Source organism: Mobula birostris, chromosome 3, assembly GCF_030028105.1.
Source record: "Mobula birostris isolate sMobBir1 chromosome 3, sMobBir1.hap1, whole genome shotgun sequence".
In the NCBI taxonomy this organism is placed as follows: domain Eukaryota; kingdom Metazoa; phylum Chordata; class Chondrichthyes; order Myliobatiformes; family Myliobatidae; genus Mobula; species Mobula birostris.
In genome coordinates this window covers 173599352-173869420 of record NC_092372.1, presented here as the reverse complement: position 1 = coordinate 173869420, position 270069 = coordinate 173599352, and the positions used below count along the sequence as shown (strand labels likewise).

The 270069-nt window shown below is 39.8% G+C and overlaps 2 protein-coding genes across 7 annotated transcripts; one reads left to right on the top strand and one right to left on the bottom strand.

The window, feature by feature from the left end:
• The first annotated feature begins 31197 nt into the window (after nt 1-31197).
• On the top strand, nt 31198-238012 carry akap9 (A kinase (PRKA) anchor protein 9). 5 transcript variants are annotated; one of them, XM_072253713.1, is made up of 52 exons: nt 31198-31310; nt 37919-38161; nt 46142-46186; nt 47723-47779; nt 49925-50086; nt 58124-58279; nt 63344-63541; nt 64888-67470; nt 73837-74050; nt 75015-75091; nt 76114-76258; nt 84109-84206; nt 84879-84990; nt 85158-85389; nt 100075-100156; nt 102423-102773; nt 103035-103490; nt 106180-106344; nt 110618-110749; nt 111183-111295; nt 112737-112948; nt 115276-115365; nt 129397-129623; nt 144155-144317; nt 155982-156194; nt 159721-159756; nt 160757-160989; nt 172055-172174; nt 175013-175189; nt 176499-176603; nt 182744-182896; nt 186622-186798; nt 188292-189014; nt 190525-190689; nt 191242-191700; nt 193543-193603; nt 200121-200230; nt 205426-205617; nt 206746-206910; nt 208649-208799; nt 211189-211411; nt 212412-212562; nt 216233-216925; nt 219497-219747; nt 221134-221239; nt 222987-223166; nt 224975-225178; nt 225428-225660; nt 226178-226257; nt 228356-228512; nt 229034-229173; nt 236162-238012. In XM_072253713.1, exons 1-52 carry the CDS (start codon nt 31263-31265, stop codon nt 236203-236205), a joined length of 12063 nt encoding a protein of 4020 aa, XP_072109814.1. In that variant the 5' UTR covers nt 31198-31262; the 3' UTR covers nt 236206-238012. The 5 variants fall into 5 exon arrangements, with proteins under 5 accessions (XP_072109814.1, XP_072109818.1, XP_072109816.1 ...); XM_072253717.1 differs by lacking the exon at nt 110618-110749; XM_072253715.1 differs by lacking the exon at nt 115276-115365.
• Nucleotides 238013-241557: 3545 nt separating this feature from the next.
• Nucleotides 241558-265680, bottom strand: cyp51 (cytochrome P450, family 51). 2 transcript variants are annotated; one of them, XM_072253710.1, is made up of 10 exons: nt 265316-265679; nt 260571-260669; nt 258858-259034; nt 256338-256464; nt 253380-253554; nt 251121-251240; nt 249841-250036; nt 248458-248553; nt 245703-245871; nt 241558-241773 (listed from the first exon to the last, which is right to left on the bottom strand). In XM_072253710.1, the coding sequence occupies exons 1-10, from the start codon at nt 265478-265480 to the stop codon at nt 241595-241597; spliced, it is 1503 nt and encodes a 500-aa protein (XP_072109811.1). In that variant the 5' UTR covers nt 265481-265679; the 3' UTR covers nt 241558-241594. The 2 variants fall into 2 exon arrangements, with proteins under 2 accessions (XP_072109811.1, XP_072109812.1); XM_072253711.1 differs by lacking the exon at nt 248458-248553 and having other exon boundaries at nt 265316-265680.
• Nucleotides 265681-270069: the final 4389 nt, after the last annotated feature.

The window sequence follows — 270069 nt, the reverse complement described above, 5'->3', positions numbered from 1 at the left end:
CAACACCTGTCTCAGGAAGGACCTGGTCCCACTGCCATTTGCCTATCGTCACAGTAGGTCTATAGCAGACGCAATCTCAATGACTCTTCACGAAGCCTTAATTCACCTGGACAATACAATCAACTAAGTCAGGATGCTATTCATTGACAATAGCTCAGCATTTAACACCATCATTCCTGCAGTCATGATCGAAAAGCTACAGAACCTGGGCCTCTGTACTTCCCTCTACAACTGGATCCTCCAATTCCTAACCAAACGACCAAATCTGTGCAGATTGGAAATAACATCTCCTTCTCACTGACGTGCACAACAGGAAGGTGTGCTTAGCCACTGCTTTACTCTCTTTAGACCTGTGACTGTGTGGCTAGGCATAACCTCAAATGTCATCTATAAAATTTGCTGATGATACAACCATTTTTGGCAGAATCTTTGATGGAGATTAGAGGGCGTACAAGAGTGAGATATACCAGCTAGTTGAGTGGTGTCACAGCAACAACCTTGCACTCAATGTCAGTTAGACCAAGGACATGATTCTGGACTTCAGAAAGGTAAGGTGAGAGAAGATGAACCAACCCTCATAGAGGGATCAGAAGTGGAGAGAGTGAGCAATTTTAAGTGTCAAGATCTCTGAGGATCTAACCTGGCCCCAACATATCAATGCAGCTATAAAGAAGGCAAGACGGTAGCTATATTTCATTAGGTGTTTGAGGAGATTTGGTTTTGTCACCTAAAATACTCAAACTTGTATAGATGTACTGTGGAGAGCATTCTAATAAGCTGCATCACTGTCTGGTGTTTGGGGGGTGGGGGGCTACCGCACAGGATCAAAAGATGCTACAGAAAGCTGTAAACTTAGTCAGTTCCAACATGGGTGCTAACCTTCCTACAATGTTCCCTCTAATTTGTAATGACCGTTGTGCGTAAATATCTTGCACTGTGCAATTTTTTTGCCCAGCGACAACAACATGTGTGCACTGAATTTTTAAGTGGAAATAAACCTGAAGCTATTCTAAAGATAATAAACTTCCAAGTCCAGTTTGTTGTTCTTTGTTTATAAGAAATAAAATAATACACATCGATGATTTTCTCGCCGGAGCTTTTGCACACCACCCATATCTGATTTACTTGCTAAGTGACGTTTTAAAAAGTCACTCCACTTCTTCTCACTTGCAAATCCTCCAACAACTCTTGCATCGCGACAATACATGCAGGTAACACGAGCTATTTATTGTACATAAATTTCTCGTAGCTGCACATTCCTGACCTCATGAGCTTTCAGTGTCGCAGTTTCTACTGTTTCATTAAGCCATTCTGATTTCAATGAGCTACCCATTCTTTTGCACTTCATGCCCTTTGCTTCTTTGGAATTCGACATAGTGAATCAATCATTTCTTCAATAAAAACAGTATAAATAAGCCAGTTCTAAAATCTGCAGATAAATCATCGCAAACTCCACATTGTCAACATCAGAAACTGAAAAAAGAAATGTGATCGTGTACGATCATGAAATATACTAAATTTGCCAACGAGGTAGAGGGTGAATACCTTTTGTGCACAGTTTAAATTCCTTTGTGTGCTAGCAGCAAAAGATGTGTGCACGCGAACATCTTAGAGGGAACATTGCCTCCGTAGTATCCAAGACATCTTCAAGGAGCAGTGTGTCAGAAAGGCAGCATCCACCATTAAAGACCCTCATCACCCAGGGCATGCCCTCTTCTCATTGTTACCACCAAGAAGGAGGTACAGAAGCCTGAAGGGCTCAGCAATTCAGGAACAGCTTCTTACCCTTTGCCATCCAATTCCTAAATTGACATTGAACCCTGAACACTACCTTACTCTTTTCCCCTTTTTTTTGCACTATTTTTAATTTAACTATTTAATACACATATATATATATATACACTTACCGTAATTTATTTTTTGAATGTTCATGTATTGCATTGTAGTGCTGCTGCTATGTAAACAAATTTCACGACTAATGCCAGTGATATTAAAGCTGATTCTGATTCTGAGTCTTAGCTTGCCCAACCTCTGCCTACAACTCAGACCCTCGAATCTTAGCTACATTCTCATAAATTTTTTTGCACTCTTTCCAGCTCAATGGCACCTTTCCAACAGCAAAGAAACTGTGCACAAGATTCCAGGTGCAGCCTCACCAACACATTGCATAATTGCAACAGAACATTCCAACTCCTGTACAGTACTCAATGCCCTGATTGATGAAGGGAAGCATGCCAGACACCTCCCTGTCTACCTGCAACACCACCTTCAGGGAATTTTCCCAAGATTATAATTGTAATGTTGAAACATAAAAATGAAAATGATACTCATATTTTAATGGTAATCAAAATATATCTTATAGATCAGGTTACATCAGCTCACAATAGTTCCCTCAAGGTTATAGTTACAAAGTTACAACCATAATTCGAACTTGAACAGCACATCTCCTAGCACATGTCTATATTGCTCCACTTCCTGTCTGTTGGTGTGCCTGCCTAAATTAGCATGTCCAAGAGTGCATTATTTGTTCAGTATCATTCTTAAGGATCTGCCAATATCTTGCTTTTCTTGTGGCATAAATGTTCAGATTAGTCAAATGTGGGTAATTGTTGGATGTAGATAATGCTTGCAACACAGATTAATGCTGGAACCTATTTGGTTTCCCATTCATAGAGATCATTTAGATATGGGCACAATAGGAATCACATCTAATTTTTCCAGTTCCAGATTAGCAGACATACTAACATGAAAGAATGCTGGGAGAAATAAAAGAATTTGAGTAGACACACTTGATTCAATGCAAAGAATTGCAATGAAATACTGGGCTAAGAAAAAAATAAGAATGCTGTCTATTATATTGTACAATAGGTACACATGAAAGGCTGCAGATGCTGGAATCTGGAGTGAAAAAAAACAAAGGAACACAGCAGGTCAGGTAGCATCTGTAGAGGCAAATGGACAGATGAAGTTCAGGTAAAATCCCTGATCAGGATGAGACAGGATGTGTAGAGGTGTCAGGGCACCGGAGCGGGGATCCAATCACAGACCCAGTACTGTGCACACAGTGATATTAACTGAGTAATAAATCCCGAGGTACAAGCAAAGTCAGCGTCAAAGTTCAGGCAGAGATCAAAACATCCAGAGAAATCCAAAAACTGGAATCAGGAAACAGGCAGAGTTGACATTTTGACGGACAGAGTACAGATACAAATTCTGGGAAGGCTCAGCAAAATTCACTGGCGCAATCTAGCAACAAACAGGTGAAAACACCGGTCTGAAATACACTGAGCAATAAACAGAGAGGCAGATGATAGATGGAGCACAATGAGATACAGGTGGCAGCAATACAGGTAATAATGAGAAGCAGGTGATAGACGGAGTACTCAGTAATACAGGGACAGGAGCACATGATAATGTAAAACCACAGACTGGTGACTAGGAGGAAACACACAAAAAGACAGAGTTCAACTGGAGGTATTGACAGAAGCTGAGGCTGGAAGTACAGACAGACAGAGAGAGAGAGAGAGAGAGAAAGAAAGAAAGAAAGAGGCTGTGTGGATACTGGACTCTGAGAGGTAAGGAAGATGATAAGTGGATCCAGATAAGGGAGGGATGATGGGCATGTGGAATATGATGGGGAGGGTGACTGGAGGACCAGAATTTGTAGTACCTGGGTGATAGCAGATGGAACCAGATGGTGGAGAGAAATGAGACTGGATGGTGGGGGTTGGGGGGGAAATAAACCAGGAGGAGGTAGAAAGGAGCATAGGAAATGTGGATTGCCTCCAACTGGAAAATTTAATATTCATCCCATTGAGTTGTAGACTGCTCAGAGGGAAACATGAAGTATATGAAATACATACTTTTTCTAGTATGTATTTGGCCTCACCCAGCAGTGGAGGAGGCTCCGGAATGACTGATCAGTATGCGAATTGGGAGGGAAGCTGAAATGGCATGCACAAACACAAGGAAATCTGCAGATGCTGGAATTTCAAGCAATACACACAAAATGCTGGCGAAACACAGCAGGCCAGGTAGCATCTATAGGAAGAGGTATAGTCGACGTTTTGGGCCAAGACCCTTTGTCAGGACTAACTAAAAGAAGAGATAGTAAGAGATTTGAAAGTGGGAGGGGGAGATCTGAAATGATAGGAGAAAACAGGAGGGGGAGGGATGGAGTTAAGAGCTGGAAATTTGGTTGGCAAAAGGGATATGAGGCTGGAGAAGGGAGAGGATCATGGGACGGGAGGCCTAAGGAGAAAGAAAGGGGGAGGGAAGCCCAGAGGATGGGCAAGGAGTATAGTGAGAGGGACAGAGGGAGAAAAAGAGAGAGAGAGAGGAAAAAAATTAATAATAAATAAATAACGGATGGGGTATGAAGGGGAGGTGGGGCATTAGCGGAAGTTTGAGAAGTCAATGTTCATGCCATCAGGTTGGAGGCTACCCAGACGGAATATAAGGTGTTGTTCCTCCAACCTGAGTGTGGCTTCATCTTTACAGTAGAGGTGGCCATGGATAGACATATCAGAATGGGAATGGGACGTGGAATTAAAATATGTGGCCACTGGGAGATCCTGCTTTCTCTGGCGGACAGAATGGCATGAAACTGGGATTCAGGATGGCCATTACGAACGGACCTTAAGTAATCCGCAAAACAGTGACTTAGTCTGTAGTTTGACTTACTGATGAAGAGGAGGTTATATCAAGAGCACCAACTGTAGTAGCGGAGGTGCATGTTAATCTTTGTCTGACCTGAAAGGGCTGTTTGGGTGGATGGTAGGGAGAAGTTGTAGGGCAAAATTTTGCACTTCCTACAGTTGGAAGGGAAAGGGCCATGGGGTAGAGAGAGATTGGAAGGGAGAGCTAAGCAAATTAGGAATTAGAGAGCGCAGTTCCTGTCAAAAACAGAAAGTGGTGGAGAGTGGAAGGTGTGATTGGTGGTGGGATCCCATTGAAGGATGATGTACTGGATGCAAAGGCTGGTAGGGTAAAAGGTGAGGACCAAGTGAACTCTATCTCATTAAATGGTACAATTGTTCACAAGGGTAGGAAGACTACAATGTCTATATCATGGATTTGGATCATCCCGAAGTCCTTTGAAGCCAGTGACATGATTTTGAAGAGGGGTCACTGTTAAAAGGTAAGAAATGTGACTTTTTGTCATCTCTACAAATACGAATGCAATACTGACCAAGCAGTCTGTTTGTGATGTGGTTTGAGGCACAAACATTGGACAAAACACCAGGATAATTTTCCCACTTCTAAAAAGCTATATTTTTATTTTACTCTTGGCCCAAAGGGACAGACATAAGCTGACAAAAAGAGACATATACAATTCAGGTACTTAGTGTTGGATCCAACTGCTTAATTGTCATTTTCTTTGCTGTTCTACAATTAAATACCTGCTTGCATTTTATATAATTACTTATATACAAATAACTGCTTACAATGATCCTGGTGGCTATATTGTGCATTACAGTTCAATATGCCTCTAGTGGCTACACAAAACTCTGGAAGCTTTGTTCTACATTAACTGAATAAGTGTTTTCTCATTGATTAATTTTTCCTGCAGCATTGATTAAGTATTTTGTAATTTGATTATTATCTATAGATTTGAATGTAATTTTTCTTATCTCTGAGTATAAAATAGCTGCTTTGTGCTAGGTGCCATACTCTTGAATCTTAAGTTTCCCTTGTCAGTATCTGGTCAGTTTTCTTCTGTTCTATCAACGCTTTATAAAGCAATCATGAAGCAGCAAGCTTTGTACTTCTTTCCTGGCTTCTAAAAGAACTTGAGATTAAAACTCCAGAGTCCATCACTAGGCCACTGAAGAAAGGAGTGCAAGTTAAAAGAGGAGGGAAAAAAGTGCAAATTGAATTAGTTATTAGAGATATTTAACATAATTGAAATAACAATTCAGAATCAGGTTTATTATCACCGGCACGTGACATGAAATCTGTTAACTAGCAGCAGCAGTTCAATGCCATACATAATCTAGCAGAGAGAGAAAAATAATAATGATAAATAAAATAAAACATAATAAATAAACAAGTAAATCAATTCAGGTTTTGAGGATCTAATACTGGATAAACCAAGTATAATCCATGGATTGCAAGTAATGTCATAGGTTACACAGTTCTGAATACGATGTCACGATGTCCATTCTAAGTCTCAAGTACCTGCTTATTAATCTCCCATTTCCATTACTTAGTCTATAGCTTTCTATGCCTTGGTGATTCAGGTGCTCCTATTAAATGTGTGAGAGTATCAGCTACATATATTCACCTAGATAATGTATTCCAAATTTCAGCTATCTTCTGCGTGAAGAAAGTTCATGCTCACTTTAAATTTCTTACTCCAGTGCTAAATCAGTGTCCTGTATTTTACATACCTTTGTTATGGGTTTCTGACGATCAAATCCACCTCATAATTTTATATAGCTTCATAAACTCCCTGCAGTCACCTCTCCTCATAATGAATACATTCAATCCTGGGCAAAGGCTTGGTAAATCTCCTCTGCACCCGCTCTATTGCAAGCGTGTGCTGAGAATTAGAATTCTATGGAGTACTCCATCTGTGGTCTAATCGATGATTTACTAAATGGCATACTAAACCAAAATTATTCTCTAAATGCCTTGCTGCTCTAACTAATTCTTGTAAAATTGTGGCTCATATCAGTAAAAATCCAACAGTTTGAATAATGGGGACACAAGAGACTGCAGATGCTGGAAATCTTGAGCAACACACACAAAATACTGGAGGAACTCAGCAGGTCAGGCAGCATTCTTAGAGGGAAGTGAACAGTCAACAGTTTGGACAGTTTGGTCAAGAGTGGAAAGCAAGAGAACAGAAGATAAAATGGTGGGGGTGGGGGCAGGGGAGGAGGTGTGCATGGGGAGGATGGGGGAGGAGTACAAACTGGCAGGAGATTGGTGAATCCAGGTGAGAGGGGGAAGGTAAGGTGGGGTGGGGTGGGGAGGAATTATATGAGAAGCTGGGAGGTGATAGGTGGAGGAAATAATAGAATCATAGAGGCATAGAGCACTACAGACAGAAACAGGCCCTTCACCTATCTAAGTCATGCTAAACTATTTTTCTGCCTAGTCCCATCGACCTGAGCCTGCACCATTGCTCTCCAGACCCCTCCCATCCGTATACGTACGCACATTTCTCTTAAATGTTCAAATCCACCGCTTCTGCTGCCAGCTCATTACACGCTTTTACCATCAAGAAGTTCTGCTTCATGTTCCCTGAAAACATTTTGCCTTTCACCCTTAATCCATGACTTCTAGTTTTAGTCCCACCCATCCTCAGTGGAAAAAGCCTGTTTTCACTTGCCCTATCTATACCCTTCATAATTTTGTATACCTCTACCAAATCTCCTATCAATCTTTTATCCCCTGAATGATTAAAGTTCTAATCTATTCAACCTTTCCCTATAACTCAGGACCACAAGTCCTGGCAAGATCTTTGTAAATTCTCTCTGTACTCCTTGAATCTTATTGATATCCTTCCTGTAGGCAGGTGCCCAGAGCTGCATACAATACTCCGTTAAGCCTCACCAATGGTGTATACAATTTCAACATAACATATCAAATCCTGTACTCAATACTTTGATTTATGAAGGCCAATGTTCCAAGAGCTCTCTTTACTGCACTCCTCCATGCCCTACCAATCACTATGCAAGGCCTACCCCGGTTTGTCCTCTCAAAGTACAACACCTCACGCTTTCCTGTATTAAATTCCATCTGCCATTTTTCAACCCATTTTTCTAGCTGGTCCAGATCCCGTTGCAAGCTTTAATAGTCTTCCTTGCTGACAACTACACCCTCAGTCTTGCTGTCATCTGCAGATTTGCTGATCTAGTTAAGCACATTATCATCCAGATCATTGATATTGTTTACAAACAGTAATGGACCCAGCATCAATTCCCTACAGCACACCACCAGACATAGGCCACAAGTCAGAGGGGCATCCGTCTATTACCACTCTGTCTTCTCCAGCAAAGCCAATGTCAAATCTGATCTACTACCTTATCCTGAGCATCAAATGACTAAAAATCTTGACCAGCCACCCATGCAGGATCTTGTCAAAAGTCTTACTAAAGTCCATGTAGACCACATCCACGTCCACTACCTTTCCTTTGTCACGATTCCTGGTTAGATATTATCTTCTATGCAGAAAGCCCTGTTGAACATTCCCAATCAGTCCCCTTCAATCTAAAAACTTGTATATCCTGGTCCCTTACAATACCATCCAATAACTTGCTACTGACATCAGATGGACCAGTCTATAATTCCCTGGCTTATTCTTAGAGCCTTTCTTAAACAAGAGAACATTAGCTATCCTCCAATCGTCTGGCACCTCACCAGTGTCTAAGACCATCTTAAGTACCTCTGTTAGGGCCCCTGCAATTTCTGCACTAGTTTCCCACAAGGTCTAAGGGGACACCTTGTCATTTCTGGGAAGTTATCCACCCAAATCTGCCTCGAGATAGAAAGCACCCCCTCTCATATGAGGTTCATGTCTTCAGTCATAGGAGAGGACAGTGGACATTGGAATAAAAGGAACAAAGTGAGGAACCAGAGGAAGGAAGATGTAGGCTGATGGGCAGGTTATGAAGACTGGGAAGGGGAAAGAGAACAGGTAAAGGGGCAAGAAGGATAAGGGAAAAGAAATGAGAAGGGGGCAGAGAGGAGTGGTTCTCAGAAGTTGGAGAAGTTGATGTTAATGCCATTGAAGGCTACCAAGACAGAATATGAGGTGTGGCTCCTCCAATTTGCATTTGGCCTCAATGTGGCAGTAGAGGCTGTGGATCGATATATAATTGTGAGAATTGCAAGTGGAAGCAAAATAGATGGCCACTGGGACTGTGGGAATGTGAAGCTCAAATGTCGACTGCTCATATACCCCCATTGATGCTGCCTGACCTACAAAGTTCCTCCAGCATGTTGGATGTGTTGAACAATGGGGAGTTCATTTGTCACCTGGGCAACAAAAAAAATTCTTCCTGTAATTCTCTGATTTCCTGTGAAACCAAGAATATAAAATTTTAAATCCTGTCTTATTGTTTACAAATTTAATAAATAATGATTTACAACATAATTAGAAATATTTTGAAGAATTCTTCCAGGTTTACTAGAAGAAAAACTAAAAGTGTTATTATTTCTTTGATTTTAAAAGAACATTTCAGGCAGAGGACTCACATAACGCTCTTTTCAGTAGGATAGCTGGCATGACTCAAGCTGCAAAATGGGCTTCGTGTATCATCATATTAGAAACATTTTGACATCCCAAGTCATTAAACAAATTGTGCCATCAAACCACATTCTGTAGGCTAATATTCTTCCAGCCTGGATGCTAAATTCCTAGAACCATACGTCAGCCGTGACTGGAAGTGTCAGGTTTAGAATTTTGTTCAGCTTTATAATTTTCACAGCAATACTAATGCTTAAATGTTCTTCCATTTTAGTCGTCACTTAATATTGTCATATCTTGAGAACTTCTATTGATTCTAATTTCTTAATCATTCCAATCAATGCCAGATTTTACAACTAGAATTCAAATGCCAATTTTATGGAAACATAGAAAACCTACAGCACAATACAGGCCCTTCGGCCCACAAAGCTGTGCCGAACATGTCCTTACCTCAGAACTACCTAGGCTTACCCTTAGCCCTCTATTTTTCCTAAGCTCCATGTACCCATCCAGGAGTCTCTTAAAAGACGCCATTGTTTTCACCTCTACCACAGCCACCGGCGGCCCATTCCATGCACTCACCATTCTCTGCGTTTATATAAAAAAAAACAACTTACCCCTGACATCTCCTCTGTACCTACTTCCAAGCACCTTAAAACTATGCCCTCTTGTGCTAGCCATTTCAGCCCTGGGGAAAAGCCTCTGACTATCCACACAATCAATGCCTTTCATTATCTTGTACACCTCTATCAGGTCACCTCTCATCCTCTGTCACTCCAGGGAAAAAAGGCTGAGTTCACTCAACCTATTCTCATAAGGTATTCTCCCCAATCCAGGCAGCATCCTTGTAAATCTCCTCTGCACCCTTTCTATGGTTTCCACGTCCTTCCTGCAGTGAGGCTACCAGAACTGAGCACAGTACTCCAAGTGGGATCTGACCAGGGTCCTATATAGCTGCAACATTACCTCTCAGCTCTTAAACTCAATCCCATGGTTGATGAAGGTCAATGCTCTGTATGCTTCTTAACCACAGAGTCAACCTGCGTACAGCTTTGAGTGTCCTATGGACTCGGATCCCAAGATCCCTCTGATCCTGCCAAGAGTCTTGCCATTAATGCTATATTCTGCCATCATACTTGCCTGGAATATCTTTTTACTGTGTTAAAAATTAGCAACATTTTTGGTTTCCTTGCTACAGGTCCTCGAGGCCCAGTTTATGATGGGGTTCCATTTCTGTAAATTGTTCGTAACTCGAACAGTTCACAAGTCAGAAATGCAGCCATCAAATGACAGGTTCTGACATGACAGGTTATGATCGAAAATCCGTTCTGGTTTCTCAAACGTTATTCATACATATAGGGTTTTCATTCATTTGTAAGCTGGGGAGGACTTGTACTAAAAATTGGAATTTTTAGATAGTATTAAGTTTGTAATCTCAAATATCTGATTTGAAATTTTACAGCCCAGTTTTGAAGAACCAGAATGAAGAGGAAATGTCAGTTAGCTGATTCTCAGCTTGTTAGTTGTTAAGTATTTAAGCATAAGTATACCTTCAAGAATGCTGTGTATTATGTGGTTTGGCATGTGATATGTTGTTCTATTGGAAGCTGCTATTCATTGTTAGCTTACTGCTCCAAATAAAGGATATTCGTTTGATAACTCAATTTCAGTTTTTACCTTTGAAAAGAACAAATCTAATGAGACTACAGACATCATGTTGTCACAAATAGAAAACTGACAATTCAAAAAAGACTTTTAAATTTGCACATCTGAGCACCATTCAGCAACAGCCCCAGCAGACTGATTAAAATAATTATTAAACATTTAGTCAATAATGGCTGTTGCAACTGTTTAATGCTTTCTAAATTTCTTTAATTTGTTGAAATTAAAAGGGAACTGTGTCCCAGTGCCAAAAGAACATTGATTTGCATATCTATCTCCCACACAGGGGTGGTTTAATATTTATTCTCCTCAGAAAACAGTTTTTTTTGAGGAAGTGCTAATTGTATTTGTGCTTGTATTTGATATAACGTACATGGATGTTAGCAAGAACTTAGATAAAGTCATGCCTGGTTGGCAGTTCAAAAACCCATGGGTTAAAAAGTTGAGGTGCTAAATAGGATTAAAACTGGATCAATGGCAAGAAGCAAGATATGGTTGTTCATGTGCGTTTTTGTGACTGGAAAGATGTCAGTAGTTTTCCTAACGACCACGAGTTGCTCCTGTGATCCATATTATTGACTGAGACCCCCATTTAGAGGGAAAGGTAGAGAATACTGTAGATGATAGACAACTTAACAGTGAAAAGTTTCAGAGTGCAGAAAGATATAGGTGGTCTGGTCAGTCGGGTACAGTTTAGTTTAGAGAAGTGAGTTATTTTTTTTGTGGAAATGCAACACAATAAATGGGAATTATGCAAAAGGACCAAAGTTCTAAAAGTTTATGTCCATAGATCCTTAAAACTAGCAGGACATGTCAATGAAGTGGTTAAAATGGTTTATGGAATGCTTTCCTTTATTAGTTGAGACACAGAATACAAGACCAAGAAAGCGAATAAGCAACCTCCTAGCTATTGTATGCTTTTGATGATGCTGAGTGCTAACAATTACATGCACTTCGCTTTGTGGGTATTGCATGCCAACTCGATGGACTGCAACTGGAAGGAATTCTTTTCACTCCAAAACCATCATACATATCTGCCTTAAGTATTCAGCAGCAGCCAAGATGCATGCAATACTCCTCTGTATCAGCTGGATTTGGTATATTATCCATAAGGTAGCTACTGGAATGAAAAAATTATTCATTGACAACATAACTTTAGTGGTCAATCCAGGCACAGATGGGTAACATGCCTACAAGCAGCAACATGATATAGGATGAACTCTGATATCATCTTGTTTAAAAACAAGTGCCCACCATCTTGAGTGCTCCAAGCAAGCCCTACCATAGTAGCCCAATGGTTATCAGAATGTGTATCAAGATTGGTGGTGATCTCCTGCATGCTGCAAATTCATCTTCACCTTCTGCTACCAGTTAGCATCTGTGGTTCAGGGGTCAGAAAAAGGTTGCATGTGGGGGAGGAGAGCAACAGGAAAGCAATGGCTAGCTACAAACCCTGGGCAAAATTCTGAGCAAGCTTCAAAGTTCAAAGTAAATTTACTATCGAAGTATGTATACTGTATGTCACCATATACAGTACTACCAGAAATACATTTTCTTGCAGGTGTTCACAATAGATACAAAGGAATACAACAGAATCGATGGAAAAACTAAACACAAAGAAGGACAAACAATCAATATGCAAAAGAAGACAAACAGTTCAAAACAAATAAAGCAATTAATTAACTAATCAATCAGGTAATAATATCAAGAAAGCAAGTTGTAGAGTCCTTGAAAGTGAGTCCACAGGTTATGGAATCAGTGTTGAGATGAGTGAAGTTATCCATGCTTGTTTTGAACCCGATGGCTGAAAGGTAATAACTATTCCTGAACCTAGTGGTGTGGGACCCAAGGCTCCTGTACCTCCTTCCCAATGGCAGCAATGAGAAGAACATGTCAATGAAGTGGTTAAAATGGTTTATGGAATTCTTTCCTTTTAACAGTTGAGACACCTAATATAAGAGAGAGCAAATAAACAACCTTTACGATGGATGCTGCTTTCTTCTTCTAGCGCTTCTTGTAGATGTGCTCAATGCTGGGGAGGGCTTCCCCTGTGAAGCACTATGGTGTATCCACTACCTTTTGTAGACTTTTTTTGTTCATGGGCATTGGTGTTTCAAAGAGCTCCATACTTCTGAGACTGCACAGAGAATCTCTGGCAGTGGGATTAGTGTGGAAATTTGCAGTGAATGCTTTGATACTTTTGAGCTTGAGTGATGGGAAACAAATTATGCCTGCCTTGTTGAGGGCCAAGTGGAAAAGTCTTTGTTTTAGTTTTTATCAAGCCCTCACTACTTTTTCAGTTACATAGATCATTGTTTTGCTGTTGCTTTGTGCTTTGTACACTGATACAGAACCGAACATTTTGTTACATCTGGCACCACGGTGCCAAGAAAGTGTAGCAGTTAGCACAACACTATTACAGCTTGGGGCGTCGGAATTTGGAGTTCAATCGCGGCTTCCTCTGTAAGTAGTCTTTGTACGTCCTCCCCGTGGAATATGTGGGTTTTCCCTGGGTCCTCTGGTTTCCTCCCACAGTCCAAAGACATACTGGGTAGGTTAACTGGCTATTATAACTTGTCCCCTGATTAAGTTAGGGATAAATCGGGGTTGTCAGGGTGTAGTGTGGCTCAAAGGGCCAGAGGGGCCTATTTCACACTGCATTTCAAAATTTCGGGTTCCTAAACTGCGGACCCCTTAGTTAATGATGGGGTCCATGGCATAAAAATGTTGGGAAACCCTGCTCTAAATAAATAAACTTTCACCCTGCTATTACTTTCACATTGTCAATCTCTGACTCCTCTCTTCCTCAACTTCTCTTTCTCCATCTCAGCAGATAAGCTAACAACCAATATCCATAATAGCAACAGCAACCTTGGCAGTATCTCTTCTCATCCTTCATCAAGTAAGAACTTAATTCCATTCTCTCAGTTTCTCTGACTCCATTGCACCTGTTCTGCTGACAATATTTTCTAAACAGCTGTCTCTTGGATGTCTTCTTTTTTTCTTAACTGCAGCTTTCCTCCACCATAGATTTTCAACCATATCTGTTCTATTCCCTGCACTCGTACTCTCACCTCCTCGTTTCCCATTCCATGCAAAAATAGAACCTCTTTTTTTCCTGACTTTCTACTCCTCCATAGTTATTGCTACCTTGAATGCAATGCCACAAATTAGTTTTCCAATCACAGGCCACGGCAGAGGTAATTTTGTATTTTTTGTTACTATAGATGCTGCCTGACCTATAGTTATCTTTGTTTCAAATTTCCAGCAACTGCTGTATATTGTATCTCACAATTTCTTCAGGATTTTTTTTTCCTCTGTGGTCCTTCTTTATACAGCTCCCTCAGACAGATTAGCTATCATGAATAAGCATTCAGCACACCACCCTAGATAATGTTAAACTGTGTGTCAACTATCTTGATGTTTATCTATCCTAGACCTTTGTTTTCTACATTCTATCCATTCTTTGCAAGTTTCAATTAGATTATTCTCTAAATTGTCCCACTTCTACAAAACCTTGAGCTTTTATTCTGTTTCTCCCTCCCTAGATGCTGCCTGAATACTACTCATATTCTTGGACACGAGTCATTGATTCAAAGAGATCTCCAGCACAGAAACAGGCTCTTTGGCTTATTGTGTCCATTCCAAGCTTTTTGCCCACCTCGGTACATTAATCCCATTTGCTCACATTATATCTGTATCCTTCTATAACTTATTCATGTACCTGTCTAAATGTCTCTTAAACATAGTGATTGTATCTGATTCCACCAGCTCCTCTGACAATGAGTTACAGATATCAACCATTCTGTGCAAAAACTTTACCCCTCAAATCACTTTTAAGATGCCTTGTCATCATCTTTAATCTATATCCTCTTTTAGTTGCTAACTTTATCACAGGAGTTTATCTGTCTCTCAGGAGATCCCCCCCCCCCCCCCCCCGAGTACAGATGGTACGACTCTCATTACAGAGGAGGTTCAGATCCTGCAGAGACGGGCTGAACACTTTGAAGCCGTCCTCAAACGATGAGGCGATAAACAAGGTTCCCCTGGTCGACATCAACAGCGCCATGGATGACCCACCGTTAGTAGCCGAAGTCACAGAGGCTGTCAGCCAGCTATCCAGTGGCAAAGCCCCAGGGGCAGACGCCATACCTGCAGAGATCTACAAACCCGGTGGTCCTGTACTTACAGAGAAGCTCTCTGAGTTGTTCCAGTGTTTTGGGAAGCAAGGATCCATTCCTCAGGAACTTAAAGATGTATCCATCGTACACCTCTACAAGAGGAAGGGCAATCGACAAGTATGCAACAACCACCAAGGAATCTCGCTGCTCTCCATCGCAGGAAAAACCCTTGCAAGAGTTCTGCTAAATCGTCTGCTCACTCACCTGGGGCTGGGCCTGCTGCCAGAGTCACAGTGTGGCTTTCGCAAAGGTCGTGGGACTATTGACATGATTTTTGCCACGTGCCAACTTCAGGAGAAGTGTCAGGAGCAGAATCGCAGACTCTGCACAACTTTTGTTGACCTCACGAAAGCCTTCGACACTGTCTGCCGACAAGACCTGTGGAAGATCATGTCAAAGTTCAGCTGCCCCACCAAATTCATTCCGATGGTACGCCAGTTCCATGATGGCATGACGGCCAGAGTGCTGGATGGTGGAGAATCCTCTGAGGCGTTCCCAGTCAGCAATGGCATCAAACATGGTTGTGTGCTTGCACCCACACTGTTCAGCATGATGTTTACTGCTGTGCTGAATGATGCCTTCCAGGACAGTGATGCTGGAATCAGCCTCAAGTACAGAGTGGATGGGAAGCTCTTCAACCTGAGGAGACTTCAAGCTATTACCAAAGTGAAGGAGACTGTTCTGAGAGACTTCCTCTTTGCCGATGACTGCGCCCTGTATGCTGGCTCAAAGCCAGAGATGCAAGTCAATATGGACAAATTCTCTATGGCTTGTGACAACTTTGGACTCACTATCAACATCAAAAAGACCAAAGTCATGCACCAGCCTGCTCCTCGTGCACCGTGCACAGAACCCAAAATCACAATCAAAGGACAGAAACTACAGGCAGTGGACCAGTTTACTTACCTTGGCAGCACCCTCTCCCGAGCAGTGACTATTGATATAGAAGTTAACTGCAGAATAGCAAAGGCAAGTTCTGCTTTCAGTAGACTGTGCTCCACTGTATGGGAATGTCGAGGAATCAGTCCAGCAACAAAACTGAAGGTCTACAGAGCCGTGGTTCTCACTACCCTCCTGTATGCCTGTGAAATGTGGATTATGTATCGAAGGCATGCAAGACAGCTCCACATGACTTGTCTTCGCAGAATATTAGGCATCAGATGGCAAGACAAAGTACCAGACACTGAAGTTCTCTCCGGAGCAAGTCCACCATCAGTCCACACACTGGTGATGAGAGCACAGACCTGGTGGGCAGGTCATGTCATTCGCATGCTGGATGAGCGCATAGCCAAGCAGCTCCTTTTAGGGGAACTCTCTGCTGGAAGACGCTCGCATGGAGGGCAGAAGAAATGTTACAAAGACACACGAAAGGCCTTCCTGAAGTTTTTTGACATAGACACGGCCTCTTGGGAAACTCTGGCACAAAACCGCCCTATCTGGCGCAGCCTCATCCACAAGGGCTGTCAAGTTTGCGAAGCAAGGCGCATTGCTGGAGCACAACATAAGTGCGAGCTGTGCAAGTCCAGGGCCACCAGCGCACCCAACTGCAGTGCCGACACGTGTCTGCCCAACATGTGCCAGGACATTCTGTGCCCGAATTGGTCTGACCAGTCATCTTCGGACATATCACATCCAGTCTCAAAATGACTAATGGTGTCGAGGTCTTCATCGACGACAATGGACGAACCATATATTATCACAGGAAAATGTTTCTAACTATGTACCATATATCTGCCTCCTATTATTTCACATTACTCCATCAGGTCCCTCCTCAGCCCTGCTTGCTCCAGGGAAAATAAACCCATCCTATCCAATCTCTTCCCATAACAAATGTCCTCTAATCCTGGTTAATCTCTTCTGCACTCTCAGCGATTAACTACATCACTCCTGGCTGCATGACCAAAACTGCGTATAATACTCCAAGTGCCACCTAACCAGTGTTTTGCAAAGTTGCAAGATAACATGGAGTCATAGAATACTACTACACTGCAATTGGTCCTTTGGTCCATCTAGTGCAGGCCGACCTGATCTTCTGCCTAGTCCCATCTACCTGCAACCAGACTATACACCTCCCAGCCCTCCCATCCATGTATTGAATCCACATGTACCTCTCCTGCTAGCAACTTGTTCTACACTCACATCATCTTCTGAGTGAAGAGGTTTCCCCTCAGGTTCCCCTTAAATATTTCACCCTTCACCCTAAACCAATGACCCCTGATTCTTGTCTCACCGTACTGATTTCTATATTCTGTACACTGACCAATGTAGATGAGCATGCTACATGCCTTCTTCACCACTCTATCTACCTGTGTTGCCACAGAAATGTGGACCTAGAATCCCTTGGGCCTCTGTACATCAACAAATCTTAGCAGCTTCCCATTTACTGCATATGCTCTATTCCTACTTGACTTCCCAAAATCCATTGCCTCATACTTCCATCTGCCAACACTCTGCCCAGGTTTCCATTTGATCTACATTCTGCTGTGGCCCTATACAACCTTCATCCTATCCACATTACCATCAATCTTTGAGTGATCAACAAACTTACAAACCATACCTCCTGCAATCGAATCCTAGGTATTTCACAACAACAAAGGTCCCAGCACCAGATCCCTGTGAAACAATTACTAAATACTGGTGGTCCTGATTGGAGCTGCTGGTGAACTGTATGTCGGCAGGTAGAGATGTAATTTTTTCAATTTTTTGCAAACCAGATTTTGTCTAACTTGTTAACAAGATGTTTAAGGTACTTATAGGTGCTTCTTTTAAATATTGTCAGTGCTAATTTATTTATTGTAATAAATATTATTGTGAATAAAATTCTTAGAAATGAGATCATTAGTTTAGAGGCACTGGAAGTTATATTTTTACTATTTTTGGATGTAATTAACAATACTAAATTCTACTGTCTGACTTTTTGTAAAAGCCAAGACTTTCTTCATTATAAGACCTTAAGATATAGGAGCAGAATTAGGCCATTTGTCCCATTGAGTTTGCTTCTCCATTTCAGCATGGCTGATCCAATTTTCATCTTAGCCCCAATTTCCTGCCTGCTACCCATATCCCTTCAGCCCTGACCAATCAAGAATCTATCAACCTCTGCCTTAACTAGACATAAAGACTTGGCCTCCATAACTGCCTGTGGCAAAGCATCGCAGAGATTCACCACTCTCTGGCTAAAGAAATTCCTTCTCATCTCCATTCTAAAAGGATGCCCCTCTATTCTATGGCTGTGTTCTCTGGTCTTAGACTCCCCCACCAATGCCTTTCACCATTCGTTAGGTTTCAATGAAGTTACCCCTCATTCTTCTGAATTCTAGTGAATACAGGCCCAGAGCTATCAAATGCTCTTCATATGAGAAGCCATTCAATCCTTGGATCATTTTTGTGAGCCTCTTCTAAACTCTCTTCAGTTTCAGCACATCCTTTCAAAGATAAGGGGCCCAAACTGCTCACAATACTCAAAGTGATGACTTACCTGTGCTTTATAAATTTTCAACATTACATCCTTTCTTTTATATTCTTGTCCTCTTGAAATGAACACTAACGTCCCATTTGCTTTCCTCACCACAAACTCAACCTGCAAATTAACCTTTAGGGAATCCTGAACAAGGACTCCCAAGTCCCTTTGCACCTCTGTTTTTTTGTATTTTCTCTCATTTTGTATTATGCCACAGATAAAGATCAAAAGGCATGAATCATACCTCCTGCAGTTTCAGCAAATATGACATACTAGACCTTTAACTTTTTAGGAAATATAACAATAACTAAGTAGTTCACAACTAACAAAAAAAAATCAAAAAATTGTAATCCTCTAGGTCTAGCCATCCTGATAGAAGAGCTGGACTAGAGAGTTTAACTCTGTTCAAGGCCAATGTATTTATATTAAACATGTTTTAATTTCTTTTAAAATTCATTAATATAAAAGCAGAACTAAATATCATGATAATTCAGTACGCCAGGAAACAATGTTCGTTTGTGCTTCTTAATCAGCATGTGCTACCTAATTGTCCCTACTTGTATTACTGTTTCTGATATGCTACTCTTCTAATCTAAATAATTCATCATCAGACTTTGAATCTGAAACACTAATACTTTTCATTCCAAAGGCATTTTAAGCTAGCATTGCTACAAAACAGACACCTACTAACTACAGAAAATAAAGGCATTAAAATGTCTAAAAGGCGGTGTGTGGAGTTAAAAATCAGTCAAACGATCAGATGCACAACACCATTTTCCAGGAGACAGAAGCAAACCATGGAAACTGGTAAAGTATTGCTTTCAAACTCATCTTAAAGTCTGACTGGATGCTTGAAAATGCTTCAATGTAACTAAATGATTTGATACATTTCTAATACTTCCTCCTTTCAATCTGCATCTGTTGTATCAACAACTTATCTCAAAATTAACTGGTAATTAAACATAACATTTTATGAGAAGAACTTAAAACATTTACTACTATCAGTGGTTAAGTGATATTAAAACTCATCATCAGTTCTCTTGATTTCTAGCAAGCTTTCACCCCTCTTATTAACAGATGATGAAAGGTTTAGAAGTAGTTACAAATAAGATTGTAACGTCTTACTGAACTTAACAATTGAACAAATTTTTAATTTTCTTAAACTAATCGTTCAAAATCATAAGCTACCTTTTGTCTGCACAGCTACTACAGTAAAAATTTATATCACTGCCTTTAACATGCTACAATGTCCAAAAGCACTCAACAGGAGTGTTCTCAAAAAGCCTTGACTCAGAGCCTATAAAAACTTAAAGGTAAACACAAGTTCATTCCAGTTTTTTTAAAGAGCAAGTACTGTAGAAGGAACAGACACAGAAAGGGAACAAGTCTGCAAAGGGAATCTAAGTGTTGGCAGCTGAGAGTGCAGCCATCAATGGTGAAGCGATCAAAAAAAAAAAGATAAATCGGAGAAGCTCAAAATCGTGTAAGTTTTCAGAGATACGGAATTGTGAGACCATGGGTAGATTTGAGTGCAAGCAAAGAAATGATAAGATCAAGATCAGAAGCAGGTTTAATGTCACTAGCATATGTCATGAAATTCGTTAATTTTATGGTGGCAGTACAATGAAATACATGTTAAATAAATACAGAGGAAAAAACTGAATTACGGTAAGATGCTGCTTTACCAAGGTTTGCCAAATTGGTACAAATGGGTCTGAACGTCTTCAAGGTTATGGAAGGTGGAAAGGATGAAATAGTTGATTGGATTCATTAAGATTATAGCTAATATGGGACCAGATGAAGGTTTCAGCAATAGATGCTCTGAGATGAGGGGAAAAGGACAGAGCAACATATTGTCGGCCATCTTTATTTTGCAAAAATTGTCAAAATTCCAATCAAAATGGTATGCTATCCTTCTAAAGCATTTGTTAAATTAAATAAATAAAGCTTCAAGAAAAGTATATCAATTATAACCTTAACTTTTATTATTCTATATCATCCAATGTAATGTTTATTGAAGAAAGTTGCCTACATTCCTTTTACTTTTGGTAAAACAAACATTTTTTTAATGTGGAAAATTAGAGTAAGAATGATCTCACCCTTGTAAAATGGCCTCTCAAGTTATGTTTTAATGAAAATTCAGCCAAAAATTTCCACCAGTAGTGAGCAGTGTCATTATACCTCCTAAACCTGTTTTTGCCATTTGTAAAAGTGGCAAAATACAGATAACTTGGAACTGAATTCTTAAAACTAACACAAATTATGAGACCCAGGTGGCAACACCTACAATTTTGATCAAACTATCTTTTAAAAAAAAAACAACTATTTGTTTTGCATCCATAAACAAGGTGATTAATCTCCTCCTGGGGAAGCATCATTAGAGCTTCTGTCGAGTTCCTTCAAAATGTACATGCTTCACTTTGCAGGATAATCTTTTTCCTCCTGGGGTCATTTCTAGCTAGGTGAACTTGTTATAAAACTAATAATCTTTAATTAAACTTCTCAATATTTGACTAGGCATGGACTAGATGGGTTGAAGGGCTTGTTTCTGTGCAGTAGAGTTGTATGACTATAGTGCTCTATCTTGAAATTAACTGCAGCTGGAAAATCAGTATTGAATTTAAATTTACTAGCCTGTAAAAGTTGGAATATACAGTGAAATTAATAGTATGAAATTACAGAATATCATAAGACCATAAAACAAAGGAGCAAAATTAGGATATTCAGTCATTCAAACCTGCTCCATTGTTCTATCATGGATGATTTATTATCCTTCTCAATCCCATTCTCCTGTCTTCTTCCTGTAACCTTTGACATCCGGACTGATCAAGAACCTCTCAAACTTTAAGTATATCCAATAACTTGGCCTCCACAGCCATCTGTGGCAATGAATTCGACAGTTTCACCACCCTCTGGTAAAATAAATTACTCCACATTTCTGTCATAAAGGGAAATCTTTGTATTCTGATGTCCCTGGTCATATACTCCTCCACTATAGGAAACATCCTCTCTACGCCATTCTATCTAGGCCATTCAAGATTTGATAGGTTTCAATGAGATCTGTCCCTCATTCTTCTAAACTCCAGAGAGTACAGGCCCAGAAACATCAAACGCTCCTCATTCATTCCTGAAATTATTCTTATGGATCTCCTCTGGACCATCTTCAATGCTAGCATATCCTTTCTCAGATAAAAGGCCCAAAACTGCTTACAAAATTCCAGGTGTGGTCTGACTAATGTCTTAAAAAGCCTCAGCATTTCATCTTTACCTGCTTTATGAATTTTTCATATTCTAGCCCTGTCGAGGAGAATGCTAACATTGCATTTGCCTTCCTTACCACCAACTCAATCTGCAAGTTAATCTTTAGGGAATCCTGCACTAAGGCTCCCAAGTCTCTTTGCACCTTTGATTTCAGAGTTTGTTATCCATTTATAAAATAACCTATTCCTTCTACCAACGTTCATGACCATACATTTCCCTACACTCTATTCCATCTGCCACCTTTTTGCCCATTTTCCTAATCCGTCCAGGTCCATCGAAAGACTCCCTGCTTCTTCAACACTACCTGACCCTCCACCTATCTTTGTATTGTCCGCAGAACTGGCCACAAGGCAATCAATTCCATCATCCAAATCATTTACATATAATGAGGAAAGAAGTGGTCCCAACACCAACTACTGTGGGACACCACTAGTCACTGGTAGCCAGTCAGAAAAGGCCCGCTTTATTCCCATTCTTGGTCTCCTGCCGGTTATGGTAGTATGTTTCCTGTAATTCCTTAGGCAGACAAACTTAAGTATTTTCTGTCAGCCATCACTGTGGAAGACACAAGCAGTATGTCTGTGGAAGACACTAGCACTTTGACAGAAGTTTGAGAGTGTTAAGGAGCAGAAGTGAGTATGATTGCTATCGCTAAGGAGAAAATGCTTGGGAAGTTGAAAGATCTGAAGGTACACAAGTCAGGTGGACCAGATGGACTACAGCTCAGGGTTCTGAAAGAGTTAATGCAAGAGATTGTGGAGGCAATAGTAATGTTCTTTCAAGAATCACTAGATTCTGGAACGGTTCCAGACGACTGGAAAATTGCAAATGTCACTCCAGAAAGGAGGGAGGCAGAAGAAAGGAAATTATAGGACAGTTAGCCTAACTTCAGAGGTTTGGAAGATGTTGGAGTCCATTCTTAAGGTTGAGGTTTCAGGGTACTTGGAGATGCGTGATAAAATAGGCAAAAGACAGCATGATTTTCTTAAGAGGAAATCTTGCCTGACAAATTTGTTAGAATTCTTTCAGGAAATAACAAGCAGGCTAGAGTCAGTGGATGGTGTTTACTTGGATTTACAGAAGGCCTTTGACAAGGCACCACACATGAGGCTGCTTAACAAAATAAGAGCCCATGGTATTACCGGAACGATACCAGTACAAAAGGGACGGGTTGCACTTGGGTCCAAGAGGACCTAATATTCTTGCGGGCAGTTTACAAGAGCTATTGGGAGTGGTTTAAACTAATATGGCAGGGGAATGGGAAGTAGTATGATAGAGCTGAGGATGAGCCAGCTGGTTTACAAGGAGGTAAATGGTTTAACATGAATGTAAGGAAGGACAAGCCAATGGTTGAGTACCAATGCAGACAGAGCAAAGAGTTAGATTGTACCACAGAGGCAACATTCAAAAGGAAGAAGATGCTGTATTAAATGTGCGTAGCATTCAGAATAAGGTGGACAAACTCGTGGCACAATTAGAGATCAGTTGGTATGACGTTGTGGGCATCACTGAGTTGTGACTGAAAGAAGGCCACAGTTGGGAGTTTAATATCAGAGCATATACTTTGTATTGAAAGGATAGGCAGGAAGGCGTAGGCAGTGGTGTGGCTCTGTTGGCAAGAGAATTACATCTTTAGAAAGAGGTGACATAGGGTCAGAGAATGTTGAATCTTTGTGGGTGGAGTTAAGAAACTGCAAGGGTGAAAAAACATTCCAGGAATCATATAAAGGCCTCCAAATAGTAGCCAAGATGTGGGGTTGAGATTACAAAGGGGGCTGGATAAGGCATGTAGTAAGAGTAATGACACAATTGTAATGGGGGACTTCAATATGCAAGGAGATTGGGAAAGTCAGGTTCGTGTCGGATTGTAAGAGGGAATTTTTTGAATGCCTACGATGCCTTGCTAGAGCAGCTTAAGCTTGAGTCTACTTGGGGAAAGGCTATCTTAGATTGGGTGTTATTATTAGAGAGCTTAATGTAAAGAAACCCTTAAGAGGCAGTGACCATAATATGATTGAATTCATACTGCAATTTGAGAGGGAGAAGCATAACTCACATGTGTCAGTGTCACAGTGGAATAAAGGGAATTACAGAGGCATGAGAGAGGAGCTTGCCTAGGTGGATTGGAGGAGGATACTGGCAGGGTGATGGCAGAACAGAGATGGCTGAAGTTTCTGGGAATACATCACAAGGCGCAGGATAGATACGTCCCACTGAAGAAGTAGTTCTCAAATGGCAGGGGTAGGTAACTGTGGCTGACAAGGGAAATTAAAGACTGCAAAGAAAGGGCATACAAGGTAGCAAAAATGAGTGGGAAGTTAGATGATTGGGAAGCTTTTAAAATCCAACAAAAAGCAATTAAAAAAGCTTTAAGACAGGAAAAGATGAAATATGAGGGCAAACCAGCCAATAATATAAAGCAAACATGAGGAAATCTGCAGATGCTGGAATTTCAAGCAACACACATCAAAGTTGCTGGTGAACACATCGGGCCAGGCAGCATCTCTAGGAAGAGGTACACTCGATGTTTTGGGATGAGACCCTTCATCAGGACTAACTGAAAGAAGAGCTAGTTAGGGATTTTAATATAAAGCAGGATACTAAATGTTTTTCAGCTATATTATGAGAAAAAGGAAGATGAGAGTTGATATTAGACCACTGAGGTAGTAATGGGGGACAAATGACTAGCAGATAAACTGAATTGGCACTTTGCATCAGTCTTCACTGTGGACGACACTAGCAGTGTGCCAGAGGTCTATGAGTCTGAGGGAGCAGGAGTGAATGCCATTGTTATTACAAAGGAAAACCTGCTAGGCAAACTCAAAGGTCTTAAGATGGATAAGGAACCCAGAGTCCTGAGAGAGGTTGCTGAAGATAACGGTTGCATTGGTCATGATCTTTCAAGAATCACTTGATTCTGACATGGTCCCAGAGGAGTGGAAGACTGCAAATGTCACTCCACTTTTAAGAAGGGAGGAAGGCAAAAGTAAGGAAATTATATACCAATTAGCCTAATCTCAGAGTTTGGGAAATTGTTGGAGACTATTATTAAGGATGAGGTTTTGTGGTACTTGGAGACTATTGATAAAATAAGTCAAAATCGGCATGGTTTCAGTAAAGGGAAATCTTGCCTGACAAATCTGTTGTTCTTCGAGGAAGTAACAAGCAGAGTGGACAAAGGAGAGGCAGTGGATGTCATTCACTTGGATTTTCAGAAGGCATTTGATAAGGAGACGCACATGAAGCTGTTTAACAAGATAAAATCCTATGGTGTTATAGGAAAGATATTGGCATGGATAGAGGAATGGCTAACTGGCAGGATACAGCGAGTAGGAATAAAGGGGGCCTTTTTTGGTTAGCTGCCAGTGACCAGTGGTGTTCCTCAGGGGTCAGTATTGGGACTGCTGCTTTTCACATTGTCTGTCACTGATTTGGATCATGGAATTGGTGACGTTATGGCAAAGTTTGCAGATGATACGAAGATAGGTGGGGAGGTAGGTAGTGCTGAGGAAGTAATGTGATTGCAGCAGGACTTAGACAAATTGGAAGAATGGGCAAAAAAGTGGCAGATGGAATACAGTGTTGGGAAATGTATGATAATAGGAACAATTGTGAGGACTATTATCTAAATGGGGAGAAGGTTCAAACATCAGAGGTGCAGAGGGACTTAGGAGTCCTTGTGCAAGATTCCCAGAAGTTAATTTACATGTTGAGTCTGTGGTGAAGAAGGCAAATGCAATGTTGGCATTTATTTCAAGGGGAATAGAATATAAAAGCAAGGAGATAATGCTGGACCCTTATAAAGCACTAGTTGGGCTGCACTTGAAGTATTGTCAACAGCTTTTGGCCCCATATCTCAGAATGGATGTGTTGTCATTGGAGAGAGTGCTGAGGAGGTTCGCAAGGATGATTCCGTGAATGAAGGGGGTTAACATATGAGGAGTGTTTAACAGCCTTGGGCCTGCACTCACTGGAATTTAGAAGAATGCGTGGGGATCTCATTGAAACTTACAGTATGTTGAAAGGGCTAAATAGGGTGTATGATGAGAAGATAGAAACATGGAAACATAGAAAATAGGTGTAGGAGTAGGCCATTCGGCCCTTCGAGCCTGCACCGCCATTTATTATGATCATGGCTGATCATCCAACTCAGAACCCTGCACCAGCCTTCCCTCCATACCCCCTGATCCCCGTAGCCACAAGGGCCATATCTAACTCCCTCTTAAATATAGCCAATGAACTGGCCTCAACTGTTTCCTGTGGCAGAGAATTCCACAGATTCACCACTCTCTGTGTGAAGAAGTTTTTCCTAATCTCGGTCCTAAAAGGCTTCCCCTTTATCCTCAAACTGTGACCCTTCGTTCTGGACTTCCCCAACATCGGGAACAATCTTCCTGCATCTAGCCTGTCCAATCCCTTTAGAATTTTATACGTTTCAATCAGATCCCCCCTCAATCTTCTAAATTACAATGAGTACAAGCCCAGCTCATCCAGTCTTTCTTCATATGAAAGTCCTGCCAACCAAGGAATCAATCTGGTGAACCTTCTTTGTACTCCCTCTATGGCAAGGATGTCTTTCCTCAGATTAGGGGACCAAAACTGCACACTATACTCCAGGTGTAGTCTCACCAAGGCCTTGTACAACTGCAGTAGTACCTCCCTGCTCCTGTACTCGAATCTTCTCGCTATAAATGCCAGCATACCATTGGCCTTTTTCACCACCTGCTGTACCTGCATGCCCACTTTCAATGACTGGTGTATAATGACACCCAGGTCTCGTTGCACCTCCCCTTTTCCTAATCAGCCACCATTCAGATAATAATCTGTTTTCCTATTTTTGCCACCAAAGTGGATAACTTCACATTTATCCACATTAAATTGCATCTGCCATGAATTTACCCACTCACCCAACCTATCCAAGTCACCCTGCATCCTCTTAGCATCCTCCTCACAGCTAACACTGCCGCCCAGCTTCGTGTCATCCGCAAACTTGGAGATGCTGCATTTAATTCCCTCATCCAAGTCATTAATATATATTGTAAACAACTGGGGTCCCAGCACTGAGGCTTGTGGTACCCCATTAGTCACTGCCTGCCATTCTGAAAAGGTCCCGTTTATTCCCACTCTTTGCTTCCTGTCTGCTAACCAATTCTCTATCCACATCAATACCTTACCCCCAATACCGTGTGCTTTAAGTTTGCACACTAATCTCCTGTGTGGGACCTTGTCAAAAGCCTTTTGAAAATCCAAATATACCACATCCACTGGTTCTCCCCTATCCACTCTACTAGTTACATCCTCAAAAAATTCTGAGATTCGTCAGACAAGATTTTCCTTTCACAAATCCATGCTGACTTTGTCCGATAATTTCACCGCTTTCCAAATGTGCTGTTATCACATCTTTGATAACTGACTCCAGCAGTTTCCCCACCATCGATGTTAGGCTAACCGGTCTATAATTCCCCGGTTTCTCTCTCCCTCCTTTTTTAAAAAGTGGGGTTACATTAGCCACCCTCCAATCCTCAGGAACTAGTCCAGAATCTAACGAGTTTTGAAAAATTATCACTAATGCATCCACTATTTCTTGGGCTACTTCCTTAAGCACTCTGGGATGCAGACCATCTGGCCCTGGGGATTTATCTGCCTTTAATCCCTTCAATTTACCTAACACCACTTCCCTACTAACATGTATTTCGCTCAGTTCCTCCATCTCACTGGACCCTCTGTCCCCTACTATTTCTGGAAGATTACTTATGTCCTTAGTGAAGACAGAACCAAAGTAATTATTCAATTGGTCTGCCATGTCCTTGCTCCCCATAATCAATTCACCTGTTTCTGTCTGTAGGGGACCTACATTTGTCTTTACCAGTCTTTTCCTTTTTACATATCTATAAAAGCTTTTACAGTCAGTTTTTATGTTCCCTGCCAGTTTTCTCTCATAATCTTTTTTCCCCTTCCTAATTAAGCCCTTTGCCCTCCTCTGCTGAACTCTGAATTTCTCCCAGTCCTCAGGTGAGCCACTTTTTCTGGCTAATTTGTATGCTGTTTCTTTGGAATTGATACTATCCCTAATTTCTCTTGTCAGCCACAGGTGCACTACCTTCCTTGATTTATTCTTTTGCCAAACTGGGATGAACAATTGTTGTAGTTCATCCATGCAATCCTTAAATGCTTGCCATTGCATATCCACTGTCAATCCTTTAAGAGTCATTTGCCAGTCTATCTTAGCTAATTCACGTCTCATACCTTCAAAGTTACCCCTCTTTAAGTTCAGAACCTTTGTTTCTGAATTAACTCTGTCACTCTCCATCTTAATGAAGAAATCCACCATATTATGGTCACTCTTACCCAAGGGTCCTCGCACGACAAGGTTGCTAATTAACCCTTCCTCATTGCTCAAAACCCAGTCCAGAATCGCCTGCTCTCTAGTTGGTTCCTCACTCAGATGTTTCCTATGATGGGGGTTTCCAGAACTAGAGGGCACAGCCTCAAAACTGAGCGGCAACCTTTTACAACAGAGGTAAGGAAGATGTTTTTTAGTCAGACAGTAGTGAATCTATGGAGTGCTCTGCCACAGACTGTAGTGGAAGCCAAGTCTGTGGGTATACTTATGGTGGAAGTTGATTATTTCCTGATCGAACAGGGCATTAAAGGATATGGTGAGAAGGCAGGTGTACGGGGTTGACTGGGATCCAGGGGCAGCCATGATGGAATGGTGGAGAAGACTCAATGGGCTGAATGGCCTAATTCTGCTTCTATGTCTAATGGTCTTATGATATCGGTGCCCCTTGGAGTTCAGGTGTCATTCATCCTTTTTGTGCGGTACAAAAATATCATGCAGGTATATCAGTATAATTTGATTAAGTTTGCTTACACTCTATTTATGCACATGATACCATTTTCTCTAAATGTATAACTCATTCTTCAGACTCAGATTAATGCTTGTTCTTTGTCTACCTCCTACTGTGAATGATAAATCTTTCATCTGTCACATCCACGCCCTCTGGTTTTGTCTTTCAGGATTATTCAATCACTCTGAACTTTGAAAGGCTTCCTAAAGATCTATCCTGCCTCTGCGATTCATCTCTCCACCTACATTACTTAACTTCTTCCATCTATCTGAAATATTCTGTTATGTTGGACCTGCTGTACCAACTCAAGTTCTTGTTAACATCCTCCTGTTTGAACATTCTTCATAGTATTTTATATAATATACAAAAGTTATAATTATCATTGTTTATAATCCCCTGTTTGAAATCAATCCATACTATCATTGTACTGGAAAGGATAAAAACACACATCTTAAAAGAGCAACGTAAAAAAAAAAGAAAAATGCTGTCTAGACAAAGTCTTGATTTTTAATGATATGATTTGAAATAGCTGATCATCAAAGAGATTCATTTTATAAAATAAATTGCATTATTAAAGAAAAATAACATTATCACTTATAAAAGAGCTGTGTACATACATCTACTGATGCCTCTGGACACATCTTCAGTGATGTTCCTGGAATCATCGGGTGTTTCAGGTCTTTCAACATCATACACCCTCCTCCAGGTGACCCAGATGGGGCTGATCAGACCCTAGCTTGAGTCCAGATGACCAGCTACTTATGACTCCATGGCTCCCCTCTTTTGAGCCACAGCCATCTTGAGGCCCTCTCTGCTGCATCGGTGGTACTGCAGATGGCTCTCCTTTTCCCCTCTCCCTCGATGCCCAAATGCTGAAGGCTCTGGCTAAAGAACGGGCAGCGGCACCACTTGCTTAGTAGACTCACACAAGGACAATGTCTGGTTGCAGGGTGGTTGCTGAGATATGGTTGGGGAACTTCAGCTGCTGTTCACGGTCCACCAACAGCTGCCAGTCCCTTGCAGAGGTCAGAATGCCTGAAGATGTTCTTTTGGCAGGTATTGGCTGCTCCCCAGCTCTGACAAAGGCAATGGTCTGCTTGGAGGGTCAGGACCGCTTCGCCCACTCAACTCCTGTGCTGTTGGCTTCAGCGATGGTCTTCGGGACCTGATCATGCCTCCATCCCTCACCAAGTGCCCTTGTGCAGCCGCTGAGGATGTGCTCCAGGGTTCCTCGCTTGGAGCACAGTGGGCATGCAGATGAATCTGCCTTGTCCCATGTGTGCAGGTTTGATGGGCTTCCATCATACAATGCCTGGGTGAGAAATTGGATGCAGTATGGTTCGGCTTCCCAAAGATCAGCCCAGGTCCTTTTCCTCTCAACTGCATTCTCCCATCTTGTCTAAGCTCCCTGTTGCTTCATTCCCACTGCCTTGCAGTACATTTTAATATATCCTACCCATATCACAAGTTTTGGATATTCATGATTTGATATGATAATCTAATTTTGGAAAGCAAAATTTGCCAGCATTAATTACTCAACCTCAGAAATGTATAAATACCTGGGGTTTAATCTCATAATGTCAATGTAGAAATCCTTCATACAAACATGATCATTCTACTGAAATCATCCAAAATGATCCTGTTCTCTTAATTCACCCCTACATTTGTCTCTTTTGCACTGCCTGATTCTTCCGCTTTGCATTTTGTTGTGCTAAGCTCTCGTTACCAATTGAGCTAGGCACCAATGGCACACACATTAAAGAGTGAAATGGCTTGAAAACTCCTCTGATGGTACAGTATTTGACCTTGCATCTTTTCATGTTAGCAATTTCCATTAAGGTAAATTGACTATAAAAGATTTGAGCCATAGAGTTATGTAGAATCAAAAAAGGTCATTTTCCATACCATATCTGTGCCAGCTATTAAATACCTTCTGTCCTAATCCTGGCCAGTAGTCTATTTTGCCATGGCAATGCAAGTGCTCATCTCAATACATTAAATATTGTAGGAATATCTGCTAACACTACCTCCTTACAAAGTGCTTTCTAGATTCATCTTGATGAAAACCTGTTGCTCAAATCAATCTAAAACTCTTAATCCTTACATTAAATCTATGTCCTCGGGCTATAATCCTTCTATTTAGGGAGGAAGTTTTTCACCAAATGCCCTATGTCCCTCATGATTTTGACACCCGAGGTTCCCTCCTTACCTGCTCTGCTCAAAGAAAAATAACCTCCCTTTAGCTGAAGGCTCTCCCAGGGAACGCCACCTCTGCACTCTCCCCAGTACAATCACATCCTACTTGCAGTGCGGCGACCAGGAGTGTACTACATTCCAGCCGTGGTCTGACCAATGTTTTATATAGCTATACAGTAACCTCTTTGCTCTTTTATTATATGCCTTGGCTATTAAAGGCAGATATCCCGTGTGCCACCTCATCTGGACTGGCTTTGCTTGCTGCCACCTTCCTTCTCGTTTATCCGGAGTAAGATTGTCATCGCCTTTCTCAAACCAGCTGCCAGGGGGCCTGTGGTGCAGCTGTGGAAGTTGCGGGATCCCTGACATGCGCAGTGCGGGAGGCGGCGGTGGTGGCTGGCGCTGCTAACGTGTCACTGATTGAGCTCTGCTCTGCTTCTCTGTCGGCAGCCATGGAAGACGAGGAGCGGCAGAAGAAGCTGGAAGCGGGCAAAGCCAAGGTAAGAACCCCCGCTGCCCGGGAGGGCACAGTGAAGACGGGAGGAGAGACAGCATTAAGGCGTACAGCCAGTCGGGCGCTCGCTTGTTGCTGCCTGTTTGAAGTAGCCAGCCCAGCGGTCTATCCCCCAGGTACAGCTCAGGGACGCGCTGCACTGTCCCCGAGCTTTGTCATCAGCTCTTCAGGCTTTAGTAAGCTGCAAGCGACTCGTAGGCCTCTAATACTGCTGTGTTTTTTAGTGTGTGTGTAAGTGGGATGACAAGTGGTTGCAGATCAAGATTTGGGCCTTTGTTCTATCTCGCTGTGGAAGTCAACGCGTTAGACAGAGTGGATATAAAGACATCTGGTAGAGGACGAAACTGTTTAGTGAGCATTAAACAGGCAATGTATGGTAATCAGGGCTTTTGTTTAATTGCACCCTCTTTGAAACAAAGATTGCTTTGTTATCCGCATTGCACTGCGAGTGACAGCTAGTGTCCTACATCCTAACGTCTGGAAGTACATACAAGATAACGCATCTTGTGTGGGTTGAAGGCAGAGCTACTTCAGTGTAACAAGGTTGCGGAGTTCTAAAAAACGTCTGAGTGTGCAGTTTGTTACATGCTTGCAGATTTAAAGTTTCATGATGCTAATTAAGATAGTCTCGCTCAAGTAAGTAGCATTTTAGCTACAATGCCTGCAAAGTAGTTGGTCATCTCGTGTAGTTATTAGCATCCTTTTTCACGCTGTGCGATTCATCTATGAATAGCGAGAGCTTCATCTTAAGTACTTCATATAATCGATTATGGTTTTGTATGCAACATGCATCACGGCAAAACTTAATTACCCGGGTATATTAAGTTTGTGAGAATTAGGTTTGTGGCAACATCATATTTGTAAGGATAGATTAACGCTGTTTTGTATAGTATTTTGCATTTACTGGCTGTTCTACATAACTTCAAAGCTAAAGAATTGTTTGTAAAATGCAACTATTATGAAAGCAACATTCTACATCTTCTTGACTGATTGTCAGGTTGAAGAGTGTTTTTCTGTGTGGTGAAAAGATAACTTGAAAACTGTGGTCCCTGGAGAGGAAAAATCATAATTTAAATATAAAAAGAAACTGTAACATACAAATAAAAAGATGTAAGTACAGTTTCTTTTACATTTTAAGATATCTGTTGTTTACCTATATTTGCTATTGACAAGGAAGTGTTGTCTTGACTTTCTGCAGTCGTTGATGAAACAGTGGTTGGGCATTAGAGTCAGGGTAATGTCCTGAGGATTTTTACTTTTAATTTGTCAATGACAATCTGGTCATCACTGGCGATACTTTCCCTAATAGCCCTTGTAAAAAGCGTTTGTGAGACACCTTGTTTAAACTAATGTTGTCTAAGAGATGAAGATACTTCCATTGTGCTGTTGCAGAGGCAGCTTCAGGATTTGGACCAAGCTCAGCTCCTCAGTGACTTGATCGAGAACCCTGAGATTTGCTTTCTTGCAGGCAGCCACCAAACAAAGAAACACAATAAAATAACATACACAACAAAGACTGTCAAACACGCTTTGCGTGGGCAGAAAAAGAACTAATTGTGCAAACAATAAAAAAGGTAAACAAATAACACACAGAACGGGAACTGCAGAGTCCACAGCCCCGAGCCAGTTCATTGCTGAAGTGATTGCGATGATTGCAGGCCGTAGCTGCAGAGTCAGTTCATCGCTGAACCGAGTGAACTTTGTGGAGTAGTGAGCCAAGCACTGGTCTGTTTTTTGCCCTTAGCCTTGACTCTTTGATCACATTGTGCAAATAATTGTGGGTGGGGGGGGGAAGGTAAACAAGAATGCATGGAAGATGAACTGCAGAGTCCCTGAAAATGAGTCCACAGTTGTGGAGCCCATTCACCACTCAGGTAAGTGAAGCCTGTCCAGGAGCCAGATAGCTGCAGGGCAACAACGGCTCCTGAACCTGGCAGTGTGGATCCCATGACTCCTGTACCTTTTGCCCAACGGTAATAGCGAGAAGAGAGGGAGACCTGTCATATGCAGGCAGACGGTGCTGAAGACCTGTTTGTTTTCAACTCTTGTCTTTGATGATTTAATCTTGCTTTAATGGACATGGAATATTGGAGCCTACCATGGGTTCGTCTTCTGCCATTCAGTCTTGATGCAGCATCCACCCCCAGCGATGGCTGCTCTGGCCGTTGCTGAACTCCTAACAGTCTAGTTGGCTGAATCCCCCAGGAGATTGCAAAAGCACTTAGTCGGTTCAAAAGTACATCTTAAAAGGGACATTACAGCCTGCAGACTGCAGCAATCACAGTTCAAAAGAAGTATATCTACTAGAGTATCTATTAGTTTTATGAGCTGTCTGCAGCACATCACCATTGGCGGCTGGAGCTATCTTGCATCACTACTGCACCAGGCAGTCACGATATGATATCAAACCTCTAATTTGATTTTGTGGCCACAGTGTTTATTAATCTTCTTATCGCAGTGATCCTGCCCCAGGATACCGATGGTGGACAATCCTCTTCAATCCTTTTGGTCACCACTTCAAAAAAGATTTGTGAGATATACTTTCCCATAAATGAGTTCCTACTATCTGTAATCAGTCCTACTCTGTCGAAGTGCTTATAGATCCTGTTCCTCAGAATTCTCTCCAGTAACTTTCCTGCCACTGAGAGGACCAAAGTTTGTCTATCATCTGCCTCCACCAATGCTTTCCTAACCCGCTAAGTTTCTCCTGCAATTTCATTTTCTTTGCTCTTGATGCAGCCTTTTGTGTTTCGATACTCAGGTCAAAGTTGAATGTCGAGAGTTAGCAATGTCGCCGTATCAAGGGTGAGTGGTGTGGTGTTGGTGTTGATTATGTAGCACAGTAGAACAGCAGCTAGCGTAATTCTTTATGGTGCCAGCAATCAAGGTTCAATACCCTTCGCTGACTGTAAGCAGTATGTATGTGCTGCTTGTGACTGTATGTTTCCTGCAGGTGCTCTGGGTTCCTCCCACATTCCAGAGGAATACAGGTTAGTGAAGGAAAGTTGTATGCATGCTACATTGGCGCCGAAGCATGGCGACACTTGCCTTCGGTACATTCTGGGATGGTGTTGGTCGTTGACACAAAATGATACACTTCACTATATGTTTTGATGTATCTGTGATAAATAAAACTAATCTTAACTAATCTTTAAATCTTTAGATTCCTTATTGGAGGTGAAAATTGCCTGACATTTAAATTAACAGTTAATATTTGAGGAGGATGGCAGGATGATAATGATCAGTTCATAAGACAGACAGCAGTGAAAGAGAGACAGGAAAGGTTGGGATTATTTTTCTTTGAGTGGCAGCTCTGGATAATCAAGTGCAGGTAAATTGGATTAGCATTGCTAGATACTTGATGGTGTGACTTTAACATATAACATTGATGCCACATTTCAGTAGAATTATGCAGGTATTGACAGCTTCATTGAGTGGAGGTGTGAGTCAGAGTGAACACTGCACAGTCATGAGCATAATCACTTCAGATCTTGTAAAAGGAAGGCTCCTGATGAAGTAGATCAAAGCTTAGTGGTTAGTACAAAGCTTTATAGTACAGGCGATGCAGGTTCAATTCCAGCCACTGCCTGTAAGGAGTTTGTACGTTCTCCCCGTAACCACGTGGGTTTCTTCCAGGTGCCCTAGTTTCCTCCCACAGTCCAAAGATGTACCAGTTGGTAGGTTAATTGGTCATTATAAATTTTCCCGTGATTAGTCTAGGATTGAATTGGGGAATTGCTGAGTGGCATGGTTTCTGGGCTGGGTGAGCCTATTCCGTACTGCATCTACGTAAATAAATAAAATATCAAGGGCAATCACCCTTGCCTCTGCTGAAATGTAGCTACTCTGTATACCATGTACCAAGGCTTTAATGAGGTTTTAAGTGAGGTCCTCGTGAAACCTAAACTTGGTCCTGGGCACAGGTTAAATGAGTCCTTCATAACAGTATTTAAGGCACCTCCTGTCATGTTTCCATTAATTGAGAATAGAATAGTACAGATGAGAGAGAATACCAAGTTGGATTTGTCATATCTGTTTGCTAGGCAGGACAGACTTCAGCAGCTTTTCCTCATTTTCACTTTGACTATACTGGAATAACTTTGCTAGAGAAGCAGTGAGTTCTTGGGCACAGTTGTCAGTACTGCAGCCATGGTGTTGCCTTTTCTATATTTAGTGGCTTAGCTTTTCCTTGATCTCACAGGGAATGAATCGCATCAACTAAAAGTGAGCTTCTCTGATAGAAGGAGACCAAAATGGATTATTCATTTGAATTTCTGACATGGGGTAATTGCAAGTGCCATCCCTTTTGTATGAACTCTTGTAGCATTGATGATGGGAATGTAATTGAAACCTCTTCTACTCATTAGTTGTTCAATTACTCACCGTTATTGGATGTTATGCAAGTTATAGTCAGTAAGTTTACAGCTGATACTAAAACAAATGGGTGTTGTAGGTAGCATAGAACATTATGACTTCTCCAAGGATCGTCACCTTGACATCGAGGAGAGGGCTGTGATTCCTGAGATCACGAGCGTTTCTGTCTGGAGTTTAGCTCCTGGTAGGGTCATCGATGGTGGTAAGGTCAAGGGAGAGGTTCCAGACAAAGAGCGATCCAACTAAGTTGTCAACAGTGGAGCTGGCAGAAGATGATGACTCATCACAGTGTCAGTGAAGGCAGAGGAAGGCTGCAGTAGTGAAGGGTCCCAGTTGCCTTGCATTCCATGCCACTGGACCCTGACTCTGATCTGTCAGGGACTGTGTTGTGGCTGCCGGTGTACTACCCTCCCAACGTTAAACATAATCGTGCACAGGCATTCTTCATTAAGAACAATCTGTTAGGTCAGGGGTTCCCAAACTGGGATCCACAGACCCCTTGGTTAATTGTAGGGGTCCATGGCATGAAAAGGTTTAGAAGAATATCATACTCGACTTGAGTGACCACAATACTACTAGGTTATGAAAAAACATTGCAAGAAGATCTTGATCAGCTGGGTATGTGGGCTAAGGATTGGCAAATAGCTTTTAATCTTGATAAACGTGAAGTATTGCATAGTGGGAGGACTTATCCAATGAATGGATAAGGTAGGACTTACCTAGTGAATGATAGGGGTCTGAGTAATATAGAACAGATGGACCTAGGAGTGCAAGTGCATTATTTGCTGAAAGTGACATCACTGGTTCAGCTGGGACAAACTTGCTGGGAAGCAATTGGCATAATGAGTTGGGCCGAAGGACTTGTTTGGCGTGTGACTCTTGACTCTTTCATGATGAGATGTACAGGAACACTGAACCTGTCTCATCCCGTCACAAATGGTGGTGGCCAATTATCCAATAATTATTCATAAGATTGCTTAGCTTTGTCAATAGCATGCTGCTTCTGTTAGATTAGTTGTGATTCTATGTAGTGCTAACAGGCTGACACCATATGCCTGATGCTGTACACTTATCATAAAACCTAGATTGCTCTCTTTGTTTTGATGGTTCTGGTGGAGCGAAGGATACACCTAGCCATGATGTTACAGTTTGTGATAGAATACAGTACAAGTATCTCATGGATGGCTAATTTGACATGCACATGTAACTGTCCCTTCATCTGTGTTATGCCATTTTTGTATTTGTAGAGACTACAGTAAACAAAAAAACAGAATGGTATAATTTAACAGCTTTATTTGTTGTAAGTGGTACTGATAATGACATTTGTCTAGTTCTGGTGTTTCAGTTTTCTTAAACTTTATTTTCTTAAATTATGCTGACATTGGAGAGGGTTCAAAGGGTGTTCACGAAAATGATTCTGGGATTGAAAGGCTTCTCATATGAAGAGCGTTTGATGGCTCTGGGCCTTTACTCACTGGAATTCAGAAGAATGAGAGGTGACCTCATTGCACCCTATCAAATGGTGAAAGACCTTGATAGAATGGCTGTGGAGAGAATGTTTCCTATGGCAGGGGAGTATAGAGGGGTGTCCTTTTAGAACGGAGATGAAGAGGAATTTCTTAAGCCAGAAAGTGGTGAATCTGTGGAATTCATTACCACAGGCAGCTGTAGAGGCCAAGTCTTTATTTATATTTAAGGCAGAAATTGATAGATCCTTGATAGGTCAGGGCATGAAGGGATATGGGGAAAAGGCAGGAGATTGGAGATGAGAGGGAAAATGGATTAGCCATGATGAAATGGGGAGCAGATTGGATGGGCCAATTCTGCTCCTATCTTATGGTCTTTTTAAGTTTTATAAAACATTGCTTCAAATTCCTCATGAGAATATAAAATCAAATTATTGTAAAAAAGTAAAATCCCTTAACCTTTTAGTGGTCCAGAAGTTTTACACAAGTATATTGCTATGATAAATTTGACAGTATAGATGATTTAGGCCATGTAGGCTATTTATAATATGTTGTGGATTGAAATGAGCCAACAGCTTAAACAATAAAACCATAAACTTATAATTTTTGGATAAAGATCAATTGGAAAATGAATCACTGCCATAATTCAATTGTTTCCAATTCTATTGGCAAAAATGTTGCAACAGTCTAAAATTGTCATTACCATTTACATTCTGTTGATGTAAAACATTGATCAAACTTTACATTTTTGCAGCTTGCTCAATTCCGGCAACGGAAAGCTCAAACTGACACCCAGAACCCAGTAAAGAAACAAAAGAAGAAGAAAGTAGCCAGCCGAGGAGAGGAACAACTGCCACGTGTCACATCTAAGCAGAACTTGCAAGGTGGTGATGCTCGTTCAGTGAGAGGACCAGCAGGTGATGGTGCAGATTTCATCATTAAAAGGACTTTACACAGTGGTGATGTGATCAGACAAGATCAGATGTACACTATTGAGGTAAGAACTATGCTTGGATTTCCAGCATCTGCAGATTTTCTCGTCTTAAGAACCATGTAACTTATTTTAATTCAGTCGAGTAAAAGTTTTATGGAGATGCATCTGGAGACCATTGATATCCTGTTCTCTCTTCAGTAGTAATTGACATCAACTTATCTTTCTCTTTTCAGAACAGTTTTGTGGCAACTGTTAGAGAAATTCTTCCTATAGAATAGAAGAGACCTTCCATTCTATAGGAAGAATTCACATGTAAATTTACTGTTCTGATTATAAAACATTTGGAAAAATTAATAGTTCATTTACCATGTGTTACTTAACAATTTCATGTACTGGACTCTGCAGGCAGCAGTTTCTTTGCTTTGATATTCCAATCTCCCTTTAATAACTTTGAATGAACCATTTGCTTTCCTAATTTCTTTCAGCATTTTCTTATTGGCTTTGTTATTTATATGCAAGAATGCCCAAGTTCTTACGAACACCAACATTTTCCAGTCCCTCAGCTATTTAAAATTATGTACTTTTCTATTTCACCTGCCAAAGATAAGATCACATTCTCCACATTGTTCAATTTGTCAAGCTCTTGCACATTAGCTAAACCTGTTTATCATCCCAGTGCCTGAGAAGAACATGGTCAGCTCCCTCAATGGCTGTCATGCAGTAGCACTCACTGTACATCCACAGTGATGAAGTGTTTTGAGAGATCGTTGATGAAACGTTCCAACTCCTGCCTGAGAAGCAACTTGGATCTGCTCCAATTTACCAACTGGTACAACAGATCCACAGCAGATACTCTTTCATTGGCTCTTCACTCAACCCTGGATCATCTGGACTGCAAAGGTGCATAGATCAGATGCTCTTTATCAAATACAGCTCAGCATTCAGTACAATCATCCCCCCCATAACTAATCAATAAGCTTCAAGACCTTGACCTCAATACCTCCTTGTGCAATTAGATCCTCGATTTCTTCACTTGCAGATTTACTAAGATGTTGCCTGGATTGGAGGGTATGTGCTATAATGAGAGGTTGGACAAACATGGATTGTTGAAGGGAGATTTGATGGAGATTTGTAAGATTATGAGAAGAATAGATAAAGTAGACAGACAATATTTTTGTCTAATTGTCTAATTCGACATTAGACAATGTGTGATACCAGAGGGCAGGCATTTAAGGTAAGAGGGGTTGATTTCAAGGGAGAGGTGAGGGGCTATTTTTTTTTTTTTAGCCAAAGTGGTGGGTGCCCAGACTGCTCTGCCTGAGGTAGTGGTAGAGATGGAAACATCAGAGGCTTTTAAGAGACAATTAGATAGACACGTAAATGTGAGGAATATGGAAGTATATGGACATTGTGTAGGCAGAAAAGATTAATTTAGTTAGCCATTTGATTAACTTAATTGGTTTGGCATGACATTGAGGGCCGATGGGTCTGTTCCTGTGTTGTACTGTCCTATGTTCTATTTGGAATAGAAATGGCTGTGACTTGGTGTTGTTTCTTGTGCTTCCTTTGAACTTACCAGGTCCCTGGTTTGAGTGTTGTTCAATTTCCCACACACCCTCAAAACTCAGCAGGGCGTTGTTTCCTGTACTCTCTTGAAACTCACTGGGACCACTTGGAAAGTAATTATGCTCTGTAACATTTGAAAAAAAGAATGAAGGGTTTTTTTTTTGGTATTACATCTGAAAGTTCAGCAAATCTTTCCAGTCCAGCACCAATAAAGTCCTAAATGTCCTAGATTAAAGGAAATTTATTGTAAAAAGTAAATAATTGAGGGTTACTTCCTGGCGGGGGGGGGAACTCCCCTATTTATTCTGACTCTCTGTCTGCTCTGTGGTAACCAGTCTTTGATGCAGACTAGCCTCTTCACACAGTACTGCAAATTCTCCTGCACAAGATGGTCTGAATGGCCTGTTGCATGCTGCATTTTCTGACTGTAAGTATTCTCTGATATACGTATATTAACTCTCTTCCATAAATGAAGAGACGACACACAGTATTCCAGATGTGGTCTCACCAATGTCTATATAACTTGTGCTTCAATTTGTGTACTTCAGCCCTTCAGTAATAAATGATAATATTCTAAATACTCTTACGAATTGCTTTTTCGATCTGTTTGCAAATCGTGCAATAAGGCAGCTAGAACACATCTCATTACATATCAGAGCTCTGCAGTCACTCACTCATTGGATAATATGAATTTTTAAAAATTCCAGTCCATAGACAATTTCATATATTTCCACATTATACTCCACTTAGTAGATTTATCAGACTCATTTAGCATATCCATGCTATCCTGTTTTTTTTTTCTAGTCAATTATTCTTTCCAATTTAGTGTCAACTAGAAACTTAGAATTTATGTTATTGATTCTAGATCTTTATGATAAACTCTGAATAATAGTAGTTCAGTGTAGCCCCGCTTTCAACCTTCCGAGCCACTCTTGTTTACATTTTGATTCTTTCTTCTGACACCATGTGCATTGATCTTGTCAATCCATATAGCACAGAAACTGAAAGTGTGTTGGAAAGATACATAAGCTGACAGTATCCTTTTCTACCATATGCTGTCTCATCATATAATTCACTGATAGTGGTTACGCAGACTTTTCAAAGTCTATTATGGTTTTGGAATGTTTTATTTCTTTTCTTTCTTAAAGAGGGATACTATTGTTTTTTTGCATCACTGATGTTAAGCTGACTGGGCTTTGTGTATGCTACCTTTTTAAAATACAGGTATTTGGCATCTGTCAGTTGTCGAATTACTTAGACTACTAAGGATGTATATAAGCACCTCTAGTGTGTTTATTAATATTTTTAAACATTTTTATAATATTTGTTTTAAATTATTGCAATTTTATCAGTAATTAGATACTTCTGAATATTGGAGACCTTTAATTGGAAATGTGGTTCCATTTCCTAGTTTGTCTCCTGACAGAGGTTGCCAGCATGTTTCAAGCATGGATCTTCAGTTGTATGTCAGTTTAGGTTTAGTTGGCACTGACACCTCAGTGCACCATGTATTGTGACTCTAGGATTGAGAGACCCAGCATGATTTGATCTGTACAACATAAGTAATAATGTGGATAGAGTAGGATGGGTGAAGAAATACAAAGTCAGTGGGCTGAATTGAGCACAATATGACTCAGGATTACTCATCTATGTGTTAAAGAGAATTGTATCATTTTAATCATTGCCTACTTCACAAACACTAAGCAAAACAATCATTTAGTATTGCTGCCATTTTTCTACTGCTGCCTGCGATTTTATCACGATCATTAATTAGAGGCCCTATTCCCATCCTGTCAATTTTTTATGTGGATAAAAAATTATTTTCATTTCTGTTTAATGATACTTTAATATTCCTCTTTGCCTTCTAAATTGCTTTTGGATATTAATGCTTTGTATTCTCCCTTGCCCCAAGTTGAAAATGACAACCCATTATTTTGTTTCAATATTAATTATAGGCACCATTTGTTTTAGTGCACAAACTTTAAAAGAATTTTAAATAACAGTTATTTGGTTTTGGCTATGTTTCTAAGCTGTTATTCTGAAAATTTATTCCATCTTTAGCTGTTCATGGCTACCCTTAGTTTAGTTTTCTTTATCATCTTTTTGTTTTGAATAATTTGACATCTCCTTATTTAACGTTTCTAAGGCAACCCTGGTCCAAGTTTTAGATTGGATGATGCATGAATTAAATAGAGTAAAGATTAGTTAAGTTCATTCTGCTTTGAGTACAACCTTAGGAGGACCTCTTTGTAGGCGTAATTTCCTATTCTGAGAAAATACCTAATTAGATGTAGTGCAGTGTTGTGTGAAGAGGTTCATTTAGGCTTGAATTAATGTGCTGTAGGGCCCTTGAATCTGCCAGTGAAGATGCTATTATTTTTGGTTGTGAATTTTTTTTGACCATTATTTGTTTCTATGCTTTCAGTGGAATTTTTGACAAATTCCTTCAGTGTATAATCAAAAAGAACTTCTGTGGGTGTAGGTGTTTTTTAAAGTATGCATTGATTAAAATATTTGTTGCAATTTTTCTGTTTCTTCCTTGTTCTTAGCTTCATAACATTTGTAAAAGTTGGAATGGGCAAAACTGAATTTTATATATCGGCCTAATTTATTACATTTTTTTTTGTCCAGAAATCAGGCAAAGACAATATGTGAATAGCTTTTTCAAAGCTATTATATAAGTTATTGTTTGATGTAAAAATCTTCAACTCCCCCTTGGATTCTACCACTCGCCTGTATACTTTAGAATGGGCAACTGAGTGGTCCCATTTCTTGGATGTAGGGGAAGAAGTCGGATTTTCTGAGGACAAGGTTGAACTCAGGTGATTGGAGCTATATGGCAGTAGCTCTACTAGTGCTATTATGCTGCCCCAAGAAAGGCATTGAGCACTCTGTGTCTGTGCTGACTTCCTAATAGCAAAACCATTAGCCCATTAACTAACCAGCCCATCTTTGTACTTTGGATGGAATCTCATTTGGGTCTCTGGATGAAAGTACGAACTTCACATGGATAGCAGCTGAGGTCGGAATCAAACCAGGCTCTTTTCAGCTGTGAGACAGCACTACTACCCACTGTGCCACAGAACTTACTTCCATCTTAAACTAACTTTCTTAGCATCAGTTGCGTATGCTTATGTTACGTTATTCATTTGGGCCAACCAACACCGAATTAAAAAGCAGTGATTTTGGCACTACTTCATGTAGGAAGGCAGTGAAGAGAGTCCATTAACTGCACTAGGAGTCTGCGCTGATTTTGTTCATTTACAGTCAATCAGAAGAACACGCAGTGTAGACTGGATGAATTCCTCCATCAGTGACTATTAGGAACTAATACTCAGTTTTATAGTACTGCAGGAATATTGGTGGTGTTTTAAATTGTTCTATATTTAAATACATAATATATTACTCAGTTAAACAGCGGCTACCCTACTTCGGCTAAGTGGGGTAGCCGCTTAATTGAGCCAAAATGTATACATATTTATTATAGTAATTTATAGATTTTAAAAAAATATATATATTACAATGCACTGTTGCTGCAAAACAACAAATTTTGTGACATATGCCAGTGATTTTAAGACTGATTATGAATCAGGATAATGTAGACTATTTCAAAATCTGGTAAGTGTTACGTATTGAATACTACTGATACACTATAATCTCATTAAGAGGTCAAATGTCAAATAAGCAGGAAGTGGCTTACATTTATCACTGATCTAAATCATGAGATAATTGCACCTTAGTAATTTTTAATGTTTATTTAAGGGGATTTTATTTTGCCCTTTCTTTATGGTTGTCATGGTAAATAGATTACTTAAGCAGTTAATGTATGCACTCAGGACAAATTGGTATATCTGATAATCTACCAGAAAATCATTTTACACAGTCTTTCCAAAACACTGTCTTGCTGCTCAGGAATATGATGTCTTTTGTTTAGTCATTTTTGTTGGCAATATTTCCAGTCATTGAACATTTTCATTGTAAAGAAAAAACACTCTGATACAAGTTTTTCTTTAACGTAGTGAGTTTCTGTTTGCATCAATGTATTGTTCTGGGTTTGGTTTGTCTTCCTCTCAAATATTTTCAAAGTGCCTTTGAGATTTCTCTCTTCAAAGCTTAACAACTTTTTTCTATTGGTCTATTCCAACCAAGGTCAGATTCCCACTTTGATAATAATTACATTCATTGAACTTAAATGAAATTCGATGGATACAATTGATTGCTAAAAAAAAAAACACACGGATCTGGGCGTTTAAAATGATTAACTGTAATTGATGTTTTGGAGAGGATCCAGAGGAAGTTCACAAGGATGACTCCTGGAATGAAAGGGTTATCATATGAGGAACGCTTGATGGCCCTGGGTCTGTACTCGCTGGAATTCAGAAGGATGGGGGTTGGGGGGAATCTCATTGAAACCTTTCGAATGTTGAAAGGCCTAGACAGAGTAGATGTGGAAAGGATGTTTCCCATGGTGGGAGAGTTTAGGACAAGAGGGCATAGCCTCAGGATAGAGAGACACCCTTTCAAATCAGGTGCAGAGAAATTTCTTTAGCCAAAGTGTGGTGAATTTGTGGAATTTGTTGCCACATGCAGCTGTGGAGCCCAGGTTGTGGGCGTATTTAAGGCAGAGATTGATAGGGCCTTGATTGGACATGGCATCAAAGGTTACGGGGAGAAGGTGGGGAACTGGGGTTGAGGAGGAGATAGAAAAAAAGGATCAACCATTATTTGATGGTGGAGCAGACTCGATGGGCCAGATGGCCTAATTCTACTCCTATGTCTTATGGGTTCTGATCCTACACTAGGACTTCCATGGAGGAGGGAAAGTTCCCAATATATGTCAAATACGGTATAAACATTGAATTTTCCATTATCAGGTAACCCACACCCCCAGTGTTCTCCTCCTTTACACGCTTATCTGTCCACCTAGTTTTAGATCATAAAACCACAAGAGATAGGAGCCGAACTGGGCCATTTGACCTGTTGAGTCTGTTCAGCCATTTCATCATGGCTGATCCATTTTCCTTCTCAACCCCATTCTCCTTCCTTCTCCCCATAACCTTTTATGCTTTGAGTAATCAAGAACCTATCAACTACCACCTTAAATATACCCAATGACCTGGCCTGTGGCAGTGAATTCCACAGATTTACTAAAGAAATTAGTAAATTGGCTAAAGAAATTCCTCTTCATCTCCATTCTAAATGGACATCCCTCTTTTCTGAGGATATGCCCTCTGGTCCTAGACTCACCCACTATAGGAAACATCCTCCCCACCCACTCCATCTAGGCCTTTCAATGTTTGATAGGTTTCGATGAGATCCACTCTCATTCTTCAGAATTCCATTGAGCACAGGCCCTAAGCCATCAAACACTCCTCATATCATATCATATCCCTTACATTCCTGTAATCACTCTTGTGAATCTCCTCTGAATGTTCTCCAATGTTAGCACATCCTTTCAAGATGAGGAGCTCAAATCTGCTCACAGTACTCCAAGTGAGGCCTCAGCATTTCGTCCTTGCTTTTACATTCTAGTCCTCTCACAATGAATGCTAATACCACATTTGTCTTCCTCACCACCAACTCAACTTGCAAGTTAACCTTTTGGGCAATCCTGCATGATGACTTCCAAGTCCCTTTGCACCTTGGATTTTTGAATTTTCTGCCCATTTAGAAAATAGTCTAGGCTTTGGTTCCTTCTACCAAAGTGCATAACCACACACTTTCTAGCATTGTATCCATCTGCCACTATTTTGTCCATTCTCCCAATCTGTTCCCTCTCTAAACTATCTGCCCCTCCACTTATCTTTGTATTGGCTGCAGACTTGGCCACAAAGCCATCAATTCTGTCATCCAAATTGTTGACATATAGTGTCAAAAGAAGTGGTCCTATCACTGACACCTGTAGAACGCCACTAGTCACTGGCAGCCAACCAGAAAAGACTCCCTTTATTCCCACTCCTTGCCTCCTGCCAGTCAGCCAATCTTCTATCCCTGCTAGTATCTTTCCTGTAATACCATGGGCTCTTATCTTGTTAAGCAGCCTCATGTAATGCAGCTTGTCAAAGCCCTTCTGAAAATCCAAGTACACAACATCCACTAATTCTCCTTTGTCTATCCTGCTTGTTATTTCCTCAAAGAATTCCAATGGATTTGTCAGGCAAGGTTTTCCCTTAAGGAAACCATACGGACTTCAGCCTATCTTATGTAGCCTGAGACCTCATCCCTAGCAATCGACTCCCAACATATTCCTGATCATTGAGTTCAGGCTAACTGGCCTATAATTTCCTATATTTTGCCGCTCTCCCATTTTGAAGGGTGGAGTGACAGTTGCAGTCTTCCAGTCCGATGCCAGAAGTGTGGTGTTAGTACAATGTATAGATTAGTTCCATAAATTTTTACCCACTTGCCATTATGTTACTCATGTAGAGTATTTTACTTGAGAAAATGCCAGGTGTTTTATCTATGTTTGTTTTTCAGGCAGAGAGTGAAGTATCAACAACAGCTGATGACTGTACCTCAGAGGTAAGAATTTAAAAGAATGCAGAGTTCTAAATTATAAGTGACATTAAAATATATTTACATTAAAGATATTTAAATATCTTTTTAGTAAATGAAACCAAAAACAGTAAAACAAAGAGACTACTCAATTAAGGACAAGAAAACAGATGGGTAGCTCTTGAAATCTGCCAGAATTGCTTGGAAGGAATATTAGGGGATCTTAAATGACAGGCAATGACAAAAATGCAAATGCTTAAAATCAAAATATTTTTTCATTATTATAAAAATGGTATTTGGAGGATTATTATAGGACTACAATTTTCAAGGTTGATGTTGACACCTGCAAACCTAAGAGCAGATAATCCAGCAAGTGTGCAGCAATTCACAACGTGAAGGATATCTGTTCCTCACCATTAATTTCTGGATAATTGCATACAAGTAATGCTGTGTTGTTGGCGCAAGAAAAACAGAACAAATAGTTAAGCATTAAATATGCACTCCAGTATAATTTAGCGAAGTGTAAAAATTGAAAAGGATAAAGAGACGTTAAGGATAAGGGTGTGACACAGGGGAAAGGATAAGCAATGTACAGCAAAAAGCAAAGACCTGCTTTCAATAAAATGAAAACAAAAAGTTTGGTGAATTGGACTAGTCGCGGAACTAGGAATGTTTAACAACCAAAAGGTACAAATTCAAGCATGTTTCATGTTTGATAAAGAAGAAATGTTGGAAAGCTTGAGTTCAAAACCTGAAAATGTATATATATAAGTAAATAGTTATAAATAATAATGGGCTGATATAATAATAGGTTGATATGAAAAGACTTTGTACATAAATTTTAATGCAAACAAAGTGAGGAAGGGCTGTCAAAATGTACTGTGGATGTATTTTCTAACATTAACAAACCAGAAGTAGTTGAAGTTTATGTGTTTGAGAAAACACTAAAAAATATTAGATAATTCATTGCTGTCCTTAACCCTTTCGTCAGGTCTCCAATGGTAGATAAAAGAAATTGGGGACTGACAAAATGTCAGAGTTCCTGCCATGTAAATGGCTAAGGGCTTTTGAGCTTGTAGAGGTTACAGAAAAAGAGTCAAACCAACAGATGGATTTGAAGAAAAGTAGTATCTTTTTTTTATTATGGTGTTTACTAGGCAGCAAATGTTGTTTAATAGTTGGTAAGCAAAATGTGTTTTACTTTAAATAATTCAAAAATGTTATCCTTTTATTGTCTACTAGTGTGATTCAAACCATGAATAAGTTGTTTTTTAGTAGCTTGATTAATCATGATTATACATTTTTAATTATTCATCTGCCCAGTTATAGATCGTTTTTATTGATTCTTTACAGCTTATGGACACGAGAAGCTACAATAATGTTTTCAAATTGGGCTTTAGGAGACTTAACTCACTTCTAGATTAGAAAGTGTATACAGAAATGGATGGGAATGGTATATATGGTGTTTCACTGTTACTAATAAACATCATTGCGTGGTTCTCGTATAATTTTGGATAGAATTGATGAGAGGATACTGTTAAAGTAATTGTTTGGTTTGAACAGGGAAATGGTTGTACAGTGCAACAAGAAATACTATTTAAAGCAGAAGATATGACAAGGGTACAGTATGAAGAAAAACATCTTAATGACATATTTACATATTTAACCATAGCTGCTGGCACGTTTCCTCTCACCCCACACCCCCCAACTATGGCTGGAGTGGTTCACGGTGTGTAATTCCATATCATCACCCACAGTCAGGAATTAAGTAATTCAGAGAAGTGTGTTAAAGTAGTTTTTTTCAACATTAATCCAATCTGCATCATTCATTGACAATTTGAGAGAGAGAATAAAATTGAATAATGCAGAGAAACACTTAAATGCAGTTAAGGGCATTCCCTTTAAGACTTTACTCAAGGTGGCGATTGAGCTAGAATAATATTGGAGATACAATTGGCATTCTTTTGTCCCTCCTCCACCCGATTGGAACATTGTTGGCAGTAGTAATTAAAAATGGAAAATAAATTTACCCACTTTAATAATCCTTATCATCATTGCATTTATTCACCCAAAAATACCGTGACAATTTTCAGCCCTTTTGCATAGCAATGTGGTTAAGAATGTCTTTAACGTTAGCAAACTATTGCACATTCTATAAACTAACCTTCAACGTATGTGCTTCTTTACTTCATTGGGAGAATTTCTACTGACTCTTTGTTTCTTGCTGCTTTAGAAAATGATTTAATAAGCAGTGGCCATTTTTTGTGTGAACTAAGTGTAATACAATTATTAATACTGGGATATCTAGATTTTTCAAATTAATGAGATTAGGTACAATTACTCTGAATACAATTTATCAGAAGGCATAGTTATGATTTAAAAATACTTTGTATCCATGATCCAATTATCATTACTGAAAAATTTTGACTTTGTATCAGAACAAAATATCATTTTAAAAGGATTAATTTAAAACATCAGTACATATTTTTATGAAATGATATATTGTATTATTTTTATTATGTTGAACTTAGTCTCTTGGAATGTTAAATCGTAATTAATCTATGGATGCTGACAAAACTTGAAATATCTCCTTAAGATAATAAAGAATTGTGAGCATAAGGGGAGGGCAACAGTCAAACTTGATTCTAAAATCAAAAAACAGCAGATACTAGAAATCTAAAATAATAACCAAAATTATTAGGACCATTCAGCGGGCCATGCAGCATCTATAGATGAAAAAGTAAATCTATCATTTTAGTCAAAGATCTTTCAATAGAGTGGAAGAAGAGAAGAAAAGTTAATTATAATTTGTAGAGTGGGTGAGGCAGGGATGGATAGGACAAAGGTAATCTCTCTGATAAGAACAAATAAGTGTTGAGTTATTGTGGGGGTGAGCTGCAAACCAAGGCATTCAATTGATGGATTTGTTGGTGCTGTTAGAAAGGGAGAACAAGCAAAGGATGTCAAAGTTGCAAAAGTCAGATCTGATACAAATACCTGAAGTTGCAACATTTGAAATTGAATCTGTGCATAAATTGAAGATGAGATGCTTTACATGAATATTTTTATATCAGTACTGGAGGTCAGAGGCAGATCTGTTAGATTGGGATGGTGCATGAAGATGCAGTCAGCTAGAAATTCAGGGTCACCCACCTAATTCTGTTCTAATTTCTATACATGCATGATGTTTGTAGGATGCCCAAATGTTGAAAACAGGACTTTAGTATTTCTCCGTAATGAGCCAAAAACATGCTCCTGTCATACAGTATGTACAATAATAGAGTTGCCTTTGTACAAACTATGCCTAAATATTGTTGTCCCCTTTCAGAATATTGAATAATACAGTTATTAGAAGCACTTCTATTATTTGGTGGTAATTTCTACAGAATTATTCCTATGAGTTGTGAAAATCTTAAATAATAATCAAATTTCCGATGTTGGAGATGAGAAAAATATCTGACAAATTTAATATAGGGTGATGTAACTATATTACAAAATTTCCTGAGCATCCACAAGAAATGGCACTGACTTAACAATATTGTGTTCAATGTTTTATCCGAGTCCCATCGGTTGAGAAATAGACACTTTTGAAGCTGTTGAGGTGCAAATTGCTAACAACAGTAGTTGCTATAGTGATATTTGTGGCTGCATGTTTTTCTATTAAACCTCCTCCTAATAAATGTCTTTTTCCCTCTTTATGGCTTCTGCTCTTTGAAAATCCTAAATTATGCCTTGCAGATTTTAAATTAATTTTAATTCTTTTAGGAAGAGGAATTTAGCATATCAGACATCTGCTCTGAGCACGATACTCAGCCATTTCAGACTAGACTCGAGCTAATGGACGACGATTTAGCTACAAAACATGAGGAGGCTGAAGAGCTGAACAGGGAACCTGAGGAATTAAATGATGCAGGAGGTTTACAACAGGTAAGTTTTCATAATTCCCACTTGCCAAATGTTTGTGTTTTAAATAACTTACTATCCATAATTATCTGTTTGTTGTAGTTCTCATAAAAATTGATTATTTTCTGTTGAATCAGAATATTACTTGCTGAGCTCTATTTACTGAATATAGAAACCTACAGCACATTGCAGGCCCTTCAGCCCACAATGTTGTGCTGACCATGTAACCTGCTCCAGAAACTGCCTAGTATTTCCCTAGCGCATAACCCTCTATTTTTCTGAGCTCCATCTACCTATCTAAAAAGACCCTATTGTATCTGCTTCTACTGCCGGTGGCGGCAGTGCATTCCACGCACCCACCGCTCTCTGTGTGGAAAAACTTACCCCTGACATCCCCTCTGTACCCATTTCCAAGCACCTTAAAACTATGCCCCCTTGTGTTAGCCATTTCAGCCCTGGGAAGAAGCCTCTGGCTATCCACACGATCAATGCCCCTCATCATGTTGTACACCTCCCATCAGGTCACCTCTCATACTCCGTCGCTGCAAGGAGAAGAGGCCAAATTCGCTCAGCCTATTCTCATGAGGTACGCCTCCCAATCCAGGCAACACCTTTCTAAGTCTTCTCTGCACTCTCTATAGTCATGCTGACTATCCCTAATCAGATTATGTCTCCCCAAATGCTCACAAATTCTGCCTCTCAGGATCTCCTCCAACAACTTGCCCATCACTGAAGACAGACTCACTGGTCTATAATTTCCTGGGTTATCTCTGCTCCCTTTCTTAAACAAGGGAACAACATTTGCCACCCTCCAATCCTCCAGAACCACTCCCGAACCATTGATGATGCAAAGATGAGAGTTACCTTCCACATTTTATGAAGCTTCTATTTCTTTAATCCTTAAGAAAGATAAAGATCCTACTGATTGTGCTTCATATAGACCTATTTCATTATCAAATGTGGATGCCAAGATTCTTTCAAAAATGATGGCTAATCAGATGGAGAATATACCAGCTAAAATTATTTCTCAGGATCAAGTGGTTTTTATTAAAGGTCGTTATTCTTTTTCTAATACTCAGAGATTGTTAAATATTATATACTCATCCCTCTCTAAGTCTCCCCAATGTGTTGTCTCTCTAGATGCTGAAAATGCATTTGATAGAGTTGAATAGAAATATCTATTTAAAGTTTTAGAGAAATTTGGCTTTGGTACTAATTTTAATAGATGGATCAGATTGATATATAAAAGCCCTATTGCCACTGTATCACTAATAACTGTAGATCCCCCTTTTTCCAGCTTTCTCGGGGTACGAGACAAGGATGTCCATTAAGTCCTCTGTTATTTAACTTGATGTTGGAACCCTTGGCTATTGCACTTCATGAAGCTAAAAATATTCAAGGAATTTCTATAAATGGGACTATTCATAAGATCTCCCTTTATGCAGATGATCTTTTGGTTTATGTTTCAAATCCCGAAGAAGCTATTCCTATTGAATTTGGATTGTTTTCAGGATATAAATTAAACCTGCATAAAAGTGAATTATTTCCTTTAAATGATTCCGCTTCTATATATGATAACATTCCTTTAAAAGTTATGGATTCTTTTAAATATTTAGGTATTACCATTACTAAAAATTATGGAGACCTTTATAGAGCTAATTTAGTTCCCTTAGTGGATTTTATGAAGCAATTTTTTTCTAGATGGAATCCACTTAGGCTTTCCTTAGTAGGTTGAATTCATGCAGTTAAAATGATGATTTTACCAAAATTTTTATATGTATTTCAAAACATTCCTATTTTTCTAGCTAAGAAGTTTTTTTGATCAAGTTGACTCTATTATTTCATCTTTTGTTTGGAATAACAAAAGACCAAGAATTGGAAAATGTAATTTACAAAAATTAAAAAAGGATGGAGGTCTTACTTTGCCTAATTTAAGAATGTATTATTGGGCGGTTAATATACGTTATGCGTGTTCTTAGTTATATTGGACTGATAAAAAGGAACGACCATCTTGGGTTGACTTGGAATTGAGAACTGTGAAACAATTTCATTTAGCTACATTATTAGGAGCTCCTTAACCTGTACAATTAGCCAAAATTTCTATTCTAAATATAAATCCTATGATTAATCAATCATTACAAATTTGGTATCAGTTTCCTAAGTTTTTTAATCTTAAAAAAATTAACCTTCTTAATTTATCGAAACTATTTATTTAAACCTTCACTTAGTGATCCTACCTTTTCTCTTTGGAGGAATAAAGGATTTTTTTCCTTTATGGACTTGTTTCAAGAAGGTCGATTGATGTCCTTTGAGAAATTAGTAACTAAATACTCTGTCTCGTATTCACATTTTTTGCAATATCTCCAGGTCAGACATTTTTTTGCAAGAATATTTAAGTAATTTTCCATATATACAAGATTCTGACCTGTTAGACATTATTTTAAAAATACAACAGGACAATTATCCTTTACTTAAGATCAAGCAAGATTGGGAAAGAGAGCTTAATATGACCTTGATAACAGAGGATTGGTTGTGAATTTTGAAGCTGGTTAACTCTTCTTCGATTTGTGCCAGTCATTCTCTAATTCAATTTAAAATTGTTGATCGTTATTATTTGACGAAGGAGAGATTGTCTAAAATATTTCCTAATGTTAATAGTCAGTGTGATAGATGCAAAACTGAGATAGCTACATTGACACATATGTTTTGGTCGTGTTCTGTATTGAAACAATTTTGGAAATCTTAATTTTTTCTATAATCTCTAAAGCTTTAAGAATCAATTTACAACCTAATAAATTGACAGTTTTATTTGGTATAATTCCTCAACATATGGTATTTCTATATCTGACCAATATGGAATTGCATTTGTCACATTATTGGCTAGAATGGCTATTTTATTAAAATGGAAAGATGTCTCTGCTCCCACTTTGATACAATGGTTCTCTCAGGTGATGTTATGTCTTAGTTTGGAAAAAATTAGAAGTTGAACTTCTGATCCTATGAGAAAAGGTGGGGTTCTTTTGCCCATTATTATCATTTGACTTGAGTTAATTAAGATGGTCCTTTTCTAATGCTTGGTTATATGAATTTGGTTGGTGGTTTGATGTCTTTTTTTTTAATGGAAGCTTGTATGGCACATAGCTCTGGGTTTGTGCTCCAAATGGGTTTTTTTCCCCCTCTTTTTTTTAGTTATTAGGAGTTTTCTCTGTTTTAGTTAGTAAAGGTTCTTTTTTTCTTTCTTTCCTTTTTTCCATTAAAAAAAAGCTTTAATACTTTGTTTTTTGATTATTATTGATATACTGTTCAGCCTGGTTGATAGTTTAACTTTTACTCTATATATGGATATGTTATCTTGATTATTTTGATGTATGTTTCTCTGTTGTTGATTTTCAATAATAATTAATAAAAAGATTTAAAAAGAAAAGATGATGTAAAGATCATCGCAAGAGGCTCAGCAATCTCCTTCCTTGACTCCCACAGTAGTCTGGGGTATATCTCATCTGGTCCTGGTGACTTGATGCTTTTCACATCCTCTTTCTTAATGTCTATATGCTCAAGCGTTTCAGTCCACAATTACCAAGGTCTTTTTCCCTGGTGAATATTGAAGCAAAGTGTTCATTAAATACCTCCACTCCCTCCTCCGACTCCATGCACATGTTTCCACTATCACACCTGATTGGCCCTATTCTCACACAGCTCATACTTGTAAAATTTTTGCTTCATACTTAATTAAATCATGTATTCTGGAAGTCAAAATATAAAATCTAATTTCTATTTCCAGCTGGTCACCTAAGTTAGTCTGCTCTGTTTTGAATGTTTTTTTTCCTAATTAATATTTTGTAAATTTTAACTATTTTAATGTGTTTCATTTGTATGGTTTTCTGGCAGTCGGTTGGCCTTTCCTAAGCGATTAGGATGTGATTGGTGGAAGTTTATCCAAATGGGTTTACAAGTCATGCGAGCTATATTTACCTTTAATATTTGTTTTACTTGTAAGGAATTACATTAGTGGGGCATTTCCTTTGTGCTGATGGTGACTGTGGAGGAAGTGTTATCAAGGACAAGGAAAATAACTTTATTTTGCAGAATGTGTAGAATAATTTTTTAGCATTGAAATAGATTCTAGATATTTATTATAAAGTAGAAACAAAGGAAATGCCCCACTAATGTAATTCCTTACAAGTAAAAAAAAATATTAAAGGTAAATATAGCTCACATAACTTGTAAACCCATTTGGATAAACTTGGATAAGCACACTTGAAAATAACTCTACTTGCTTTATGCTTATGACTACGAGGCTAAGTACAGCTCTAAGGTCATATTTAAGTTTGCTGCTGACACCTGTCGTTGGCTGAGTCAGAGATGGTGTCAAATCAGCATGTAGGAGAGAGATTGAGAATCTGGTCGCAGCAACAAACTGTCACTCAATGTCAGCAAAACCAAAGAGCTTAATATTGACTACAAGTGGAGGAAACAGGAGGTCACGAGCAAGTCTCCATCAGGAGATCAGAGATGGAGAGAGTCAGCAACTTGAAATTCCTCTGTCTTATCCTTTCAGAGGATCTGTCCTGGGTACGGCATATACAAGGAAGGCCCCGTAGCACCTCTACTTTCGTAGAAGTTTGCACAGATTTGGCATGTCATCTAAAATTTTAACAAACTTCTATATATGCGTGCTGGAGAATATACTGACTGATTGTATCACGGCTTGATATGAAACACCAACGACCTTGAATGGGGATAAAACTACAAAAAAAAGTAGTGGATACAACCCAGTGCATCACAGGTAAAGACTGCCCACCATTGAGCACTCTTACAAGTTGCGCAGTCACAGGAAAGCAGCATCCATCATCAAGGACCCCACCATCCAGGCCATGCTCTCTTCTCGCTGCTGCCATCAGGAAGAAGGTACAGGAGCCTCAGGATCCACACCACCAGGTTTGGGAACAATTATTACCCCTCAACCAGCAGGCTCTTGAACTAGAGGAGATAACTTCAATCACCCCCAACACCGAAATGATTCCAAAACCTCTGGACGCACTTTAAAGGACTCTGCAACTTGTGTTCTTGATATTTATTGTTTGTTTGTTTATTTATTTGTTGTTGTTTTCTTTTTGTATTTGCAGTTTGTTGTCTTTTGCTCATAGTTTTTTTTGTCTGTTTCTGTTGTGCATAATTTTTCATTGATTCTACTGTATTTCTTTCTACTTACTGTGAATACCTGCCAGAAAATGAATCTCAGGGAAGTATATGGTGACACACAGTACATGTACTTTGATAATAAATTTACTTTGAAATTTGAACTTGGTCAAGGTTTTATGAAACTCTGATAAAACTCAAAGTACTATATTCCCGGTGAGGCATATGACAGTAGTACAACCGAAGAACTAGTAGTAATAGTTGTGTCCTACTCCCACTCGTGACCCAAATTCCTTTTAGTCCAGACCACCTCGCTAAAAGACAGCAAGTTCAAGTGCTGGAGCTGCTGAAAGCATAGAGACAAAGGGAAAGGGTAAAGTTAATGCAAATTTCAAGTTATAATCCCAACTAGAGTGAAGTGGAGTGACTACCACAGCACTGATTGCTTGTTTGTGGTGCATGAATTGACAGTGACTTATCCACAAGGAGAAAAGTTCAAATGCTATATCATCAATTTTCCCAAGTGTTAAACTATCTTGTCAATTAATGATGAAAAGTATTAAATTTGAGGACTGAAGATATATGTGTGTAGGAAACATTGAGCAAACCTATGAAGGTAATTGGAAGGATATACCTCTCTTGAGAAGAAAAAAAATTAATGCAACCAAGGACAGGTTAGTTCTGCTTCTTTATGGCAATTTTTCCAGAAAATTGAATGACCTCACATTTTTACACAGTATTTTCAACTGCCAAGTTTTTTCCTATTTAACATGCCTATATCACTTGAAGCCTTGTGCAATCTTGTGTTGTACCCAGCTTCAAATTGTCAGCAGACTTGGATGATATATATGTAAGGCATGATATAGATTTGTGAATAGATGAGGCCCAAGCACCATTCCTTACAAGATCTGAACACAAAAGTAACCCATTTATGTCTACTGCAAAAAACAAATTGCTGGAAAAACTCAGCAGTTCCAGCAAGGAAGTGGGAAACCAATGTTTCAGGTTAAGATTTTTCATCTGGACTTATAGAATAGAGGCGAGATAGCCACTATAAAGTGGTGAGGGGAGGGATATGACAAGAGGTGGCAAGCAAAATGTGGAAACAATTGAGGAGAAGTGATCAAATAACTTATCTGATTCGCTCTTCTCTCTGCTCATGGGTTGGATACTTAGTTTTATGAGGGGAATATAGGAAATGTTTGTAAATTATTGGATCACAAATTATTTCTTAATTTTTTTTTTGCTGTTAACAAATATAGATTTGTTATATACATTTGAAACTATTGGACCCAGCCCCTAATAATTTTGATATTGTAGTTACTTTTGACAAGTGCAAAAGTTTTGCTCTTCAAAGAAATATTTCATTTGCATTGAAAAATAGGAATAAGAAAAATGTAATATAAGAAATTTTAAAATGTTACTTATATCCTGCACATTATTTTATTACCAATTTATTGCAAGTGGTAGAGATCTGTGAATGCAGATGTAAAAATTGAAGTTAACCACCAGTAATTTTTTTCCTGTGTGACTGGGCTGTTACATAGAACAGTACAGCGCAGGAAGAGACGCTTCAGCCCACAGTGTTATAGAGTCATAGAGCTCCACAGCACAGATACAGGCTTTTCTGCTCAATGAGTCCACACCCAGTTAGTCCCAATTCACTAAGTTTAATCCACAGTGCTCTAAACCCCCACCCCTACATGTATCAATCATAGTTCTTCAATGGTACTATTACATCTGCCTCAGCCACTGCCTTTGGCAGTTTGTTCCAAATACTCACCATCCACTGCCTGAAAAAAGTTGCCCCGCGGGTCTCTTTTACATATTTACCCTCTCGCCTTAATTTTTTGCTCTCTATTTGAGAATCTCCCTATCTTTGGGAAAAGACTGTTACCATCCACCTTATCTGTGCCTTTATAGTTTTTAACATTTCTATAAGGTCACCCCTCATTTTCCCATGTTCAAAGGAATAAAGGTCTAGCCTGACCAGCTTCTCCCTTTAACTCAGGTGCTGTAGTTCTGGAAACATCCTTGTAAATCTTTTCCGCACACTTTACAGTTTGGCTATGTCTTTCCTACAACAGGGTGATCAAAAAGTACTCCAAATGCGGCCTCACTAATGACTGTATAACTGCAACGTAATGTCCTAATTCCTATATTCAATACCCTGACTGCGGGTTTGGACCCCAAGATCCTGCTATACACCAATGTTGATAACTGTTGTGCCACTAACAGTGTCCTGTCCCTTTATATTTGATCTCCCAAAATGAAGCAGCTTGCACTCCATCTACCATTTCCCTGCCCATATCTGCAACCCGACTATGTCTTGCTTTTTCCTTTGGCTATCTTCTGTGCTGTCAACAATAACACCAACCCTTATGTCATCCGCAAACTTAGTAACCCGCCCTTCCACATCTTCTTCCTAGTCGTAGATAGTAAAAATTATTATCAGTATTTATAAAGGGATCTTGGATCAGTTGGGCAAGTGAACCAAGGAATATCAAATGGAATTTAATTCTAAGTGTTGCACTTTTCAGAGACAGACTAGAATAGGGTTTCCACAGTGCACGGTAGTGTGCTGGGGGAAGTTGATATGGTAAGTCCATGTTGTGGGGGGGGGGGGGGCAGAGAAAATATGGTGCATTTTTCTTTTAAATGGATAAACCTTTTATTTAATTTTGCATTTATTTACAGGTCTTGTGACAGCTTTATTAGTGAGAAAAAATATTATGCATTTCCTTCAAATGTGGTAATGTTGAGCTTTATTAATTTTATTTGACACTGTCAGTGCCAAGAAGCTGTGCTATGCCAAAGGTGCAAAGTCTGAAGATGTAGAAAGTTGGATGTAAGAAATTCAAGGCTGGTTATTTTATTTTGTAAATAAGTAGTGCTATTTATACTGTAAATTTTTTTGGACAGCTACAGGATTTTGAAGCTGCAATCAAGCAGAGAGATGGTATTATAACTCAGCTTACTGATAAGCTACAACAAGCAAGGAAGGAAAAGGATGAGATTCTGCAAGAATTTTTGGACTTGACAGAACAAAGTCAAAAGCTACAAATTCAGTTTCAACAGGTAAACTCTATCTTTGCTACTCCTATAATATTAAAAAGGTCAGTCCACATTTTTCCCTGCTCCGTACACAGAGAGGCCCAGGCTGCATCACTGTCTGGTATAGAGGGGCTACTGCACAGGACTGAAAGAAGCTGCAGGGGGTCATAAAGTTAGATGGCTCCATCTTGGGTACTAGTCTACAAAGTACCCGGAACATCTTCAAGAAGCGGTGACTCAGAAAGCAGCGTCCATTATTAAGGACTCCCAGCACCCAGGGCATGCCCTTTTCTCACTGTTACCTTCAGGTGGGAGGTACAGAAGCCTGAAGGCACTCACTCAGTGATTCAGGAACAGCTTCTTCCCCTTCACCATCCGATTTCTAAATGGACTTTGAACCCTTGAACGCTACCTCAGTTTTTAAATATATATTATTTATATTTTTGCGTGATTTTTAATCTATTTAATATACGTATACTTTAATTAATTTATTTTTTTCTTCTATATCATGTATTGCATTGGACTACTGCTGCTAGTTAACAAATTTCACGATACATGCCGGTGATGATAAACCTGATTCTGATGCATTAAACACTCAGCTAATTCAGGGGAATGGGATTCAGTCTTTGCCTCAAGGAGTGAACATAATCTGGACAGACCATTCCTTAATGAGAGAATGTTAAAAATTGTTGGAACATCTAACTTTTGACAGTTGATGTATGTAAAATTTCTTAACACACCATTCAAAAAGAATGGTGAAACTGTAATAGTATATCAACCAGCAATTCAGCCTTGGTCAACACAATCTTAAAATCTCTTAAGCAAGTCAGATATTTTATTTGCATTTCATGAGATATGTAATTTATTCTTCATTTTAAGCCCATCACCTCTACTGGGGCATAGACTGCAGCTTGCCAGAGTTCTCTGTCCTAGGTCAGTTTATCAAGTTGTCCCCAGGTTCAGCCCATCTTCAAAGATCCTCCCTCTCCCAGGGATGAGATCTTTGGAGTTTCTGTTGGTGTTTCTGTACCTTTGCATTTTTACGAGATGAAGTTGCTAACCCCATGCACAAACCTCCTCCTTTCACTGTGACCATCCGTGGCAGAGTTAGAAATATGAGTTAATTGCTTGTATGTACATACAAAATAACAAGTAATAGGAAAGAGTAATATGACGTATGATTCAATCTGAATCTGAAGCCCTGGTAATTGTTAGCCTGTAGTCACAAACAAGAGAAAATCTGCAGATGCTGGAAATCCAAGCAACACACACATTTTTCCACAGATGCTGCCTGGACTGCTCAGTTCCTCCAGCATTTTATGTGTTTTGTTAGCTGACAGTATTGACGCTAAGCTTTTCCTAATCTTAATTCTGAGGCCTAGAACTCTCAGTGCAGGGGCAAAAGATTTATGTCGTTGAAAACTGGTTTAACTCAGCACAGAAGAAAATTGCACCCATTTCCAGACCCCTCGAACTGAAAGGAAATTTGACCTTGAACTTTCCATTGGGATATCCATTAAACACATTTTCCACTAATTACATGCCCTTGTCCAGAGCGAATTGTTGATTTATTATATCTGGAGTTTAGAAACCATAGAAACTACAGCACAGAAACAGGCCTTTTGGCCCTTCTTGGCTGTGCCGAACCATTTTCTTCCTAGTCCCACTGACCTGCACATGGACCATGTCCCTCCATACACCTCCCATCCATGTATCTGTCCAATTTATTCTTAAGTGTTAAAAAAGAACCCGCATTTACCACTTCGTCTGGCAGCTCATTCCATACTCCCACCACTCTCTGTGTGAAGAAGCCCCCCCCCAATATTCCCTTTAAACATTTCCCCCCCTCACCCTAAACCCATGTTCTCTGGGTTTTTTCTCCCCTTGCCTCAGTGGAAAAAGCCTGCTTGCATTCACTCTATCTATACTCATCATAATTTTATATACCTCTATCAAATCTCCCCTCATTCTTCTACGCTCCAGGGAATAAAGTCCCAACCTATTCAACCTTTCTCTGTAACTGAGTTTCTCAAGTCCTGGCAACATCCTTGTAAACCTTCTCTGCACTCTTTCAACCTTATTTATATCCTTCCTGTAATTTGGTGACCAAAACTGAACACAATACTCCAGATTCGGCCTCACCAGTGCCTTATACAACCTCATCATAACATTCCAGCTCTTATACTCAATACTTCGATTAATAAAGGCCAATGTACCAAAAGCTCTCTTTACGACCCTATCTACCTGTGATGACACTTTTAGGGAATTTTGTATCTGTATTCCCAGATCCCTCTGTTCCACTGCACTCCTCAGTGCCTTACCATTAACCCTGTATGTTCTACGTTGGTTTGTCCTTCCAACGTGCAATACCTCACACTTGTCAGTATTAAACTCCATCTGCCATTTTTTTAGCCCATTTTTCCAGCTGGTCCAAGTCCCTCTGCAGGCTCTGAAAACCTTCCTCACTGCCTACTACACCTCCAATCTTTGTATCATCAGCAAACTTGCTGATCCAATTTACCACATTATCATCCAGATCATTGATATAGATGACAAATAACAATGGACCCAGCACTGATCCCTGTGGCACACCACTAGTCACAGGCCTCCACTCAGAGAAGCAATTCTCTACCACCACTCTCTGGCTTCTTCCATCGAGCCAATGTCTAATCCAATTTACCACCTCTCCATGTATACCTAGCGACTGAATTTTCCTAACTAACCTCCCATGCGGGATCTTGTCAAAGGTCTTACTGAAGTCCATGTAAACAATATCCACTGCCTTCCCTTCATCCACTTTCCTGGTAACCTCCTCGAAAAACTCCAATAGATTGGTCAAACATGACCTACCATGCACAAAGCCATGTTGACTCTCCCTAATAAGTCCCAGTCTATCCAAATGCTTGTAGATTCTGTCTCTTAGTACTCCCTTCAATAACTTACCTACTACCGACATTAAACTTACTGGCCTATAATTTCCCAGATTACTTTTCGATCCTTTTTTAAACAACGGAACAACATGAGCCACTCTCCAATCCTCTGGCACCTCACCTGTAGACAGCGACACTTTAAATATTTCAGCCAGGGCCCCTGCAATTTCAACACTAGTCTCCTTCAAGGTCCGAGGGAACACCCGGTCAGGTCCCGGGGATTTATCCACTTTAATTTTCCTCAAGACAGCAAGGACCTCCTCCTTTTTGATCTGTACAGTTTCCATGATCTCACTACTTGTTTCCCTTAATTCCATAGACTTCATGCCAGTTTCCTTAGTAAACACAGATGCAAAAAACCTATTTAAGATCTCCCCCATTTCCTTTGGTTCCGCACATAGCCGACCACTCTGATCTTCAAGAGGACCAATTTTATCCCTTACAATCCTTTTGCTCTTAATATACCTGTAAAAGCTCTTTGGATTATCCTTCACTTTGACTGCCAAGGCAACCTCGTGTCTTCTTTTAGCCCTCCTGATTTCTTTAAGTATTTTCTTGCACTTCTTATACTCCTCAAGCACCTTATATAACTCCCTGCTTCCTATACACATCATACAACTCCCTCTTCTTCTTTATCAGAGTTGCAATATCCCTTGAGAACCAAGGTTCCTTATTCCAATTCACCTTGCCTTTAATCCTGACAGGAACATACAAATTCTGCACACTCAAAATTTCTTGCTTTGAAGGCTTCCCACCTACCGATCACATCCATGCCAGAGAACAACCTGTCCCAATCCACGCTTTTTAGATCCTTTCTCATTTCTTCAAATTTGGCCTTCTTCCAGTTAAGAACCTTAACCCTAGGACCAGATCTATCCTTGTCCATGATCAAGTTGAAACTAATGGTGTTATGATCACTGGAACCAAAGTGCTTCCCTACACAGACTTCTGTCACTTGTCCTAACTTGTTTCCTAACAGGAGATCCAATATTGCATCCCCTCTAGTTGGTCCCTCTATATATTGATTTAGAAAACTTTCCTGAACACATTTTACAAACTCTAAACCATCTAGACCCCTAACAGTATGGGAGACCCAATCAATATATGGAAAATTAAAATTCCCTACCACCACAACTTTATGTTTCCAGCAGTTGCCTACTAACTCTCTGCAGATTTGCACTTCCAATTCTCTTTGACTATTGGGTGGTCTGTAATACAATCTGTCCTGCCTGAGCACTGCTGTAATATTTTCCCTAACAAGCAATGCCACTCCCCCACCTTTCATTCCTCTGCCTCGATCACATCTGAAACATCGGAACCCTGGAATATTAAGCTGCCAGTCCTGCCCCTCCTGTAGCCAAGTTTCACTAATTGCTACAACGTCATAATTCCACGTGTCAATCCACGCCCTCAACTCATCCGCCTTCCCCGCAATACTCCTAGCATTGAAATATATACATTGAGCAGTTAGTTGTAATAGAACAGGAATCCATGCTTCTAATGTGCATTTATTTAAATGTATGCATCTTGCAGCACATTCATGTTTTCTTATTACTATTATGTGATATTGTGCTCACCTCAGTAGAGAAAAAACATTAAATCCAGTGGCCTATAGGCATTGCCTTTGAATAAGACACTGAAGGTAATCCATCGAGGCTGATAATCTCTAATATTCTATTACAATTTAGAAAATGATCTGGTATTTTTTTTCACAGTTTTTCCATGTTTTTTGGGAAAGTTGAATTTTTTTCCCACTTTGTCTAATGTATTATGTTGTAAGTATGGAATTTTCAAGTGCAATCCTCAGTAGCTGTTTAAAAGTCCTTCAATATTGATAATGATTGGCATTCTAGGTCAATTACTTAGACAAAGTAACTGGGGCATCTATGCCAAGTCAATAATATGACAGCACAAAGAGGTGAGGAACCATCAACTATAGATAGTCTTTAAGGCCCACCTCTCACTCCCAAGTATCTGTGGTCATGAAGCCTGAGGTATTAAATGATGGTGTAATTGGGGAGCTGTGAACTATTGGTTATAAATAATAATGCAAGTAAATTAATTAATTGTTCACTGTTGAGGTAGTATTGATTTCTTTAGCTTTCTGTTTGAAGCTAACAACTTGAAATTTGTATGTCTTCATTTATGCGAAATGAAGTTGCAAGCCAGTGAAGCAGTGAGAAGTACGAGCCACGGTACAACAGCAGCTGACCTAATTCAGTCAAAGCAGCAACTTGTTGCATATCAAATGCAGATCGATGATCAGGAACAACAGCTGAAAACTTTTCAAAAAATAAATCAGGAATGCCAAGACCAAATAAAATACTTGCAAGCTCAACTTCAAGATCAATTAATGGTATGCCTCTTTCTTGAGTATATTCATAAATGGCATTGTTTACTCTTAATAGGGAACCATTCTGTACTTTTTTGATTTGATTAATTGTGTGACTCATGTTCTTTATTTTTGTTTAAGCATAAAAGCAAAACTATGGGAGCCTTCTGGTTTATAATTGCCAACTAACTGGTGTGATAGGGCTGAAAGCTTGTTGAGCAGGAACTGTCTTAGTATACAGTCGTACATTGGTTGGATCTTGGGTAATATTTTCAGTGTTATTTAAAGTGAGAATAGTTTGTGAATATTCTTTAATTTTCCATTAGTTTTCTGATATAGATACAGAAAGGATATGATGGCACTGGTGATGACACAGGAGTCCTACGACACAGTGAAAAAGAACACTTTTGGCACACTATAGGCAAGCTAGCAATCAAGTATTCATCTATATAAATAGCATCTGTAGCCTTCTATATCTTAGCAGTTCAATTGCTTGTTTAGATACTCATTTAAATGTTGTGAGACTCCTTGCCTCAACCATGGCTTTGGACAATATTTTCTGAATTTTTTACTACCTGATAGGGGTAAAGAAACCTCAGATTCTACTTTCAATTCCTACACTGTATCTATGCCTTCTAGATACTACTGTGGGGAAAAAATTCCCACAAATAACCCTACCATGCCCCTCATGATTTGGTATACCTCAGGTCCCTCTTTACCCTCCTCTCCTCCAAGGAAAAACAAGCTCAGTGTCTCCTCATAACTGAGGTGCTCCAAGCCCAAGAAATGCCCTGGTAGATCTTCTCTGTGTCATCACCAGTGCAATCATTTCCTTTCTGTAGTAACAGGTTGAAACAGTGCTTCCTGCAGAGGAGCAGGGAATTACTGACAGATTGGGGTTTATGCATTTTAATAGCCTTTGTGTCTTTCAATAGTTTTTGCCACTTTCTTCATTATAATGGTAAATGCTGATGGCTTTACTAATCCTACCAAAATTCCAGACCAACCTGAACTCTGGTCTGTTTAAGTACAGCAAGTCAAGTTCCACAATATGCAATAGTATTTCATCTACAGTCATGATGTGCATTTATTAAATTGAGTTTAGCCTTTCTGTCAGCTGCAAGAGATTTTTTTTCCTGCATTATAATCCCAGCTAATTAATCCAAGAATGCACTTTTCTGTTTAAATATATGCTGTTAGAGTGTATTGGAACGCTCGCCCCAGATCATTCAAGCCTTTGGGTTACTCTCCCAATGGCATGGATGATGTAATTGTATTTAAACCTGTTTGTACAAGATTGTTACTTCACCTGATCAAGCACTGATTTTTGTTTTGCACATGTATGCTTAGATTGTTTTCCCTTTTTACAGAATGCCAATGAAAAAACTGACAAAGACCAACTAATTGAACAGCTTGAACAAACAATAAAGGGTCATGAAAGTGCCATATCACTGTTGAAAGATAAAATGCTTGCTTCAGAAAAAATAGTTCAAGATTTAAATGACCATATTTTGCAAAAGAATCAAGAGGCTGAGAACCTAAAAATAGAACTAATGAGTTCAAAACAAAGGGAAAGACAGTCATCAGAGGAAATAAAACACCTTATGGGTAATGTAGAGGCCCTCCAGAAACGCTGCCACATGGGCAATTTATCTGAATTGGAAACAGTACAAAGGATTGAAGTAGAAAATCAACGCAAAATGGACCAACTTCAGGCAGAATTGGATGAGATGTATGGAAAACAAATAGTACAAATGAAACAAGAATTGCAGCAACAACATGCTTCGGAAATTAGAAAACTTACTGAGCATCATAAATCTGAAATGGAAAAGGCTCTGGGTCATTCTGTGAATAACCTAGTTAATGAAGAGCAAATTAATGTGTTAAATATGGCAATCAATGAACTAAATGCCAAGTTACGAGACTCTCATTTTCAAAGAGACCAAGTAAGGCAAGATATGTCACAACAGTTAGAAAAAGCTTCTGAGAAACAGATGGAGCTGCAGAACCAAGTCCAAGATCTTTTGGAAGAGCTCAATTTCACTAAAGATCAAATGCGGAAAGCATCAGAAAATATTACAGATCAGAAATACAAAATGCAGGAAATAGAAGAACTGAAAGACATGGTTGACCATTTGAAGGCCCAACTCAATGCTGCTTTGGAATCTAATAAAGATCTCGAGTCTAAGCATGAAGCAGAAGTTACCAACTACAAAATTAAGCTTGACATGCTGGAGAGAGAGAAAGATGAAGTTTTGGACAGAATGGCGGAATCTCAGGAAGCTGAATTAGAGAGATTAAGGACTCAACTTCTATTCAGCCATGAAGAAGAGCTAAGTAAGCTGAAAGAAGATCTGGAAAGAGATCATAAGCTGAAAATTTGTACTCTTCAAGAGCAAATGGCTTTGAATCAGAGTCAGCAATTGGCAAGCTTGCAAAAAGCATTTGAACAGAAGATTGAAGAGGTGAATTGTGAAAAGGATAATATGGTCATTAAAAATAATCAATTGTTATGTGAGGTGAATTTACTAAAAGAAGAAATAGAGTTGTCACAGAAGAGTTCTATGGAAGCTGAAATGCGTTTGCAAATAAGTGAACTTGAAATGGAAATTAAAGCACTAACAAAAAATGGAAAAGAAAAGAGTATACTTGAAGAAGAAATTGTTGAACTACAAACCAAAAGAAATTTTTTGGAAGAACAGATTAAGGAACAAGAAACTATGAAGGTGGAAATTACTGTTCTTCAGGAAGAGAATGAGGCCCTAAAAAAGATAAAAAAGGAAATGGAAGAGAAGTTGAAAACTCAAATTGTACCTGAGGTGAGTAAGTTAACATCGTTTAGCGAACGTGATCTTTCAGAAATGAGAGGACAAATAGAAAGGCTTACTGTAGTTAATGAACACCTTGAAGTCCGTGAGAGAGAGCTCAAAGAAGAAGTTGAGAGACAAAGGAACACTTTTTCCTTTGCCGAAAAAAATTTTGAAGTTAACTTTCAAGAATTGCGTGATGAGTATGACTGCCTGTTGAAAATGAAATTCGATATAGAAGAAAAAATGCTTAAGCAAGAAGTTGAATATGAGACAAAGTTGAAGGCCTTAAGTGAACAACTCCAGGTTTCAGAATCAAGGGAAGACGCTGATGATTTCACAGTGATAAAACAGATTCAGTTAGACAAAACTCTTGATGACTCCAGTAGCCAATCTGAAATTTTAGGAAGCAGAGAAGTCATTGAAAAGGATGCTACTGAACTCATGGAAAAGCTTGAAATAGCTCAACAGGACAAGAAGGAGCTAGCTGAGAGACTTTCAGATCTTTCAGAGGTCTTAATTTTAAGGCAAAATGAAATCTTGCATTTGAAGGAGGAGCTTAAGTCTTTAAAGGAGCAGGCTATTGAAAGATGTGAGAAAACTGACATAATAGAGAATCAGAAGCTGATGATCCAAGAAGGTAAACTGTCCCAAATGAATTTGATAAAAGCAAAGAATGAACGTCAATCTAAACAGCCAGATTTTACTGTGACCAGCAAGCTAAAGGAAAATGAACAACAAGAAAATCTAACAGAGCAAATCATTTCACTACAAAATTCAATGAAAATTATTGTCTCAGAAAGAGACGAGTTGCGACAGAATCAGATTAATCTGATTCAAGAAAAAGAATCTTTATTAACTGAAATTAAGACGTTAAGAGAAAAGCATATATCAGAACTTTCAGACGGTTTACATACTGAAAGAGATCCTTGTTGGCATCATTTGGAGTCTGGTCAGTCTGAACAATTGGGATTTGCTGAACTTACACCGCAGAAGTCTTTCCTGGAAGAAATCTTTCACAAAAATGGAGAGGAAACAAAAAATACCTTGATTATTGCTCAACAAGAAAAACCAGTATGGGGGAAGGTTGAAGATCAGTCTGGAGGATCTGCTTGTGAACTGAATTCTGAGCCAAATGAAAATCAGGTAATGAGCTCTTTTGAACGAAATTGTGTGTAAATTAGATATTTGGTAGCATTAAGGCCATTTAGCTTGAAGTTCATGGCATATGAATATCCTTTATCTTCACAAAGTCTAAAATAACTGGATCCTTAAGGAGTAATTTCCTTTGTAGATTTGAACACTTGAGATTACACAACAATGCGGTAGGAGATATGACCGCTGATTTTACCAAATTCGTAACTTCTGTTTTGAGATACACATGTAACTCGTGTTGCAACAGGCAAAAGATGCAAAGGACAAAGAATGTGAGAATCCTTTAGCAGTTCCAAAAATTATCAAATCTAATGAAGATTATCTGCCACAGCTAGAACAAGCACAGCATCAGGAAGAGGTACCATTTCCTCCATTTCCGCTTCCAAATGACTCTTATCTGATCCTCATAATTTCTTTGGTCATATCTTAGTACAAAGAGCAATATAGTAATCATATTGAAACCATTTTAAATGATACCTCTTTGAAATGTAAATTAGTGAAGAATGTTGAGATTCATAATTGCTATTTGGATATACAGTACCTTCTGGTTAATTGGTCCATCGGTTATTCGGGTCAGCCGTTTATTTGGGACAACTCTTAAAGAACTAATCGAGAAAGTAGCTGGAATTCCCTTTGGGACGCTGTCCACTTAATTAGGACAGGAGACTATTGCCAAACAGTTTCTAACTAGCATTAGTCGTGTGAAGTTACGTGGCCGTTAGCCACTGTATCATGCTTAGAGTGAGCAGTTTTTAAGTAGTGTCAGTTGCATATGTTTGTGTTCAAAAAGCAATGATTATTGTCATTGATAGTTGGTGAGAAATAAGGAGTAAGACAAGTTGGAATTGTTTTGCTCACTGCAGTTTCAAGCATTCAGGCTTAAAAATGCCAGAAACGGCTTGGAGTGAATCTCGTCTATTTTATCCAATGCTCCCAATGTGGCCTCCTCTACATTGGTGAGATGCGACGTAAATTGGGGGACTGCTTTGTCAAGCACCTCCGCTCCATCTGCTAAAAGCGGAATTTTCTGGTGGTCAGTCATTTTATCTGCATTCCCATTCCGACATGCCTCCTCTTTTGCCACGATGAGGCCACTCTCAGGGTGGAAGAGCAACATCTCCTATTCTATCTGGGTAGCCTGTAACCTGATGGCATGAACATTGATTTCTCCTTTTGGTAAAACATTTCCCTCTCTTTCTCTCTTCTTCTATTCCCCACTCTGGCTTCTTTCCTCTTCTCCTCTCCTGTCTATCACATCCTGCAGGTGCTCCTCCTCCTCCTCCTCCTCCTCTTCCTCTTCCTCCTCCTCTTTCTCCCTTGGTCCACTTTTCTCTCCTATCAGATTCCTTCCTCTCTAGCCCTTTACCTTTCCCAACCACCTGGCTTCACCTATCATCTTCTGGCTAGTCCTTCTTCCCCCCTCACCTTTTATTTTGGCATCTTCCCCCTTCTTTTCCAGTCCTGAAGAAGGGTCTTGGCCCAAAATGTTGACTGTATATTCACTTCCATAGATGCTGAGTTTCTCCAGCATTTTGTGTGTGTTGCTCTTGATTTTCAGCGTCTGCAGAATCTCTTGATTTCTCATCCAAGTCATTTGTATAAATATGAATAACAAGGTCTTCCAACATTAACCTCTGTAGCACACCAATAGTCACGGGCCTTCATTCCAAGAAACAAACTTCAACCACCATCCTCTGCTGTCTACCTTTGAGTTACCTGGATTCCATGGGACCTAACCTTACAGACTCACCTGCCATGCAAGACTTTGTTGAACAGCTTTTTGATTAGATTACATATACTACCTTATTGTTATCGACCGTATTGTTTAACCTCTTCAGAAAACTCTAAAAGGTTCATTAAACACCTTTCCTTTCACAAAGCTATGCTGATTCTTCCTAATTAGACTCTGTCAATCCAAATCTTGGTAGGTCCTGTCACACAGAATTCCACCATTAACTTCCCTGCCAGTTATATCAGGCTGACTAGATCAGCGGTCCCCAAACACCGGGCTGCGAAGCATGCGCCACCGAGCCGCGAGGAAACGATACGATTTGGCGTTATGAGTCAGCCGCACCTTTCCTCATTCCCTGTCACGCACTGTTGAGCTTGAACGCGGAGGAGGTCATTACGCACACGTCATTCATGTCAGCGCAGGAAGGAGATCAACTCCTCGAACTTGTAATTGATGGCGGGCTGAAAAGTATGTTTGACATAACATCTCTGCCGGAATTCTGGATCAAAGTCAAGGCTAAATATCCTGAGGTAGCCACAAAAGCACTGAAAACGTTGCTTCCATTTCCAACATATCTCTGCAATGAATGCAACGAAAACTAAATTGCAGAAGAGATTGGACATAAGGAACCCCCTTCGAGTATCGCTGTCTCCCATCACCCCTCGATAGGACCATCTTGTTGCAGGAAAAAAAGCCCAGGGCTCCCACTGATTCAGCGATATTGGTGTTGCAATGATTTTATATGTTCATACGGGGAAAATATGTGCTGTGTGTTTAATATCCAAATGTTACTTAAAATGTTATGATGCTATTGACTTATAAGTGTCTTATACAACCATATAACAATTACAGCACGGAAACAGGCCATCTCTGCCCTTCTAGTCCGTGCCGAACGCTTACTCTCACCTAGTCCCACCGACCTCAGCCCATAACCCTCCATTCCTTTCCTGTCCATATACCTATCCAACTTTTCTTTAAATGATAATATCGACCACTTCTACTAGAAGTTCGTTCAACAATTACTTCAAGCTCCCCTGATAATTGACTTATCGCTATATTCATGCAAGGAAAATATGTGCTGTGTGTTTAATATTAAATTCGTTAGATAAACCCTTTTAGAAACGAAATTGAATGTATTAGCCACTTATCTCCTATATTCCGGTCATGATTAACACCCCCCCCCCCCGAACAGAATCACCAAAAACGATTTGTAGAAAAAAATCGGCACGTACACGCACGCGCACTGGTGCCTGCGCAAGGCTTTATGGTCATTGTAGTCTTTCTCGGGGTAAACACAACGTATTTGACTGCTACTCTTGTCTGTTGGCACCCTACCGCCCGCCCGCCCCCACCCCCACCCCCACCCCCACCCCCGGAGTCGGTCAGTCTGCAAAAATATTGTCAATATTAAACCGGTCTGCAGTGCAAAAAAGGTTGAAGACCTCTGGACTAGATTATCCTTGCTATCCTTCTTGAACAATAGAATGATATTTAAAAATGCAAACACGAGGAAATCTGCAGATGCTGGAATTTCAAGCAACACACATAAAAGTTGCTGGTGAACGCAGCATGATAGACAGCATCTCTAGGAAGAGGTACAGTCGAAGTTTTGGACCGAGACCCTTCGTCAGGACTTACAGTTGACGTTTCGGGCCCAGACCCTTCCTCAGGACGAAGGGTCTCGGCCCGAAACGTTGACTGTACCTTTTCCTAGAGATGCTGCCTGGCATGCTGCGTTCACCAGCAACTTTATGTGTGTTAATAGAATGATATTAGCTGCATTCCAGTTTCGGGTACTTCACCCGAGGCTAAAGATGAAGCAAATATTTCCACGAGGGCCTGCGCAATTTCTTCAGCCTCCCATGAAGTCTAAGGATGGACTCAGTCAAACCCTGAGTCTATCTGCCTTAATGCACCATAAGGCTGCAAATACCTCATCCCTGGTAATGGAAATCATCTTCAAAACATCTTAACTTGTTTCCCTTACTCCTGAGCAACCATAATTTTCTCCTCAGTAAATACCAAGGAGAAATATTCATTAAAAATCCCCTCCATCTCCTGCTGCTTGAGATGTAGGTGGCCCTGCTGTTCTCTAAGAGAACCCCCTGTTTCCCCAGCCACCTTTTTATACTTAATGAGTTACAGAATCTCTTGGGATTTTCCTTAACCTTATCTGCTAAATCCAGCTCATATCTATTCCTTGCCCTCCTCACATGTATTCTTAATCTTTTAATCATCATCAAGGGATGTAGATGCCCTACATTCTAGACCCAATGTCTGCTTCCTTTTTTACACCCAGAACCTCCATATTTCTTGTCAGCCAAGATTCTCTAAACTTGCCAGCTCTGCCCTTCACCCTAACAGGAAAATGTTGCTCTTGGACACTTGATGTCACACTATTAAAAACCTCCAATTTACCACTCATTCCTTTTCTTTCAAACTGGCTCACCCAATCACCCTCTGCTAGGTCCTGCCTAATTCTCTTAAAGTTAGCCCTGCTCTAGTTGAGGACCCTAACATGTTCTATCCTTTTCCATCACTATCTTAAAACTAATCAAATTATGGTCACTAGAGCCAAGGTGCTCCCTGACTGCCACTTCAGTTATTTGTTCCCTAAGTGGAGGTCCTGTATTGCACTCTCCTGAGAAGGGCCTTCTATATATTAACTCAAGAAACTTTCTTGAACGCATTTGTCAAATTCCATTCTGTCCATGCCCTTAACACTCTGGGTAATCTGGTCAAAATCAAAATCTCCTATTGGTATTAGTTTGCTACTATCACCTTAGCAAAAGCTTGTCTTGCATATTGTTCATAGAGATCAAATCATTACACAGTGCATTGAGCTAGAATAAGGTAAAACAATAATGTGCATAATAAAGTGTAACGGTGACTGAAGAAGTGCAGTACAGGTAAATGATAAAGTGCAAATCGTAAAGAAGTAGATTGTGAAGTCAAGAATCCATCTTATTGCACAAGTGGTCCATCAAGAGTCTGATAACAGTAGAATAGAAGCTGTCCTTGAGCCTCTGGTATGAGCTTTCAGTCTTTTATATCTTCTATCCAATGGAAGAAGAGAAAATAGAAAATGTCAGGGGTGGGTGGATCTTTGATTATGCTGGTTGATTCACTGAGGCAGTGATAAGTGGAGATACAATCAATAACAGGGAAGCTGGTTCTCATGATGTGATGTGCTGCATCCATAACTCTGCAGTCTCTTGAAGTCCCGTGCAGAGCAGTTGCCATACCGAGCCATTATGTATTCAGACAGAATGATTTATGTGGTGCATTGATAACAATTAGTAAGTGTTGATGGGGTTGTGCCAGATTCTTTCACCCTCCTGAGGAAGTAGAAGTGTTGGTGAGCTTTTGTGGTCGTGGGTTCAACATGGTTGGATCAGAACAGGCTTTCGGTGATGTTCACACCTATGAGCTTGAAGCTCTCAGTTCTCTCAAACTCAACACTGTTGTTGTAACAGGAGCAAGTGCACAGCCCCCTTTCTGAAGTCAATGACTTGCACTTTTGTTTTACTGACATTGAAGGAAAGGTTGTTGTCATGACACTATGCCTCTAAGCTCTCTGTCTCCTCATTACTTGAGATGTGGCCCACTACAGTAGTATCATTTGCAAACTTGTAGATGGAGTTAGAGCACAGTCTGGCCTTGCTTTCATGAGTGTATAGTGAGTAGAGTAGGAGGCTGCAGGCACAAACACCAGTGTTCAGAATAATCATGATGGCAGTGTTGCTGCCTATCCTTACTGATTGCAGTCTATTAGTCAAGGATCCAGTTGCAGAGGGAGACATTGACTCCCAGGGTCTGGTGTTAGGTGATGAGTTTGCTTGGAATAATAGAATTGAAGGCAGAACTGCAGTTAATAAACAATAGTCTGATGTAGGTATCTTTACTTCTAATATAATCCTGTAATTCTTACAACAATGAGCAATTTCTCTTCAAGAAATCCTAGACTATTCTGGGGTCTGCAAGAGGAGCGTGACCCTCTCCTCTTGTCTTAAGTTTGACGCATTTGGCTTTACAGGACAATTCTTCATGAATTTTGTTTCTGTATAGTGCTGTTACATCCTTCCTTATGAAGAAGGAAACACCCCTTCCTCACTTTCCTGTACATCTGTCACAGCTGTAGTATCTATATCCTGGAACACTGCATTGCCAGCGTTGCCCTTCTCTCAGCTACGTGTCTGTTATGCCTGTAATTTCCCAGTCCCCAGAGCCAATTCATGCTCCGAGTTTGTTCACCTGTTAAGCCTCGTGTTGAAATAAATGCAGTTTTGTTTCGTCCTTTCCCTCCCTTTACTGTACTTTTAGCCATCCTGCTTAATAAGCTTTCTCTTTATCCTACTGCTTTACCCATGGCCTGTTCCTGCTCAGAATCCCACCACTTACTCCTCACCAATCTAGTTTAAGCTTTCCTGTGTAGCACCAGCATATTTCCCTGCAAAGGATATTAGTTCCTTTCCAGATCAAATGCAACCTGTTGTGAGTCAGAATGCTTATCAGGTGGTCATTGCCACCTTTTATTTTAGCCTGCTCTGCCCTTTAGAATGAGAGGTGGATTTGTTGAGGAAAGAAAATGCAAAATAATATAAAATGATCTTTGTGTATGACAGGCTGAGCTAAAGCTTCAGTTGGAGGCTCAACGTATCAGTCTTACTCAGATTTATGCTGCTCAACTGGAGCTTGTCCGTGACAATTTGAAAAATGAATCCGAGGTTGCTCTGGAAAGACTGCAGGAAAAGCTTGCAGCTGCTCATGCACTGGAAATAAATGAACTTCGAGCACAGTTTCAACAGGAATTACTGAACATTCAAGCATCTCAGAAAGGTACGAAAAGTAATAATGGCGGCAGTGATTGAAACAGCTTCCTCCCTATTTTATTGTTTTCTCATGGTTTCTACTGGAAAGCAAGCATTGATTCTTTCTCGTGTCACAATCTGCCTGATCTGTGCAGCGTTGAGGACTATTTGAGTGTTATTCTTCTGGTTTTTATTGCCTATTTCTTTGACTAAAAGAGAAAGTAAAGCTTTCTGCGAATGATTGTAAACACAATGTAACTTCTGATTAAATATTAACTGTAGCTGCTGAAATTTAATAATCATTTGGCTATAGACAGATAATTATTTTAAGGACAGATACAGAACTTTGTGGCCATATAACAGGACTAGAAAGATTGGCTGTTGCATGTGACTCAGTTTGTAGGGAAAGAAATTTATTTTTTGTTAAGACTGTATTGAATTTCACCTCCCTGTAGGGAGGTGAATCATATATTTATTATTCATGATAGAGAATAATATAATTTAGTATTAAGGGAATTAAATGGTCTGGGTTTAGTGCAGGAAAGTGGCACTGAGGTAAAGGGTCTTAATGAATAGTGGAGCAGAGGCAAGAAGTGAATGGCCACTCCTCCTTTGCTGTCATCTGTTGTTTGCTTATCGCAGTCAGAATGTGAGATAATGTCAGGCTAAATGTGTCTTGTGAGATAACTTTATCACGGTAATTTTAATGTCATCTGGTTTATCATTCACCCTCTTTTTCTCCCTGAATGAAGGAACTTATCCTCCATACAGTTCCACTGAACCAGGTAGAAAAATCATGGTCAGAGTGAATGATCTCAATTTCGGTGCTTGTATAGATACCATTAAAGTTTAATTAAATTTAAATTAAGGTTTAGAGTTTAGTCTTATCTGAGAGCATGAAGAGATGGACTATAAATACCTCCTTCTTGAGACAAATATTTTTAAATTATTACATTTTTGGTGCTCAAATGTAATCAGTGATTATTGTTTAGGCACTGAAGAATCATCACAAATGCTGATGGAAAGGCTCAAGATGATGATTTCTGATGAGTGTTTACAGCTGTCCCAGGTACGTTAAAAGAAGAACTGGAAATATTGCAATTTAAAAACTAGCAATGAACCACTAAAGAACTATTTTAAAGAATTTCTCTTTTCTCACACAGCAAAGGAGGAGACTATTTGTCTCCTCAGGTCCATGCTGCCTCTCAGACCATTCCCTTCAGTCCGACTTCCCCACTTGCTTCCCTTTAACTTCTTCATACGTGTGTCAACTCTACCCCCAACCCCAGTTCTCTGAGTTCAACCCACAATGAGAGCAATCTGCAGTAGTCAGTTAATTTGAGACCAATTAATAATTACTCCACTGAATATAGAAAAATTGAAATTGACATAATGAAAAAAACTTGTTTGCAGTTTCTACTGCAGTTCTTGAAGATCTAAATATCTCTCGCTTGGAAAATACATCATAATAGCCACATTATGCAGTGAAAATTATGAGGAGTATAGATATGGTAAATGCAAGCAGGCTTTTTCCACTGAGGTTGGGTGGGACTACAACCAGAGGTCATAGGTTAAGGGTGAAAGGTGAAAAATTTAAGGGGAACATTAGGAGGAACAACAACACTCAGAGAGTCATCAAAGTGTGGAATGAGCTGCCAGTACAAGTGCTGTATGCAAGCTCGATTTCAACATTTAAGGGAAGTTTTGATAGGTACATTACAGGTGTGGTAGTGGTATGGGGGGCTGTGGTCTGGGTGCAGGTCGATGGAAGTAGGCAGTTTAAATGGTTTGGCACAAACTAGTTCGAAGTGCCTGTTTCTGTGTTGTACTTTTCTATGACTATGATTATTAATGTAAGAGTAAAAGGTGAATATTGTGATCTAAGACAAATACAATCAATGGTTCAATGCAAAAAGTAAGGATTTTCAGATTGTATATTGTATACACTTCCTGATATTATATTATGTTGTTGTAAATAATGCAGTATTGATTGCAAATGAAGATAATTAGAACTATGTTTCTACAACCTTTTATATAGTTGCAATTTTCTTGTTATGGATATATATGAATTTAATGTTTTGGTTTGGACAGGTATTTGTCAGCACATTAGGTGAAGATTATTTGATAGAAAAGAGAAAGCCTCAGGAGCAGTCTGAGGAAGTTATAACACCAGGAAACACAGACTACATGGAAAAGGAAAACCAGGTGCATAAAGACCCGGTTGAGGAAGCAAAAGGTATACTATGTTATGATAGCTTTTAATCTATTGCAATGGTACATCAGATTAAAAACAAATTCCATTGAAGTGTTTAAAACATATAAAATCTAAACACTGGATGTGTGCATGTTGTGAATTAACATCCTTGCATCATTACAAAACTAAATAAATACTGAATTTTTAGAGCAAACTTGTTACTATCTTAGAATGGAATTATGGTTAATATTGGTGAGGAGATCAGATTGGAATTTAGCATTGTCTGTATTGGATTGCAGTTTCTAAAAGAGCATAGGCCGATCAGTGGAAAAGGATGGTAAAATGAAATGCATGATAATATTTTCATTGAGGGGATAGTCATTGGATTTATCTAATCCTGAGTGATTGTATCCACTTTCATAGTTCATTATTCAGATATTTGTCACTTACAAGCTTATCTTCTCCAAAGTCCTCATTGCTTCTAGTGAATCATAAATTAATTTTCAACAAATAGGACTCTTCATGGGCGTAATCATAGGAAAAAAATATACAAAGAGTGGGTCATTTGAGCTTGCTCTGCAAAATATCTGTGAGTTAACAGGATTACAAGGAGGAATGGAAGGTGATCGAAGAGGAGTTTGTAAGACAAAAGAGATTAGAGAGGAAAATTCAGACAGTTCTCTGGTGGGGATTGAGGTTGTTAGCAGTGAAGCAAAAAATGGAATGATATACATGATGCTCAAGTCCAAGGAAGCAGATAAAGGAATGGGTGAAACAGACAAGTTAGAACTTTAATGAGGTATTAATTTCTGGAATCCTATGCAGATCTCTAAATGACAGATGTGAGGAATGACTTGGACTGGGAATTTACTGTCAGTGTGGTTTTTGATAAGATGATGATAAGTGAGATAACAGAATAATCAACACTGACATGTTGACAGGGGTGTGTTTTGTTTATGGGTTGGGGTAAAGCTGTAGAGGTAATTAAGTGAAATGAAGATGATGGCTATAGAAGATATTTTTGTGGTTGACGATGTAATGGAATTAATTTATCAGATGTAAAAGTGCTTTGTTACCCATTAGTTAATTTTGATTCTGGAGTAAATCCCTGATAACTTGAAGTGGTTCTACAAGGAGCCTTTATCAAGTGTTTAATGAAGTTTTGTCAGAAAATCTGAGCGAAATTCAAATTTGTGGGTCGTGAAGATAAATCTAGAATGTAGATTTGCTCATAGAGTTGTTTGAAGCTGTAACATGTAGTGGATATCAAATAAAGGAGAAGATATTAACTTGTATTATAAATTACAAGGCAAATGTTAAAATCAGAAAATTACCAAACCCAAAATCCAAGTCAATCCTTGAGTGCAAAGTACAAGGTAAGTTTTTGGAATACATACAAGAGGTAAGATCTGATACAGACAAATGTAAAATATGGTGTATATGTATATAGGAGATTAAAAAATACATAATTGAATTTTCCTTTGTTTATTTGTGTCAATAGTTGGCTACTATAAATTATCACTTAGTGTTGGCAAATGGGAAAATAATTAAAATAGAGTTGATGGCTTATGAGAGAGAATAAATTGAAGAGGGGAAATGGGATGAATGAATGGGACTGCTGTGCTAAGAACCAATATGGATGTGAGCTAAAAATAAATGATGTCAGAAGAGGCAAAGATGAAATTGATCAAAACCCCAAAGTAAATTCAATTCTCTGCAAAGAAAGACTGAAGCAAGAACTAAAGCAGTTGTTAGCAAATGTGAGGAAGTTGGCTTTCACATTGTAGTGTGTTTAGAAAATACTTGAATGCCATTTGTTTCTGATTAATGACTCATGATACTTTTGGATTTTGTAAAAAGCTTGGAGTAAAGGAACAAGCTTATTTTTATCAAAAGGGGTCTGAATTCTGAGGAAAGAAAAGGGAGTGAAAGAAATACTATTTGGGAAAAGTGCAAACTGAGAGAAGTTTTCAGAGAGAAATGTAAAAGCTGACTTGAGATTAAATTGCAAAAATAATACAGAAAATTCAAGTTCAAAGTTAAAATAGAGTTTTAAGCCAGTTTAGGTCTGGTGTCTGAATTTATTGTTAAAAATGAACTAGGTTTAAAGATACCAGAGATGAACACTCAGGAAAAATAGGTGATCCACAGATGGTAGTGAGATATTGCACTTACTATTCAGTAGTGAATTAAAATGCATTAAATGACCTTCCACATGCATATGACGTGATTTTATGAAACTTGCTCTGACTTTCTCACTGGTTTTTATTTTGAATTTCAGCTTTAGACATGGTCCTTTTAGTTGCAACTTTGCATGAAAGCTGTCCTAAGTATTACTTCGCAGTCTATACTAGTGCCCACAAACATGTAACCTCTCTTCCTAAGGAAATTTAAAAAACTGTAGAAACTGGAAATCTGAAATAAATACAGGCAGTATCTGTGGCGGAAAAAAAATACAGTTAACGTTTGAAATCAATAACCCTTTATTAGAGATGGTAAAAGAAAAAAAAAGTAAGGTACTTTTAAATTACAGAGATTTGGGGTGAGCTGGAAATGACTAAGGACAAATCTTTGATAGGGTGAGGTCTGTATTGTCCATGGGAATAAGTTGTGGAAGTCATCTGGTTGATGAGTTAATGGGGGCAGTCAGGATGTGGTAACGGAGAGAGAATAAATGAAATAATGTCATTGATGAATGCCAAAAATAATCTATTTTGTGGGTAGATAAAGCATGTTATCTGAAACTGAAGCTTTCAATATTGAATATGGAAGGCGATTATGTGTTCTAGATAGAATATCAAGTGTTATTTCTTAAGCTGCAGTTGGGCTTCATTATAGTGCAGGAAACCACAGATAGAGGCCACTATGTTGGAATGAAGAATCAGGTGGCAGTGAACAGGAGCCTTGAGATGACCCTGCAGCAAACAGATGAGATGAGTCCAGGGCTCTGACCACTCTGATAGTGGAGAAGCCATGGTTCCAGAAGACTTGTGGCGTACTTGAACGAAAAGCAAATATAATGGAAGAATTTGGAGAATGAAACCAAGTTCTTGCAGGAGGCAGGCAGAAGGAAGTGTGAGTGAGATGGCTGTGAGTTTGTAGTTGTTTAATGGATGTTGTCAAAATCTTCTTCCCAGAGATGGAGGGAGAAGGAACATTAAAGGGAGCAGAAGAATTGGAGATAGACCTCGTGCAAGATAATGGTAATTGTCAGTAGATGTGATGAAATTTTCAAGTTCTATATGAGTGCGAGCTGTGTACTAGAAAAAGAATTGAGGGAGAAGAGTAAAGAATCTGCTGGTAGACCTCAGCAGGTTGACCAGCTTCTGGGGAGGAAAGGAATTTACTGCATGTGGAGGATTGTAAACAGTTTTGGGCCCCACGTCTAAGGAAGGAGGTGTTGTCGTTAGAGATGGTCCAAAGGAGGTTTGTGAGAATTATCCTGGAATGAAAGGAATAACATATGAAGAGCATTTGCCTCTGGGCCTTTACTCACTGGAGCTTAGAAGTTTGAAGGAAGATCTCAATGAAACCTACTGAATATTGAAAAGCTTAGGTGGAGTGGATATGGAGAGGATATTTCCAATTGTGGGAGAGTCCAGTACCAGAGGCCAAAGCCTTAGAATAGAAGGACATCCCTTTTGAATAGGGATGAGGAGGAATTTCTTTAGTCAGAAGGTGTTGAATCTCTGGAGTTCATTGCAACAGACGTCTGTCTATAAGTAAAACATTGTTTTAGTAAGGACATTAAATGTTGCAGGAAAATGGAGTTGAGAGGGAAAGTAAATCAGCCATGATCAAATGACAGAGGAGATTCGATGAACCAAATGGTCTAATTCTGCTCCTGTACCTTATGGTCCACCTGCTGAGTTTCTCTAGCAATTTGTTGCTAAGATTTCAGCATCTGCAACCTCTTGTGTCTCAGTTGAGGGAGGGAGCTGAGTAGCACTGATCCACTAAATCTGCAAAAAGATAGACATAACGAGTCCGTGTGAGTTCCTATTGCTACACCTTTGATCTGGAGAAAATGACTGGAGTTAAAAGAGAAGATGTGAGAATGAGCTCAGCTGGGCAAATGCGTTTGCTTGTGGACGTGTTGGCCTTTTGTTCATCCGAACCTGCTAATATTCCTTCTTGGATAATTTTCAAACTTGACTTATCTGCACAACTGTTCTAGAACAATTCATCAGGAATTTTTGTAAATATTAAAATACCAATTATTTTCAAATGCTCTTTTTAGTGTTCCTTTTTTGCATACATCATTCTTGAATTGCTGTTTGGAGATGCATATACACACACACACACACATACATATACAGTGGCATGCAAAAGTTTGGGCACCCCTGGTCAAAATTTCTGTTACTGTGAATAGCTAAGCGACTAAAGATTAACTGATTTCCAAGAGGCATAAAGTTAAAGATGATACATTTCTTTAATACTTTAAGCAAGAAACATTTTTTATTCCCATCTTTTATAGTTTCAAAATAACAAAAAAGGAAAAGGGCCCGAAGCAAAAATTTGGGCACCCTGCATGGCAGTACTTCGTAACACTCCCTTTGGCAAGTATCACAGCTTGTAAACGCTTTCTGTGGCCAGCTACAGAAAGTAGTCTTTCAATTCTTGTTTGGGGGATTTTCGCCCATTCTTCCTTGCAAACGGCTTCCAGTTCTGTGAGATTCTTGGGATGTCTTGCATGCACTGCTCTTTTGAGGTCTGTCCACAGATTCTCGATAATGTTTAGGTCAGGGGACTGTGAGGGCCATGGCAAAACCTTCAGCTTGTGCCTCTTTATGTAGTCCATTGTGGATCTTGAAGTGTGTTTAGGATCATTATCCTGTTGTAGAAGCCATCCTCTTTTCATCCTCGGCTCTTTTACAGACAGTGTGATGTTTGCTTCCAGAATTTGTTGGTAATTAATTGAATTCATTCTTCCCTCTACCAGTAAATGTTCCCCGTGCCACTGGCTGCAACACAAGCCCAAAGCATGATCGATCCACCCCCGTGCTTTACAGTTGGTGAAAGGTTCTTTTCATGAAATTCTGCACGCTTTTATCTCCAAACATACCTTTGCTCATTGCAGCCAAAAAGTTCTATTTTAACTTCATCAATCTACAGGACTTGTTTCCAAAATGCATCAGGCTTGTTTAGATGTTCCTTTGAACCTTTCGAATAGAACTTTTATTATTTTGAAACTGTAAAAGATGGAAATAAAAAAAGATTTCTTGCTTAAAATATTAAAGAAATATGTCATCTTTGACTTTATGCCTTTCAGAAATCAGTTCATCTTTTACTCACTTAGCTATTCACAGTAACAGAAATTTTGACCGGGGTGCCCAAACTTTTGCATGCCACTATATATATATGAAAGAGAGAGAGAGAGGAGAGAGAGAGAGAGAGAGAGAGAGACACACACACACACACACACACACACACACACACATATACAGGAAATTATTAATTTTAAACTTATCATTCCTTATGGGGTCTATAAGTAATACAGTAACATGATCAGACTAAGTTGGTTCATATTTTCAAATTAAATCATAATGTTATGAAGAGACTCAATAGGGGGAAGAGAAGGAAGGATAAAAGTATAAAATACTTAAGGAGAAAGTTCGTAGCATCTCATGATTACTGATGAGGCAACAGAGGTTCACGTTTTAACTTTAAATTATCCATTGGACCTTTTCTGGAAGGTGGAAGAAATGCTACACACTAGAGTTGTGAAGACAGCAGAAAAAACCATACTTGAAAGCATTTATCTGTTCCCTTATTTGATATTGGCTAATCCTTTGAATGCTGTTTTATTTCAGCATCCCATTGTTAAGAGATAAATAACTTCTGTGTGTATTAAATTTAATTTGAAAATTCTTGACTGGCATTAAATGATAAGATCTTTTGAATGGCTGTAAAGGTGGACATGGTTTGAACATTATTTCTTAAATTAATTCATTTGAACAACTTCTCGTGGAGCAAAAACAGGAAAATGGTTAAGAGATTTTTTTAAACTAGGTAAATAAGCAAGCATACCATAAGCTGGTCTTTTCCTTTAAATATTGAAAGCATCATTGACATTCCCACATACAGCAGTCAACTGATTGTATCAATTCTTGGTAAAAGGCTTTGTAGGGTTAGGATCAGGAAAGAACGTTTGAACAAGACATTCAAGGTATGAGACTGTATCAAACCCGTGTCATGTTTGTCCTGTGCAATATGGAAACTCAGGGAGGCTGCCAGAGTCCCTGATGACTACATGTGCAGGAACTGTGTCCGGCTACACCTTCTGACAGACCACAAGACTACCCTGTATCTGCGCATGGATTCATTGGTGACGCTGAGAATGTTGTGGATAACATATTTAGTGAGTTGGTCAGTTTAAGTGCCCAGGGAATGGGAGACCAAAAGGCAGAGCTCTAGCAGCAAGGTGGTGCTGGAGTCCCCTGTGGTCATTTCCCTTCAAAACAAATAAGCCACTTTGCATACTGTTTGAGGGAGATAGCTTAGGGGAAGGCAGCAGTAACGAGGATCAAGGCACCATGACTGACTCCACTATACAGGAAGGTAGGAAAAGAGTGGCATATTTATCATGGAAGGGGTTTCCATGGTAAGGGGAATAATCAGAAGCTTCTGTTACCTCAAAAGGAGACTCCTGTTTGGTGTGTTGCCTCCCAGGTGCAAGGTGCAAGGGTCAAGGATATCTCAGAATGGCTGCAGAGCTTTCTGGAAGGTGAGAATGAATAGGTAGTCGTGATGCATTTAGGTACCAACGATATAGGAAAATATTGGGAGGAGCTTCTACAAATTTAAAAAGTAAGCCCTCTATGGTAATGATCTCAGGATTGGCACCTGTGCCATGTGCTGGGCAGAGTAGAATTAACAGCATAGTTAATGTGAATATGTGGCTTGAGCAGTGGAGCAGGAGGAATGGATTTAGATTCCAGAGGCATTAGTGCCAGCTCTGGGGGAGTTGTGACCAGTACAAACTGGACAGTCTACACCTGGGCAAAAGCATGCTCGGTGTCCTGGGAGATTGTTTCCTAGTGCTGCTGGGGAGGGTTTAAACTAATATGGCAGGAGGATGGAAAACTAGACAAAGGGAAGACCATAAGATGTAGGAGCAGAATTGTGCTTTTCAGCCCATCGAGTCTGCTCCGCCATTTCATCATGGCCGATCCCAGACCCCATTCAACCGCTCTCACCATATCCCTTAATGCCCCAACCAATTGGCAATCCATCAACCTCCGCTTTAAATATACCCACGGACTTGGCTTCCACTGCAGTCTGTGGCAGAGCATTTCATGGATTCACCACTCTTTGCTAAAAAAAAAATTCCTCCGCACATCTGTGCTAAAAAGTCGCCCCTCAAGTTTGAGGCTGTGCCCTCTAGTTCTGGATAACACCACCAGAGGGAACATCCTCTCTTCATCCACCTTATTGAGTCCTTTCAACATTCGGTAGGTTTTAATGAGATCCCCACACATTCTTCTAAATTCCAATGAGTACAGGCCCAAAATGTCAAAAAGTCCTCGTATGTTAACCCCTTCATTCCTGGAAGGTGAAATAGTTTGATTTAAAAACAAGCGAAAATGGTGGCTAAAGTGAACATAGGTACCTTGGATAATGTTGGGTAATGTGGAAGTGGCCAAGGCCTTGAATGACTGTTTAGGTTCTCATGGTGGCAGACACACCTGACATGCTAAAGAAAGATGCTATGAATGCAGTGAGAGGTGAGGACTTCAATACGATCGCTGTCACTAAAGAGGAAGGGATGAACAAACTAGTGGGTGTAAATGTAGATGACCACACTGTTCTGTGATGCAATTGATTTTCATATTTATCCTCCTATTTGAATGAAAATAAGGTTTCCTGAACTTTTATATTTTGGCTTCCAGAAATGCAAATAAATCTAGAGAGACTTCAAAAATACCTCCTTCAAGAGTACAATCAGCTGGTAGCTCTTCAAACGCAATTAGCTAGTGAACTCAAAAAGGTAAGCAAAATAATTCATCCAGGTTCAGTTTATTCAATAAGGTATAATGTTACATTTTGGCAAATGCTGATAAATTGATTTTCTTACCCTTTGTATCTTTTAAACAACTTTGTTAGCCATGGTTCAGTTGTTAACACTCTTATCTAATTTGGGAGACGGTGGTTTTAAGTTGCACCTTGGAGCCTTGAACCCATTACCCACTGTAACTGGGCATGCAGCACCATTGGATTTCCATCTTCCTGTTAAGATGTTAAAGGATCTAATCTGTCGTCAAGGGTAGATTTCAAAGATCCTCTACCAATATTTTGATGAGGAATAAGAATGCTGTCTCTGATGTCCTGGACAGTTTATCATATGCTACTGATATCATGGCAACAAATGATCTATTTGTTCATTACAGTTTGTGGTCCCAAGATGTACTGCATTTCCTTTATTGCCAGAATGACTGCATGTCAGTGTACTTAATTTACTATGAAGCACTTTTTACACTTTGTGGTTACTGTATAAATTACTTTCATTGGATCCAATTAGATATGAAAGATTTTAACAGTCTTAGATTGAAGTTGACAAGCATTTTAAGTCCAAGGTTGGGACTGTATATGCAAGGCTAAAATACACGTTTATTTTTGTAAAGCCTCTTTTTTTTCCCCCTAACCTTGTATGTAATTCCAGATTGAAGATCGCCAGGCTGCTTACCTAAATTTGCAATCACAAACTGAAGAAGAAAATATTAGATTGCGTATGCAGATAGAAAGCACTCATGCTAGTTCTCAAGACCCTAACGGTAAACCTTACAACATTATTTTACCTGAAACTTTCTTGTCATGCCAGTAGGGCAATCTGTAATTTTCAAGGGAAGAATATAACAAATAATTGGGAAATAAATCTGTTATAAATTTATGTCACTAGAAAGATGTGGAATATCAGAATTTGCTTATCTATCTTGCTTAGATCTTAAGGAGCAGTTAAGAATCCGGTCAGCTCGGCTTGAAGAGATTGTAAAGCTAAAGCAAGCATTTTGCCAACAAAAGGCAGAATTGGAAGACCAACATTCAGAAGAAATAAAGAATATGAAGACTTCTTATGAAAAGCAGTATCAAGAAATGGAGGCCAAATATGTCGGAGAAATCATCTGTCTACAACAAAAGCTACAAAAAATAACTGGCTTTGATCCTCAATCCGGGTATGAACAAATTGTTTCGCACCTCCAGTTAGAATGCAGCAGTTTGCAAGTGTTTGGGTCTTATGTTCTGTACACCAAGACAAATTTATGGCTCCTGTTCATGATTATTGTGTCCGCTGTGGTTCATAGAACAGTACAGCACAAGACCAAATCATTCAACCCATGATGTTGTGCTAATCTAATCATATTAGTAACCAATTGCCCAACTAAACATCTCTTCTGTCTACAAAACATCCATATCCTTCAGCTTCCTCTACACTTGTTTGCCTTCGTTCGATTTGCCTCCACCTCCACCCTGGCAGTACATTCTAGGCACCCACCACTCTCTGTGTTTAAAAACAAAACAGCTTGCCCTGAACATCTCCTTTGAACTTTATCTCTCTTACCTTAAATGCCCGCCCTCTGGTATTAGCCATTTCAACCATGGGGAAAAAACACTGGCTATCTATCTATACCTCTCATAATCTTATAAACAAATGTCACTCAGGTTACTTTCCCTTCGGCATCTGCAGCTCCAAACAAATCAGCTAAGGTTGTCCATACTCTCCTTTTAGCACATGCCCTCTTACTTCAGGCAGCATCCTTTTAAACCTCTTTGACACCATCTCCAAAGCCTTAACATCCCTCCTGTGACACACACAATATGCTGGAGTAACGCAGCAGGCCAGGCAACATCAAAGGAAAAGAGCAAACATTCGATGTTGTGGACCAGTCCCGATGAAGGATCTCGGCCTGAAACATCAACAGTTTACTCTTTTCTGTAGATGCTGCCTGGCCTGCTGAGTTTCTTCAGCATTTTGTGTGTTTCCTTTGATTTCCAGCATCTGCAGATCTTCTCAGTTTTGTCATCCTTCCTGTAATGGAATACAAACATAATTGAATGCAATACCTTGGATATAATCTGACTATAGCGTTTTAAAAAGCTGTGACATAACTCCCAGACTCTCCAACTCAGTTCCTCAACTAATAAAGGCAAGAGTATCATATTCCTTCTTTACCAGCCTATCACCTGTGGAAGCATTTTCAGGGAGGACATGCTGTATGCCTTCTGGACCAACCTTATCAACCTGTGTAGCCACTTTAAAGAAACAGGTTTATTGTCATTGATGTGTTTCATGAAATTTGTTGTTCTACTAAACAGCAACACTGTTAAGGGTCTTATTAATAGTTTACTGTCCTTTTACATTTGATCTCCCAAAGTGCGCCACTTCATATTTAGTTGTGTTCAATTCCATTTGCCATATCTGTAACTGATCTATATTCTGCTGTAGGCTTTGGCAGTCTTCTGTGCTATCCATAACTCCACCAATTTTTGTATCGTCTGCAAGTGTACTAATCCACCAATCTACGACTTTATCCAGGTCGTTTATACATATCACAAACAGTGATGCCTGTGGAATACCACCAGTCACAGACCTCCAGCCAGACTAGGTCACATTGACCACTACCCTCTGTGTCAATGGGCAAGCAAATTCTGAATCCAGATAGCCAATTCACCATGGATCCCATTTTAATCTTCTGTGTGGGCCTATGTAGGGCCTTGTCAAATACCTTACTAAAATCTCCTCAAACTTCTAATGAAGTAGAGACACTAGTGTTCTTTCTTCATGATTGCATCAATATTTTAGGCCCAGGACAGATCCTCAGAGATGTTGACACCCAGGAACTTAATGCTGTTCATCATTTCTATCGTTGACCCCACAGTGAAGACTCGTGTGCGTTCTTCTGACCTTCCCTTCCTGAACTCCACGGTTTCTTGGTCTTGCTGATGCTGAGTGCAAGGTTGTTGTTTCAATGCCACTCAATCTGCCGATCTACAGTATCTCACTCCTGTACTCAACCTCATCGCCCTCTGAGGTTTTACCAGCAACAGAGGTGTCATTTGCAAATATATTAATGGCATTTGACATGTGCTAAGCCACACACAGTTATGAGTGTGGAGAGAGAAGAGCTGTAGGCTAAGTATGCATTGTTAGGTGTGCGTGCATTGATTGTCAGCAAGGAGTAGATGTTCCTACTGATCTGACCTGACTGTGGTCTCCTGATGATCCATTTGCAGAGGGAGGTACAGAGGCTCAGGTTTAGAAGCTTGGTGATTAATACTGAAGGGATGATTGTGTTGAATGCTAAGCTGTAATTGATAAACAACGGCCTGACATAGATATTGTTCTTCTTCAGGTGCTTCAAGTCAAAGTGGAGAGCTAGTGAGATTGCATCCTCTGTAGACCCATTGTGGCAGTGGGCCCAGGTCCTTGTTCAGGAAGGAGTTAACTCTATCTTTAACCAATCTCTCGAAGTACTTCATTTGGTAGATGTGAATGCTGCCAGTCAATAGTTATTTAGGTTGCTCACCTTGCTCTTCTTGGGCATTGGTGTGATTGCTGCTCTTTTGAAGCAGATTGCAGCAGTGAGAGGTTGAAGGTCTCCTTAACACTTCAACCTGTTGGTTGGTACAATTTTCAGTTCTCTGCCTGAGATCTGATGCCTTACAACATCTTGAAGGATGCTCTGACATCAGCGAGGCAGAGATCACAGGGTCACTGGATGCTGTGGGGATTTACAAGAATGGGTCTAAATTGCTGTTCTTGAATGCCAAGATCTAGCCCTCAGCAGACTATAAATCTCTTGGTTCATCCAGGGATTCTATAGTTTGAGAAGACTTGGTATGTTTTCAAAGGCACACACTCATCTATTAGGTCTTGCTGAAGTCATTAATGGCCGTGGCATATTCATTCAGATCTGAGGATGAATCCCTGAATATGGCCCAGTCCACTGATTCAAACTAGTCCTCTAAACGCACCTCCATCTCCCTTAACCATACTTTCACCATTCCGAACACTGGTGCTGCAGACCTCAGTCCCTGCCTGTGGCCAGGAGTAGAATTACACACCGGTGATCGGACTTGCCAAAATGCAGATGTCCGATGGCACAGTATGCATTCATGATGGCGGTGTAACAGTGATCGAGTGTGTTGGCTCTTCTGGTTCTGCAGGTGATATGTTTGTGGTAGTATGTAAGACTTCATCAAGTTGGCCTGGTTGAAGTCCCCTGCAATGATCAGGAGAACATCAGCAGGCACTTAGCAAGATCCAATAAAAAGAAGTTAGGATTAAGCAGAGTGGCCATTGTCTGAGTGGTCCAGTGTTGGAGTGGGGAGTTGAAGCTTTTGGCTCTTTGGCACATAGAGGTTTAGGAGAGGTGTAGGCCATAGGTAGATTTTTTTTTATTATGTATTCTTTATTTCCTTCTGACTGCACGCTTAGCGCAGTGGGGATGCCAGACAGAATAGTGGAATGTAGCATGTGGGATGTGGGAAGGCAGGGGGACCTTCAGTATCTCTTAATGACCACACCTTTAAGGAGTGCATGCAGTTCAAGCTTCTAACAGTCTGGGTTAAGGAGTCAGAGCTGGAATTGGACAAACTCTGGCTTATTTGGGTAGCTGTGATAGGCAGGACATACAGGGATGTAGTTACACCCAAGGGTAACTGGATGACTGTCAGAAGCGTGAAAGGAGACAGGCATCCAATGCAGAGTATCCCTGTGGCTGTACCCCTCTTTGGATACTGTTGGGCGGGGGGGGAGAGGTATGACCTAGCAGAGGAAAGCCACAGTGGTCAAGTCTCTGGCACTGATTTTGGCTCTGTGGCTCAGCAGGAAAGGTGGGAGAAGAGATGAGCTTTAGTGATGGAGAATTTGTTGATTGGGGAACAGAAAGGAGGTTCTGTAGATGAAAACAGGATTTCTGGATGGTTTGTTTCCTCCCAGGTGCCCAGGTCAGGGACACCTCATACTGAGTCGACAGCATTCTTATGTGGGAGGGTGAACAGCCTGAAGTCGTGGTCAATGTGGGTAGGATGGATGATGAGGTCCTGCAAAGTGATTTGAGGGAGCTAGTTGCTAAGTTAAAGGACAGGACCTCCAGGGTTGTGATCTCAAGATTGCTACCCATGCCATGTTCTAGTGAGGCTAAAAATAGAACAATCATACAGTTTAACACATGGCGAATGAGTTGGTGTAGGAAGGAGGGTTTCATATTTTTGGATCATTGGGCTCTCTCCCAGGAAAGTTGGGACCTGTACAGAAGGGATCATTTGCATCTGAACTGGAGGAGGATTATTATCCTAGTGGGGAGGTTTACTAGTGCTGCACGGGGATGGGGGGTATTTAAACTTGAGTTGCAGGGAGATGGGAACCAGAGCCCCAGAACAGATAGTGGACTGGTTGTGGGGAAAGGTGTTGTGTTAAGCCTATATACGTGGAAAGGAATAAAAAAATTGAGCAAGTGTTCTTAGCTGCGTATATTTCAATGCAAGCAATATTGTAGGAAAGGTGGATGAGCTTAGCACATGGACCCATGACATTGTAGCCATTAGTGAGACTTGGTTACAGGAGGGCCAGGACTGGCGGCTCAGTATTCCAGGGTTTCATTGTTATAGACGTGATAGTGCAGGAGAGATTAAAAGGGAAGGGGTGGCGTTATTAGTAAGGGAAAATGTTACAGCAGTGCCAAGTCGAGACAGACTAGAGAACTCATCTAGTGAGGCTTTATGGGTAGAACTGAGGAATAAGAAAGCTATGACCACATTAATAAGATTATTTTATAGATCACTCAATAGTCCACGGGATTTAGAGGAGCAAATTTTTAGAGAGATCATGGACTGTTGCATGAAACATAAGGTTGTGAAAGTAGGTGGTTTTAACTTTCTACGTATGGACTGGGACTCCCATACTGCAAAAGGGCTGGGCAGAAAAGAGTTTGTCGAGTGTATTCAGGAATGTTTCTTGAATCAGTACAAGAAGCCCAGCTCTTCAGAGTATCAGAATGTGATACTAGATATCCTATTAGGGAATGAGACAGAGCAGCTGACAGAAGTTTGTTCAGGGGAATGCTTTGTATTTATTACAGTTGTCATTAGTTTCAAGGTAATTATGAAAAAGGATGGGTCTCGTCCTTGGGTTGATGTTCTAAGTTGGAATATGTCCAATTTTGGCGCTATCAGAAAGGACCTGATAAGTGTGGATTGAGACAGGTTGGTTTCTAGCAAAGGTGTACTTGGTAACTGGGATTCCTTCCAAAATAAAATTTTGTGAGTATAGGGTTTGTATGTTCCTGTCAGAATAAATAAACAAGGATGACAGGTTTAGGGAACTTGGGTTTCAAAGAGATGTTGAGGCCCTGGCTAAGAAAAAGATGGAGGTGCATAGCAGGCTTTGGCAGGTAGGAACAATGAGATACTTGAGTTTAATAAATGCAAGAGAACACTTAAGGAAGTCAGGACGGCTTAAAGAAGACATGAGGTTAAAGAAGACACGCGCTGCACCCGCAAAGCTATCAGTCTTGTGAAGCACCCCACGCACCCCTCAAATAAACTCTTCTCCCTCCTGCCATCTGGCAAAAGGTACTGAAGCATTCGGGCTCTCACGACCAGACTGTGCAACAGTTTCTTCCCTCAGGCCATCAGACTCCTCAATACTCAGAGTCTAGACTGACATCTACATCATTTATTATTATATTGTTATTTGTCCTCTACTGTGCCTATTGTCTTGTTTATTAATTATTGTACTGCCCTGCACTGTTTTGTGCACTTTATGTAGTCCTGTGCAGGTCTGTAGTCTAGTGCAGTTTTTATGTTGTTTTACGTAGTCTAGTGTAGCCTTGTGCTGCCTCACATAGTCTAGTTCTGTGTTGTTTCATGTAGCACCAGGGTCCTGGAGGAACATTGTTTCATTTTTACTGTGTAATGTACCAGCAGCTTATGGGCGAAATGACAATAAACTCGACTTGAGTTGAGGTTGCTCTAGCAGACAAAATGAAGGAGAATCTGAAGGGCTTCAATAAATATATTGTGAGCAAAAGGGTTACAAGGGACAAAATTGGTCTTCTGGCAGATCAGAGAGGTCACCCATGTGTGGAGCCAAAAGAGACTGGGGAGATCTTAAATGCAATCAGCAATTACTTGGGAGATGGACATAGCATCGATGGGAGATGGACGTGGCATCGACGGGAGATGGACGTGGCATCGACGGGAGATGGACGTGGCATCGACGGGAGATGGACGTGGCATCGATGGGAGATGGACGTGGCATCGATGGGAGATGGACGTGGCATCGACGGGAGAAGGACGTGGCATCGATAGATATGAGGCAATGCAGCAGTAAGGTCATGTACCCTATACAGATTACCAAGGAGGAGATGTTTGCTGCTTTGAGGCAAATTAGGGTGGATAACTCCCCAGGGCCTGACAATGTGTTCCCTTGAACCCTGTGGGAGGCTAGTGCAGAAATTGCAGAGGCCTTAGGAGAGATATTTATAACACCCATGGCCACGGGTGAGGTGATGGAGGGTGGCAGGAAAGCTAAAGTTTTTCCTTTGTTTAAGAAAGGTTCAGAGAATAAGCCAGGAATTTTAGGCTGATGAGCCTGACATTAGTAGTGGGAAAGTAATTGGAAGGTAGTCCAAGGGAGCTGATGTATACGTATTTGGATACAAGGATGAGCCTGACATTAGTAACTGGAAGGTAGTCTAAGGGAGCTGATGTATACGTATTTGGACACAAGGATATTGCCGGGACCCGAGGGCCTGAGTTACAGGGAAAGGTTGAAAAGGTTAGGGCTTCATTCCCTAGAGTGTTTAGGAGAATGATGGGAGATTTAAAAGAGATATACAAATTTAGGAGGCTTATAGATGGGGTAAATGCAAGCAGGCTTTTCCCACTGAGGTTGGGTGAGACTACAATTAGAGGTCATGGGTTAAGGGTGAAGGATGAAATGTTTATTGGGAACATGAGGGGGTTCTCTTCACTCAGAGGGTAGTGAGAATGTGGAATGAGCTGTTAGTGCAAGTGGTGGAGGCAGGGTCGATTTCAACATTTAAGTAAGTAAATGGGAAGGGTATGGAAGGCAGTGGTTCAGGTGCAGATTAACAGGACTAGGCAGATTAATGGTTCGACACAGGCTAGGTGAACCGAAGGGCCTGTTTCTGTGGTGTCATGTTCTATGACTCTATGACATTGCCTCTTCCTTTACCTGACAGCACTGTTGTGTCGCTGCTGGGGTTGAGCCATGTCTCTGTGAAGCAGAGTACACAATGGTTCCTGTTGCCCTTCTGGACTGCAGTCGTACTGTGAGTTCTTCAGACTCTGTATAATAGCCAGGAAGATGGTAGGGAGGTGGGGGATCTTCGGGTCCTGCACTTCTCAAGAGCCACATTTCCTGAAAGAACAGAGACTTTCCCTAAGCTTCCAGCTGCTACATTTGCCCTTGGGTGGTCTGGAGTGTCGAGTCTGTCAGGTCTGAAGATCGCTAGTTCTTTTAAGTAGCTTGAAACAATATTCCTGCCGTGTCTGTGGCTACAGTACAGATTTCAGCTGGAGTAGTTGTTAAAGGGGTTATTAATGATTCCCTTGAGAGTTGACACAATAAGTCACCCATCTCTGGTGGCTTGACTTTTTTTTCATACTGACTCTCCCTAATTAGCTGGTGGTTTTCCAAATACTCATAAATCCTACCCCTGAGAATTCTCTTCAGTAACTTCCCTGCCACAGATGTGAGACTTGCTGGTCTATCATTTCAAGAATTATCCCTATTTCTCTTAAATAATGGAACAAAAATGGCTACTCTGGGACCTCACCTGTGACCAGAGAGGACACAAAGACATTGGTTAAGATCTCAGCAACTTCATCTTCAACCTCTGTCAATAATCTAAATCCCATCAGGCCCTGGGTGTCATCTACCTAATGCTCTCTAAGAACATCTCCCAAGAACTACTCCCGTTGCCTCAAAATACCGCAGCATATTAGCATTCTCAACACTGATCTTCCAGGTTCTTCTTGATAAATACCCATGCACAGTACTCCTCTAGGACCTCACCCACATTCTTCACCTTAACACACATGTTCCATCTTTTATTCTTGAATGGTCCTACCCTCTGCCTAGTTTTCCTCTGCACGATGTATTTTAGAATGCCGTGGGATTCTCTTTAATTCTAATTGCCCAGTTCAGTTGTTTGCACCCTTGCCACAGAATGAGAGGTTGCAGTACAAATCTTGCTGCAGAGAATTAAGCAGATAAGGAGTGACCTATACACCTGGTGTGTAACACTAAGGAAATGTACTGTGATAACTACCTTCTTTCAGGCATAGACTTGTATGTTTTCTCACTTGGACATAGAAGTTCACATGGCATTAGATAGAAGAAGAATAGGCTGGCGCTGGTGTTGGGAGAAAAGAGTAGTTATACACTGGCTATGATTGCTGTTCGTTTAAAACATAAGCAAAAACATAACCTCCAACTCCGACTCCAGCCTTAACCAACAGCACCTCCAGGCTGGGTCTTCACATGCTGCCACTGGAACCCTCATCTCCCCTTCCCCTACCACCACTCTGCAATCCCGTGTTGCTCAGCTCCCACCGCCAGCTCTTGGGTCCTTGGAGACTCCATCTCCCTCTCACCTCACCTTACCGGAACACCCCAACCCTCCCCTCTGCTCTGACACTACCAACCCCCTTCCTCCCACTGATTCCTGCTCTCATCTGTGCCAGGTCTTCCCCATCCCCTCTGACCTTCCCCTCGCTGAAGTAAGACGTCCTCAGTAAGGGCCTCACCTTTGTCCTCCCGCACCCACAGCTCAGTCGGTTCTGTGCCTGCCACGATGCTGAGCTCTTCTTCCACTGCCTCCGACTCTATGCTTACTTCTTTGGCAAGGGCTCTCCAGCCCACATCGGTGACCCTGTCTTCTGTCTTCAACCCTCTTCCTCTTCCTGGATATCCCGCTCTGGTCTTCTGCCTGATCTGGATCTTTTCATTGCCAATTGCTGACAGGACATCAACTGTCTTGACTTCACCACTCCTCTCTCCAATTCCAACCTCACTCCTTCCCAACACTCTGCTCTCCACTCTCTCTGCACTAATCCTAATCTTACCAACAAACCATCAGATAAGGGAGGTGCTGTAGTAATCTGGCAGACTGACCTCTACCTTGCTAAGGCCCAGTGACAACTGTCAGACACCTCCTCTTACTTACCCCTCAAACAGGACCCCACTTAGGAGAACCAGGCCATTGTCTCCCACACCATTGTTGATCTTATTAACTTTGGGGATCTCCTATCCACTGCCACCAACTTCACAGTTCATGCACCACACACCTCCCATCTCTACCTCCAACCCAAGATCCACAAACCTGCCTGTCCTGATAGACCATTGTTTCTGCTTGTTCCTGTCCCACTGAACTTACATCTGCATACCTGGACTCAGTCTTATCCCCCCGATACAGTCCATTCCTACCTGCATCCATGACACTTTACATACTCTTGATCTTTTCAATGATTTCAAGTTCCCTGGTCCCGATCATCTTATTTCCACTATGGATGTCCAGTCCTTCTACACCTCCTTCCCCCACCAGGAAGGGCTCAAAGCTCTCCATTTCTTTCTGGACACCAGGTCCACCTAGTTCCCCTCTACCATCACTCTCCTCTGCCTAGCGGAACTTGTCCTCACTCTAAATAATTCCTCCTTTGGCTCCTCCCACTTCCTTCAAACAAAAGGGGTAGCCATGGACACTCGCATGGGTCCCAGTTATGCCTGCCTGTTTGTCGGCTATGTGGAACAGTCTATGTTCCAAGCCTACATTGATGATGTGACTTCCCAACTTTTCCTACACTATGTCGACGACTGCATTGGTGCTGCTTCCTGCACTTATGTGAAGCTCATTGACTTCATCAACTTTGCCCCCAACTTCCACCCTGCCCTCCAATTTACCTGGTCCATTTCCAACACCACCTTCCCCTTTCTCAACCTCTCTTTCTCTATCTCTGGAGACAGCTTATCTAGTGATATCTATTATAAACCCACTGACTCACATTGCTACCTAGACTACACCTCTTCCCACCCTGTTACTTGTAAAAACGCCATTCCCTTCTCTCAATTCCTCCATCTCCTCCACATCTGCTTTCAGGATGAGCCTTTTCTTTCCAGAACTAAGCAGATGTCCTCCTTCAAAGGAAGCTTCCCTTCCTTCACCATCAATGCTGCCCTCAACCGCATCTCTTCCATTTCACGCATATCTTGCCCCATCCTCCCGCCACCCTACCAAGGATAGGGTTCCTCGTGTCCTCACCTACCACTCCATTAGCTTTAGCATCCAGCACATAATTCTCCGAAATTTCCACTTTCTCCAACAGGATCCCACCACCGAGCACATCTTTCCCTCCCTCCTCCCCTCCCCACTTTCTGCTTTCCGCAGGGATCGCTCCTGAAGTGACTCCCTTGTCCATTTGTGTCCCCACTGATCTCCTTCCTGGCACTTATGCTTATAAGCGAAACAAGTACTTCACCTGCCCCTACATCTCCTCCCTCACTACCATTCAAGGCCCTAAACAGTCCTTCCAGGTGAGGCAACACATCACCTGTGAGTCTATTGGGGTAATCTACTGTATCCGGTGCTCCCACTGTGGCCTCCTGTATATCAGTGAGGCCTGCCGTAGATTGGGAGACTGCTTCACCGAGCACCTAACGTTCCATCTGCCAGAACAAGTGGGATCTCCCAGTGGCCATCCATTCTAATTCCACTTCCCATCCCCATAGTAACATGTCAGTCCATGGCTGCCTCCACTGTTGTGATGAGCCAACACTCAGGTTTGAGGAACAACACCTTATATTCCATCTGGGTAGCCTCCAACCTGATGGCATGAACATTGATTTCTCTAACTTCCAGTAATGCCCCCCCCCCCCTGCTTCACCATTCCCTATTCTCATTTCCCTTGCCTTCCTCTGGTTTCTTTCTTCCATGACCTTCTGTGCTCTCCTATCAGATTCCCCCTTCTCCAGCCCTGTCTCTCTTTCACCAATCAACTTCCCTGCTCTTACTTCACCCCCCCTCCGTTTCATCTATCACCTTCCTTCCCTCCCCCACTTTCTTTCTCTGCCTCCTCATCTTTTTCTTTCAGTCCTGATGAAGGGCTTCGGCCTATACTATTTTCTATGGATGCTGCCTGGTCTGCTGAGTTCCTCCAACATTTTGTATATGTTGCTTGGATTTCCAGCATCTGCAGATTTTCTCTTGCTTGCAAAAAGCAATGTGTTGTCTGTTCCTTATCACATTGTGTATTGGAGCTTGCTTGAGCATAGATTTAGCTCCAGTGTTTCCTATATATGCTTTCAGACAGCTGTGTTTCTTCCTTAAATCAATATTGCCTTTTTAACCTCCAGCCTATCTTGTCTGAAAACCCTACACCCAGGGACAAGTGACTATTTCTGCCCATTTTTACACCATATTTATCACTGCCTTCATCTCATATAATACTATTCGCATTTTGATGTCTGGACATGTGGAAGATGGCCCATTTTCTGTGTTTTATTCTCTCTGTAAACACAGAAACATAGAAAATAGGTGCAGGAGTAGGCCATTCGGCCCTTCGAGCCTGCACCGCCATTCAGTATGATCATGGCTGATCATCCAACTCAGAACCCTGTACCAGCCTTCCCTCCATACCCCCTGATCCCCTTAGCCCTGTAACATGTGTTTGCCTCATCTTCCAAACTCTCTCTTACCTTAATCTTAACATTTTCATATATGCTTTTTCCCCCCTTGAATCTTAGCTCAGCTTTCTGCTAAATATGTTTAAATCCTTCCCAACAGCCATAGCAAACCTGCCTGTGATGATATTTGTTCCATCTCTATTAAGGTACAACCCTTCTGTGCTCTATAGACCTCACCTTCGCCTGAACTGGCCCCAGTGACCAAAATACTTGTGAAACTGAGTGTCTAGCACCATCTCTTCGGTCAAGTCTCATCATCTATCTGCACTATCCTCCTATTTCAGTGCTCTCAGGTACAAGTCGCTAGGAGTAACCTGGATTACTACTTCTGAAATCTTGCTTAATTTCTTCCTTCAGTCTTCAAAGTCTGCTTTTTATATTAAGAGTTATTTTTTAAAAACTTATGCACGTTTGTAGATTTGTGTCTCCATCTTCAGGTTATTAATAAGCACTACTGCTGCTGGATAATCACCACGAAAAAAGCATTCTCTATTTATATGAGTCGTCTGAATATAGTAAAATATAGAGGATTTCTTGGAATGTATGCGGGATGGTTTTTTGAACCAACATGTCGAGGAACCAACTAAAGAGCAGGCTATTCTGGACTGGGTTTTGAGCAATGAGGAAGGGTTAATGAGCAATCTTGTCGTGAGAGGCCCTTTGGGTAAGAGTGACCATAATATGGTGGAATTCTTCATTAAGATGGAGAGTGACATAGTTAATTCAGAAACAAAGGTTCTGAACTTAAAGAGGGGTAACTTTGGAGGTACGAGACGTGAATTAGCTAAGATAGACTGGCAAATGACACTTAAAGGATTGACGGTGGATATGCAATGGCAAGCATTTAAAGGTTGCATGGATGAACTACAACAATTGTTCATCCCAGTTTGGCAAAAGAATAAATCAAGAAAGGTAGTGCACCCGTGGCTGACAAGAGAAATTAGGGATAGTATCAATTCCAAAGAAACAGCATACAAATTAGCCAGAGAAAGTGGCTCACCTGAGGACTGGGAGAAATTCAGAGTTCAGCAGAGGAGGACAAAGGGCTTAATTAGGAAGGGGAAAAAAGATTATGAGAGAAAACTGGCAGGGAACATAAAAACTGACTGTAAAAGCTTTTATAGGTATGTAAAAAGGAAAAGACTGGTAAAGACAAATGTAGGTCCCCTACAGACAGAAACAGGTGAATTGATTATGGGGAGCAAGGACATGGCAGACCAATTGAATAATTACTTTGGTTCTGTCTTCACTAAGGAGGACATAAATAATCTTCCAGAAATAGTAGGGGACAGAGGGTCCAGTGAGATGGAGGAACTGAGCGAAATACTTGTTAGTAGGGAAGTGGTGTTAGGTAAATTGAAGGGATTGAAGGCAGATAAATCCCCAGGGCCAGATGGTCTGCATCCTAGAGTGCTTAAGGAAGTAGCCCAAGAAATAGTGGATGCATTAGTGATAATTTTTCAAAACTCGTTAGATTCTGGACTAGTTCCTGAGGATTGGAGGGTGGCTAATGTAACCCCACTTTTTAAAAAAGGAGGGAGAAAGAAACCAGGGAATTATAGACCGGTTAGCCTAACGTCGGTGGTGGTGAAACTGCTGGAGTCAGTTATCAAAGATGTGATAACAGCACATTTGGAAAGCGGTGAAATCATCGGACAAAGTCAGCATGGATTTGTGAAGGGAAAATCATGTCTGACGAATCTCATTGAATTTTTTGAGGATGTAACTAGTAGAGTGGATAGGGGAGAACCAGTGGATGTGGTATATTTGGATTTTCAAAAGGCTTTTGACAAAGTCCCACACAGGAGATTAGTGTGCAAACTTAAAGCACATGGTATTGGGGGTAAGGTATTGATGTGGATGGAGAATTGGTTAGCAGACAGGAAGCAAAGAGTGGGAATAAACGGGACCTTTTCAGAATGGCAGGCGGTGACTAGTGGGGTACCGCAAGGCTCAGTGCTGGGACCCCAGTTGTTTACAATATATATTAATGACTTGGATGAGGGAATTAAATGCAGCATCTCCAAGTTTGCAGATGACACGAAGCTGGGTGGCAGTGTTAGCTGTGAGGAGGATGCTAAGAGGATGCAGAGTGACTTGGATAGGTTGGGTGAGTGGGCAAATTCATGGCAGATGCAATTTAATGTGGATAAATGTGAAGTTATCCACTTTGGTAGCAAAAATAGGAAAACAGATTATTATCTGAATGGTGGCTGATTAGGAAAAGGGGAGGTGCAACGAGACCTGGGTGTCATTATACACCAGTCATTGAAAGTGAGCATGCAGGTACAGCAGGCGGTGAAAAAGGCGAATGGTATGCTGGCATTTATAGCGAGAGGATTTGAGTACAGGAGCAGGGAGGTACTACTGCAGTTGTACAAGGCCTTGGTGAGACCACAGCTGGAGTATTGTGTGCAGTTTTGGTCCCCTAATCTGAGGAAAGACATCCTTGCCATAGAGGGAGTACAAAGAAGGTTCACCAGATTGATTCCTGGGATGGCAGGACTTTCATATGAAGAAAGACTGGATGAACTGGGCTTGTACTCGTTGGAATTTAGAAGATTGAAGGGGGATCTGATTGAAACGTATAAAATCCTAAAAGGATTGGACAGGCTAGATGCAGGAAGATTGTTCCCGATGTTGGGGAAGTCCAGAACAAGGGATCACAGTTTGAGGACAAAGGGGAAGCCTTTTAGGACCGAGATTAGGAAAAACTTCTTCACACAGAGAGTGGTGAATCTGTGGAATTCTCTGCCACAGGAAACAGTTGAGGCCAGTTCATTGGCTATATTTAAGAGGGAGTTAGATATGGCCCTTGTGGCTACGGGGATCAGGGGGTATGGAGGGAAGGCTGGGGCAGGGTTCTGAGTTGGATGATCAGCCATGATCATAATAAATGGCGGTGCAGGCTCGAAGGGCCGAATGGCCTACTCCTGCACCTATTTTCTATGTTTCTATGTATCTCTAGATATTTAATGAGGGCATAATCACACTCAAAATAGTTACCAAATAGTGACTTACATTTACAAGATAACATGGAGTGCTTAAAGGAGGAACAGACCTGATAGATCAAATGTTTCTCCTATGATTGTGGCTAGTTGGCTTGATCTTACTCAATTTTGTTAATTTTCTTCCATTTATTATTTAGGACAGGAACAAATGAGACCATTGACAATGTGACTGGAAGTTCTGTTGTTGAGATAGAACAACGAAGAGCAGAGGAGCATAAGGTAAAGGAGAAAATATGTACTGCAAGATTTGACAGAATGCAAAATGAAATGGTTAAAACTGAAGTAATTCACACAAAATGCTGGAGGAACTCAGCAGGCCAGGCCAGGTGTTCCTCCAGCATTTTGTGTGTTACTTTGATTTCTCTTGTTTGTGGTTAAAATTAAATATTTCATGTATTCAGAAGAAAAAGTAATTACAATGTTTGTGTAAAGGAGATTACTGGTAATTTAAATAATAAAGGAATGGCAGTGTGTTTCCGATTTACAATTGTTTGTCTTGAAATGGACTACAAAGTGATTATGTTTCTATCTGACTACTGTCCTGTACTTCCAGTTGTTAATATGTATTGATTTGGAAGGTTCTATGAAAACCCTCAGGGAAGTGGCTCTTTTGTAGTACGTCATTAAGAGAGGAAAGGTTAATGTTGTGGCTGGATGCTAGTTAATTGGACAGTTCTCCCTTAGATTCTGTTGATCTTTTTGAGTATTGCTGGACCTGTATTCATTCAAGTAAATCAATATTATTGCAGTATACTCCTGATATGAGTCATGTAGGTGGCAGATTGAGTTTGGAAAATCAGGAGATAAACTGCTGGTCAAGTTCCCTCACTAATTTGGCCATTGTTGTCATAATTATGAGGCTGGTCCTCATTTACTTAACTTTTACCCTCTTGAGTATTCCTTTCTTTTCCAAACAGAGTTATAAATTTATTTACTCCTAATTTCTTTTTACTGTCGTTAATTTAAACCATGTAATTGATAGGTAATTGTAGGACTGATGTCATCAAAGTTTTTGAAGATTGGCAAACAATACAGGATGAATCATAGTGGAATACAGCTGGATACAGGCCCTTCAGCCCAACTGGGCCATGCTGTCCATCCAGTTAGTCCTAATTTCCAGAATTCAGCCCATGTCCTTCCAAGCCCCGCCCTCGTTGTACTTAACCAAGTGTTTCTTAAAAGATACGAATTTATCTGCTTCGAACACATCCTCTGGTAGCTCATTTCATATACTCACCAACCTCTGTGTGGAAAAAGTTGCTTTTAATTCTTCTCCCTTTTATCCTGGACATATGCCCCATGTTCTAGACTCTTCTGCCCCTGGGTAAAAGACTTGCCATCCACCTTATCTTTGCCTCTTATAATTCTAAAAATTTCTGTAAAGGAGCCCCTCAATCTGCCACATTCCAAGGAATAAAAACCCGGCCTGGCAAACCTTTCCCGATATTTCAAGGATTCTAGTGCTGACAATATCCTTGTACATCTCTTCTGCACTCTTTCCGGTTTAAGCACTGGGTAACCAAAGCTGTACATGCTGCTCCAAGTGCGGCCTCACTAACTACTGCTACAAATGCAAGATTATACCCCATCACCAGTGCTCAGTTCCCTAATTGATGAAGGCCTGTGTGCTGAAAGCCTTTTTCACTACCGTGTCTTATCTATGATATTGCTTTCAACGAGTTACTGCCCTCTTATAAAATTTACAATCATTTTGTTTCCTTCTCTTCGTTTGAAAGCACCCTGTTCCTCATTCCAGAATTCTCAGATCTGACCACACATGTTTATTTGCACATTTTAAACATTTTCCTTTATGATTCTGATGTATTATCTGAAAATAAAAGATGGGTTGAGCACTATAAATTAGCGGTAGATTTACTCCTCCCTCACTGGACATTCTTGACAGCATTCAGTAGATATTATGGGTTGCAATCAGATTGAAAATGCCAACAGTGCTGAAATGTCTTCCCTTCTTGGACCAAATGCCATCAATTTTGGGATTGCTATGCAAATGCAGAAATCCAGGATTTGTTGGCCACTCTTAGCAAAAATGTCCCTGCTATTCCTCGTTCATTTCAATTGAAATGCAGTTCCTAATGCCAGGCTCATGAGCATGCACAGCATGGTTTCATTAATGGGAAATCTTGCCTGATAAATAATTTGGATGATGTAATTGTGGCCAAATTTGTGGATGATATGAAGATAGGTGGAGAAGCAGATGGTGTTGAGGAAGTAGGGAGTCTACAGAAAGACTTAGACAGATTAGGAGATGGTCAAAGAAATGGCAGATGCAATATAGTGTAGGGAAGTGTATGGCCATGCACTTTGGTAGAAGAAATAAAGGCGTAGTCATTTTGTGTATGTTGCCATACTCTGAAGTATGCATAATACTTCTGTGTGTATTTTCCATACAGCATTAAATTTGTTCCTACAAAAACTCCCAACAGAATATGTAGATTATAAGTGTAATGATGTATATTTTTCCTAGGTTGAGTTGAACGTGAACAGCATTCAGGAGCAACCAAGGCACATGGATCATCAGGAGCTTCTGCAACAGGAACAAAACTTGACAAAGACATTGCATGGTTTGGAAGTGAAATACCATCAAAAGCCAGAACGAATACAGTCTATGGTAACGTGTTATGGTCCAGACAGAAAAGGAGGTGGAGATGAGTCGGACAAATTTGCTGGTGGGGAGCCTATTTCAAGTGTCCAAAGTTTGAATGAAATCCTTACAGAAGTTTCATTACAAGGGACCGAAGAAAATAAGGAAGTTGCTTATTCTGTACGTCATCTGGAAAAGCAATATGAAGAACGGATGCAGGAAGAAATTGCCAAAGTATGCCAGCTTCATTTAAGGCTAAATTTAACTGTGATGTAACTGCAAATAACAATTAACCGCTCTTTTCACTAAATTCAAACCCTAACAATACAATCATATTTCTCTTTCAAATAACAATTGGCAGGTGCTGCACTGTTTGTGATGTTTCTTAATAGTATCACCACTTTAATAGTTTTAAATGACTGAAATGTTGACATCAGTGTGCTTTAATATAAGTTAAAATAGAAGTTTATCTGACCTTGGCTTATTTCTTTGCAGGTAATTGTTCAGATGTCCGTACAGTTTGCTCAACAGACCGAGATGGCGAGGGTGCGAAAGGATGTGGAAGAAGAGCCTAATACAAGCAAAGTGAGTGATGAAGAACAGGAGAAAGAAGTGGAATGTACTCTCAAACAAGATCTGCAGTTTCAGTTTGACGCAGAGAGAAAACAAATGGAAGAATTGTTTTCAAAAGAAAAAGAGGAGCTTCAGGAAACACTCAAACAGAAGAATGCTGAAATTCTTTCTATTCAGAGGCAAATGCAAGATGTCAGGATTAAATATAAATTGGGAACATGTGATGTGATATCAGGAGCTGCTTTACAGGAAGAATTTCTGAAAGCTGAACAAGAAATGTTCAGGGATTCTTATGCTGCAGGTAATTCCAGTCTAAAAGAAATAAGCTTGGAATATAAAATGGAAGATAGTGAATTCGAGAACCAAGAAGTTGCACAGGTAAGTTCCGGCTTCTGTGATGCAAATAATAAAAACTATGAACTTGTTGCTATCTAGCACTTGTATTTACATAATAGTACAAGTCAGATCAGCAAATATTAAAACATACTTACAACCCTAACTACAGAAATTATTACTACATAAGCTGCATCTGTTTCAGATTGTTTAATTTCGTATTCCATTCCCTATTTGTGTTATTGGTCAGTGAGACTTTATTATACTTGTATCTTGCATGACTCCTCTTTTTGAGTAAGCAATGTTATATGTTTTAGGTCTTTATGTTCTTATAAAATATTGGTAACACAATTTGTCCTTGCTGCGTCCAGATTTTCCCTTTAATAATTTTTATGGCATTAAGTGCAGATGAGCTTATATATTGTCATTTTTGGAAATGCTATACAGTGGATTCCAGTTAACTGGGACACCTGTGAATTTGGCCCTAATAAGTGGTTGCCTCAATTAGCAAAAGTTTCATGGAAATAGTTTAAAGAAGTATATATAAAAAAAAAAGTCAAACTGAGTCACAAATTATCTGTTTAAGTGAAATACAGAACAAATAAGAACACTAACAATATTATTACAGTACTATAATACTGTGTATAGTTCCTAGTACTTATCAACGGAGGAATTCATCCAGGTATACTGTCGTGTTCCTTTGATTGCAAAGGAGCCAGCTCAGACACCTGGTGCAGATAATGGACTACCTTCATAGAATGCTGCTGATGATTTCATCCTGAAAATATTCATTTTCATTGTAACATTCAAGATGATTGTCAATACCTTCAAATTCTTCATAGATAGTAACTTGTTGAAGTAGTGAAATAGTTTCATTTTCACTCTAGGCCATTTCTGGCACCTCTAAGCCTGAATAATGGAATCTGCAGTAAGCAAAACGGTTTTAAATTGCCTTACTGCTTATTTCTTGCCAACTATCAGAAACAAACAATGGCTGCTTTTTTAACATAAGCACACGCAACTAACACTATTTTAAAAACGTTTCACTCGAGCACGTGGTGATGTCCACAGCCATAGAAGTGCACATGGCTGACGCTACTTAGAAACTATTTGGCACCAGTCTCCTATTCCATTTAAGCAGAATAGTGTCTTAAGTAAGTGAAGGGAAGCCCGGCTATCTTCTCAATTATTTTTTGTTCTTTAAGAGTGTCTGAAATAAGCGACTGTCCCAATTAATCTATGGCGCAATTAACCAGAATCCACTGTATTTTTTAAAAATATGCTTGCATGAAATACTTTGTTGTTAAGGTAACTTTAACACTGCTTACAAAATCATAAAGGAAGTCTTGTATTGTGATAATATGTGATTTCCTTGCATTGCATGACTTCAATTAGGAGATTGGGTTTTACACCTGATGTCTCCTATTTATGACTGATATGCCTTTACACTTCAGATATGAATATGGAAGTAGTTGCAGTGATTCTAATTGTTTTGTTCCTATGTAAAAGGGGGTTAGTTAGCAGCAAGAGAAGAAATATGCCATTTGGCTCCTTATGCCTGGTCTACACCATTTAATACGAGCATGCCTGATCTGAATTTCAACTTCAACTCTTCCACATTCCCACAATCCTATCTACCTGTGCTTAAAACTCTCTCCTCATAAGTAGCTATCTATATCTTTCTTTAAAATATTTTAAGACTCTGCTTCCATCATCCTTGAAGGAAGGGAGTTTCAAAGGCCCTCAGCCCTCAGAGAATGAAATATTGCTTAATCTCTTATTTTAAGTTCAAGATCCCTTACTTTTTGAACAGTGACCTTATTTCTACATTCTCCTACAAGAGGGAACATGCTCTCACATTCACCCTGTCAAGACTGCTCATGTTTTGATCAAGCCTTCTTTGCTAAACTTCAGCACGTAGAAGCCTAGCTTGCATATCACAAAGTGTCCATATCAGGTCTTAGCCGAGTAAAATTTGAACTACTTACGTTGCGTTAAAGTATTTTACTATAAAATATTTATGTATTCGTCCATCGTCAATGTCAATGGACACCTTGACACCATTATGATGGTGTCAAGGCTAGCGGGTGATTTGGATTTAAGTGAGGGAGAGTTGCGCAGCGTCAGCCTCACTCTCTCTTCCCAATTCCCACCTGGATCCAGTGGCAAGACAGAGTCGAGATGGCTGGAGATGGGACTAGGCGCAGTGGATGACCAGGACGTCTTCTGTGTCTTGTCCTGCTCTACATGTTCCATGACGCTTGCAGAGACCGCTTTCTTGACTGTTGGACCTTACACTGGTCTCGTCCGCTCAATCCACCGGAGTCTGTCTTCACATGCTGAGATAGACAACTCCCTATCTCACCGAGGGTTTGAGACCCGTCTGCTACCCTCACCTGGTTTAGCTGGCTTGTCGAAGCCGTTGCCCGGGGTGTGGCCGCTGTCGCATGCAAACAGCTACGGGGAGCCACAAGTGAGAGCTGAGTGCCAGGTGGGGACCAAAGGTGGGCTAACCGCCTTGAAAAGGACATGACATGTTCCCCCACCAGAGGTGCTACCCCTGCCTGACACCCCATACACCCCAAAATATTTAAGTATCAGAACGCTAAATGTTGTTTAAAAATTGTACATATAGAGTAAAATGGCTGATTTTTGTAATGGAATGTTTGAATGCAGTTCTGTAGTTACAAGAAAGCAAAATAAATGCAGCTTAAAACTTTCCACTGTTGAATAGGAGAGACTAGAAGACATGAGGCAGGAGCTTGTTCGACAAGATCAGGAGCATCAGCAATCATTAGAAGCTTTACGACAGTTGCATACACAGCAGTTGGAGAGGTTGCAAGAAGAGCAGGAAGAATTGTTGGCTGAGGTGGAAAAATTAAAAGGGCAGCTTCAGGAGGTAAGAAATTTACATTACATGCGTCTTAATCATAACACATGGATACGGGCACTGGTGTAGCAGTGATTTTGAAAACACAATGCTGGAAATCTTAACAACCTGATCAAAATTAACTGATTAAAGTAACAATAGCTAGAAACATAAATTATAAAATTGTAGGGTAGTTTCCACTTGTAGGGTGGTGCCACTTCCTTTATCGTGCAGTCGGAAAATGGGGTTCCCTCCCTCCCACTACTATTATTGATGGACCTTACACCTCCTTTATTTCCCACACGAATACTTTTATTCCATTTTCTCCTAAACTGAACAGGGGTGCTGTTCTCCTGCTTTTCACTTTACACTCCGTAAGCCTATACATTCAGCAGATCATTTTTCGAAACTGATAGGCCATATGCCAGCTATACACCAGTGATACACCAGCTATAACACTTTCCCAGCTCAAGCCAGATCTCCCTTTTCCCACTCCTTTCTGCTTTCTGCAGGAACCACTCCCTCTGTGATTCCCTGGTTCACGTATCTCCCCCACCCCTCTACCCTCCCCAGGCACTTTACCCTGCAACCGTTGGAGGTGAGACAGAGATTCACGTGGATCACCTTCAGTCTTGCTCATTGCATGTGCTACTCTCAATGCAGCCTCCTTTACGTTGGTGAGACCAAGCATAGACTAGGCGACAGTTTTGCTGACCACCTGTGCTCTGTCTGCCTTGGCTTTCTAGAGCTCTCAGCTGCTAATCACTTTAATTCCACACCCATTTTCCACATGGACAAGTATGTTCTCCGTCTCCTCCACTGCAAGGGCAAGGCTAAATGCAAACTAGAGGAGCAGCTTTTCATATTCTGCCTGTGTAGTCTGCAGCCTGATAGCATGAACATGGAATTCTCCAATTTCAGGTAAACTACTATTCTGTCCCTTTTCTCTTTCCTCCTAATCAACCCAGTTCCTCCTACACTGACTTCTCAGCCCCCAATCACTCTATTTCTTTTTCTTCCTCCACCTACCATCACCCAATCTCTGCCCATCACCTGCATAATTCTCTCACGTGCTCCTCTTCCCCATAGCTTCCATCTGCCCATCCCATTTCCATTATATGATTCCATAGTCCACCTTCCTTTCCCATCTAATTCCATCTTTTGCAGCTCTTTGATGCTACAATTTATCTCCTTACATTCTCTGTCGCTACTTCCATGCTTCCTTCTTCCATTTAACTATAACCCTTCCTCACTTGGATCTACCTATTGCTTGCTGATTTGTGATCCACCCCTTTCACTCACCTCTTCATATTGGCTCCTGTCATTTGGACTGAAGGACCCTTCTGTTCTTCAGTGCAAATGAAGAGTCTCGACCTGAAACGTTGACTGTCCATTTTTTACTTTTTTTATTGACGCACGGTGTGGAATTGGCCCTTCTGGCCTTTCGAGCCACGATGCCCCATAACCCCTGACTTAACCCTAGCCCAATCACGGGACAATTTACAATGACCAATTAACCTACCAACTGGTATGTCTTTGGACTGTGGGAGGAAACCAGAGGACCCCAAGGAAACCTATGCAGTCACAAGGAGAAGGTACAAATTTCTTACAGGCAGCTGTGGGAATTGATCCCAGCTCGTTGGAACTGTAAAGTATTGTGCTAACCACTACGCTACCATGCTGCACACAAACGATTATCCCTTCACAAATGCTGACTGTCCATCTGCTTCCTGACCTGCTACATTTCTCCAGCAGTTTGTTGGGCCAATCAAGCAGTTCAAACTGCATCATTCTCTGATGTCCTCTTGCTTCATATCATTTTGCTTACTAAAAAGCTACTGTTGATCACTGCCTCGGAAATATCAAAAGATGGTTAGAAAAGCATACATTACAAGACTTCTAAAACTACCTATTTGTTCCACCAAATGTGTGCCTCCACCATCATTCATGTCCTGTTAATATTTTCTCAACCTGAGCATTACCCTTTGTCTCCTTACAAATTGTCCTTTGTCTCCTTATCCCAAATCCTCCCTATATATTGTCCACATGGTTGTGTTTAGTGTCTTCCAAGAATCTTTCCAAGGCGCTCTCTTCCCCCACCACATCTTGCTCATCAGCATCCTGTCCTCTGACAATTTCAACTCAAAAGACATAATTTTCTCCTTGTATATTTACTTATATTTTTCTTAATTCCCTCACATTAATTCTAATCAGAAAAGATTTCATCCAGCATTTTTACCTCACTCCATCTTCAAAACAAAATCTCAACAGAGCTTTAAACTTCCCTTCCAGCTATTGATTTTCACAGAATTTGACTACAGTTACACAAATATCTACAATTTATATTAATGAAGTTAGTTCTCCACATTTATTTGCCTTTTGCTTGCTTTGAAGAATCCAATTTGCACACTTGGGTTTCGAACTTGCCTTTTATCCTCTTTATGGGATTTTTTTCTTCCCTATCAGTAATAAAGCCATGATTAATTTTCGAAATGCCATATCTGCTGTATCTTTGTACCTCTCATTGTAACAACTTCTCTCTTATTTTTGCATTTTATGCTCAGAACCAGCACATTTTCCACACTATTAAACACCACTTTCATTTGAGAAGCAGCAGAGCATTTTTTTTTTACACAAAGTATGATATCTGATTTTTATAAATAACCTGGATGAGGACGTGGAGGGACATGTTAGTAAATTTGCTGATGACACAAAGGTTGGGGGTGTTGTGGATAGCATGGAGGGCTGTCAGAGGTTACAGCGGGACATTGATAGGATGCAGAACTGGGCTGGGCTGAGAAGTGGCAGATGGAGTTTAACCCGGATAAGTGTGAGGTGGTTCATTTTGGTAGGTCAAATATGATGGCAGAATATAACATTAATGGTAAGACTCTTGGCAGTGTGGAGGATCAGAGGAATCTTGGGCTCCAAGTCTCTAGGACACTTAAAGCTGCTACGCAGGTTAAGAAGGCATAGGGTACATTGGCCTTCATCAACCGTGGGATTGAGTTTAGGAACCGAGAAGTAATGTTGCAGCTATGTAGGACCCTGGTCAGACCCCACTTGGAGTACTGTGCTCAGCTCTGGTCACTTGCCTGGATTGGGGAGCATGCCTTATGAGAATAGGTTGAGTGTACTCGGCCTTTTCTCCTTGGAGCGACGGAGGATGAGAGGTGACCTGATAGAGGTGTACGAGATAATGAAAGGCATTGATCGTGTGGATAATCAGAGGCTTTTTTCCTAGGCTGAAATGGCTAGCATGAGAGGGCATAGTTTTAAGGTGCTTAGAAGTAGGTACGGAGGAGATGTCAGGGATAAGTTATTTACACAGAGAGTGGTGAGTGCGTGGAATGGACCGCCAATGGCGGCGGTGGAGGCAAAAACAACAGGGTCTTTTAAGAGGCTCCTGGATAGGTACATGGAGCTTAGAAAAATAGAGGGCTATGGTTAAGCCTAGGTAGCTCTAAGGTAAGGACATGTTCGGCACAGCTATGTGGGTAGAAGGGCCTGTATTGTGCTGTAGGTTTTCTATGTTTCTATCTGTGTGGAGTGAGCTGCTCGAGGAAGTGGTTGAGGTCAGTAGAATAGCAACGTTGTAAAGACAGCTTGACAGGGACATGGATTGGAAAAGTTTAGAACTTTATGGGCTAAACACTCACTGCCTAATGGGACTTTCTGGATGGCATTTAGGTTAGTTAGGCTGCCACCATGTTGTATAACTCTATAGGAGACATGTTCTTATATTTTACCAACTTTATGTAATTCCTCATGACACCCTTGTGCAGAAATAAAGTAAATGTGACAGGTAGGAAATCAAAAAGTGCTGCTCCTGGAAATATGAAATAAAAACAGAAATTTCTGGAAGCACTGAGCAGGTTGGGCAGCATCTATGTAAAGAGAAGCAAGAGTAAACATTTCAGGGTTAAGTTTCCATACATTTAAATCAGAATAATGCTTCAATGAAGGGTATTTATTGTTCTTTCTTAAGAATGAACTCTTTCCACAGATGAACTTGATTTTCTGAGTATCTCCACTGTTTTCTGTTATTTTAAATACAATAGTAATCCATTTGATTTTTGTATGGTGGTTGAAACACAGAAACAGCAGCTCAACTAGTTTTTAAAAATAGTTATTTTTGTGTTCCTTTTTTCTTGATGTCTGGTTTTGAGTCAACAATTTATTTATTAATAATTCTGCAATAGAAATAAAATATTACTGTATTATATTTTACCATACTTTCTATGTCAGTATTTATAAAAGTGAATTGGATGTACAGGGAAAATATATATGTTTTTAACTGCAGAATACTCCTATTTATAATGTGAAAGTGGTATCACAAAATGAAAGAATGCTTGCAGAACTGGAATGCTTTCCTGCAGCTGGAGAGGAAAGACTCCCTTTGGAATATTGTAACAGCAGTACACAGACAGAGATGGTAAATTGAGCTTGTTACTGTCCTTATTTATTCATTTAATTACCTTTTTTTTCAACTTCAATAATCTTCAACTGATTATTGCCATTTGTTAGAATGTAATATATGGAACTTCAACATTTATTGGTTGCAGCAAGTATGGGTGTGGCATTGTTTGCAAGTTTAATAGATGAAACCTTATGTTGTCATAGCAGCATACAAGAGGGATTTGTGTATTATTTGTTTTGTCAGACCAAATGTAGTATATAGAACTTAAATTTGCAAGCCAAATAGCAAAGTAATACTCAAGAGCACTAATTTCAACAGTTGTACATGAAGCTGAACTTAATTAGACCTAAGGTCTGAGTTTAATGAAGTTATAAATTTGGGACTTGGGAGTAGAATGACTGGATTTTTGTCACTCGTTAACTTACTACCAATTCATAACCTTGAACAGAGTGAGAGAGAAGACCAGCATAAATCCCCAAAGCATTCTGAACAATGTAAGAACATACCATCATCATTTGAAAAGTCTGAAGAAACAAATCAAAGTGTCCTCATAAATCAAAGGTTAGCTTGATGCAATGGCCTTCTTTCTGAATTTGCATGAGTTAACAGAACACTGTTTTATTTTCTTGTTGATTGTAAAGTGGAATGTGTGAGATTATAATTTTAAAAATTAGTCAGTGTGTACTTACAGAAAATGTAGTTATATATTCAGCATTCAGAATGATTATCTCTTTTCTCATTATAGTATCTAAGTGTTATATGTTATGAACTCAAATTGTGTACTGGAGCTCATCCAAAAATCTGCTGCAACTTACTTGCAGTTAACCTTCACCTATCAGTCCTTTGCAGTCAACTTGCATTAGTATTTGGGCCAGTAACACTTTAGCTTGAAAATAATTGTGCTTTTCCTCAAGTCACTTCTTAGCCTGTATCTGTAGGCCTACAACCAGGGAACTCTGCAGTTTAATTTTAGCAATCCACATCCTCAATACCACTTTGTCTTGCCTTTTTCCTTTAAGATGCTCATTAAAATCTATGTATTGGTCCATTCTGTGTATTGATCAATTATATGTATTACCTGCTTAATACCTATCAGTTTGCCTTGATAGCAATTATTTTTTCTCTTGTTTAGTAACTGGGATATTTTACTTGGGTTTTATGAGGTAGAAAAGTAGGTGAATGTTATATAATTTGATATAAATAGCAAATGTTGGCAATGCTCAGAAGTGCAAGCAGCATCTTGGGGAAATAAATAGAATTGACATTTCAGGTGGGAGAGGGATTGGTAGGACAAGGCCAGGGTTGCTGAGGTGATCCTACTGTTAATGGAGATGTCTGCTTGATATTTTAATGAGAGTGAGAGAGAGAAAACAAAGTAAAAGGATAGAATGAAGTTTTAAATTAAACTCAGCTGTTGCTCAACCTGAAACCAAAAAGTGAATGTGGAGAGAGAAAAAGCTGAGTTATATGTTACAGATGGATCACCTTGTAGCAGAACTGATCAGTTAAAATACAAATAGAAAAAGCAAGCTTTGAATTGTTGAATTCAGTTTTGAGGCTGACTGCTGCAAAATACCCAGGCAGAAGATGGTGGGCTGTTCCTGAAATGCCACGGTAGCGTAGGGTGGCATGGTAGCTTAGTAGGTAGCATAACGCTATTACCACGCCAATGACCCAGGGTCAGTTCTGTCTCTGAACTTGTACGTTCTCTCCATACCCACGTGGGGTTTCTCAGAGCTCCTTCCGCATTCCAAAGACGTAGGTTCATTAGTCACTTGGGTGTAATTAGAGCCAGAAGGGCGTGTTACACTGCTGTATCTCTAATTAAAAATATAAAAGAATCTGCCTGGCCTGCTCAGTATTTTGAACACCTTCAGTTTTTATTTTGGATGCTTTCCATTTTTTCCATGTTCAATGATATAATTGATAATTATTCTTAAATAATTGTTGATCATATATTGCAAAGTACTCATGTTAGTATTTTATCCATGTTTGGAAATAGTTTACAAAAGGCCAATGACAGACTTTTGAAAGTTTTGTCAGAAGTGGTTAAGACGACAGCGGCTGCAGAAGAAACTATAAACAGGCACATTTCTGCCATTGTGGAAAGATCAGTGAAAGGGCAACTTCCTTCAAGAATGTCTCTGTGGGAACAAGATGCACAGGATTCTATTGATCAACTGAAACCGTTTACACTTCACAGTCAGGGAAAAGGTATGTCTAGCTTGATGTGGCTATTTTACTTATTTCATCAAATATAAGTAATTTTTGAATGCTTTCATGCACAAATATAACTGAAATGCATAGTAAAGGTGTTTCAATTAACTGGTCTCTCGTTGCACAATTATCTGCTCAAGTAAAAGTTAAACAATGGAATTACTTTGAAAAATTTCCACATTGATTTTGTCTTTTTATGCTTCAACCCTTCCTGATCTCTTTCAACATTCAATATGTTCACTCTCCAGTTCTCTCCCCTTGCATACATTTGTTTACTAATTTTGTTGATAGCTATAATGTCAACAGCTGAAGCTCAAAGCTGAGGATCCCCCTCTCTATGCCACTGTAATCTCTTGCATTTAATATGCACCTTTCTCTTTGTCCGAGTTTTTTTCCATCTTCTAATATCTCTTAGATGGCTTGAAATTAGATTTTATTTGATAATATTCTGATAAAATGTCTTGTGACCTTTCATTAATTAAAGGTGCTATTTAAGTTTGTTGGTGAAAAGTAAACTTGCCTCATGGTATTTAGATGGAGGAAAAAATTCAGTCAAAGAAGTAAGAGGATTCGGCCTATAAAAAGTTGTCTTAAAATCATAGTCATAGTCATACTTTATTGATCCCAGGGGAAATTGGTTTTCATTACAGTTGCACCATAAATAATAGTAATAAAACCATAAATAATTAAATAGTAATATGTAAATTATGCCAGGAAATAAGTCCAGGACCAGCCTATTGGCTCAGGGTGTCTGACCCTCCAAGGGAGGAGTTGTAATGTTTGATGGCCACAGGCAGGAGTGACTTCCTATGACGCTCTGTGTTGCATCTCCTGTGCCCAACCAGTACATTATGTAGTGCATGGGAGACATTGTCCAAGATGGCATGCAATTTGGACAGCATCCTCTTTTCAGACACCACCATCAGAGAGTCCAGTTCCATCCCCACATCATCACTGGCCTTACGAATGAGTTTGTTGATTCTGTTGGTGTCTGCTACCCTCAGCCTGCTGCCCTAGCACACAACAGCAAACATGATAGCACTGGCCACCACAGACTCGTAGAACATCCTCAGCATCGTCCGACAGATGTTAAAGGACCTCAGTCTCCTCAGGAAATAGAGACGGCTCTGACCCTTCTTGTAGACAGCCTCAGTGTTCTTTGACCAGTCCAGTTTATTGTCAATTCATATTCCTAGGTATTTGTAATCCTGGGTGGAAACAAGGGGTCAGTGTGAACATTCCTTGTTCAGTGTTTAACATTCCTCATTTAACGTATTTATGCATCAAACAAGATCATGATGAAAATAATTGGGAATGCAGAGGCAAAGGATAATCACATCCTGAGCAGATTTGCATAGCAGCAAAAGAAAATTAATCTCTCAGCATATGTGTAAGGTACCAAATGTTGGATAGAGGTTTTAATGTCGTATCCGATGTTTGGTACTTAATCTCATTTCTTTAACCTGTACATAATGCCTGTTATAGCTGTTATTTCCAGTTTGAACTTGTCAGTACAATAAGTATTCTTTCTAAAGTGAGCATTATGTATAGGGTATCTTGCTTTTGTTAGTCCCTGTTGAGGGACAACATCACAGCTACACTCAGAGATGACATAATAATACATATAAGTTTCTCCACCAGAAGTTCTTTGTTTTTTTGAATTGGGTCACCATCTGAGCCAAAGCACCAGCTTTGCCAGCAATATCATGCCAATGAGACTTTATAATGACTAAATGTGAATCAGAACCCATCTTTCCCTTATCAGTTTCTATTTTCCGGTTTTGTTTTGCTTCTCAAAGCTAGATTAAAGGAACTGCTGTATTGCAGATGAGACAGTTCAGAATAAAACAAAAGAAATCTTCGTAACCAACAGTTTAGATTTGAATTGTTATATTCTGCAAGGTTGTGCAAGCAACGAACATAGAAGAATATAATTTGGTTGAGCACTTATTGAATAAAGTATTGTAATTTCAATAGCTGCAAGGTGGGCATTTGTTTTAGTCTCTCAGTTAAATGAAGATACCAGTAGTATAGAAGATTATCAGAGCTGCACACCACCAAAACTTGTTCTCGACCTTACTGCCCAAGATGGCACTTGTTATAATAATGACATGAATGCCATCTTAAAGTAAGTCACGATGGCACTTGATTTTTGCTGAGTGCAAAATTTTAGGAGGGCGCTTCACAGAACTTCTTTGCTGATGAGTCAAAATGTGTAGTGAATTTATACAATGCCATATGGCATTTTTGTTAAAATTATTGGATGGAGAAAATGATGTTCACTGTACTCCAAGATAGAGGGATTATTATCACTGTACTCCTAGATCCATATTGTGATACAGGGAGCAGTTCTTCAGCCACTGTGAAGATGCTGCTGAGGAGGATTCTGGCACTGCCTTGCCCTGTAACAGAAGGTAGGGAGATCACTGAGTACTTAACAGATTTAGACGTGTTTTTTTTTTTCCTTGATGGTGGCCATAATTATGGCATCTCTGTGGAGCGGGAGATCACGGAGTAAGTTAAAGACAGTTCCTTGTGGACTTGATGCACGAAGTTTGAAAAATGACCAGGGCCTGTTGGGACTTGTCTGCCAAGAGGGAGATTGCTTGGGTTAATATTAACTTAGGAAGCATATGGTTCAGTGCATGGAATTATGATGTTATGGCTATTACAGGGACTTGGTTGAGAGAGGGACAGGAATGAGTGCTTAATGTCCCAGGGTTTTGATGTTTTAGAAAATACAGAGAGGGAGGTAAAAAAGGTGGTGGAGTTACACTATTAATCAGGGACAATATCACAGCTACACTCAGAGGGGACATAATGGACAACTCGTCCACGGAGTCCATCTCAGTAGAACTCAAAAATAGGAAGGGTACAATCACTCTGGGATTGTACTACAGACCTCCAGTAACTACCAGGACATTGAGAAACAGTTATGCCGGCAGATTAAGGAAAGGTGTAAAAAATAGGATTGTTGTCATGGGGGACTTCAACTTCTCTAATATAAACTGGGGTTTTCTGAGTACAAGAGGTTTAAATGGGGTAGGATTGTTAGGTGCATGAGGGAGGGGTTTCTTAAATCAATATATAGATGACCAACATGAGGAGCCGCTGTACTGGACCTGGTGCTTGGTAAGGAGCCTGGCAGATGACTGACCTTCCAGTAGGGGAACAGTTAGAAAACAGTGACCACAACTCCTTACGTTTTAAGATAGAATTAGATAAGGGTAAGTATGGACCTTGCAGTGGAGAAGTAAACTGGAGCAGGGCAAATTACAAGAGCGTTAGGCAGGAACTAGGGAGAGTTAATTGGGAACAATTGTTTTTGGGCAAATCCACATCAGGCATGTGGCAGGTGTTTAAAAACCAACTGCACAGAGTACAAGACATGAATTTTCTAGTCAGAAAGACGAAAATGTCAAAGTAAGAGGACAGTGGATGTCAAGAGAGGTGATGAATTTAGTCAAGAAGAAAAAAAGAAAGGCATGTGAAGCTTAGGAAGCTGGAATCAAACAGAGGTCTTGAGGAGTATAAAGAAGCCAGAAAAACACTCAAAAAGGGAATCAGGAGAGCCAGGAGGGGCCATCCTGGCACGCAGGATGAAATAGAATCCCAAGGCATTCCACACATACATCAACAGCAAGAGGATAACGAGAGAGAGGGTGGGACCATTCAAGTATAAAGGGGGATCATTTGCAAATATCTTCATGTCCTCTCCAGCCACAGCCGAGGACCCAGAGGACTGGTGAGTAGCTAATGTTGTTCCATTATTCAAGAAGGGAACAGGGGATAATCCTGGAAACTAATGATAAGTGAGCCTCACTTCAAGGGCAAGTTGTGTCTTATGAACTTGACTGAAGTTTTTGACAAGGTGACAGGGGTGATTGATGAAGGTAGAGTCTTAGATGTTGTCTCTGTGGATTTTAATAAGACGTTTGACAAGGTACCTCATGGGAGGCTCAGCCAGAAGATTAAGATGCGTCAGGTGCAAGGTTAATGGCTAGTTAGGATTCAGAACTGGCTTGTCCATAGAAGATAGCATGTAGTGGTTGAAGAGACTCTCTTATACGAGATCCACCTTCAAAATGTTGCAAAGAAACTAAAATCCAGAACGGCCTTGATCAGGAAGGAAGGAGGGACCAAATGGGGTGCTAAAGAGTCAGTCCTATGAACATCTGGCCTAGCACTGTTTCTCAGTCACTGAATATTCTGCACCCACCTGGGAGAGAAGTGCTCACATAAACATCATCAATACACAGCTCCATACTTCCATGAGAATAATCTCAGGAGCCTAAAATCCACACTGCCCAATGGGTCCCAACAATGAGTGGAATAGCACCCCCGGAGATCCGTAGAAAAGCAGCTTCAAAATTCTACAAGCATATCCAAAATATGTCCAACAACATTCCAGTTCGTAAACTCATGGAAAATTCTCCTCCAACTTCCCGAATCAAATCCTGAAAAACTTTCTACAACTTGAAAAACCTTGACTCCTATGAGGAACACACTGAATGGCCCCAATACTGGCACACCAACATATGCCGCCCCCCCACCCCCAGCAGAGATCTGATTGACAACCCCACCTGACTCTCCCCGGGCTTTATGGAGCTAACAGAAAAATCTGGACAGCCACAAATAGACTCATAAGTTGACATGCCAAAGCAGCACAAACACTACACTGATGGGGCAGCCGACAAACCCCAGTTTGCCCCTGTGGTGCCCCAACCCAGGACGTTCTCGACCTGGTCCAAACATGCCTCTCACCAGGATCTGAGATGGCTTTGCTGCAGTGCATTGATGCGGCCACGAGTTGGAGGATTGGCTTGTTCAAAAACAATTAGAAGTGTGAGAGAAAAGCACCTGCCATACAAAACAACAAGTGTTGAAACCATAACTTTTCTGCTTTATGTGAAGATGATGTGGATGAGCAAACTGATGGCATTGCAGCCAAGTTTTCAGATGACATAAAGATAGGTGGAGGAACAGGTAGTGTTTTGGAGGCAGGGAGTCTTTAGAAGGACTTGGACAAATTCGGAGAACAGATAAAGAAATGGAAGATGAAATACAGCATAGTGAAGTGTGGGTTTACTATATGTACTTGGGTAGGAAGAATGAGGCTGTAGACTGTTTACTAAATGGGGAGAGAATCCATAAATTGGAAATATAAAGGACTTGGGAGAACTGCTTCAGGTTTCCCATATGGTTAACTTGTAGGTTGAGTCGGCAGTGGGGGGGGGGGGGGCGGAAATGTAATGTTTAGTATTCATTCTGAGAGGCCTAGAATATAAAAGAAAGGGTGTTCTGCTGAGACTTCTGTAATACATTGGTTTGACCAAATATGGAATATTGTGAGTAATTGTGGACGAGTATCTAAGGAAAGATGTGCTGGTCCTGGAGCGGGCCCAGAGGAAGTTTACAAGAATGAAGGAAAAATGTGGTATGTGTGGGTTTCCTCTGGGTCCTCCAGTTTCCTCCCACAAAAGACTGTGGTAGGTTAATTGGTCATTGTAAATTGTCCCGAGATTAGGTTAGAATTAAATTGGAGTTGTTGGAGGTTACTGGATGGCATGTTTGAACGAGCTGGAAGGACGTATTCTCCGCTGTGTCTCTTTAAATAAATAAATTGCTTTTGTCTTGTACTTAATGGAATTCAGAGCATGAGGAAGGATCTCATTGAACCCTGTTGAATTCTGACAGGGTTATATAGAACGGACATGAAGAGAATATTTAGCTTGGTAGGAAAGCCTAAGATTTGAGGGCATAGATTTAGAATGAAGTCACTTCTAGAAGTGAAATGAGGATGAATTTCTTCAGCCAGAGCGTGGTGAATCTGTGGAATTCATTGCCACAGATGGTTGTGGAGGCCAAGTCTTTGGGTGCTTTTTACGCAGCACTTGATAAGTTCTAATCTAGTAAAGGGCTTAAGGGTTATTGGGAGAAGGCAGGAGAATGAGGTTGAAAAGCAAGTCAGCAATGATTGAATAGAAGAGCAGATTTGCTGGGCCAGATGGCCTAATTCTGCTCCTGTATCAAATTGTCTTAAGGAAACAAGTGTGCTATCAGCTACTAAGAAGAATCTCTGGACTGTGAGAAGTTTGGTGTGCACTGGAAAAAAATATCTATCAAAGAATGTGCAATCACAGAGGACTACATCTATTCAAGTACAATTTAGACAATCTCAGTCTGATTGTTATAAACATTGGTAGGAAAAAACTTGCGGAAAAGCTAACTATAACAGGTCATTTTCTTGATCAGATGCTTTAATTTCTTCATAAACAATGCTGGCCAGAAAATGGCAAGTGTCACTCCACTCTTCATGAAGGGAGGGAGGCAGAAGAAAGAAAACCATAGACCAGTTAGCCTGACTTTAGTGGTCGGCAAAATTTTGTAGCCTATTATTGAGGATGAGGATTTGGGGTAATTGGAGGCAGATGATAATATAGGCCAAGGTCGGCATGGCTTCCTTAAGAGAGATCTTGCCTTGCAAATTTTTGGGAATTCTTGGAATAGAGAAAGGATAGACAGTGGATGCTGGTTACTTGGATTTTCAGAAGGCCTTTGACAAGGTGCCATACAAGAAGCTGCTTAACAAGACAAGAACCCATGGTATCACACAAAAGATGCTGGCATGGATAGAAGATTGGCTGACTGGCAGGAGGTAAGGATGGGAACAAAAGGGCCTATTCTGGTTGGCTGCCAATGACTAATGGTGTTCTGCAGGGATTGATAATAGGACCACTTTTGTCACATTATATGTCAACGATTTGGATATCGGAATTGATGGCTTTGCGGCCTTGTTTGCAAATGATACAAAGATGGATGGGCAAATAGTGTTGAGGAAGCAGGGAATCTGCAGAAGGACTTAGACAGATTAGGAGAATGGGCAAAGGAGTGGCAGATGGAATATGGTGCAGGAAAGTGTATGATCATGTACTTTGGTAGAAGGAATAAAGGCGTAGACAGTTTTCTAAATGGGGGAAAAAATTCAAAAATCCGAGGTTCAAAGGGACTTGGAAGATCTCATGCATGATTCCTTAAAGGTTAACTTGCAAGTTGAGTCAGTGGTGAGGAAGGCAAGTGCACTGTTGGCATTCATTTTGAGAGGACTAGAATATAAAAGCAAGAGTGTTTGATGGCTCTGGGCCAGAATTCACTGGAGTTTAGAAGAATGAGTGGGGAATCTTATTGAAACCTATTGAATATTGAAAGGCCTCAGGCAGAGTGGATGTGTAGAGGAAGTTTCCTATAAGTGGGTGAGTCTCGGATCAAAGGGCATAGCCTCAAAATAGAGGGATATCTATTTAGAGCAGATGAGAAGGAATTTCTTTCACCAGAGGATGGTGAAGGTAAAACTGTGGAATTCGTTGTAACAAATGGCTGTGGAGGTCTAGTCATTGAGTATATTTAAAGCAGAAGTTGACAGCTCCTTGATTAGTCGGGACGTTAAATGTAAAGGAGGAGATTTTGGAATGGTCTTGCGAATCTTGAAGCCACACTTTTGGAGCACACACAAGCCTTTTGCATATGCAGGCAGAGTGGATTATCTTAGCTCACTACCTGCCCCATACACCACCACTTGCTCCATATGTGGAAGAGTCTGTGGGTCTCGCATTGGCCTCATTAGAGAAAACTAGAGTGGAAGTGAGTCATCCTTGATTCCAAAAAATTCCAAAAGACTACAAAAGCTTTTTTCTAGTTCTGCAATACTTGGGTATCCTTTGAAAGTGAGTAGGGGTTGGTTGTTGTGGGGCTTTGAAAATGCTTTGTCCTTGTGGAATTGAAAGAGATTGCTGGTTTGCTGTAAGGGCGGGGTGGGGTGGTGAGTGAGGTGGAGTACCAGGTGCTTGTTGCTTGTACAGAGATTTGAACTCTGAAGTTTATCTTTCAGCATTAATATTTTTTTCTTAAGAGTAAAGGGAAAATAAATATTTGCAAGCACTTTTAGGTACAAAATCTGAATCAAGACGTATTACCTGTTCTGGCTTTCTATCAGAACTTTTAAGATCTATCTTGAAATGTTCAAAGCAATAGCATTGTACCACCAACATATCGCAAATGATTAGCTGCTCTCTAGATATTGAGACTTGGAGGGCCAGAGAGTCTGTTTTCATGATGCAAGACTGTTCCTCCAAGAGATTACTCAATGCTCACAGATAAGATCAATAGGAGTGCCAGAATTAGAGAATGCAGAGCAAACAGGAGACTGTATTAGTTAATGATTGTTTGAGTCTCTCCCAGCATGTTACATTGCAAAAAACTGAACTGCTGGAGGAATTCAGTGGGTCAGGCAGCATCTGTGAAGGCAGACGGATTGTTAATCTTTCAAGTTGAGACCCTGAAGGACTGAAGAAGCTTCAACCAGCCTCCGCAGATGCTGCCTAACCCACTGAATTTCTCCAGTAGTACTTTTTGATCCAGATTAGAGCATTGCTCTCTTGTATCCATTGTTGTTTTAAAAGGTGTGGGTCGTGTCTGCTTCGTTACACTGACAGTCCAAAGTATGTACAAATAATGCAACCTTGAGATTCATCTCTTTATAGGCAGACACAAAACAAGAAATCTGAAAGAACCTATTTTAAAAAAAACAACACCCAATGTACAGAGAAAGAAAACAGAAAGCAGAGTATGCAAGCAACAGCACTGAGAGTGAAAGTGAGTCCATAGACACAAGCAGCTGAGCAGGCCTACAGCCTCAGCCTCAGTTCATCACATAGCAAAGTCTGCAGGTACGAAATCCGGAGCAGACTACACCCTCAGCCTCAGTTCATCACATAGCAGTGGGGAGCAAAGCAAGTGATGCTGAGCAACAGGCTGAACCGGCCTGACCCTCACCTCCGGTCCTGACACCCTGCCTTTTCAATTGTCCAAACACCAATTTGTTTCTCGCTGTAGGACTCAGGCCTGGCCACATTGATACGCTCTGGGCCTGAACCCTGCCTTTTCAATTGTCCAAACACCAATTTGTTTCTCGCTGTAGGACTCAGGCCTGGCCACATTGATATGCTCTGGGCCTGAACCCTGCCTTTTCAATTGTCCAAACACCAATTTGTTTCTCGCTGTAGGACTCAGGCCCGGCCACATTGATACACTCTGGGCCTGAACCCTGCCGCCACGTTTTGGCCCATTTCCGACCTTTCCAAATCAGCCCAGCACTTATATTGATCTAACCTCACTCTCAGTTTAGAAGGATGGGCTCCGAAACTCCTCCACTCTGACTTTTCTGTGCTTCTCACGCCCTGACTCCATCTCAACCATGTCTCGACCTGGCTCCGACCATTTCTCCTCGAACATGCCTCGACCCTGCTCTGACTTCACATCACCCGCCTCGACTCTCAAGTCAATGTCACCTTCACTTGCCTCTTCATTGTCACGGTGATTGTTTACCATAATTTCCTACAGACTAAGTGTAAAGAGTAATATAGTGTATTTCTTTATGAATCACCATTAAGCTGACACCCATTTTCATTTGCACCATCTGAAACTGGATAGATAGTTCTCTGACCAACAACTGTTACCTTCCTTGACATGTAAATTGATTATATTATCACAGATTTTGTTTGTGTTGCTCAGATTCCAAAAAATTAAATAGTGAAAAAAACCTCCAGAGATGCTACAAAATATTTAGTTACTATTGTTCCTTCTCACTAACACCAAACGGTGAATATGTGTTCCAGCTTCAGTACTTCATCACTGAGCTTTTCATTGACTCTGCTATACAATTCCTAAATGGACATTGAACCCATGAACACGACCTCATTTTTTAAAAATGTATATTATTTCTGTTTTTGCACTATTTTACATATATGCTTACTGTAATCAATCTATTTATTTTTCCAAGTCAGCGGTCCCCAACCACTGGGCCGCGAACCAGTGCCGGGCCGCAAAGCATGCGCTACCGGGCCACGAGGAAACGATATGATTTGGCGATATGAGTCAGCTGCACCTTTCTTCATTCCCTGTCATGCCCTCTGTTGAGCCATTACGTATGCGAGGTCATTACCCGTGTGTCAGCCATGTCAGCGCGGGAAGGAGATCAACTCCTTGAGCTTGCAAATGACAGCGGGCTGAAAAGTATGTTTGACATAACATCTCTGCTGGCATTCTGGATCAATGTCAAGGCTAAATATCCTGAGATAGCCATGAGAGCACTGAAAACTTGCTTCCATTTCCAACATATCTCTGCAATGAATGCAACAAAAACTAAATTGCGGAATAGACTGGACATAAGGAACCCCCTTCGAGTATCGCTGTCTCCCGTCACCCCTCGATAGGTCAGTGTTGTTGCAGGAAAACAAGCCCAGGGCTCCCACTGATTCAGCGATATTGGTGGGTTGCAATGATTTGATATGTTCATACGGGGAAAATATGCGCTGTGTGTTTAATATCCAAATTTTACTTAAAATGTTATGACGCTATTGACTTATAAGTGACTTATATAACCATATAACAATTACAGCACAGAAACAGGCCATCTTTGCCCTTCTAGTCCGTGCTGAACGCTACTCTCACCTAGTCCCACCGACCTGCACTCAGCCCATAACACTCCATTCCTTTCCTGTCCATACACCTATCCAATTTTTCTTTAAATGATAATATCGAATCTGTCTCTACCACTTCTACTGGAAGTTCGTTCAACACTTAATTCAAGCTCCCCTGATAATTGACTTATCACTGTATTCATGCGAGGAAAATATGCGCTGTGTGTTTAATATTAAATTCATTAGAGAAACCTTTTTAGAAACGAAATTGAGTGTATTAGCCCATTATCACCTATATTCCGGTCGTGATTAACACCACCCCGAACAGAATTGCCAAAAATGATTTGAAAGAAAAAAATCGGCACTTACGCGCATGTGCACTGGTGCCCGTGCAAGGCTTCATGGTCATTGTAGTCTTTCTTGGGGTAAACACAACGTATTTGGCTGCTACTCTTGTCAGTTGGCAACCCTACCCCCCCCCCCGGTCAGCCGGTCTGCAAGAATATTGTCGATATTAAACCGGTCCGCAGTGCAAAAAAGGTTGGGGACCCCTGTTCTATATTATCATGTATTGCATTGAACAGCTGCTGCTAAGTTAACAAATATCACAACACATACGGGTGATATTAAACCTGATTCTGATTCTGACTAAGATTAGCTTACTTTAAACCATCACCCCTACTGGGGCATGGGCCACAATGATGCAGCTTGGCAGAGCGCTCTATCCTGGGCCAGCCTTTCAAGTTGTTCCCAGGTGCAGCCCAATTTAAAAGATTCTGTCTCTCCTGGGGATGAGGTCTTTGGAGCTTCCGTTTGTGTTTCTGTAGCTCTGTGTTTTTACAGAAGGGGATTGATAGCTCCATGTCCGACTCCCCTCATTCCACAGCCAGTCTTGGGACTGTTCATGGTGGGGTTACTAAAGAAATAAGTGTTTAGTTAATATTTTTTCTCTCTCCCTGTTGTCAGTAAGCTAGCTTCCTCCTCGTGGTTAAGCATTGATAATCTTCCTGACGAAAATGTAAAAAGGTTTATTTTATAACTCGTACACAAGAAGTACCGCAGATGCTGGAAATCCAGAGCAGTACACACTGTGTTGGAGGAGTTTAGCAGGTCAGGCAGCATCTATGGATGGGAATAAACAGTCAATGTTTCGCGCTGAGACCCTTCATCAGATCTAGAAAGAAAGTGGGAAGAGGTGAGAATAGAAGGTGGGGGAGCAGAGGAAGAAGTACAAGGTGGCAGGTTATTGGTGAAACCGGGAAAGGGGGGAGGAGTGCAGAAAAGAGCTGGAAAATTGGTGGAAGAAATAAAGAGCTGGAGAAGGAATCTGATAGGAGAGGACGGAAGACCATGGAAGAAAAAGGGGGAGTACCACCAGTGGGAGATGATGGGCAGGTAAGGAGAGAAGGTGTGAGAGGGAAACAAGAATGGTGAACGGTGATGGAGAGGAGGGAAGGCAATTACTGGAAGTTCCTCTCCTTTACCATAGTTGGACATAGAATCTAGATTGATGCTCCACAAGCCACCGAATGAGACCTGCTATGTCACATTTGGAGCCCTTTGAATGAAACATCAGGTGGATGTTGAATAAACATGGCATTATTCACAAGAAGGCGTAGGAACCCTCTGGTGTCATTGCCTATCTTTCTCAAATAGCTCCTATTTCACCTATTACCCTGAAATCACACTATTCAGATTAGCTAGCTCTGAGTTTAAAATTATGTTGATAAATGTAAGAAGAAGTAAATGCAGTGGATTCTGGTTAATTGGGACACACTGGGACCAGTATACTTTGGGCCAATTAAGCGGCTACACCAATTATCCAGAGTTTTGAGGAAATCATTAAATTTTAACAACAAACTCCCCGTAAGATGGCAGTGTGTTGGAATGCAGCGGTCTCTCCAGGGCCAACCAAGGGTGTACTTTTTAAAATGTGTTTTTTATGATTGTAAGACAATACTGAGCTCAAAGATCAACCAGTACAGCAGCTCTACCACATCAGTGATCTGTTCGTTGTTCGGAGCTGCTGGCCGGTGTGACAAAGGAGCTGGCAGACAAGTCAGAGAAGGAGAAACTATCGGGTGGGAGAGGGAGAAACCGGCGGTCGGCCGGGAGAGGGAGAAGCCTGCAGTCAGGTCGGAGAGGACTCAGAGGAGCTGGCCTGGGTACAGACTAATCGAGGACATCAGAGTTGGTGCATGAAGGCAGTGCGTAGTTTAACTATGAGTGACTGTCTTGGACCTTTCTCTTGTGTTTGCAAGACCTTGTTGGTCATTGATAATGTGAGATGCCACAGGCCTGTTTCCCCCAGTTTGGTGGCAAGACAAGCCATGAGGCAGTAGTGTGGTCTCAGCTGTAGAGAGGACAAGGCCTCAGGTAGGCTTACTTGCTGCTGCAATCCAGGTGAGACAATGCTGGAGGCAGTGTAGTGTGGAGGCTGTGCGCTGTTGGGAGCTGACGTCGCCTGTCGATGCTGCCCTCCAGTGTTCGATTGGTGGAAGGACAGCCTGGATTGCCAGGAGCTGTACCATCAATTTGCATGTCGTTCAGGGACCTGGACTATACATGTGTTTTTCCTTGCGTAACGATGTGTGTGTGTGTATTTTTAATCTCTCTTTCTCTATTTTGATTGTATGTTATGTACCTGGGCCCCAGGGAAACGCTGTCTTCTTTGACTTTATCCACACACGATCTGAATGATAATTAAACTTGATTTGATTTGATTTGAACTTCATGACAAATGCCAGTGATAATAAACTTGATTCTGAAAAGGTATAATGAAGACAAACTACTGTTTAACTGAATATCAAATTAAGCATTTAAATGAAATACAGATCAAATTAGAATACTACCAATAATACTCCAATACTAAAAACTGTATTAGTTCCTAATAGTTATCAGCAGAAGAATTCCATCCAGTGTACACTGTCACATTGCTGAGAAATGCATTGAATTCATAACTGAAGCTATTTAAAAACTGTTTGCTCTGTAGTACCTAACGACCACACAAATGCATACAACTGATGCTAGTTAGAAACTGTTCAGCAACAGTCTCCTGTCCCACTTAAGTGGCATAGTGTCCCAAAGAAGTAAAGGAAATCCCAGCTACTTTCTCAGTTTGTCCCAATTAAGTGGCTGCCCTGATTAACCAATGACTCAATTAACCGGAATCCACTATAATTGTGAAGTGCTTTTGAGAAATTTGAGTTGATTAACTATAGTATAAATGCAAGTCCATTTGCAACAGTGATATTGTAGCAGTGTTAATGCCAAATGCATCTTTAACTGTAGATGAGACATTTTTGTGTGGAGTTAAGGAAGGAGAAGAATCGGTTATGGGAAGGAGAAGAATATGTGTGGTGAATCATTGAAAAATAGAAGAGACTTCTGTTTCAGGCAGAATCGTCAGTAAGAGCCTTCTGAGTCCTGCAGAGAGATTTAGGTCCTGGTTCAAATCGGTAAAAGTTTTCATTCATGGTGTCTGCCTTTGTGAAAATCTCTTCCTCAAGCAAATTACTAAAACAAGTTTATCTATTTATTGAACCTTGCTATGTTCAAATTGACTGCCTCTGTTCACTGCATTATGATGGTAATATGTGTAAGGTTTCATCATTGAATGTAAGGTGCATTTGGATATCCTGAGATTGTGAAAGTAATTCAAAAATACCATTCTTTCATGCTTTCATTTTCTTTTACTTGTGTTGTTTTACTCCACTAAGGCCTTATTTAAATTTGGACCATTATTAAATATTTATAAGATATGACACTATTTCATCAAGGTTTAACTTGGGTTTATTTTAACTATTTTACTAATGTTTGCTTGTAAATGTTACATAATAGAAACATACTTTGGATGTCCGTGCAATCTTTAGGAATGCTACACTGAACTAAATAATAGCCAGGCACAGTGCCAAAGAGTGCAATTGACCGATCTTGAAATCGGTTCATCATTGTGACTAATTTTATACTTCAAATACGGATGGTGGTGGTGGGTAATTTCCACAAAGAAATTACTTGGAATGAAACATGATCATCATTAGATAGATACTGGAAATAGATGTCATCATTCATAAATCTAAGTGCCTTGACCTGTATTTATTCTTTAAACAATATACCAGTCACCACCACCTGCCCCAACTTGGACTTCATTATATAGAATAGAAATTTTGAATTGTTGGCAAAGAGTACAACACAATTGATCAGGGAGTATCAGTTTAATTTTCCTATCTGCAAATTAACCTGTAATTAACTGCCTACTTCATTCATCAAGATATTCAATGTAAAGCACAGGAATTTATACTGCCTGGAAGATTGAGCTTGTTTTTAATCCAGGTATTAGTTTAATCTTGTTATGAGCATTCATTGATGTCTGAATGCTTAAGCTAAGATGTTTATCTCAGCAATCTCAAATGTAATGTTTTGTATTGCCAGAGAAACATCCATTCATGGCTGTTCAGTACATTAGTTTTCCCACCTGTTCTCCAAAGCTCTTACTGTCATTTTATTCATCAAAAAATGTATGAAGTTCAGTCATGATAATTTTCAGTTGGCTTAGCATCCACACCTTTTGGGAAGAGCACATTTCAGATTTCTATTATTATTTGTATGAAAAGGGTTTGATTTATCTCCTGAATGGACTCTGACTCTATCATTCTCAGTTTTCTAAAGCAAACAATATACAGACTGACCTCAACCAACTTCCAATTTAACCCATACTTTAATCTTATGAACTTTGGTAAGTTTATTGTGAATCTGTTATGTGTTCCCTTCAAGTCACTGTATCTACCAAAACAGCAGAACATTCCAGATGAGATATAACCAAGCTTGTGTAACCTAACTCATCCCATTTTCATCCTTTTTTTTTATTTACAGGTGAGATGTAGTTGACAATAACAAGGCCAACATTTTTATTTCCATTCCAAGTGGGCAATGATTTAATGGTGATAAACTGCTTTCTTGAGTAGTGTCAGCTCACATAGAGAAGATATATCCACACTTTTGTTCAATGTGGTGGTTTGAAGTTTGACTGAATTGCAATGAAGGAAATTATGTTAATTTGAAGGGGATATAAAGATGTTGGTATTCCAATGTACCTGAAAATTTGCCATTTAGGTGGTGGAGGAGATGACCTGTGAACAATTACCATGCCTTCTGAACTCTACCAGGGCACACTCCTTGTTTTTAACTCATAGATATCAGTGTGGATACAGCACGCAATCCCTTCTGTAAAAATGCTGAAAAGTCATCCAACGTATGGCTTAGCTATGCCCCTTTCCAGCCAGCTGTTAGGCTAGCAATAGTGGTTTTGAATATCAGAAAAATAATCAGCAAGGAGTGGCAGAACTAGTCTGAGTTTCCTTCTACATCTGTTCTTTGTAATCTACTTCAGGGTTTCATGAAGAACATTGAACCCTCTGGCACTTTGTTCAGGGAAGGATAATCAGGCAAGATGATGGTATTTGCTCCTGAAGACCATTACATATGGTTCCTCTCAAGAGTAAAATAGTTGTTGTATTAACAATAGGTTTTCAAAACCTTTACTGTATAGGTGGAGGAGGCAAATAAGATCATTTGTATAGCTGCTTCAAACAGCTGGCAAAGAGATCATGGGTCCAATGGCTATAGGATTAAGTGACTGAACTACCTCCTGGTCTGTCTAGATTCTGTCATCTACTATATTTTTTTCTACTTGCCACTTTCATTCAAACCATTTATTTTCTGATAAAGTTTAAAAATGTATTCTTTGTCTTGTTTAACAAAATAAGTAAGTAATCCATGAATAATTATTCACAATTTTCTATTTCAAATAAAAATTTCCAGTAGTTAGTATATAGTGCACAAATTGAAATTTCTGCTGAACGAAATCTTGGACTGTAACCCATGAACAAGTTTATGAATATCAATATCTCGGAGCTTTCTGTTCAGTGGTCAAATTCATACTCTAATAACCGGTTATGTATTTCTTAGATGAGCAGCCAGATTCCTATGCTGGTACTGATACAGAAGGAGATGTTACTACTCTGTGGACAGGAGGGACAGATGAAGGACCGGAACAGGATCACAACTTCACACAGGATGTTTTTAGCGGTGGAGAACTCGATTCTGAGACTGAAGAGCTGGTATTACATGTGGGAACTCGTTTACAAGCAGCTTTAGAAAAACTGCTAGAAGCTATTACTGAGACCACTTATCAGGTAATTGTTTTTAATATAAGTTTGATTTGAGGAATCTTGATAGAGTGGGAGAACTTAAAGGGCAGTCTTTCATGATTGGAATTAAATTTCTGATGCAGTCTCACCTGAGACAGCAGGAAGACCTAGTGGAAATTGGTATACTATGAGGTACAAAAACTGAGGAATTTCATATTAGTGCAGTCATGCCTCAGAGGAAATCATGTACAGAAAGTAAAGATTTCACTTTCCTCCACAAGACCCTACTGCTTGGTCACTTACCTTGCTCTTTCATCAATTAGGATTTTGATTTTAGAAAACATTGTGCTGGAAATGCACAATTCTTAACCTCACCACTATTAGATATGAATATAAAAATTAGATGCAGGAGTAGGCCATTGCCTTCTCAGACCTGCTGCAGTATTTAAACCCATGGGTGATCTGATTGTAACTCTGACACTGCATTTATGTCTGCACAAGGTTACGTTTTGTCTCTTGCTTAACCGGTATTATCATAAAAGCATTCAATGCCTCTACTTCAGCTGCCCTTTGAAGAAGAGAATTATAATGACTTGTGACCCTCTGAGATGGACAACTAAATGATCTTGGCTATCTTCACTGGATGATCCCTAGATCAAGATTCTCTTACAAGAGGATTCCTCCCCACTTCATATTCATTCACTGTAGGACACGATATTATGTTTTAATCAAGTCACTTCTCACTCTCATAAATTCCAGTGCTTACAAAGTCTAACCATTTTCATACTTTCTTCAAAAGAAGACCCACCCATTCCAGGTATCTGTCAGAAACCTATATACTGCTTTGAATTATGTTTAAACTACTCTTAAAAGGTCAATTGTGTAACTGAAATGTCTTTAGGCATGGATTTCTGCATTGTTTTTGGTTGATAACTTGCCAATTAAGAGGGATCGGTGCTCTTCTGCACATTCATTGGCCCATGTTTACCAACTGGATTCACGACTCACAGTGTGCAGCGTAGACTGTTGTGGCAATTCTTTCAGAAACTTAACAGAGGATTGTATAGAAACTTGCCCTACCCCAAAATGTTTACTCTTTGGGCACCTTTTATTTTTAGTTCTCCTTTGGCTTATTACCTATATTTATTAATTATCTCTCTGAAATGCCTGGATAGTGAGGGAATTGAGTGCAGGAAAAAGGTTGTGGGAGATTAACCATGATCTTGATGAAGGACAGAGCTGGCAAAATGCTAAGTGTACCTCTCCTGAACTTTCCTATGCTATAAGAGGGGAATTTTGCCATGGCAAAACCATCATAGTTTTAGGATTAGACATTTAACTCCTCAGATTCTCTTCCAACATTCAGTGAGATTATGACTGGCCTGTGACCTACTTCTATACAATCAAATTTTTTTAATGTAACACTCTCTACCTTAGGCTACCACAGTCCTATTATGCTCAGATTTAAAATTAACAATTACTGTGTAGCAGTTACACAGATTTTTTTTTAAACTTTTGAACTGTTTTCATTTTCATTTTTAAACTATTCCACAAGTCCTACACTATGCAACTAGTAGAATTAATTCCTTTCTATCAAGCTTAACAACCTATTGTTATTGTGAAAATTATCCTTTGATCGCCCACATTCTATGGAATGGAATCCTGTGTGCATCTCCCTTTGCTAAACTTGAAGGATTAAATGACAGTCATCTGAGTAACTCCTGTGGTGCATTCTCTCCAAGACCAACATAATCTGTCCACGTTGTAACTGTTTACAGTGATCCATGTGTAGCAGGACTAAAGATTGCCCTATCTGTTGAATAGCATTTGCCCCTTGCATTTCTGTCCTCTTTGTGCAAAAATGTATGTTTAATGAATAAAATATTAAGAAATGTGAAGGCTTTTGAGATATAAAATTTCCAATTCTTGAGCATACCTTGAGAGTCCCTAAGGTGTGTTTTACCTCCACAAATGTTGCTTATCCCACATAGTTCTTCCAATGGCTTATGGCTTAAGTTGCAAGCTTATGTATTATCCAATTCCAGAAGTAATTTCTTTAGTTAAGATGTACTGCTGTAGATTTCCAATTTAAATACAAATTTCTGTAGCAGGTATTTGACTTCTAACACTACTGCTGCTGCAAAACAACAAATTTTACATTGAATTGAATTGACTTTATTTCTTACACCCTTCACATACATGAGTAAAAAGCTTTACATTACATCTCCATCTAAATGTGCAATTATAGTAATTTATAATAATTTATAGTAAATAAAATAGTCAATGTAATATAGAGTACTCTCAAATCAGCGTGAGTTCATCACTCTGAAGGCCTGGTGGAAGAAGCTGTCTAAGGGCCTTTTGGTCTTGGCTTTTATGCTGCAGTACCGCTCCCAGATGGTAGCAGCTGGAATAGGTTGTGGTTGGGATGACTTGAGTCCCCAGTGATCCTACAGGCCCTTTTTACACACGTAAATGTCCTGAATCATGGGAAGTTCACAACTATAGATGCACTGGACTGTCCGCACCACTCTCTGCAGAGTCCTGCGATTAAGGGAGGCACAGATCCCATACCAAGCAGTGATGCAGCCAGTCAGGATGTTCTCAATTGTGCCCCTGTAGAAAGTTCTTAGGATTTGGGGGCCCATACCAAACTTCCTCAACTGTCTGAGGTGAAAGAGGTGCTGTTATGCCTTTTTCACCACACTGCTGGTGTGTACAGACCACGCGAGGTCCTCAGTGATGTAGATGCCGAGGAACTTGAAGCTGTTTACCCTCTCGACCCCAAATCTATTGATGTCAACAGGAGTTAGTCTGTCTCCATTCCTCCTGTAATCCACAACCAGCTTCTTTGTTTTTGCAACACTGAGGGAGAGGTTGTTTTCTTGACACCACTGTGTCAGAGAGATGACTTCTTCCCTGTAGGCCACCTCGTTATTGTTTGAGATAAAGCCAATCAATGTGGTATCGTCGGCAAACTTAATTCGCAGATTGGGGCTGTGGGTGACGATACAGTCATGGGTATACAGGGAGTAAAGGAGTGGACTCAGTACTCAGCCCTGAGAGTCAGAGGATTGGAGGTGAGGGAGCCCACTCTTACAACCTGCTGGCGATGTGAAAGGAACTGTACTTCAAGAACAGCGTTCTCACATAAACATCCTTCTTCTCCAGATGTGTTAGGATGGTACGTAGAGCAGTGGCTACTGTGTCAATCGGTTGTGAATTGTAGGGAGTCGAGTTTGGGTGGTAGCAAGCTGCAGGTGTAATCCTTGACCAACCTCTCAAAGCATTTGCTTATTATTGAGGTGAGTGCGACAGGACACCAGTCGTTCAGGCATGTTACCTTGGTCTTTTTTGGTATAGGGACAGTGGTGGATAATTTGAAGCAGGAGGGCATTCTACACTGGGAGAGGGAGGTGACAATAATTCTGATGCTATGCCATTGAGTCAAGGTTGTCCCTTGAAATTGCTGGTAAGGATCAGCATGGATAACTTACAGTCTGTGCTTAACACTGATCATGATACTTAAGTCAGCTTTTACTAGACATCCCGCATCTCCATGATAGAAGTTCCTCAGTAATTCAGGTTGGCCTAATTCATGTTGGAATTGCAACTTTTTTATTGGAACCCAAGACATGTTCTTAAATAAAAGGTATTATGTAAGTGAATATTATATTGAATAAACTTACTGCAATTTGCCCTGGTGTCAAAAGTAGCTACAGTCCCTCACTGCTATTGTATGAATAGAAAAAAAATTGAAAAAGATAGCTTTTCAAGAGATGGAGTGAGACATGTAGTGACCTGATTTACTTAATCTCATGCTGGAAACGGTGACTTTGAGGTATGGATATGGTTTATCGTTGTCATATGTACCAGGATTCAATGAAAAGCTTGTCTTGCATACTGTTTATATAGATCAAAAGATCAAAACATTACTCTGTGCATTGAGCTGAAAAAAAGTAAAACAATAACAATGCAGAATAAAGTGTAAAAGTTACTGAGCTTTTACAAAAGCAGTGGAGGCAAATGATAAGGTGCAAGATCTTAGGTAGGTTGGGAAGCCTAGAGTCCATCGTTTCGTACAAGAAGATGGCGTTTTTACAAGTAACAGAGTGGGAAGAGGTGTAGTACAGGTAGCTGTGAGAGTTTGTGGGTTTATAAGAGACATCAGTGAATAAACTGTCTCCAGAGACAGAGAAAGTGAAATCAAGGACGAGGAAGGAGGAAATCGAGAAATGGACTAGGTGAATTTTAGGGCAGGGTGGAAATTGGAGGTAAAGTGGATGAAGTAGATGAGTTCAGCATGGGTACAGGAAGCAGCACCAATGCTGTCGTTGATGTAGCATAGGAAAAGTGAGGGATGGTCACCAGTGTAGGCTTGGAACATAGACTGTTCCACGTAGCTGACAAACAGGCAGGTATACCTGGGACCCATGCAAGTGCCTATGGCTACACCTTTTGTTTGAAGGAAATGGAAGTGGCTGAAGGAGAAATTATTTAGAGAGAGGACAAGTTCTGCTAGGTGGAGGAGAGTAGTGGTGAAGGGGAATTGGTTAGGTCTGATGTCCAGAAAAAGACGGAGAGCTTTGAGGCCTTCCTGGTAGGGGGTGGAGGTGTATGGGGACTGGACATCCACAGTAAAAATAAGATGATGGGGGCCAAGGAACCTGATATCATTGAGAAGATCCAGAGTGTGTGAAGTGTCATGGATGATAAGTTTCAATGAGATCTTCCCTCATTCTTCTGAATTCCAGTCAGTACAGGCCCAGAGCTATGAAACACACGTCATACATTAAACCCTTCATTCCCAGGATCATTCTTGTGAACTCCACTGGACCCTCTCAAATGACAGCACATGCTTCCTTACATGATGGGCCCCAAACTGCTTACAATACTCCAAATTTGATCTGAACAATGTCCTGTAGAGCCTCAGCATCACATCCTTGCTTTTATATTCTAGTCTTCTCAAAATGAATGCTAATGTTACATTTGCTTTCCTTACTGTCGACTCAAGCTGCAAGTGTAGAGAATCCTGTGCTTGGACTCCCAAGACCTTTTGCAGCTCCGCTTTCTGAATTTGTTCCCCGTTTAGAAAGTTGTCTACACCTTTATCCTTCTGTCAATGTTAGTATCTTTCCTGTAATACCATGGGCTCTTAACATGTTTAGCAGCTTCATGTGGGGCACCTTGTCAAAGGCCTCTTGAAAATCCAAGTAAGATCCACTGACTCTCCTTTGTCTAATCTGTCTGTTACTCCCTCAAAGAATTCAACCATTGTTGGTAGAATCTCAGCTGGTGATGAGAGGGCGTACAGGAGTGAGATATGCCAACTAGTGGAGTGGTGCCACAGCAACAACCTGGCACTCAACGTCGGTAAGACAAAACAGCTGATTATGGACTTCAGGAAGTGTAAGACGAAGGAACACATACTGATCCTCATAGAGGGATCAGAAGTGGAGAGTGAGCAGCTACAAGTTCCTGGGTGTCAAGATCTCTGAGGATCTAACCTGGTCCCAACATATCGATGTAATTATGAAGAAGGCAAGACAGCAGCTATACTTTATTAGGAGTTTGAAGAGATTTGGCAGGTCAACAAGTACACTCAAAAACTTCTATGGTTGTACCGTGGAGAGCATTCTGACTAGCTGCATGACTGTGGTATGGAGGGGCTACTGCGCAGGACTGAAAGAAGCTGCAGAGGGTTGTAAATCTAGTCAGCTCCATCTTGGGCACTAACCTACAAAGTACCCAGGACATCTTTAGGGAGCAGTGTCTCAGAAAGGCAACGTCCATTTTTAGGGACCTCCAGCACCCAGGGAATGCCTTTTTCTCACTGTTACCATTATGTAGGAAGTAAAGAAACCTGAAGGCACACACTCAGCGATTCAGGAACAGCTTCTTCCCCTCTGCCATCCAATTCCTAGATGGACATTGAATCTTTGGGCACTACCTCACTTTTTTTTAAATATACGGTATTTCTGTTTTTGCAGTTTTTAAAATCTAATCAATATATGTAATTGATTTACTTGTTTATTTATTATTTATTTTATTTATTATTATTATTTCATTTTTTTCTCTCTGCTAGATTATGTATTGTATTGAACTGCTGCTGCTAAGTTAACAAACTTCACATCACATGCCGGTGATAATAAACCTGATTCTGAAAGAATTCCAACAATTTGTTAGGCAAGGATTCCCCTTAAGGAAACCATGCTGACTTTGGCATGGTTAACATATACCTCCAACTACACGAAAAACCTCATCCTTAATAATGAACTCTAATACTTTGCCAATAATTCAGTCCATTTGGCCTATAATTCCTTATATTTTGCCTCCCTCCCTTTTTAAAGAGTGGAGTGACATTTGAAATTTTCCAGCCCTTCAGAACCATTCCAAAGTCTAGTGATTCTTGAACGATCAATACTGAAGCATCCACAGTTACATTTTGTAACTGCAAAACATAAAACTGACCGCAAAACGAAGATGGGAGCCCAGGAGAATGGGTCTTAGTTTCATTTTTGCTTTAAGTGAGGCACGTGCCTATGACATATGCTATTTATGTAATTTCCTTCAAGAGGACCACTGTGGTGTAAAGGTCAGTATAGTATTCACGTTCTTTACATATGAATTATTTGTAACGTAATATATTATTTAAGTGAACAAAGAATACATAATCAAACAATACCTTTTCAAATATTAAATGCACAACACTTCTCCCTGCCTAGCTATAAACTCCATTTCAATATAGAACGCTATACAAACAGTATACTATATAATACGGCTGCTATATCCATCCACAGCATAGTAAATTTTAAATTGTTCTATACAGGCATAAAGACTTAATTGCTGTGGAGGATTTCTTACTCTTGTGGGCAAACGTCTTTCCTGACTGGGGGGTCACTCTGCCTAGCAGGTTCGACCTGTGACTATGAAATAATCTCAGGTTCTGGAGCCTCCTCTGTTGCGGTTGCAGGTTTGACTGCTCTGGACACTTTTCTTCTGGATGTGTCCAATTCCATTTTAATTGATTGCCATTCACTTTTGGTGTAAGCATTATTACTTGTCTTTTGTTAGTTTTCACATTGTAAATTTTAAGGCTATCAGTCCTGTGTCACTCATCATTATCAGATTTTTCATCAGTAATATATAGATTAGTGGGTGCTCTTTTAGAAACTGCAGCTTTAAATCTTATCTTTATATCTTCCTTGTGCAGTCCATTTATTTTTGTCTGCCTGACAGGCTCTTTGTATGTGTTCAACTTTGTTGCATTTCCTGCAAGTTTCATCTTTAAATCTGTATTGGTCTAGGGTGTATGAGCCCCTACCACAAGGGTAATACAATTTGTTTGGCCAGGCTGGTTTCTGTTTAAACATTGCAATTTTGTTCAGAATCAGAATTAGGTTTAATATCACTGGCATATATCATGACATTTTTTAACAGTGGCAGCAGTACAATGCATTAGGTGATAATATGGAACAAAATAAATAAGTAAATCAATTACAGTAAGTATATATGTATATTAAATAGTTAAGTTAAAAATTGTGCAAAAATAGAAATAATATATTTTTTCAAAAAGTGAGGTAGTGTCCAAGGGTTCAATGTTCATTTAAGAATAGGATGGCAGAGGGGAAGAAGCTGTTCCTGAATTGTTGAATGTGTACCTTCAGGTTTCTGTGTCTCCTTCCTGACAGTAACAATGAGAAAAGGGCATGTCCTGGGTGATGGGGGTCCTTAATGGACACTGCATTTCTGAGACACCGCTCCTTGAAGATGTCTGGGATACTATGGAGGCTGGTACCCAAGACGGAGCTGACTAATTTTACAACTTTCTGTAGCTTCTTTGATCCTGTGCAATACCTCCCCCACCCCACCCCCATTCTGGACGGTGATGCAGCCTGTCAGAATGTTTGAATGTTCTCCATGGTACATCTGTAGAAGTTTGAGTGTTTTAGGTGACAAACCAAATCCCCTCAAACTCCTAATGAAATATAGTCGCTGTCCTGCCTTCTTTATAGCTGCATCAATATGTTGGAACCAGGTTAGCTCCTCAGAGATCTTGACACCCAGGAATTTGAAATTGCACCCTCTCCCCACTTCTGATCCCTGTATGAAGATTGCTTCATGGTCCCTTGACTTACCCTTCTTGAAGTCCACAATCAGCTCTTTGGTCTTACTGGCATTGAGTGCAAGGTTGTTGCTGCAGCACCACTCAACTAGCTGGTATATCTTTTTTCTGTACACACTCTTGTCTTCATCGGAGATTCTGCCAACAGTGGTTTTATCAACAGCAAACTTATAGATGGTATTAATAGATTCCTGACTGCAGCTCAATTGTGTCTCTGTCTGCTGTTACCACTGATACAGCAACTTCAACTGCTCTTTTAAATACGATTGTGCTTCAGTTAGGAGCCATTTTTGAATGCTTCCTTGAAATATTCCACAAACTAAGCAATCTTTCAGTGTATCGTTAATCCCAATCACTGAACTGACAATGTTCAGACAATTTCTTCAGTCAGCTATGTACACTGAAAAGAATTCCCCTTCCTTTTTATTTCACTTATGAAGCCTAAAGTGTTCTGCAAACAAGAATGGTTTCAGTTCTAAATATTCCTGCGTTACCTTCACGATGTCAACGAAGCTCATTTCAGCTGGTTTGGTTGAAGCAGTCAAAATTCTAAGCAAGCTGAGAGCTCTTCCACCTATTACACTCAGAAAAACTGGCATGTTTCTCTTTGGCTATTCCATTTGCTTTAAAATAGTGCTCTATTCACTCAGAATACAAAATCCAGTATCTCTTGTGCAAACGAACACATCTACCTTTATGATGTAACCAGCCATTTCTGCTTGCTACCTGGAATTCACTGTTTATGAACCTATGAATAGGTCAGTTTCATACCTTTTTTAAAAAAAACTCAATCATTTCTCTCCTGCGAACAAAGCATGCCGCACTTTTTTAAAAACGTGAATATCTTGCTGTGATTCAACAGTCATCTCATTTCGTTTTAAAACTTACTTGATGCCACTATTATGTTTTGTAATTCCAAAACATAAAACTAATCGCAAGAAGAAGATGGGAGCCCCGGAGAGCGGATCTTAGTTTTGTTACAAAGAAGAGAAAATCTGCAGATGCTGGAAATCCAAGCAACACTCGCAAAATGCTGGAGGAACTCAGCAGATCAGGCAGCATTTTGTGTGTCTTAGTTTTCTTTTTATTTAAAGCAAGGTGCATGCTTATGATGTGATGGTGTAATGAGGTATACCATTCATATACTTCACATATAACCTGTAATGAAATATTTAAATCAACAAAAATGCTTAATCAAGCAATATATTTACAATATTACTCAAATGTTACGGAAATATTAATCAATATCCACAATCTCTTCAGCTTCCTCTGTCAGAATACTCAGCAAAATTTCACAGAAAATGACCAGATACTCTTTGCATTGGTGTTGGTTGAGGAATTAATGTCCACAGTCTACTGTGGAAGTTCCTCACCTGTGATTAGAAGAGCTTTATGAGACAAGACAGGTGGAGCCTGATTGAAACATCTCATCTGGAAAACAATATCTTTGATGGCATGACACTCCTTCTGCACATTGTTGAAGTGTCAGCCTGTTGTAAAATGCTGAAGTTCTGGACTGGGCTTGTCTGCAATCTTCTGACTTCATCAACAATGTACAACTGAACCAAGTTTGTCTTTTAACTCTGGATTATCAGGCTGTGGAATGTATTTTAATATCTAGGTTTTGAATTCCTTCTGGGAAAGAAATGCAAACTACTTGGTACAGTTCATGAACTGACGTGCATTTTGGATCCTGTTTTACCTGCTGCGTGTTGACTGATCTCTGTTTGTGGTCACACCTGCCTCGTTGCTTGGAGATATTAAAATGAAGTCACTCCCTCTCCTGTGCGTGTAAAAATTCTAAATCCAGGAAGCAGTGTTGTGTATAATCCAAGTTCAGGAAACAGGCTGCCGTTCACGCTGGTGCAGAAAAGAACCTTTTGACGAAAAGTGAAAGTGCAGGACAGTCTGTCTCATTGTTGAATGTACTGTGGTATCCTAAGATGTTAGTAGACCACTAGAAGACCTCCAGTGATCTATTCATGTAATTGAGACCAAGATAAAACTTTGAAGAATACTACAGGAATATCTGGGTTAAACAGGCTTCTTTAAATTAGCAGTGAATTTTATTGTGGTGTTGACAGACTGACTCAGCATTCATGTATCGGATAAAGAAAATGCATGGCAATCATGTGAAGTATTTTAAAGTTGGTGAAAAGGAAGTCACCGTGTTGAAATGAGATAAGCAAATGATAATTTGTTTGTTTTTAACTGGAATTGAATGGAACTGAAGTTTTCAAAGTGACAACTGTAATATTTGTTGGTTGATGTTACAACAGATACTAATTTGACAACAATGGGATTGGTAGTAAAGATATAGGGGTGTTTGCTATGTAGTGAAAGCGCATTTTGCAAAATAGCATGAGATCCTTAATGAGATGGAGCCCCCTCAGCGATATTGTTCTAATGTTTTAAGTACTGTTTTGGAAGAAGGTGATGAAGATGAAGTCTATGAGGTTGAGTCACGAATCCCATTGGCACTGCCTTATGCTTCTCTAATACGTTTATCAGAAACAAACTCAATAGTGGTACACACGGTAATCAGTCACAGCGAGAATGGAGCTAGACGCACACTAAAAGTAATTTCACAGATTTCTTTGCCTTCACCACCTTACACAGTAAGTATTAACACTCTTCTGGTTCGGTTTCATTGAATTCGAGTGGAGAAAAAAATAAGGTTTTTATTAAGTAGTGTGTTCTGATTTCAGGAAAGATTAATTTAACAGAATATTTCATGGAGGTATTTGATTGTATAAGCATGGTGAATTATTGAGAGTTTTAAACATTTTAAGAATTGACAATAATTTGAAATAAATGCTTGTATATATGTCTGTTCTCTATTTTGTGTATTTTAGACAATTCAGACCTTTACATTTGTACAAATGGAACAACTACAATATTGAGAATTGGAATTTTGGTTTGTGTGGAATTAGCTGAATATCTCTGGTCGAAATGCTGAGAAATCCATTTAATCTATTGAGTATTACAACAGTATTTTGGTGTTACTGCTTAATTCACAACAGATTAGGTGGTGATCATGAGTTTTATACTGCGGTCAAAAAATTTTATATAAGTGTAATTTACACTTGAAAGAGCAAGGTTGTTTAATAACAAGTTTAGAGATATTACGTTCATCCAAAGACTGAACAGGTTAGGACTTTATTCCTTGGAGCGTAGAAGAATGAGGGGGGACTTGATAGAGGTTGACAAAATTATGAGGGGTGTAGACGGAGTAAATGTGAGTAGGCTCTTTCCACTTAGATTTGGAGGGATAAATACGAGAGGACATGGCTTTAGGGTGAAAGGGGAAAGGTTTAGGGGGAATATTAGGGGGAACTTCCTCACTCAGAGTGGTGGGAGTGTGGAACAAGCTGCCATCTGACATGGTAAATACAGGATCACTCTTAAGTTTTAAGAATAAATTGGATAGATACATAGATGGGAGAGGTCTGGAGGGTTATGGACTGGATGCAGGTCAATGGGACTAGCAGAATAAAGTTTTGGCACAGGCTAGAAGGGCTGAATGGCCTGTTTTCTGTGCTGTAGTGTTCTGTGGTTCTATGGTTCAGTGAGTTCAATAGTTTCTGTGACAGTGAATATTCCTTCACTTCATTGCACAGATTTGAAATACAAGATCGATTTTGTTTTTTTGATGTACAAAGTGAGACAATTTAACACCACCTACTTGGTGCTTCATACTTATGCTAGCTTGTTTTAAAATGTCAAATTAGTCTCATTGATGGCTCAAATTTGATAGAATCTTCTCTTTTGTTGGAAGACTTAGTACCAGCAAAGGCATTACAAAGTTTTCTTATGTTGCCAAAATAGTATACGTTTGTATGTTGCCAAAGTAGTGTACGTTTAACTTCACCTTACAGTTAAAAAAAAAAGCCAAACTTGCAAAAAAGAATGAGGAATAAGCTGGTGTAAGTGTTGCATTCATGATAAATGCAAAGTTTAATTTGGATCAAGATATTCCACTGATAATTGTGTTAATGTTTTAAATAAAATACAAAGACTTGAGCACATTAGGTTTTAAATTATTATAGATTTTCCATGCAAGAGATGGGAAGCATAAGTGCCATTTTACTCTCTAAGAATTTATGTACTGAGATTTCAGATGAGGGAAATTCGTTTATGGATGGTATGTAAAATCTTAGGGTGAATTTATTTTTTAATGTATAACTTTGATTAAGAACTAAGATTGTGGTTCATTCTAATAAAAGAACCTTTCTATCAAATTCCTATACTTGGATAAACTCCCAGCAGAATTTTTGACCCTTTTAAAAGACTTGAGAACGCAAATCTCAAGGGGTCTTATGAAGATTGTTACATGTATGATTAAATTCTAGTCTAAATATTCAGAACATTTTTGTAGAATAGTTGTGATATAGTATATGAATTTAACGTAACAATGCATTGACATTCATGTTTTGTTAAAAATCATATACAAAGCACTGCATTTTCAAGCTTTGCATTTTTCCTTTTGTTTTGAATGTGACTTTATGGAATCTTGTGGAACTCGTCCAAAATAATTTCCCATTGTCATCAGTTCTTGTTTGGACCATTTATTAAATCAATGTATAGAAAAGAAAGGAATATGAGAAGTTAACATTTTCATTGAAAATCACAAATGCTGGAAACACTCAGCAGACCAGGTACCATCGGTAGAGAGAGAATCAGAATTAATGTTTTAAGTCATTGACACTACATAAGAAGTGTTCAGGTGGCCTACTCCTAATGTATATTTTCATATGGAAGTAAACTTTAAACAGTAGGTATAAGAAAAGAAAAGAATTCCTCGTCATTTGTTAGGATAAAGTTGCCATGTTCATTCCTGTCTAGACTCCTTTTATCTCATTAAGCATGATTTGGTTTTGCTACAAAATATTATCCACATGTTCTGTATTTCATGATGTTTTTGATACTGAAACAAAAGTTAAAATGGAGCCAGGTTAATCAGGTCTCTGTATCTTTTGGGGATTTTTACTATCAATAGATGCTGTCTGAATATTTCAATAGAAACAGTCTTAAACTATAAACCTGCCCAACATCTCACTGATCCTATTTTTAGAAGGAATCAATTGCCCTTAGGAAACTATGTAATTTGGAAATGAACCATTTTGTTTGCTTTCTGAAATCTTCAACCTGCTATGTAGTAGTTTTGCAAGAACTTGGAGCCAGTATTTCCTCATCCTCCTCATCCTTCCCATCCTACCTGTTTGCCTCCATCAAAAAGTTACCTTCCTTCAAGTGAGCTCGTTATTCTGCCCGTGCATTTTCCTTATTCAAATACTCAGATGCATTTATGGACACAGTTTGTCAAGAATCAGAAAGTCAACGCAAGTCAAGTCTATTGTCATTTAACTGTATACATGTATACAGTCAAACAAGACAACGTTTCTCTGAACCAGAGTGTAAAGCACTACAGTAAACTAAGCACACACAACATATAATAACTTAGGAAAGTAAGGATGAAATCTACAGATGATTACACATAAATAAACAAACTAACATGCATAAATTAAATATTGTAAGGTCCAGAACAGATTAACCAGTGACACTTTGAATACAATGTGGCAGGGAGTTCAGAAGCCTAACAGCCTGACGGAAGAAACTGTTACCTATCCTGACTGTTCTTGTTTTTATGCATTCAGAGTCTCTCACCTGATGGTAGAAAGTCTTAAGAGGATGCTGGATGGATGGGTGGGATCCTTAATAATACTAAGGATCCTGCTATGCAGCATTCCTGATAAATGTCCCCGATGGATGGTAGGGAGACCCCTGTAATCTTCTCAGCCATTCTCACAGTTCTTTGTAGGGACTTCTGTTCTGATATTTGGCTGCTCCCATACCAGATGGAGAGCCAACTTGCTAGGGCTGCTCAATCATCGTCAGAGAGATCTGGAGACTCCAATTTCAAAAGCAAGTAGATTTTAAGACTTAAATAGTTTGACATTTTGTGCCCAAGATCTATTGTTTCATTAGGAAATAATGTCAGATCATCCAAAGTAGAATTTGTGATTTACTAATCATCATAAAACATTTTCAAACTTTAAATGGAGATTTCCGTTATGAATGACATAGCCAATTTACATATTATATGTATATTAAAAATAGAGCATTTAGTGTAATGAATTGAGGGTTTAAATGTAATCTTTGTGACAGCAATATTTTTGAATGAATACAGTATCAGTATGGTATTTCAACTGACTAAAATTGGAGATGGTAAGAGCTTGCAATGCCACCTTTAGTGATAAGTACCAGAGCATACTAATGTGTAGAGTACACATAGAGTACACCTAAACGTGTTAACTGCAATTTTCTAAATACACTTAATTTCTTAGTGAATTAAACTGTTTTTTTAAAAAAATTATGTTATTCTATATTGTATGTGAGTTGTTTGAGTTGATGCAATTAAAAATACTTTTTTCATGTGGTTTGCCTGTAGCTTGATCATGCCAGGATCACTGAGACAGAACTGGTCCGAGAATCTGTCTCTCAGAAAGAGCTGATTGCTGATTTGCATAAACACCAAGAAGAACTCCTCGAAAGACTTAATGAAGAATTGAAGGCAAGGGAGCAGCTGGCGTTGGAGCTTCATAAAGCAGAAAGTATGTTAAAGTATCTCAGTAATTATACCAACCATGAATAATATGGAAGATACATATAGATAGATTTTTGTAAGTATGAACCACCGTACACTAGTCACCAAAACTACAATAAAACTCCAATAATCTGCGATCTGATTTGCTGAGAAATTCCAACAGTTTGGTATCGGGTACTTGGGGCATTGGTTCTTGTAGTCCTTTTATGTTCACCTGAGCCCTAGTCTCTGCACTCCCTTTATACGCATCAGATTTACTGAAAAATTATCGTGGCATCCAAAGAAGGTCAATTAAATGTTTTGGAGTACTAACAGAAGTAACCTTCAATGGTATGCAAAATCTGCCAGTCTAGTACCAGTGAAGTCCTAAGGATGCCAGATTATCGGAATTTAACTTTGCTTGTTTCTTGTCCACATTAGCAAGTTAATATTGTTAGTTAAGTCTGTAGATCCCCACTGACAAGGCTCTGCATAAGCTCCAGCTCCTTCTGTGACTTAGCTCAGATATCTCAATAGGCAAGAACAAATGCCGCGGATACAATTCCTCAAGAAAAATGATAACAGCAAAGCCATGATATTAGCTTTGTGTAAATCAAGATTGTTGAATGCTTCAGAATGTAATTTTAAATTGAAATGATGAAAATATTAGCAGTTTTAAGTGTAACTGAAAATGCTCTAAAGCACTGAACCCAGTTAAATAATTAACTAATACTTCCAGGAACAGCAAAATATGTAGCTGCCTTATCTTTTGCTCACAATCACAAAATTTCAATTGTAATGAATTAGACTTGTGGTTCTTATGACATCTAAGTTAAGTGCAGAATTTTCGAGCTGATTTCCTCTCTTTTTTCCTTTCTTTTTCAATATTTTTATTGATTTCTATATAGAAGAATACAGAGCCCAAGAGAATACATATTATAAAACAAAAGAAAAAATATAATAATACCAGATACAGTATATTGAATCACATTAATGAACTCCTTACTCTATATTCATATAAATTAGATTAATTCGTATATTAGAATATAAACAATCTTATATTAAAAAAATCTATACCCACTACCAAAGTTGAAGCTGTCTGGGGGGGAAAAAAAGGAAAAAAAACCCACCTTATCAGATAATAAAATATGCTATTAACCAACTTCTGTACTTTAACGAGAAGTCAAAGATTATGAAAATATTTTAAAAGTAGCCCCCAGAAATCTTGAAAATCTTGGTTAGATTCAGAAATTGAACAACGAATCATTTCTAAATTTAGGCGTGCCATAACATCCCGTAACCACTGAGCACGATTAGGCGGAACAGCATCCTTCCATCTAAACAAAAGCGTCCTCCTAGACATAAGAGAGATAAAAGCCAAAATGTGCAAATCAGATGCTTTCAAGATGATATCTTCCCCTCCAACAATACCAAATAGGGCAGTCAAAGGATTAGGCTTAAATTTACTTTAAAGAGTACAGAAAAAGTTTAGATTACTTCCTTCCAATATTTTCCAAGACTTGGGCACGTCCAAAACATTTGAATAAATGAAACTTCTCCATTGTTACACCTATCACAGTAGGAAGATATATCCATATAAAAACGAGATATCATTGGTCATATAAGCCCTATGAACCACTTTAAATTGTAGGAGGGAATGACGAGCACATAACGATGAAGTATTAACCAATTTAAAAATTTCATTCCAAGTTTCTTCAGAAATTGAAGTCTGTAAATCTTTTTTTCAAAGATTTTTGATTTTGTCTAAAGAATCATTTCTCATTCCCAACAACATATCATAAATATTGGATATTGAATCATTATAAAATGATTTCATATTAAGAACTTCATCTAATACGTTCTTATCAGTACTATTAGGAAATGTATATAATTGAGATCGCAGAAAATCTCTAATTTGTAAGTACCGAAAAAAAAAAAGAAGGGTTTTTGGTAAACTATATTTAGTTGACAGTTGTTCGAACGAAGAAAGATTTCCTACAACAAACAGATCCCGGAAACATGTAATGCCCAATCCTTCCCATTGTTTAAAAACTACATCAGTCATAGAAGGCTTAAAAAGATAATTTTAAAAAATGGGACTAGAAAGGGAGAATCTCAATAAACCAAAGTGTTTTCTAAATTGTATCCAAATCCTCAAAGTATGTTTGACTACCACATTTTCAGTTATCTTACTTAAGGATAAAGGAAGTGAAGATCCCAAAAGAGAGATAATATAAAATTTATTAACCGAGTTAGCTTCTAAAGAAACCTACCCGGGACAGTCCTCATGATTAATATAGTATAACCAAAACGTGAGATTCCATATATTAGCTACCCAGTAATAAAACCTAAAATTTGGTAAAGCTAAACCTCCATTCTTTTTAACTTTCTGGAGATGGACTTTATTCAATCGAGGACATTTATTTTTCCATATGTAGGAGGATAAAATAGAGTCCAGAGAGTCAAAAAAGGATATAGGAATAAAAACGGGTAAAGCCTGAAAGAGGTATATAAATTTAGGTAAAACATTCATTTTAATAGAATGAATTGGACCAATCAATGATAACGAAAGGGGCGACCAATTTGATAATGTTCTTTTTATATAATTTAATAAAGTAAGAAAATTTTCTTTAAATAGGTATTTATAATTCTTAGTAATTGTTACACCCAAATAAGTGAATTGGTTTCTTAAAGTTTTAAAAGGAAGGTTGATATCAGTTGATACCAAGTTTTTCAAAGAAAAAAGTTTACTCTTGTGTAGGTCCAGTTTATATCCAGAAAACTGACTAAAACAAGAGGGTAAAGAAAGCACAGAGCTGATTTCCTGAAATGAGTTGGGCTAGTAAATTCAGACTCTGTAAGCGAGTATAAATGCTGGTTGTTCCTGATGGAACTGCTCGCAAAACATGACAAAAACAACAGCCATGTTGTTGGAGCAACACACATCAAAGTTGCTGGTGAATGCAGCAGGCCAGGCAGTATCTCTAGGAAGAGGTACAGTCGATGTTTCGGCCCGACTGTACCTCTTCCTAGAGATGCTGCCTGGCCTGCTGCGTTCACCAGCAACTTTGTGTGTTGCTTGAATTTCCAGCATCTGCAGAATTCCTCGTGTTAAAGCCATATTGTTAGGATCAGTTTGTGTATTCGGAGAACTATCTTTCGATAAGGCTGCTTTATCAGGTTATTATTGTCACACAAACAGAGATGCAGTGAAAAGCTTTTGATTTGTGCACAATGCAGATATCTTGCCATATAAAATTGCATCAAGGCAGTAAAATGATAAGAGAATGCAGAATATAGTGTTACAGTTAAAGAAATTACAATGTAGATAAGCAAAAACTGTATAGTTCTTATTTTAAGATAGTGGTTAAAGATGATTGAGCTACATTTCTGGAGCCACTGACATTCAACCTTAATTTGTCACAGTTACAATCTTCATCCTTTTTCTCATTTGTTTCATTATTTACCACAAATGGTTGTAGGATCCCAATTTGCTCACCCTCATCCCCACTGGAATCTCAAAGTAGTTTATAAGTAATCTAATTATTCTGGAAACAGAGCCACCAACATGAAATGATCTACTTACTAATATAATTGAAAACACAATGAAACTCCGGTACTGTAACTAGTGCTATTTTGGCCATAGCTACAGTATTAGAATTAACCTTGCAAGATTAACTATTGTTATAGCAGCCAGTTTAAATATAAATCAAGATTTGGCATTAATGAAACACCTTTCACGCTCTCGGGACAGACTGGTATTTAACTACTTTTGAACTGTTTATAAGCAGTTCACTTAAATAAATAAAACTGACCAGTTAACCATTGCAGCAAAAAAAAAGTCATAGAGCACAGAAAACATGCCTTCGAGTCCACCATGCCTGCACTGTGCTTATCCATTGCTAATCTATACTATCTATACCAATCCTGTTTTCCAACACTTGGCCCATAGTTTCCTGTATATTGCTCTTCCAATTACCAAAATTTTGTGAGATTACCTTCCTCCACCATCCCTCAATCAGTGTGTTCCACATTTCATCAATTCTGAATAAAAAAAACTGCCTCAAATTCACTCTGAATTACCCTTCACCTTAAACCTATGAACTCTGATTATAGGCACTATTGCTAAGGGGACAAGTTTCCTGGCATCTACTCTTAAGTTGGGTTTCACTTCAGCTTTCTCTGTTCCAAGGAAAACAAACACAACCTCTCAGCCCCTCTTCATACAGTTCGGGGGACATTTTGGTGAATCTCCTCTATATCCTCTCCAATGCAATTACATATTTCTGGTCACTAGAGCAGTTCACAGTGTAGCTTAATTAATATTCTAATTATCCAACTGTGCTGCTCTTGGGAATTCTTATTTACACGAACACCAAAGGTCCCTTGATCTCGGAGTACTTTCTATGGACACATAATTCATTGCTTATATCTCAGCATCACCTTGCATTTTTGAGGATTAAATTCCACCTGCCATTTGCCCAAATTAGCAACACTAATATCATTATGTAGTCGAAGACTGTGCTCCTCACAATCAATAACACCACCAGTTACCTTGCATTCAATTAATTTACTAATCATACCCTCTACATTCATTTTCAAATTATCAATGTGCCTGACAAATAGTGAGGCATTCTATGTTAGTCCTTTGGTCACAGGCTTCCATTCACACAAATAGCCCTGATTCTGATGTTGGTTGGAGGAAATATTTACAGTATTTTGGGAGAATTGTGCTGCTTCTCTAGAATTTACATCATGGATGCAACAAGTTGGATAGGCTTAGTGTAATGGTTAGTAAATGCATTGCTGACATTATTGCACTGTACTGAAGTTTTAAATCTAGATCAGAAGTGCTCAAACATGTCAGAGCAAAAATTGTTGCTATATCTCTAAGAGTATGATATGCTTGTGTACAGAAACTGCAGGGGCATGTATAGTAGCATAAACTGGCAGATAACTTTTACCTGTACTATATGTACTCAAGAGTATGATGGTGCACCAATTTACAAAGTGTGTTTTCTACCAGTCCAAATTAGGGAGTCAGAATATTAAGTTTTAACCACAGTTCTTCCTGAACATTAAAATTGTGCATTGTTGCAGCAAGATATTTTATTTGGAGGATGAGGAGAAAACAAGCTTTAAACATTGCCTGTGGTGTAAAAACGGTGATGGTAGGACAGGTAACACACATCAAAGTTGCTGGTGAACGCAGCAGGCCAGGCAGCATCTCTAGGAAGAGGTACAGTCGACGTTTCGGGCCGAGTCCCTTCGTCAGGACTGATTATAATGAACTGCATTCATTATATTACACTTTTAAATGTTTTACTTAAGGAATTAACTTATTTGTTTAAAAGTGAATAGGAGGTAAAAGCATATAGCCTGAACGTCCTAAACATAAATTCTGTATAGTGCAATTGCAGGTGGCAATTTTGTTGGATCTTATGACATAATTGAAGAACATCAAACTAATTAGTCTTTAGCTAAGCTGGCATTTGTTTGCAATGTATTATCAAAAAAGCTGAAGATCTTATCATTACATGAAAAATAATTAAGAATTCCCAATGATATATGTAATTAAAAGGTGATATTAGCATTGTAAATTATACTTTTTAAACATAAATTTAAATAGTTTATTTGAAGAGGTAAAAATGTACTTGAAGGATTTTCAAAATTTGAAAATCTTGTTCTGATCTTTTGAACGTTAAATTTTCCATTACATTAGCAGAATAAATACTTGAGATAACATTCACTTGATTAAAAATTCACTGGTTCATGATACATGGTGAATAGTATGTGTAAATTATGCATTTCACGGGAAACTAAATACCTTCTGAAATGAAAACTGCTTTGCAATAACTGCTTTCCAATACTATCATTTAGTGTGGCTGGCCACTGTGGTGCTTTTGATGTTGGATTACTGTAGCATGCAGATTGCTTTATCTCACATGTAGGTATCCTTATCACTCTTCAGAGTGGTGATACACAATAAAGGGTATATCAGGTGTTGTTAAATGGTTATTGCAGGTTAAACCAGAGCCAGAATATAGATCAAAGGTACCGCAAACACTCCTTGTTCAGAAATGTTTTATTCTTCCAACATTTTGCAGATATATAAAATTCAATCTGCATAAAATTCGCAATTTCATCCTTAATTTTGCAATTTAAGTAAATTCGGCTTACGTTTAGTTGCAGGGTATTTATATATGTTCTATTGTGCAGGAGAACAGTATGTTGTTTGGGAGATTTTTAAAAAATTAATTTTAGCATTTGTATGAGCTTTTGCCTATCTTTCAGATTTAGATATTTTTGTGTGGATTAAGACTTCAATGATATTTTGCCTGTTTAACTCATTTTAAATTACAGAAGTTGCTGTTTTCTCTTAATGGTAATATGAAAGTAACATCTAGCTTAAGCTGGCTAACTAATGTTAGTGTAGAATAAGGTTACTAGCTTACTAAGAAGCATTCTTGATAACTTCTCAGTTAAAGCATTAACATTTTAGTTTGACTGATCAGTCAAAAACAATGGGGTTGCAGAGTGGAGCTAATAAGACCAAGACATGAAAATGTGTATCAGTCTTTATTTAAGGCATACATTCTGTCCTTACACTTAGAATCATAGAATCATACAGCATAGAAAAAAGGCATTTGGTCCATTGGACACCCTTCCATATGAACCCTATCTCTTAGCACTTGGTCCGTAACCATCTATAGATAATCTCTAGACACTTAAATAGTGTTAATAACCCAGCTAAAAACACTCTCTCCAGCAATGCATTCTGGGTGCTTAGCCCTCTCTGGGTGAAGAAGGTCACTCTGAATCTCTTTACACCCCTCCGCTTGCCTTAAACCTGTCCTCTTATATATTTTACTCATCATCATTTTACATTCCTCGATTATGTTGACTTTTAAACCCCCCCCCCCCCCCCCCACTTCAGGGAGAGCAGAGCTTGCTTCTCTGGTCTCTTCTCATAGCTGACATGCTCCATTTCAGGCAGTGGCCTGGTGAATCTCCTCTGAATCCTCTCCTGTACCTTAGTAATCAGAACTCCAGCAGTAGTGTGACCAACATTTTATAAAGTCATAGAGCAATAGAACAGTAGAGCTCAGAAGCAGGCCCTTCGGCCCAACTAGTCCATGCCAAACTCATAACCTGCCTGGTCCCATTGACCTGCACCCGGACCATAGACCTCCATATCCCTACCATCCTATCCAATTTTCTTTCAAGTGTTGAATTCAAACCCACATCCACCACTTCCACTGGCAGCTCGTTGCACACTCTCACCACCCTCTGAGTGAAGAAGTTCCCCTTAAACATTTCACCTTTCACCCTTAACCCATGACCTCTAGTTCTAGTCTCACCCAACCTCAGTGAAAAAAGCCTGCTTACCTATCTCACCTATCTGTATACCCTATAATTTTATTAAATCTCCCTTCATTCTCCGATGCTCTAGGGAATGAAGTCCTCACCTATTCAACCTTTCACTATAACCCAGGTCCTCGAATCCTGGCAACGTCCTTGTAGATTTTCTCTGCACTTTCAATCTCACTGATATCTTTCCTATAGACAAGTGACCAAAGCTGCATACAATACTCCAAAATGAAGCTGCTTCAACTTCAACATAACATCCCAAATTCTGTACTCAAAACTGTGATTTATGAAGGCCAGTGTGCCAAAAGCTTTCTTTACCTTTGATACCACTTTCAAGGAATTATAGATCTGTATTCCTCTGTTCTACCACAGTCTTCAGTGCCCTGCCACTCACCGTGTAAGTCCTACCCTGGTTTGTCCTCTCAAAGTGCAACACCTAATATTCGTCTGCATTAAATTCCCTCTGCCACTTTTTTCAGCCCATTTTTACAGCTGGTCCAGATCCCACTGCATGCTTTGATAGTTTTCCTCATTGTCCACTACACCCCCCAGTTTTAGTGTCACCTGCAAATTTGCTGATTTACGCGGTTTATTACGTTATCAACCCAGATGATAAATAACAACAGACTCTGCACCGATCCTGCAGCACACCAGTAGTCACAGGCCTCCAGCCAAAGAGGTAACCATCGACTACCAACCTCTGGCTTCTTTCACGAAGCCAATGTATAATTCAATTTACTACCTTATCTTGAATACCAAGTGGCTAATCTTTCTTGACCAACCTCCTGTGCAGGATCTTGTCAAAGGCCTTGCTAATTACTTGCAGACAACATCCACTGCCTTGCCTTCATCAGTTGTAGCATAAACTCCCTACTTCAGTATTGCCCTGACTAATGAAGGCCAGTATCTGATGTGCCTCCCTACCTGTGTTGCCACTTTCAAGGATTGATCTTTCTTTTCGATTCTTTTTATTAATTTTCAAAATTATAAACATAACAATAATATTGATAAACAGAGAATGGGATTACATTATTAACAGCTAACATTTGCAAATATAAAATTGCTGATAGTACAAGTATATTAGATCTCCTCAACTCTAAATATAATTGAACATGGTAGATGATAAATGGAAAAAAAAACTAAACTAAACTAAAACAAAGTCAGGCTAACATATTACATTGGATACAATCGTTGAGGTCGTTAACGCCGCTCCTCTATCTGTATATTTTTAGTTTAAAAAAAGGATACGAAAAAGCTCAAACTACATCATATGAAAATATTGAATAAATGGTCTCCAAGTTTCTTCAAATTTAACCGAAGGATCAGAGGTGCCACTTCTGATTTTCTCTAAATTTAAGCAAGATATAGTTTGAGAAAACCATTGAAATGTAGTAGGAGGATTGACCTCTTTCAAATTCAATAAGGTAGATCAACTAGCCATTAATGTAAGGAATGCAATCATCTGGCAGGCTGAAGGGGATCTCACTTCCTTCACTTTGACTTTTGAACACAATGGAATATCCAAGCCTTACCTAAAGGAGTGCATCACTTCAGCAGGTCATGCTAAAAGATATGCAGGTCATTGTTTGGGCAGACCTGACATGTCACATCAATTGCACTGAATAATTAAACATATACATTTGATGGATAGAATTCAAAATTGATTGGGTTATTTCACTATATGAAATAAGGTACTAGGCAATTAATAAGTATTTGAATTACTACTTTCAAGTTAGTGATGCTTAATTAGATAAATGATCCAGCAGTTCAGTAAGTTGATGTTTTGTTTAAATTTGCAGAAATTCCTCTTTTACAATATAATTTAATTTTTTTTTTTGGAAACTGATAATTGTACTGAAGCACAGTAATCCAAGGTCAACTCTATTATCCTGTTATTCAATAGCATTAACATTTTAGCTATGCTTTAGAGCTTTAATAAAAAAACTGTACACTAAAGGTTCATTCACTAGCATTTTTTATAAATTGGGGTAACTTTATCCCCTCAATTTTCTAATTGTCAAAGTTTGGATTGATCAAAGAGCCTGTTTACTGGTTTCAGTATTAATGTGTTCCTTCAAGAAAAATATGGATTTAATCAGACTTGAGAAATATTACCTCATCTTCAAATTTTGAAATGAACTTAATCATAATTTGAATCAATTTAAAATAGCACACATTACCTTTAATCTATAAAAACTTTGAGCAGTTTTAGTAAAATGAGACAAAGGTTTAATGTGCAATGAATGTAATCTGATAATTGTTCTTAAATGCTGATGACATTTGACTTTATTTAAAAATCAAAACATTTAAAGGGTAAGTATTCTGTAGAATCACCTTCTAATGTATTAAACAGAGATTAAATTATATTTTTTTTTCTACTTGTGTCCTGGAATTATGTTGGCTTGAGTACCTAATTGCACAGTTGACAATGTATATGTGTTGAATCTGAAGTATGTGTAAGCAGCTCAACACTGAAAAATGTACCATGTTAAAAATATGGTCCAAGGAGCTGATAGAAGAGAGTTCTCCAGATGTTTTGGTCTATATTTCTGCGGCACATAACTGACAAAAATATTAACTTGTTGCATTCAACAAGTCTGTCAAAAGAGGATTTCTCATCTATATCATGGGGAAGGAATGGCATGTGGAATTTAACTTGGACGAATGTGAAAATGTGCAGTTTGAAGTTAAACTAGAGCAGGACATAAGCAGTGTGTGGCAGCTCCCTGTTCAGCATTATTAACAGATGCATAGTTGCTTCAAAGTGGCTACATGGGTAGACAGGGTGGTGATGAAGGTGTACGGCATGCTTGCTTTCATGGGTTGAGAATTGAGTATTGTCACGTGCATTGTCACGTTACAACTGCACAGAGCAGGTGTACCCAGCCTGGGCTCCTCGGACCCCTTGGTTAATGGTAGTGATCCATGGCATAAACAATGCTGAGAACCCTTGACTTAGAGTATCACGCTGTACTGGTCACCGTGGTATAGGTAGGATGTCCTTAAGCCTGAGATGCTACAGAAATGGTTTACAGAGGTATCGCCAGGACTGGAGGGCTTGAGTTCTGAGGAAGGAGTGGATTGACCTATACTGTTTTTGCTGGAGTGAAGGCTGAGGAGTGATTTATTGAACTTTATAAAATTGTGTCAATTTTAAGGTGAATGGCCACAGTCACCTTCCCAGGGTAAGGCAGTCTAAAACTAGAGGGACTAAGTATTAGGTGAGCGGGGAAAGATTTACAGAATGCCTAGGAGACAAATTCTTCTGCACAGGGTGTGATGGATATACGGAATGACTTGCCAGAGGAACTGGTAGTTGTGCACAATTACATGTTTGGGTATGTACATGGATAAGAAAGGTTCGGAGAGATGTGAGCCAGATGGGACTAGATCAGGAAGACACTTTGTTTAGTGTGAATGAGTTGGGCCGAAGAGGCTGTTTCCAGAAACTGTTGAACTAAAATAAGAAATTAAGCAAGAGGATTAACTTGTGAGGTTTACTTTTACAGTGATAATTTGTCTGATTGTTGTACTTTGACAATGTTGTACTTTGACACTGCTTTGCCCAACTCCCATTTGGACTCAGATTGAGGAGCTTAGATTTCATGTAGCATTGTTAATGGAAGCAGAGAGACAATCTCATTGGACTGCTGTTAGGCTTTAAAACCAATTTTAGAGTGCTTAACCTATAATTCAATCTGCAGGGAGTTCTGTGATATTTTTTGTTACTGATGTGCTTCTAATGTCTAGATGTCTTTTTTCTTTTCAAATCTTTTCATTTTTTTTCCCAAAATAAACACAAGTACATCAAAGTAAACAACACTTACAATGTCTCAAGAAAAAAAAACATTATATAGAGATTTAAAAAAATTTGTGATGGAAAACAAACCCTACTAAGCTAGAAGAGTGGGGAAAAAAGAAAAATCCCATTAGATGTTCAACCCCAGAGCCATGCATCATACATAAAGCTTCTAAAGATAAACATCAAACCACCAGCAAAAAAAAAGTACCAAAAAAAAATTACAATTAGATCGTGGAGAATCCATCAATTAACTCAAATGATAACAACGAGCAGATGAACCCCATCTTTTCTCAAAATCAAACATAGGTTCAAAGGTTCAACTTCTAATTTTCTCCAAACTAAGACATAGCATCACGTGAGAGAACCATTGTGACAAAGTAGGAGCCATTGTATCCTTCCACTTCAACAATATGGCCCTCCTGGCTATCAGTGTCTTTTTTATTTACATCATATATGTTTTTTGTTTTATTATCACTTAATTGGGAATATTTCTTTGTTTTTAATAAAAATCTCATTCAGGCATCATTGATGGCTACACAGACGAAAAGGCTAGTTTGGAAAGACAAATACAAGAGAAAGCTGAGAGTCAGCATCAGATTACCCAGGAGCTCCAGCACACTAGTAGCCGTCTACAAGAACTAGAAGAGGAGCGACAACAACTTCAGCATGAAAGAGAACTGATTTCAAGGCAACGAGTTGCAATGAAAGAAAATGCAGGATCTGTTGAACTCCGTATGTATTATCCAGTTTAATGTCTTGGCTGTTTACTGTTTTACTTCTTGGGCAGAAATATGGAGTTTGAGTCATTGATAGTCAGAAGCCAATTATTTTTAGTTTGTGATTTGCTGGAGAATGTTCAGGTAATTAGTAGAATGAAATTGTGGAGTCAGCATATACTCGGGTATCTTCAGCATGAGAGCTTAGGTTTATTAATTTCCTCCAAAGTGCTATCTAAAGACTGATCCAACTCTTCCTTCACTGCTAATAGAGCATAGTTTGCAGTTCCCACACAAAAAAATCTGTCATATGCACTGAAGTTTTCTGGAAGTATATTAATAGCCAGTGAGTCTTTTTGTTTCCCCTTGGCGGCTACTCTGCATATCACTTTGAAGCATAAATCTAATTCATTGCAATGCCCGGCTTGTCCCACTTCCACAAGTTTAAAGAGCTATGTTGCTGTCACGTACATTGTTCCCTCTAAGCTGCATGGATGTGTGACCACGCAGTAACTGAAATACTATCGCGCACATAACCTTTGTTGACATGCAGCTGGAATTGGAAGCAGCTCGAAAAAAATTTACGCAACATGGAAGATTTTCTTTGTACTGTATTTCATTACACCATTCAATTAATAAGTCAAAAGTATGTAATTTTTCAACTTTGATTCTAAATATTCACCATATACATATTTCAAAAGATACCTTTAAAGTGCAGACAACAGGAATTCTGCAGATGCTGGAAATTCAAGCAACACACATCAAAGTTGCTGGTGAACGCAGCAGCCCAGGCAGCATCTCTAGGAAGAGGTACAGTCGACGTTTCAGGCCGAGACCCTTCGTCAGGACTAATTGAAAGAAGAGCTAGTAAGAGATTTGAAAGTGGGAGGGGGAGGGGGAGATCGAAAATGATAGGAGAAGACAGGAGGGGGAGGGATGGAGCCAAGAGCTGGACAGGTGATAGGCAAAAGGGATATGAGAGGATCAAGGGACAGGAGGCCCGGGGGAAAGACAAGGGGGGGGACCCAGAGGATGGGCAAGGGGTATAGTCAGAGGGGCAGAGGGAGAAAAAGGAGAGAGAGAGAGAAAGAATGTGTATAAAAATAAATAACGGATGGGGTACGAGGGGGAGGTGGGGCATTAGCAGAAGTTAGAGAAGTCAGTGTTCATGCCATCAGGTTGGAGGCTACCCAGACGGAATATAAGGTGTTGTTCCTCCAATCTGAGTGTGGCCACACATTTTAATTCCACATCCCATTCCCATTCTGACATGTCTATCCACGGCCTCCTCTACTGTAAAGATGAAGCCACACTCAGTTTGCAGGAACAACACCTTATATTCCGTCTGGGTAGCCTCCAACCTGATGGCATGAACATTGACTTCTCTAACTTCCGCTAATGCCCCACCTCCCCCTCGTACCTTATACGTTATTTATTTTTATACACACATTCTTTCTCTCACTCTCCTTTGTCTCTCTCACTATACCCCTTGCCCATCCTCTGGGTTCCCCCCCCCTTGTGTTTCTCCCCTGGCCTCCTGTCCCATGATCCTCCCATATCCCTTTTGCCAATCACCTGTCCAGCTCTTGGCTCCATCCCTCCCCCTGCTGTCTTCTCCTATCATTTTGGATCTCCCCCTCCCACTTTCAAATCTCTTACTAACTCTTCCTTCAGTTAGTCCTGACGAAGGGTCTCGGCCTGAAACGTCGACTGTACCTCTTCCTAGAGATGCTGCCTGGCCTGCTGCATTCACCAGCAACTTTGATGTGTGCTCCTTTAAAGTGCAGTGCAGTTTCGGACCATATAAAAAAAATTTCCTGCTTGGACCAATGGTTGGTCCGTGCAGCTGTTTCGAAAAAAAATTGGAGGGAATGTTGGATGTGAGAAGCTCATTGGCAGTTTCTGACTTTCAATAGACCAGATGTTCTATGTGAATATATATGTTGGAGGAAATGCCGTTGATGGCAACAGCATATTATTCTTGAAATTGATACAGGCAGATTACTTGCAGAAATCTAGATGTCATGCATGTGGTACATAAGAGGAAATTAGATCATTATGTACATCCATTACATGATGGATGCTTTGGTAGAAAATATTTTCCTCTTGGGTGATTTGATATGCTGTTGCAAATACTGTTGCCTAATCCACTACAACTCGATTAGCCTCAGAAAATTTTGATGAAAACCATTCCAAGGTATGAAATGTAAGCATTAGTAATGTTTGTTTCTTTAAAAATTGAATTTAGTTAAGCCACTTAAAAGCTTTATTATGTATTCTTGAATTATTCATGTTAGAAAAGCAAACACTTTTCTAGCCTGGATTATTCAGAACCATCAAATTAATATGGGACTAAAAACAGAATGCAGCTTTTTAAAGTTGGCAAACAACTTCAGCTGATAGGTGGAGGCTGGTGGATTTAATTAATGAAATTTGAAGCAGCCCAGGAGTTAATAAAATGAATCAGTATGAGCATATTAAACCTTGTGCTAAAGTACTTACTGTATGTCATGACATTTAGCCATCTAGAACATTAGAACTTTAGTGCAAAGTAACTGGAAAAGAAATCAGGAAACATAATGAGCTAGTTAATCTTGGAATGGCACAATGCTGGATGAGCAGCCTGCAGTTATCTGGATGCAAAGGACTGAATGAACTGACCATTCACACCTGTGCATCCCACAGGATGTAGTCAACTCTCTGCTGTGGCTTTGCCTTGACAGCTTACTGAGAGAATAAAAGGATTCTCTCTTGATCTTGATTGGAAAAATAAAAATGAAGAAATTAAGCATTTAAAATGATAACTATGTGGACTTGTATCAAACATGTATCACTCAGTGACCTCAATGAAATAAATAGTGTTGCTAGTCTTCCTCGACAGCAGACACCACCCTGAAGCATATTAATGACTTAGATGATTATGTGGTAAACTGGATCAGCAATTTTTTGGATGACACCAAGATTGGGGGTGTACTGGACAGACAGTGAGGTTATCAAAGGTTCTGGCGTGATCTGGACCAGCTGGGTAAATTGGCTGAAAAATGGCAGATGGAATTTAATGCAGACAGGTGCAAGGTGTTGTACTTTGGGAGGGCAAAGCTGGGTAAAATTTGCACAGTGGATGGCAGAGCAATGAGGTGTGCAGCAGAACAAGGGGGTCTGGGAGTACAGCTCCCTAATTCCTGGAGTGTGGCATCTTTATGACAGATAGATAGGGTCTTAAAGGGAGCTCTCGGTGCAGTGGCCTTCATGAATCAGGGCACTGAGTATAGGAGTTAGGATGTTATGTTGAGTTATAGTTAAGGTTAAACAGATTAGGACTTCATTTGTTGGAGCACATTCAAGTCAATTCTATAAAATGAAATTTCATTTTAACGCTATCAAATTCAGCTATTTTAATATCTATGTTTGACATTGCATGTGTAACTACACGACTACTAAATTCATTTTACAAAACTCTTTGCTATACTTTCCATGAACTCACCATATTTAAGTCAAAAGCTTTATAGCATCTGAATTACTGTGCTTTTTTGTTCTCCTAGGCCAGGTTGAAGCTGCAGGTGCAGCACCAGAAGCAGGTGTGTTTGTATACTGCATGGCCAGTCTGCAATCGGATCGTGCACATTTGGAAAATTGAGTTATACTAATTTCAGTTTTTTCTTTGGCTGGTTGCTTGGTTTTTTTCGCTATCTATTAATCTATAACAACTTTCAAATCAAATAACACATTACAGCAAGTTTTGATTTGTTGAAGCATACTTTAAGTGATTAAGATAAGCATGACATCCTATTAACTATTTGTTGCAAAGTGAATCCCTAAGAAAAACAACTCATCTTTTTAAAAAAAAAATTCATTTGGAGCATTTAATACAGACAAAAAAAACAAATTGTCTGTGGTAACTTTTGCTGAATGAATATGCTCAAGTTAGATTTTGATTTCAACATAAGAAGCATAGCCCCTTTGGCTACAGTGGCACTTAATTTTGAAAGTAGGGAAAAGGCAAAGCTGTTGCTGTAAGTGAGCCTGGCACAGATCACTGAGAATGAAATTCTATGACTTTTTTTAATGTTACTATAACTTAAAAGCCAAATTCATGTTGTGCTCATCTACATCAATTTCAGTTCTCAATATCATCATTTTAATATGGTAAGGTTATAAAACAAACAAACATTTCTCAAAGTGGTAAACGAGACAATAGCTTAAGGTCCACTTTCTGCATTATCTTTTTTAGGACTGATAAAATGCAAGAGTGAAGATTCAGTGATGAACCAAATTAACCAGTTTAACATTTTTTAAAAAGATGATGGTTGGCATTGGATTCATATCAGCTGCATTGTATAAGTTGCATAACTAATGTGATCCTGCCTTTTCAAAATTTCTGCACTATTTAACAATTGATTACATAAGTGGCTTCTCATGGTTGTGGTTCTTCATGTTTGCTATGGAGGTAGGTGATGGGGAAGGTTTATCAAGGCTTTTGGAGACTCCTTTAGAGAGACAAGAATCTTGGAAGCTGCTTACAGGGCCTACCTAGCTATTTCGAACCCGCCAACTGATGTGCTTTTACTTCATAAGCAGAATTTCTGGAGGAAACAGAAAAGCTAATGAAGGAAAAACGGGACGTGCAACGTCAGGCAGAGAAAGAACAGAATGACCTCACTAAACAGGTGAAAATGCTCGAAAGTGAATTAGAGGAACAGGTGAACATGACAGTGGAGATGGAACAGGAAAAGAATGCTGAGATTTTGGATCTACAGCAACAGATTTTGGCTCTGGAAAAACAGTTGGAGAAAAACAGAAAATTCTTGGATGTATGTATGCTTTTGCTTTTTGTGATTATAATTCAGTATTTTGAGACAGTGAAGTTTGTGTGAGAATGTTTGTAGGCTAAATATGTTTTTCACAAAAAAATGTATCAAGGTGTCTGTCTGCAGAATGACATAGAAAGTAAAGGCACTCTGTCCTCCATCTGTGAATCTGCTGAAAAATATAAATGTTTCTAAGGATCAGATTGGTTTAAACAGGCAGATATAAATTAGGTGTCAAAGCAGGCCTCATTCTAATCAACTATTCTTTGTTTATCAAGTATTTTTCAACCTCTGCCTTTAAGATATTTAAAATGGGAATTTGAGGATCTACTCCTCAGGATGTAACCGAGAAAGCACCTGGAATATTCTGCCTGAAAGCATGGTGAAAGCAGCGTTTTAGAACCATAGAAAACCTACAGCACAATACAGGCTCTTCGGCCCACAGAGTTGTGCTGAACATGTCCCTACCTTAGAATTTACTAGGCTTACCTATAGCCCTCTATTTTTCTAAGCTCCATGTACCTATCCAAAAGACTCTTAAAAGACCCTATCGTATCCGCCTCCACCACCGTTGCCGGCAGCCCATTTCACACACTGACCAGAGTGAAAAAACTTACCCCTGACATCTCCTCTGTACCTACTCCCCAGCACCTTAAACCTGTGTCCTCTTATGGCAACCATTTCAGCCTTGGGAAAAAGCCTCTGACTGTCCATACGATCAATGCCTGTCATCATCTTATACACCTCTATCAGGTCACCTCTCATCCTCCGTCGCTGCAAGGAGAAAAGGCCGAGTTCATTCAACCTATTCTCATAAGGCATGCTCCTCAATCCAGGCAACGTCCTTGTAAATCTCCTCTGCACCTTTTCTGTGACTTCCATATCCTTCCGGTCTATAATTTCTTCTACTCCCTTTCTTGAATAAAGGAACAACATCCACAATGCTCCAATCCTCTGGAACCTCTCCCATTCCCACTGATGGTGCAAAGATCATCGCCAGAGGCTCAGCAATCTCCTCCCTCACCTCCCACAGTAGCCTGGGGTACATTTCATCCGGTCCCGGAGACTTATCCAACTTGATGCTTTCCAAAAGCTCCAGCACATCCTGTTTCTTAATATCTACATGCTCAAGCTTTTCAGTCTGCTGCAAGTCATCTCTACAGTCACCAAGATTCTTTCCCATAGTGAATACTGAAGTAAAGTATTCATTAAGTACCTCTGCTGTTTCCTCCGGTTCCATACACACTTTCCCACTCTCACACTGGATAGGTCCTATTCTTTCACGTCTTATCCTCTTGCTCTTCACATACTTATAGAATACCTTGGGGTTTTCCTTAATCCTGCCCGCCAAGGCCTACTCATGGCCCCTTCTGGCTCTCCTAATTTCCTTCTTAAGCTCCTTCTATTAGACTTATAATCTTCTAGATCTCTAACATTACCTAGCTCTCTGAACCTTTTGTAAGCTTTTCTTTTCTTCTTGACTAGATTTATTACAGCCTTTGTACACCATGGTTCCTGTACCCTACCATAATTTCCCTGTCTCATTGGAACATAGCTATGCAGAACTCCACACAAATATCCCCTGAATGTTTGCCACATTTCTTCTGTACTTTTCCCTGAGAACATCTGTTTCCAATTTAAGCTTCCAATATCCTGCCTGATAGCCTCATCTTTCCCCAATTAAACGCGTTTCTAACTTGTCTGTTCCTATCTCTCTCCAATGATGCTGTGGTAAAGGAGATGGAATTATGATCACTATCTCCAAAATGCTCTCCCACTGAGAGAGCTGGCTCCTGACCAAGTTCATTTCCCAATACCAAATCAAGTACAGCCTCTCCTCTTGTAGGCTTATCTACATATTGTGTCAAGAAACCTTCCTGAACACACCTAACAAACTCCACCCCATCTAAACCCCTTGCTTTTAGGTGTTATTCTTACAGCTTTCCAGGATCTGTTTGCCTATCTGCTCCTCGATATCCCTGTTAGTATTGGGGGGCCTATAAAAAAACACCTAGTAAAGTTATTGACCCCTTCCCGTTCCTAACTTCCACCCACAGAGACTCCATAGACAATCCCTCCATGGCATCCACCTTTTCTGCAGCTGTGACACTATCTCTGATCAACAGTGCCACGCTCTCATCTCTTTTGCCTCCCTCCCTGTCCTTTCTGAAACATCTAAATCCCGGCACTTGAAGTAACCATTCCTGTCCCTGAGCCGTCCAAGTCTCTGTAATGGCCACCACATCACATCTTCAAGTACTGATCCACCCTCTAAGCTCATCCGCTTTGTTCACAACACACTTTGCGTTAAAGTAGACGCATCTCAAACCTTCGGTCTGAGCACGTCCCTTCTCTATCACCTGCCTATCCTCCGTCTCGCACTGTTTACAAGCTTTCTCTATTTGTGAGCCAGCCTCCTCTTCCGCAGTCTCTTCAGTTTGGTTCCCACCCCCCAACAATTCTAGTTTAAACTCTCCCCAGTAGCCTTAGCAAACCTTCCCGCCAGGATATTGGTCCCCCTGGGATTCAAGTGCAACCCGTCCTTTTTGGACAGGTCACACCTGCCCCAGAAGAGGTCCCAATGATCCAGAAATCTGAATCCCTGCCCCCTGCTCCAATCCCTCAGCTACACATTTATCCTCCACCTCATTCTATTCCTATTCTCACTGTCATGTGGCACAGGCAGTAATCCCAAGATTACTACCTTTGTGGTTCTGCTTCTCAACTTACTTCCTAACTCCCTGTACTCTTTTTTTTTTTCAGGACCTCTTCCCTTTTCCTACCTATGTCATTGATACCAATATGTACCACGACCTCTGGCTGTTCTCCCTTCCCCCACAGGATATCTTGGACGCAATCTGGAACATCCCGGACCCTGGCTCCTGGGAGGCAAACTACCATTCACGTTTCTTTCCTGCATCCACAGAATCACCTGTCTGACCCCCTAACTATAGAGTCCCCTCTTACTACTACCTTCCTCTTCCTTTCCCTACCCTTCTGAGCCACAGGGCCAGACCCTGTGCCAGCTGCTAACAGAAATCAAGATGTGTCTAGATGGGATTAATAGGATGGGTGCCCATTGGTTAGACTGGACATGGTGGGCTGAACAGCATGTTTCCATGCTGTCTGGCTATGACTGTGATATGCTACTTTCACCACCGTTTGATGAAGAGAATTCTAAAGATTCACAACTGCCATGAGAGAAGAAAAATCCATATCTTAATTTTAATTTTTATTTTTAAACAGTGTCTGCCTAATTTTAGATTCAACCACAGGAAGAAACATCTCTCTGGAGGGACGTTTAATACCCATTGGATATTTAATGTCCATCAAGTCCTCCTTCACTCCTTGGAACCCCAGTGGATACATGCTCAGTCTATCCAAACTTTTCTTAATATTATTGGTTCATATTAGGTCCATATTGTTGTTGTGTGAATTAAATCACCGGAAAGAATTACTGGTAGATACAAAGCAGCTTTTCTACTCGACAAAACAAGGTACAGCAGGCATCATATGGAGACGCTTTCGGTGGAAAGGTCTGCAGGCCCACCATGGGGCTTGATATTTATGTGCTAAACACAAAGGACAATTCCATATTTACAAAGTATAGACAATGCTTTCTTTTGAAACTACATACGAATTTCACATGTTCTGATTTGCATCCATCCCACAGATGCCAGCAGTGTCTGGACTGGGATCCACAGCTTTTAGGAATGCATTGTCCCAAAATGAATTCACAATACATTACAAAGGAACAGAAGACTGGTAGCCAAAGCTAAATGAAAATGACCTAAACCCAAAAATAGCTCTAACACATATCCCCCTGTCTTTTCTATCCAAGTACCAATCCCAATGCCTTTTAATTGCTATATCTGTACCTGGCTCTACCATTTTCTCTGTCAGCTCATTCCATGTAACCACCAACCCCTGTGTGGAAGGACTTGCACTACAGATCTCCTTTTTTTCTTCCCTCTCACATTAGACTTTAGTTTAGACTTTTCCACCATAGGACAAAGATCCGATTCTCTACCCCTTCTGATTACTTACAAAATCATTCACAAGGACATGAAAATCTCACTATTTTTATAATGTGATGTATTTTTTCCTCTAACCAAATCGTACTCTCCTTAACAATCTCCAAGAAGCTTGGGGCAGTTCCACATTTTCCCTCTTCTGCCATGTTATGTCCTCTTTTCTACCATTGAGGTGCAGCTGGCAAATTTATCAATTATCACAAAATCACAAGACAAAGGAGCTTAAGTAGGCCATTCGGCCCATCAAATCTGCTCCGCCACTCCACCATGAGCTATACTATTCTCCCATCTAGTTCCAATTTCTGGCTTTTTCCCCATATCCCTTGATACCCTGACTAATTAGATTCCTATCAATCTCCTCCTTAAACACCCTCAATGATCGGGCGTCCTCAGCTGTATGTGGCAACGAATTCTATAAATCCACGACCCTCTGGCTAAAAAAATTTCTCCTCATCTCTGTTTCAAATGGTTACCCTCTAATTCTAAGACTGTGGCCTCTTGCCCTGGACTCACCCACCAAGGGAAACAGCCTTTCCACATCTACTCTGTCCAACCCTTTCAACATTTGAAATGTTTCTATGAGATCCCCTCTCATTCTTCTATACTCTAATGAATACAGTCCAAGAGCCGACAAACGCTCCTCATATGTTAGACCCTGCATTCCAGGAATCATCCTTGTAAATCTTTTCTGAACTCTCTCCAACATCAGTACATCCCTTGTAAGATAGGGGACCCAAAACTGCACATAGTATTCCAAATGAGGTCTCACTAATGCCCCACAGAGCCTCATCAACACCTCTTTACTCTTATACACTATTCCTCTTGAAATGAATGCCAACATAGCATTCGCTTTCCTTACTGCCAGTCCAACCTGGTGATTAACCTTTAGGGTATCCTGCACGAGGACCCCCAAGTCCCTTTGCACTTCCGATTTTTGAATTTTCTCCCCATCTAAATAATAATCTGCTGGATTATTTCAACCATACATTTCTCAACATTGTATCTCATCTGCCATTTCTTTGCCCACTCTCCTAAACTGACCAAGTCTCTCTGCAACCTTTCCATTTCTTCAACCCTTCCTGCTCTTCCACCTATCTTGGTGTCATCCGCAAACTTAGCCACAAAACCATTTAATCCATGATCTAAATCATCGATATACATCGTAAAAAGAAGCGGCCCCAACACTGACTCCTGCGGAGCACCACTGGTAACCAGCAACCAATCAGAATAGGATCCCTTTATTCCTGCCCTTTGCTTTCTGCCTATGAGCCAATGCTCCACCCATTCCAATATCTTTCCTGTAATTCCATGGGCTCTCATCTTATTAAGCAGCCTCTTATGCGGCACCTTATCGAAGGCCTTTTGAAAATCCAAATACACAACATCCACAGCCTCTCCTTTGTCAATCTTATTTGAGATTACCTCAAAAAATTCCAATAGGTTGGTGAGTCAGGATCTTCCCTTCATGAAACCACGCTGGCTTGGGCCTATCTTGTCATGCACCTCGAGGTATTTCATAACCTCGTCCTTGAGGATCGACTCCCAAGAACTTTCCAACTACTGATGTTAGACTAATAGGTCTGTAATTTTCTTTTTGCTGCCTCCCTCCTTTCTTAAACAGCAGAACTACGTTTGCGACCTTCTGGTCCTCTGGAACCATGCCAGAGTCTATTGATTCCTGGAAGATCATTTCCAATGCCTCCACAATCTCCAAAGCCACCTCCTTCAGAACCCATGGGTGCACCTCATCCGGTCCGGGAGACTTATCTATTCTTAGTCCATTTAGCTTCCCAAGCACTTTCTCTGTAGTAATCTTGACTGTACCAAATTCTATTCCCTGAGACCTCTGGCTATCAGGTATGTTGCTAATGTCTTCCACTGAGAAGACTGATGCAAAACACTCACTTAGTTCCTCTGCCATCTCTTTGTTACCCATTATAACTTCTCCAGCATCATTTTCAATCGGTCCTACTTCCTTTCATAATTCATCTTTTCTTTCCTAATTACTTTCTTAGTTTCCTTCTGTAAGTTTTTAAAAGTTGTCCAGTCCTCAGTTTTCCCACTAATTTTTGCTTCCTTGTACGCCGTCTCTTTTGCTTTTATTTTAGCCTTAACCTCTCTCGTTAGCCACATTTGTGCAGTTTTTCCATTTGTGATTTTCTTTTTTCTTAGAATAATATTTTTCCTGCACTTTCCTTATTTCTTGTAGGAATTTCATCCAATTCTGCTCTGTCGTCCTTCCATCTAGCTTACTTTTCCAATCAACTTGGGCCAGTTCCTCTCTCGTACCACTGTAATTTCCTTTGTTCCACTGAAATATCGATACACCTGATACCAGCTTCTCCTTTTTAAATTTGAAACTGAACTCAATCATATTATGATCACTACTTCCAAGGGGTTCCATTACCTCCAGCCCCCTAATTGCCTCAGGTTCGTTACACAGCACCCAATCCAAAACGGCCGATCCCCTGGTGGGCTTATGGACAAGCTGCTCCAAAAAGCCATCCCGTAAGCATTCTACAAACTCCCTCTCCTGAGATCCAGTAGCTTCCTGACTTCCCCAATCCACTTTCATATTAAAATCCCCCATACTTATCTTGACATTTTCCTTCTGACACGCTTTTTCTATTTCCAGCTGTAACTTGTAGTCCACATCCTAGCTGCTGTTTGGAGGCCTGTATATATCTGCTATTAGTGTTGTTTTACCCTTGCCGTTTCTTAACTCGACCCATAAGGATTCTACCTCTTCTGATCCTATATCCCTTCTTTCTAGTGATTTGATATCATTGCTTACCATCAGGGCCACGCCACCCCCTTTACCCACCTTCCTATCTTTCCTATACACTGTGTATCCTTGGATATTCAGCTCCCAATCACATCCATCATTTAGCCATGACTCGGTGATGGCCACAATGTCATATCTTTTAACCTGTAGCTGTACAACAAGGTCATCCACTTTATTTCTAATGCTGCGTGCATTTAAGTACAGTACATTTAGATCAGTATCTGTTGCCGATTTTGCTATATTTCTATTGCACAGCAAATTATCCTGTCTATTCACCTGCCTGTCCTTCTTGCTATCTTTGCTGCACAGTATCTTTGACTTATTTCTATTTTCCTCTTCCTCGACCCTAATACCCTGGTTTCCTTCCCCCCGCCAACTTAGTTCAAACCCTCCCTAACAGCTATATTAAACAATTCCGCCAGGATATTAGTACCCTTTGAGTTCAGGTGTAGCCCATCTTTTTTGTATAAGTCATACCTCCCCCAAAATAGATCCCAATGATCCAAGAATTTGCCTTTTGTGCCTTCATCCAGGCCACTTAAATAAAATTACAAAATTACTGTTGATCTCTTTTGCGTATCTTCACTCTATCCAACCGGACAAAGACCCGTTTATAACGAAGAGATTGAAGACTTGACCTGGAACATCAGTAATGTCTTTCCTCCCACAGAATTTGCATGAATCACAGCTCCTCCAGCAATTTGTTTTTGCTGCATTTGTAACAATTGTTTCCTGCTTTTCACCTTCATTAATGAGTTACCTCCAACATTCTGCAAGGCCTTTGCTGCTGCATATCAAATAACTTCTGGAACTCCAGGTTTAGTACATTCACCCCACAGTACATAGTACTACTTCATTACGACTTAACATTTGTTAAACATAATGTTCCTTTCAGAAATTGATATTGATTTTGCCTGATTACTATGAATGTTTCTAATTTCCTTGCTGTAATTTCTTTATTGATGGTTTATAATTTTTTTGGAGAAATGTTAATCTAACTGCCCTGTAGTTTTCTGCTTAATATATTCCTCCTTTTTATAATAAAATGGTTACATATATTTAATTCTAAATACAGTTGCAAGAAAAAGTTTGTGAACCCTTTGCAATTACATGGCTTTCTGCATTAATTACTCATACAATGTGGTCTGATCTTCATTTAAGTCACAATAATAGACAAACACAATCTGCCTAAGCTAATAACACACAAACAATTGTGCTTCTTGTCAATGCTGAGTACACCATTTAAACAATTACAGTCTAAGTTCAAAAAAGTATGTGAACCTCTGGGGTAATGCCTTCTACAAAAGTTCTTTGAGTCAGGTGTTCCAGTCAATAAGATGAGATTGGTGCTGTGGGTTGTAGAGGTGCCCTGGCATATAAAAAAGATACGCAGAGTCAGGTTACTGACAGAGCCTGCTCTTCTCAAGAAAGATCTGTTTATGTGTGTCATGCCTCGGTCAAAACAACTTTCAGGGGACCTTAGAAGAAGAATTGTAGAGATGCATGAAGCTGGAAAAGGCTACAAAAGCTTTTCTAAAGACCTGAGTGTTCATCAGTCCACAGTAAGAGAAGTTGTCTACAAATGGAGGAAGCTCAGTACGTTGCTGCTCTCCCTAGAAGTAGGCGCCCTGCGAAGATCACACCAAGAGCACAATGTTCAATGCTGAGGTAGGTGAAAAAGAACCCAAGGGTAACAGCAAAAGACCTGCAGAAATCTCTAGAACTTGCTAAAGTCTCGGTTCATGTGTCCACTATAAGAAAAACACTGAACAAGAATGGTGTTCATGGAAGGACACCACGGAAGAAACCACTGCTCTCCAAAAAAAACATTGCTGCACACCTCAAGTTTGCAAAAGACTACCTGGATGTTCTACAACACTTCTGCGACAATATTCTGTGGACAGACGAGACAAAAGTTGAACTTTTTGCCAGAAGTGTACAGTGCTATGTTTGGAGGAAAAAGGGCACTGCACACTAACTCCAAAAGCTCATCCCAACTGTGAAGCAAGGTGGAAGGAGGATCAGGATTTGGGGCTGCTTTGCTTCTTCAAGGTTTGGACAGCTTGCTATCATTGGAATAATGAATTAAAAATTGTATCAAGACACTTTACATGAGAATGTCAGGGTAGCAGTTCATGAAGCTTAATAGAAGTTGGATAATGCAACAAGAGAATGATCTGAAAGATGAGTAAATCAACGACAGAGTGGTTTAAAAAGAAGAAAATTTGTGGTTTGGAATGGCCAAGTCAGTGTCCAGAGCATAACCCAATTGAGATGCTGTGGCATGACCTGAAAAGAGCTGCTTATGCAAGGTATTCCAGAAATATTGATGAACTGAAACAATTTTGTATGGAGTAATGGTCTAAAGTTCCTCCTTGCCATTGTGCAAATCTGATCAGCGGCTACAGAAAATGTTTGGTGGAAGTTATTACTGCTAAAGGAGGTTCTACCGGTTATTAAATACAAGGGTTCACATACTTTTCCCGCCTGGACTGTGAACGATTAAACATTATGTCCAATAATGACAATTGTGTGCTATTAGTTTAGGCAGATTGTGTTTATCTATTATTGTGACTTAGATGAAGATTAGGCCACCTTTTATGAGTGATTATGCAGAAAAACAGGTAATTGCAAAGGGTTCACAAACTTTTTCTTTCAACTGTAACTGAACCATTTTGCAAATCTTGGAAGTTTCGGAAAAGTAAAACCATTGCTTCTGCTATCTTGGAAATATTGATATTTTGATAACACAAAAAATGTTGCTATTGAAACTCTTTAAGTAAATCCAGATGGATGACACACACTGGCTCTGATACAGAAGATCTGAAGCAGCACCTTATCATTAGCAGCGTGGTAACAACATTGAATCCAATTATTTCAGATAATTAGTTTTCCCCTTTTGTTCCTTCCAGCATTCTCACCTGTGCCATTTAATCTCTTCTACATTTAAACCTATCACAGAATCTCTTCTACATTTAAACCGACCGTAGATATTTTCTTTCATTCATGCTTTCTTTCCCCCCCCACCCCCATTTCTTTGCATCCTAAAACTTGTTTTACTCTATTTTTTCTCATTCTGATGAGAGGCCAGTGACATGAAATATTAACTTGACTGCTTTTCCCATTGATCTCTGCCATCCAGGATTTTTCTCCATTTTCTGTTATCATTGCAAGATCTTGACCTTGTTATTGCGGGCCACTTCCAGTGCGCCAGCTTCTTCCATATTACAAGTGCTTTTCAGAGTCAATCACAGACTGCACTAACATTGCATTGTCTTCTCGTTCTTACTTGCCTGACATCTTGCTGAATGAAAAGGAATCATACTTTTTTCATTGCCCCAGCTGATCTAGTAACTCAGGCAGGCTATTTTGCATTTAGCTGCCAGTTTCTTGGTACTCACGATTTAAGTTTCTAGCAGTGCATCACAGCCACAGTTCTTCCAACTAGGAAGCAAATACTGAGCAAATGTATTCACATTTAATTGTAAACAAGAATTCTCTGGATCTTATTTGCGTAAGATTAGTCCCAATGCTTGTAATTTCTATTTAGTTTATTTACTGAGTTATTTCCTCTGCAATTATTATGATTAATTGTACTTTCAGTTTATTACTTGTTCTAGTTACCTGCTTAAAACTGCAAGCAAGTTTAGTAACTTTCAACCCGCCTATTTAGAGATATAGCACCACTGTAATTTACCACAATTAGTTTAGTGTTTCCTATAAGGAATAATGATTTCTTAGCCTCATTTCACATCAAGGGAAAGTGTTTGCCACCTATTCAATGTGAGCAAATTTGAAATATATAGCAACAAATGCTTTTATATTTAGAATTTAATGATGTGACTTAAGGGATCACTGTTGGCTGTTTTCTTTAAAAGTCTATACACTTCTGTCTCAAGTCTGATTTTTTTTGTAATTTATAATGCAGTAGCTAAAAGCTAAATCCACACTGCATGTTACTTTCTTTAAATAATTTTGATTTGTACTACAAAGTTGTAAATACCATTTTATATCAGCCATTATACAATGCACATTAATGATGCCCACTTTTACTAATAAACTCACAGCAAATAGGTATTATTTTATGTGCATTCTACAGAATCTTGTGTTTTATTGAAAGAAATTGGAAATTCAATTAAATTTTAGTCAAATTAGTAGTTATATTCCCATGAAATGAACACCTGCTTTTATACATGCATAGTTCTACATTGTTAAATGTCAAAAGTTTCATTCCTGTGTTTTGATATAGGAACAAGCGATAGACCGTGAACAGGAGCGAGATGTGTTTCAGCAAGAGATAGTGAAATTGGAGCAGCAACTGAAAACTCCCCAAAGGCTCCAATCCAACAATGACCAAAGAAGTAGAGAGGTAACTTAAATAGTTAATATGTTTTCCTAGAGATCAGTAGGAATCTTTTGTGTTGCAGCTGCATTTATCAACATCTTATCCTCTTTTCTCCACTGCTACAAAAAACCATCTATCTACCTTCAGTTAAAGATAAGAAATTTAGATACTGAGCTTCTAACCAATGCTTGGTTTTTGTTTAGATTATTACATTTGTATTACTCTAAATGGAATAATGGGCCTCTCGTATTCTTGATGACATTTTTGTCCATCTGCATTAATCCCATTTGCCTACATTAGGCCCAATGTTCCCTCTAACTTGTAATGACCAGTGAGCACAAGTATCTTGTGCTGTGCAATTTTTTTGCTCAGTGACAACAACATGCGCACACTGAATTTTTAAGTGGAAGTAAACCTGAAGCTATTCTAAGGATAATAAACTACCAAGTCCGGTTTATTGTTCGTTGTTTAAAAGAATTAAAATAACTGTCAATAAGAACTCTGATCTCCTCTGGGTCTGATTGTTTTTACTGTCATTCATCTGCACTCTCACAACATGTGTAGTAGGCCTATAGCGGGTAATAAAGGATTTTCTCGCCAGAGCTTTTGCACACCATCCATCTGTGATTTGCTTGCTAAAATTACACTTTTAAAAAGTCAAGTTTCCAAATATCACTCCACTTCTTCCCACTTGCAAATTCTCCAGCAACTTTTGCATCATGGCAATACACACAGGTAACACCAGTTTCTATATTGTATATAAATATTTCTCATAGCTGCACATTCCTGACCTCATGAGCTTCCGGTGCAGTGTAGTTTCAACTGTTTCATTGAGCCATTCTACTTTCAAGGAATTAGCAGTTCTTTTGCGGTTCACGCCCTTTGCTTCTTTGGAACTCAACATAATGTCTTCAATAAAAACATTATAAATCAGCCAGTTCTAAAATCTGCAGACAGATCATCAAAAACACCGCGTTGTCAACACGGTCTGCATCAGAAACTGGAAAAGGAAATGTGATCATGAAATACACAAAACATGCCAATGACATAGAGAGTGACAATATTTTAAACGCAGTTTAAATTCTTCTGTGCGCTAGTAGTACAAGATGTGCGTGTACACCTTAGAGGGAACGTTGATGCGTGTACACCTTAGAGGGAACATTGATTAGGCCCATATTCATCTATGTCTTTCTTATTCAAGTACGTATCAAAATATTTCTCAGATGTAGTGATTATATCAGATTCTACTACCTCCTTAGAATTCCAGTTATCAAAATAAATTCCTCTCAAATACCTTTTAAAACTCCTTCTCACTTTAAACCAATGCCCTTTGCTCCAGGGAAAATAGGTGCATCCCATTCAACCTCTCCTCATAAATCAAGCCCTCCCATCCTGAGAAATCTCCTCTGCCATTTTCTCCAGCGCAGCCGCATCCTTCCTCTATTATGGAGATCAGAGTGCATGTAATTCTTCACGTGCAGTGTAGGCAATGTTTTGTAAATTTGTAACATAACTCCCAACTTTCATATTCTGTGCCTTAATCTACGAAAGCAAGTCTGTTAGGCCCACATCCCTTTGTTCATCAACATTTCCTATTACTTCCCCTGCTTGATTTTCTAAAATGCATCATTTCACACTTACCTGGATGAAGTTCACCGGCCAAGGCTCCACCCAGTTTTCCATCTGATCTAATATCCTGTTGTGGCCCGAGACAAGTTTCTTCACTATCTAGAACTCCACCAATTATTATTCACCTGCAAACTTAGTAATCATTCGTCCAATGTTCACATCCAAGTTGTTAATATATATCACAAACAGCAAGAGTTTCAGCCCCAATTCCTGAAATCAATGAAACATCCTTCCAGGAACCTTCTGCTTCATATCACCAAGCCAGTTTTGGGATCCAGTTAGCCAGTTCAACCTGTTTTCCATGTGCCTTAAAGTTAAAAATGTATAGCTTCTAAATCATTTTAGTTACTTTAGTTCAATAACATGTTTTTAAAAAGTCATGCAAATAGATGAATATTTCTACCCAGTTCCCACGTTTTAACTTGTAACTTATTTCTTAGCTAACAGTCCATTTCCAGCCATGTACTTCTGTCTCCTCATACTGCTGAAGTCATGATGTTGTGTTGTAAATGCAAGAATAAATAGTGACCATAACTGAACTGTGTGCCAGTGGTGAAATTCAATGCAGTGAAGCTTTTAGAATTTTGAAATTCTGCAGTTTAAGATGATTCAACTGCCTAATAATGCAGATGTTATAAGTGTTTGGCACCACCATTTTAAAAAATTGTTATTGAGATACAACACAGCACAGTCCCTTCCGGCCCGTTGAGCGGCACCAGCCAGAAACCCATGATTTAATCCGAGCTTAATCACGGGACAATTTACCATGACCCATTAACCTACCAACCGGTACATTGGGAACAAAGACTGGCACACCTGGAGGAAACCCAAGTGGTCACGGGGAGAATGTACGAGCTTCTTACTGGGCAGTGTTGGGAATTGAACCTGGTTTACTAGGTCTGTAAAGCATTGTGCTAACCACTAAACTACTGTGCTGCCTACATGCTTATTCAGAGATTTGCACAATTTTTGAGGCAATTTTGGAGTATATGCACAATAGGTAGCTAGGGGCATGAGATAATGTAATTTATGATTATAAGTCAGAAATCATATTTTTCACGGAATTCTGGCCCAAATATCAGATTACTGGAGTACTATTTAAAGTGATTTATTTGTGTGTTCTTCAGCATCCATATTTTAATAATAATTATTCTGAACTTGGTGTTTTTTTAAATTTTAATTAATTCAAACTTATAAAATAAGAAAAGCTAACAAGTATTATGCTCTTGGTAGATGGACCATTTGACTGATCAGTTAAAAGACAAGACTGACCGATGTAGTGAACTTCTGCTTGCCAAAGAGCAGCTTCAGAGAGATGTGCAAGAACGGAATGAAGAAATCGATAAATTGGAAAACAGAGTCAGGGAACTGGAGCAAGCATTGATCAGTACCACTTACCCCTTACAAAAGGTACTACTATTTTTGATTTTTAAGCTAAGTTCAAAGGAATGTGTGAACATCGCTCAGGTAGTATCCTTGCGAGTCTAAACTTGCAGGTTTTATGTGCTCTAATTTCATCTTTCTTTGGGGGTCAGTTTACTGTATACCTGACTCATGCTGAGAGAGGCTTCAATATTATACATTGTCACATTTCAAACTCTTGAAGATATGCTACCCATAGTACAACTTCTGATGATGTTTGCCACCAGTTATTATTATTATTATTATTATAATAGGCATCCATTAGTCTCATGAGACCATGGATTTGCGCCTTAGAAGGTTTCCAGGGGGCAGGCCTGGGCAAGGTTGTATGGAAGACCGGCAGTTGCCCATGCTGCAAGTCTCCCCTCTCCACGCCACCAATGTTGTCCAAGGGAAGGGCACTAGGGCCAATACAGCTTGGCACCGGTGTCGTCGCAGAGCAATGAGTGGTTAAGTGCCTTGCTCAAGGACACAACATGCTGCCTCAGCTGAGGCTCAAACTAGCGACCTTCAGATCACGAGACCAATGCCTTAGCCACTTGGTCATGCGCCAACACCTGTTGTTATTATTATGAAGAACTATATTGACCAAAGAAGAATAGAACAGAAAAATCAAAATGCTGAAATATGAATTGCTCTGCACCAATGTCATAGATAATCAGGTCATGAGTTGATTACAGATGGACTTATTAGGTGTGACAAATTCTTATTAACTTTTTAATAGTTTTGATTGTTGCAACATAAGTAATCGTTTTAGAGCCCATCAGAAAGGGTATAAATCCAAAGTGACTATTTTAGAAATAGATACCATTGTGATCAAATCTGAAGTACAATATCCACTGGTCTAATGATTTCAAAGCACTTATTGGTCTATTGGAGGCAGTACAGAAAAAGCCCGTACAGTTGGCTGGTGCTTAAGGAGTAACTTGCATGGAGAGGTTTGCAAGGCAAGATTGAGAAGAGATGTAATCAATTGTTTGCTACATTAGAAGATATGAACAAACTAGAACAAAGAAAAAATTTAATGCCCTGTACAGAATGTATTTGCATATCATATTTACCAACAAATTATGTTCATAATTTTCTAGCTATGCAACAACAACGTGGTATGTTTATGACTAAGTTCTGAGATTCAAGAAAGTAGGCTGTACAAGTGAGTTATTTTGAATGGGCGACTTAGGTGACAAAATCTTTTCTTGCAGGAAAATGTTATGGTATCTATATTGCTCCATGCAGATATGACTGTAATGTGTTATTGTAAGCAAATATATTCTAATTTATTATTGCCATTAAAAAGGTTGAAGAAAGAAAACCACTGGTTACCTTAGAAGTCAAAGGGGATAGTACACTTCAAACACAGCTGCAAGCAGAACGTGATGCTCTAGAAAGAAAGGAGAAAGAGGTAAGGCTGGTCTTTGTAATAATGATAGTCATTAGAAAAAACCCTCTGATTTACTAGTTTCGCTCAAGGTCGCAATCTGCTGCCCAGGTTGCAGCAATGTGGAATGATTTAACACGGCATTCTGGTCATGGGCAATTAGGAAGTGACAATAATACTGAGCAATGTCCACATCCCAAAAAAGTAACTTAAAACATGACCGAGTCGCTCATTTTGTGAGACTCTGACATCAGAATCAAGTTTATTATCACCGGCATGTGACGTGAAATTCGTTAATTTAGCAGCAGCAGTTCAATGCAATACATAATCTAACAGAGAGAAAAAAAATAAATAAATAAAATTTATAATAATAATAAATAAACAAGTAAATCAATTACGTGTATTGAATAGATTTTAAAAAGTGCAAAAACAGAAATACTGTATATTTTTTAAAAAAGTGAGGTAGTGTCCAAAGATTCAATGTCCATTCAGGAATCGGATGGCAGAGGGGAAGAAGCTGTTCCTGAACCACTGAGTGTGTGCCTTCAGGCTTCTGTATCTCCTACCTGATGGTAACAGTGAGAAAAAGGCATGTCCTGAGTGCCTTAATAATGGAGGCTTCCTTTCTGAGACGCCGCTCCCTAAAGATGTCCTGGGTACTTTGTAGGCTAGTACCCAAGATGCAGCTGACTAGATTTACAACCTTCTGCAGCTTCTTTCAATCCTGTGCAGTAGCCACCACCCCCCCCCCACCCCGCCACCCGTACCAGACAATAATGCACCTGTCAGAAAGTTCTCCAGGGTACATCTATAGCAGTTTTTGAGTGTATTTGTTGACATGCCAAATCTCTCCAAACTCCTAATAAAGTACAGCCGCTGTCTTGCCTTCTTTACAACTACATCAATATGTTGGGACCAGGTTAGATCCTCAGAGATCTTGACACCCAGGAACTTAAGTATTTAAGCTATGCCTAGCCACACAGTCATGGATATATAAAGAGTAGAGCAGTAGGCTAAGCACACACCCCTTGAGGAGGATATGTTATCTCCAATCCGCATAGATTGTGGTCTTCCATTTAGGAAGTCGAGGATCCAATTGCAGAAGGAGGTACAGAGAATCAGTTTCTGCTACATCTCAATCAGAATTGTGGGAATGATGGTGTTAAATGCTGAGCTATAGTCAATGAACAGCATCCTGACATAGGTGTTTGTGTTGTCCATGTGGCCTAAAGCCGTGTGGACAGCCATCGAGATTGTGTCTGCCATTAACCTATTGTGGCAATAGGCAAATTGCAATGAGTCCAGGTCCTTGCTGAGGCAGGAGTTCAGTCTAGTCATGACCAACCTCAAAGTATTTCATCACTGTCAATGTGAGTGCTATCGGGTGATAGTCATTAAGGCAGCCCACATTATTCTTCTTAGGCACTAGTATAATTGTTGCCTTTTCGAAGCAAGTGGGAACTAACACTCATAGCAGTCAGAGGTTGAAAATATCCTTGAGTACTCCTGCTAATTAGTTGGCACAGGTTTTCAGAGCTTACAAGGTATTCCATCGGGACCTTCTGCCTTGCGAGGATTCACTCTCTTTAAAGACAGTCTAACATCGGCCTCTGAGACAGAAATCACAGGGTCATCAGATGCAGCAGGGATCTTCACAGCTGTAGTTGTGTTCTCCCTTTAAAAGTGTGCATAGAAGGTGTTGAATTCATCTGGTAGTGAAGCATTCATGCTATTGGGTTTCACTTTGTAGGAAGTAATGTCTTGCAGACCCTGCCAGAGTTGCCCTGCATCTGATGTCGCCTCCAACCTCATTGGAAATTGACTCTTTGCCCTTGAAATAGCCCTCCGCAAATCATACCTGGTTTTCTGGTACTGGCCTGAGTTGTCAGACCTGAATGCCACAGATCTAGCCTTCAGCAAACGATGAATCTCCTGGTTCATCCACAGCTTTTGGTGGGCACACACTCATCCACACAGGTTTTAATGAAGTCAATAACAACAGCAGCGTACTCATCCAGGTTCGAAGATGAATCCCTGAACGCAGTCCAGTCCACCAATTCAAAGCAGTCCTGTAGGCGCTCCTGTGCTTCCCTTGTCCAAACTTTTTGGGTCCTCACTGTTGGTGCTGCAGTCTTCAGTCTCTGCTGACACTCAGGGAGTAGAAGTACAGCCAGCTGATCAGACTTCCTGAAGTGAGGGTGTGGAATAGTACGGTAGGCATTCTTGATAGTGGTGTAGCAGTGGTCCAGTGTGTTGTTTCCTCTGGTATTGCAAGTGCAATTCATCAGCATGTGGACTTTGCAACGAGAGGTGCAAACACGTTGGACCTTGTTTACACAAACATCCCCAATGTGTACCAGCTGAGCCCCGCCCCCACCTCGGTTACTCAGACCACATCTCTGTTATGCTAATCCCAGTATACTGACCGCTGGTCAGTTGCTCCAGACCAGTTCAGAAGCAGGTGAAAACCTGGCCAGCAGGAGCCATCTCTGCTCCTCATGACTGCTTTGAGCACACTGACTGGCACACATTCAGAGAGGCTGCAACCGCTGGCGACTCTACCAACTTAGAGGAGTACACGGCATCGGTGACTAGCTACATCAGCAAGTGCATCGATGACGTCACTGTGGCCAAGGCCATCACTACACGTGCTAACCAGAAACCATGGATGACTGCAGAGGTGCATGTGCTGCTGAGGACCCGTGACTCTGCCTTCAGAGCAGGCAACAAGGCAGCCCTAACAACAGCGAGGGCCAAACTGTCCCAGGCCATCAGAGAGGTAAAACGTGCACACGCCCAGTGAATCCACAGCCACTTCCAGGACAGCAGCGACACGCAGCACATGTGGAAGGGAATTCAGGGCATCTCCAATTACAAGACAACACCACCTGCCTGTGCTGGTGATGCCTCCCTCCCGGATGTGTTGAACAACTTCTGCGCACGTTTTGAGGCAGAAAATGACGTGGCTGCAAGGAAGACCACCCCTCCTCCAAACGACCAGGTGCTGTGTCTTACCGTGGCCGATGTGAGGAAAACTGTGCAGGGTCAACCCACGGAAGGCTGCTGGACCAGACAATATTCCTGGCAGAGTGCTCAGAGGATGTGCAGACCAGCTGGCAGATGTTCTCACTGACATCTTCAACATCTCCCTGAGAAGCGCCGTTGTTCCTACGTGCTTCAAGGCCGCCACCATTGTCCCCGTGCCGAAGAAGTCTTCAGTGTCCTGCCTCAATGATTACCGTCCCGTTGCACTCCCATCCATCATCATGAAGTGTTTCAAGAAGCTCGTCATGAGGCACATCAAGACCCTGCTGCCCCCCTCACTGGAAACCCTGCAGTTCGTGTACCGTCCCAACCGTTCAACAGACAACGCCATTGCCATCACCCTCCACCTGGCCCTAACCCACCTGGACAAAAAAGACATGTACATTCGAATGCTATTCATAGACTTCAGTTCAGCATTTAACACAATCATTCCTCAGAAACTGATTGGAAAGCTGAGCCTACTGGGCCTGAACACCTCCCTCTGCAACTGGATTCTAGACTTCCTGACTGGGAGACCTCAGTCAGTCCAGATTGGAAGCAGCATCTCCAACACCATCACACTGAGCGTGGGGTCCCCCAGGGTTGTGTGCTCAGTCCACTGCTGTTCACTCTGCTGACCCACAACTGTGCTGCAACACACAGCTCGAACCACACCATCAAGTTTGCCGATGACACGACCGTGGTGGGTCTCATCAGCAAGAACGATGAGTCAACATACAGAGAGGAGGTGCAGTGGCTAATGGACTGGTGCAGAGCCAACAACCTGTCTCTGAATGTGAACAAAACAAAATAGGTGGTTGATGACTTCAGGAGGACACGGAACGACCACTCTCCGCTGAACATCGACAACTCCTCTGTAGAAATCGATTAGAACACCAAAGAGCACCAGGTGTTCACCTGGTGGAGAATCTCACCTGGTCCCTCAACACCAGCTCCATAGCAAAGAAAGCCCAGCTGTGTCTCTACTTTCTGCGAAGGCTGAGAAAAGTCCATCTCCCACCTGCATCCTCACCACATTCTACAGAGGTTGTACTGAGAGCATCCTGAGCAGCTGCATCACTGCCTGGTTCGGAAATTGCACCATCTCTGATCACAAGACCCTGCAGCGGATAGTGAGGTCAGCTGAGAAGATCATTGGGATCTCTCTTCCCACCAGTACAGACATTTACACCACACACTGCATCCATAAAGCCAACAGCATTGTGAAGGATCCCACGCACCCCTCATACAAACTCTCTCCCTCTTGCTATCTGGCAAAAGGTACCGAAGCATTTGGGCTCTCACAACCAGACTCTGCAACAGTTTCTTCCCCCAAGCCATGAGACTCCTCAATACCCAGAGCCTGGACTGACACCAACCTACTGCCCTCTACTGTGCCTATTGTCTTGTTTATTATTTATTGTAATGCCTGCACTGTTTTGTGCACCTTGTGTAGTCCTGTGTAGGTTTGTAGTCTAGCTTTTCTGTTGTTTTACATAGTCTAGTGTAGCCTTGTGTTGTTTCACATAGTCTAGTGTAGTTTTGTGTTGTTCCATGTAGCACCATGGTCCTGGAGAAACGTTGTTTCATTTTTACTGTGATTGTACCAGCAGTTAATGGTCGAAATGACAATAAAAAGCGCCTTGACTTGATCTATTGATGATAGTTGCTTGGTGATTTTCTTCAGACTGGCTTATTTAAAATATACCAAAACGATGGTGAAGGTGTTAGGGTGCACTCTTTTGTGCATGTTGATCCCGTTGCTCAGATCATCTAAAGTCTGCTTGACGTTGGCCTGAGGTGGAATGTAAACTGCTACCAAAATGACCCCAGAAAACTCCCGTGGTAGGTGAAAAGGGCGGCATTTACTGCTAGATATTCCAGGTCTGGTTGAGCAGCATTGGGACAGCACTGATCTATTTGTGTACCAAGAGGAGTTGATCATGAGGATACTCATCTGCCTCTGCTTTTGAGAGACTCTATAGACCTATCCTGACAGTGTGCAGTAAACCTGTTGATATGAATCACTGCATCCGGTACAGAAGGGGTTAACCAGGATTCTGTGAAACAAAGGACACACACAGTCCTAATGTTCCTCTGATTCAGCACCCTGGCTCTGAGATCATCGATTTTATTCACCAGGGACCTAATGTTCGCCAACAAGATAGTCGGTATAGGGAGTTTAAAACCCCATTTCCTTAAACGCACTTGTAATCCTGATCTACGCCCGCACTTCCTCCGAGATGTCCTCTGTGAGCTCTTCTGACCACAGATCGTGTTGTTTCCATCGGTTTTAAGCAGCGATAGTTCATTTAAATGCATTAAGACATCTCTGTTGACTGTACTGACCTTGGAGGCTGTTGTGCTTTTTAGCATTCAAGGTATAGGTTAATGCTGACCTGAAGGGCAAGGACGTAGAGAGATTAATTAGAAGAGGTCATTAGAATGTGAGAAAGTTACATGAACAGGTTTAGGCAGAGACATTATTGATGTGATATGGATTATATGAATCAGGAATGTATTACAGTTTAGTAAATCAGATTAATGCATAAAAATATTATTTCTAAACATCCCTGAAACTTAAGAAGTGTGTTGGAATTGCACTTTAATAACATAATTTATGATCATGAAAATCAGTTCTGAATTGCTTCAAATGCTTGGACTTGACACACCTTTCTTTGCTGCATTTTTTCTCACATTAATCAATTGTTTTCCATTGACCTCTTCATTATTATGTACATGATTTTACTTTGCCATTATTCACCATTCCCTAGTTCCGGGAGTACCCTCTTATGATCTTTTACCTGGACTTTAATTTTTCAGAGCGTACACTAAAAAAGTTTCATAACTTTTTAAATCTTTGCCCTGGTCCAAGATTTCTTAATGGCCTGTCTTATTAATGCCTCCATGCTCTCTATGATTGTCTTTCCTACTGTCTTGTTTTCCTTGTCTATTCTATAACATGAACTGCCATTTATACTTTGCATAAGGATGTTGTTTTTGTACAATGAAAGAAATTTAGTTAGAGAAGTTTCATCACTGGATACATATGACTATACTTTGTGCACTACATTTTATACAAAGGAAAATCACACTGCTGATGATTGATGGTTAATCACTTGGATTGTGCTGGATTACAGATTGGAAACTTGGAAGAACAATTAGAACAGTTCAGAGAAGAGCTATTAAATAAGAATGAAGAAGTTCAGCAATTGCATATGCAGTTAGAAATTCAGAGGAAGGAGTCTACCACTCAACTACAGGAGATCCAACAAGAAAACAAACAACTTAAGGCAAGTGCTTCCGCATTCAGCAACACAAGGCTGTTCACTGCACTTTGATTAGCTTAACTTAATTAGTTGAGCAACAATAGTTTTAAGATTAGATTGCAAATTTCAACTAAATACAGGTTGAGCACCCCTTATTCAAAATTGCAAAATCCAAAAACCTTCAAAATCTGACATTTTTGGAGCGTTGTCATGACGTCTTAAATGGAAAATTCCACAAGACGCTGGGACTATGAACAAGGAAAGGTTCCCAGGCAATGAACAGGTCTCTGCGCACCACAGACTGTTCCTGAGAAGTGGCCTCACATATGTAAAGAAAAATAGATAAACACTGCATAAAGTGAAATATGAAGAACTTGAATGTGTATTGAAAGAGTGGATTCATCAGTGTCAGAGTGAATGCCACTTAACAGTATGCTGATCGTGACACAAGCAAAGATCTATCACAACGACCTGAAAATTTAGGGTAATTGTGAATATTCAACAGGTTGATTACAAAGATTTAAGAAGAGACACAACATTAAATTTTTAAAGATTTATGGTGATAAAGCAACTGCTGATCATGAAGCAGCAGAGAAATTCATTGATAAATTTCCCAGGATTGTCGCCGATGAAAATCTAGATGCTGAATGGCTCCATCAGTACATACATGTGATGAATAAGTGTAAAACAAGGACTGCTTACCAGTAGCACACAAATTTGGGAATGATGGTAATGCCAAACAGCCATTAAGTGTCCACCTGGCGGCTGAAGTCGTGATAGCTATTAAAGTATTATATAAAACTACCTTCAGGGTGTGTATATATAAGCTTTATATGCAATATAAATGGACTTCGTGTTTATACTTGTGTCCCATCCCCAAGGTATCTCTTTATATATATCCCAAAATCCAGAGTCCGAAACACTTCCGGCTGTAAACATTTCAGATAAGGAGTGCTCAACCTGTAATGTTACAGGCCTTGCATAAAGTTACAGTTAAAGTTACAAATTGCCATCATATGAAGAGTATTTTTAGTGGTGAACTCAAAGATTTAATGCAGTCATGCAGCATGGAAACAAGCGACTTCAGTCCAACTCGTCCATGCTGACTGTGTTGTCCAGCAAAATAGTCCCATTGGCCCAAAGTCCTCTTAACGTCTCCTATCCATCTACTTGTCTAGATGGCTCTTCGATGCTGCTAAAGTGTCAGCCTCAACCATTATTTCTGGCAGCTCCTTTGAAATACATACCACCCTTTATACGAAGAAGCTACCCCTGATTTCCCTTTTAAATCTTCTGCCTCTGATCTTAAACCTATGCCGCCTTGTTTTTCGCCTCCACCCTGGGAAAAAGGCTATATGCTTTCACCCTGTCTATGCTCCTTGTGATCTTATGTACCTCTATCAGATCACCCCTCAATCTGCAATGTTCCAGGGAATGAAGTCCGAGTCTATGCAAATTCTCTTGTAACTCAGGCCCCAAATGCAGGCAAAATCCTGGTAAATCTTTTCTGCACTGTTTCCAGTTTAATAACACCTTTCCTATAACAGAGTGACACAATACTCCCAAGTGTGGCCTCACCAACATTTTGTGTAACAGCTACATAACTTCCCAACTCCTATAATTAACGCCCTGACTGAAGGCCAGTGTGTTAGACGCTGTCTCCACCACCCTATCTACCTGTGACACCATTTTCAGCAAACTGTACACTTGCACTTCTAAGTCATTCTCGTCCGTAACTCCCCAAGGCTCTCCCCGAGACATTTGCCCGTCCTCAACCCACACACCATGCTGATAAAGAATCCCTGTAATTTCACAACCTTCTGTAACCGTCTGTCGTATTATCACACACAAAGGTCTTGTACATTAACATGCAAATTGTTTATATTAATTACTAGAAATAAAGGTCCCAGCATCAGCCCTGTAGACACAATCCTCCAGTCCAAGAACCAACCTTCAACCATCATCCATTCAATCTATCCTTCCATACTAGACTGTCTTGACGGACATTGTCAAAGACTTTGCTAAAATCTATATAGAAAACTTCCATTGCTCTACCCTCATCTGCCCTTTTGGTTACTTCCTTGAAGAGCTCCAAGGGATTTATTACGTACAATTTCCCAAGCCACAAAGCTGTGTTGACTGTACTGAATCAGACCTTGTCTCCCCACATGTTGGTAGATCCTGGCCCTCAAAACCCCCTCCGACAATTTTCCCATCACTGATGTTGGACTCACTGGCCTGTTAGTTTTCTGGCTTGTTTTTGCTACCCTTTATAAACAATGGTACCACATTAGTCACCCTCCATTCCTCCAATTTTCACCTGTGGCCAGAGATGAAGCAAGAATCACTGCAAAGGTCTCTGCAATCTCTTCTCTAGTTTCCCACAAAGTCAAAAATGTCCTAGATCAGGCCTAGGGAATTTATCCTCCTCAATGCACTTTAAGGCCTCCAATCACAAACAAGATGCAGATGCTGGAATTCCGAGCAACACACACAAAATGCTGAAGGAACTCATCAGGACAGAACAGGCAGCATCTAGGAAAGGAGTACAGTCAGTGTTTCAGGCCGAAAGCCTTCGGCAGGACTGGTTTTGGCCTGAAATGTTGACTGTACTCTTTTCCTAGAGGCTGCCTGGCTACTGAATTCCTCCAGCATTTTGTGTGTGTTGTTAAGGCCTCCAATACCATCTTCCTGCTAGTTTGTACTTGTCCCAGACAGTGTCACTCATTTTCTCAATTTCCTTAGCTTTGATTGTTGTCTCCATAGTAACTGCTGAAGAGAAATATTCATTAAAATCTCATCCATTCCCTTTGTTTCCATCTGCTTAAAAAATTGCATTGATCCCTTGAGTTCAGAATCATTTTGTGGTAACTGGAGACACCAATAGCTCTAATGATTTTACAAGACAAAGTACAATTCTTGTAATAGATTGTTAAGTTGAGAAGTTTGTGAAAGCCTTTCTCTAGAGCAGGAGTTCTCAACCTGAGGTCCATGGACTCCTTAGTTAATAGTAGGGCTCTGTACCATAAACAAGGTCAGGAACCCCTGCTCTAGAGATTGTATATGCACTACAAAACTGTTACTGATTCCAGCTCGCATTTCCGAAGGGAGTTGCCAACATTCAGTGCCAGGTCCCAGATTTATTTGCCCCAGTTTATATATGAAATGCTGGGTATCCCTGGGTAGCACATCTGTTACTCTACCCCACTATTTTCTAATCTCTGCAATGGAGGTGGAAAAAACAATAACTTAAGATCATTTTTATTTAATACTGTGTAAGCTAATACAGGTTCAACAAGTACCCATCCTGGTCTTACTTGTTGGAGCACAGCTGTACCAGGATCAGCACTTCTCTGAATCGAAGGCTGAGTATAAATTTGCCCTCGGGAGTGGAAGCTTCTGCCCAGTTAAGATGGTAGATCTGTGATCATAGACAAAACCTGTAATATTAGTAACTAACTGCTTTCATAACACTATCCAAACCTTTTTGGATAGTTTTCCATATTTGACTGTGTTTGCATCTCATACTTTAGTGATGTTTTTATTGATTATTATAGAGGGTTTAATTTGGATATCCCTTGATATACCCCAGCGCACATATCCTGACATTGGCTAATGTCACCTTGAAACCGATACATTTTCCATATAGATGTTTCCATTTTGCGTTAAAATTACATTTAAGAAATAAAATTCATTTTATCCTTAATCACTGAATATTTTTACATTATGTTTCATCCTTCAATTGACAGAATGAGGTGGAAAACTTGCTGGCATCTCTCAAAGATTCTAGTGAATCATTTGAAAACCGTCAGTCACCTGTTGAGAATTTATCTAGAAATGTCAAAGAAAAAGATGAAGAAATAGTAAAACTTAATGAGCAAATTATAACAATGCAGCAACAACTGGAAATCTTTTCTGACAATAAGGTCAGTAAAATCAGATAAGTGGTCTCTTATGAGTTATTTCTCTGATGTGTTCTAAAGGTAAATATAGAAAATTTATATCCGAATGTTAGTGGCTTTCTAATCCTTTTATCCCGATTTCTTTAATCCAAAAGTGCTCTGTACCAAAAATTACTGGATCTCAAATTGAGATTCAGCAGCGCGCAAGAGATCCTTAAATCTTTTGCTGTTTTTTGAGCTCCGTAAGATCTAGTATGTTGTTGACACAGGTAAAGGTTTAGCATTCTTTTTGTCCCTGCCTAATAAATGACAGAAATGGTACTATATTTGACCAAAACAGAATAGCCTAATTTTTCTCCTATACCTTCTGGTTTAACTCTTCTGAATAGTAAATTCTATCTTAAATTCTTTACATTTATTGGAGGTGTGAGTGCCGTAAACAAGATTTAAAGCAAATCTTAAAACCAAAGGAAAGAAGCCAGAGTTCTTACAGAAATGGGGCATGTTGAGAGTCACACTCAATGGTGCTTGACATAGTCATGCACTTTTACTGAAATATAACTGATGGAACTATACCTAAAAGATCAAGCTCTTGTGAATACACTGTACAAATCAATGCTGAGTAAAAATTTCAGTGTAGCAAAGCCTTACCATCATGGGTGAAGGAAGAAGAATAGTTTAGTAGGTTATGAATCACAATGAAACTAGTAAATAGAATGTCCAAAGTGAGCCAGAAGGGAATGAATTGCTCATTTTGAGTTGCAATTTTTCCAGATGAAAGTGTGAAAGGAATTTTGGTCAGCTGGAGTAGAGGGGATGCAAGTGATGAAGTTTACAAGAAAATGGCTGCCTTTGAACTTGGCTATGATCAGAATCATGGGAATAGTGAATAGTCACTGTGCCAGCAAGGTTCTGAGGGAAGACCATGAATATGCATAGGACAATTTATTTGGAAGAGGGAATTAAAAAAGAGGCAGTTGGTGTAATTGATCATAAGAAAGCAGTTAGCAAATAATAGTGGCAAATATAATGGCTACACTAGAATTGTGGCAAGAAAGGTGCAAACAGGGTCATGGTGATGTTTTCGGAGTGAGGTTCATGATGTAAATTACCAAAAAGATGCAGTAGTTAAGGGTCAGTGCATGACAAAAGAAAATAAGAGGTAAAAATGATAAAGGGTCTGGACGCAAAACGTCAATTGTTTACTCTTTTCCATAGACGCTGCCTGACCTGCTGAGTACCTCCAGCATTTTGTGTGTGTTGATTGGATTTCCAGCATCTGCAGATTTTCTCTTGGTTTTAGGAATGATAGACTTACGTTGGGACAGCAGTAAAATTTCTTTTCTAAGTTGGAAGCGATAGAGTGATAAAGCAGAGATGTAGTGAAAACAGAATTAGGTGATTCCATGCTTGTTAAAGTAGCTGAAAATTGAGCCTAATTGAAATTGAAACTAATCTCTACAGTGTTCCTAATGCTGGAAATTCAGTTTATTTATACAATGTTTTTCTTTTTTCAGCTTACTGAGAAAAAGGATGAGCAGATCAGGGACTTGGAAGCCCAAATAGAATATCTTAAAAGTGACCAAGAACGTCTTAAAAAGCATAATGAGGAAGAGGTTGAACAATTAAATGAAGTTATAGAAAAGTTACAACAGGAGCTGACAAAAGTAATGCCATTAGGATTAGTTTCTTCTGAAGAGGAAGAGAATTTGAAGCATCAGCTTGATGTGATGAATGTGGAAAAAGAGCTCCTGCAGGAAGAGATGGATAAGCAGAGAGAAGAGGTGATATTCACAAAGCAGAAACTTGAAGAGCAAAGCAAAATGTTGCAAACTCAGGGATTAGAATTGGCAAATATCACAGTGGAGAAAAGGGGCAATTTTCCAGAAGGTTCACAAGACACTATAAACAGTGTGACAGTCCAGATGCAGGAGCTGCAGATTGCTATCAAAGAGAAAGAAAAAGAGTTAGATTCATCTAACCTTCAAATACAAAACCTAAAGCAACAGGCCCAGGCTGAAACTGAAGTACATGAGAAGCAAATTCTTGCTCTGGAAGAAGCTCTCAGAGAAAAAGTGGCAACAGTTCTCGTGAGTCAGGTACAGTTAAAGGCTGTACAGCAACAAGTTGGGCTCTGCCTAGAGCAACAACTGAATCAAATCAACGGAAAAGGTCACATTCCCAATATCAAGGAAGACACTGTTTTGGTGCAGCAACTACAGGAAGGAGAACAAATGCAGGTACGCCCAATGGGATCAAATAATTCCACATCATAAAGAACAATACCTTACAAACTTGACTGAGTCTTTTTAGGAGCTGACATAGACGAACAATGAAGTTCAAGCAATTTATGTTTTACACATGAACTTTACTAAAACTTTTGCCAAGGTGGCTCATGGTAGACTGGTCCAGAAGAACCATGGAATCCACAGAGACGTGTTAGCCTGGATTAAAAATTGGTTTTCCCATTGAAGATGGAGGGTAGTGGTGGAGGGATGTTGTACTGACAGGGGATCTGTGATCACTGATATTCCATAGGACCATTGCTGGGACTTCTGTTGTTTGTGCTACTTTCAAGTAATCTGCACAAAATTGTAAATGGGCTGATTAGTAAGTTTGCAGGCAACAGAAAAATTGGAGGAGTGTGGATAGTGAGGAAGATTGTCAAAGGATTCAGCAGGACTGTACATGGAGATCAATCCAGACAAATGTGAGCTGTTGCACTTCAGGAGGTTAAATGCAAGAGGAAATTATATGGCAAATGGCAAGACACTTGGGAACGCTGATGTATAGATGTATCTTGGGTGTAAGACTATAGCTTCTTGAAAGTGGCAACACAGTTTATAGGGTTGTAAAGAAGTTGTATGGCAAGCTTGCCTTTGTTGGTCGAGACGTTGTAAAAGTAGGGAAATCGTGTTGCAGCTCTGTAAAAATGGCTAGGCCACACTTGAAGAATTGTGTGCAGTTCTGGTCACTGTTGCAGGAAGGAAAGTGCAGAAGAGGTTCACCAGGATGTTGCCTGGATTAGAGAATACTAGACAAGAGGAGAAGGTGGACAAAATTGAACTGTTTCCTCTGGAACGTCAGAGACTGAGGGGTGTCCTGATACCAGTATATAAGATTGAGGGATAGGTTGGGTAGATAGTTTTTTTCCCCCAGGGTGGAAATGTCACATAGTAGTGGGCATAGGTTTAAGGTGGGAGGTGCGTTTTGAAGGAGATTTATGAGTTGAGTGTTTTGTTTTTACAGATATATTCCTGAAATGCAGTAGCAAGGGGGGGGGGGTGAATGTAGACAAGGTAGTAAGATATAGGAAGCATTTATACAAGCCTATGTGCAGACAGTGAATGGAGGAATATAGAGTCTCTGCAGGCAGATGTACAGTTTAAATTAGCATCAAGGTTGTCACAGACATCATAAGTTGAAGGGCCATTTCCTGTGCTGTTCTGTTCGATGTACCAATTTACCATTATTTGATGAGCTGCAAGAAGAATTTGTTAGGACAACATTTAAAATACATCAAATGAAAAATTAAGTTTAAAGACCTGATCGTTTGTTCTTAATATTGTCATAGAAACATAGAAAACCTACAGCACAATACAGGCCCTTCGGCCCACAATGCTGTGCCGAACAGTTACTTACTTAGACATTACCTAAGGTTACCCATAGCCCTCTATTTGTCATATTGATAATCTCATCTTATTATTGTATACATATGACATTTGAAAAAAAATCTCCTTGGCTTTGCAGGATGTTAAAACAAGTCCATCAGTAGAACAACCTACTCAGCTAGATGCCACTTCCATAACTGACCTGGTTGTAGAATTAAATCAGGTCAAAGCTGAAGCTGCAATTACCAAAGAAGAATTAAATAGTTGCAGAGAGGAGACAGAAAAACTACAGGAAGACCTGCAGGTAGATTTTGAAAGCTATTCTTTCTGTATGAAGAAACTGACAGTTGGCATCTGCAGTCTGCACATGTCACAGGCTCTTCTTTGTTAGACTCTGTTCCCTCATTCTCTGACTCTCTATTATCACAGTCTCGTCTTTCTAATAGTGTTTCTATTCCTCTGTCTCATGCACTGTCTCCTGTGCTCCTCCTAAACCACTGTTAATTTTGAATAGCTATGATATTGTAATTATGTTTCCTTGAATGGAAATCGATTTATCCAACTTGATTCACCCCTTAAGACATTATTTTTGAAGGAAAGGAATTTAAACCCAGCTTACTGAGGAAAAACTCATAATAGGTGTTGAATTGCTAATTATCTTTTCTGACTAAACTGTTAAGTACAAGTAATATTTTGTAAATGTGTATAAGCAACATTCTGAAAATGTATGTAAGAATATATTCATCTGCGATGAGGTGTTGACCTCCTCAAGTCTAAGATACATAACCTCTCTAAGAGATTGTTTATGAAATCTAACTTGCAAATTGAAAACCTGAATTGTTTTTCTCTTATTTAGGCAAAAGAACAAGTCATAATAAATCTTCAGGAAAAGCTCAGTACTGTGACCAAAGCCTTATGCAAAGCAGAAGAGAAAGCTGCTCATTTTGAACAAGACAAGCAAACTCCTGAAGAGTGTAGAAACTTTGATGATGTTGATAAACCAAGAAATGATTTAATTCAAGAAAGGCCAATAAAAATCCAAGCAAATTCCACATTACAAACTGAAATACCAATTGCGGATGTTATTGAATTGGAAAATGCTGAAGAACAAATTAAGCCTTCACTTATTCCTTCAGAGGAAATTACAAATATAAAAAAACAATACTCTGAGAAAATTGATCAACTGAAAGAGCTACATGCTGTTGAAATGAACAAGCTGGAAGAAGGGCACTCTGCTGAGATGGAAGCTTTGAAAAAAGACTACACAACACAGATAAATGCACTGACTGAAAACTGTGATGCTCTCAAAACAATGGTTAGTACAAATTACTGGAATTCTGATCATTCTAGTGAAGATACCACACTTGATCCAATGGTTTTTAAAAAGAAACAGTTGAATCATTTTGTTACATCTACAGCAGGTTATAAGTTATTCTCTGATTAGGGTTGTTTAGCCTCGCTCATTAAGATTTGTACAATTTGCATGCTTTTAAGTCTAACCTGTGAATTGCTGATTTTCATTGTTTCATTGTCGACAGTCATATGTTCAGCTGTTTTAACCCCGAGATCTGGAATTTCCTATCTAACCATTTCTGCATTTTCAAAGGCATAAACCTCCCTTAAATCAAATCTTATGTTCCTGACCAAGCTTTTAGTCAGCTGTGGTATATCTCTTTTTCTGCCTAAGTGCCAGATATATTTTGATGATACTTCAAAGATGCAACTGGAGATTGCTTACTATGTTAAAGATGCACAGTAGGCTCATTTTGCTTCCAACTGCCAAGATGTTTGATAGCTTTTTCTTTTAATTTTTTTTTTCTTAGTCACCCAGTACAGAGACACAAACTGGTTCAGGGGAAATTTAAGGCAAGGCTTTCAGGGTCCAATGGATTGTGGATAGATCAGCAATTTTTTTTTTTTTCTGGAAGTTATATTTCTGTTAGTAATGAAAGAAAGCACATGGTTTCACTGCCATTGTACACATGAAGAATTGTAAATGGGACCTTACCACGACAGAAAAGAAGAATATGGTGCTTCTTCTGAGTCACTCAGTCAACCTGGGAAGCTTGGATGCACTTAAGCAAATTCTTCAGTTGGTCGAGTGTAATAGGATGTCAGGTGATGTAACTAAAAGCTGAATGCAAGTTTGAAAAAAAAACAAAGAAATTAATATTATAGGTAGAAAATGACCCATCATCAGCTAATTTCAAAAGTATTTCCAGCTGTTGGGGGAAATGGTGAAAATCACACTGCTGTTATAGTCACTATTTCCATGTAAGACCAAGAATTAGACCATTTGGCCCATCAAGTCTGCTCCGCCATTTCATCATGGCTGATCCAATTTTCCTCTTAGCCCCAATCTCCTGCCTTCTCCTGTATCCCTTCATGCCCTGACCAATCAACCTCTGCCTTAAAAATACATAAAGACTATGCCTCCAAAGCTGCCTCTGGTAAGGAATTCCACAGATTTACCACTCTCTGGCTCAAGAAATTTCCATTCTAAAAGGACACCCCTCTATTCTGAGACTGTGTCCTCTGGTCTTAAACACTCCCAACACAGGAAACATCCTCTGCACATCCACTCTTATCAAGACCTTTCACTATTTGATATGTTTCAATGAGGTTACCCCTCATTCTTCTGAATTTCAGTGAATACAGACCCAGAGCAATCAAAAGCTCTTCATATGACAAGTCATATCTAGCAGGTTGTTTAATAAATCGACCATTTATTAAACATCCAGCACATCTGCTATTCTTTTAATAAATTTGTGTGAAATGGTTCTTGTATTAATCAAGATGTTAAAATTTTGAGTAACCCTTGTTTATCCTACATATCACAAACAGGGTTACGGACATCAGTAATATTATCAAGTGCCTTAGGTAAAATTCCTTTAGTCGAGGTATTGACAAGTGAATAGAATGTAAATCTGCTGGATTTGACCTTTTGAAGAAGGACATACTCCTATTTCTAAACATTTATTACTTTGCTTCCTTTATTATAAAAAAAAACATGTATTTTTAAAACATTTTCACCTTCTGCACTTTCATCTTTTTCTATCTGCCTCTTGATTTTAAAAATTCCTTAATTTCTGAAAAACCTTTTAATTGGCATCATCAAAGCTTATCATAATCTTTTGTCCTCTTTTTCTTCATTTAGGTTCATATTGGTAGACCAGAACCATTGGCAACATTGCAACTCAGGGATAAAGAAGTCAGTGGTAAGCTTCATTAGTATTTTTTTTTATCATGCCAAAGTACTGTGTTTTACTTGATATTTCTTGAAAACATATTGCATAGAATAGCAATGTATCTGTTAATATTCTGACCCAATTGAAGATAGTGAAATCAGAGCAATCTGTCCTTAAAGATAATCTTTTATTCTCAGTATCTACTCAGTGTTTTGTGTCTGTTTGTGGTTATTTCTGTATATTGACCACTCTACAGTTTTCTAGTTTCTTCGCACGTAATCTAAGTACTCATTTGATTTTTCTTAAATGGCTCAACAATTCCTCACTTTGAACTCAGTCTGCCATGGATTTCCCTACTCATTTGATGTTCTTCTGCAGTGTCCTGATCCCATCTGTACAATTTGCTCTATCACATACAGCATCAACAGCAAATATGAAAACACTTCTGTATTTCTCCTCAGTCATTAATAAACATAATGAAAGCTGAAGCACCAGTACATTTCCCTTATAACACTGTATATACTTAACTTGAATCCTGTTCTTTGTTACTCTTAATCAGTTCCATAATTATGTCAACAGCATGCTTTCATTTCTGCTGTTGGTCTTGTATAAAATCTTATCAAATTAGAAACATAGAAACATAAAAAACCTACAGCACAATACAGGCCCTTCGGACCACAAAGCTGTGCTGAGCCTGTCCTTACCTGAGAAATTATCAAAGGTTACCTGTAGCCCGCTATTTTTCTGATCTCTGTGTACCAATCCAGGAGTCTCTTAAAAGACCCTATTGTATACACCTCCACCACAGTCGCCAGCAGCCCATTCCACACACTCACTGCTCTCTGTGTAAAAAAAAAAAAAAAAAAAAAAAACGTGCCCTTGACATCTACTCTGTACCTACCTCCAAGCACCTTAAAACGGTGCCTTCTTGCGTGAGCCGTTTCAGCCCTGGGAAAAAGCCTCTGACTATCCACACAATCAATGCCTCTCATCATCTTATACACCTCTATCAGGTCACCTCTCATCCTCCGTCGCTCCAAGGAGAAAAGCCCGATTTCACTCAACCTATTCTCATAAGGCATGCCTCCCAATCCAGGCAACATCCTTGTAAATCTCCTCTGCACCCTTTCTATGGTTTCCAGATCCTTCCTGTAGTGAGGTGACCAGAACTGAGCAGAGTACTCCAAGTGGGGTCTGACCAGGGTCCTATATAGCTGCAACATTACCTCTCGGCTCCTAAATTCAATTCCATGATTCATGAAGGCCAATACACCGTATGCCTTCTTAACCACAGAGTCAACCTGCGCAGCAGCTTTGAGTGACGTGTGGACTCGGACTCGGACCCCAAGATCCCTCTGATCCTCCACACTGCCAAGAGTCTTACCATTAATAGTATATTCTGCCATTATATTTGACCTATCAAAATGAACCACTTCACACTTATGGTTGAACTCCATCTGCCACTTCTCAGCCCAGTTTTGTATCCTATCAATGTCCCACTGTAACCTCTGACAACCCTCCACACTATCCACAACACCCCCAACCTTGTGTCATCAGGGAATTTACTAACCCATCCCTCCATTTCCTCATCCAGGTCATTTATAAAAATCAGGAAGTGTGGGGGTCCCAGAACAGATCCCTGAGGCACACCACTGGTCACTGATCTCCATGCAGAATATGACCCATCTACAACCTTCTGTGGGCAAGCCAATTCTGGATCAACAAAGCAATATCCCCTTGGATCCCATGCCTCCTTACTTTCTCAATAAGCCTTATATGGGGTACCTTATCAAATGTCTTGCTGGAATCCATATGCGCTACATCTACTGCTCTACCTTCATCAATGTGTTTAGTCACATACTCAAAAAGTTCAATCAGGCTTGTGAGGCACAACCTGCCTTTGACAAAGCCATGCTGACTATTCCTAATCATATTATGCTGCTCCAAATGTTCATAAATCCTGCTTCTCAGGATCTTTCCCATCAACTTACCAACCACTGAAGTAAGACTCACTGGTCTATAATTTCTTGGGCTGTCTCTACTCTCTTTCTTGGGCTGTCTCTACTCTCTTTCTTGGGCTGGTCTCTACTCTCTTTCTTGAATAAGGGAACAACATGCCGCAACCCTTCAATCCTCTGGAACCTCTCCCATCCCCATTGATGATGCAAACATCATCACCAGAAGCTCAGCAATCTCCTCCCTCACCTCCCACAGTAGCCTGGGGTACATCCCCTCCAGTCCCAGTGACTTATCCAACTTGATGCTTTCCAAAAGCTCCAGCACATCCTCTTTCTTAATATCTGTATCTCAAGCTTTTCAATCCTCTGCAAGTCATCCCTACAATCGCCAAAATCCTTTTCCATAGTGAATATTGAAGCATTCATTGAGTACCTCTACTACCTCCTACAGTTCCATACACACTTTTCCACTGACACACTTGATTGGTCCTATTCTCTCACATCTTATCCTCTTGCTCTTCACATACTTGTAGAATGCCTTGGGGTTTTCCTTAGTCCTGTCTGCCAAGGCCTTCTCATGGCCCCTTCTGGCTCTCATAATTTCATTCTTAAGCTCCTTCCTGCTAGCCTTATAATCTTCTAGATTCCTACCATTACATAGTTTTTTGAACCTTTTGTAAGCTTTTCTTTTCTTCTTTACAACAGCTTTTGTACACTATGGTTCCTGTACCTTCCTCTCCCTGTCTCATTGGAACGTACCTATACAGAACTCCACGCAAATACCCCCTGAACATTTGCCACATTTCTTTCATACATTTCCCTGAGAACATCTGTTCCCAATTTATGCTTCCAAGTTCTTGCCTGATAGCCTCATATTTCCCTTTACGCTTTCCTAACTTTTCTGTTCCTATCTCTCTCCAGTGCTGTGGTAAAGGAGATAGAATTGTGATCACTATCTCCAAAATGCTCTCCCACTGAGAGATCTGAGATCTGACACCTGACCAGGTTCATTTCCCAATACCAGATCAAGTACAGCTTTTCCTCTTGTCAGCTTATCTACATATTGTGTCAAGAAACCTTCCTGAACACACCTAACAAGCTCCACCCCATCTCAACCCCTTGCTCTAGGGAGATGCTAATCAATATTTGGGAAATTAAAATCTCCCACAACGATAACCCTGTTATTATTACACCTTTCCAGAATCTGTCTCCCTATCTGCCCCTCGATGTTCCTGTTACTATAGGGAGGTCTATTAAAAACACCCAGTCGAGTTAATGCCCCCTTCCTGTTCCTAACTTCCACCCACAGAGACTCAGTGGACAGTCCCTCCCTGACTTCCTCCTTTTCGGCAGCTGTGATACTATCTCTGATCAACAGTGCCCCCATCTCTTTGGCTCCCTTCCTGTCTTTTCTGAAACATCGAAAGCCTGGCACTCGAAGTAACCATTCCTGCCTCTGACCTATCTAAGTCTCTGTAATGGCCACAACATCATAGCTCAAAGTACTGATCCACACTCTAAGCTCATCCGCTTTGTTCACAATACTCCTTGCATTAAAATAGAAACATCTCAAATCATCCATCTGAGTGCGTCCCTTCTCTATCACCTGCCTATCCTCCCTCACACACAGTCTCCAAGCTTTCTCTATTTGTGAGCCAACTTCCTCTTCCCCAGTCTTTTCAGTTCAGTTCCCAACCCCCAGCAATTCTAGTTTAAATTCTCCCCAACAGCCTTAACAAACCTCCCTGCCAGGATATTGGTCCCCCTGGGATTCAAGTGCAACCCGTCCTTTTTGTACAGGTCACACCTGCTCCAGCAGACGTCCCAATGATCCAGAAATCTGAATCCCTGCTGCCTATTCCAATCCCTCAGCCACGCATTTATCTTCCACCTCACTCTATTCTTATACTCACTGTCATGTGACACAGGCAGTAATCGCAAGATTACTACCTTTGAGGTCCTGCTTCTCAACTTCCTTCTTAACGCCCTGTAGTCTGTTTTCAGGACCTCCTCCCTTTTCCTGCCTATATATATTGGTACCAATACGTACCATGACCTTTGGCTGTTCTCCTTCCCACTTCAGGATATCGTGGACACAATCAGAAACATCCCTGACCCTGACACCTGGGAGGCAAAATTTCTTAAATAAAAATCGCTAGAAGTATAAGTTTATGGAGAAACAGTTTCAGATTGATGTCAAAGTTTGAAGTACATTAATTATCTATGTATACTATCTTGAGATTTATCTTTTTACAGGCAGCCATAAAACAAACACACACAGCAGAACCCATTTTTAAAAAACCCACACAATAAAGACTATCAAGAACCCAATGTGTGATAAAAAGAATATACTATGCAAGGAATATAAAAATAAACAAATAACACATAGAACGTTAAGTGCAGGGTCCTTGAAAGTGAGTCCACACTCAGAGAGCCAACTCAAAGCTGAGGCGAGTGCTGATGGTTGCAGGCTGCTGCTGCAGAGTCAGTTCAGTGCAGAAGCACCTTGATCAAACCGCGCAAATAGTAGTTAAAAAGTAAACAGAAGTCTCACGGGACATAAAGTGCAGAGCCCCCAAAAGGGAGTCCACAGTTGTGGAGCCCAGCCTGCGCTGCGGCGAGTGAGGCCTATCCACGAACACAATGGCTGCAGGACAGCACCTGCTCACGAACATGGCTCCTGCACCCCTCACCCGACAGCAGCCGCAGGAAGAGAAGGAGGCCCGTTAAACGCAGGCGGATGGTGCTGAACGGCCGCAGGAAGAGAAGGAGACCCGTTAAACGCAGGCGGATGGTGCTGACGGCTGTCTGTTTTCCACTCTCAACATCGACGAGTTTAATCTTGCTTGACACTTCAATCGGTGTTTTGCAATCAATCTGACCACAGGTTCAAGTTTCGCTGTCGAGCATCAGCGTAGCCAAATCCCCAGGAGATCGCAAAATGCTAGATTAAATAGTCGGCTCAAAAGTACATCCTTAAGAGGGAAATTGAGGGCTGCAATCGATTGCAGTTCAGAGGAAGTACATTTAGAGGAGGAGTACTTAGCAGTTATGTGAGCTGTCTGCAGCATATTGCCATTTGTTGCTGGCAACAGCACCTTGTCATTAGAAGTCAGAATGACACTGCATCTATTACAATTGAGAAAAGTTAGAAAATAGAAGTTTTATAATACGGTATATTTAATTGGATGCGGGAGAAGTAATTGAGCGGTTCAGTTGGAAAGAGTGGCAGAGCAGTACGATACTGTAAATGGTGGAGTTGTTGTCTCACATCTCCAGCCACCCAGTTTTGATACTAACCTCCAGTGCTGTCTGTACCCTGTGGGTTCCTCCAAGGGTACTCGAGTTTCGTCTTGTGTTAGATTAGTTTGTTACTGTACATTTGCCCCTTGTGTAAGTGGGTGGTGGTGGAATCAGGGTGGAGTTGATGGGCAGGTGAAAGGCCATAGGTCACAGTGAAGTAAGTGGGAGAATGGGATGGATGAGATTGCCACTTCTGTGCCATGAGAAATCCTTCCTTCCTGGAGCCGCACTCACACCTCCCCACACACAGATACTGCTTGACCCCTGAGTTCCTCCATCAGGTAACTTGCTGCTCCCATTTCCAGCATCTGCAAGCTCTTGTGTCTTCACGATAAATTGAGTGCTTCCATCACTGCCACGAAGTGCCCCATGCACACTATCTGTGAACAGACTGCATTTCTTGTTATGATGATAACTCCTCTATGTGGGGAAGCAGACAGGTTAAATAGTTTGTAGAACATCTCTTTTCAGTCTGGAAGCATGATCCTGTGCTGCCCTTCGTCTCTTTGATGCTCTATTCTTCTGCAACTCTGACTCTTGTCTTAAGCTGCCTATACTTTTTCAAAGGAAGTTCAACTCAAGCGTAATAGAGGCAGCTCAATTTTCTGGTGTCACATTTCTTGCATTCTTTTTCTTCTCTCACCCCTGAATTTTCAGATATTATTTTTCCTCTTGTGATTTATGCCTCCCCAGAAGCAACATTTGTTTTTTTTCACCACCCTTTACTAGTCCCTCAGCTGGTTTCGTCATCACGTGTCAATCTTTTCTGGTCTCCACCCAACCAAAGACTTCTTTAGTTCTCTCCCCCTCTCCCTGACACTTAAAACTTATTTCCTTTTTACTTTTCCAAGTTATGAAGGGTCATTGGGCTGAAATAGTTAACTCTTCTTCTCTTTGTTGAGATGTTGCTTGATTTTGCTGAATACCAGCATTTCTTGTTTTTATTTTAGATTTTTAGTTTCTGAGTAATCCTCTACAGATTTTTTCAGAGCAGACTTGATGGCGTAATTTTGCACCTTCGTCTTATTGTCTTGATGTACTCAGATCTACCCAATTGGTTAATTTTCAGCTTGCCTTTTTGTTTAGCTGAAGCTTGCTGTCTGTGCATTCATGTTGCCTTGTATTTGTTCATTTTTGTACAACTTTCCAACATCTATTGCTAATGAAACATTTCTATAATTTCCTTATAATGGGTGGTGGACACCGAGTCATTGACGCGTCATTTCAAGTTGTTTCCACATGACGGTTCTCAGAGGATTTCATGAACCTTTGATTTTGCTTCTCAGGGCAAGAATATACAACCATATCAGAAGCAACCAGAAGGCAGAGCAATATTACTCCTGCAGTTCAATCAACCTTTGAACAAGGTACAGAGAATCTCCCTGACAAAATAAAGGTGAGAATCTAATAGTTTCAGTAACAGAAAACCTTGTATAGAGTTGGGGTAAGCCGCATTGTTGCAGTAGGGCTACCTGCTAAGCATTTCTGACTTTTTTTTTGCAGACTTCCAATATGCAGTTTTTTTGGGGATTATTATCTGATGTGGACTTAAGACATCACTAAGAACATTTATTCTGTACACAATTTAGAATATTTAATGACATTGAGAGAAGTGCTCAGTTTACTGCTAGCCTCATTTTCATCATAAAATTACACAGTATATTTAAAACCATAAGACATAGGAGCAGAAGTAGGCCAATCGGCCCATCGAGTCTGCTCCACCATTCAATCATGGGCTGATTCAATTCTTCCAGTCATCCCCACTCCCCTGCTTTTGCCCCATACCCTTTGATGCCCTGGCTATTCAAGAACCTATCTATCTCTGCCTTAAATACACCCAGTGACTTGGCCTCCACAGCCACTGGTGGCTACAAATTCCACAGATTTACCACCCTCTGACTAAAGTAATTTCTCCACATCTCAGTTCTAAATGGACATTCTTCAATCCTGAAATCATGCCCTCTTGTTCTAGACTCCCCTACCACGGGAAGTAAATTTGCCGTATCTAATCTGTTCGGGCCTTTTAACATTCAGAATGTTTCTATGAGAGTCCCCCCTCATTCTCCTGAACTCCAGAGAATACAGCCCAAGAACTGCTAGACGTTCCACTTATGGTAACCCTTTCATTCCTGGAATTATTCTCATGAATCTTTTCTGGACCCTCTCCAATGTCAGTATATCTTTCTAAAATAAGGAGTCCCAAGCTGCACATAATACTTCAAGTGTGATCTCAGGAGTGCCTTATAGATCCTCAACATCACATCCCTGCTCTTATATTCTATCCCTCTAGAAATGAATGCCAACGTTGCATTTGCCTTCTTCACAACTGACTCAACCTGGAGGTTAACCTTCAGGATATCTTGCACAATGACTCCCAAGTCCCTTTGCATCTCTGCATTTTGAATTCTCTCCCCATCTAAATAATAGTCTGCCCGTTTATTTCTTTTACCAAAGTGCATGACCGTACACTTTCCAACATTGTGTTTCATTTGCCACTTCTTTGCCCATTCCCCTGAACTATCTAAGTCTCTCTGCAGACTCTCTGTTTCCTCAACACTACCCGCTGCTCCACCTATCATTGTATCATCGGCAAATTTAGCCACAAATCCACTAATACCCTAGTCCAAATCATTGACATACATGATAAAAAGCAGCAGTCCCAACACCGTCCCCTGTGGAACTCCACTGATAACCGGCAGCCAGCCAGAATAGGATCCCTTTATTCCCACTCTCTGTTTTCTGCCGACCAGCCAATGCTCCACCCACGCTAGTAGCTTCCCTGTAATCCATGGGCTCTTATCTTGCTAAGGAGCCTCATGTGTGGCACCTTGTCAAAGGCCTTCTGAAAATCCAAGTTCACTACGTCTACTGCATCTCCTTTGTTTAACCTGTTTGTAATTTCCTCAATGAATTGCAGTAGATTCATCAGGCAGGATTTTCCTTTCAGAAAACCATGCTGGCTTTGGCCTATCTTGTCATGTGCCTCCACATACTCCATAATCTCATCCCTAACAGTCGATTCCAACAACTTCCCAACCACTGATGTCAGGCTAACGGGTCTATATTTCCTTTCTTCTGCCTCACATCCTTCTTAAATAGCAGAGTAACATTTGCAATTTTCAAGTCATCCGGTACAATGCCAGAATCTATTGATTCTTGAAAGATCATCGATAATGCCTCCGCAATCTCTCCAGCTATTTCCTTCAGAACCCGAGGGTACATTCCATCAGGTCCAGGAGGTTTATCCACCCTCAGACCATTAAGCACCTTCTCAGTCGTAAATTTTCACTGCACAAACTTCACTTCCCTGACACTCTTGAATGTCCGGTATACTGCAGACATCCACTGTGAAGACTGATGAAAAATATGCATTCAGTTCCTCTGCCATCTCTGCATCTCTCATGACAATATCTCCAGCATCATTTTGTATTGGTCCCATATCTACCCTTGACTCTCTTTTACCCCTTATATACTTAAAAAAGCTTTTAGTATCTTCTTTGACATGAGTCGCCAGCTTCCTTTCATAATTCATCTTTTCCTTTCGAATGACCTTTTTCATTTCCTTCTGCAAGTTTTTAAAAGCTCCCCAATCCTCTATCTTCCCACTAGCTCTGGCTTCCCTGCATGCCCTCTCTTTTGCTTTTATTTTGGCTCTGACTTCACTTGTCAGCCACGGTAGTGTCCTTCTTCCCTTTGAAATTTCTTATTATTTGGAATATATTTGTCTTGCACTTCCCTTGTTTTTTGCAGAAACCGTAGCCATTGCTGTCTTTCCTGCAAATGTCCCTTTCCAGTCAGCTTCAGCCTGTTCCTCTCCTTTATTCCAATGAAATACCAACAATTGGATTTTATTTTTTTCCCTTGCAAATTTCAATGTGAACTCGATCATATTGTGATCACTTTTCCCTAATGGTTCCTTAACCTTAAGCTCTCTTATCACCTCCAGATCATTGCACAACACCCAATCCAGCACAGCTAATCCGCTAGTGGGCTCAGCAACAAGCTGTTCTAAAAAGCCATTCCTTAGACATTCTACAAATTCTCTCTCTCGAGGTCCAGTACTAGCCTAGTTTACCCAATCCAGTTTCATGTTAAAATCCCCAACGATTATCGTGATATTGCCTTCCTGACATGCCTTTTCTATCTCCTAGTGTAATTTGTAATCCACATCTCGGCTGCTGTTTGGAGGCTTGTGTACAACTGCCATTAGGGTCCTTCTACCCCTACCATTTCTTAACTCAACCCATGAAGACTCTACACCTTCCGATTCTATGTCATCCCTTTCTAATGATTTAATATTATTTCTTATACACAGAGCCAAAAGACCCCCTCTGCCTACTAACCCATCTTTCTGATATACCGTATATCCTTGGACGTTCAGCTCCCAATGACAGCCATCCTTTAGCCAAGTTTCAGAGATGGCCACAACATCATATTTGCCAATCTGTAGCTGAATTTCGAGATCATCCATTTTATTCCTTATGCTACGTGCATTCAAGTACAACACTCTCAGTCCAGTATTTGTTGCTTTCTGATTTAGTTGCACCATGCCTCCATTGTCCTGTAACTCATGCCACTGGCTTTGATTAAGCCTCATCTCCTCCCTGTTCTTTCTATAACCTCTGTTTGATTTATTTCAGTTTTCCCCTTCCTCAGCCCTATCACTCTGGTTTCCATCTCCCTGCCAAATTAATTTAAACCCTCTCTAACAGTTCTATTAAATGTGCGTGCTAGGATGTTGGACCCCTTGGGTTCAGGTGTAACCTGTTCTTTTTGTACAGGTCGTACCTCTCTCAGAGGAGGCCCCAGTGATCCAGGAATCTGAATCCCTGCCCCCTACACCAGTCTCTCAGCCACTCATTAATATGCCTGATCATGCTATTCTTGCACTCGCTAGCAAGTGGCACAGGCAGCACTCCTGAGATTACTACCTTAGAGGTCTTGCCTTTCAGCTTCCTACCTAATTCCCCGAAGTCTCTCTTCAGGACCTCCTCCCTTTTTCTACCAATGTCATTGGCACCAACGTGTACCAAGACTTCTGGCTGTTCACCCTCTCCCTTCAGAATACTCTGCATCCGACCCTAGACATCCCCTACCCTGGCACCTGGGAGGCAACACACCATGCGGGTATCTGTATCAGGCTGACAGAACCTCCTGTCTGTTCCCCTCACTATGGAATCCCCTATGACTACCACATTCCTCATCTTCCTCTTTCCCTTCTGCACCATGGAACCAGGCTCAGTGCCAGAGACCCGATCTCCATGGCCCTCCTCTATCAGGTCATCTCCCTCAACTGCATCCAACAGGCCACAGGGGTGTTCTCTACTATATGGGCTCTTTCCCTTCGCTTCCCTGACTGTCACCCACTTACCTAACTCCTGCAGCCTCGGGGTGACTAACTCCCTGTAACTCCTCTCTATCTCCTGTTCACTCTCCCTAATAAGCTGTAGGTCATCGAGCTGCAGCTTCAGATCCCTAACACCGTCTCTCAGGAGCTGCATCTCAGTGCACTTGTTGCAGATGTGGCCATCTGGGAGACTGGAAGATTCCCAGGATTCCCACTTCTGACACCCAGAGCAAAAAACTGACCCTACCAACAATTCGGCATGGACTAGAAGGGCGGAGATGGCCTGTTTCCGTGCTGTAATTGTTGTATGGTTATATAATCACTATTCCTCAAAAAAAATGCAAAGAAAAACCAAAAACGAAGTCCACTTACCCACTTACCTCGCCAAAGCCTGAATAAGCAAAAGCCTGTAACTTCTACTTTTGCCACTAGCCTACTCCCGTCAAAGGCTGCTCCACTTATCCCTTCTGTACTTTTATTTAGCTCGTCGAGCTCAGTTGTCACCACTGATAGGCCCCACACAATGGGCTAACACCCGCGAAGCTCTCGTTTTAAATCACCAACTCTGACCTGCAAGAAGCACTCCTCCATTGAGCTCAGTTGCCGCTGCATTTCTTTTAAAAAAAATTGTTGAAGGATGGTTGGTCATTTTGCTAACATTTGTTAGCATTTGTTATATATAATCTGGTGAATATACAATCAGTGGTCACTTTTATTAGGTACAAGAGTAGAACCCAGTGTTGAGTTCTGCTGCTTTGGCCCATCTATTGTTGTAATGTATAATCAGTCTGCCCATTTTCCTCTGCCCTGTCTCATTATTAAGGCATTTTCACCCATAGAAGTGCCACTCGCTGGATGTTTTTTGTGTGTGTTTTGTTCTTCGTACCATTCTCTGTAAACTCTAAAGACTAATTGCATGAAAATCCCAGGAGATTAGCAGCTCCCGAGATACTCAAACCACTCCGTCTGGCTCAAACAATCATTCCATGGTGAAAGTCAGTTAGATCACATTTCTTCCCCCAATCTGATGTTTGGTCTCAAGAACAACTGAACCTCGTGATCAAGTCTGCATGCTTTTGTGGATGCATTGCTGCTATATGATTGGCTGATGAGATATTTGCAGGTGTACCTAATAAAATTGACACTAAGTGTATATAACATACAATAATATCTTGCCTACAAAGTAGTAACTAAGGTGTGTAAATTATCTGCCTAAGTCTTGAATGTGTTTTTTATTTTAACAGTCTTTACTTCATGAAGTACATCGAGAGGGGATGCAGGTGTTGTCTCTTTCAGAATCACCGCACCTTGAAGGACAACTGCGACCACCGGAGAATAACCCAAACTATTGGCTTCAGGAAAGGCAGGGACTTCTGGATGTTGTACAGTCACTTAATGATGTACTTTCCAAAATTCAGGGCACTGGGGAAGCAAAGGTAAGGACACAGTATGTTGAAATAATTTTCCACGAGGGATCTGGGTGAGTATTTCATGCAGCATGGAAATTACCTTGTCCTTGCTGAGCCTGATTGCATTTTCCTGCATTATGTCTATATCCTTCTACAACTTACCTAACCCGTTACCTCCTCTGGCAGTTCCTTTCAGATAACCAGCATCCAGTGAGTGGAAAAACTGCCCCTCAGATTTCCTTTAAGTTTATCCACTTACACCTTACATTGCTGGAAGTTCTAGATTCCCCTATTTAAAAGACTCTAGTTACCCTTTCTATGCCCCTCATAATTTTTGAAACCTCTATAAATCTTGGCTTCCTACATTCCACTGAGGAAAGAACACCCTTTCAAAATCTCTACCTTTTAATTACATTTTTATTTTCTGCATGTCCTGACCAAATTCTGTACATTACCCTCAAAAATTGCTAAAGAAGTTCGTGTGAGTTTTGAAGTTTTTCGAATTTTCCACTAAATCAATTTTTATTCTGTTTAGTTTGTAGACCTCTATCCTTCTGTCAAATATCCTAGCTAGCAGTATAAGATAGTTTAAAGGAGAATTTCATCACACAAATTAATATTTTATCAGACACCAGCAGTAAGTGCAAGTGGGTCCCTGCTGATGAAAAATCCTTGCTCTAACGAATTCATCCAAAGCAAATAAGCTAAAGGGGTTTGTCTTTCTGCAGGTTACTTGCTCCACTAATTAACACAGCCAAACTTTTGAAGATTAATTTGTCAGCATCTGTTTTCAAAGCCTTTTGCTTTAAATCTGTCCAACTGATATTAACCTTCAGGCACCATTGAAATGTGGGCAGGTTCTTCCTCAGTGATGATCAAACAGAAAACAGTGCCTGTTGCAGAAGGGGAACTTCAATTTGCCATCCTGCCATGGAATCCTCCATATTTCCTGAATAGGCAAATAGATATTTAGTTTAATGTCTTATCTGAAGGACCAAGTAGTGAAACTGATATCCTAAAGTATGTGGAAATGCTTACAGATTATGAATTTATGGGGCTAAATATTTTTGAAATATCTATAAAGTTAGCTCTCGTTAATGGTAATATATCTAAGAGAGAGTAGAGTAATAGGTAAAAATGTAACATCTCTTACAGGCTTTAACTGCTGAGAACATCACAGACTGGCGACGTGAGCTACTGCAAGCTGTCCAGCATGTTTTTAATAAAGAACATGATGCCTTTATAATGGCTGTCCACGCACAGGCATCATCCCTGAATAATGTGGATGCAATGACGTTGTTGAGCTTGCTGAAAGAACAGGTATTTTCCTCTTACTTAATCATGACTGGCATTGTAGTTTTTGCAGGAGTGGCAAAGGCTGATCTGACCAAATCATGTCCATCATTTCTATTAAAAAACAATAATTTAAAAAGTACAGTTGGTTTGAATTTGAAATAAAAACTGGAAATGCTGGAGGTACTCAGCAGGTTAGTTAGGATTCTCTTTTATTTTAAATTTATGGTAACCTGCAGTATATCTTTTATCTCATAAATTCAGCATAGTTTCTTTCTGCTTTCATTCAATTCTATTTGCATCTCCTGCAGGTAAAACATCCATAATTAATAAGCATTTACGTCCTCTTTGTTGGCAACTCTGTTCTGCTCAGGTTCCGTCGACCTCATCTTGTCAGACATTCCTTCCTTCTCTACAACTTAAAACATGTTTCTGCTTTTGATGGAAGCTATTCAAGCTCAAATGTAACTTGTATTTCTTTCCATAGATGTGGCTTGACCCACTGTGTATTTTGAAGTTCATTGTTTTTCTGTCTTTTCCATTCTAATTTTCTGCATGTCCTGGCCAAACTCTGTGCATTAGCCTTTAAAATTGCTGAAGCGTTTGTATATTTTTTGATGTTTTTTCTAATTTTCATTTAAATCGATTTTTGTTCTTTTTAGTTTGTGGGCCTCTAGCCTTCTGTCAAATATCCTAGCCGGCATGCATAACTAATATCTAGTGCCATACACTTAGAAATTTACAAGTCTTCAGAAATTAATAATTTACATTTAATAACAGAAGATTCATCAAATTAATGGTTAAATAACTATTTTTGGGGTAGTTTTTTTAGAAAAGCACAGTTCCAGAGCCAACCAGTGAAAAGGCCACCCTAGGCCTGGTATAGTGCAATAATGTAGATGAGAGTGAACATAGTTCTGCTAGAAAATGAGACTGGGTAATAACAGGGGACAAGGAGATGGCAGATTAACTAAATGACTATTTTACATCAGCCTTCACTGTGGAAGACACTAGCAGCATGCCAGGTGTTGAAGGGTGTGAGGGAAGAGAAGTGAGGGCAGTTACTATTACAAGGGAGAAGGTGCTCAAAAAGTTATAAGACCTAAAGGTGCATAAGTCACCCAGACCAGATGAACTCCACACAAGGGTTCTGAAAGAGGTAGTGGTAGAGATTGTGGAGGCATTATTAATGATCTTTCAGGAATCATTGGACTCTGGCATGATTCTGGAGGACTGGAAAATTGCAAATGTCACCCTATGTTATAAGAAAGGAAGGAAGCAGCGAAAGGAAATTATAGACCAGTTAGCCTGACCTCAGTGGTTGAGAAGAAGTTGGAGTCAATTGTTTAGGATGAAGTGATGGAGTACTTGGTGACACAGGACGAGATAGGACAAAGTCAACATGGTTTCCTTAAGTGAAAATCTTGCTTGATGAACCTTTTGGAGTTCTTTGAGGAGGACTGATGAAGGGTCTTGGCCCGATGCATTGACTGTTTACTTTTCTCCACAGATGCTACCTAGCCTGATGAGTTCCTCCAGCATTTTATGTGTGCTGCTAATCTCTGGAGAAACTTGGCAGCATCTGGGGAGGACGGGATGTGTAGGGGAAAGGAATTTTCAATGTTTTGATTTGAAATACTGCACCAGGAAACCCTGCTGCTCCTCTAGATTTGCCCAGACAACCAACATGACAGCATAAAAATTGGAATATTTGGCCTGGCATAGACGCAGATAATTGTATCTGTTCATCTTCATCTGGCCTTAGGAAACTCAGAGGAGAGCGGATGTGCAACTTTTAATGACTGCAGATCGGAATAGCATGATGATGGAAATACGCGAACTTTGGTCTTACCTGCAAAGAGTCCAGCAGGGTGACAGGAAGCCCAATGATGTGCGAGAACACAGCACACAAAGAAGTAAGGGGATTTTCTAAATGCATGCCTGATGTGATTAATCATATTTATAATGTTAATAATTATGTCTTTTAAAACTGGAATTGCTTGTTAAGATTTTGTGTGGTATGACTGCTTCTCTGTTAGTGGTTTGGTAGTGGCTCTGATAACGTAGAGGAATTTCAAATTCATGAGGCTTGAACGGAGATGGCAAAAAAGCTGGTGGTTGTGTCAATAGGAACATAGTAAATATAACTCAGCTGTTCAAGAAGGAGGGAGATATAAAATACAAATTATGAGGTTTTTAGTTTGGGCTCAGTCATTGAAGTACATGTATTATTACGGGTGTAGTAATAAGATACTTAGAAAATATCCATCATTTAGCAGAATACATGCTGTTTTATGATGGGGCAACTGTATTTGGCAGATTTTATTTTTTAAGGGTAGAACGAACAATAAAAAAGGAAACCAGTGGATACGTGTATTTTCAGGAACTATTTACTAAGGTCTTTCACAGTAACCAGCTGAACAAGATTGAGGTTCATGAGACTGAAGCAAATATGAACAAACCATTTTCAGTGTTGTAGGAGTTATGAGTGAAATTGTACAAGGATCACTGGCTTTGAGCCATTCTCAATATTATGTCAACAACTTGAAAAAGCAAAATATATGCAAGTTTGTTTTTAAGACCGATCTAATGAGGAAAGTAACCTCTGAGAAGAATATAAAAATGCTACCACAAACAGTACCACCCTGATAGCCCGATTATTTCCACTGGACATCTGGACATCATCCTGTCTCCCCTTATCTAGTCCCTTTCCATTTATATCCAGGACACGTTTCACACCCCCCACAATTTAGATAACTTCCCATTCCATGGTTCCTACCAGCTCGTCTTTACCATAGACGCCTGGTGTCTTGCCACCCTCGGTTCCTTTAGGAAGGTCTTGGGGCTTTCTGTTTCTTTCTTGAACAAAGACACAACCAGTTCCCCTTCACTAACTCCCTTATCCACCTTGCAGAACTAATCTTTCCTTTCACTTTCTACAGGTCCAAAAGGCAGACTTGCAGACCTGCATGGGCCCTAGCTTTGCCTTTCTGTTGGTTGGCTAAATTGAATTGGCCTTGGTCTAAGCCTATACAGCACTTTACTCACCCTATCCAACCCTCAATTCTTTCTCCTGTGCATTGACATACTTCTTCCTGCACGTGCAGAAATCATCAATTTCATTACCTGCACCACTATCTTCCACCCTGCCTCCAGATTCACCTATATCAGTGGTCCCCATATGATCATGTCTTTCCATCTGCACCTCCCCCTCCCCACTCCGTCCCCGTCCCTCACCAAGTCTTTTCACAGAGGACTCTGTTATATGCCCATGCCTCCTCTCCACCCTTCTCCATCCCATGTAACCAAAGGAGGTGTAACAGAAAGCTAAATAGAGGGAATAAGTGAATCATTCTCAGTTTAGCAATCTGCCAGTGGCTATGGAAGCTCAATGGTGCATGTCCTTGTTTGCTGATGATACTCACCAGATGGATTTCTGTGTATAGGAGAGGATGGAAAGAAGCTTTAAAGGTTACAGGCAGGCAAAACGAGCAAGGAAGAACATGAGGTCATCCATTTTGATGTATGTTAACAGAAAAGCAGAGTATTTTTCCTATCCCGACAGTGGATCATATTGATAGTCAAGGTAACCTAGAAGTGCTTTGCACAATTCACTAAAAGCCAAACCATTTCTGTTGTAGGTAGCCTTTATTTTGAGAAAATTTGAATACATCAGTAAAGGAGTCTTTGTAATTGTGTGGGCCTTGGTGATAGCACCCCTGCAGTATGGTGTGCAGTTTGATTTCCTTACCTTTGAAATGATTTCCTTCCCCTTGAAATGATTTCCTTCCCCAAGTCTCTGTAACGAGAACGCAGCAAAAGTTCATTAGACTGGATTCAAGGTTAGTAGGTTTGCTGTATGCGGAAAAATTCAGTAGATTGTAGAAGAATGAGGGATCTCACTGAAGTTTATAAAATTCTGAAGGGGCTAGAGAGGTGGAAGGTCTTTTCTGTGGCTGAGGACTGTAGGGCTTAGAATAAGGGCTGTCCATTTCAGACTGAGATGAGGAGAAGTCTCTGTACTAAAAGGACAGACGATGCCTGGATATCTCTACCTCAGAAGGCTGTGATGTTACAGACAGGTTTCCAGTCAATAAAGGAATTGAGGGATATCTATAGTGCTAGAAGGTATCACTGAGACAGACTTAATTTTAATGAATCGTATTTAATTAATAATACCTTTTATCTGGCACAATTGAAGATCTGGCTAACCTATTCTTCCTATTTCATATGTTATTAACTACATTGGTATCTCAGGATGTTTTTACGAATAGCAATGGCCTGATATACTTTATTTGCTTTTAGTGGAATTACTAGAAAACAATCTGAAACAGAAGCAGGCTCAGATTCTAACATTACAAATGGAATTGAATACACTGAAGGCAAAGGGGCCTGAATTCCAAGACCATCTGAATTCGGAGAAGATGCTGCTGGCAGAATTGAAAAATGAGCTTTCTCAAACAAAACTGGAACTTGAAACCACACTTAAGGCACAACACAAACACTTTAAAGAGTTGGAGATGCTGAGGTAATCAAGTGTCCATCATATTCAAATTGTCAATGGGAGGGTGAAGTGGAGACCCAAGTGGATGGATTGGAGAGTTTTGAGGGGAATTGTACATCTGCAGAGAATTTGAAATTCATTTTCAGTTTCTTTAACTTCCATATCTTGTCTCCTCTTAGTAAGGTTGATATTGTTTGTATAACTTGATTACTTTCAGTACAGATCTCCTGTGTTCTTACAATCAGTGGTGTTCATACCAGTTTATTTAACTTCAAATTGATTTATGAATTTTTGAACCCGGTGCTTTTGGATGATCATCTCCAAAATTAGCAGACTAGTTATGTGATTAGTGTTTTCCATCAAAATTCACCAGCGCCTTTACTTCCTGAGAAAACTAAAGAAATTTGGCCTGTCCCCTAAAACCCTCACTAATTCTTATAGATGCACCGTAGAAAGCATTCTTCTAGGGTGCATCACAACCTGGTATGGAAGTTGTCCTGTCCAAGACCAGAAGAAGCTGCAGAAGATCGTGAACACGGCGCAGCACATCACACGAACCAATCTTCCGTCCTTGGACTCACTTTACACCGCACGCTGTTGGAGCGGTGCTGCCAGGATAATCAAGGACACGACCCACCCAGCCAACACAATTTTCGTCCCTCTTCCCTCCGGGAGAAGGCTCAGGCGCTTGAAGACTCATACGGCCAGATTTGGGAACAGCTTCCTTCCAACTGTGATAAGACTGCTGAATGGATCCTGACCTGGATCTGGGCCGTACCCTGCAAATATCCAGACCTGCCTCTCGGTTTTTTTTGCACTACCTTACTTTCCATTTATAATTTAAATTTTTAATATTTACTATTGATTTGTAATCCAAGGAGCAGGAAGCGCAGAATCAGATATCGCTGTGATGATTGTATGTTCTAGTATCAATTGCTTGGCGACAATAAGATATAAAGTATGTACAGATTTTTCACAGTATTTGTAATGAAATAACTTTTTATTGGCTATTTGCATATTTTAGGGTTGAGTTAACTGACAAGGCGGCTGCTGTAGAAACGCTAAATGCTGCACTAGCAAATGAACAGAAGAGGTCACAGGACCTAGAATGGGCAATGGAAAAAGAAAAGCGCAAGCTAGGTAGACGAGAAGAGCATGACCGAGAAGAACTGGAGGTTTGGATGTTTTTGTTGTCTCAAACATGATTCATGGAAACAGAGCACTGATGCATAATATCTTATTGACTGCCACCTTCTCCTATCTTGACTCTCAATGCCAGACTACATATATATTTAATTGAGTTTTAGAATAAGCCATGTTGTGTAGGCATTAGGTCCTCTGGTTGTTGGGTATGTTAAATTTATGAACATGAGATAGGAGTAAGCAATATGGCCCATCAAAGCTGTTCCACTATTCAACAGAATATTTGCTGATTTTGTGCCTCATTCCCTTTCGAGCATAAACCCAGAGTCATATGGCACAGAAAAGGCAGTGTGGTCCACTGTGACAAAGCCACCCATCAAATGCCTCTTTTTCAGCATTCAGCCTGTGCTATGCAATGGCGATGCATGTGCTTATCTAAATACCCCACCATTCACTCTCAACCCAGCCCAGAGTAAAGTTCATCACTCTACACCCTATCTATGCTCTTCATAACTGTGTATTTCTCAGTAAGTTGCCCTCACAATCTTCTCTACTATAAGAAAAACAGATGCAGCTTGTCCACTCTCTTCTCATAGCTGAAAGGTTTTACCCCAGACGGCATTCTGGTGAATATTCTCAACACTCCCTCCAGTGCAGTCACATCCTTTATTTTGTGTGGTGTACAGTGCTGTGTGTAGTTCTCCAGCTTGTACCATTACCTAACTACTCTTTTATATCGCAGCACAGCTAATGAAGAAGGCCTTTTTAGCCACTTTATCTACCTGTGCTGCTTCCTTCAAAGATCCTTTAGCAAAGTCCCACTGTCCTCAGTACTTCTCCAGACCTACAGTACTTCTCCAGACCTACAATTCATTGTGTAGATCCAGCCTTATTAGTCTGTACAAAATGCATCACCTTCCATTATTTCAGAATTAAATTCCATGTTCCATTATGCTTCCTATTTTCCTAATTCAGGATATCATTCTGTAGACAAAGATCCCCTCCACCCCTGTTCTTTAAAATGCCACTGATTTTGATATCATCTGTGAATTCACTGATCATGCTCTTACATTTGCATCTGGATCACTAATACATTTAACAACTAGCAACATTGATACACTGTTGGTCACTATTGTATAATTGCAAAAACAAGTGAGCATTCTCTGCTTAAGGTATTTTACTGGTCCAATTTGCCAAAGTGCATTAGATCCCATGGGGTTATATTTTGGATCAGTCTCCTATGTGGAACCTTGTAAAAGATGTGACTCAATCCCAGATAGACTATTATCACACATTGCCTCTTGGAAAAAATTAAATCAACTTAGTTGGATCTTCCGGTTTCTCTTAGCATCCAAAAATCTGTCATTCTCCGCTATACCTGTACCCAGTAAATAAGCCTGCAACGGAACTTAGAAACAGAAATTCTAAAGACTTCCAGAGACTTTGCCTTCAGAATATTTCTTATTTTAACTTTGAATGCTCCAACTGCTTAAAACAGATGTATTCTCTATTCCCGGCTCTGGTTGTACATCCATCCATCTTCTCAGTTCCTGCTTCCAGCCACTCACCTCACCATGTACCCAGTCCCTGGTTCCGACCACACATCCCTCACCCACTCCATCAATCACAAACATCCGTGGAACCTGCTTCTCAATTCCAGTTGCCCACACAACTTCATCTCGTCCCCATCTTACACTTTTTTATGATGGCATACAACCTGTGATACTAACCAATGAATCTACAGCAAAACCATTCTTGGTGAAGGCTGGTGTCATTCCCCAATGTTTTCCTCAGTTCTTCCTGCTATAATGTTTCATCTTATCTCCAAAGACCTTCTTGTGAAGGTAATTGCTCTTCAAACCTGATGAAAGGCTTTTCAGCCTGTTTACTACGCTCCAGAACCAAGGTTACCAAGATCTCTCCAGATGAGAAAACAGTGTGCAGCCAATATGTGCATTTGTGCATGCTCAGATGCATTTTCTCAAAGCCCATGAAGAAATGCAACATCCCTACTGACTCTGAAGAATCTCTGTCGCATAACCGCTCAACGTAGAGAAGGATAATGTGGGATGGTACTGAGAATATTGCCCTAAGCATCATAAACACAAAAAACCCTGCACATGCATCACCTCATAAACTACCCACCCTACTGTCCACTCAGCCATGACCTGACCTTTGGATGCCTGTGAATCATACATAGGCCTCAATATCAGCATTAGAGGTTACAAGAATGAGGGGCACTTAGCCATTCTTAGTCCCAAAGAACTGCCAGACAAAAAGTACAATCTCAGTAATCTCAGTAATGTTTGCTTTCCAGGCCACTTGAAATCGATGTTGACAGATCCCTTCTGTGCCTCATCTTGATTGATTTTCATGAACCAGTATATCAAGATCCTTCTGTATTTCAACATACCAGTTTGTCAACATTTCATGCTTTTCTGTTCTTCATACCAAAGTGCATGAGCCCATATTTTCTCACAGTATTATCTCATCAATAGATGTTGTGAGCTTTACAAACTTAACAAAAGAAATAAGGGAAGTCCAAATGGTCCATCCTGCTACACCTTGTCCACTCCTTGACCACATTAGTTTCTGTTATCAAACCTAGGATTTATTACACTCTCTCTTTCCATTTAAGCAAATAGAAATTGCATGTAGCTGAGGGGCCTGTTTTAACTTTTGGGTGATATCACTAATTACAATTTATCTACGGATCTTATAAATTCTGGGCCTGGTTATCAACAAATCTGTATAAAATAAATAATAAAATTTAGAGATTATTCTAATAATTTTAGAAGGGAGAATGAAAAGCTTTCATATGTAATTAATGCTTGCAACTAATTTGAGAACGGAAAATACATCAGGTTATCTTTACAATTAAATTATCAAATTATCTTTATTATCTTTAAAATAATCTTTAGATAATTTGCTTAATTAGATAATTAAGAGTATCTTTAGATAATTAGATCTTTTTTATCTTTAAAATTATCTTTAGATAATTTGCTGCATTTGCCTTGTAAATTCATTCAGGCACCTTTATGTGAGATAAGTGATGAAAGGTATTTTGTATATTTATGCTGCCTGTCACATAGAATAACCCATTCATCCTACTTAAGTACTTGAATATTATTTAAATTTATTATTTAATCTAATCATTTATTTTCATTCAGATTGGATCATTTATTTATCTTCTGCCATATATTTGAATACAGAAAACTTTGCCTTGTACCCTGTATCTTTTTTGAAGAATAGTAAAGTAATATTTTTAAAATATTTATTTACAGGGTATGGACATTTCTGGTTATAACAGCATTTATTGTCCATCCCTAATTACTGAAGAGGCTTTTAAGACCTAACCATGTTGGTGGCTTTAGAATCACATATAAACCAGACCCAAAAAAAATGTCAGATTATCTTCCTGAAGAACACTAATGAACCAGATGATTTTCTTTAAATATAACCATCTGGCAGCATAATTGTTACTGAGCAAACCTTTCCTAAAAATGAATACCAGATTTATTTAATTAGCTGCCAGCTGGTGGGACTCCATATCGCATCTCTGGATGAGTGGTCCAGATGATGGCTCCAATCTACTGCTTTACACCTATAGTATAAAGTTGTTAAATATCCAGAATTTAGAAAATTAATATATAATTTAAAGAAATAGAATGAACCAGAAAATCATATACTATTTAATTTCAGGATTTGAAGTTGGCACTTGAGGATCACAAGAGGAAACTTTTGCAGTTGGAGTGTGCTTTGGAAAAGGATCGGGAAACAATAAGTGAACTGAGACAGAGCATGGATTCTGAGAAAGCCCAACACAAAGCTGAACTGTCTCGGGAGAGAAGTCGCATCACTGAACTCCAAGTTATCTTAGATGCTGAGAAATCTAGAGCTTCTGACTTAACCAGTGCACTTGAACAAGAACGTCAACTCTCCAAGCAATTTCAGGGTGCAGAGGAGATGCAGGAAGCAAGGTGGAAACCACCAGGGAAGTCTTCTGAGATGCTGATTCGGGACCTGCAGAAGCAGCTGAATGATCAGCGTAACCGTACAGTAGAGTTAGTGAGTGAGACGGAAAGGTACAAACTCGAGTTACTTCAGTTGAAGCAGCGTCTTGAGGAGCAGCAACAGATTCATAGGAAATCTCTGTTAAAAGAGCAGGAATCTCACAGACTGGTTTTGGAGAAAGTGGATTCCTTACAGCTACAAGCAAAGGAACTGCTGCAACAACTGGAGAAGGAAAAACGCGAAGTTTTAAAATTACAAAAAGAGGAAGGAAAATTGAAGGAAACTCTTCTAGCATTACAGGGAAGTGATCAAATAGGGAGTCAAAAAGAAACAGAACATCATTTGGAGACCAGTGTTACTGAGAAAATTCATTGGACGGAGGTATGCTCTACAAACTTAATTATTGTTTTCTGCAACCTCCACAACTAAAACTGTAAAGTTGTTATTTCACACCATTTTAATGTGTAGAGATTTCACTAAATATTTTCAGGAATGTATGCAAGAGGGATTGAAGCATTGATTAATGATCTAGGTGTTTATTATCACATGTGCTGTTTTTGTCCACAGAATCTCCAGGTAATGGGATGAATCAGCAAGATTTACTGCTCATACCACTGCTATGATAATTGGTATCATACATAATTACAGAGTGGAATAGAGCCTAATTCTGCCCTTGTGCTGCATTCATGTAAATGGGCTGCTCTCCTTCTCTAGTGTTATTTGTAAAGATAGACTAATATAAATAATGACTGGAGCACAGTACGTGCTTGTGGAACTGATTCTTCAATATGCCTTGTCATCTTTATAAGAGGATTGGTATGAAATACAAAGTGAAAGATATAAGATAAATCAAATTGAAAGCAAGGTAAAAATGCTGGAAAATTCCAAATGAATATAGTCACACACTGTAATGGTTTGCTGAATATGGCTTCCAGCAAAGGCAGAGAGTTCAGCAGTCCATCCAAAATACAAACTTGTCTCTTACTAAGTAATGTTGGTTACTTAATAAAATCATATACTGAACTGCAGCACTAATTATCAACTATATTCAGTTGATGGTGAGGTGCAATTATCTTATGTAGTCCCAAGAAAAATCTTTATATATATATATATATATATATATATATATATATATATGTATCTCCAGACAACTATTCATGAAAGAATGACAAAATTGTCCTTGCAAAAGAGTTGACATTTTGTTAATACTGTTGGTATGTTTTATACAGTTTTAAAATTGCTCAGTTATGCAACATCAAAAATCAATTTAACCTATATGTATGCTGAATATCAGAGACTAGATCAATAAATCTGTTACAAAATTGATGAAAATTAAGTTTTTGATCAGTTGTTCTCAGGTGAAACAGGAAGCAAAGCCATGTGCTAAGTTCATGGCTTGGATGACTTAATACCAGTTTCAAGTGTCTTAAGTACTGCTGGAACTGCAGGTTTGAAATGTTTTCCATTGCATACTTCCAATCTAGTTTGAGGCAAAACATCTATAATAATAATAAAAATAGTTTATAGTTATTTGACATATTCAGTAAAATATTTAAAAAAAAAGTTCCTATTTTGACATGTATTTTGACATATGCTTTGGCAATGATTGGTGCAAGATTATTTTGGTTTTGTGGGATAACAGAGATGAGGGAGTTGTAGAGTTGTCGGTCATTATTTCGTGCTCTTTTTATTAAACCCAAATAAGAAAATCAAACAGAACACTGAAAGAAACTGTTTTGGGCCAACTGGCAGTCACAAGTCAGAGCTAATGATCGAAACAATTCCCTTACCCAACCAAGCAATTCCCTTCACCCATCAGCTTCGCGTTTCTGTGCTGTGTATTCACTTAGCTTCCTCCTTGCTGACCAACTCAAGCAAAATCTGTGCATTTCACTCATTTCTTGTTTTTATCTGACCCCAGTTGTAGAGTTTTTGACTCCTATCAGTTAACTTATTGGGCTTTGATCTCAGTTGTGCTTCTTAAAATTGTGGAATTATGCTGAAAAATATGATAGAGACATGGAAAGTTGTTTTTACTTTCTGTAAGTGTAATAATATAGGGGTGGTTGTTTTTGTCAGTGGCAAAGGTAATTATAGTCACTGATGAAGAAAATCTGTGCAAAAAGACCAGAAGTATTTTGATTCCAGTAGTTCCAGTATAAAATACAAAAATACTGAGCCGGTCAAACGGTTTTCAAAGTCACGGAAAATAGTAATGCCGGCAGTCAAGAGACAAGTTTGTATCACTTACATTTCACTGGGAAGGTTGAATGATTAAACCAGAGACATTAGGCAGGCAGAGGAAAATACGTTTGGTTGCCATGTCACTGATGCTTTCAGAAGTGATCGGAAGAGGCTAGTTCGAAAAAAGAGAAGACAAAGAGAACTCTTTCGTGGTCTGTGTGGGACAGGGAGAGTTGGGAATGATTGCTGGAAAGTGAGCAGGCTTCTTCGTGGGCTTTGTCGATCACCATGGAAGAAATTTGGAGGTCAAATCACAGGAGGACATGTGGATACGAGAGTAGTACACCTAGTAGAGCCCCCCCCCCCCCCGCCCCCAGCCAGGTTCAATTCAGACCTCGAGTACTGTCTCTGCAGATTTTTCTAACGCTTAGAAAATTGGTTCTATGTTGACTGTATCTGGAAAATTTGCTTCAGCACATTCTAAGAGGAATAGGCCATCAATGATGGCAGCTTCCAAAAGTCTGTTTGTAATTATGTTTGTCAGTTTGACAACATGACGCCACTGGTTACTAACAATTTTAACATCAATGTGGCCACAAATTTTGGTCTTTCTTGTTTTCAAAATGCTTCATCACAAGGCTTTTGCTTTATCAAAGCTCTGTAAACCTGAGGAGATGTTCAATATCATCTGAGGAAAGTTGCTCCTACAGTTATGCTGATTTTATTTTCTGCTGTCATTTAGTTTTAAATTTCTGTGCTTAATTTCAGGAAACTTGTAAAATTGAGCCTTCATCTGACAGAACAAAAAACTGGATTATTCAACAAAAGCTGGCAACAACAGATTCGAGAAATAATGCATCAGTTTCTGACAGGCTTTGGTATGCTCATTCCGTAAGTGGTGCTGAAACTGATAGAGGAAGCTGTGGGTCTGGAGAAAATATAAACTTGGAGACCATCAGACAGAAAATACAGCTGATTATTTCCAAGCTCTCAATAATGGTCAACAAAGCCACTAACAGGTGAAAAGGACTTGATATTAGTTCTCAATAATGAATGCAGTTGACTTCTTTAAAATCATAGTAATATAACAGAATGTGAGCAAAATATATTGGTCTTATGTGCAGATCTGTTTTACCAAGTGTTTAATGTTGCAGGTTAATGTGGAAAATAATGTTCCATATGTTTCTGGTTAGTAGCTCAGTCTCCAGTATATTAAAATTTCATATCATTTTTCTGTCACCTGAGAGAAACATTGGAAATAGTGTCAGAACAAGCCCCCCACTCATGAAAATCTATAACATAATCTAAGCCATGCCTCCAGATAGTCATAAAGTTTACTACATGGAAAAAGGCTGTCATCCTCTCAAATTAAGTTGCCTGCCTGGGCAAGTCCCATTTACTTGCGTTTGGCAGGTACCCCTCTAATCCTTTTCTATTCATGTATCTGTTTTAAATGTTGTGATTGCACCTGCCTCTACGGCTTCTTCTACTATCTCAGTCCATGTACCTATCACATTCTGTGCCCCTTCAGGTCCCTTTTGAATTCTTCTTCGGACATCTGAAACCTATATATAGTTTTAGGCTCCCATTCTTCCTATCCATGTTCCTTATGATTTTATGTACCTCTGTAAGGTCACCCTCAGCTTCCATTGGAAAGGAGTCCCAGCCTCTTATAACTCAAGCCCTCCAGTCCTATCCTCATGAATCTTCTCTGCATAATTTCTGGCTTAACAGTGCCCTGCCTATAGGTGGGTAAACAGAGCCACACACAACAACCCAAATATGGCCTCACCATCTTTCTTGCACAGTTGCAACATGGCATACCAACTCCTGTACTCAGTGAAAGCAAACATGCCAAATGGAGTCTTCACCGTCCTGTCTACAAATATCTCTAGTGTAACTGGTTGTGAAACCTATCAAAAACATTGAATGTTTCTGACTGCTCTTGATATTAAGAATGGCATCCAAAAACTCTTCATTGTAAATAGAACAAAAAACATTTTATATTATTAAAAATGATTTATGAATATAGAATTTAAAAGCAATTAAAATTACCAAACTCAATTTTTTAAAAAAATAAGTAAATTAATTTACACTTGCCCTCCACTGAAATGAGTGAACGTTCTGTCCCTTTGCGAGACTCACAAAGAGCACGTGTATAAAAATCCAGAACGCGATGGTATTTGTGTGAAGAAATGCTGTGAGTGTAGAGTTATATTTTCACTGTTTCCAAACAAGTTCTGGGTTATTAACAGGAGCTTTAGAATGAAAATTGAATGAACTGAAAAGATGCAAAGAAACATCAGTGCGGTCTGTTGTTAGCATTTTTGTTTATTCTACATGTTTTAAGATCCTATTTCATTTGGTGATTAAGTATGGAAAAATGCATTGTTCATTCACAACAGGATTCAGGATGGTGCTGAAACCACAGATGAAAATGACCTCATTTGGTTACACAACAGCATTCAAGATTTGGCTTTGCAGTTGCAGCAGCTACAGATTCCTGTAGAGGTGAGAATGAAATACACTGCAATGTATAGATCTTTTGCTTTTACAGTTTCAATTAAACAAATTTTAAGTTGCTAAAGCTGGTAACCTATCCAACCAGTTGTTAAATGGATAAGCTATCTTAGTTTTTGTTTCACACGCTGAAAAACAGTTTAACTATAGAAACAATATTCCCTTTGTTATGCTTAAATTAATATTTGCGTGTTTGGCTTTGGATGTCAGATGATGCTGGGCAACACGTTGACAATTGGCAGATTTATAATTAGGATATTCTCTCATAATTAATTCCTAACCTCTTTTTCATGAAAGGCAGAGAATGAGGATAAGATAAAAACAGAAAATGTTTCATATATTCAAAATCAACAAAATGCAGATATGGGAAACCTGGTATAAAAAATTGAAGCACTCATTTGTTCAGCCAGCATCTGTGAAAAGAGAAATTGTGTTAATGTTTCAAGTCTAAGACCCCTCACCAGAACCAAGAAGAAGAGAAAACATCGGTTTTGTATTCAAGAGTGGGTAGAGGAGGAATAGAAAAGATAAAAGGGATTATCACTGATAAGGTGAGGCCAGAGTTGTTGAAGTGATTCTGCTGTTTCTTGGAGTTGTATATTTGATAGATTAGTGAGTGTAATCAAAAAGAGAGCAAACAAGGAGACATATAAAAGCTATGAAATGTAGGTCAGAGTTGTGGCTGAGACCCAAAACCAAAAGGAGAATGTTGGACTGTGGTGCAAGGATCTTACAAGTAGATAACCTTGCAGCAGAATTGACCAGAAAAAGTAAGTTATCTGAAATTGTTCGATCTGATATTGAGTTCTGACATTCTAGTCAGACTTAATCTGTGCAGAATTAATGTTTCAAGTCAATGTCCTTTAATCAGAGGCATCAGAACTTGCCTCCAAAACTGCATCTGATTACTTATGTTTTGTTAATTCATGGTGGATCAAATGTGAATATTCTTAAATTGCACCTTACAACCCAAAGGTGTGATTGCTGCTCAATATTGCAGTACTACAATGGGCCTTTCACTGCTCAAATTTGCGTTAGCAGCTGCTACTTCCATATATAGCTTGTGCAATGGCCTAGCAGAATACTTACGCTACTCACAATTTCCATGACCTTTTTGTCACTTATTGAATGATTGTCTGCAGCTTGTTAACCAGGCTGAATATATTGAGCAGGAACCTGTATTTTTACTAGGATGTAATTGCCAAATATATTTCTGGATAATTGAGGCTTGTGGGATATTTGGTTTAAAAGTTAGTGACAGACTTAATTTCATTTCCCAGCTAATAGGATACTTTTAAAGACACAGCTGTAGTTTTCAAGGCTGCTTCCTGTGGACGCCATTTGTATAAGAATGCAAGTGAAAATGTTGTAGTCTCTCTCAATATTTATCTGAGTGAGAGCAACAAAATAATAAGCCACTGTAGTGTTCATTGCATCAGAATTGGTGTACATCGCAAACAGAGTTCAAACAAAATGCCCTATTTACTTGGTTAGTATAGCATAGATAAGATGCAGTGAGTGACAAGGAAGGCTGATGGGTTTTGAAAGCCTATGATATAAACCAAGTCACCATGGCAGGCAAACTGTATGCATCTATAGGCCAGCTTTAAGAGTTGGGTCTACACTTGTTCTAAATCTGGATCCAACTGAGGTTCACTGTGCCTCTTTTTGATACTGAATGCCTTTTAGATATGTACAAAAATAATTGAAGAGTTCTTTCTTATACATGTTTCAACAGAATATAATTCATTCTACGGGATCAACAAGTAGTCTTATTGAGCAATTATTAAGGCAGAATGCAGACTTGACGGGTTACGTTAGCAGACTCTCTGAAGAAAAGAATGACTTGCACAACAATCTCCTGAAACTAGAAGAAGAGGTTCGAAAACACCGTCATCTCAGTTCCAGCGGCGAGCAGGTTTGTAATAGCGTGGAAACGCTGATTAAACTGAAAGAATAACTGAAGCACAAAGAATTGAGAATATAAATTTAAAATATTGGCAGATTAGAATCAATTGATTTGAATCAGCACTCCATTAAGATTATTATATTTTCAAAAATTATTTTCATGAAATCAACATTGTATTTTGATCAGTAAATTTGTTTCAAAGTGTATTTAATTTTTGTCCACTACTGACATCTTTTAAAATGGACAACTGATGCAGATACTAAATATACAGATAATTAGATAAAAACTTCTCACTAGCTGTGGAACTTTAGTTCTTGGGAGAGGGGGAGGAATAAGATAGTATTCTTAGCAGTAATGACCGTAAAATGCTGATTTGTTGCAAAATCCAATTGGACTCACTAACTTGCTTCAGAAATTGTAGTCTGCCGTCCTTGCATGATCTGACTGCTATGTGACCAGATTCACAACAATGATGTTCACAACTGGCCCAGTAAGCTCCTCAGTTGTTTCACAACTGCCAGTTTCAAACAAAAAAGGGATAAAATATCAAATTCAGATCTGACAAAGTTGGTGTCAGCTTAGACCATCGTGCTCATAAACAGAAGACCATGGGACATAGGAGCAGAATGAGGCCATTCAGTCCATCAAGTCTACTCCAACATTTCATCATGGGTGATTTATTATCCCTCTCAATCCTATTCTCCAGTCTTCTCCCCTTAGCCTTTGATGTCCTGATTAATCAGGAACCTACCAACCTCCGCCTTAATACACCAAAGAACTTGACCTCCACAGCCATCTGTGGCAATGAATTCCACAGACTTACCGTCCTCTGGCTAAACAAATTCCTTTTCATCTTTGTCCTAAAGGAACGTTCTTCTATTCTGAAGCTGTGCCTTCTGGTCTTAGACTTTTCCACTATTTGAAGCATCATGTTCATTCTGTATTTCAATATTCTGTAGATTTCACTGAGAGCCCCCGCCTCCCCATTCTTCTAAACTCTCGAGAATATGGGTCTTATGGTCTCAGAGCCATCAAACACTCCTCATGCATTAACCCTCTCGTTCCTGGGATCATTCTCGTAAACCACCTCTGGACCTTCTCTAACGCCAGCATATCTGGTGGCTCGTTTCCTCCCACGTTCCAAAGATGTAAAAGGTTAGGGCTAGTAAGTTACGGGCATGCTATGCTGGCGCTGGAAGCATTGCAGACTTGCGGGCCGTCCCCAGCACATCCTTGGACTGTGTTGGTCATTGACGCAGACAACGTATTTCACTGTATGGTTCAGTGTACATGTGACAAATAAAGCTAATCATTAAATCTGTAAATTGCTCAGGTATGTTCTACCCACAAAAGTCACATCAGTATAACGTAGCTAATTATAGTCAAAACAACGCACCAGTTTACTGTCAGCTATATGTTGCAATGTTCTCCTGACATGAACCATACAAAAAGAAATGCTCTAACTGATGATAAATGAATGTTGATTTGCCATAATTTTCACTGATATGGTTTCCACAGTAGTCTGAAAGTAAATTGAAAATCTAAATTGATTTGATGAAGAACTTATTTTGTACTACCCTTGAATTAGTAACATACAATTGTTTGACTGCCAATGGTGATAAACTCATTTGGGAGGCAGCAAACCTTCCTACAAGGATATTGTTACCCTTCCATTTCAGGAGTAAACCATCCCAATTGTAAAGGTCCTACTTTTCCTGGAAGAGAACGTCAGGAAGATGTTATTTTTCCAGCTTTTTTACATTCTCAATAGTCTGTATGTTGACATGTGTCTTTTATCCCCTCCCCCCATTTTTCAGCTAACTAGAAGATCTTTGGATAACCAGGATTGTGTTGACATCCTAATGAAATCAGAGAGAGCAGCTTGGGCTAAGGAAAAATCAAACCTTCAGCAGGCCCTGAAGCTGACAGAGGCAGAGTTAGCCAAAATGAAAGTTGAAGCCAGAAATGAAGCTTTACAGACAGAACTGCTTGGGTCATGCTCTGAAAGTATTGCTGTAAAGGTAAATCCACTTTTTGCCGTAAACCCACTTTTTCATCAGTCATAGTTGGTCATATTTGATTACATTTGTAGAGAAATATCTGCTGTATTATGGAATTTAATATTGCAATTGTAGAGTGACATTGTTAACCTAAAAATGATAAAGACCTTCCCCGTCTCTGAAATAAAAATATAACATTGTGGAACTAAAAAGGTTTGTTGCTGAAATAAAAGATTTGGAATTTTAAGAGCATTTTTATTTACATCACAGAGAATCTATGGAAAGTATCTGCGGGCAGAGAGTTTCCGAAAGGCACTAATCTATCAGAAAAAGTACCTGTTACTTCTGCTCGGGGGCTTTCAAGAATGTGAGCAAGCGACCCTCTCGTTTATTGCCCGAATGGGTGGTCACCCATGTTACACAAGCTTGCAGGTTATTACACGTCGTTCCAGAAGTTTTACCCGATTCCGCTCTGTGGTCAGGGTAGCCGTAGCAATCTCAAGGTAAGCAATTGGAATGGGTTTGGATTGTTCAGGAAATCAATTCTGCTGTAGCCCGTAACTAGATGAGTAATTATTTAGCACCAGTAATACCATTTTATATTGGTTTTAGCTGTACATGGTTTTTCTGCCAACTGGAATTCAGAATTTTCTTAACTGCAAAAGCTAAGAGTGGAAATCTCTTCGCCTTATTCCCAGAGTTCACATTCACCCAAGGTTTGCTGGTGCTTTTATTTAATAGTGTTATTATTTGTAGCACTAATTTGCATGTAAATATTTGCTATGCAAGAAAGCAATAGCTTATTGTTTTTCAAACATGCTGAAAATTTTAGGCTGGAAGGACTAAAGAACTTTTATTCTATTTATTTTAATTTCCATTGATGTTATATTTTCACATTTCTAGTATTGATTTATTATGTTAAAAGTTAAAGCCAGAATGTTGTACAAAATATTCATGTGCATTATAATAGATGAAGTTTGTTCAACATTTAACTATTGTTTTAAACTTTCTCTATTGTAGATTGAGATTCTTGGTCCGCAGATGGCAGAGATCTTCTGGGTCAAGTAGCTTAAACAGAAATGGTCATGGCCAGAGTTTGGGTAAGCTACTTTCAATGACGATTTGATATTGAACTGTAAACCAGAGACCCAAATTTGTTAATAATACAAAGGTAGGTAGTATAGTATTCAGGGTAGTGATTTCAAAGACAGGTTAACTGTGGTAAGGGGATTTACATCAAGAGTGATGTCTAATTTGAATCTAAAATGAAAAGGATGAAGTACTTCCTATAATATAAACAGAAGCAGCTCAAAGAGTCTTAATGGTTCAAGAATCATAAAAATTCAATGGACAAGTCAAAAAATAATCAAGAAAACTAAAGGTTGCTCATTTTACAAGCTATGCTCAGCTAATCTCAGACACAGTCTTGCTTACACCTCATGTACCTTTGATCCTTTTTGGACATAAGATATTGGGAGAAATTCACTGCCCTTGGAGAGGGTACAACATAGGTTTACAGGAATGGTCCCTTGTTTTCAAAGGATAATTATCTGGCATGGTTACACAAATGAGGATTGCATTCCCTTTGGGCGTAAATGGTGATTTTTAGCACATTAATGTAGAAAGAAATACTATGGTTACAGCTTAATTATTTTTGATGATGGGGGAACATAACACTAGAGGGTATAGCCTAAAAATTAGAACCAGGTCATTGTGGAGTGGTAAAGCTGAGGAATTAAAGTTGGGTTCAACCATGATCATGTTCAATATTGGAACAGGTTGCGGTTTCTAAGTAGCCATAGAATTGTACAGCAGGGAAACTGGCCATTCGGCCCAACTTGTCCAAGTGGACCCTTGGATATTAGTGAATATCCAATGGATATTAATCCCTCCTCCCAGCATTTAGTCCATTACCTACAATGCCTAAGGCAGTCAAGTACTCATTTAGTCAATCAAATGGTGTCAGCAATTCAGCTGCAAATATTCCCACAGGCAGTGCATTCAAGGTACTTAACACTGACTGGGTGAAGAAGGTGCCCTTCGTATCCCCTCCAGATCTCTTCATACTCACCCTAACTCTCCTTATTTACCTCTGATAAGCAGCAGCTTCCTGCAGTGTATCTTAACTATAGCTTTCAAGTTTTTTATAATTATATCATTTCCCATTTTAACCTTCTCCACTAGAGGGAGAACAGATTTGGCTTCTCATGTCTCTCCATAACAGAACTACTCTGTCTAGTTCCTGTACTGAAGTAAAATACTTGTAAAATGCATACACTTACTGTATTTATATACCGAAAAGGCACAGAAACCTTAGGTGCCACACCAGCAGGTTCAGGAACAGCTATTACCCTTCAACTATCAGGCTCCTGAACCAGTGTGGATAGCTTCATTCACCTCAACTCTGAACTGATTCTACAACCTATAGACTCATTCAAGGAATCCACAACTCATGTTCTTAGTATTACTTATTTTTTTGTTTGCACAATTTGTCTTTTGCATATTGCTGTTTATCAGTCTTTGTTTATGTATAGTTGTCCATACATTCTATTTATTTATGTTTGTTAATTAGAATTTGTGCAGAAAGATTGAAAACTGTGGGCACAGAGTAAATAGATTTATGTTGGTGATAATGTGCTCCATTATTCTTCCAACTAAAATAGCTTAGCAACAATTGATGAGGCTATATAGTGGAAGGTTTAATGGCTGTAGCACATTTAGAACCCAGAACAGTAAAGTTTTCTGTGCAAATAAAACCTACTTCTGATATCTCCTAAACTTTCCTACACTCGCCTTCAATGACCGTCCTCTGGTATTGGCTATCGCTTCCCTGGGATGTGGGAAAATGGAAAATTTATTCAGTTTTTAAAATAAAGGTAATGTTACTGAAATTTAAGGTGGCCCAACGTCACGGATACTTGCTGTATAATGAATCTCCCTTCTGTGGGCAGCAGTTGAAAAGATGGTAGGTTGTGCCAGTGGATCCAAGAGCCTTCATTTAAGTCTATCATTGTTCAACTTTAGTTAGCATACATAGCATAATTGTTACTTCTCTGTTGTAACAAGCCAACTGTTTGATGTATAAATAAAGTCACACCATAAGGCAGAGCCTTCAGTATCATGTATAAATGTAAACTAAGTAATGGGTAATTGGTTAATCATTGCCACACATTCATTCAAATGTTCTTTAAAATCTAGCTAATGAACTAAGAATGGATTCTCCTTTTGTACATTCTGGAACCATATCTTTGGAATCGTCCTTAGCTAGAGAATTATTTGGAGATCGTAGGCACTGCACAAGTAGACAAAGATCTGGTCAAGAATCCCCCAGATCAGCCACAAATTCTCAACACAGGTGACTTTTTGGCATAATGTAATTAATATAATGTAAAAAATTAATGTATATAACTAGTGTATCTGTATAAAAATGGTTCAGTCTGTTAGTATCATCCACTGAAGCTTATTGAATTAGTAACACATTTATGTCTTTGTTTTGGAATAACTCTATATATTTAGTATAACTGTGTACCTATGAGAAAAGTAACATGAAATAGAATTGTCAGATTTTCAAATAATTTCAAAGCCTCTTTAGCACATTCCTACTTGCATAGACAGCTATAACTATTTTGAAAATTACATACTGTAAACATGTCTATTAGTTTTAATTTATTACTGTCCCTATAGACACATTCGAATGAGTAAATGTTGTGTTTGGCATTTACAAACATATATTTGTTATTTGTAACACATCATACTCTTTTGATAGAGTTTTGCTGATGTTACTGCTTGTCTAAAATTGGCAGATAACCACTAGCTTGAGTCAATGTTAATTGTCAAGGCGCATGTAGATATCTAAGCTTTTTCCTCATCTCCTAGGTCTCAATCCAGTCTACCTGATTCTAATTCAGGGTCCTTGGCAGCTTCACACCTCCAAAGCTATGACCCTGACAGAGCTTTAACAGATTACATTAACAGACTGGAATCGCTGCAGCGACGACTGGGAAGTGTGCAGTCAGGTAATACGGTTTCAGTACTGATATGGTTTTGGTGCTTGTTTGAAAACTTGCTAGGTGGAGCTATAAATCTGTTCTTTGGTTGATTATGTTCTACTTGTGCCTGAGTGGATATGCCAAGTAACATGTTTCCGAGCCTCCTTTTGGGCTGGTGACACACACACTCGGTGGCCACATTATTAGGTACAGGAGTGGAAACTGGTGAGGTCTTCTGCTGTGTAGCCCATTCTCTTCAAGGTTCAAAATGTGATGTGATTAGAGATGCTCTTCTGCACGCCACCGTGGTAACGTGCGGTTATTTGAGTTACTGTCACCTTCCTGTCAGCTTGAATCAGTCTGGCCATTCTCCTCTGGCCTCTCTCATTAACAAGGTTTTTTTGGCCACAGAATGGCCACTTGCTGGATTTTTTTTTGTTTGTTTTTGCACTGTTCTCTGTAAAGTGTAGAGACGGTTGTGTGTGGAAATCCCAGGAAATCAAGAACATTTTTCTGAGATATGTAAACCACCCCATCCAGCACCAACAATTATTCCATTCAGTCACTTAGATCACATTTCTTCCCCATTCTGATGTTTGGTTTGAATAACAATTGAACCACTTTGCCATGTCTGCATACGTTTATGCAGTGAGTTGCTGTCACGTGATTAGGTATTTGCACTAAGGAGCAGGTGTACCTAATAAAGTGGTGACTGAGTGTATGGTCCTGCTGGTCTGACATCCCCACCCAACTCCTTCTGAGCTTTCAGCTACTGGTTCAATTTCACCTTACATGGTTAGAAGGAGGTAATGCTTAATGAAAACTCTGTCTTCTCAATCATGAATGACAACTAGGATTTACATGACTTCAGTGCTTAAATGGCACTGAATTAATTTACTGTATTAATTTTGTTGACATGAGATATAAAGGGGCAGATTTGTCAAATTTTAAGCACATAAGCAGCCAGAAGCTTGGGACTCCAAGCACAGACTGAAGTAGGGTCCACTGCTCAAGATTTTCCACTCTTAGCAGTTAGAGTTCCTCCAAGAGGACCACAATCTTGTCATAGGGTTTGGAGGCTTGTGTGCCTCAATGACCCAGAGAGCCATGTTGGCTCTATGCTTTGGCTCTTGGTAGGGTCACCCATGCCAAACAGGTCAAAGGCCAGGCTAAAAGTGATCTACCATTCCTTCAGGTTCAGGGTTCCAGCTCAGGGTTAATGTCCTAGACCGGTAAAACAAAATTGTTAAAGAAACAGCAAATGAAGAATCCTTCTGTATCTGTGTGCAACAGTATAGACAGAGTTGGAGGACCTTCATTGTCCTAAACACCAGCGGTGTAACAGGCAGTAAGTAAGTAGTTATAGTTACAAAAGTACTTTAAAAAAGACAAACTACCATTTAAGTGAGTAACAAATTATTTAAATAAAATACAGAACAAAATAAAATACTACCAATACAGTACTATAAATTGGATGAATTATGCAGCCATTTTCTATTGACTGTAAATGAATAAAATTAGCGCCGATATCAAGTGCAGTAAATGGAATGCCTTCATAAAATTTGTGACAATTGCATCCTCCAAATTTTCATTATCATTGTAACATTCAAGATGATTGTTGATACCTTTAAGTTCACCATAGTTCCTAACCTGTTAAAAGTAGTGAAACCGTTTCATGTTCACTCCTTGTTGTTTATGTCGTCTCCAAGCCTGAATGCTTGAAACCACAGTGAGCAAAACAGTTCAAAATTGACTTACTCCTTGTTACTCGCCGACTATCAGTGACATAAATTGCTGATGTTTTTTTTTTTTTTTTAGCACAAATACGACTGACGCTATTTAGAAGCTGTTCGCTCCAAGCGCGGTACAGTGTGACTGCCACACAAGTGCACGCAACTGACACTAGTTATAGAACCATAGAAACTACAGCACAGAAACAGGCCCTTTGGCCCTTCTTGGCTGTGCCGAACCATTTTCTGCCTAGTCCCACTGACCTGCACACAGACCATATCCCTCCATACACCTCCCATCCATGTATCTGTCCAATTTATTCTTAAATGTTAAAAAAGAACCCGCATTTACCACCTCGTCTGGCAGCTCATTCCATACTCCCACCACTCTCTGTGTGAAGAAGCCCCCCGCTAATGTTCCCTTTAAACTTTTCCCCCCTCACCCTTAACCCATGTTCTCTGGTTTTTTTCTCCCCTTGCCTCAGTGGAAAAAGCCTGCTTGCATTCACTCTATCGACACCCATCATAATTTTATATACCTCTATCAAATCTCCCCTCATTCTTCTACGCTCCAGGGAATAAAGTCCTAACCTATTCAACCTTTCTCTGTAACTGAGTTTCTCAAGTCCCGACAACATCTTTGTAAACCTTCTCTGCACTCTTTCAACCTTATTTATATCCTTCCTGTAATTTGGTGACCAAAACTGAACACAATACTCCAGATTCGGCCTCACCAATGCGTTATACAACCTCATCATAACATTCCAGTTCTTATACTCAATACTATGATTAATAAAGGCCAATGTACCAAAAGCTCTCTTTATGACCCTATCTACCTGTGACGACACTTTTAGGGAATTTTGTATCTGTATTCCCAGATCCCTCTATTCCACTGCACTCCTCAGTGCCTTACCATTAACCCTGTATGTTCTACGTTGGTTTGTCCTTCCAATGTGCAATACCTCACACTTGTCAGTATTAAACTCCATCTGCCATTTTTCAGCCCATTTTTCCAGCTGGTCCAAGTCCCTCTGCAGGCTCTGAAAACCTTCCTCACTGTCTACTACACCTCCAATCTTTGTATCATCAGCAAACTTGCTGATCCAATTTACCACATTGTCATCCAGATCATTGATATAGATGACAAATAACAATGGACCCAGCACTGATCCCTGTGGCACACCACTAGTCACAGGCCTCCACTCAGAGAAGCAATACTCTACCACCACTCTCTGGCTTCTTCCATCGAGCCAATGTCTAATCCAATTTACCACCTCTCCATGTATACCTAGCGGCTGAATTTTCCTAACTAACCTCCCATGCGGGACCTTGTCAAAGGCCTTACTGAAGTCCATGTAGACAATATCCACTGCCTTCCCTTCATCCACTTTCCTGGTAACCTCCTCGAAAAACTCCAACAGATTGGTCAAACATGACCTACCACGCACAAAGCCATGTTGACTCTCCCTAATAAGCCCCTGTCTATCCAAATGCTTGTAGATTCTGTCTCTTAGTACTCCCTCCAATAACTTACCTACTACCGACGTTAAACTCACCGGCCTATAATTTCCTGGATTACTTTTCGATCCTTTTTTAAACAACGGAACAACATGAGCCACCCTCCAATCCTCCGGCACTTCACCCGTACACAGCGACATTTTAAATATTTCTGCCAGGGCCCCGGCAATTTCAACACTAGTCTCCTTCAGGGTCCGAGGGAACACTCTGTCAGGTCCCAGGGATTTATCCACTTTAATTTTCCTCAAGACAGCAAGCACCTCCTCCTTTTCAATCTGTACAGTTTCCATGGTCTCACTACTTGATTCCCTCAATTCCATAGATTTCATGCCAGCTTCCTTAGTAAATACAGACGCAAAAAACCTATTTAAGATCTCCCCCATTTCCTTTGGTTCCGCACAAAGCCGACCACTCTGATCTTCAAGAGGACCAATTTTATCCCTTACAATCCTTTTGCTCTTAATATACTTGTAAAAGCTCTTTGGATTATCCTTCACTTTGACTGCCAAGGCAACCTCATGTCTTCTTTTAGCCCTCCTGATTTCTTTCTTAAGTATTTTCTTGCACTTCTTATACTCCTCAAGCACCTGATTTACCCCCTGTTTCCTATACATTTCATACAACTCCCTCTTCTTCTTTATCAGAGTTGCAATATCCCTTGAGAACCAAGGTTCCTTATTCCTATTCAATTTGCCTTTAATCCTGACAGGAACATACAAACTCTGCACTCTCAAAATTTCCCCTTTGAATGCTTCCCACCTACCAATCACATCTTTGCCAGAGAACAACCTGTCCCAATCCACGCTTTTTAGATCCTTTCTCATTTCTTCAAATTTGGCCTTCTTCCAGTTCAGAACCTCAACCCTAGGACCAGATCTATCCTTGTCCATGATCAAATTGAAACAAATGGTGTTATGATCACTGGAACCAAAGTGCTCCCCTGCACAGACTTCTGTCACTTGCCCTAATTCGTTTCCTAACAGGAGATCCAATATTGCATCCCCTCTAGTTGGTCCCTCTATATATTGATTTAGAAAACTTTCCTGAACACATTTTACAAACTCTAAACCATCTAGACCCCTAACAGTATGGGAGTCCCAATCAATGTACGGAAAATTAAAATCCCCTACCACCACAACTTTATGTTTCCTGCAGTTGCCTGCTATCTCTCTGCAGATTTGCTCTTCCAAGTCTCGTTGACTATTGGGTGGTCTGTAATACAATCCCACTAATGTGGCCATACTTTTCCTGTTTCTCAGCTCCACCCACTAGGACTCAGTAGACAAGCCCTCTAATCTGTCCTGCCTGAGCACTGCTGTAATATTCTCCCTAACAAGCAATGCTACTCCCCCACCTTTCATTCCTCTGCCTCGATCACATCTGAAACATCGGAACCCTGGAATATTAAGCTGCCAGTCCTGCCCCTCCTGTAGCCAAGTTTCACTAATTGCTACAACGTCATAATTCCACATGTCAATCCACGCCCTCAACTCATCCGCCTTCCCTGCAATACTCCTAGCATTGAAATATATACACCTCAGAAGACTTTTACCACCACTCACAACCTTTCTATCAGCGGATTTGCTTAAACTTTCAACATCATTTATTTTCACCCCAGCCACACTGTCAGCTCTGGCACTCTGGTTCCCATCCCCCTGCAAATCTAGTTTAAGGCCTCCCCAATAGCACTAACAAACTTCCCTGAAAGGATATTGGTCCCCCTGTGGTTCAAGTGTAACCCGTCTCTCTTGTACAGGTCCCACCTGCCCCAGAAGAGGTCCCAATGATCCTGAAATCTGAAACCCTGCCCCCTACACCAGTTCCTCAGCCACTTGTTCCTCCTCCAGCGCATCCTATTCCTACCCTCACTGGCACGTAGCACAGCTAGCAATCCTGAGATTACCACCCTCGAGGTCCTGCTTTTCAACTTCCTACCAAGCTCTCTCTACTCACTGTCCAGGACCTCTTCACTCTTCCTTGCTGTGTCATTGGTACCGATGTGCACCACGACATCTGGCTGGTCACCCTCCCACTTCAGAATGTCATGCAATCGATCAGAGACATCCTTGACCCTGGCACCTGGGAGGCAACAAACCATCCTGGATTCTCTGTCACGACCACAGAACCTCCTATCTCTACCTCTAACTATCGAGTCCCCTATCACTACCGCTCTCCTCTTTTTTCCCCCCTCCCTTCTGCACTGCAGAGCCAGTCTCAGTGCCAGAGATCCGGCTACTGCAGCTTGTCCCAGGTAAGTCATCCTCCCCAACAGTATCCAATGCGGTATACTTGTTGTTGAGGGGAATGGCCACAGGGGAACCCTGCTCTGCTTGCCTTTTCCTCTTCCCTCGCCTGACAGTGACCCAATTTCCTGTCCTCTGCTCCTTTGGCGTAACTACCTCCCTGTAGCTACGATCTATAATCTCCTCATTCTCCCGAGTGATCCGCAGGTCATCCAGCTCCTGCTCCAGTTCCCTAACACGGTTTGTCAGTTGGATGCACTTCCTGCAGGTGTCGTTATCAGGGACACAGGAGGGCTCCCTGACTTCCCACATTCTGCAAGAGGAGCATTCCAACATCCTGCCTGGCATTCTCTCTACGCTAGACAATCTGAACAAAAAACTTACTAGAACCTACCCTCGCCTCTACCTGTTCTCGCTGAAGCCTGTTTGAGCCAAAGCCGCCCCACTCTGACTCAGTCCACTCCGACGATGGCCGCTGTATATGGTGGTCTTTTTAAACCTTGGCGCGCTACGTCACGCGCCTGCGCAGTGCAGACCCTTCTCCCCGAGCAGTTTTTAAAAAAACGACTTTTTTCACCCGAGTTCTTCCGCTCACTTCTTCAGCTACTTGCTTAGACTGACTAGGTAGAAACTGTTTGGCAAAAGTCTCCTGTCCCAAATAAATGAAGGGAATCTGGCTATTTTTTTCAATTATTTTTTGTCCAAGTAAGCAACTACCCCAATTAACCAATGGCCCAATTAACCAGAATCCACTGTACTTAAATTTAATGTTTGTCAGATTGGGATTCTAATAACCTGTAACAGCATTTCATTTTTAAATGTTTAAGTGTTTACTGGATTAGATAATTATTCTCCTCGTGTATAGTTAATTTAGAAAGTTAACCAACAAGCTATGAAGTTTGTACATACAGAAAGGATGAGACTAAAGCTGGCAATCCTATTTCCAGCAGAAATAGTTTTTCAAGGACATAGTAAACAAGTTTTTGCTCCTGATCGCTTCCCATAAGGCTTTGTGTGCTCTTATTTTAAAACTGGTTGGTTGTTCAGATAAACTTTTCTGGTTATACAGAAACATCTCCATGTGATTGTTAATCCATGAAATCAAAAGGAATTAATAGAGTTGATTTAAATAGGAATGTACATGTATATGCAAACTATTACCCATATTTTTCCTTAATCAGTTCAGTTTCAAATTAGACCACTAAATATTCAAAGATTTGCCATGTGCATTGGTTTGTTACTAATGCTACCAGTTTTTTTTTTAAATTCACAGGCCAATTTTTGAAATTCATCTAAGGCAGATATTGTTTGTCATTCCTATGGATGTAATTTCTACTCAGTAAGATCCATTGGGAAATAGTGTGTTTTTTCCCCCAGTTAGCATTGACCCCCAGTAAAATAACTTTTGCTCACAAGGTAAAATATTTGAAATGTCTTGATTATTCTAGAATTACCTAGTGAATTATTTGTTCATAAACCATACCTTATGGCTTTTCATCAGTTTGTTTTCTTTGCAATACTTAGGTTCAGCGTCTTATGCTCAGATGCACTATGGGACCAGAAGATAGTGCCTTGGAAACTGCTTTTTGACCTGAAACTGGATTGCTTTTGAAGCTGTTTTGAATATTTTTCCTTTTATTTTCTGTATATTGTGGGACTTCTGTGGATTGGATAATGAAACTGCCTTGCCTGCAAGTCTAAATGTATTTTATCCTTTAAATAAGTTTAAGCTTCCAATGTGCAGGATACAATCTGTCTAAATAATTTAATTGTATATTTGTGGATTGCTAATTTAAACATGATTATAACTTAAAGCTGTTTATTTAAAGGGTAGAAGGAAAAATGTTTATTAAATGATTCCAAGCGCACTGCAGTCTTTCTGGTGGCTGCTGAGGTTACACTACAAGGTCCATTACAGCTTTGGCACAGTGGACAGTAAGTACAGTTTGTAGAGGAATTATTTTTGTAATGGTAGAGGTTTTGAATTATATGGGTATTTTGTCAAAGTATTGAAATAAACAGGAATTCAGAATTCAGAACTTTTAAATTTGCACTTTTTTTCCTCGGAACGAAGCTGATTGATTACAGAACTGCAATTTTACACTGTCATATAAAATTTGAACAATTTGACATTCTCAGTTTGTTTTTGGAAGGACAATTTTCCTCTGACTCTTTGGATTTAAAATATATCTGTAACTGCATTTGACTCATAAAAGATGGTCTAAAATAATCATATAATAACAGTAAATGGCAAACTAGTTTAGATGTGAAGCCGGACTAGACATGCCGAGGCATCATTCCTGATTAAGATGGCAGAGTTTAACATTGAAATGTTGGTTAAAATCGATACCTGTGCCCAGCTGGTAGCCCGAGAAGAGTTTATTCATGACAAGTAGTATTTCATAGCAGCACCATAAAAAAATCATGACTAATTACTATGTTTAAGTACTTAGCACTGTCAAGGAAAATCCAGTACTGCCTTTGATTATACATTATTATTCCCAATAAACTACTTGGGAAAATAATTCTAATATTCAGTATTTGCAATGAAATGTTGATATTTGTACATTCCAAAGTTGAATGTCTTGCCTCATTTGGCCTATGATTTTCAACATTTAAGATCTTGATGGTTGAGCTAATTTAGGCTGTGAGTAAGTTATGCTTGAGAATTATTATCCCCACCAATGTTCTCATCTTTGGATATTGTGAGAGCTTTGCTCACAGAGGAAAGAATAGCAAGTTAATTTCTGCAAGCTTGCAAATGGAATAATGTATTGAAAAATCAACAAACTTAATTCTCTGAAACTCTTCAATCACCCTCCTGACATTATGACTGCCAGCTAATCTGCTCTCATTCAAATCAAGTTGCACAGGACAGGCATTTGTAATGGATTCTCTTCTTTGCAAGCTACCAACATCTTGTTCCCTAAGGAGCTCTTATTAATCTTGTTCTAATGTGGTGCTTTCATTTTATGTAGTGTTGTTTGAAAGCGTATCAGGTTCCACACACTCACAGACCATCTGTTATACTGTGTGTTTGATATGCAGTTCCTCCAATCTCAACCATCCTCATGTGCAGTTGCTTCCACTCACATAAACACATTCAGACCTCATTAATTATCAGTCAATGATCCTGTGGTCATTAACCCCAGGTCCTAGACATTTTGACTTTAAAATTTAAATTCAGATGCTTGACTCTGCCTGTTACTGTAACTACCTACAAACCTTAAATTTCTTCTTCCAGAGTTGTATTACCATTTTCCCAACTGTAGTCTTCTTTAATTGTCCAGACCTTAGGAGGGCTTTGTAAAATTTCTATCAAGATACCAGTATGACCAATCATTAGGTTAGCTTTTGTAATAACTGTGAAGCACATGAAACATTATTAAAGTGTTAATGATGGTATGTAAATCCAAGTTGTCAACTTGTCGTCTTTTTGCAGAGAACAGTGGTGCTATGCTGTTATCTTCTTTGAATGCAGAAAGTTGGTGCTTTCTGTGCCCAGAAGTGATTTAGAGCTGTAGTTAAGTGGCTAAGGTGCTTCAAAATAATTAAATTCCACACTCATCTTTAGAAATAATGATTTTCTGTAAGACTTTTCAAATAAATTCTCAACAATTTCTGCTTGGTCACACGATCAATAACTGAAGACCAACTCTGGCAGCAGATCATTTATTTAAGTTTGAGAGGAGTTGGATTGTTTAGTGATGTTTTATTTACAATGCTATGCTTTTTTTCTTTGAGACAGATAAAAGACAGTGGGGTGAAGGAACCATGGTTGATGAAAAATGTGGAACAAGAGGAAAAAAGCTCAGAACTCAAGGATCAGACAGGACTCTTGAGAGTCATAAGGTAGCTGGGAAGGAGCTTAAGAAATGAGAGCTAGATGGGAAATGAGAAGGCCTTGGTGAGTAGGATTGATGAAAACCCCAAGGTGTTCTTTGTGTACATAAAGAACAGAAGGATGACTATTCAAGTAGGACCAATCAGGGACACAGAAGAAACATGTTTGGAATTAGAGAAGGTTGGTAGGTCCTTAATGAATACCTGCCTTCAGTATTCATTATTGAAAGGGAAAAGGGACCATGACGAATGTGAGGACAACGTAAAACAGGCTAATATGCTGGAAGTTTTGAAAAACACTAGGATAGATAATACCCAAAGCCTTGATATACTCCAGGAAATGAAAGAGACTGCTACGCCTTTGGAGATGATCTTTGCATCCTCACTGGCCACAAGAGTAATACCAGCAGATTAGATGGTGGCAAATGTTATTTCTTTATTCAAGAAAGGTAATAAGGATACTCCTGAGACTTATAAACCATTGAGTTTTACATCGGTAGTGGGCAAATTATTGAAGAAGATTCTTGATTTTCAAGAAGCATTGTCTGGTAGTCAGTATGCCTTTGTGAGGAGCAGGCCATGCCACTCAAGCCTGAATGAATTCTTTGAGGAAGTAACAAAACAAGTTGATAAAGCAAAGAATGTGATGCTTATGGATGTAAGAAAATAAGCCTGTCATGTTTCCCTATGCTAGGCTGATTCAAAAAGTCATAAGTCTTAGGATCCAGGAAACTTGGCTGCATGGATTCAAAATTGGCTTGCCCATAGAAGGCAGAGGAAGGTAGTAGGTGATGCGTATTCTGCCTGGAGGTCAGTGAAAAGTGATATTCCACAGGGATCTGTTCTGAGTGGGACTCTTGCTTTTCTTGATTTTTATAAATGACTTAGCTGAGGAGGTGGGTGGGGGAAGAGTTAATAGGTTTGCAGATGACGAAGATTGCTAGGGTTGTGGATAGAAGGTTATGATGGAACTTTGATAGTATGCAGAGCTGGGTTGAGAGGTGGCAGATGGAGTTCAATTCAAAGAAAGTGTGAAGTGATACACTTTGAAAGGTAGTACAGGGTTCATATGGGATTCTTAGCTTCGTGCAGCAACAGAGGAATCTTAAGGTCCACATTCAAAGATCTCACAATTGCAGTGCAAATATATAGGGTGGTTAAGGCAGCAAATGGTTTGGAGACCTTCATTAGCTGGAGGATTGAGTTCAAGAGCTATGAGATATTGTCGAGCTCGATACAACTCTGGTTAGACGGCACTTGGAGTACTATGTTCATTTCTGGTAGCATCATCACAAGAAGCTTTAAAGAGAATGAAAATTTATTAGGATACAGCCTGGATTAGAGAGCACATTTTATGACGATAGGATGAACGTATAAGATATACAGCCAGTGCCTTTTTCCCAGGGTGGCTAAGACAAGATGGCATAATTTTAAGGTGATTGGGGGAAGTATAGAGGGGAAGTCAGGTAAATGTTTTTTTTAAAAACTGATACTGATAAGTGCTTGGAATCTCCTGCCTGGAGTGGTGATAGCAGCAGATACATGAAAGAAAAATGGAAGACAAAGGCAATATTAGTGTTCAAGAAGTCTAAGATATAAAAGCAAGGATAGAATGTTGAGACTTCATATAGCATTGGTTGACCGCAGTTGGAGTGCTGTGGGCAGTTTTGGGGCCCCTATCTAAGAAAAGATATGCTGGCATTGGAGAGGGACCAGAGGTGGTGCACCAGTATGATTCCTGGCACAGAAGGGTTAATGCATGAAGAACACTTAATAGCTCTGGAATTGTTCTCCCTGGAGTTTAGAGGAATGGGAAGTGATGGGAGGAGAATCTCATTGAAACCTATTGAATATTGAAAGGCCTAGACAGAGAAGATGTGGAGAGGATGTTTCCTATAGTGGAAGAGCCTAGGACCAGAGGGCACAGCTTCAGAATAGAGGGAAGTCCCTTTAGAACAGAGATGAGTCAGAATATTTTTAACTAGAGGGTGGTGAAAGTGTAGGATTCATTGCCATAGACAGCGCTGGAGGCAAAGTCATTACATATATTTAAAACACAGGTTCTTCATTGGTAAGAGCAAAAAGGTTACAGGGAAAGGATAGGAGAATGGGGTTGAAAAGGATAATGAATCAGCCACAATGGAATAGCAGAGCTGACTTGATGGGCCAAATGGCCTAATTCTGCTCCTGTGTCTTATGGTAAAATATTAACAGCAAACAAGTGACATGCCTTCATGAATTAACTACAACTGAGGACTTAATTAATCATTTTATACATTTTTACTTTATAAATTTGAACTTATGCATTAAACTACTGTTTTACAAACACCATACCAAATAGGCATGCTTTTGCTCATGCATTTTCAACATAACTCCTTTGTTTTGAGGCTAGCTGAGGGATGAGGTATAAATAATGAGACGAATTTCCTGATCCAATGACCAATTTTGGTGCTACATAATTAGTTAAAATAATACAGAACAAAATGACAACCTATTACATTCACAAGTGAGACAACAGTTTTAAAGCCTTAAGCAATCCCATTTTGAGAGGCTACAAAGTCATAACCATAATTATCCATCCCAAGCTGGTACAAAATTTCTACAAACCAAGCTATACCACAACTTCAGAAACTCCAAATTCATATTTAAAAGCAAACTTCACTCCCTAATGTTCATACAAGCAGCCCACCACTGGAAAAATACAACATATGTTCTCTACATTTCGCTAGTGACATTCTAAAATGTTAAAGTACCTGTTGCAAAAGGGACAACATTCAAATTGATAGAAGTTTAACACTGAGAATCAATCACAAAAGGATGTGATAATACAAGGAAATTCACCAAGCTGCTGTCTTTGAGTGCTCAGTAGTGCAAATAAGTCTCAATTCAGGGATACAAATGCACTTCATGAGCAGAGACACCAAAATTTCAGACCACTACTATCTGTAAAATTGACCCCAGTTATCAATATCCTTAATTTAGAAATTAATTAACAGTAATTACAAAATCAGTACTGAATTAGTTGAAATTTTTATACAGCAGACCAACAAAATGATTTGATAGCATGAACAAGTCACTGAAGAATAGCAAGATTAAATTTTATTAATCTATTTCTCATTTCATTCGTCTCTTATAGCTGATAACTGGGTTTGTAGGGGTATGGATCATGGTTGCATAGTTCACAACTGGAAAGTATCCATCAACAAGATCAAATTCATACAAACGGATTAAAGTAGACCATATTGTCTTGATCTGTACATATGCAAAGTTTTCCCCAATACAACGATGACGACCTAGAGGAAGAAAAGAAAGTTAAAGGTTGTAAAGTAAAAGACATGACGCGATAAATTGTCTTTTATAAACGAGAACATCTGCAGATGCAGGAAATCCAAATAACACACAAAATGCTGGAGGAAATCAGCAGGCCAAGCAGCATCTGTGGAAAGCAGTACAGTCAATATTTCAGGCCAAGACCCTTCATCAAGACTGGTGAAGAGTTTCGGCCCAAAACGTCAACCGTACTCTTTTTTTCATAGAAGTAGCCTGGCCTGCTGAATTCCACCAGCATTTTGTGTGTGTTGCTTGTCTTTTCTTTAATTACTTCTCAAAAAAGAGTAATGAAATAGGAGTGATGAAACTATTGTGCAAAATACCTTTAATTTATTTACCCCTTTAAAAACAAAAGTCAAGCTCCGTATTGGTTCTGCAGAGGGACACATACAAAGCAGGAGTTGCAGTCAACAGGTGACCTGTAAATTTTATCAAGAATGGCAGCTAGTAAGGATGATTCCAAATCAAAGGAATATTAAGCAACACACATCAAAGTTGCTGGTGAACGCAGCAGGCCAGGCAGTATCTCTAGGAAGAGGTGCAGTTGACGTTTCGGGCCGAGACCCTTCATCAGGACTAACTGAGAGAAGAGCTAGTAAGAGATTTGTGAGGGGGAGGGGGAGATCCAAAAGGATAGGAGAAGACAGGAGGGGGAGGGATGGAGCCAAGAGCTGGACAGGTGATTGGCAAAAGGGATATGAGAGGATCATGGGACAGGAGGTCCAGGGAGAAAGACAAGGGGGGACCCAGAGGATGGGCAAGGGGTATAGTCAGAGGGACAGAGGGAGAAAAAGGAGAGTGAGAGAAAGAATGTGTGTATATAAATAAATAACGGATGGGGTATGATGGGGAGGTGGGGCATTAGCAGAAGTTTGAGAAGTCAATGTTCATGCCATCAGGTTGGAGGCTACCCAGATGGAATATAAGGTGTTGTTCCTCCAACCTGAGTGTGGCTTCATCTTTACAGTAGAGGAGGCCATGGATAGACATGTCAGAATGTGACGTGGAATTAAAATGTGTGGCCACTGGGAGATCCTGCTTTCTCTGGCGGACGCAGTGTAGGTGTTCAGCGAAACGATCTCCCAGTCTGCGTCGGGTCTCGCCAATATATAGAAGGCCACAGTGGGAGCACTGGACCTCGACCACATTTTGACTCAAAGGAATATTGGTACTGGGGAAATGTTAAGTCAGGCTTGTTTCTATTTTAAGAAATTAAACTTTCCATGGACATTATAAACAAAGCACATTGTTCATGGGGGGATCATACTGGCCAAGGGTTACACATTTTAAAACTAGCACTTTAGAAGTTAGGGGAATTCACACAGTATACTACTTCTGGCAGAGCTACAGAGTACTGGCGAAAGGATGTTTAAAAGAGAATATTAGGAAAAGGGGTAACCACTTACCTCTTCAATCCTACCCTGATCATGGCTGATCTACCTAGGTCTCTTCTGTATCATTCAGAAAGCCCTAATTCCCAAATTATTCAAAACATTATTTACTTCCTCTTTAAATAATAATATAATTTCCATAAATCTGGGGGTAGAGAATTCCTGAAATTCAACATCCTTTGCAACTAGAAATCCCTACACGCTTGTTTTAAGTAACTGTCGCTAATATCGATAACTATGTCTTTTTGTTTGAGGTTCTTCCACTTCTAGAAACATTAGCATCTGCCTTATCATATATACTAAAGTTCCTGCATGTTTCCATTGGATAACCTCTCACTCTTTCAAACTCAAAAGAATATTAATCTATTTTTTCTTAGCCACTCATATCTGGAATGTCTCCTTTGTCAGTACAGTGGATTCTGGTTAATTGGGACAGATCAGGACCAGTACATTTTGGCCCAATTAAGTGTCTGCCCCAATTAGCCAGTGTTTAATAGAAATAGTTAAGTATTTGTTACCATTTAAATCAGTAACAAATAATGTATTTAAATGAAATACCAAACAAATTAGAACACTACTGGTGGTTGTCCATCACATCCGACGATGACGGGAAACCTGAGCAGGAGAGTTTTTAAAGTGGAAAAACTGTTGCACTGGAGCAATTCCACTCTCGACCTCAGAGGTCTGGGTCCAGTGGGAGGAGTAGATATCACAACCAGACTCTTCCCTGATGCAGTGGATGACCGTGACTTACTCTGTACCTCGTCATGCCCGCCGCTCTCCACGTAGCAATGTAGAACCACCTTCCAGGCCATTGGATCTCACTGTAGACCTCATCCACCCCATCTACCAGACCTGACTTTGCACGCTGGGACAGGCACGTCCCTATATCACTTGCGTAGAAGACCCACCGGTTGAGTGTCCAGTGGGGACCAAAGGTAACATTCAAGATGATTGCCAATAACTTCAAATTCTTCAAGGTTCCTAACTTGTTAAAGTAGTGAAATCGTTTCCTCTTCTCTCCCAGCTAGTTCTGGCACATCCAAGTCTGAATGCTCGAAACCACAGTGAACAAAACGGTTCAGAATTGCCTTTCCACTTCTCGCTAACTATCAGTAACAAAAATCACTGCTTTTTGAACACGAACACAAGTAACTGACATTTTTATTTTAGGAACTGTTTGCTCTAAGCACGGTGTAGTGTCCAACAGCCACATGAACGTGCACCTGACTGACTGGTTAGAAAATGTCAAGAAACAGTCCCCGGCCCAATTATTGGTGCGGTGTCCCAAACAAAAAAAGGAATCCCAGCTATGTTCTCCATCTGTTTTCCTCTTTAAGAGTTGTCCCAAATAAGTGGCTGCTCCGATTAACGAATGGTCAAATTAACCAGCTGCACCATATATCCTTTCTTCAACAAGAGCACCTAGTTGTGCATAGTACTCTAGGCTCAGCCTCACCAATATCCAATACAATTCTCAGTTAGTCTCCACTTTTGAACTCCAATACTTTTGCAAATAAAGGCTAATACACCATTTGTCTTCCTAACCACATGCGTACTCTTTTGAAAATAAGACCGTGGGATATCAGAGCAGAATTAGGCCATTCAGCCCCTCAAATCTGCTCCACCATTTCATCATGGCTGATCAAATTTTCCTCTCAGCCCCAGTCTCCTGCCTTCTCCCATATCCCTTCATGCCCTAACCTATCAAGAATATATCCTCTCCCTTAAATATACAAAAGATCTGGCCTCCACAGCTGCCTGTAGCAAAGAATTCTACAGATTCACACTCTCTGGCTAAAGAAATTCCTCCACATCTCCATTCTAAAAGAACACCATTCTATTCTGAGGCTGTGTCCTCTGGTCTTAGACTCTCCACCATGGGAAACATCCTCTCCACATCCACTCTATCATGGTCTTTCACCATTCGACAGATCTCAATGAAGTCACCCCTCATTCTTCTGCATTCCAGTGAATCACAGCACAAAGACATCAAATGTTCTTCATATGACAAGCCGTTCAATCCTGGAATTATTTTCATGAACCTCCTTTGAACTCTCTCCAGTTTCAACACATCCTTTCTAAGATAAGGGGCCCAAACCTGCTCCAAGTGAGGCCTCACCAGTGCTTTATAAAGTCTCAACCTTCCATCCTTGCACTTATTCCATTCACCTTGAAATGAATGCTAACATTGCATTTGCCTTTCTCACCACAGACTCAACCTGCAAATTAACCTTCAGGGAATCCTGCATCTTGCATTTCAGTTTTTTGTATTTTCTCTCCCTTAGAAAATTGTCAGCCCTTTCATTTCTTCCACCAAAGTGCATGACCATACATTTCCCAACACTGTATTCCATCAGCCCATTATCCTAATATGTCTAAGTCCATCTGTACCTTCTCTACTTTCTCAAAACTACCTATCCCTCCACCTATCTCATAGCACAAGAGCTCTAAACCAGGCAGCAACTGGCTTGAAACTTTTTTGATAGAACAAATCCTACCTGCGCCAAAAGGTACAAACGCAAACTTTTGTTGGGCAGCCGGGTTATCTCGGAGATAGCGATCCGGGTCGAAATCAAATCTTTCAACCCAAGCATCTTTAAGTCTGTGGTTGATGGTAGGAGAGACACACACTTGATGGCCTGGAGGAATGGTGTAACCAGCAACAGTCTACAGGAGGAACAGAAGTCAATATTACAGATATTCAAAAAATTTAACAGCAGACCTGGAGAGCTTAATGAAAATGTCAATGGATAATTGATCAATGCAGCACTGATCACTTGTAAGTTTTTAAAGAAGCAAATTGATAAGCCTTGTTGAAGATTAATAACTTTGACACATGGAACAATTGTGCAATTAGTTTATCTCACATTAAGCTCAACTAGTGACGAGGTAAACAAAAATTAGTGACTTTTCATCACGTGTCAAGGGAATAGCTGTTCATGCATTTCTCAAATAAATTGAAACAAATAAAGTCAATATAGTTAAGTGGTAATCAAGTTATGATCATGTCTAATCTTATCCGCACCACTGTCCACATGAAAACACTTATCAAGAGCTCAATGGCTTACTTTTTCCAACTCTTGGAACATTTTGGCCAGGTATATCAAGTCCTAGGCACTTTACATGGGACTGTGACAGAACATTCTCCAGTTTGTCTAGATGATTATATCTCCACAACTCAAGAACCTACACATGAATTGGCTTATTGACTGGAATTTAATCCTCTGTGCTAAATATTTGCCTTCTCCACTTCTAGTGAAATGTGATTGTAGTGTGAATCACTTACAAGGTATCCTTTATTTTACAAAGTACAATGGCAATAGACCTGTCCACTACTTAAGAATTCCTCTTTAGGTCATACACTAACCTGGTATGGAAGTGTCATTGTTACTGGGTCTAACTTTTGAAACGGCCTATAAGAAAAAACTTTGGGAGTGCTTTCACCATTCAAGAGCCCATCAACCTCTGACTTAAATACACCCAATGACCTATCTTACAGCCACCTGTGGCAATGAATTCCACAGGTTCACCACGCTCTAGCTAAAGAAATTCCTCTCCATCTCTATTCTAAATGGATGTCCCTCTATTCTGAAGCTGTGCCCTCTGGTCCTAGACACACTCACCATAGGAAACATCCTCTCCACATCCACTCCATCAAGGCCTTACACCATTTCATAGGCTGGTGTCCTCTGGTCTTAGACTCTCCCAGCATAGGAACATCCTCTCCACATCCATTCTTATCAAGGCCTTTCAAAATTTGATAGGTTTCAATGAGCTTCCCCCACCCCCCCATTCTTCTAAATTCCAGTGATTACAGGCCTAGAGCCATCAATCACTCCTTTTACAATAGTTGTTTCAATCCCAGAATCATTCTACTGAAACTCCTCTCCACCCTCTCCCGTATCAGCACATCCTTTCTTAAATCTGCTCACAATACTCCAAGTGAACCCTCACCAGTGCCTTATAAATCCCCAGCATTACATCCTTGCTTTTATGTTCGAGTCCTCTCGAAATGAATGTTAACATTGCATTTGCCTTTCTCACCACCGACTCAATCTGCAAATTAACCTCTAGGGAATCCTGCACAAAGATGGCTCACTACCATCTTAAGAGCAAATAGACTCTATTTTCAAATCATACATAATGATTATGCTATTCAGCTCACTAAGTCCAAACTGGCTCCCAGCAGAGCAATTCCATCAATGCCATTCTCCCTGGTCCTATTCTCTTGCAATCCTGCAAATTATGCTCTCCCACATGCTCTTCAATACTCTCTTTTTGGCTGCTTTTCATTTTATCAAGGGATAACTTACTGCAGCCAAATAACCTGCAAGGTTGAGAGAGAAAAACTTCAGGCAGAGAACATTCAAGCTGCTAATTTTAGCTGAGCCGTAGAACTGCTGCACCAGTGCCGTCCACAATGCCCACAACCTGTAAATAATACAGGAGGAATCTGTTGTTTAAAGAATCTGGTGCTATTTTGTCCTCCATGTATCACAATTACTGCTTAAACTATCCAACAGCATAAATGCCAGTGCTATCATGTTTGCTGTTGTGTGCTGGGGCAGCAGGCTGAGGGTAACAGACATCAACAGAATCAACAAACTTATTCGTAAGGCCAGTGATGTTGTGGGGATGGAACTGGACTCTCTGACGGTGGTGTCTGAAAAGAGGATGCTGTCTAAGTTGCATGCCATCTTGGTCAATGTCTCCCATCCACTACATAATGTACTGGGTGGGCACAGGAGTACATTCAGCCAGAGACTCATTCCACCGAGATGCAGCACAGAGCGTCACAGGAAGTCATTCCTGTCTGTGGCCATCAAACTTTACAACTCCTTCCTTGGAGGGTCAGACACCCTGTGCCGATAGGCTGGTCCTGGACTTATTTCATAATTTACTGGCATAATTTACATATTACTATTTAACTATTTATGGTTCTATTACTATTTATTATTTATGGGGCAACTGTAACAAAAACCAATTTCCCCCTGGGATCAATAAAGTATGACTACTACTACTACTAAATAACAAATGTTCTGAATATCACTGTGTAGATTAGCAGTTAAGACAGATAGCAGTCCCATCTGTTCATGCATTCATTTAAATTGTGTGCTCATATAAAAATGATTCCACTGTGAAAAATAGATGTGCTTCTTTCGATTTAGAATACTGATTCACAATTCCGTATAATCCATGATGGTATTTTTAAAGCCCAGAAGCAAGTTATACTGTCCTAAGGCTCTGACATACCTGTGGAGTTCTGGCCATCCTCATCATTGTCATTATTGGAGGACGGAGCCTGAGGGTTTCCTTTAAGCAGCGATCCAACAAACTCATGTCCTTCAGCTGCAAGGAAATTTTTTAAAAAAAGGACTGATGCTCTCTTTGCACAAGTCACTAATGAACCAAACCTAGCCCACCATTTTATTTAAATAGTTCATTGATTAAAAATACCCTTGAAAGCAATTTACATGAATTAAGCATAAAACTCCTCAGATATAACCAGCAATACTGGTACCACAGGTTATGGGGGACTATGCAGAAAACACTATTTTCTATACTTAGAAAATACAAGTTATATATTTAGAATATATGTTTCTGCACTAGGAACAGTATAAATCAGATATTGGGTAACAAGAAATGTTGAAAGTGAAGCAAGGAAATTTTAAGGTCAGGAGATCTGGTTTGAATAGAAACACAAGTGAAAAAAGTACACCAAATTGTCAAGCAGCTAAGTAACAAACCGTGGTTTGTTTTGACCACAAGCATAAAAAAGGTGCTGAAATATTGGGCTCTATTGTCTCGCTGAACTGAATGCCAGGAGGAGAATATTACAGACATGTGGTGCTACAATGTACATACTTAGTTCTATGGATCAAGGTATTTGATCTTGGGCCAATTAAGAAAATCTAGGTTGATGTTATTTAAAAATGTATAGAAAAGCAAGTTACAGATTGTTTCCTGAACAGTATTTCCAAAGTAAACTGATAAATTTAAATTGGTTTATTTTTGTCACATGTACCAAAGTACTGTACAATGGAAAAACTTGTCTTGCTTACTGTTCATACAGATCAATTTATTACAACAGTGCATTGAGATAGTATATAGTAAAACAATAACAGAGTGCAGAATAAAGTGTTAACAGTTACAGATAACCACAGTGCAGGTAGACAATGAGGTGCAAGGTTATGGGGTAGATTATGAGGTCAAAAATCCATCTTATCGTACAAGGGAAATATTCAATAGTCTTATGACAACAGGATAGAACCTGGTATTATACGCTTTCAGGCTTTTGTACATTCTGCCTGATGGGATGTGGGATATATCTGGGGTATGGAGCCTTTAATTAAGCTGGCTGCTTCACTGAGGCAGCAACAAGTATAGACTGAGTCCATGGAGGGGAGGCTAGTTTCTGTACTAAACTGTGCTATGTTCACAACTCTTTGCAATCATGGGAAGAACAGTCACCATATCATCTTTGTGGCAGCTTTTCTCCAATGTTTAATCCAGAGATGTTCAGATTGAACTGTGAATGATTTGCACATAAAGAACATATTCTAGCTTTAACAGTACATTCATTTAAAGATATGGTTTACAAATCATCCACATTGTCACGGTTCAGATCAGGCATACCTGATCGTAGGTGAGCAGTGGCAGGTCCTCCCCAGCCACTGCTTTCTGCTCCACATAGCAACGCTCCTGCAGCTCTTTATGTTGAGCCAAGAAAAATCCCATCCAGGCACTGGTAGTAGAGGAAGTATGCTGCCCTGCCAACAGCAGTCCAATAAGCATACCCGCAATTTCGTCGTCAGTCAGAAAAGTTCCGTCCCTACAGAAAATATAAATATCAAAAGAAATAGCATTACAGCAAAGCAAAATGGCTGGACAGGAAGGCATAGCTGCCATTTGAAAATCAGTGGATGTTGTTTACTTGGATTTTCAAAAGGTCTTTGACAAGGTGCTGCATATCAGGTTGCTAAACAAGATAAGAAACCATGGTATTACAGGAAAAATACTCGACTGGAAAGTCTAGAACCAGAGGGCACACCTCAGAAAAGAAGTAAGTTCCTTTAATAAAGAGATGAGGAGGAATTTCTTTCACCAGAGGGTTGTAAATCTGTGGAATTTATTGCCAGAGGTGTCTGTGGAGGCCGAGTCATTGGCATATTTAAAGCAAAGTTGGATGGTTACTTGAGAGAATAAAGGTCAAGTCAAAGGGAGGGATAAAAACATCCAACAAAAACGTCAGAAGAATGGAGTTGAGAGGGAAAATAAATCAGTCATAATCGAATGATGGAGCAGACGCAATGCCCAATTCTGCTCCTATGTCTTATGGAAAACATCAGTGAACCAGATGAGTTTTTAAAGACACTGTTACATGGCTATGATTACTAAGGTCAGTATTTTTTAAATTCTCTATTCCAGATATAAATTCAAGTTCTACAACTCACGAAGTTGAATTTGAATTCATGTCTCAGGATGAAAGAACTACTAGTCCTGCCATTTAATCAGTACAATCTCTTGCTCATGGAAAGATTGTGCATTTGTTCTCCTGTATTCCATAGCTGCTCACTTATCCAATTTTAAAATAGAAGCATATATTTATCAAATCTATGCTTCTTATCCACTTAGAAATGATCCAAGTCTATCAAACATTTAGGTTTTAAATCAATATCCTCATCTTAATCCCAACTAAGGATTTTGGGAAAGCGCCCTCCAACACAAATTAATTCTATTAACACAGCACTAGAGTAGCTTTCAACATCAATGACCAATGCTAAAAAGCAAAATGCTAAATCTTTTCAGTATAATTTGACTTATTCATTTGTAACATAGTGTTTTCAATCACAGGAATAACCTGGTGAATACTGAAAACAGAAAAGCTCCTTCATCTCTGAGTGCTGAAGACATACTTGTAGGTAGCATCCAGTAAGGTCTGTAGCATATCATCCTCCTTGGTACTCGACTCCCTCCGTTTCTTAATTACATCATAGAAGATATTCTTGATCTTCTTATGTGCTTTATCACGTCGTCTATCCAAAAACAGAGAGGAATATTTTGAAAAATGTCTGAATAAAACTTATTAACAAAGGCAACCGTAAATCATTTGACTGGGTACAAAATAAATATCAGGGCAGGGAGATAACAAGCATGTCAAATGTGTAAAGCTGACAATAACCTAGAGTACAAGAATTTACACTGGTAGAAACATTCCAAAGCCATTATATTTACAGTATGTTTACACCTATATATTCTTTCTTCCAGTATCCACAACCACTTCCATCTCCTTCATGAAGTCATTGTTGGCTTACTGGGCAACAGCTCCTCAGACTGGGGAAACTACCACCTGCTACACTCAACCCTGATCCCCAAACCATAAAGATCAAAAACCTTAAACAGCGGGCTTGTTGTAGAAGGTTAAATTAAGCAGACTTAGCCTATACACTCACTTTTAGAAACACAAATCATTATGTGATTAAAATATAAAAAAATCCTAATGGGACTTAAAAGGTAAGTGCTTCCCCTGGCTGGAGTGACCAGAGTCCCAAAATAAAGGCACAACCATTCACGATAGAGTTAACAGGAACTTTCTTTGTTCAGGGGTAGCTGATCTTTGAAATTTTCTATCCAGCTGCATGGCAGAGAATTGGTCAATCAATATATTTAAGGGAGTCTGACAGATCTTTAAAATAAGAACATGGGATTTGTTCAGGAAAGAGGGACAAAATCAGCCACGATCTTACTGAACGGTAGAGTACACAAGGAGCTGAATGGTCTATTCCTGTCTCCATCTCTTATGAATTTAAAAAGGATACTGCAGAATCAAAATTAGGTTTAATATCACTGGCAAACGTCATGAAGTTTGTTAACTTTGCATCAGCAGTACAATGCAATACATAATAATAGAGAAAAAACTGAATTAAAGTATACATACACATATATACACACACCTGTATATTAAATAGTAAGTAGTGCAAAAATAAAACTTTTTAAAAGTAGTGAGGTAGTGTTCACGGGTTCAATGTCCATTCAGAAATCGGATGGCAGAGGGGAAGAAGCTGTTCCTGAATCGCTGAATGTGTGCCTTCGGGCTTCTGTCCCTCCTTCCTGAGGGCAGCAATGAGAGCAGGGCATGTGTGGGTGTTGGGGGTCCTCAACGACGGATGCCATCTCTTTGAGGCATCACTCCTAGATACTACCGGAGGCTAGTGCCTACAATGGAGCTGACTAGGACTCTCTGCAGCGTATTTCAATACTTCTTCCTTGTAAGTCAATACAGTAAGCTGCAGCATTTGGCCTCACAATCCACTTGGCTCTTTCAGTAACTGAAATACAGATGACACCGCATGCTTTTTTATATAATGGAGTACTGCTGCTTCATAGCTCTAGATGATCTGTGTTTGATTCTGACCTCAGCTGCTGTCTGAGTTCTCCATATTTCTGTTTGCACATCCCCTGGTTATTCTAGTATTTTTCCACCAACCAAAGAGCTGGATAGTCAACTGACCATTGTAAGTCACGCCTTAAAATAACTAAAAAAAAATCAAGGGTGAGTTACCGGGAAAGTGAAAGAGGATAAGTTGCAGGATACAGCGAAATAAAGAGAGAGGGAAAGGAACTGATCAGATTGCTGTTTCATATTAAGTCAAATACATCTTAGAAAAGCTACTGACATACATGCTTTATAAACTGACCATGAACAATGTTATGAGAATTTATTACCAATATTATTCACTAAAACTCCAGATGATACACACCCTCTAATGCAAATTTCTGTTTCACAATGCTGGACTTGAAGGGTGTATTTAATTGATATTCACACACAAAAGACAAGTGATTGTCTATAATCTTTCGCAATCTTTGGTTAGATCTCTAGTCTACTTCTGACAGAAATTAAATCACTAATTTCTGTCAGAAGCAGACCAGAATAACAAGTTGATTTCTCATTGTAGCCCTCTGACTGGCCATGCCTAATGCTAATATGACTGGTTAGCAATATGACTGCATTTTATAAAAAGGGATAGTATATTTAAAATACACAGAATATTTATTTGGATTTCACAGTTTAAAGTTCTGTGGATACTTTCAACAGTAATGCAACTCTTGGAGTTATTGTTTGACCCAAAGGTTTTCAGAACAGTATGATTTATCACTTTACACCCATTCAGTACCTGAAACTGGGAAGAGGTAACCAGCTGGGAAGAAGCCATGCAGCATGGGTAAATCCACCATCAAGGTCAGCATAGAGCTGAGCAACTTTCTCACTGAGCAGGTTTCGAATCTCTTTTCCATGTAAACAACGGCTGGCTGTTAAAATGATCAGCTCTGAGAGGGCCTCAAACAAATCTAAAAAATAAACAAATTGAAGCAATTTATTGTAAGTTTTAAATGCCCTCTAAATACTAACATTTTCTGCAAATAAACTTATTGTCAATACAATGAGAGAACAGATTCTTGTTCTGAATTTTTTTCCTTACATTAAACTTTACTGGCATTTTGCACAAATAACATTCAAATATTATAAAAGCCCTGCAATTTTAATTGCTACAGTCATCCAAAAAATCTCACGCAGTTGCTTCACATTCAGTTCCTGGACGACTTCACTTTTGGTCCGTTCACTACTGCATTCGGTTTCCATTGTTACCCTTTCCTCTTCCAATTGCATCAGCTCTTCATCTATCAGTTCTTGGTCATGAGATGCTAAAACCTCTTCAACATCATCTTTGTCAACTTCCACAAGCCAAACTCACTTTGTCCTTACTTTGTTCACCATGATCGAAATGCTTAATTATGTCTAGTTTTATGCTAAGTGTAACACCCTTATGAGCTCTTCTAGGCTTTTCCGATACCTTAGAACTCATCTTGCTAACGGATGCTCACAGACACGTGATTAAGCAATGCGGGCTAGAATGCAGTTCCGGTGGAGGAGCTTGGCTGCTCGGGGTGCGCGCTGCCTTCTATCGCACATTGCTTTTTTTCATAACAGTGCAAACACCTTCTGTTAGCGAAAACAGGTAACTAATGTAGGTCTTCCGTAACAGCGAGGTTTTGTAAAACGAACGTTCAAAAAGCGGGGGACACCTGTATCTCCAGCTACATTGAGATATTCAGTTCTCACCAAACCACCCTCCAATTTAAACCATCTCAATAAGCTTAGCAAGTTTATGTGTTTGCTAGTGTAAAGTTCTTACTTACAACATGTTGAGCATACTTGCTCTACTGGACAGAAACTTGCTCATTTAGATACAAGTCAGAATAAGTTAGAACACAGAGCATAGAACATACAGCACAGGACACGCCCTTTGACCCACAACACAGTGCCCACCATATAACCAACTCCAAGATCAATCTAACTCTTCCCTCCTACATAGCCCTCCATTTTTTTCAATCATCCATGTGCCTATCTAAGAGCTTCTTAAATGCCCCTAATGTATCTGCCTCTACCACCACCTCTGGCAGGGCATTCCATGCACCCACCACTGCGTAAAAGTTAACTCTGACATCCCCCCCTATACTATCTATCAATCACCTTAAAATGATGCCCCCTCATATTAGCGATTTCTGCTCTGGGATAAGAAGTCTCTGGCTATCCACTCGATTTATGCCTCTTATCATCTTGAACACTTCCATCAAAACACTCTCATCCTCTTTCCCTCCGAAAAGTCCTAGCTTGTCCTAGCTTATCCTCATGAAACACAGTATTTCAAGTGTGGTCTAACCCGGGTTTTATAGAGCTGCAACATTACCTTGTGGCTCTTGAACTCAATGCCCCAACTAAGGACTTCTTAACAACCCTATCACCTTTGAGGGATTGATGGACATGCACCCCAAGGTCCCTCTGTTCCTCCACACTGCTAAGAAAGCTGTCATTAACCCAGAATCAGAAAGAGGTTTAATATCACTGGCAAACATCTCTGCGGACAAACTATCAACATCTTTTATAAATCTACTGATTCCTATGGTTATCTCGGCTATACCTCTCCCCACCCTATTTCCTGCAAAAATGCTATTCCCTTCTCTCAATTTCATTGTCTCCGCCATATCTGTTTGCAGAATGTGGCTTTCTGTTCCAGGAAATCGGGATGTTCACCATCTTTAAAGAACAGAGTTTTCCTCCCCCTACTACTGACGCTGCCCTCACCCGCACCTCCTCCATTTCCCAAACATCCGCGCTCACATCATCTTCCCGTCGCCTTAACAATGGTCCTCTTGTCCTTACGTACAACCTCATCAGCCTCCACATCCAACACATGCTCGGCAACTTCCGCCATCTCCAAAGAGATCTTACCACTAAACATATCTTTACCCCCACCCACCTCCGCTTTCCACAAGAATCGCTCCCTCCACGATTTCCTTGTCCAGTCATCTCTCCCTATTAATCTTCCTCCCAGCTCTTATGGCCCAAGTACCATACCTGCCAAACACCTCCTGCCTCATCTCCATTCAGGGCCTAAGGCAGTCCTTCCAGGTGAGGCAAAACTTCACCTGCAAATCTGCTGGGGTCGTCTATTGTACCAGTGAGCCTGATGTGCCTCCTTTACATTGGTGAGACCGCTTCGTCGAACACCTCTTTCTTCTACTACGTTTAGAAGATAGTATCTCTTGTAGAATACAGTTAAAGAGCCATATAGTACATGAACAAATCCTTTGGCCCACTGAATGCACACCACTATAAACCACCCACTTACTTAACACCAATTTTTAGTCTCCCTATGTTTATGAACTTGCCAAATTTTTTTTACCATTCGGTTGCACACAAAGAACAGTATATAGTGGCTAATCAAAGTACTAAGCCACAAATGTTTGAGGGTTGGGAGGAAATATGAACAGCCCAAGGGAAACCCATGTGGTCTCAAGAAGAACATACACGCACCACACAAACAGCAGCCAGGGTCAGGACTGAACCTGGATCTCTGTTGCGATGAGGCAACATCTCTGCTAACTATGCCACTGTCCCCTTCCCACTCCTTCAAGTTAGAATATACAATTATTTAGTACTACATTTCACCCACAATTAAATACCTCAGCATAAAGAATAATCCTCAATATAACTTCTTCGGAATTTATGCAAAACTTTTTTAAAGTTGAAACCACCAAAAGCAGAGATGACTAAATATTCAAATACTTACTTTTGACACCACTGTCACCCCAACGTTTAAAATACTCAATAGTTTCCTCTTCAATCAGAGGGATGTGCTGTTTAAATTGTGCAATGTTCAGACCAGTTTTGAGCATCTTCTTCTGTTCCAGAAATAACTTGTCAAATAAGAAAATAACTTTTATTTATGGAAAATACTTAAAAATGGAAAAGTTTTTTTTAAACTTACAGAAACAATTCAATGCTCTGAAGAGACGAACTTTGCAACTTTGTTCTTTCCTATTCTAAATGACATATTTTACTTATCAAGTTAACTTACAGATAACTCAAAATGGAAATTGTTCAATAAACATTGGCTGTTCATGGCCAAGGTTTTCGTTTTATGCTCTGCATTAACTCGTCAGTGATAATAAATCTGATTCTGAATCTGAATTTCTAGTTAGAGGCATTGATCTACAGAGGAATTGGAATTTTATTTTACATTTATTATATTTTCATATTTTCTCATGACATAGGAGGGGTCATTAGGTTGACTGAAACCGCGCCAGTTTTCAGAACTACCTTGTCAGTCCCATTCCCTCTCTTATTTCCCTAGATGCTATTCTTCCTCACATGCCATGTACACATTCTCTTACAACCAATACCCTCAGGGTCATTTATAGCAGCCAGCTAACCAACCATCTGTGACATGTTCTCTCCTCATATGGAAGGAGGCAAAGGAGCCTAAAGACATGTACTCAACATTTTAGGAACAGCTTCTTCCCCTCAGCCATCATATTGATAATGAACCAATGAATATATTTCACTATTTTTGCATTACTTATTTAGTTTTTTTTATGTATATTTCTTTTTGTAATTTATCGTATATTTTAGGTATGCACTGTTCTGCCGCCAAGAAACAACATATTTCATGATTAGTGTCAGTGATAATAAAAGTGATTTTGATTCAGATAGTCAAGTTCGAAACATATATTTAGGGAATCGGAAAAGGCCAACTATGACTTAATCAAGCTTCAGCTCTGAGTAAAAAGGCAGAAGGGGCAAGTTTTCAGACCAGACACACAATAAAATATTCAAGTTAAAGACAAACATGACATCCAAATTACAACAAAAGCCCTTCACCAATAATTCCTGTTAGATGGATAAGCTTTCACTCCATGTTGCTCTTGCCCCCTTTTACACCATTGCCTTAACAAACGAGATTTGGAAGTCCATATACACCATACCAACTACATTTTCCTCACATCTCTGTTACATCAAAGCAAATTTCTATAAAGGTTAGTGAGACACAATTTGCCTTTAATAAATCTGTTCTAGCTTTCACTAATTAATCTGTGTTTGTCCAAATTATTGATATGATTATTTCTTCTTTATTGTTTCTAGAAAGCTCCCTGCCACAAAGTTTGCCAGTTTTCTAAATTTTGGCTTCATTGTATGCTTAAGATGCCAAGAAATGCAATGCAGCAAGTGCAGAAGCTAGAAACTGCTGGGAGCACTCAACAGTATCAGTGGGAAGAAAGAACTGCAGAAAGATAAAAACTGCAGATACCAAAAAAATAGATCTCTCCCCATTCAGCATTCTACACAGTTTGTTCCTTCTGCGAGTCCCTGCTTCATTCTTATGAGTCCACCAACCCGTCAATTCATAAGGGCGGTCCAGAGTTTTCACTCAATTTTCCATCCCACTCTGAATTCTCTACCTTGGGCTTCTTATAGATCATTCCAACAACACCCAAAGAAAGCTCAAAAAAACCAACTAGAAAGCTCAAAAAAACCATCTCATCTCCCATTGTAGACCTGAGGCTCATTTTAACAATTTCAAGTGAGCAGCTCTTCCTCTCTTTCACATACATCCCTCTCCCCACACTATCCATGTGGCTTTTCAATCTCAATATTTTGCTTCTTTTTTCTCTCTTTTTCTTTTATCTCTTTTTTTTTAAAACAGGTGATACTTTGATCATTTTAGTCTGCACCATATTACAGACATTTCTTCTTTGTATACACCTTTAACCCTCCCTACAACCCAACTCAGGCAAGGATGCTCACTTTCCAAATCTAATGTAAGGCCTTCAACCTGAATCAAAGCATCTACATGAATATGAGTAAAACCAATAAAATAGGCAGAAGAAACCTAGCAGCTCAGACAGCATTTACAGACCACAAAATAGGGTCAATGTTACAGATTGATTAGAACTACTGAATATCTCCTATATTTTCTATTTTTTATTTCAGATATATGGCATCTGCAAATTTTTATTATCAGATGAACACTATTAATATAACAAAAATCTAAAGTTTCTTCGTGGCAAAAATAAATTTGCCTTTGAATTAAGTATAACTAGGGAACAAGACTGATGTCCAATGTTTAATTCTGTCATTCATTACACAATTTCCACCTTCAGCAGCTTACTATCATCAAGAGATCACAAATAGATTAGACATTTAAAAAAAACAAACTGGATCTTTAAAAAGAAACTAATTACAGGACGAGTCCTGATTACAGTTCATGTGAAAAGCCCCACATTTCTGACCAACAGGAAAATATACATACTGGGTTTGGAATATCATAGGCAACTCCTTTGCCAAAAACTGGTGTTGTAAGCTTGGAGTAAACATCCTCAGCATTTAAGTCCTCATTTTTACTGTTGAAGAGCAAAGCAGCCGAGTCACTCCCCAGCAAATATGTAAATGTCTTCCCAACCATTGTGAAACTAAACACAGGACCATACTGTTTAAAAAAAGAGAATGATTTAAAATGATTTAAAAAATTAAATTGACATTAGTTGACCTGTTACTTATAAAGAGCATACACTTAGTAATTCTCTGCTTGAGACCAACTAAACTTGTCATTCTGACAATATTTACTTTCTCAAATAACAACTTGTGAAAATTCAGCAGAGCCTGTACATAATGCATTCACAAGCTTTCACTCCATTAATTTGTAACACAAAATATTGATGCATCTGAATACAAATCTACAGTGACTTCATGACTGAGGATATCAGCAGTTACGCCATTAATCTGAGAAATAGGGATCTTGGGATAATGGTCACAGAAATTGATACAGTGTTAGTAAAGGCATTTGTACATCTTTATTAGTCAAGGCACTAAATTCAACAGTTAGGAAATTATGGTTAAACTTTTTATAAAGTTCTGGTTTGTCCACATCTGGAGTAGTGCATTCAGTTCTGGTTTCCCCATTTGTGCGAGCTTTGGAGAGGGTGCAGAAGAGGTTTCCCGGGACGCTGCCTAGATTAGGGGCATGTTAAATAAGGTGAGGTTAGAAAAACTTGACTTGTTTTCTCTGGAGGGGCAAAGGCTGAGAGGATACTTGATAGATACTTATAAAATGATGAGACATACGTACCATAGAAAGCCAATATCTATTTCCCAGTGTTGAAATGTCTAATCCTAGAAGGTATGTATTTAAGGTGGGGGGGAAGAGGGGAGGAGGCAAATTCAAAGGAAATGTGTGGGAGAAGTTTTTTTTTTAAAAAAAGCACAATGAGTGGGGGGGTTCCTGGAAGGGGAGTGGAGGCAGAAATGAAATTAGACATTTAAGAATCTTAGACAGGCACATAAATATACAGAGAATGGAGAGATTACTGACAATACAGTATGCAGGGAGAAGGGATTAGTTTAATTAGTACAGCACAATATTGTGGGCTGAAGGGCCTATTCCGTTATTCAAAACAAATTGTACCAATTAAGGAAAAATGGTAAGTAATTACAGATGGGTTTTAATGTGGAAATAAATTTGCAAAATAGCAGTAACTTTTAATGTAAGCTCGCACAAATGGGGAAACCAGAACTGAATGCAGTACTCCAGATGTGGACAAACCAGAACTTTATAAAAAGTTTAACCATAATTTCCTAACTGTTGGAATTCAGTGCCTCGACTATTGGCACTATAGGAATGAAACAATAAACCGAAGTAAATGAAATAATTATAAACCAATAAAATTTTAGTCCTACAGCTATTGAAATTTGTTTTGAATTATTCACCTCTCAAAATACATTAAATATTGCAAATTCAGTTTTGCACAATAGATTTAGTAAACTTTGAGCATTTCCCCCAATTAATCCTCCACAAGTATCAGGCAAGATTTCTGATAAGTCCAGCACAACCCTTTTTCCCCAAATCAAACACTCAGCTCAACCACATTTCTTTAAGGTCACTAAGGAACAGTAGAAATAGCGGCAACTGGAAATTATGTACAATTAGATTATGTGACTGGAGAGCAGAGGTATATTTAACACTTACTTTAGAGTACGCATCTTCTAAAAAGTCAATCGGATTTCTTCCAAAAGCAATTGCATGTCCAAGGAATGGAATGCTAGAATGAATATATGGCGGGTATTTCTGAAAAAAAAGATGCCAGTAACTTAGCAAGCAACCAATGAAATACACTAACATAAACAGTAATAATTTCACACACTCAGTCCATCTTGTTGTCTATCAGATACACCAAGTAATAAGAAAGAGTAATAGAAAATTGGTCTTTATAGCGAGGGATAGGAGGGGGAAAATTAGGGGAGTTTTGATCCAGCTTTACTGTATACCGGTGAATTTGCAGTTATAGTCTCCATATTTAAGAGAATACATACTTGCTTTGGACAATGTGAAAAGAAGGCTCATTTCATTGAGTATTAGATATGAAGAGACGTATGAAGAATGGTTGAGTAGGGTTTATATTCAGTGGCCAAGTGGTTAAGGCATTCGTCTAGTGATCTGAAGGTTGTTAGTTCGAGCCTCAGCTGTAGCAGCGTGTTTGCGTCCTTAAGCAAGGCACTTAACCACACATTGCTCTAATGTCTGTGCGAGGAGTGGCGCCCCACACAGACTTCCAATCTGTGCCTTGTAAGGCATGAAAATGCCCGACGCAGGCCTCTCATGGTCTGAGTCAACGTTCCCTCCCTCCCCTATATTCAGTCAGAATAAGAGTCAATCAGACTAAGATCTGATTGAAACATAAGAAAGTCTGTGGGGATCTGACAGGGCGGATGCCAAGGGTACGTCTCCCCAAATTGGGGATCTAGAATTAGGGTACACTATTTCAGAATAAAAGGATGCCTGTTTAAGGTAAAGAGATGGAATTTCTTCACCCAGGTGGTTGTCTTTCTGAGGTATTCCCTTATCACAAATACATTCAATGCAGATAATGAGAGGCTTTTGAACAGCAGGAGAGGCTTCAAAAGTCCAATCAGCCCACTTTTGTTTCTTATATTCAACAGTTATCCACTAGACAAAAGATAAAAGTCCTAATAACTCTCCTTCTAGTTTTAAGTAGCACTTTAACTGCCATTCCAATTACATCAAGTGACATAATTCTCCTTCAATCAGCCATGACAGTCTCGACGCTGTCAATAATTTCACAAAAGCACTTTTCTTAATGTGATTATTCTTTACATTATTCTGTACTAGTTTTAATTACATTGATCATATCAACATATGATATCAACTGCAAGATAAGAATGAAAAATAATCCACTATTTTCCAAGTCTTTTTATTGTTCAGTGTACCCCCACAATACAGTTCAGATAACAGAAATTCACCCATATGGAATTCACAAATCACTATCAAAACAATTGAGATACAGAACAATTATTTGTTCTTACAGATTTTATGTGAGAAAAAAATAACTAAACAAACAAAATGTGAAAGAAAGGAAAATATGTTTCTAGGAATACAAACCTTCCATAATGTTGGGGCAAGCCATATTTGCCTTTCCTCTTATTTTTAATATACATTCATTCATGATTAGTGGGTGCCTTTAATGAGATATGTGAGCTGTCTTCTAGAACCACTGCAATTTGAAGGTAGCACTGTAGTGCTGTTGGGAGTTTCAATATTCTGATTCATCAACAATGAAAGAACAGTGATAAATTACACTCTGAATTCTGTTATCGCTTTTCCCCTATACTACCTTGATGTACTAATGTGCTGAAATAATCTGTATGGATGGAGCGCAAAACAAAGTTTTCCACTGTACTTCAGCATGTGAGACAAATAATAAACCAATCAGCAAACTCTCAAGTCACTACATGGCTTGAAAAGGAAGTCAGGGTTGGTGCTGTTCCCCTGCACTTATTGTTTGTTTTTTTTTAAATGGGAGATACAAGTTACAGATTTGGAGTGCTCTCAGAGAAACCTGCAAAACTGCTGGATTACATCTTGTGTATCATACGTCCTGCAACCACAGGGCCCCAGCTGTAAAAAGAATAATTATTTGTGGTGGGTTGGTCGTCAAGGACACAGACTTTTCTGTCCCGGATAGAGTTGTGTTTGAGTTTTACTGGCGCTGCACTCATCCAACCAACACACAAGTATGGTGTTGTACTTCTGCATTGTGCTTTCCCAGTGCTGCAACAGCCTTGGGATGAATCATTCTGAAGAATACCCAATTTTCTGTCTGCTTTTGTAAATCAAAGTGGAATTAAGATTCAGTCCAGGATTGGCCATGGGGTATTCAATAGCACTAACACAATGCAATATTATGAGATGACAATACTCTCTTCCTAGCACTTGTGGCACAAAACGTTGCCTTGTCACCTGTCAGGCAAGCCAAGGTGTTCACAACTCTTGGCCCATGCAGACATGGTTTATTCAATAGTGTAAAGAATTGTGAATGGAACAGTATATTATGCAAATGTTGACAAACATTCTGATCTTACGATGGACAGAGTATCACGGATAAAGCTTAATTTAGGAAATAACACTGAGAAGTTTCTGCCTCGATGGTTTGGAATAGAGTTAACTGGCTTCCAACTACCTTACTTTTCGAACATAATCAAGAGATGTGGATTTATAGCTGTGAACCAGGCTATCATTCAAGGGATCATATCTGAATTTCTGTATAAAATCCAATTTCCTCATTGGCGTCATTAATCTCAATTTGCATAATCTCCAAAAATCAAGGATTAATTATTTTCCAATCATTACAGGCTTTAAAGTAAAGAAAATCATATGACTGGCAATTTCCCTGAGTGAAAAAATGTCTCATCATAGTCACGTCTGAAGACCATGACCTCCACCTTCAAACTTCCAGCCCATGCTTAACACACTGAGCATTTTTTTTCCAGAGAACCAAACACTTTCTTGAATGAAAGAGTACTGGAAAAGTTATTGGAACTATAAACCAGTAAATCCATTAAACCTAGTGTTTCAAAAGAACAGAGGAAATGTGGAATCAAATGCAATCACAATGTTTGAGGGGCATTTAGACGAACACTTAAATAGACCAGGCATAGAAGATATGGCGGTATAAATGGGCGAAAATGTCACCATGGAAGTTACGGACCAAGGAGTTCATTTTTGTGCTGAACAAAGTGGCTACAAAGATGACTTATGAATTGATTACAATGCCCAAAACCTGCAAACAGAATTAAACAGTCTGGAAAATGACAAATGAACACCATAATTTAATGAGTGAAAAAGACAAATGGAAAGCCAGTTTCATTCAGGAAATGTAGGAAAATAATGAAATCTGTGGTTAACTGTTAATTTAGAGTTTAGGAAGAACTGGTATTTTATCCTTTATCGTACAGAGTAAGCAATTCTTGTGGAAGGGCCTTGATGAGACTTCACCTGCACCACTGAGCTAACTTTCTCTCTAACTGTCTAGTAAGGTAAACAAAAATGAAAACCAGGATGAGAGGGCTAGCCTTTGAGGAGAGAGGTTAGCTTATAGACTTTCAATTTTGGAAGAATTGAGAAACAAACACATACAACACAGGATTTTGAAAGGATTTGATCAGAAAATTAGCTTTTATCACCTTCCGGTGAGTTCAGAACTAGGAAGTACAACCTCAGGATACAGGGGTCTGTCATTAAAAACCTAGGAAAGGAGAAATATGTTCACTAAAAGAGCTGTGAAACCTCAAAGGGCCTTCTTTAATTATAGACTGAAGAAGAAGAAGAAAGCCCTTAACTCCAAGTGGAGTCATCGGGACGCCGTCGTGACGGAGCTTTTTTTAGCAGGCTTTCTTAGTTTTACCATGCCGAGTTGCTAGCTCAACACTCAACCCAGCACGGATGGAAAGCGTGCAAGGGAGCCGGCTGGATTCAAACTCGGGAGCCTTCGCTCTGAGGTCCGGCGCTGATGCCACTACACCACCAGCCGACGGAAATTAAAGACTGAGATCAATAAGGTTTCAGGGAAGTGGATCAGAGAGGAAAGAACTTTTTTTAAATATCATGGTATCATAATGGTTGGCTTGAATGACAGATCTGACATACCAGGCCATGTAACCTATTATTTCTTATGGCCCAAAATATCCTTTGGTAGTAAGTTTCTACAATAAAATAATGTTCAATTAGTTCGAACACAATTCTGTAACTACTTCACAGGCAGCAACAAAGATCCATCCAATCTATAGTTTGCAATTTACCTGATGGTAACCATTGCATCAAAAATTACTGAGGTGCTATCACAGGATGTTAACAAGACAGTAGGCAGCCAAGAATTATGTCTGGCTCTATTATTACCACTGGTAGACTCTAACGGCATACTGTACAAAAGTTTCATATCACGTATTTCTTTAAAACATCACTTTATTCCATATCAGCTAGTTCCTGGCTTCTGCACATTGGAACAATTTATCTGTCAACACTGAGGAATAATTAGAAATACCTGTCAGATCGGCTCCCAACCTGCCACAGCTTCGTCAACATATCAACCACATTATAATTTACAAATTAAACAATGTGATATTTCTAGTCAGCTCCTGTTAACAACTTTTACTATGGCAATCCTTATGAGTAACCGTTAATTTGAAGGAACAGTGAACCACATTTTAAATAATTGAGATAAATTGAAAACGCCTGCTTCCAGTATGATTTATTCATCCTCAAAGGTGGTTTACTCTTAATTTCTTCCCCACTTCAGAGGCAACTGAGGATGGGCAATAAATGTCGCACTGCTAGGGGCATCGGATTTCTGCAGGAAATGATAATACAAAGTTAAGAACCATTTCCAAAATATAAAGGAATTGAGTTCTGATACATACCGTGTTCGGATTTTCATAATGTTTTAAGCTCATTTTGGAGAAGTACGCCAGACTCAAGATAAAAGCTGAAGTAACCAGCACCATGGTCGTCAAGCTGCCATCCACGACCTTTTCCACGGCATTTCCCAGGATGGACGAGCCAGCCGCCAGCAGCAGCAAGAGCATCACTGCGACCACCGACCCTTCCCTGCACGGGACAAATTTGCAAGCTGTAGTCCCGGGAAAATTCTGCCCGGAGATGCAATCTGACGCCCACAGACGGTTTATGCTTCTACTTCTGTAATTAAAGCCAACAACATAAAAAGAAAGCGTAACGGTGAGATCTCCGCAGCGGCAGCGCTGTGAGGACCGAGAGCAAAGAGGCGGGCTTGCCGCTCGACCCAGCCGCAGAGTCGAACAACTCTCATTGGCTGCACGCCGCTCTATGTAGAGTCGGACAACTCTCATTGGCTGCACGCCGCTCTACTGATGTCTGACTATATGATGTCACAAAGCAACCTGCGCAGTGACGTGACCCCAGGTGGAGACGAGTCTCTCCCGGTGGAACTCGGCTGCGGAAAGCGCTGTCAGATTTGGGGACGATTTAATTATAGAACCAGAATAACTGGCAATCAGAAAGTTGAAAAACATCAGTAAATTCTGGAAATCTGATTTTTTTTTGCAAAGTGAGACAATCTATTTGGAGAGAGAGTGTTAACTTTTCATCGAAACAGGAAATATTAGGTGGTGCATGATTGTTAATTACATTTAACCAACCAGGTGAAGATGTAATTAAAAAGGAGATGAAATACCAGACACTGTACTTGATTGAAATCTAAAATAAAATAATATGAAAAATATTTAGCTGTCCAGGTTGCATCTGCAAAGAGAATGATGTTAATGGTGATCACCTTTCATCGCAACAGACTTAACTTACATACAACTGGCAAGGGTTGGTTATCTGAAATCATTGAATTCAATGTTGAGTCCTGATTGCCATGACATGCCTGAAAGAAAGATGTTGTTCAACAAGTTCTATGGACTTTATTGGAACTGTGACCCTGTGGCTCACTTTTCCATCTCCACCACATTCAATCCCTCTTCTCCCAACATTTTCCCATGTGGCACAGGTGATGCATCAGGCTCAGGCACACCTCAGTTTGAGACCGAGAAGCTAAAATATGATGTATCAGTATTACAGTTGAGTAAAGAGAACAACAGGCATGAGAGATGAGTAGTCAAAGTTGATTTGAAGGGGACACCAGCAGGGATGATGGTACAACAGCAATGGCTGGAGTTTCTGGAAGTAATTTGGCAAATGAAGGATCAGTTTATCCCAAAGCAGCAGCAGCAGTATTCTAAATGGAGGATGAGGCAACTACAGCTGACAAGGGAAATCAAAAACAGGTTAAAAGCAAAAGAGTGGACTTTCAATATAGCAAAAATTAGGGAGAAGCTAAAGGATTGAGAAGCTTTTTAAAAACTAACAGAAAGCAATTGAAAAACAATGACAGAAAAGATACATTAGAAGATAAACTAGCCAAAAATTAAAGGAGGATACCAAAAATGTTATTTCAGATATATAGAGTAAGAGAGGTAAGAGTGGACATTAGACTACAGGAAAATTACACTTAAGAGGTTGTCGTGGGGGAAAAAAGGTGAATAGAATGAATACTTTGCATCATTGGAAAACACCAGCAGCATGCTTGAAATTTGACTGTCAGAGAGCAGATTGGGAGAGCAGTCTCTATTACTAAGGAGAAGGTGCTTGGGAAACTGAAAGATCTGAAGGTACATAAGCCACCTGGACCAGATGGACTACACTCCAAGATTCTGAAAGAGATTTTGAAGGCATTAGCAGTGATCTTTCAAGAATCACTAGATTCTGGAATGGGTCTGGAGAATTGGAAAATTGCAAAATATATCACACCACTTTTTAAGAAGAGAGGAAGACAAAAGGCAGGAAATTATAAGCCAGTTAACCTGACTTCAGTGCTTGGCAAGATGTTAAGAGTTGACAAGTATCGATGAGGTTTCAGAGCACTTGGAGCCACATGATAAAACAGGCCAAAGGCATGATTTTGTTATGCTCAATTCAAAATCCAGCAGTGAGAGAAATAAGAAGGTGCACAATAACTTTAAAGCACTAATCATTGCATTCAGTCCTCAAGGAAACAAAAGCAACCCTTATCTAAAGAAACACCTCTATTCCCTCTTCTGTCCCCAACACCACTTGCAACACAGTCCAGTAATGAAGTACCTCCGTAAGTGTGGAGGAGTTGTGTTTGCTCCCAGTCATTCTGGGGTGAAGGGGGCAAGTTCTCCCCACTGCTAGTGTCCCAGTAGAGTTCAGCGATATGGTAAATTTAGCATATCATGTTTAACTCGTGTTTTGAAATGTTTCAACAACAAGCTCAGCCACCCATCACTTAATTTAGCATAGCAGCTGCTCAGATTGATTACGCATTGTTCGGCTTTACATTTTATCCTACCATACAAGTTTCCTTAAGGAGAAAAACCTTGGCTGACAAATCTGTTGGAAACCTTTGAGGAACTAACAGGCTGGTCAGAAAAAGGAGAGTCAGTGGACGTCGTTTCTTTGAATTCTCAGAAGGCCTTTAGCAAAGTACCGCACAAGAAACCGCTAAACAAGATAAGAGTCCACAGAATTACAGTTAAGATAGCAGCATGGTCAGAAGATTGGCTAACTGGCAGAAGGCAAAGAGTGGGAATAAAGGGGGCCTTTTCTGATTGGTCTACGGTGAAGAATAGTATTTCACAGGGGTCAGTGTTGGGTTGGCTATTTTTCACATTATATATCAATGATCATACTTGAGAGAATTGACAGCTTTGTGACCAAAATTTGTGGATGATGCAAATATAGGTAGAGGGACAGGTAGTATTAAGGAAGCAGGGAGTCCACAGAAGGACTTTGACAGATTAAGAGAATGAGCAAAGAAGTGGCAGATGGAATACAGTGTAGGAAAGTGTATGGCCTGCCATTTTGGTAAAAGGGATGAAATTATGGACTATTTTCAAAACCGGGAGGGAAGTGAAATAGTAGAGATGCAAAATGACATGAGATTCCTAGTGCAGGATTCCCTAAAAGTTAACTGCCAGGTTGAGTCGGTAGTAAGGAGAGCAATGCAATGTTAGCATTCATTTTGAGAAGATTAGAAAATATAAGATGTAATGTTGAGCATTTACATGATGTTGATCAGACCAAATTTGGAGTAGATATAGAGCAGTTTTGATTAAAGATAAAAAGATTAGCTTTATTTGTCACATGTACATCATAGCATCCAAACATACAGTGAAATGTGTTGTTTGTATCGATGACCAGCACAGTCTAAGGAAGAGCTGGGGGCAGCCCACAAGTGTCACCATGCTTCCGACGCCAACATATCATGCCCACAACTTACCAACTCTAACCCGCATGTCTTCTTGAATGTGGGAGGAAACCAGAGCACTTGGAGAAAATCCGTGCGATCACAGGGAGAAAGTACAAGCTCCTTACAGACAGCATCAGTAATTGAACTCCAATCTTCCAATTTAGTGGTGCTGTAAAGCATTAAGGTAACTGCTGCACTACAGCGCCTTACAGGAATGATCCCAGGAATGACAGCATTGACATATGAGTACTGTTTATGGGCTGCTGGACCAGTTTAGAAGATTGGCAGGGCAACTCATTGAAACTTTCCAAATGTAGAAAGGCCCAGACTGGAGTTTCTCAACTAGGGTTCTGCAAGAGGACGTGATTACAAAAAATGAACATCATTTTTTGAACTTTGTGCAATGAGAGATGCTAGTGCTCACAGTGGTGGGCAGCGACTGAGTAGTCCTATTAACAATCTCATTAGAGGTCTCGCAGCACTATATGGCAATGTGCAATAGGACCATGTTTATTTGGTTGAGTCCATTCTCAGGTTTTGACGTAAGATAGGGGAGGCCGGTAGGCTGATGCGGAGTGTGAAGTGCATTTTCCGAGCACTGAATGGACTTCCTCAACTTGGGCTGTGACATCCACAAAAAAGTTCTGGATGATGATACAAAAGTGGTTAACTTTATTAAACAAAAACCAGTTCACTCGAGACTGTTTAAAAAACTGAAAACCTGTACAAAGAGCTCACCAATCTCCTGCTACATACAGAAATTCAGTGGCTTACTAGGGGAGGAGTTCTCAACAGGGTGTTTGAGCTGAAAGGTGAATTGCAGTACTTTTAGGAAAATAGTATGCCAGATTTTTCTGAGTGCTTTGAAGATGAAGCATGGCTGCAAAAGCTAGCCTACTTAAAGATTCTTCAAGTGACAAGATTCTTGGATTTAAAAGGAAACTGAATCTTTGGGAAAATAATGTTGCAAAAGGAAATCTTGAGATGTCTCCACTGCTGCTTGGGCTTGAGAGTGAGGAGGGACGTCAGAAAGTCTCAAGTCTTATTGAAAACCACCTGAAGAACTACAGAACAAAACTGAACAGTATCTTTCCTCCCTTTCAACAGAAGTGCATGACTGGGTGAGGGACCCTTTTTCTGAATCTTCTGCTTAACCTGCGAACTTGACTTTGAGAGAAGAGGAAGAACTTTGGGAGCTGCAGTCTGGTCATGCACTCAGGATAAGATGTACTGACCTGCTCCTGGACGTTCTGGATTTCTGTGAAAGAAGAGTATCCTGCCATTCACTGAAAAGCAATGAACACTCTGCTGCAGTTTTCAACGTCTTGCATGTGTAAGCAAGCTTTTTCTTGTTAAACAAGCATCAAGAGCAAAGATAGAAAG

Excerpts from the sequence above, each read along its gene's own strand:
- cyp51 (XM_072253710.1), bottom strand. The coding sequence starts at position 265,480 with ATGCTCTTGCTGCTGCTGGCGGCTGGCTCGTCCATCCTGGGAAATGCC. Across the intron at positions 251,241-253,379 it reads TTACCTCTTCCCAGTTTCAG|ACGACGTGATAAAGCACATA; the intron begins GTACTGAATGGG and ends GTTTTTGGATAG. Across the intron at positions 245,872-248,457 it reads GGATGGCCAGAACTCCACAG|ACTGTTGCTGGTTACACCAT; the intron begins GTATGTCAGAGC and ends TTCCTCCTGTAG.
- akap9 (XM_072253713.1), top strand. The coding sequence starts at position 31,263 with ATGGAAGACGAGGAGCGGCAGAAGAAGCTGGAAGCGGGCAAAGCCAAG. Across the intron at positions 103,491-106,179 it reads AGAACCAAGAAGTTGCACAG|GAGAGACTAGAAGACATGAG; the intron begins GTAAGTTCCGGC and ends ACTGTTGAATAG. Across the intron at positions 229,174-236,161 it reads ACTGGGAAGTGTGCAGTCAG|GTTCAGCGTCTTATGCTCAG; the intron begins GTAATACGGTTT and ends TGCAATACTTAG.